This window comes from Neodiprion pinetum, chromosome 7 (genome assembly GCF_021155775.2).
Source record: "Neodiprion pinetum isolate iyNeoPine1 chromosome 7, iyNeoPine1.2, whole genome shotgun sequence".
Classification (NCBI taxonomy): Eukaryota; Metazoa; Arthropoda; class Insecta; order Hymenoptera; family Diprionidae; genus Neodiprion; species Neodiprion pinetum.
The window spans coordinates 3563184-3824336 of record NC_060238.1 but is presented as its reverse complement, the minus strand read 5'-3'; the positions used below and the strand labels follow the sequence as shown (position 1 = coordinate 3824336).

Genomic DNA, 261153 nt, shown 5'->3' with positions numbered 1-261153 from the left:
GAAAAGTGAAAAATCGAATTTAATATTTCAATACTGAATCTGGAACGGAGCTTCTGAAACAATAATTCTTTGCATCCTGTTATAACTTTTCCGGATCTTGACTCGATTTCAAGAATAGTTATCCCGCCTTCATGAATCTTATTCTCCTCCAACTTGAGAGATGGTAAATTATATGCAAAAGATTTATGCGGGAGATAGCCACTTCCGTTTTGTGTAGAAATAAAGTGCCCGGGTAAAAATAGTCGATCCAGGTTGTGTGAGTTTACAGCTTCGTAGGTATAAACTGCACTCCGGCACTGTTGGGACTTGCATAATCTCACCGGGTGCAGTTTTCTGTAACAATAAATATACGGCGACGTTCCAAAACGCGTTTCACCGCCGGCGCAGCTACGCTGCTGGAAGACGCTGTTAGTTGTCTCAAGACTGCTTACCCGCACGGAACGTTACCGGAAAAGGAGGTCAGGACGACGAGCATATGCTCTTCACCGAAAGCTCGGCTAATCCACTCCGACGTAAGTTTGTCGTCGCTTCGTCCGCGCGTGGAAAAACCGAGCTTCAACTTTTAGCGGAATATAGATTTCAGAATTTATATTTTGGCTTCTGAATGTCTTCGATTGATTTCAATTCACTCGAAAAAGAAAAAGCAAACAAATTTCATGATTCAATTGATATTTATCGGATACCAGAACTGATGATGAATTACATTTTCTCGACACTCTGTGCAAAAATTTGTAAAATAAAGCACGATATTTTAGCGAAATATAGATCAGGATCAAAATTGAGGCTTTTGAAAGTCTTCGATTTATTTCAATCACTCGATAAAGTCAAAAAACCAAATTTTTTTTCGATAAGCCAAAACTTATGATACTTGCAAATTTTCTTGTGACTAAGACTGATAATTTTCAAAAATCGTGGATTTGATCCCGTTCCCATTAATTTTGAAACGTTGAAAATTGCTCAAGAAACCAGAGTAACCGTAAAGATTCAGTCGTTGAATTTTCTCAGAATCGACTCGGTCTTATTATTCTCCTCAAATAAGATTTTAAAAATTTGTAAAAAAAATTTTCAGACGATTTGAAGATTATCAAAAAATGCATCAAACATTCAAAATTATGAAAGAATTTATAAAATGTAGTTTAAACCGCACGAATCAAAACAAAAAATACGTCGCAAGTATCGGCAGGATTAAATTTATCGTCAGCATGAAAATTCGAGTTAATCGAAATCTCCGTATAATTCTTTCAAGATCGTTAATTCCCGTATACCGAAAAATGATCAAGAAAAAATAACCAGAAAAAACGATCGAAGAAGTAAACCAATTAATTATTCCCAGCGTTAATCAGCAATCCCTTAATTAATTAATTAATTAATTAGCGTGTTTGAAAATTGAAGATGCAACATGTTACCCGGAAAACAAGCACAAGAGGGGTGAGGGAGGGGAGGAACGGCGTGAATCGCGATACAATTCTGTCGCAATTATCAATACACAATGTTGCAGAGCCGGCAGACAGGCGTTATAACCATGGAAATTTGAATGCCGCCAAAGCACGGTCAAAATTTACCCCCGAAACGGCGGCCGGCCGGCATCGACTTAACCAAGTCCCTTCTATTTCCAGTGAAACTCGGCTTGGAAATGTATTGTCAACCCCTGGTTTCACCCTCTCCGGCTCTTCTTGCCGCTGGGCCAAGTGCCGCACAGGAAATTGCATTCCTACTTCGCTTTCTTTGGGCTAACGGCCCGGAGTCCGGACCAATTTGTATTCGTCTCGAGAATTGTGATTTTAAACACGGGTACGAGCCGCCCCCGGTGCCCCGAATTTTTTTTTTTTTTTTCTCACGCCGAGGGATGACGACGGATTCGAATTTTCTTGTTATTTCTACCCCCTGCCATTTTTTTTTTTTTTTTTTTTTAAACCTTTTTTCACCTCTTCTTATCTGTCCTTGTTGTTCTCAGTTTTTTGCATCACTCTCGCCGACAATTTTCGTCCCGTCCAGCTACAAGGATCGAACATTGATCGGGTTATTTTCGATGCGTTGAATTTTTGCCGTCGGGATAAGTTAAAGGGGCGAAATCGATTCCTCCGTTCGCTCAATATCTGCGGGATGTAAGGAGAGAATTTTTTATACGTACGGAAGAAAAATTTGCGTTCTGTATTGCTTGGCCAAACTAAAGTTGTTAATTTTCGGAGAGGAAAAAATTTTCTCACGTGATGAATTTTCTAACAGTTTTTACTGCAACCTGACTGTAAGTAAAGCTTGATGCTCGATTTTCGATCGTTTTATTTCATAATTTCGATTTCTTTTTTTTTTTACTTTTTGTCGAAATCAAATTCAAAAACCGAATCAGTTTTCAAACTAATACTCAAAGACGAAAACAAGGTTGAAACAAAAGATGTCGAAGCAAACAACCGACAAAACACAGTAACAATAAATGAATAAAAAAAGCTCCTCAGAGCAATAAATATAAAACAAATCATGAACGAGGCGGCCGAAATAGGGGATGAGGTACAACGGAATACAATGTTGAAAATAATTGGGATATTGAATTCCTGTTGTACAGCTTACGCGAGTGATATGCAATATTCGTTGTAAAAAGGCGAGAGCTTTGCCGTATTACAATATTTTGCCGAGAATTTGATACGATGAAAAAGTTCACTGAAACTATTTACCGCCGGTAAAATACTGCAGATTCCTGCTTTGACGTGGCTTCTGCAACGCAATTTCACCCCGCGATGTTAATTAATATTGCCATAATATGGATGGAACGTCAAATCTCAATTAATCTCATCTCATCCCGGACGGTTTTCATTAATTTTTTACGATTCCTCTGAATTTATCGATGTTATATTCATCAGTTTTATTTCATTTGTGTATCAAAAGAGATAATGTTTATTTTAAGAAGAAAAAATATTGACGTAAGTTACAGAATGTTTCTTTGGACACTTAATTGAAACCTCGATTTCTGACGATTTTCATCAACGTGACTGAATTATCAACGTTCTCATCAAGCAAACGTTGAGAAAGTCCGGATTCAAGACTCTCTGTAATTAATTTCAAACAGGATTTGAAGTGATAGCTTACTTTAAGCGATCGTCACCGGGTTGTGAAAAATGATTATATAATCCTGAATTCTCGCGATTAATTATCCAGGTGTAAAAAATTTTAATCGCAAATATATTTTTCTCAGTCGGCTTTAGAAGTTGGAAATAATTAATAAATGAAATTGGATTCTGACTCTCCACGCCAAATTCTCCATGCTTAACTCAGCCCAAGCTTTGACATATCAGACCGCTAATGTTAATTCCTTATCAGACGGTCCCAACTTTACAACTGATCACCCAGTCGCATAATTTTCTCCGAAACCTGTCCAAATCGACTTAACATACTGATTCCCGAAATTTGACGAAATCTAACTACTCTTGAGACCAATAATTAATTCGTCATTCTCTGAAACGGGAACCATCGGAAACCATCGTTTATCCTACATCAAAGCTCAGCGCTGATTGTGCCGATTGTTATTCCAAGTTTCTCCGAGGATCGACGCGTCTGCAGCTCTACCTGGGAATTCGAGGATAACGAACTAAAATTGCGCGTGCAAAAAACGGTCAAACGCCACTTTTTGTCTTCACTGTATCGTTAGTACATGTTTTGCCTTCTTCTTGCAGTTTTAATTTTAGTCGCTAATTTTTTTGATTTTTTTTTTTTTTACAATTTGCGTAAAAAAAATTTCGCTGAACTGATTTGATCAGCGAGACTTATCGGATTTACGCGAATTAATCGTCTCGGAAATTAGCGAGTTACGTGACCGAGTCAAAATCAACTGGAATTCATTCAGACCGCGGTGAATAAAAGAAAGATATCCACTTTTTCAAGTGATTATAATATTTTTCCGCAGCCGGATTTTCTCGTCGCTTCGTTACTTCAACTTTCGACTGTACCTCAAAGGCGGAGAAACAGAAATTTTCCACTGCGATATTGCGGAGCAGAGTATCTCCTTTCAGTGACAGAAAATTGTCATCGTGAAAAACGCATCACTTTGAAAATGAAATTGTCTTCTTTAACCTGGAAGCACGTTTCGTAAATCGTGCGTGTTTCTTTCCAGTCTCAGTACTCCGACTCACGAGAGAAACGACTTTGACAAAAAATTCACGATCAAGAGTCGCTTACGCGTGACGAGACAGTGTGCGCTTCTTGTTCGGTTCAAATTACTGTCAAACAATCAACTGTGGATTTATTTCGCTGCTTGTGGTTTGGCGTATCGATAGAGTACCCACTCGACGGGTCAAAAATGCATTTAAAGACCTGGCTAACCTTCCACCTTCGTTTTTTAACCCAAAAGACAAACGAAGAAGGGTAGATTCATTTCGTTGCTTGCAGTCTGGCGAATCGATTGAGTACCCACTCGACGGGTCAAAAATGTATTTGAAGACCTGGCTAACCTTCCACCTTCGTTTTTTAACCCAAAAAACAAACAAAGAAGGGTAGATTCATTTCGTTGCTTGCAGTCTGGCGTATAGATTGAGTACCCACTCAATGGGTCAAAAACGTATTTGAAAATCTCAGAAAAAGCCAAAAACGGCCCGTTTTGCGGTGTGAAATTCACGTTCGAGGCTCGTGTTTCGGGTGAGCGTAGCAATTGACTGAGTTGTAGGCCGTATAGTTGCCGTTGAGGTTGCAGTTCGTGTGTCGGGAGGTCGGGGGTCGCGGCTGCCGGGTGTTGGAGTTTCGCCAAGTAGGAATTGGCTATTGACCAAACCAATGGTAAATTACCGAACCACATTGTCCGTATAGATATGTTTCGGGCCTGTTACGTGTCGTGTATTCGATTATCTCCGTCCGTCGTTTATTAGGGGCGGAAAGGAATCGGGGGTGAGCGGAAAGGGGAACGTTAATGCGCCCGTAACACGGACTTGCCCAAATTTTCTTCCATACGTGTGTGTATAATCTGTAAGCCTGTACCAGGGGAATTTCGCCGCAGAGTCAATCAGTCCGAGCTGCAATTACCCGAATGGGAAATTTCACTTACTCGCCAATTTATAAGTGACTTCGATACTTGGTTTTTATTTTTTTTTTTTCTTTGTATTACACACATCCCGTCAGTTACGAGAAACTTTACAAACGAAAATAGTTTTGCTTTTTTAAAGAGTTGGCCATGCTCAAGTCAGGTCTTTCACCCTTTCTGATGGAGAAATTAATGTAATCTTGATTTTCAAATTGATTCAGTAGTTCGCTTTGGGTCAGAAGATACTTGAATTCATTTCAAATCACGAGCTTTTTAGAAGTGATTTCACTTCGTTTCAAGCCCTTTGAAGTGTACAGTTTGTTTCAAATCATTTGAATTTAATTGAAGTCCGTAGTCATTTAAGATCACTTTAAATCATGAGCTCATTATGAAATATTTCACTTTGATTTTAAGTCTTTTGAAAGTCATTTGAATTCTCTTCAAGTCAATAAAGTGATTTGAAATCGTTTTGATCCGATAGCAGATATTGAATTCAGGTGTGTAACTCATCTCAGAATTTTCTAAACTTCTAGAAATTTCAAGTCACGCTATTTGATGAACGAAATATTACTGATAAAAATCAATGCTTTAATATAACCTGATAAAAATCTTTTTACCACACGTTGAACTCTTTAATGCAGGAATTGGAGTTACATTCACTTTTGGAAAGTGGTTGCGAGTCTTCGGATCGATCGTCGAAAGGAGGTTGATTTCGTCGTTGAAAATATCCAATTTGAAATATTCCCTTTATCGTAAAAAGCATCGTAATAACTCACCGCGTGAAAATGAATTCTTCAATTTCATCGGGACTGGGGCTTCCGGCAAGCCCGCGGCACCTGGTAACAACGGAATTAACGTTCGACATTAATTAGGAAGTATAAAATCAGTCAAAATATAAGTTAAATAAAAGTCTTCGCCGGGTCGAACAATTAATGCTGGGAAAGCGCGAAGCTTACGAGGAGAGGTGAAAGGCGGGAGGCGTAAAATCCTTAATTATGATTCGGAGATTAAAATTGAAAGGTCGAGGAAGAGCGCGGAAAACGGTGATCGCGAAAGAGCTCGGACTTGTAATCGGACAGTTCTAAGTCGAAAGAAAAATATACCCAGGTCCGATAAAAGCGGTAGCGACGAGTTGAGCCGAGGAGCTAGAAAGGGCGTGAGAACGAGGGTAAGAAAAACAGAACTGTAAGAGAAGATGGATTTCGTCGTACCGAAGACCCGCCACTGCAAAGTCCTTCTTCCAGCGGCGGCGTTCCCTTTTGTATATTTGAAGGATTTTTTACTAATGAAATAATTAAAATTGCAAAGCTCCCAGGGGGGCGGCTCGAAACGAAAGAATCTTTGCGTACCAGAATTTTCATTCTTTTCTTCGGCTGAAGAGAGAAGAGAACCCCACCAACGACCAGCCGAGAACCCGATTACAACGCTTATCCATCCACGCGGAGACACTAGGGGTGGAAAACGGAGAGGGAAGGGGGCGGAAAATAACCCTAGGAAAAAAACCGTGTTACCGTATTTACGCCATCCGTTGGCGGCGTCTTGGGATCGATTGATCGTTATCCGGTTTTTGGTAGCACAGCTCAGGTGAACATCCATCAAGGCCTCGCATATACGGGCTGACTGGAATTCGTTGTATTATCCGCGGCTATGATAATGTGTCAAGCGATCAGTCGGGGGAGAAAACACTCATTGTTTGATGAAAAATTATACTCGCCAAGTTTTCAGATACGTAGGCACCTCGCGCCTTCTCCCCGGACTTTAATAGCCCAGAGACGGATGGCGAAATCGCAGTTTTACGTGACCCCTTCGGAGGTTCGGTCGATTATTTAACCCTTGGACAATGGGCTTCAACCCCCGCGAAGTATAATCGAAAAGCCCGTGTGAAACGACGCCTTTCAGGGAAAACAAACTCGCTCTGTTCGAAGGACTTGGAGACCTTGAGAAGACTTCGAATCCGCTCGAAAGATCCTCAACGATGTTTGTAATGTTTAGAAAACTTCGCAGGATTTTCATAGGCTTATGTCGAACTTGTGCCGATTTCACGGGTGAGAATTTCGGTGAAAGAATCTTCTTCAAGCTTCGTTCCGGCAGACCAGCATCGTTCAAAAACGATTCCACACACCGTAAATGTTCCCTAAAGAGCTCTTTAAAAGGTTTCAACTCAAGTCATGGTCAAGATACGTTTGTACGTTATTCTCTCGTGTGGAGTAGTGCGGGTTAACAACGTCTGAAATCAGTCCACTTCCAATTCAACCCATGCCAAGGAGTCTTTGAGTATTCTGGAAAGGTCATAAACCGTGTCATATGTAAATACGGTGCATGGAGACTCCGAAGTAGCCCGATCACCGGCTTCTTCACGGAACCCGAATCTGTATTCAGTACAACCTGAACGTCTCAATGATGTTCATCAGGTGTCTCATAGCTCGCTGGTATCCAAACACCCCAGAGCCGTTGCAGCACCACGGTTCGATACAGTACACAGTCGGTCCATCAGAGATCCGGTTCAGAGGACATTCAAGAGCTGAATTAGTCCATCGATATTGAAGCAGTACGGAATGGGAATTGGAGCCACACTTCCGACGTTTAAAAGTCAACATGGAAACGAAAGCGCGATCAAGATCTCTGAAAAGAACACCATCAACGTCTTGAAATCATCTCAGGTATAATGAACAGCGTGAAAATGAACCGCGAACTTACCGCGAGAAGCTCAACGTCGAAGCATCGAAGAATCTAGCGATGGTCTGGAACTTGTTGTTGGTGGCGTTTTAATTAGTGAAACAGTGCTTTTCTCGGGGGAAAACAAACGGTCAGAGTCCTGACGCGAGGGCCAGTATCAAAAAGTAAAAATTCCTCGCACATGGACGCAAATTCCCCTACGCCCATTAAATTTTCAACTCCTGGGACTTGGACTCTCCCTAAGGTACTTTAGCGTCCTTCTCGCATTCTTTACTAATTTAGCGAAAGCTGGTCGGTCTGGACACGTTCACCGTCTAACTCCCCCTATCTCTCCTTCTCTCTCTCTCTCTCTCTCTTTATTTTGTTACTTTTTTGATCGTAGTGTCCCAGGACTTGCGATAAACCCGCTTCCTCTTTCTCTCTCCATATATCTTTTTCCTTCTCCCTCTTCGCAGAATCATTCGATTTCTTATCATGCACTTGGAAATTCCACTCACCGCTGACTTGCCGAGAAAAGCTCCTTAAGCGAGGCGGCGTTCTCCACGCGCTCTGTGAACTCGAAACTTGTCGGCTCCTGGAGTCGGAAAACGGTTTTCGCTTACCTGAGCTTCCGCAGTTCAGCTTCCGCAAGCTTCTTGAACATTATAACAAGCCGGAAACAGAGCCCCGAAACACGTATTCCGGGCCTCGCTGTTCATCCGTGATCCAAAGTTTCTGATCCCTCTTCCTGGCCCCGGTAGTCCACACCTTCTGGGCTCAATGTGCTCTTGATTGGGCAGAAAAGTTTATACCGGATGAAACGATCTTTCACCTACTTCGATTTGAAGCTCGAACCGTTGATCCAAAACTCAAAGCTCTACGATTTTTACGTAATTCGTAATACCGCGTGTCTTCAAACATTCCTATTTTGGGTACAACAAATTCCTGCAAATTATCCAACAGATCAGAATGCAAAGTGTACAGGGTGTCTGTTTTGAGAAAAATATTCTCCAATATATATCGAAAACTTAAGCATTAAGTTGAGCAATGTTTCGGCAAAAGAGATTTTGTGTATCAAGGACATTAGGTAAGCATTCTAGTTTTTAGATCCGGGGCCTCTGCTGGGCCCATTGAGGCCCAACTTTTGTTCTTGTTTTTCAAACAGAATTTCCCATTTTTTATTGTAATTCATTATTTCATATTAAGCAGTGATTAAATTTTAATCATAGTCGATTAAAAATTCTCCGCAAACTTTTTTCACGAGAGAACTTTGAATGACATTTTGGCTCCGTTCGAACACTAGAAACCAAAAAATGAGCAAGAGTAAAAGGTACCAATTTTTCAGCAAGAAATCAGAAAATGCAATAATAAAGTTTGGCTTCAAGGGGCCAGCAGAAGCCTAGGACCCAAAAGCTTCGATGTTTACATCAAGTTTCGTCCAAAACATATTTCAATTTATTCCTTAGTTTTCGATATATTCTAAAGCATATTTAAAAAAATGGGACACCCTGTGTATCAACCAATGCCCGTAAAACATACACATCATGTTGTATCGAGAGTTTCAAAATCACATGAAATCCGATCCGAGGAAATGATTGAAAAAATTGAAAACGGACGGTATTGAAAAATTTCCGTCAGCTTTGATTATCTTTCGTTCTAATGGGAGTAACTTTTTTTTTTTTTCCCTCCTTATTTTCAACTTATCGTTTTCATTTCTACGAACTATTATCCCGGTAGTAAATGAATGTTTTTCAATGAATCCCGGGATAGCGGAAATGCTGTTACGCATATATTTTCCCACCATCGGAATAACATACGTATAATATATGACAGATCGAAAATTCAACCAGCCAGATAGAAGGCCGGCAAATGGCTTTCCGAATAACGTTATACATTCGTTGAAACATGGGTGAAAAGCGGTGACGGTGGTAGGCGGCGAGTTATACAGCTTTTCGCCCCCTCTCATTGAAGTTTAAAAGCGTTGCGAAGCGTGTCGTGGAAGCTCGTCGGGAGCAAACACAGAACTTCCGAATCCAGAATCCTGGGCCTCGTCACATCCGCCATTACGTTCGTATATCATTATTTTCAAACTACGTTAACCGTGCTTGCATCTGTGTGGGTGTGGATGTATATCTGATGCACTTAGTTACAAGGCTTAGCTCCAGGTCCGTATTACGCCGCAAAGTCTCGGGTTGAACACTTTCCGAAGTCGCGGTATATGCCGTAAAGTTTTGCACGTGACTTCGCTTCCAACGCGCGTTTGCGTGTGTCCGTGTGTATTTACTTATTGCGAATCGTGTAAGCGAAAAACGTGTTGCATAATTGTGGGAAATTTATTATTGTAGAAAAGATAGAGACGAAAAGAAAGTAAGCAAACATTTCGCCGTACGTTTCGTCACACTGAGAGAAATTATTTCTTTCGGTTATCGCTCGGTTCTTAACTACTTTCATTTTTTACCAAAATCGAACAATATACTTCCAGGTAGAAAATGAATGAATTCCGACAATATTCGTAAAGTTTTTTAATTATACCTGTTATACTCAATTTTTCCAGTTACTCTAACAAAATGAAATTTTTCACCGTGCACCATCAAAATTAGGAAGATCTCGAAAACGGCCGAGTGATAAATTCTGAAACTGACAGGACTCGGCAACCGAATGAAAAAGTATAAAAAAAAAAAAGCGACAGATTGATGAAATCTTCTTATTTTTGTTTTTTTTCAACTAAACATGCAAACCGTGAAAAATCGTAATCGTTTATTTAAATAAAAGTAGAGGTTCGTTGAATTAGAAAAAGTGATTTTCCACCCAAACTGATACTCCTCTTAGATCGCCAAACGAAAAATGATGAAAAATAAAGAAAAAAAAAGAAAAAACGTGGAACAAAGAGTATCGGAATAATGATATAACTAAAAATAAAAGCTTCGGCGCGGAAATGAAGAGAGAAAGAGAGAGTCGAGCGACGAAGAATGTGTCGTTCGAGTAAAACGTTCCGGAAAGGAGTGAAAAATAAAAGAGGAGAAGAGAAGAGAGGAAAGAATCGCGACAAGGTGCAAAACGGCCCGGCATTCCGCGGGTTTCCGGTTTCCTCGGCGCCTGCATCGTCCGGGGTTTCACCCTGCGTTATAATAGACGGGTTTCCAGGCATCCGGGGTTCCAATTTCTCTCCAAGAGGGTCCATCGAGTCCCACTTGACGACCCCCGTTCTGTCCGACAACGGGTATAGAATTACCTCAAGCGCGTGCCAGGTGTCGATTATTCTGTGGGGAATTTAACCAACAGGTTTTTGACGCGCCGTTTCATCGGAGGCAGGAAGTTGTCGAAACCGCTCAAACCTTTGACGCCCTGATTTAGTTTGCTCGGTTAAATTAGAGGAGAATCGAAGTTTTTGTAGCCGATGTTGATTTCGGATCGAATTTATCGTTTCAACGCTGCGGAATTTTTGGGTGAATCGAATTTATTTAACTACCTGTAAACGCGTTTTTGAAAATTATTATTTTTTTTTTTTTTCAAGCCCGACATCCGGTATCGTTTTACGAAATATTGAAAGTTACGTCACTTTCATTTCTTTTGAGCAAAATTATGTCGAAACAAATTATCACTTATACCCACATTCGTGTATAATTTGAAATTCTGTCGTGAAAGAATATTTGAAAAGTTTTCAATGTTTAATAATATTTTCGAACATTTAGGTATCGGCGAACGTGTTTTGAGAATATAATCAAACTCTAACTATCTCACTTTTCAATAATTTCCGATGCTGTTTTGGATCTACGAAAAACCAGAAACGGCAGTTTATAAAAATCAATAAGCGCAGTTCGAAAATTATTAAAAAATTTCTCATCAATCAAAGCTCCTTTCAAACTCGTATATATTATGTTCCAATGTTAATTCCGCTTTTCTTTTCTTTTCTCGATTTTTCTTTCAGTTTTTTTTCCTCCTCCTTTCTTTATAAATTTACGAATTTTATTAAATCAATCAATCGATCCTGAAATATTAATTTTGTCGTTTTATTTCTTTCTTTCTTCTCTTCTTTTACATGACGACATTTTTCACTTAATCATTCACGCAATTCATTTCTCACATCTATTCTTGTACTTCAACGTATTTACTTATCCTGACGACCCTTTTTTTCACAAGGTGTAAACTTTCTCGAGCACCTGACTGAAACTTCAATTAAAATATATTCAGTGAGAGAGCATTTTTCGATGAAAAGTTTTCAGTTTTTTTTTTTCCCCCTCAAGAATATCGGCACACATTTGTTAAAACAATGAAACTCACTGCTTAAATGAGCAAAAAGCTTCAGGCCATTGCCAATTTCATTCAAAATGCGGTGAAATTACTTAACATCCAAGAAAAATTAGAAATATAATTAATTGCCACGTCCAATGTAAAATCAGTAAAACTCCGAACAAAGTTTTATGTAAATATCCATATTATGTATAAAGGTACGGGTGCGCTTGTAAAAGACTGAAAATCGAATACATGGAAAAAAAACGCCGCCGATAAAATTACCCTTTGAAACTCATTCGTTACTAACAAATTATGTAAACAATTCTTTCTTCGGTGAAGATATACAAAAAAAAAAAAAAATAAGAACTTTCAACAAAACCGAGTGCTCTTTTAGCTTGTGGAAAGAATCCTTCTACATATTGTCAGTTATTTTTTCTGATCATAAAGTATTTCTCTTAACAATATTTTAATTTTACATACAATAAATTTAACCTCTTTGGAATAACTATGTGCACTATATTTAAATACATTGTATTAGTAATTTTTGCTGGATTCGTTAAATCTTTTGTTTACTAGAAAATAGAAATACAGTGCGCATAATTATTCTACGGAGATAAATTTTATTCTATGTAAAATAAAATTTTTTTTTTTTTTTATGAATCAACTGAAGAAAGAACTGTTTACATAATTTGTCACTAACAAGTGAGTTTCAGAATAAATGTACGCACAATATTTCAGTGCATTGAAATACATTCTATTAATAATTTTTACTGAATTCAATAAATAAAATAAATGAATATTTCGAAAACCGCCCGAAACTAGCTTTTCCTATTTTTACACTTCTTCGAAAGCTGCGTGAGCCGAAAAAAAAAAAAAAAAAGTCATCGAAGCGAGCCGATGACCGAATCTTCGTTAAGGGAAAGTTCCGCTCCAATTAGCTACCGACGGTGTTGTTGGGAATGAGAAAAAATTGAAAAATTGTAAAAAAAAAAGAAAAAAACAGAACAAAAAATAAATATCCCCCCCTTTTCTTGTCTATTAATTTTTCTCTCGATATTCCAGATCGTTAAATTTGAGCGATTGGTGGTCATTAAGGATAACGAGTAATGACAAGCGGCTAACCACCCACGCTCCGCCTTTCTCTCTCTCTCTCTCTCTCTCTCTCTCTGTCTCTCTCACCTTCGCTTCGATACCTGTCGCTGTAACGGCTTACATCTTGGAGAGAAGTTCCCGCCCTCCAACCGAGCTCTCTTGTACCCACTTATCTCCACGATATCTGGGCGAGCTCGTCTCTCTATCTTCTTCGTTTCAGTATTTTTTTTATTTTTTTTTTTTTTACCACTTCTTCTTCTTTCAGTAGCACGGAATAACACGGACGGGGAGGGAAAAAAGAAACATAGAGAAAGAGGCTCGGATGAATCGCTTATCGTAATTCTTCGGCTCAGACAAAATGAAATCGACTCCCAATCAGCGTCAACCTTAAAATTTCCCAGCGAGTTCTCGCCTAGTTTTTATCCTCGTCCAACGCCAGCACTAACCGTCAAATAATTTGTCAAAATTACGAAATGCGAAGGAAGGATTTCAACTTCTTGCCTATTTTTATTTATTTGTTTATTTTTTTTTTCAAATTTTTTTCAGCGAAAAAATTCGAAACTCTCTCAACGTATTTTCCTGCACCTCGAAATGACAAGTTACCGCAAAAATTGAGAAATCAAAATTATTACGATTGTTAGACCAAATTGTTGCCCAGGAATGATCGAAGATCTAATAAGAATACAAAATCCGGTACCATACGGTGAAAAAAAAAAAAAAAACAATACACTAGTACGGATATAAAATAAAGAATGTAGATCAATTTTTACAGTTATTAATCGAGTCGGATTGAATAAAGTGAACCTCATGGTGTGATTGTGTTAAAAATTAGATCCCCTGAGCTTTTCACGTTTTTCCTTTATCAAATGCTGTACTAATATTATTATTATTTTGATATTATTTTCGTTATAATATTGTGTATTTTTTTTTATCTCTTTATTTATTTATTTATTTTTTTTTTTTTCCTCTCTCCGCTACGGTGTTTGGTTACCTCGTTATTTTCATCATAAAAAAACAAATTAACTAATTAATTCACGGAAGTTGCTAGAGAGAGTGTGTGAGAGAGAGAGAGAGAGTATAGAGGCTTTCAGAGGGAGGGAAAGCACATTAAAGCACACACACCGTGAGGTACGCGCAACAGCACGCAGCTATTCAAAACACGGTTCAAGCTTAATGCGAGTGTACATATTATACAGATATATATATATATATATGTATATTTTTTATTTTTGAGTATATATGGAAGATTCCATGTGAACCCGACCAAAGTCTGGTCCTTACCATTTTTTGATTGTGTTTGAAAAATGTTTTGCAATTGTTCCGCCTTTGAATTCTTGTGCATTGTTTTATCATTCAACCGGTTGATTAACTTACAAATATTGAGAGTCATTTTGAGAAGGTTCTTATTTAAAATTCTCTAAAACTGTAGTTTTCTATTCCGAATATTTCGAGATCAGGTGATGGGCGTATTTCTTGGATATTTTTAACACTCGCAATTTTTTATTCATTTTTTCGGTCAACTAAGATATTGCTTGAACGGTTTGAAAATTTGCAAAAAATTTTCAAAACGTTTATTTTTAAAATTGCTCTACGATGGATCCGGTCTAGAAATGTTCGAAGCGGAGAACAAAATTTTTGAGAATTTTAGTAAATTTTTACACCCTTTAAACCACGTTTCGGGTGAAGAAATAAATTAAGAGTGGTAAAAAAATAAAAAGATTAATATTCGACCCATTATGAACTGGATTTTGAAATGTTCGGAATAGAAAATACAGTTTAAGAGAATTTTTTTACAATTCCAAAGACCGTCGTTTTCGTATTACTTTATTAGTAATTAACCGATAGAATGAAAAGTATGCAAACAAAGAATTCAGAGCACCGTTTCAGAGTTGGAACAATTGCGCGAAACATTTCGAAGTAAACGAAAATTTGTTGGGGTGAGACGTTGGTTGGTTTCGCGTGGAATTCCCCATATATATTCAAGGATCAAAGTATATTTTATTCAATTTTATCATTTAATTTGTCCGCTGTGTTGCAACGGCTTTTGCACAATCGCAAAGCGAAGCTTTATTCACAGAGAATCGTTGCAAGTCCGACTGTGTGCGAAAAACCAACCTGCAGCCGAGAGTAAACACTGCTTTACGTCGTCGGTGAAACGGGCTACGTTATGACAGAGAGAAGAGAGAGAGAGAGAGAGAGAGAGAGAGAGAGAGAGAGAGAGAGAGAGAGAGAACTCGGTACAGCTTACATTCTATTTTTACATTAATTAGTCAAATGCAATTATATTACGGTAGATCCGCTCGCCGCAATTCTCTCGACCGTTGCTTCACGTCACCAAAAACTCGGCTGATATGACTGAGAAACCGGAAGCGTAAGAAGCGGAGAAAATTTGAAAAGAAACCGGAAGGAAGAAAAAATAAAAAAAATATAAAAATTATCAATCGATCAGAGTGAAAAAAGCAGAATCGAATTTGCGAATGACAGAAAGAAGGGGGACAAATTTTGCGTTTATTTGTCGCTCTCTTTTTTTTTTTTTTTTTGTTTGCTATTTTATTCTTATTAACCTCGATGATTGTAGAAAAAAGAAGAGGAAGAAAAACGGTGAATAGGAAACAAATTGATTCTCAAGAGCTCCGTGATCTTCAAAGTAAGGATATTATTCATTTGTTTATTTAAATTTTTTTTTTTTTATAAAGTTCAACGGGCATACATGGACTTTTCCGAAAAAAAAAAAAAAAAAAACACAAAAAAAAAAAAGTACCAGTCGATAACTTTAAGAAACGTTCAAACGTTGTAAAATTTCAACAGTTTTGTAAATTAAGCGCGGTGTTATTTCAGAGGCTCCTTAACACTGTCAATTTCTGTATAATAAATAAGATTATTTGTAGAAGATCCATCGGATCAAAGTTCTCGGCTCTGTTATTACTGTTGCGGTTGGTTATTTTACAAACAAATGACAATTTCTCAGACGTAAAGAAAAGAAAAGTTCGATTTCCATTCGTTATTTGCAAATTATTAATTAACGTTTACGCTCACCTCGTTTTTCGTAACTCCAACAATATTCGAACGGTTTTTTTTTTTTCAACGATACCCGTTTCACTCAATTTTTCCAGTCACTCCAACAAATGAAATTTATCAAGTTTAAGGAGGAAGTAAAATCAAGCCTTCTGAAATACTTTTTAAGGAGACGCACAATGCGGGGTATAAAGCAGGTAACTTGCCTAAAATATTAAGGAACGAACTTACGTCGCAAGGACGCGGAGGGTTTTGATTAACGATTGGATTAAGGCATTGTTGCGGTAGCGCGATATGAAGTTGGGAGCCCCTGATCGCTAATAATGATCAACTGTATGATTTATCAACCGAAGTGTATACTCCGTGTATACCGTACGTTGGCGCAAGGGAGTCGCCCTGGGGCCCTTAATGAAAATATACGAAGTATCTACACACGTACGTACATGCATCTGTGCGCACATACGTATACAATATACATATACATACACACGTACACCCAAATACACCCTCCTAGTAACGCGCTTGATTTATCATATCCGATATTTTCCCTCCTCCCTTTGTTTTGCGTTTCTTTTTCCATTCTTATTTTTCTTCTTATGCCATATTCTTCAATATTTTTCACTGTTTTTCTCTTCATCGATCCCCGCCGCTCCCTCGGTAATCATAATTCATCCAGGCCGGACTATCGATCCGATCTTGACTCAGTCTTGTTCCTATTATTACTCGTTTCATCGACAGGTTATTGTTTACTTGATTATTCTTATCAGAAAACACAGGAGTCTAAATTCGAAAGATGCTTTTTTTTTTTTATTTTTATTTGTTTTATTTTTTTCCATCTTTCGTTCTTCTCTTCAACGTGAGAGGAAAAGATTGACGAATTTTACCCAAATCGGACGGTTTTGTAACCATTTATTTACTCGTTAAAGCGACGTCTTTTCAAGGGGATGGATTTGTAAACACGGTCAACCTGAGTGCATCGGATAAATTTTGTATCATTTGTATCGGCTAATCCTGAGAAATTTACCGTACCTACAAACCGTTTGGATAATTAATGGATTCGGAATCCTTCTGAATATTGAGGCGAATTTAACCTCCTCCCCCCCCCCCCCCCCCTCCCTCTTCCGAAACGCTCTCACCCGATGTGAACCATCGTCGAATTATCTGTTTGCAAATTATTACAGGCGAAGGAAATTAAAACTGTTTTTTAAAGTTTGACGGATTAATTTTTTTCCAATTGTTTTGAAAAGAAAAAAAAAACAATTCACGGAAGTGATAAGATTGAATTTAAACTCGAACGATTATTATTCACAGATTCGGTGACAGATTAAAGAACATGCATATTACGCACGACAGATCTTCGAAGTATATAAAGTAAGTATGTGTATGAATCAAAATTATAGGTTTGTTAGTAGAAAGAGAGAAAAAAGAACTGAATATCTTTTTTCTTTCGTTTTAATTGATAAAGAACAAAAGGTTGATGCAAAATTTTGTCAAGTAAAGAAAACTAAACTCACAACACCGTGATCGTTCGTTGAGAAAAATTATAGGTTTGCCTGTGCAACGTTGAAAAACGATTTATTTCCGGTAATTTTTAATGCTCATCGCTTGTTTGTAAAATCCTGTGTGTTTCAAATTTTATCATCCAGCGATATCCCGAAAAAATGACCAAGTATAAAAAACAGAAAAGAAAAAAAGAAGTGAAACGAAGAAGGCGAATAAACGACAGTTGAAATCGGTCATTTCTCATCGAAGCTTTTGCGAAGCTTCTTTTTTTTTTATTTTTTGTTCATTTTTTTTTTTTTTTACAATCACATTGGCAAGATATCGGTTACCGTCTGCAAAGGACGAGGACAATTCGTCGCGTACGATCCACTCGTGACGAAGAAGCAGGACGACTAATGGACCGACGTCGAGTCCTGTTTGCCTTGCAATCAAGAATCGAAAGGATAAATCCTCGCATTATTTTTTTTATTTTGTCGTGTAAGAGAAGATGTCGAGGCAAGTGTAACGGTTTAAACGGCGCGGCTATAACTGCGCAAATCGAATAAAAAAATAGTCTTGTTGTGTGCCAAAGAATAAACATCGAATCTACACACCGCTTAAATCCAATTTCACAACCTACATTTATTTTTTACCAAACAAAGTCCGGTCGCGATATTTTATTCGATAAAATTTTCAGTCGAAACGTAACGAGCTCGACAAGTTTGTAATAATGTAAGGTGAGGAGCCGTTTGCGAGAAATAAAAAAACGTAGAAAAACAAACAACGTTGTTTATTTGACATTTGACATTTATAAAAGACGTATTTTAATCCTGCGGACGACTGGATGGACGAATTCATGATTGAAAATAATTAGTATCGACAATTTTATTTATACTACTTATACACGCCCCTGACTCATTTATTCGTTAAGCAAAAAAGGAGGTACGTACAGTTTTCATAAAAAATAGGACAATTCGCTCGCAATTTCTTTAAAATGAAACAACATCGATCGATTGATTTTACATCTAGAAACACAGACTCGAACAATTTTCTTTACAGCTTATAATTTCTGTGTTCAATTTAACAAGTTATTTCGTCTTTTTTTTTTTTTTTTTCTTTGTACGTTTCTTTTCTTTCGTTAACGGAAAATTTCTTCATATTATATTGCAAATGCAGCGAAAGTTCGCAAAGGGTTGAAAACAATTTTCATGGATACCACAATTCTTTTGAAAGTAAATATGCGACATTTTTGAAAATTGTTTCATCCAAGCTTCTATTTTCGTTGTGTTTTCAAGAAAATTTTATACCTGCACTTTATCTTACCGGAGAATATGAAATACAATAATAATAATAATAATAATAATAATAATAATAACAACAACAACAACAAAAACGACACACGACCCGTTTTCGATCTTCATTAATTATATATTGATTTCCACTTGGTAAACTCCCAAAGGATGAATTACCTCAGGCATCCACGATATCAACCGAATGCTCAACTGATATATATATACATGTGTGTAGAAAAAAATATGAGCGTTTATCCATCGATTTTCAACCTAATACCGCCGGACTTATTTATCCATTAGAATTTTGTTTTTCTAAAGGAAAAATAAAACTCTACCGTAACGATCGGTCATTATAAAGGGACGTTTGCACGTGAAGCCATTTTTTGTCATCATAATTATTGTTGTTATTATTTTTTATTACAATTTCGTATAAAAAAATGAGGAGATATTGCGAAGAAATAAAAATTCAATCCCATTAGACAGCTTAACGTATTTTTCGATTATTCCTCAAACCATAGTTTCGTAACATAAAACTGACGAACATATACGGATAATGGGAGTGAGATTTGCAAAATGAAAAATGAAAAAATAATAAATAAGTAATCGAAACAGCTGAAACAGAATTAAGATTCTTCAATAACGTGAAGTAAAATAATATTAACGAACCAGTTTCTCCGGCATAAGGGAAAGAGTAGAATAAATTACGACGAATATTTTTTTTTTCCAAACATTTCTTAACAATTTTTCGATCCAAGAGATTTGAATCTTTTCTTCATAATCGTACAGGTTCAGAAATTGTTTTATTTTCAATATTCGGGCTACGAGCTGGAACCCGAAAAGACATATTCGCTTTAAAAAATTTCTTCCGTCTTTTAAAAATTTCAACAGTGACGTCAAGAAATACGTCACGGCAAAAATTCTCGAGTTCGGAGTCGTTCTCTACTTAAACGCGTTACGCCCTCATATTGTTATCAATTTGAATGAAAAAAATTCTCCAACGTTATCGAAACTGTAAATAATAAAGCCCTCAAACTCAAGTTGCTCCGAGTGTTTTAATTTTCTTGAAAAAAAAAAAAAAAAAAACAGCGGAGACTCGATTATACCGATTCACGATTATCCGGACAGCCAACCGCGATCAAGTAACTTTATACAAGTCGAATTCGTGAATGCACGGACATTTCGAAACCGACGAAAATTTATCTGTTAATAATTTCTTAACAAGCATTGATTTTTGTTCGTAAGTTTAATTTGATTTTTGTCGTTTTTAACAAACACCTAGCATTACGCGTGTATTACGTAACAATACGCATACGTACAAGAATCGTTTTTCTTCGTACATTGAATTATCCGAATGCCTAAACTGAGATAAATATTGAATTTCGGTTACCGCTCAGTCCTTAACTATTCTTAACGATACTCGTTTCAATCAATTTATCCAGTTACTCTAACGAATGAAATATTTCTCAGCGTGTGCTTTTGTCACAGACCCCCCCTAAGAAACGGCACGTAATGTTGTTGTTTCGATCGGTCGGTCGTAGGAGAGGAACGTGCAAGAGTGATTTGTAAACAAACGCGATAGCTGTTTCGCTCCGGAGTCCGGTTTGGCAAGTGCGGTCCAAAGGCGGGCGTCGGCTTTCGGGGTTGAATCGGGCGTCGCGACGCCGAACGGAGACGCCGAGAACTAGCGAGTCCGCAGCGCCGCGGCGCCTTTCCTCAGTTTCGAGTCCGCGTTCGCCGAGAGCGCACACGCGTGTTTCTATCTCGCCTGCGTGCGGTTCCCGATTCTATTATCAGTTCTCTATTGTCGCGCTTATCGTGTGATACAGTGATACGTGCGTAGAACGTTTCTCCGTTCGTCGGACGAGGTATATCCGAACCGGAAATAAGAAACTGCCGACGCTTTTTAACCGTCGTAATAAATTGGTGAATTTCAAAATTTTGCGCTACAAACAAAATACAAGTTTCCACTTTTTTTAATACTTGCATTTATCAAACTTTTCCTTCTTCTTCTTTCACTTGTTCTTATCAACCTCTGTTTCATTTCATTTTTCTTCTCTCTAACTCAACAAAAATTTACAATCGATTTTAAAATTTGATTTTCGATATCCGTGTATATTTTTTTTTTTTTGTTTTTTTTCATTCTTCTTTGGTTTCCGTTTTTATTCACAGTCTTGATAAATTTGATCGAACTTGAGATCAGTTTACGTAATTCAGAGTGTGTATTTTATTACCGGTATAATCGTTGCTTACTTTATTTATTTATTAATTTTTTTTTTTTTTGGTTTTTCGACAGTTGGAACGTATAGAAATATTCGGGAGAATGTCGAGTGATTAACAACGAGTGAGACACGTGTTGTTAATCACGATTATTTTCAACTTTGACGATTGTAAAATTACTCAACAAAGTGCTGTGTCGAATATTGTAATTATCGATTAATACACGCGTTAGGAACGTAAAGTTTTTACGACAAGACAATAATAAGTCAAATAACGACAAGCTTCAAAAATCTATGGGATAAAGAAACAAAAAAAAAAAAAAAAACAAAAAAAACTGTGTCTATTTCTTATATCACGGAAGGATAATATTATCAGTTGTGAGATGTCGTTAATTTAATTTTCTAAAAGTGAAATTTTATTCATATCAAATTTGATCTATTCGTTGAAGTTCGTTAATTTTCTGATTTCTAATTTTACTCGATATCTAACAAATAATAAAATACGCAATAAAAATCGAAACACTTGTAAAACGAAATAAAGAATTTCGTGAATTCGTGCGACTGAGATAAAAAGAAACAGTAAAAAAAAAAAAAATCGACACACGCTGACGCCATGTGAAATTGGATTTATAAAAAAAAAAAAACAACAGAAAAAGAAGACAATGTATAAAATCGTTCCGGTTCGCTGTGTTTAAACGATTCTGAATTTCCCGCGCTTCTCGAATACAGAGACTGAATATTTGCGCGGGTATTTCGAAACCATCGGAGATTGAAATTCGACCCGTAAGTTAAGTCGGAAATTTCTGAAAGCTTTAACACGGTCCTAAAACCGGCTTTATCGCTGTTTGTCAAGTGGGTTTTATGCCGGGCTTGATAAAATGAAACAACGCGAGAGCGATTCAATGCAGTCGTGATTACCGCTGGCGAATTCGGAAACTCCGTCTGACGCTAACTCGGTTCTACTACTGCGAGTAGAAAAGCTCGGAAACTTGAACGTCGTCGCGCTGATTGTGAGAAAACCGTCTCGCTGACGATAAAACAATTCCTTTTGTCGTTTTGAAAGGCTGACCGATATTTGAACTCGGTAAATTCGATTCTCGGTTAGTTTTTCGAACTTTGTACCGAACGAAAAGAAGATGAAAATAAGAAGAAAATTATTGCAAATAATATAAGCAGTATCTTTTCGTCATTTTGTACGTAAGAAAAAAAATAAAATAAAAAAACAAACCGAACAGAGATTATGGGTAGGATGATTTGTTGCAAAAAATTATTGCAAATAACGTAAGTAGAATCATTTTGTCATTTTATACGAAGACGTGTGGTTAAAAAAATACTGAACACAGATTATGGCTGGGTTAATTTATAACGGAGTAGAAAAAGAAGGAAAATTACTTTCTCCCACTTGTTTAAATCGCGTTTTTATTCAAATTTTCACGGCTTTGTCAATTTTCAACGAATCCCGCGAGTCCGTTGAACAGCAAATCATTATTTAACTTCGTGCAGAAATATCGAATTTGACTCTATCAAATTATTCGTTGATAGAAATAAATAAATAAACAAATAAAACTGTACCACTTCGTGTAGCCAACAAAAGAATGATTTAAATGAACTAGAGTTAAAAGTTAAAAACAGCAAGTTAATTACCGATAACTCTCAAGCGATGAAAATTTATAATTCCAAAAACGTGCAATTCATTTCTCTTTTTCGTGATTACCTTTTATTACGTGACAATACATTTGTCGTTATTTTTTAAACGTATTTGTCTTTCGTTCTTTTTTTTTTCCTTTTCCCACTTCGAACTTAGGGCGGAACAATTAAAACAAAATCAAACCGCTAACGAAGGTTCTTTCCTAAAGTTCAGTAATGGTCGATATTGTGACTTTGAACGTAAAGTGATTTTTTTTATTCATCGTCGCAAGTGTGCGAATCGATGGTGGTACCCTGATATTAACAGAGTTTCAAATTCACCGAATCATTTCTGTATGTACGTATGTACAGGTCTACACCCGTAAATTGAATGCTTCAGAAACCAATTGCGTGTATTAATTGAAATCTGTAAAAAAATTTCGATACTTAACTTTTCTTTGAATTGATTCTCAACTCTCTTCTTGCTTTAAAATTTTTTTTTTTTCCGTCTTCAACTTCCGAAGTGATTTTTTAACACTGCGGTTATTGCAAGATGAGATTAAAATTAAACACCGTTCGTGAAATTTTCAGGAATAATATTCGGTTAATATTGTAAAATACGATTTTGTCCATTAATTACGAAGTATTTTCATGAAATTCGATTCACACACGACATGCATATATTCGGATGTCAAAGGAATGATATTTATTTCTATTTGTATATTATTATATTATGTATATTGGTAGACAAAATTTCACCCATTCAATACCGTGAATTAAGCTCAAAGGCTCTCTGTAATTGACAAACTGCAGGATTTACCGAAAAATTCATCCGAATTTCATAGTGTATGTAAAACAAACTCTGGAATGATTTATCATCAAACGTTATCACTGATGAGAATTTTTAATTTTTTTTTTTTTACTAAGAATAATCGATTCGAACGAAACTCTGTGAGAAAAAAAAAAATACTTCGAATCTTGATATTCAGCATCAGAAATTTATTTCAATTATCGTATCTCGCGATCAATAAAAGCCGCAAAATGACGGAAAATTATTTTTTTTCCAACCGTAAGCTAATTCTAAAAAATATCAAATCATTTTACGATTTGAAGAATTTTTGTTTTGTGTTTTTTTTCACGTATCATTCGATTTATAATTAAATGTTTAAGATCCATGCGACTGTTGAATGCTGAAAATATTGACGAGTGCGAATAAATTAATGAAAAACGGAATCTATCTGTCTCGAGGGTGAAAAAGTCAAGATTGTGAAAACGTTGTTCCTTTTTTTGCTTGGAATGCGGAAATCTTAAACTAGGCATTGAGTAGCGATTCTCTTTTATAAAAGACTCTGGATTCGAGTCTGGGCGTCTCGCCTCTCAAAGTTTCTGTGTTATCTCCGTCTCTCTTTCTCTCTCTCTCTCTCTCTCTCTCTCTCTCTCTCTCTGTTCCCCGATATTTCGTCTCTCTCGAAATCTCACCGCGTCAGCGTTTAATTTGGGTTAAGCTAGGTCGGGAATGAATTGTTTGAAAGTGACGGGGCGAGGATCCGTTAATCAAGTAATACGAAACTAAGACCGGGACTTTCACGGCTCGTGAATATTCCGACAACAACTAACAGCCAGCCCCGTATCCCTTATATACATATATATACATCGGCAAAACCACGCGGCTTCTCGATAATTAAATTAAATTTACGAATTAAAGTGATTGAACTCGGACTTTTGCTAACTCTCGAGCGTTTTTCTTCGTAATTATCTTAGTTCTTATCATTGTAATCGGAGTTTATACTTATTTCACATCTTCGTTATTGACAAGTTTTCGAAAATTTATCCGGGCGATGGGTAAACTTGATTCAATCTTGTTGCCACTTCGCAGGTCTTTCGTTTCGCACATTCGGAATTATGAAGAGGGAGAAACAAAAAATTAATTTTACAATAACGATATTTGAAATAATTGGTTACTCGGGGGGGGAAAAGCTTTTCTTCGCGAATATTATGTCACGATTATAAAAAGCAGAAAAAAAATACACTCTCGCGGTTTAATCCAGACACAAGATCGAGAATGACGAAGAATCTTGAATCGATCCCAAGAGGTTAGAAGAGTGCAGTAACGATGATGTCTGGGATGGGTTAAATTTCAGGGTAAAAATCAACGAAGACGACGAATTTTAAAGGGAAATTAGAATGGTGTATAAAGAGAGCGCGAAGGATGGAAAGAAAGTTGAGGGATTGGGAAACTGAACAACGCCGGAACCATTGAAGAAAAACAAACAAACAAACAAACAAACAAACAAACAAACAGACAGAGAGAGAGAGACAAAGAGGAAAAAATAAACAAAAAGGGTAAATAATGCGAGAAAGGAGGAAGAAGAAAATGAATGTATGGAAATAAAAATACACGAAGCTATAGCAATTAATCATTCAGAGCTTTCATTTAATTATGTCCACGGGTATATATATATAATACACAGGCATGTATATATATGTATAAATTATGTAGCGACCCTCCTTATGTATTAGATACATACCGTCGAGAAGCGAAGAGAAGAGAAAAGAAGAGAAGACAAGAGAAGAGAGAGAAAGCCAGTCGACGAGTTACATGGTAGAATTGCAGGGCGGCAAAGAGGTGGGGGGGGGGGTGGAAAAGAGCGGGTAATAAGGGGCGTGAAAGTCCGCGTCAAAAGTTCATCAATCAGCGACGATAAAACCTGTCAAATAGAATATAAAAAGAATAACACGAGGGAGAAGGGGAGAGAGAGAGAGAGAAAAAAAGAAAAGAAATAAACGGAACGGACGATAAGAGAGACGAAAATGTTGTGGCAAAAATGAACACGATGTCCCAAGTACGACTAAACTATGATTGAGAGCGATAAAAAAAAACGGAGCGGGGTTGAAATTTCCAAATTGACAGGTTTCGAAAGCACCAAATTCCGAATTTTTTGATGGTTAAATTTAAAGTAAAGATATCGAACTCGACAACTCAAAGTTACGAAACTGCAAAAATGAGAGAATTTGAAAATTTGTAACATCGAAACTTCGAATGATCGAAGATTTTCAGCTCTGTAAATTTCTTGCTCACGATCATCGAAATTTCACCACCTTGATCTTTATTTGTTTCGGATGTTTGATATTTTTACGTTCGGAATCCTGGTTTTCGATTTTTCTGATTTCTTTGCGCCCACTCGTTGAGAAAACTGCGTTTGCGCGAGTATATTTCAACTTTCGGAATTTTGCTATATCGTAACTTGAATTTTCGTAATCTTGAATTTTGGAATTGTGAGCCATCGGGTTTCCGAACATTCGAAACTTTGACGTTTCACCAAAGCTTGACTTCTCTACTCAACTTTCGCCGTCAAATAATTCGAAATCAGGCGCTTTCGGAACTTTGCAAATTCGAAACTTCAACCGCGCACCGAAAAAAAAAAAAAAAAACAAAGTACGAAAATAAAATTTACAAGAGAAAAAAACGAAGGGAAATGACCCCTGCATTTTTACATCCTGCAATGGCGAACGAAGCTTAATATCGTCCGGTAAATCCCTCTCTATCTTCTCCATACACGTGTCTCTTTCTATCCTTTGGAGTGATTCCGCGAATCATTACGTCCGTATTCACTACCGTAAAGCTCGGACCGACCTTCGCCACGGAGCTAAAACCCTCTTATGGTTCCGAATGAAGGAACGGAGAAACGAAGTTGCGGATTTGACGCTGGTTGGAAGGTTTCGAAACTTTTCTCTTTCGCACCGCGGTTTTTCTTCAATTTTTTTTTTTTTTTTTTCTTCTACAAATTTTTTTTTTACATCGCATCTTTTCGATTCCGTCCGAAGCGAAGATATAATCAAAGCGATCGAAAACAATTCGTTGCAAAAACCGACGCTTGTGTAAACAATTTACCGAGAGTAAAGTAAAATCTCACCGGAAGTGGCGAAGCTAGAAAATTGAGGATAGATGGTTCAGCGTGTGTTGGTTTTGTTTTTTTTTCTTGTTTTTTTTTTTTTTAGAATATGCAGAAGCCTCTTAGGTTTTATTTTTGAATTTAGTTTCAACACATCAAAAATTTCTACACCATCTCTTCCACAGTATTTGAACTGGAAAATTTTGCGATGATCGCGATTTTTGTCACAGAAAAATATCGAATCATGTTGTGAGCAAAAATCGGTCATTGACATTTTTCCCGCCGGTTTGACAGTATATGGTTGTAACTTTTTGGAAATCTTTTAACATTTAGCATCAGGTCTGTTTTTCTGCTATTTTAGATTCTCAAAATCTCTGATTCATCGTTTCTCCTAATTCCTTACCAAAGTCATAATATTTCCATCGGCAAGAGTATAAAAATATTGAAAAATTACAGGGTTAATAAACAAGAAGTGAAATCAACAAGGGGCGAATAATAAATAATCCAAAACACATGTCGTAAACACGATGAGTGAATATCGTGCTTTAAACCACCTTCATCAGCGACGTCGACGCTGAGTTTGAAAATAAATATCATCGATCGATCCAGAGCCAAATATTAAAAACAGCCGCGAGCTTTTCGCGTTCGACTCGTAAAAAAAAACACAACGAATCAAAGTCAAAGTATACCGTAAAAAAAGTGTTAGAAAAAAAGGGGTTAAAATTAAATACCAGAAACCAAGATATCAAGCACAGAGCTTGAGTTAAAAATTTAATGTGGTGATATACGTTGGTATAGAGTGATAAAAATAGGTGACAAAGCTGTGAACGATCGAAGAAAAGGAACCAATATGAGGTGCTTGGTGGTGCAGACGGTACTGATTACAGCAGCAGCTTTAACGAGCGTCCGAGGACAAGGTCAGTTTCAACTTCGTTGACCTTCACACCCTAATATATATATACATATATGTATACCTATACATATATATGTATACGGGGTATTTCACGTCAACTCAAGCGGTCGGTTTCCCCGAACCATTTTAATCTAATTGCCTTCTCACACAATCAAGTACATATCGAAAGGATGAACTTTGAATTTTATCAAATTCTTTCGACAAATGATTTCTTCACGAGAACTCATCGAATAAATTGATTTCGACAATGTTTTGATTTTTCGCGCCTACGTAGCTTGAAATCTGGACGACGCGTGGAAAAAGTTTCTTCGCGAAAATTTTAGATTCTCTCGCGAACTTCGCGAGAGTATTTTTTCGGATTTTTCATACCCCGTTTCAGTGTAGTTTTGATACAAAATGCGCGCAAGTTATTCGTAACCGAAAAGTGCCGAAATCAAATGGGAAACAATTTACACACAGCGTGCCTTCGTCGATGCGAAACGTTTTCTGCAAACTTGATAGTGTGCGGTGAAGCGGTTCGGAAGATATATCAAGGAATATTCACGCAGCGGCGAGAATTCGGTTCAAATTTGACGCCGCCGCGAGTAGTTCGCTTGCCCTCCGCGTGGCGCTGCTGCGCGCTCGAGAGCGATCTTCAATTGTTACGCGTCTTGTTTATAATCTCGATTGTCGACTTTTTCTCGAGGAGTTTACTGCGGCTTGTCGTTTATCAAGATTCGTTTACTTCGGCCGGTCGTTTATCAAGATTCCCGACACGACGTGTGAATTCCGAAGCAGACTCATCCAAGGTAAGAATTCGACGATTCGTTGCGTATCGAAACACCGACTGTATAACTTTTACCGTTCGCACCGCCGCGTTGTGTCGCGTGTGGATGAGAAATGTCGCAGTTCCGTGTACGCTGTTACTCGTGATTTTCGAACTGCTTTTCCGCCCACTACGAAACTTGTAGACGATCTTTGGCATTGAAAAAGACACGCTGTGTAAAAATTTCAGCCAATTATATTCCGGGCACTGTTTTGCTACGGAAGATTTTACAGGATTTCTCGTCAAAACTATACTTTAACGGGGCATGTAAGATCGCACAAAATTGTTCTTAGAAATTTCATACAAAGATGCAAGCCTCTTGTATAGAAATTTTTTCCACATGTAATCTAAATTTCAAGCTACGTTGACTTGATAAAATGAGAAATCGTCAAAAGTTGATTTTTCGACTAGCTGTGGTGAGAAAATTCGTGGTCAGGAAGATCTGAAAAAATTCAGTTCTGATGCTTTCAATACCAACTTCAAGTGAGTAAAAGAGCGAAAACAACAAAAATCTCGTTCTTTCGTTCGATTTGACGTTGAACCCCCCATGTATATACATTTAACGTATTTAAATACGCATACGAAATTTATATGGTGTACACATATCCCATAGCCATGCCCCTTGACCGATGATTACACGCTTAATTGATCACCGCGGTTATCTGTGTCATTGCACAATCATACATGCAGTGAACTTGTCAGATTCATCGATGTCGAGTATGTTCGAGTTTTACTCACTCTGCTGTGGCATTTTATAGGTATTATAATGAATATGGGAGATTCCATGTGAATCATACCAACATCTGACCCTCACTATTTCTAATTTTGTTTAAAAAAATTTCTGCAATTGTCCCACCTCTGAAACAGTTCCCTGAAATTTTTCAGTTTTTTTTACTAAACCGCTCAATTATTTATAAACATTTAAAGTGATTTTAGAAAGGACCTTGCTTAAAATTCTCAATAAATTCTCAGAGGCTGTATTTTCTATTCCAATCATTTCAAGACCGGGCTGATTTCTTTTTCCATTTTTATTAGCACTTTAAATTTTCTTATCAACTAAAAAATTGTTTAAACGGTCTGAAAATTCCCGACAAAATTATCACAACTTCTATTTTTCATTTACAACATTTCTAGACCGGTTTCATTATTGCGGGCATCTTTTTTGTTTCTTGGCACTTTTAACTTTTTTTTAAAATCAATTTCATAATGAAACCGATCCAGCAATGTTCTAAATAATCGTTTAAACAATGCTTGCGTTGGAAAACAAAAAAAAAAAAAAAATCGAAAAATGATCAGCCCATCTTGAAATGTTTGGAAAAGAAAAAACAATCGAGTGTACGAGAATGTTTTGATACTTTTACGAAAGTTTCTTTTCAAAATCACGTTTAATATTTATAAGTCATTAACCAGTTGAATGAAAAATGTGAAAAAAAATCAGAGCACTGTTTTACAGTTGGGATGATGACTGAAAAAATTTCGAAGAAAATAAAAAATGGTGAGGATCAGACGTTGGTTGGATTCGCATGGAATTATCCATACACACCTTCCTCAACTCTTAACCCTGTGACACAATATCCGCACTTGAGTTATTGAAAAGTTTCAGGACCCTTTTAACTCCGTGTTTGATGATACTTCATGATGTGATTATTGTCGACATTGTGAGATGAATATTCTCAACCACATCTCAGGCTCGAGTCACTTCACATATCTACTTTTCGGTTACACTCAATTGCTTGACGAATTCACAGACTGGAGTTAAGAGTCGGGAGCATTGACTTCGTTATATCGATGCTGCTTTAGTCACGGTTTTGTAAGGATTTACGAAGTGTACAGTCAGGTTAGAAAAAAGTATCGATAGAAAAACTTGACAAGACACAGCTTTGAATTGTTTTTAGAATCGATAATCTGTGTTAAAACAGTTCACGACGAAACAATCAAACTTTTTCCTACGAATTCATTTTTGTTGCCCTCATGCTTTTGATTTGATATATTTTTCTAGATTTTCTAGATTTTCTTAGACTCTTATCTATCGATCGATAGTTTGAAAGTATTTTATTTTCTTCTCTTCTCATTCGTGCAGTTTTTTGAGCGAATCGTTTTATTTCAAGTCCCCTTAAAGCTTTATAATTCATGAAAATCACGAAATCCATAGACATCAAAAAATTTGTGCACCTTTCTTCCGAAGCCTGTATCTCGGAAAATACTGATTTTTGGGACTTGTGTTTATAGGATCTTTTCATCGGGAGGATATGTGCTGTAACATACCGAAAATACATCCAATTTCCATACGGATCCTGCGGTGTCCTTTCATTTTCGCATACAATTAAGACTTTTTAAACGCTCTGGAAGTGTTCAAACATCATTTTGACGGGGAGAGAGAGACTGGTAACCATTAGGCTGGATCTAGGAACGGTCCGCAGACTTTTAGAACGAAAGCTCGACTTGTTTGTCGGTAGCATCGAGAAGAGCTAGAGATAATTTATAAGTATATAGCTGAGTAAATATACTCGCAAAGCGTTGAGCTTTGAGCATTCACCAGTTGCCTCGAGTAAATCTTGAAATCCGATTAAGGAAATTTCTAAAATACGGTCCGAGCTTGCGGGTCTCCAGCGGAGCGACTAGCTGTTGAACGAAATCTCTCTCTTCACGGCGAAGAAAGAACGATTGGCGAGCTGGTTTTGCGTTTCGTTCTCGAGCTGATTATCCGCCAAGTCTCACCGTTTGGTAGGAATTTTTTTTTTTTTTTTTTTTTTTCATCATCCACGTTTAAAATGCGTCAGGCGTTTAATCGTCGAGGAAAGCTCGTCATCGAGTTTTTACGCTGCGCAGAAAAGAGGCGCAGCTGATAACAAAAGAGGGATTTTTATCTGCCGGATTGCTGATGCTTGCAGCTACCGTGTTTTTTTTTTTTTTTTTGTTTTTTTGGTTTTTCAATGTCTGCTGTCCTCTCTCTTTCGGAAGAAAAATGCTGCGATGTTGTCGTTCCCTTGTCTTGTTTTCTTTTTGCCTTTTTTTTTTTACGTTCTGTTCTCTCTCTTTTTACGGCTCAAGAACAACGTTCCGATGCTTTAACTCTGCGCAGCCAGCCTGCTTGCTTTTCTATGTAGCGCAACATATGTGAGCATCCGTTTTTACACGCCTCGCATATATTCACGTCTGTTTATCCAGTTTTCGAATAATCATGCCAACGTTTTTACTGATAAAATAAACCGTTGCACCAAAAAAAAAAAAAAAAGAAGATAACAGATCACCATGAGGTTAAAAAGCTTATGGAAATCCAACGATCGTCGATTGTTTTAGACGGTATTTTAATTTTCTCGGATTTGTTCTTTTAAATCAAAATTTGGTAGATTTTATAGAATTCTAGGATTAATTAAACATTACATTTACTGTCGAAATTTACAAATCTTAGATTCCTTAGAAATTGTATATCGAACTATGAATTGTTACAATTATTATTTTCGATCGTTGTAAAAATATCGTTATTTTTAATAGTATTGAGCCCTTTGAGTTTGGTTTTTTTTTTTTTACTAAAATATGGGTACGGCTAAAAATATAGAAATATTAGAAAACAGAGGGTTCAAATCATCGAATTTTCACAAAAGTCGAAGTGTAGATAAATCAAAATGTAAAACGGTTGAAACATAGAAAGACACAATATAGAATCATCAAAAATAAGTAAGAATATAGCAGAATTCCAACGATTCTGAGACTTTGACTTTTTTATATTTTCATTCTCCAGGTTTAAATAATCTTTTTACATTTTCACCTTTAGCTCAAAATTCTGTTTACTCGATTTAACTATACTCAAAAATTTCAAAACAGTCCTGCTGACGAAATTGACTAATTGTGTTGAATGATGTTTTTGAAATGAAAATCGTGCGTCAAACTGTGAAATCCAGTTAACATAAGCGAAAAAAAAATATCTCCGCTCGGTTATTTCTAACCATTTATAACCATTCTGCAAAAGGGGCGGGATTTGAACTTAGTCGTTTCCATTCCTCGAGAGCAGTACGGTATTCAAGAGTGATTAGGTACGATTTTTTCGAGGATATAATCCGCAACCTCTGGGCGTTTGGGGAGCAGTTGCGGCGTCTCGAATAGCGCCGTTTACATCCCTCCCTTCTATCCGTTCTTCTTTTGGTACCCCTGATTCCCGATTCGCACCCTAAAACGAAAAGGGCGCGTTGCTCAGCGATTTACCCGCCGTTTCAGGGCAGTTACAAGAGCAGCTTGCATCGACTTTTCATGCGTTGGATTTTTTTCCCAGGTTTCTGGTTTTTTAAAAATTTTTTTACCATTTTACTTTGCACTGCTTTACTTACGTTCAAGAATTTTTGAGGTAATGCAAATGAACAAAAGAAATGCAGGATAGCTTTGTAATATTTCAAATTTCAACCCCCGAAATCATCGCCAACCTTGTCTGGTATTTTATTCAATTTGTTACCATTTTTTGCACAGCACTTTCAAAACCCTTTTTGATACAAGTTTTAAACCTGCTTTGATTTTTTTCTTTTCGTCAAGAAGTTGAAGAAATCGGTAATCTTACTTCGATTCAAGTTATTGTAGAACGCGAACTTCGGGGGATAAAAAAATTTGTTTGATATAGGTAGCAACCAAAATTTCTCAACTACAACGGAGAAAATAAAGTTCTTACACGTTTGATTGTATTGGATTATATTAACTTTTACTTCGTGCTTCAACACGTGTATCAAATTTGAATATTTGACCAAATAGATAATTGTCATGAAAATCAATTTCACGGTTAATCGATAATTTTCCGATAAATTTTCCAGCACTTTACGTTTATCGGTTGATTTCTATTTCTTATTTTATTCTTCCCGCTTTCACTCGCAACCATCGCGTTTCAGTGAAACGAATTGCTCTTAGGAACCCTAAAATAACACGAAATCAGTGTTTCTGGCGTGTGAAGAGCTAAGTTTATTACCCACTGATATTTATTTTCTGTCCATTTATCTTCATCACATGATTCTCAAGTGTGGTTACTCTCTCGTCTTTTCCAGCTTTATACTTTTCTCTCATTTATCCAAACTATTTTCATCACATCTCGGATTCAAGGTTCGTCAAGTTTCAACAACCTAACACGTTGTACAGAAACAATAGATTGACGATATATTCGGAGATTTTCACAAAGTGGATCGACACCCGATGAGAAAGAAAAAAGTAATCAGTTAATTGATGGATCGAAACAAAGCGGGACAGATGATTTCGATCTTTGAGTAAAAAGTTTCAAACTTGGCATGGTTAGATACCGGTTCAAAGTCTTTAAAAGAAAATGTTGGATTCTTTTTCACCGGTAGATTTCATAGTTTTTTTTTTTTTTTTGTCACCAAGCAGTCGCATAAACGGAGTGTAAATAATTAGGAGCTAAATTTTCATTGCTGTTTGATAGATGAAAACGGAAAAAAGAAAGAAAAAGGGAAAACAGAGATTTATAGTCAGACGCGTTCGTTGAGTCTTTGATTAGTGGATGTAGTCGAGTTAAGGTGAACATTTCTTGCGAGTGATATGCAATCGATTTGGATGACCGCATGCTGTGGAGGATAAACAAATACACTTGGAGCAAATGCGAGGAACGAAATGGCCCGAAATAGCATGTTTGAAGTATCGGTAATTATCGCCAATAACGATCGATAGTAAAGATGAAAATTAAAAATACGGCTCTGTACCAATAACAAACAAATCATCGACACGCAGCTGGGCTGCTGGTCGTAAAATTTAAGATGCGTCGGTAAGTTTCACTGTGAAACTTTTATTACATCGATCAATTATAACGGATATTTGAAATCATAAGAAATGGAACGAGAGTACGCCAGATGGCTGAGAGGAATAAAAATTACTCTATTACATTCTTCTTGTGTAATATAAGCATCTGCAATTCCTGTGCGATATTGATCGGAATGTGAAGGAATGACAGAATATTATTAATTTTCAACTGCGCATGAAAATTCAATAATATCCGAGCATGCACCTAATTGTTGAGGAAAAATTTTTACTTTTCGTTATTATAGTATTTTAGTATATATGTTGATCTTAAATAAATGTGCTAATAAATGTTTTACTTTTGTTTATTTTTTTCTTTTTTTTTTTTATTTTCTCTCTTATCCACCACAAAGTTTCATTATATTTAATTTAATATAATTCAAGATAACAATAATTAAGAACGGTGTCAGAAGAGAAGAGATGGAAAAAAAAAATATCGTTAAACAGAATTTACTTATTCATACAATCATTTTGAGTCTAAGATAATAAGCCTGAGAAAATACACGGCATTAATTAATCTTGGCGCAATATATGCATGAATTCCGTTAACCGTGGCTTCAGCGAAAGTGTGTACAGCAGTAAAAGAAAAAGAAGAAAAAAAAAAAAAAACGGAACAAAAAACGACGAAAAAACCAAAATGAAAAAGAATCTGGACAAACCCCGTTTGCGATAAGTAAAATATAGGACCAAGAGCGATTATTCACATTCCGATGGTTTAGAATAACGAAACAAGCCGTTGAGGCAGGGTCTGTTGGGGATGAAGGGGGAGGTAGAAGAGCGGGGTAGAAGATAGAGATTAAAACGTCGTGGAAACGGAACACGTTATAATAATTCGCGAGGGTTGAGTAAGGGGGCGTTCCATATGGTGGGGTTGATGGGGATGGAAGTAAATGTGGAGGGGGGTGGAGATGGTGGTTCGGAGTCTGGGGCAGAAGTAGAAATTCGTGATTAAAATGTGGACGACTGAATCCGGAGGGAAATTTTTACCGCTGTATACGAAGCGAGCTAAAGAGAGAGAGAGAGAGATTGAGAAAGAGAGACAATGCAAAGGAGAGAGAGAGAGAAAGCTCATTCGGTTTATCATTATTCCCAGTATCAGTGAACTCGCTCACGCGTTTAGTTCACAATTTATCCGCATTTCGTTACCGAACGGCGCAATCGTCGATCTAACGATTCCGAGATTTATGCTTTTGACCGCGGCGCGGCGCTGCGATCCCTTCAACAGAGGCCAGAGTCGGCCGTCTATGCTTTGCGTGGGTCGTGGATGTGTGTAAAGATCTCTCACTTTGGCTAAACTGCATGGGATTCCCAAGTTTTTCGTTTGATCTTTCGCAGCTGGGTGGTCGTTTTTTTTTTTTTTTTTTTTTTTACTCGTTGCGGGAGAAAGATGCCGAAAGTAAAAACGATCAATCGGCCTGCAAGCTCACTTAAACTCCGATCAAAGTAAACAGTGATTCGCGTTCATCGTAATTACTCAACCATACGCACACATATTGCCATGTGGAATATGTGTAACGTGTGGAGGATACATTCTGCGTACAAACAGGACTATTTACTCTACCGTAAACGAGAACCGCAAACTCCTTGTTTCATCCTCATATACCGCAGCTTAGGCGCTACTACTTTCAGAGAACTCAACAATTTTCCCCAGAATTATTACCGCTTCGGGGCGAAAGCTACGGTAGTAGGGAACTTTGATTCGTTGAACAAATGTTCTGATGAAGAAAATATCGATTTACTCACTCTGGTGGTTTGTGGTAACGTTTGTTCCATCGTGAAAACCGTCGAGGATTCTAAATGTGGCTTACAAAGTAGTTTCTCTCTGTCAGACCATGATCAAAGCTTCGTTGAGTTTTCATTGGACCTTAGCAGAAGTAAATGTTTATTGCCATTTTAATTACATTGCAATTGTGAAAAGTTTTTGTAAATTTTTCAAAAACGTGGAATATAGTTGGGTGTTATTTAGAGATTAGTGATCAGAATCAGAACATTCAAATTATTGTTAGACTATTACTACGATTTTGTGAAATCGCGATATTAAGAATAACAAGGATTTACTGGGGGCTTATCAGGGCTTCAGCCAGCTTGCAAGGATCTGAACAGGCTTGTTGGTTCTATCAATGATTTATGGGCTACAATTTTTAGTGTGATACAATGACTAATTTTATGAAATCACGATATTAAGACTAACAGGGATTTACTAGGGGCTTATTAAGGCTTTGGCAGAATTGCAAGGATCTGAACAGGCTTGGTGGTTCTATCGATGATTCATGGGCTAGAATTTTAAGTTTGTTACAATGATGCATGTATGATGTAAAAATAAGTAGTTTCAGTTGAAAAAGTAATAAGGAAACGGTAGGGTTGAAAATTTTCAGGTTTTTCGTCAGTATCTTTCGAATAATCTTGTCCAGAATTAAATTTGTAAAAAATAACGATATTTCGTAGATGTCTTTGAAAAATTTCACAGTATTGTCACGTGAAGTTCGAGAACATCTCGAGCTTATCGATAAGGGACTTTGTGGTTTTCCTTGTTCTCTAAATGTCCGTAATAAAGTAGGAATACCGCGGAACGTGGATGTAAAGCGAACGAGTGGAAATAAAAATGAAAAACAACGAGACGTCGAAAAAAGCAGCCGAAGAAAAGGGACTGTGGATGTATAAGAAAGAGGAGAAGCGTCGTACCGGCGTTAAATCACACGTATGGTGGTAGTTGGTAGTGGTGATGGTGGTGGTGGTGGAGGTAAAAGTCGGGCGAAGGTATGGTAGGTGAAAAGTTTTTGCCTGGATGGAATGAAATTGGAGTTGAATAACTCAATTCGTTGGGTTGGCGGGTATATCTGAAGAAATTGTGCGGTGGCCTGCAGAGTTTCTCTCTGCAGGGTTGCGGCGATAGCAGAAGAGCTTCCAGCGAGAGGAGTTTAAGGGAAGTAGAATGCAATTATTTTATTAGGTATTTCGCTTTCATCGACATCACTTGGTGCGAAAACTTTTCGATTCAGCATTGCAAATTGCTCGCTTCAACTCTCTCTTTCCCTCTGTCTCTCTCTTTTCCCTGAAGCAGTTCGTAGATGGCTTCTATACCGATGGTAGGTACAGAATGGAAAGGTAGGATCTCAGTAAGTGAAAGAAGAAATAGTTTGAAAAAGAAATTATTCACTGCTTACTTCTTACAAAGGATAATTCCTCGCCTCGATAAGTTCAATCAACAACAATGCAGCTCTTTCACTTCCGCGATGCCGCAGTCCTGGAATTTGTTGCAGGCACTTGACTTACCGGCAATATTATTCAAAGTTTGAAGCAGACGGGGAAGTCGCACATATAATAAGTCTGGGTATAATAAAGTTTTCACCGACAGCTCGGTGAGGTTTGAAATCGAGAATCGATATCACGGCACTGTGTAGAAAGAAGGATGAGATCCTTTCAAGGATCGGAAACCGCGCGTGGGCTTTTCTCGCTAGGCTAAATTCTTATCAGCAAAATGGAGAGATGCCTCGGCGGAGCGGAGTAAAAGTATCAAAGCCAAAAGTGAGAGATGGAGTGAGGAAAGAGGAAAAACATATTAAGGAGCGAAAAAGAGCAGAACATACACCTTAGACCGGAAGGAAAATGTGGTGCGAAGATCCGTTTCACGGGCGATGATGCTTGGATGAACTTTCGGGCCAATTGAGGGGATTTCAAACTTTTATACCACCACCAAAGTCACCGACCAACTCCGTGGTACAGACGGTATTCAACCTTATGCAAACCGGGTGAAAAGCTTTGATGAGAGAAAACCGAGACTCTCGGTACGATTAAACGTGTCGCAACGTTCACCGTATTTTATTCTCGGGGACAATCTAGTCAGTCGCTTGTTATGAGATACTTGCGAAGCGGAAACTTCCGGATCCTCAGGCTTTATGATCCCGATGAAAATCAATCATATTGAAGTTGGTTACGTTGTCGCAACGAATCATGCTGAAGGAAAACTGGAATTTGATGAAATTCAGTGAACCGTAATAAAACAAAACACAATCATATTTAGAAATTTTAGTTTCTTGAAAATCATTGTAAAGTTCAGAAAATAGTAATTTTTGTCCCCAACTTCGACCTCATGAAAATCACTAGGCTTTTAGTCATTTTGGTTACACTGAACCACGATTTTCAGGATTCTTGTTCATTCATGTAACTTGAACATAATTTCAATTCAATCACATACTTGATTTGAGATGGTTTAATACTTTCATAGTCTGGTTGGGAAATGGTGTTGGAAGTAGTGAGATAATAGATAGAAAGACATTCCAAAAACTACATCAAGGTTTTCTTTAAACGTGATCTTGCAATTTGCAACTTGAAAATAATTTACCAATCCTGTTACATTAACCATAAAATTCGAATAATTTTGGAGCAGAATTCAGGTGGTTGTAAGTGAAAAAATGAGACCATGAAGAATATTCTGATTTTGATCCTTTCAAGCTGAGACCAGTTATCGTTTTTATCACACTCGGAAATCGGGATAAAAGATCCTGAAGACATTATTTTGATAATGCTAAACGTTAGCGAAGGGGAAAAGCAGAAGTTCCGGGAGTCAAAAATTGCAATTTAGACATTCCAAGTACACCTCATGACTCCGGGCTCATTCCAAGTACGATAAATTCCAATTAATATCCTCGCTTCGAGCTGGAGATTGAAGATTCCTTCCTCGTTCTCCAACCTTTGTCAGCGTCACCGTTGCTCCTCGAGCTTTTCCTCGCCTTCGTCTTTTTCACTCCATCATCCTCCTCTTCCTCCTCCTCCTCCTGCTCTTCTTTCTCCACATCCATGTTAGGTACAGGGCAATGTTGAGCTCGGCTAAACCTGGCGGGGCAGCCATTCCAGTTTTGTTCGAAAGTATTTCGAAGCTGTTTATAACCGTCGAAGAAACTTCAGGCCACGATTAGCCGGGCGAATAATGCGGATACCCAACCACTTCACCCTCTCAAGCATGTACCTCGTGCAGACGAAGCACCACCACCACCACCACCACCATCACCACCAGCAGAATTCTTGATCCTAGCGCGAAAATAAATTTTGCAATTACGCGTACCTACGTCGACGGTGCAAGGAATTTAATAAGGTATCCACTTCACCCGAGCTCTTGCCAGCCGCCACGTTGGAACTGGTGTATAACATGTATTGGTGCTCCTGGCATAGATTTTCTAGCTCCTTCAAACCTCGGCCCTACTCTACTAACCGGCCACTCAACGGCTTCGAGCGCTCCTTAATTAACGCGCAAACACGAACTCTCCACGAACGAACAACTCGGTGTTAGTCAATTCTTATCCCTCTTACACGCGTTCGACACCATCAACGATGTGCCTTGGAACACTTACGCAAACCGCGGAACGTTTAGAACAATATTTGCACACCGTTTAGCTCTACCGGAGTTATTACTTCCCTTTCAGTACCATTTTCACCTCCACTTACTCAGCTTCCAGCACCTACCTACAGATTTGCGAACTACCTACCCTACCTGCAATATTCATCCCGTGGGTGGTAGTGGAAGTGTTCCTCGCATCTTTGAAGCAGCGTTTCCTCATCAAAGAAACACTCTCATCCTCGGCAGCCTTTGATATCTGGAAATTAATGCGAATTAGGAACAGCCAATTAAGAACTTTGTACTATCATGGCGGGGAAAATTAACCTGGCAAACTTGAACGATAATCCTTTTCGTCAATTTCGCAGGAATGTGCGAATTCGAACTTGAAGAGGTCGAGGTTCGTTTCTTTTCTCTCACTTCGACGTCTGCGTTCGTATATGTAGATATCCGTAACCGAACACCTCACAAGCCATATAACCTCGTATCGCAATAAAACGAGTACGATTTGAGAACGCTATCACAAATTGGATGTCGCGTGATACGGGGACTTTATGCTTTGCCATCTTTCGGTCGCTCCGGTTTCTCCCGATGTAATCCCAACCCCTATTCCCATCCTCGTTCTCATCTCCTCTTCCTTCGCCCACCTACCGTAATCCGGCAGACCTGGAGTTGGCAAAATGTCTATCCGGATGGATGGACTGAGACAGATATCGATCGACCAGATGTAGCAGGTATGGGAAAATTGTTCAAGTCGACAGATAAATTCCTTCCAATTTTCATCCAAGTCTACATTCCTTGAAGTCGAGTTTATCCGCACTGGCTGAATAACGTTCCAAATTCACTGAAATTCGTGCCAATGCAAAGTACAACGATCAAGCAAGAAACCCAATTTAGAGAGTAGTCGATACTTCATCACGTAACGTCTACGTTACGAGTGAAAGATTCTTCTCAACCAATATTAGGATGGAAATGATTTCATAATACCAACAATATTCAAACAGTTTTTTTTAACGATACCTGTTATTTTTCTCAGTGCATGATTCGGTATATTGAAGTGTTGAAAAATCGTCGTTATCGAATCAAGCAAATACATTTCAACGATTATTACAAACATTGAAGGTGCTGAGGGTACATAACACTGGTACTTAGATTCACGTTCCTATGGCTCGAGGGGCAAAGGTTAAACAAGCTGTTCATCGTAATAGACTAGACAATACAGCCTGGCAAACAGAGAGAGAGAGAGAGAGAGAGAGAGAGTATCTGTGGGAACATCAAAAGACATTGTTCATCCTCGCGTCCCTTCGCTTTAATTCGCGATCTCTCTTTCCTCGCTCCGTTTCTCTCCCTGCTTTACCGCGTATCAAACAACCGTCAGAGACGCAGGTATACGTTATACGCAGGAACCGTATCATCACGTAGTTATCTCTAAATTACCTCTGCCAACTCACCCCCCTAATTGGCCTTACCGCTAGTATCAATCGTACTATCGTATACATATAATGATGTCAGAGTTTCGTAATCGTTATACTCTCTCTCTGTGACTTAACCCTTCGTAACCTCCCTCGCAACTTCGTACGAACACTAATTGAAAATTCATTCTGATCGTCTCGCGTTCGCGTCGTTTTAACCTCATTTTCCAAAATCAGAGTGCCCGGGAAAGTACGGAACTGGGTTTAATCTATTCGGCATATCCCACGTGCCAAAGATGAGGGTTCATCGGATTGGACTGTTTTTTTTTGTACGAATTGAAATGTCAGCTGATGAAAATAAGACTTTTTTTTTTATCTTCAACACAAACTGACCAACAGAATTTGAATCGATGAATAAATCTTGTTTCTCGATTATTGTGAATATAATAGAATTTGCATTGACATTATTTCCAATGATCAGTAAGAAGACTGTTCTCGATTCCAACCAATACTAATTGTAAGTTACAAAGATTTCTTGGACTCTGAAGCTATTCCCGACTCATCGTTGACCGCGAGTGTGAGTAAAACTTTCTTACCTTCCTCGGTTTGTGTTGTTGTTGTTTTTTTATTTTTTTTTTATTTTTGGAATACACGACGATGGATAAGCTCATTTTAATCCAAGCTGAAGCAACGGCACACAAAAAGTTATGACTGTACTTATCGGCAAGTTCGCGCATCTTCCTGAAATCTAGAGCCCCTAATCTGTCGGGAAATAACTGTCGAACCAATTAATTAATCTGGCTTAGATGTTCTGCCCTTTTCGTAAGATGTCTCGCCTCTGAGCCTCTCTGATCTGCTGACGGCGAGGGGAGAAAATTACTTTCTCTTGATCATTATCTACCTCCTCATCCCTTTCCTTCTTCCTCTTTTATCCTACGATACGTTTCCTATATATTCTCGTCCCAATTCACCCCTCAGTTTTAATTACCAACGGTTGTTTCGATTTTTCTCAGTGCTACAAAATCTTACAATACGATATTTTAAAAAATTGTTGTTATTATTATTATTATTATTATTTTTTTTTTTTTTATTCTTACACTTCTTTTTTTTTTTTTGTCTTACACGAAAAGTCTGCTTTCACTCAAAGTCTTGGAAATCTCTTAGCGGGGCATTGAAATTCATTTCTAGCCTGGATACCTAAATCACGGTTATATTCTAAATGGATATCCTCGAAGCCGTTTGGCTCCGATCCACAATACACATCACGTACAAACCTGCAGAAAATACATCTATCACTTACAGTTATTAAAAGATTATTATTTACCCTACCTCCTCCTCTGACTCGAAGCTCACCGGGTGCGATTACATTCACATCAGAGGAAATCAATCTTCGGATAATCTATACAGACCTACAGTTTGGATGTATGTATGTGATTTCCTTCGTTTTTTTTCTTTCCATTGATTTTCTTTTCTCTTTTTCCGTCGTGATGTAACTACGAAACATATCCAACTTCTCGATTCAGTGCCAACTAAAAACGTATCAACGATCCCGCGTTGAGGCAGTGCCTGAAAGCTCTCAGACTTGTCGACGTAACGGGCCATATTTATGTAAAACAATGACCACGTATCGTTATTGATTCTGTTCGTTTATTACCTAGGTAATAAAGGTAGCTAAAATACATATTCAAAGTACCTAATTTTTAATAAAAAGACTGTTCCTGATTATGCAAAGTTGTTCAAGTTGTTAAAAGTTCAAAATACGAAATAAACGAGTAATTGAGTCGAAAAATTTGATCCAGATACAATACGTTGTGTAAATATGATCGATCGATTTCATTGTTACAGGAAAATTGAGTGCCGCTCCTTTTCGAAACGATGCTGTTATATCCGGCCGATCTCTCCGGACCGTTGATAAATTTGTTCGGTCAGTCTCGACTATTTAGGACCATCCTCGGCCGATATTTATATACCCGGTATTTTTCGCCCTATTCGACCCTTCGAAGCCGAGAGAATCGACCGGCGTGCCGCGCGACGAGACTCGAGGGATTCGAAAATTCAGGAAAACGAATTGTGGGATAGCGGGCAGCGTAAGAGTCCGACTGGGAATTGAAGGGGTAAAAACCTTCCTTCGAACATTCCTCGATCGCCACTGTCGCACGGTATTTCTCGGGTATTTTCTATTCACTTACCTATTGATTTTTCATCCTCCCTCTCCTCCTCTCTTTCTCTCCGTCTCCCTCTATTTCTACATCGACGTTTAAACTTCCGTTCGAGTAGCCTCGGTTATCCGGAAAATATGAAAAATCGAAACTTGTTGAATTTTCAACGTTTCTCGTGAAATTTTGAATCGTCGAAAAGAAAATAACTGAATTTTTCTCATACGCGGTATTAATGGCAGATCTTCAATTTCTTTCTCGTTGTTTTTTTTTTTCACCTCCTTCGTTTTTTACCTACAGTCGGTACAATAAACGGTGGTACAAATGGCGATGTGTCGGAGAGAAACGAAAGTTTTTAATGAAATTGGACAGTTTGATTTTAGTCGATGAAAGCATACGAGACTTGTTCAAGGATATTGATATCAAATCGCGATAATTTTCTGTGGAAAGAAGCGAATGGATGGAAGCTTAATGGTTAAAAAAGGGGGTTTGAAAAAATATAGAAAATTCGTTGGTGAGTTGGCGCATGGTCGAGTATATATATATATACACACTCGGCACCTTTCGAGCGTTTCCCAGTTCGTTGGCAAAATGATTGATGGTGGAACTGTTATCATCAGGTATAAGGTCGATTGTTACCCCATCGGTGCTACCCTGCGCCAATACCCTCGAAAGGTCTGAAACCTTGTCAGAAAGTAAAGCTAAAGAAAGAAAGTGAGTCGATTATACCGGATATATCCAGAACTGCTGTGTTGCTTACACAGCGTGGCTGATTAACTGGAAGGGATAATTTTCGGAAAAGTAACGACGAAATAAAAAGAAAAACCATTGAACGCGGCTGTTCGGGCGTGAGAAAAGGCGAGATAAGAACAATGATTCAAATGTAACCGAATAATTATGTAACCTCGTGTATTACCAGCCTGAAGTTGGTAACGTTGATGTGTCGAAACGTTGAAGATAAAAAAAAAAAATATCATTACTATATAGCATCCTTAGAATACTTGATAAAGTTGAATCTACAATATCTGAATTTTTTTATATGCCTTATTAACGGTTTACTAAATTTAAATTTCAAGTGTCAATGACGAGATCATTTAACTTTAGGACTTCGAGTCACTTCGTCACTTCGAAAGAGCTTCGGAATCTTGAAGTGGAATCGAATGACTTGAAGTCACTCGTCAAGCGTGAATCAAAATAAATTTCTTTCAAACTTGAAATTTGATGAATTGGATGCGCGACTTGGCGAAGTTAACGTGACTTGAATCCAAACTCTTGGCTCGTATGAAGTTCGACCGGTTGTCACTTCTGATCTGAAACTTTGTCCATCCTGAATGGTGAAACGTATTGATTTATTCTTTGTCACTATGGAGCAGGAATCGACGTTTAAATAATTATTCAGTAATTATCGGTGAGTGTCTCTTTCAACGGAGACACCCATCCGATGATTATACCGTATAAACTATTCGATTCGGTAAAGAGAATGAGAAACGAGGGTAGAGAGAAAGAATTAAAAAGAAAGAAAAAAAAAATAAAATGGAATGAAAATAAAAAAAAAAAAACAAAAAATAGTCCGATGGATGGTAAAACAGTACAAGCGGAAACAACAGACGGAGAAAAGTTTAGGCGGCAGGCGAATGTGGGTCGAGGTGTTCGTACCGTCGTATCTAATAAACCTGCTTGATGAGACGATCATTAATCGACACGGGAAATCAGCGATGCATTAACAATCCATGAGGCTGAGTAGGCACTCCAGTGTTTGAAAGCTCTGCGTGGGGTTGTGTCAATTAAACCGTGCCAGATACCCAACCAACCGGATATGGCATCCATAGTGACAACTGGAGTACGCGGGTCGCACGCGTGTTACCGAACAGTAATCAGGACCAGATTAAATTTTACCGTAGTCTCACAGACACACACACGCACACAAACATACTGGGTCAGGTGACACAGCTCAATCACTTGAACAATTCCGATACGCACTTGGGGTCCAATGTGGAAGAACGATTAGGGTGAAGCTGGTAACGTTACCTGTGACGGTGCATGTTCGGGAAAAATGGTTACTTTGCACATTTAGAAATGGATGAAATTTATTGAACTATGAAGAAGAAAGGATTCTCTTACTTTGGAAAGCCTACTTCTTCAAAGTCAGTGAAGTTGGTAATGTTACCTGTAACGATGCATGTTTAGGAACATTACTATGGTTACTTTGCACATTTATAAATGTATGAAATTTACTAAACCATGAAAAACTAAATATACTCTTATTTTGGAAAGTCTACTTCTTTGAAGTCATTCTAAAATTGTGTGATAATGATTTTTTCACTTACGTTTCGTCACGTTAACGTTAATAAATTCAGTCAAATGAAAATGTTTCGTGCGTCATTATGAACATTTATGACAAGTCGGATAGATGTTTTTTCGATGTTCTCGAAAAGGTGAAAGGATAAGAAATATATTTTTATACCAATTCTTTGGTGCTTTAGAAAAGCTGAAGGAATAAAAATGTTTGAGATCACGACAAGTAAGGTCAGAGCTTGAACGATATACGGAAAAGAAAGGATCCACCTGGCAGATTTTTACTTTGTCAATGCTCGGTGTTCGATTTCGTCCTAATTCTTACCGGTCTTCTTTCTTTCGTTTCACCGTTTCTCAGAACTTGCTGTTCTAGGTTTTATCATTCCCCTCTGTTATTTTCTTTCTTTCGTTCTCTTGCGCGAGGATATTGAACGAGGGATGACGATTCCTTTTGATGTAGGTACGTCAGAAATTCACCCTGTCCTGGGCATATAAAGAAAGAGGATATATTTGGGAAGGTGGGAGATGAGATACAGTCGAACCTAACCTAACTACGTCCCGATAGCGTTTCGAGGTATTGGATTGACCTGGAATTGAAAATCCCTGGGTTTTCGTAGGCGTTGGCTATAATATATCGCAAATCTTGCCCTACGGCAATACTCCGGCGGTAAAATCTTATTATACTGACTCTCGGGGAATGGCGCTACATCGGAAACTAAATGGTCTTTTACCAATATATCCACCACCACCGACCCTACTCCTCATGGTGGATACCTAGCTGCCTTATATCCGATAATCTACGTGGACTGAGAGAAATTTTTAGTTGCGGTTACCGCTCGGTCCTTGACTATTTTCATTTTTTACCATAATCGAAAAATATAGTTGCAGGTAGAAAATGAAAATTAGTTTTCTACCTGTTACCGGAAAGTCTAGTATCCGTTGCTATTCTTTCTCATTACGATCACTGTTGCTACATTTTCTCGCAACTGTTGCGAAAATTTAACGCTCGTGCAAGAATAAATTGACCGTAAAAGTCTTGTTTAACTGAAAAAGTAGAGTAAACTTCGCAAACTGATTTAAGTTAAGTATCAACCGCTGCCAATGAGTATCTGTTATACTCACTACTAGTATTCTCGAAGAGAGGGAAGTTTTTTTTCCTTTACTTATTTTCCATTACTACCCTGCGATTTTATCTTTTATGGTTGGTGGGCAAGATGTGATCCTCTTTTCCATTCTCAAACCATCCAATTGTTACACAGCAGTCTGAGCTCCTTCGAGAGGTGGTAGCATTACATTTTTGAACACTTTTAAAACGCCGTCCGATCTCTTGGAACAAGATAGAAACTTGCAAAAATTCATTTGAGACGTTGAATGGTCTGAAAGTCACCTGAAAGTCATGTTGTGGAATTGGCTCAGATCATTCAAACGTTTCAAAATTCACTTCGAGTCGATCCAGAGACTTTTTGAACGATTCGAAATATTTGAAATTCATTGAGAAGCTTGAACTATTATTCAAAACCCGCACAAAGTTCACTTAAAGTAATCCGAGTTCATGTGAAGTCTCATATATTCATTCGATGCCTTGATCAAACATCTTCAACTTCAACTTAAATTCCACTTCGAATAACTTTAATCGAATTTGAATATATATACGAATCGTCAGAAATACGCTTGAAATTTTCATCACGTTTCCTCGAATTGATTCAAAAGTTATTTCATGTTGTATGCAAAATCCGGTTCCACCTTCTAGCTCTGATACCTTTGTAAGTTGAAAATTAAATTATTAGAAATGTTTTAAAATTCATTGACCGATCTTCTGATCGTTCCTATCAAACCTTGTAATCACTCTATTCGTGAAACAACTTGTTATATCCTTCTTTCATAACTCGTAATGATCCTGAGAATCCGGTTCCTTTGTTTCAAACCACGTTGAAGACCGCGTCGTAAAGGCAGAGCTGACTTGTAACTGCGATGCGAAACCCTGGGAGGTGGACATTCAAGCCGATAAATCACTCGGCGATTTCAAGACATTCTCTTTAAACACGGTTGAAATAAAGTAACAAAAATCGGAAGAAGAAAATCAGGTTCATAATACGAGACGTCGGTTCCATATTTCTTGCTGTATTCGTCGCGTTCGTATTCTTGGAATGCTCGGCAGTTTATACGTTTAACTGGTTCAACTTGTTTTTTTTTTCCTCAAATCAACGGAAACCGGAAACCTTTCGGATCACGGCATACATTTTTCAATCGTTGAGAAAATAATGCTTCGTTAAAATTACGGAAGAAATTTTATACCTTCGGGTAAAGTTCGTCAAACGGTAGTTGAAAAAATTACGGCAACTCGATAAGATTTGCGCGAATACTTTTTACATACCAAAGAACGGATTGATTTTCATCGAATCTCTCGATTATTATTCTGCAACATTGATGCGTTGGAAACAGAAATTTGTAAAGAAAAAAAAACAAAACGTGTTTTACTGAGAATGACATTCAATTTTGGATTGAATGTTGTTCGAAAAATTGTTATCTAAAATTTGGAGAAGAAAATTGAAAAAAAAAGAAAATAAGCTGCGTTGAATGGCGAGAAAATTTTTAGTCACGTGACGAATATATTTGCGATATTTTGCGGGCATTTGATCGAAAAGGCGTGCAAATATTTTATTTTTGCACGTTGCGCGAGTATTGAGAAGAATAAATAAATGTTTGTTTTTTTCGAAGTAGTAAACTTATTTAAAAATACAATTTTCGTTATGTTCAAACGAACTAATTACGAGTTTTCAAATGTTCAGGTCAATCTCCGAGTGTTTATTTTGATGGTTATTCAAACGTTTGTCGTACATCGATTCTAATTAACGTTCGAGCTAAATTTTGAATATATATTCACCGATTTATTGAAACGTGTATATTTCAATATTAACAGCGAATAGTTTTCAGTTTTTGAATTAATTCTGAGACCATTTGTTGTCGAACTGTGTTTATTTCAATCGATTTAAATTCATCGAAAATTATTCACTTTTTATGCTGTTACATGTACTGAACTTTGATTTGTAGAAAGAAAAAAGCCGGTCACTTATTCGCCTTGAAATTGCGTTATTTAACCGCCATATTTCTAAACAGCAATTTTTATCAAATGGACAAATGATAATTATCGACTAATTTTACTTGACTGGTAAATTGCATTGAACATTAACGTTTTTTGATACCATAACAGTAACGTTGACGTTATCGTGATGAGAATAAAAATCGACAATATTTTTCAAGAATCTATCGACGAAATTCACGTATTTCAACGTGCTTCTAGAGAAGTGAAAATTTGACGGAATGAAAAATTTATTCACACGCGCGATAGCCAAAATGCATATAAACGCGGGTATTTTCGTCTTCGTTTACGTAAAGCTTTTCCGTTTCATTTGCTCTCTTTTTTTCATCGCGATGCATCGAGCCTGCGGCAGCGGCTCGGCACGAAGTTTGCGAACGTGATTTCGGTCCAGAGGGACATTCCAGAATAGGAAGATAAGCAAGCTGCAAGCACGTGAGATTTCACACGCCGTATGTACGGCTGGGTTGCAGTGAAACCCGGGAAACCAAAGGCTGAAAACGGAAAAGCAGATCTCCGTATGTTTTTCGCATGTTGAAATACACCCAAAGTACATGTGAGAATTATTCCGTACAAACATCTGCATTATATGGGGAATTCCATGCGAACATTATCATTTTTCATTTCGTTGAAAACTTTTTCCGCAATTGTTCAAATTCTAAAACGGTAAAGGCTGAATTTTTTTGACATTTTTCATTCAACTGCACTGAGAGAAATTTTTAGTTCCGGTTATCGCTCAGGCCTTGACTATTTTCATTTTTTATCACGATCGATTTTAGTAATTCCAACGATATTCAAACACTTTTCTTTAACGGTACCTGTTTTACTGAATTTTTCCAGTTACTGTGACAAATGAAATTTTTCTCAGTGTGATTAGTTATTTATAAATATTAAGAGTAAATTTTGAAACGGGCCGTTTTTAAAGTTCGAAAAAAATTGTCTTTTAAGTTCGAACCCAAGGTGGGCCGATTTTTTGTAGTTTTTTTTTTTTTTTTGCTAATCAACATCCTTAATTTTCTCATCAACTAAAACATTTTTTAATTGGTCTGAAAGTTCCCAAAAAATTCTAGACTAGTTTCATTACGGAGCGATTTTTGTCTGCTTTCTTGACACATTCAACTTATTTTCTATTTTTTTTTTTCTATCGACTACTCGATATGTTTGGTAAAGAAAACACAGTTTCTGAGAATTTTTTAAAATTCAACACAGAATGAAGTTCTCTTCAACATTACTTGAAATACTTATGAATAATTAACCAGTTGAATAAAAAGTCTGAAAAAATAGAGACTATTGTTTCAGAGCTGGGAGAATTTTAGAACAAATTTTGATGAGAGTAAAAAATGGTGGTTGAGTTTTCATGGAATTTACCATATCCCTATATCTCTTAGCTTCGCTGCAGGTTCGTTGACATTCCGGATTTCCTCCATGGAGAAATATTTTATCTTACATCCCGCAGTGAAAGGTTTTTGCACATTCGTTACACGCAGAGAGAGAACAATCGACGAATGTTGGTGCATTCGTTTTGCAATTCACGATCCCTCGAAATTGGCTTCTTCGTTTGATCAACCTTCATTCTTCACTCACCGATTATCAACGATTTCGACATCCGCCGTCTCGATGAACTCGGTATTCATCGACGTTTTAGATTATTTCATATTTTTTTAGGATAATTAGAATCGGGACCCGTTATTTTTTGGTTCAGGCGTTGAATTTACTCTGCGATAAATTTTTCTTCTTTTCTTTCTCGGTCTCCTTTTTCTTTCATCGATTTCATTTCATCACAGATCTGATCAGACGAAATATCACAGTTTAAGAGTATCCCAGAATTTTTTTCAAGTCATTTTTAATCGACATCTCCGTTTTTGTGCAATGATTTTTGATAAAATTTTTTTTTTTTTTTTCCTGTTAGAGAGTCTTGTGATTTTTCGAAATCGTTTTTGACGCAGCGTTATTCAATTTGGACAAAGTCACAGAAGAAGAAGAAGAAGAAGAACTTCTAAGCCTGACTTTGAAATCTCTGACAAACCAACAGCTGACCGCTGCTCACCGTGTTATTACGCTTTCTTATATTTCTTCTTCTTCTTCTTCTTCTTTTTCTGCTGGTGCTGCTGTCTTGTCGTCGTAGATCGAACGCGATTTCAATGGCCATTGGGACTCCATAGACTCGTTATTACGGGATCATCACGTCAAACCCTCTTCTTCCTTATTCACTACCAGCTCGTATCCACCTTCTCCTATATATATATACTCGCTATAAGTGATAGGGAAAGAGAGAGAGAGAGAGAGAGAGAGAGAGAGAGAGAGAGAGAGAGAAAAGAATGAAAGAAAGACACGCGTCTGCTTATTGCTTCCGAATGAAAACTTTTCCGTGAGATTCTCTGAAATCAAACTCTTTCGTTGAAATTTACGATTTGATTTTTTTTTTTTTTTTTTCGTTTCTCTTATCGTCTCAGAATCGTTTGTTGTTTCATCGAGGACGAATTCTCAGATCCTTTGCGGTTGTTCGTGGTGTTTGAATTTTTTTTTTTTTTTTTTCAACTACGGGCGCATCTCGAGAATAATCAAATCGTCGAATAATCAATCACGAAGAATATTCGCGTCAATTTAAATCGTGCATCTTGTTTATAATTCAAAAATTTGTGTGTAATCGATCGAAAATCGGAGAACGCAAAACTCGTGAAATGGGTACGAGAGAGAAAAAAAAAAAAAAAAAAAGGAAGAAAGAATTCTCAGATGTGTTAAATATTGTAGAGTTTTTGCTGCAAGCTTCGATCGACGGAGAATTTTTTTCAAAAAAAAAAAAAAACTGGAAGAGGCACGATCAGAAAGCTTAGTTTAATTTGTAAATGAATCTTCCAAACCGACGTTGATTATTTTTACGGTATCTTGAAGAATTTGTACTTTTCACACCTTTAAAAATACTTTGTTTCAGAACGAATTCCGTAGCTATAATTTTCTGAGCAATTTCTACCACCTTTTTTTAACTCTTAAAAAAAAAAAAAAAAAAAACAGTGGGAGGGGGGGGGGGGGGGAATAAACTGTAAATAATCAGACTCGACTAGGTGTTGGCATACAGACTGACTGATCTCTAAAGCCCTGTTATTTACACTTTCCAGTCTGCCATTCACTAAAAATGTTTCACGTTGCGTTCGTTGGTGGTACAAATTACATAATTATACGATATTTTTGTACCCCAGACGGTTAAGAATTCTAGCAATATATCAGATCCTCGCCTCATCCTCATCCACGTCTACACTTTCTCTTTTCTTCTTCGCCTTCTTCTTCTCCTTCTTCTTCTTCTTCTTCTTCTTCTTCTTCTTCTTTTATTCACTTTATTTATATAGGAATTCTGCCCACCCGTTGATCCCGTTCAGTTTAGTCGGAGACAAACTGAAGGATTAAGCAAACAAAAATTAGGACCAACTTTTGTTTTCTCTCGAAAATGAGAACGGAGACGGAGAAGAAAGTGAAACAAAAAGCGGACGTTCATAATTAAGAGAGGGTAGGTTTCAGGGACGGGGATGATTTTGGGTTAACTATTGTTTGTTCCTTAATCTGCTCAATGTTTCGTTTTGTTTGGTTTTTTTCTTTCTATTATCCAACGCTAATTCTCCTTTCATTTTTTTCCCATACATTTTTTGAATGAATATTTTTTATCCATAATCTTGCCATTTTTTTTTTTTTTTGTTTTTTTTTCTCGATACACATTCTAACATTATTCGGACAAACTCTGTTTCATTAACAATCTTAAAATCTTTTTTTCTGAATTACAGATATAAGGTCGAAAATAATTTTTTTCAGTTTACAGTAGCAGGAAGAATTTGAATAATTTTAATTAACGAATTCCCGACAACTTTTGCGGGTGAAGAATCGATTCGCATCGCATTCTTTTAGTACGAAAATTCCTCTTCTCGTTAATTTTTATTATTCCATTCTTCTTCTGCTTCGTTTTCTTTTTCTTCTTCTTATTTTTCTTTCTCTTGCCTCGCTGATCGCCGGGTCCTATATTATTATATCAGTATTGTGAATTAATAATTAGGTTGCGCGGGTGAGATTGATTTTATTTCGCTAAAGCGAACTTCAACGGGCACTGTTGCCGGTAAAGGTGAAACCCGGCTTGCCGAGGGATAAATGGCGATTTAATTTAAGATTGTAGCGCAGCCTGAATTACGATCCCCGGGCAGCAAAATTATACTTTATACCGAATGGCGATTTGAAGCATGTTTAAAACCGAGTCAGCTTTAAAGGTTGATTAAACCATGCTGATGACCATTCTCTTTCTCTTAAGTTTTATCATTTTGCGAAGTGAGCGAACGAGAAGAAAGTATATTGACTGACAATGAGCAAAAAACAAAAAAAAAAAAAATAAACATCCATTATCCATCGTTCGATATAATTGTAAACTATCGAACTGTTAGTTTAGTTTTTAATTGAATATTCATTTCGGTTGAAAAACGTTTAGAAAAAAAATTTTGCAGTCTATTTTATTTCTATGATCCCACCGAGCGATGAATGCTTAAATTAAAATGTGCGAAAAAAAATATATATACATATGAAAGTACTCGGGGATCACAAGAGAAAAGAAAATGCTATGAAAATGACAAGGACAAATAAAGGATAATTATTATCTTTTTCGACTATTACGATAGCTGATAGGCGAAGAATTGAACAAGGCGAAGTTTGAGGAAAGGGAGAGAAAGGGTGATTCCCCACTTCCGTTGTTCTTCCTATCCCCAAAGTCCGTGTCTTGGTAAACAATTTCAGGGATAGCGAGCCAATTAAAACTTGTTAAAAAGCACGGGCAGGGAATCCATGGACTTGGGAAGAACTCGACCCTTATATATATATATATATATACATGCATTTACCGAAGGGAAAATATTTGAACAAAAATTACGAAGAATCAGGCGAAAGAAGCAAAATGAAAGAAGAATAAAAATGAGAGCGAACGTCTTGAAATAAGAAATCGTGAAAAGTTTGAATTAGATAAACTAAAAATTGACTTTGAGATATATACTTGGGAATTGAATTAGCGAAAATAAATCATAAAATCACGCAAAAGGTATTTGATTTTGAAATTTGTAAAAGAAAACTTCCGCATTTTTGTCAGTCAAATTTGAATTGAATTTGCGTAAAATCCGGTGACGGATGTTGGGTAAAATCGATACTGTTTTACTGATTTCATCATATTTGCAAATTGAGTATTTATCAAATTATTATTATTAACGTAAACTACGATAAGATTTCTTCGAAAATATGAAAGTAGCAAAAATTGAAGTTGTAAACTAAAGTTCAAAAATCGATACTACGTTTGAAATCGTTTTAAAATTGTTGAGACGTTGGTAGAATCGTTAATATACTTTATTCTACACCTCTTGACAATTTTATTCGGAAGACTATTTTCTTCAAAGTCACTGAAACAGATTTGCTTTTCTTTCAAGCTGGAACTTTTGTTCGTACAAAACAGTCTTCTGAATAAATGAAGATATCGTTACGGAGTGAATTTTAACAACTTTAACGAATTCTCGAAACGATTTGAAACGAAGCTTGGATCACATTGACGAAAGTTCTTGTTTGAAATTAAAGTATTCTCGATGTTCGGATTTTTGTAAATATCTTCGAAGCTAAGTAAAAATAATAATTTTAATTGAAAAATGATAAGAATAATTTTCATTTTCTACCTAGAACTATATTTTGTCGATCGTGGTAAAAAATGAAAATAGTCAAGGACTGAGCTTTAACCGGAACTAAAAATTTTCCTCATACGTCAGGCCGAAATATTGATCTGAAATACGTGTGACTGAAAGGGTTGAGAAAATCAGAAAATAAAGAGAGGAGAGCTATCTCGGGCATATGACAGGCATTAAGTATAAGGTATCTTTCGGCAACAAACTCTCAAATCTGAAACTAATACCTCCTCCCTGCGATCCTCCGGACCCCTCGACTCACTCGCACGTAGCGCGTGCATTTCGTTGGGCGGAAGGTGTAAGGGAGGGGGCTCTCTTTATGTTTCCGCCCGGCCTGCAAATATGGGATTCGACTCCGCCGGCAACTCGGAGGCAATAAGACAGTGGCGCCGCCTGCCTCTAAGTGTTATGAGCAGAGCTCTCCCGATCGCACCTACGTACTACAGGCCCATTACCACCCTCCTCCCGTTCTCCGCTTTTCTCTCACCCTTTCCTCCACCACCCACCCCCCGCCCCCTTTCTACCCGGCAGCCTTGAGAGAAGAAAAGTCACCGGGATTCGCACACAGATGGTCGCGTTTCGCGGCTTTTTGCTCCAACCTAACGTAAGCTAACCCGCCCGCCCATTCCTGTTTCCACGGAGACAATCCTTATGCTCCGAGCTCCTTTCCCGCACCCCTTAACATTTCCATTGTTTTTCCACCCTGTGCGTTGTACTTTTTTTTTCGTTTTTTTTTTTTTTCTTTATTTTCTTTTACCTTTTTTTTCCTTTCCCCTTTTGCGAAGCTCTTTTTTTATATATAATTATTTTGTTATTTCGTACCCCTGTTTCAAATTTTTCTTTATTCTTCTCACTCTTCTTCCCACTCGATGTTCCGTTCTTCTTCGCTTACTGGGAGAAAAATGTTTCGTCGGTATAACAGGAATCTTTACGACGATATGTAACCAAGGAGTTTTTACCGAAAAAAGAAACGAAAATATTATATCGATAGTGATCGTCGTTAGGCTAAGCGTTGTTTTGCCATTTGCTGAATTGTTCGAGTTTACTGCGAAAGCTCTTCGCGTATTTGCACGATTAAGCTTCTACCTCACATAGAACATGCCTATCCATTATTGTCAGAAAAAGAACATGAAAAAAAAAAATATATGATTGACAATATTACGATATTAGGGCGTGCAGGATGTTGAATAAATTGCCGAAGTAATTCCCACATGAAACGAATTATCTATAATTATGTAATAAATTATAAATCGTTATAGTTTTATTTTTAATAAATACTCGCTTAGTTTAATTCGAAAGAAAACCATTTATTTTCCTATGATTTTTTATGATTTAAATATGTTTTTGTTACAGGGATCCCGCGAACAATTTCGGATAGGCGAGGAGGTTGGTTGATAATTTTGTTTTGCATTAGGATTAGAGAGTAGATTTTCATCCAACAACCCTCTATAACTATATTAACATTATTATTGTTATTATTATCATTACTAACATTATTATTTCTATTATTGCTGTTATACTATCATTCAACAATCTTCCCATTAAAATATATTTACTATTTAGCATTGTTACCAAATATCATAATCGTACACTATACGATCGTTTTATAACGAGTAAAAAGCAATATGTTGTTAACGCCACTCTATTCACGCTTGGACTTATTACATAACCATGTCAATTGACTGTACTTTGATCGAAGATTTGCTTTCTCTTATTGGTTGGATTTCGTTTTTGTTTACTTCGTATTTCGAACATTGTATTTTTTTTTTTTTTTTACCACCTTCTCTCAATTTATTTATTTCTCATTTTTTTTTCCATGTGTTGAAAACCTGTGATATACTATATGTATATACGTATATGTATATAATATAAAACGTAACCCTAGACTAACGCATTATTAATCCCGTTGTTAATCTGATCCCAAGCTTAGATATTTGAACAAACTAACAATTGATGATTAACAAATTTGCTAAAATATTTTCACGGCTTTACGGTACCCCCCCTCCCCCCCTCCCCCCGTGCAACGGGTGTCTCACTTAGAAAATGAACGCGCGCAAGAAAAAAAAAAAAAAAAATTCATCACCGAGAGTGAAAGAGAAAAGTAGATTCGAAAAAATATATTTATTATACATTTCAGCCTTGTCAGAATTTCAATCTGATATCCAAAAAAAAAAAAAAAATAATAACGAATTATCGATTTTGGGAATAATTATATTCAATACGTCGTCTCACTTCTCGAATTATAGTTCAACGATTCGATATTGTAGACAGAAAAAGAATATTTTCCACTATTGAATAAGTCGGAACGACTGCTAGTGTAATAGTGAAAATTATTATTATTAGTGGTAAAAATTTTCCGGTTGTATGTCAGAAATTGAACAGTCGGTAAAAAATGATAATTTCATCGATCGAGGACACCCGATGTAGCCAGTTTGTATATCGGTAAATAATTGACCATAGGTATTGTAACATTATTATTATTATTATTATTATTATTATTATTATTATTATTATTATTATTATCTACATACATACACATAAAAAATAGTTAATCGATGTTTAGCTGTGTGGATTTATATTATTATGTGTATTATCTCACCGAAGAGCATAAAGATATTGCTCGTGCGACAACACTTTATACATATAACGATTACACGTTACACGTATTCGCGTGATTGAAAGCCACCCCCCCCCCCCCCCCCCCCCGCCCCACTATCTGTCTCTATCTCTCTCCCCCTCTCTATTATTCTATATATATAAATATATATACATATATATATATATGTATATATGTGTATATAAATATGTATATATACATACACGTCTATTCAACTATTCTTATATCTTCTCTAGCTGTGACTATCTATATATTCTCACTGTTCGCTGTTTCCTATTTCCTGTTATATTTATGTAACTTCTGAGATTTCATTTTTTTAGATGCTATTATATAAACTACTCTGAAAGTTCGAATTTCGATTACGATTCCAATCGAGGGTAAGTCAAACAATTTTCAATCTATAATCGATCCGAGGGTCGGAATTCCGGCTAGTTTGTTATTTTTAATTCGGTAATAAGAAATTTATTGTAATCGCTACTTGGTAGAGCTTCTTTCTTTCTTTCTTTGCCTTATTTTTATTTATTTATTTTTTTTTCCCACTTGTAGTAGGATATTTAGCAATTGAATAAGTTTTTGAAAAATTTGATTTCTATTTTAGGTAATCTATTCTTTTTTAACTGCGTGTCTGTTCTCGATTGTTTTTTTTTTTTGTTGCAAATTTTTATTTATCTATGTACGTACACTTTTTTTTTCAGAAATCTGTATTAAGAAGAGTTAATATACGATAACAACTGACATGTTTTTATAATAATAATGCATGTCTGTTAGATTATTTTTCAATTATTCGATTACGGTGATATATTTTAGTAGCGAGTAAATTTTGAAGGCAAAAGAACAAATTGATCGTCCGGTAGTGTAAATATATATTGAACAGATTTTTTTAGTGAAATCAAATCACGTAAATATCAAAACTCGAGAAACTTTCAAGTCTGATTGAATGTTGGACGAATTACAGATGATTAAAAATCCGAACCCTCGGATCAATCTTTGCAAATTTGAAAATTGGCAAGCTTGTTCAGCGATAAAATTAATTTATCGTTATGCGTATAATTGAATCCTGCATTCCCGAATATATTACACTTTCATAACAATTCGACGTAAATTCTTCAATGTGAAAAAATAATAAGGTGAAATTATTCCGCATGTTAACGAGAAAGAAAAGAGTGAACAAGAAAGAGAAAAAAAAAAAAAAAAAACGGAGTATGAAAATATTCAACGTCCTTTTTATTCTTCGCGAAAATTCTTGAACTTAATCATGATTTTATTCGTAAATTCCTCATTCTCAAACACTAAGATTCACGGTGGAATAAAAATAAATAAATAAATAAATAAATAAACTAACAGAAAACGAGGCAACGAAACGAATTTTGCTTTCTTTAAGCTGTGTAGTATTTTTATTTTTTTTTCATTTTCATCCGAATATTGCTTTCTTGAGTCTTGTATGAGAATGTCGATACAATAATTAACTAGAGCCAATTTTGATAAATTACGCTTTATCCTGGGTTCTTTGAAATCAAATCTTACTCTAGATCATTCGAATATCGAAGAATGACAAAATCACCGTTGATCAATGAAACGTTTGAATTAAAATACGTAACATTTCTGAATTCGTTTCGGAATAATATTGAAAATAAAGAAAAAAAAAAGGAAAAATAAAAAAAAAATTGATCGAAAATAAATAAAACACACCGTTGATCGATGATCGAAGAGATTTTTCCGAGGGTTGAATTTTACGCGCGGAAAGAGAGGTCGGATAGACTTTACCGCAAGCGAGCTTTTGCCGGTCTGGGATATAAAGCGCGTGACGAGCGGAGAGAGACAGGCAAAGCTCGGCTTCTTCGCCGCTCGGTTCGCTGCGAGTAACAACGCGACATTCCCTCTCGAAGTGAGGAATGCAGTTACAAAGAGGCAAGTACCTCCACCTTAAACCCGAAGCTCAGCTGTCAGCACGTCCACCTCGCACCCTCACCTGTGCAGTACAACCTATCCTTTTACTGTCTTGCATTCTGCCTTGTCAGCTATTTTCTCATTTACCGCGACGCGACGCATACAAGTCCTCGCACTGACAAACTCGCGTCGTCCGCTTCGTCGATCCTTGCTTTGCGCCTTTTTTTGTTAATTTTTTTTTTTGCTTTTATCGCCACCTAGTCTCTTACTGTACGCGAAAATTGTCTGCTCGGATGGTTTATCTCACAACTGTTGTGTCGATTGTTATGCAACATGATTTTTGAACATATTTTTCACTTGTTCTCTTGTCATAGGCGAAAATTATCTGGTCAGATAGTTTATATCGCAATTGACGTGGAGATTGTTTTGTAGCATGATTTTTAATCAAATTTTGTGATTTTTTTCCTTTTTCTATTTCGATTTTTTTTTCAACATTTTCACGGTTTAGATAGAAACGGAAATAAAACGGTTGTTAAAACGGGACGATAGTCTGAAGTTTTTGAGAAGTTTAACAAACGAGAAAAAGAATTAACTAGGTGTTTATAGGTTTTTGAAAAGGCGTTGAGGGAAAAAAACTCAGTCAGTGATAATAATTGAATTATGAATATGTAAAAAAAAATAAAATTAGAGAAACGTTGTGTAAATATAATTTAAAATCACCAACGGTTCAAAGTTCCATCGAAATCTCAAGTGTGCATAATTCTATAGTCGTTTATTCATTTTTTCTTAATCAACTCTCACTTTACAGTCTCTGTTATTTTTGAAATTTGAATACATCGAACTTTCAAATTTTAAGAAACTATATTCAATTTATTTCTGCCGGTAGAAAAATTTGCGTTAGTCATATAATTATTTCATCGAAATGAATACTTTCAGAACAGTGAAAAAAAAAATTCGTGTCAAAGAATTCAAAATCATTTGAATAATTCTAAAAATATTCCGATTATTCGACCACTCGAATATTCGATTCAATTCGCACGGCCCTGAAAAAAAAAAAAAGCTTCAAGATCTTGGCGGCGTTTTCTCGAATAACGGCGACCCTTGTACACCTGTCACTTTGGACGTCTAATATCTCAAACCGGGAGGGTGAAGGTTTCGCGGTCACCGTGTAGCATTATCGAATAAACAGAAGTCAGCGTCAGGAGAGAAAGAGAGTGAGGATTCGGGCGGGCAGCCTGTTGCATATTAAATATCGTTGAATTGCATCAATTCGTTGGATTAAGAGGAGCTTTACGGTAAGCTCGGGACGGTTTTACGGGTCCAGGACACGAGACGTGTATAAACGTTCGTCGCGGACAAACCGCCAAGTAGGCTTAACCCTCGCCACCTTTACTACTCGGGTACTATTATACTTTGGTGGAATGAAGATCGACGGACTGCCGGGTTGTAAAGAGTGTTGAGAAAAGCCCTCAAACCATGATCTATGATGCTCTGTACGACTGTTAAAATATTTGAGTAACAAGTTTCGGACGGAATGATCGAATTTTTACAGTTTTTTGTCGATTTTATATCCGCCATATTGGATCCGCCATCTTGGATTTAAAAATTATCAAACTCTGACTTCGGATTCGTTTTCAGCGATCCCGAAAACCCCTGAGTAAAAAAATTGAGGCGGAAATGTTGAAGGGAAAAATACGTGACTGAAAGGATTCGTTCCGATCGCGAGTCTTCATTTTCCTACGAGAATTTAATTTTTTCGAAAACTTGGTGAATCGTGATTTTAGAAAGTTTTTTTTCTTTGATTTTTGAGAATGGCAAATCAGTCGGACTGTTTGAGTCGAAGGACAGAAAGAGGATATGAAATTTTTCTAAAAAAAAAGAATCTTGACATCATTTTCTGTATGACATTTAAATTCCTAGTAATCGTGAAATCGAAACTGAGAAATGAATATGAGATTTTTGGATAGTACTGTATGACATTCAAACATTCATTTTATAACTCTTCTCCACCAAAGCTGCTAATTTCTGTAGGTATTCGCGATTCGAAATAATCTTCCGGATTATTAAGTTTAAAATAAGTTCAAAGGTCTGTTTTCTTGAGATTTTTGAACACTGATGTGGCGATATGTTTTACTTGGCAACACTGCCCGCAAGCTCTGGATCTAACTATTGTGTACATTCATCGTAAATTTTTTAACAAATGCTAGAGACTTTTGAGCTGACAATACATGGAGATTTCTAAAGATTTTTGAATGCCCACTTTTACACAGATATTTTTTCTCGGTACTTAGCAATACTGCCCGCAAGCTCCGGATCTAACTATCGATCCAACTATTGCGTAGATCGATCATCAATTTTCTGGCGAATACTGTAGATTTCTGAATACCGATAAAAAGCCACACGTTTTACTCGGGACTTGGCGACACGGCCCGCAAGCTCATCGATGAGCTTGCGACGCGCCTACGTTCAATTCGATGGATGGAGATGCCGGTGTTGGTGCTGGTCGGTAGGTAATAGGCCACGTAGCCGACGGCGAAGCGCTGCAGTCGTTGAGCTTGCGACGTGCTTCCAACAAATCATCCGAAAGGAAACAAGAGCCGAGCTTCTCTCTGCATCCCTGCACATACCCCCTGCCCCTCCCTCCGCAAGCCCCATTCCGCGATTTGATTTATACACCGTTCTTGATTACAATTGATTTTAGCTAGCTGCTCCGCCGTCGACTCGAGCCGCGTCTAGGCCACCCGCCCCCAATCCCGTTTTCACCCCCTCACACCCCCCGTATCTGTGCTCAGGAGCAATTCCGGGACGTAACGTTTTCCGCAGAACGTTCGGCTTGACGAGGGACGAAATTCAGGGGGATGAGGGAGAAAAGGATTACAGGAAGATCCGGAGTTTACAGTAATTTTCTCTTGTTCGTTTCGAATAATTTCATTCGATTTTCGCGAGTTTGAAGCTTTTTTTTAGTGTCTTGTAATCAATGTGAAGCGTCGCGATACATTTGATTGCAATTTTTATAACTAGTTTGAGTTTTGCCGGGACATTCGTTAAGTTTTTCAACATTTTTGAAGCATCGACTTTTTATGCTGCTTCAGATTTTTATTTATTTTTTTTCTTTTTCTTCCTTAATAACTTTTGAAATTTACTAACCGTATTATAAAATCTGATTTGTATCTATAATTAACACGAATATAATTAAGGAAATATAAACCACATATTTCTGAAAATTACAACGATTAAATGTTGAGAGAAAAATAATTCCGATTTCGAAGAACGTTTCGAATAATTTTCATCGTATTCCGAATCGGTTGAAAAGATGGCCAGAAACTTAGACACCATACATTTTTTGAAAGCGAAAAATATCAGAAGGAAATTTCGAGCAATTTTTTTCTTCAAGCGTCAGTGAATTCCGTAATCGATTAACTGTTGAAACCAAGCTCGTAATAATTTTATTTTTCAAATTTTTTACTGTTTTTTTTTTTTTTGTTCTCATCAGAATAAATACAGTCTGCAGGATGAAATTTCTGTAGAATAAATCCCGTAGAATATCTCATTATTCTCTATAGGACTTTTAGTATGGAAGAAAAATGTCTGTAGAGAAATAAGATACAATCCGTCCAACCGAGACGGAGAATATGGATAAAATGGCGTCGTTCTTACCGTAGAAAGCCAAAAAAAAAAAAAAAAACACAAAAAAGGGTGGAAAAACTGTGCGACGTTTAACTTACGTAATACCGTGAGACGCTGGAAAATATATGTTTATAAGCGTAAAAATCGTGAGTTGGTAAAAACCATATTTGAGTTGTGCTGGCGTCCGTACCGACAAATTTCGTTTCACATGTTCACCTAACGCGTACCGTATATCCAGTTTATACATATACAACTGGGGGGTGATTCGGGGGGAGGGTTTAGGGGTGGAATTTTGGGCTTATGGTTGCAGGTGTGTAGACGAAGCTTGCGGAGTGAGGCAAAAGATACGTGCGGCATACCTGGAACGTATCGAAGGGGAAGAAAGGAAGAGGGTGGTGAAGGGGTCGGAAGGGGGGTGGGGGTGGGAGAACGTGGCGTAGAAAGCCGGCCTTAATTTTCTCCCTCACGTACGAATATTCCAGTCGTCGGCGTTGAGCGTCGCCCAGATTTCATTTGCGATAGGATTTTGTTCGGTCTGTAAGGGTTGCCGGTGCCTGGGAGAATACCAACCCCCACATCACCCATCCCCATCCCATAGGGTCGGCCCAAGGACCGGCGATCATGGGATTTTGGGAGAGGTTTGGGAATCAGGTTGAACCTGACCTTACGCAGCGTGCAAAAGCGCCACCTTCCCGTTTTACCCCCATTTCCCCCTCTTCTCCCTACCCCGCAGGACGAAAATCCGGGACCATCGGATTACCCGGACGCATGGGTAAGAAAATTGCGGGTGGGGAAAAAATCCCCTGACTGTTTCTCTTTCTCTCTCTCTCTCTCTCTCTTTCCCTATTTCTATTTCTCTTTCTCTCTCTCTGTTTCTCTTTCTCTTTCCATGACCGGAATTCCCCGCACGCCCGTCCAGCGACGACAAAACGCCCGGACGTTTATCTCCTTTCCTTATACCTCCCGGCCATTTTACCCTGACTCACATGTATGAAACTACGTGTGTAATACTCGTAAGCACGCACCCATCTGACTTGGACTTGGCAGACGAGCTATGGCGAAGGATAAAGAGATATAAAAATTTATCCGAAGAGGGTTAAGCTTCTACCCTGTTTTTTTTTTTTTTTTCTTATTATTTTCTTTACACAATCTTTTCAAACTTGTTTTGTTTTTTTTTTTGTACTTGACGTTTTGATTGGATGCGCACAGATCATGTTTGAAATTATGATTTTGTTTATTTTTTTTTTTTTTTGTGTTGGAACGTATAAATCTTCTGAGTCGATTTAATTTTTTAAAAATATTCCGTAACATAAACGGATTTCAAGTTTTTGAAATTGTTTCCGCATGATCGAAAAAATGTAATAATAATTCCCAGGCCCTTTTGGATCTGTCGCAACATGATGCTAAAAAATGATCAAAATCTAAGGGGGTGAGGTACATGGGCTGAAAATTTTACGTGGAATGCCCCATATATATATCTACAGATGTGTGCCGATATTTCTTTAGGTCGCGGTTTCGTTAAGTGTTTCCTCCTGGGTGAATGATTGGCGGGTGAATGCCAAAGCGGCATTTTCATCACAATGGGTCGAATGTATAGGCGGCCCCTGGATATGGCTGGTCTCACGGCGCTTGCTCGTTCAAAACCTGTAACTCGGGACGGGCAGCGCATTTTCGCCACCAATCCAAGCCTCTAGAAGCTGCACGTTTAGTTCGAATACCCCTGAATAACATTCTGTTGTGATAAAGAAATTCCAGCTACGAAATTCCAACAATATTCAAACAGTTTTTTTTAACGATACCTGTTTAACTCAATTTTTCTAGTTACCGTAACAAATAATAAGTTTCTCAGTGTAGATGCTCTACTCAAACTTGTGCTGATTTTTCTCCCGTCATTAACAAGCAGCTCATATTTCTGTAGTTAATTACCGTCGTATCAGATGAGATATGGATCTGATCTTGGCTATGATTTTTTAAGGTTAGGTTAGCTGTCGGAATAATTTTAGTTTGTGGTTTTTGATTTTGCGTGATTTTATAAGACGGTATTGTAAAGTCATTCGTACTAAGTTATAAATAAGTAAAAAAAAAAGCCAAAATTCGAAGCCAGTATTTTTAATATTTTTACAACTTTTTTTTTCAAATAATTTACAAAGTCCATCAATCCGTTATTTCGATCATGTCTGACTGGACATCGTATAACCTAAACTAATATTATTGTTCTTACACACATTTTATAAAAAACGTCATGTACAGCCCTTTACGTTAAGGGCTCTGACCAACGCTAAACATCGATCGATAGTCCTGTTAAAAAAAAGAAACTCCTTCCAGGCACTTCCTAATTCCAAACATCAGAACCAAAGATGACTCTCGTCTGAATTTTGAAATTCCTAACAACTAAAATCTAGTCTTATTCCAAGTCTTAAAATCAAATAAAATACCCTATCATTTCAAGTCACACTTTAACTAAATAACAAATATCTAATTCACCCAAATTTCAATGTATTCGCGAATCGAAATCATTAATAATTTCTTTCATTTTCTCATTTTTAATACATCTTTAATACACTGTTAAGCGTTATTAACAAAAGCTTGGTGTTATTTCAACGAAATATTTCAATCAGTTTTAATTGCTTTGGTTTTCTTCCCACTTCAAATATTAACTAGGGAAATTTTTTTTTAGAATTTTTAAGGTTATAAAAATTCATTCAGATCTTCTGGCTTGATCGTATACTCAATTTGTAACTTTTATAAGTTTTCTGTTATTTTCGAAAAGCTTTTCTCTCTTGTCGGAAAATTTTTAATCCGCGTGGTTTCTTTCTTCGCCCCGACGTAAAGAAAATATCTACCATCCGAGTAACATTTGCACACAATACGCATATCTTCGATATTGCGTTAACAAGCGATACGTAACTGTAAATTTAATTGCCACGAATTCTAAACAGTGGCAGTGAGCGAGTGCTCATCCGCAAGGTCCCGGCAGTCTGGGCAAGTGGATGAAAAAAAAAAAAAAAAAAAAGAAACGGGGATGAAAAGAAGGAAGGAAAAGCTCGAATATCACGAACGCAGGGGTGGAAGTTGAACCGGGTGTGCAGGGTGAGCGAGTGAGTGCTTCACGGTTATTCGGTCTAGCCGCGTATCCCGCGTTCTATACCTTCTACCTTCCACCTTCCACGTTCGAGGTTATTAAAAAAGTGTTCCAGCATCACAATAGTCGTGCGGAAAAAGAGGAACGGTAGATATAAAACAGGGTAAATGGAAAGGTGAATGAGGGGTGGGGGTTGAAGAGCGGGATCCCGGGGATGAAAAAGGGCGACAATGAGAAGGGGAAACGGAGCGGGAGCTTGAAGAAACAAAAAAAAAAAAAATAAAAAAAAATAAAAAACTATAGTCAGATAGCGGAAAGTGGAAAGCAGTAAGTAATTATTGCAGGCAGCGAGGTGACGTTTCACTACCCTTGCAGACTTTCTCTCTCTCTCTTTCTCTCTCTCGACTTTACTCAACTTCGCCCGGTGAAATACCGCGGGTGAAAAGTCGAGGTAAAAGGGATCATTCGCCTTCCTTACCTACCCCCATAAAAGGGCGCGAGGCCAGGGGTAGGTCAATTCATAAGGGCGTCATCTATCGGGGCGAAGCATTGTCTCCGTATCACAATGCCTTCTGTGTACTTGCTTCGTTTTTATTCTCCCCTACTCATCGTCATCGGCTTGTTTTTTTTTTTTTTGTTTTATTCTTATTCTTATTTTTCCTCTTCTTCTTCTTATTCTCATTCTCGATCCTGAACTTTAACGACTCGAGGGTTCTGACTCCGCAGGCTATTGTGTTCTCTTCTACCTTCTCGCTCTATTTTCCTTTTCGCATCCGTATTTCGGAACCGCTGAAGATTCCTCTTGAATTTTCTCGACGCTCCGATACCTCATGCTCGATGATTTTCCTCCTTTCGGTAAAATCCCATTTTTTTTTTGTTTGTTTTTTTCGTCACTGCGGTTATTTCCGTCGTATATTTCAACTTCGGGATGTCGGTTTTCGATTTGTCGAACGTTCAATTGACGCACCGTAAACACTGTGTAAAATTCAACATTTCGAAGATGCTTCGAAAATATTTTTGATATGAAGGAAAATAGAATAGACCATTCTCTTATTTTAAAATTATCAGAATCACACGTTTAATCGTCAATTTCGTAGATTTTGATTTAATTTAATTCAATTTCATCGAATTCATTTTTCAAAACCCGGAGATTTTATCACTGGCATGTATGACCAGTAATTTTTGTTTCCGGATCAATTAAGTGCGGGTACCCTTTGAAATTACAGTCAAAAGAATTTTTGAAAATGTTCTTTGGGTGTGTGAATTTTGAAATTGACGTTATTCTTTATCAGTTTTTGAAATAAATTTATCCAGCATTATTCGACTTATGATGTCTTTCATTCGGTTCGAAAATCTTATTCTAACATATTAATTGTTATTCTTTTTTCATCCTTTATTTTTTTTTTCAACCACTTTCTGACTGACAAATATGATCGTGTGGAATATTTACAAATTTTTCCTGATCAATGGTATTTAACTACGTCATTTCAGAGGTCAAACAATTAAATCCCTGTGCTAATAATTGATACTCCGGGTGATATCAACGGGATCGTGATATGCAAATAGGTTGAAATAATTATTATCACGTCGCGAATTCTATCATAAATTGCTATTTATTAATAATGATAATTTCATTCTTTCCGTCGCGTTTCATTTTCGTGTCTTTTTTTTTTTTTCTGCTCTGTTTTCACTTCAATTGACTGCTTTCCTTTTTTGACTCTCTCTCTCTCTCTCTCTCTCTCTCTCTCTTTTTCTTTTGTCATAAAATTTTCACTCATCAATTCGGCACCGTTTGTTGATATTTTATTTATTCTCCGTATTTTATGCATACCCACCGCACTTTTTTTCTGCATATCACTTTCTCTTTCCTTCGATCTCTCTTTTTTTTTCTACCTTCTTCTTTCCTTTCTACCGTCTATTTTTTCACCGTTTCTTTCCCCCTTCTTCTTTCGCCGTACCTCGTATGAATATTCAACAAGCTTTTTCAGAAGCTTTCGCTGCTCAAAACGAAATAATGCATATATACAGATATACATGCGAGTATGTATATGACCTTTGAATAATAAATTTACGCCATACTGTAAGTAATGACTGACACGTGATTCACGCGCTTCAACCCTCAACGCGCCAGCTGCAGCTCTTAGAAGCCTCCATTTGTTAAAAAATTTTCGGGAGAATAACTCAGTCGGAATTTCTTAACCACGAATTTCGCATCTTGTATGCACTCATTCCTCGTCATATACATATTTTTCGTTAAAGTTTGCATTAACGAGAAATTTAAGTTCATATATTTCATATTATATATATTTTATTTTATATATATTTAATATTTATATATATTTTATACATATATATATATATATATATATATATATTTTATCGAAGACGAATTGATAACGAGTTAAAGGATTTCCAATAATTCTTGTGCCTTTTGTTTATGTTTTATTTCTTTTACGTCACTCGAACTGCAGAAACGTTTCACAAACGCAGGCGAACAAAGTTACGGCGTGCATGTGAATGGCACGTTGAATTTTTTTGTTTTGTTTTTTAGAGGCGATTATTGGCGACGGTTTAAAAACGGTTGAGTAAAAACGGCGTTGACGTAAACTGCGGCAGGGCAGGTTGAAGGGGAAAAAGGGGAATTGAAACCGACTATCGTAAAGCTAGTAAATCAATTAACCTGCCTTCGTGAATAAATCACCATTTCACAACTCCGCTTCCATTTCGTGTATCTGTCGGTGTGCGTGTGCGGATGCATAAAACGTGCATCATGTATGTCTATAACCTACCTTCACTGCAATTGGCATTTATGCACAATTTATCGACAATTTTGATCCGGCGATTGTGTCATTCTTTTTCTCTTTAGAAAAAGAGGGGAAGAAACAGAAGGGTGATAAATGAAAAAAGGATATCAAAAATCGGAAAAAAAAAATTGATCACTCGTTTTCCGTAGATCAATTTTACAGATTTTACAGCTACTGCAGGTCGTTCGATGACGCGTGCTTCGACTATTAAACCGTCGAATAATCGAGGATAAAATAAAAAATATTATTATATTTTATTTTATTACGATATTCGTAACGTGAGATTTTTATACTCTGTTAAACAAATTCGTATTCTGACTGTTCTTCTCTGCGAAAATGGTACCAAAAGCTCAGGCTTTTGTAATTAGGAATTGGAGTTTTAAAATTCACAAGAAGTAAGCTGATCCCTGGAGTCATCAATCACGAATGCTGAAGAATTCAGCGAACGTTGCAAATGTAATCGATCACGCTCGTTGCGTGTTCCATTTCATCGAAATGATCGTAATGCGGATGAGAAAAAGACTCGTATGTTCCGGGAGTTTATAGACAAAACATTTCCCCCGAGGATATCGGTATTGAAAGATCCGTCGGTATAAATGGAGGCGTGTAACGATGTGTAGGTGGACAATTTATCTCGACGCATAGCCACCGAAGTACGTAATTTGTCTTACCGTTGACATAAGTGTAGTGGGAAGACACAAAAGCGCGGTGTAGTGAGAGTGCAGAAAATGGCAATTCCCGGACCAATTAGCGAGCAAAAATGTGACTAAACAATGGCGGGATGTTTGCAGTGAGGCTAATACCGATACACTTTTACCGTATTTTCATGCACGTACACGAGTGTTGTTTAAAAGCTCGACGTTCCGTTAGCAATTCGTTCCCCGAGAAACTCGATGCGGCAAAAGCTTGCCGTTTTCCACGGAGTCGGAGGCAGAAGTTGGAGGAGACTCTGATAATGCGGGACTCTCGGGTCCGCCAGGATCCTCTGCGGCATACCCGCTATTAAAATTCACGCTGAAACACGAGCGAATTCCATCAGACACTGCACCGCATAACGGTGGAAAAAAATACTAGGACGTGGAGAATCAGAACACGAGATAAAAAGACTCGTCTATTGTCACTCGGGGAACAGATTGTGGCCACGAGAATAGAGCTTTTGAGAGTCCTCGGTTCCGATAATTCGCGGCGTAAAATATTCGCCCATTTATTGTTCATTCGTTTCTCTTTTCAAGTTAAAGTCGGATCGTCGTTCACTTTTACAAGGAAAGTACCCGAGGTGCGTGTCATTGATTTCATTTATTCTGGGCCACGTTTTAATGCACCAGAAAAAATTAGACACTTTTTCTTCTCACGTGCCAACTCGGCCGTTTGAGGGGTGCAAATCAGCCTGGAAGTTTATCCTCGACAAATAAGAAATGCATGCAGCACCGCGCTTGGTATCGTCTGTTGATAGTGAATGATGTTTTGTTAGGTGTATCAGAAACAATAGCCGTCATTACGTCATCGCTAAAAAGGGTTTGAGTCTCGGTGGAATGTCGGTAAGTGTCGGTAGTAGGAATCTGAATCCAGAAGTTTTCTTGTATTCAGATTAAATTTAGCAAATCTGCCTCACTGTCAAGAAACTAAGCTAAGCTAATCACGTCGCAAAATAAGACAATTTTTTTATCGAAGTATAACATGTCGAAGAATTGGAAACATGAGCGAGATTCAACACGTTGGTTATTTTTTTTTTATCAATGCGGTTGCCCGGATGATTTTCAAGCTTTATCAAAAGCACCTGGAGGGCTGTCAGTGATTTCAGTCAAATGTGGTCAAGAACGGAACGTTGCATATGTGGTATGAGTAATTAGCATGAATTCCAGTAGATTTTGAAATTCGCGTGTGGCTTGTCGAGGGGATTGACTGCAGATAACGGCGTAGCGATGCTGTTGGTGCAGGGAAGATTGACTGTCGAAGGGACGGCTCGATCCGGCGGGGAATTGAAAGCGCGTTGCACTAAAGCGATCACAGAGAATGAATTTGATCGAGGGCCACGATCCGCGAGGCGTATAATCCGCGATTTTAATTAATTATAGCTCATTGGATTATATAAATTGGCAATACTCAATTACAGGGGAAATAATTCCGTCAGATTCGGTCTGCGGGTTCGACTCTACGAGTCTTCACCAGCTATTGCACCAGCTCTGCAACGATGATGGGACAACACTTTGTCCGCACGTGCCGAGCGTTAGCCACGCTTCATTGTGTCCACGTTCATCGAACAGCCTGCCGTCATCCCCCTCTGCTTTGCTTAATTCTCAACCCTTGTTACGGATTTCTAACACGGTTCAACGCCTGACCTCCTAAAATAAAATAACGCTTGAAACAAAATTTCACCGCGGCTTTATTTTTCGCTCATTTTTCTACTTACCGTGACTTTTTCTCATCCACCGAGTGACGAGCTTTAACTGGGATTTTAAGAAGCTCAGAGTGCCAGCTTTTCCGGAACTGCTACATCTTCAAGATTTTACATAACCAGTAAAATGGTCTTGACGCTGTTTTCTACATCGCGATCCAATGACTTTTGTATTGAAGTTGTAATCGCAGGTAACGTTTCCGTTTTCGATCCACTTCGTGTCGAGCCATAGTTTTCATATTGCTGAACTGTCTAAGCGTCCGTCAACTGTCTGACTATCAATCCCGTTCAGAACGGAAAATATCGATGTCTGATACTCTACATCTCCGATAATAGACAGTTTTACCTGTTAAGTGTTCTCGTGATTTCCTTCATTGTATCGTCGAAGCGTTCGTCTATCTGTGAATTTGCACATTTGTGCAGTTATTCGAACAATAATCGTGTTTCTGTTCGCTGGTTGACGTAAACTGGTGACAGCGCGGTGGGATTTCATTTCGCAGCTAAATTCAAATTCATGAGATAAATTCACGGTGTGAAAAATTTCCGAGTATAAACCAGTGACTGTAGCCATATTATACACGTTGTACTTTGTGACAAAGTGGTGAATTTTTCAAACTTTCAATCCCTCCGATCGCTCGGGGCGGTTTCCTTTCCTTCCCGGAGCTTTTCTTTCCTCTCCAAGCAGCTACTAACTGTCGCGGAAAAATTAAATAATTCATTACGGGGTAGCGGAAGCTCGCCATGGGATCAAGACACGACCTATGAAAGTTGGAGATCTTCCAGGAAAAGTACACTTTGTCCACGGACGGCGATCTTACGGTGTTCGTATTTGCGGAACGGAATGGGGGGGGGTTTGAGTTACGGTGGCGCCGTTACTTCATCGAAAAGAGGGAGGGGGGATAAAGCTTTGAGGAAATCGTTCCATGGCTCTGAAGAGAGAGAGAGAGAGAGAGAGAGAGAGAATTCTGCGGCGTAACGCTGCCCCCACAGTTTTCTCGCCACTTCTTCGCCTGCAGCCCGTCTGAATAGAAATACCCGATTTATCAACTTTACGCCCGCGCGTAAAGTTTTTCGAATGGGAAGTTTGTCCCCGGGTGTCGTGAAATAGTCCTTGAGATATCATCTTCGCGAATCGTGACTCTTTCTCGAAAGCTCTAGCCTAAGGAGCTTTAATTATTCCATCGTTATTCGATGGTATCTGTGTTTATTTTTCTTCTTTTACCTCCCCCCCCCCCCCCTCCCCGGCCCAAGTTTTACTCAACTATAAAATTATATCGACTAGTAAAACTTTCGTTCAAACTCCGCTACCTGAGTTACAAAAAGATAAAAAGAAAAAAAAAAAGAAAATGAACCGAGTCCAAATTCCTCCGTATGAAATTATCTTTCAAGCTATTTTTCAATTTTTACCACAATTGCAGAGCACAATTTTGTGCTCACGTTTAGTTTTTTTTTTTTTTTTTTGTTTTGCAATACGCGCCGGAACGCCGGGGTGTAAGTATGGCCGTAAAAGTGAGGAGTCCCCGCGAAATAGCCAATTGCAATTTGTCTCTTTCACCGGGCGTTTTGCACGATATCTAAGGTGCTCGTGTTACAGTTTTGAAAACGCCATCCATGGTGAGTCGGTTGTTTGAGGGAAAAGCTTCCGGCGCGAATGAAAATGAAAATGTAATTTTGCGGAATCCGTTATACGATAGGGAGATTCGGGGCGCCGGAATCGGAGTCTACGAAATGATTCAGTGAGCCAGCACTTATCAGATGTGAACAAGGTTGATTAGCATAGAAATTGGGTCATACCGACGAGATACCTATTTATGCAAATAACCTACGTCGCGAGATATCTGTCAGCGAGGCTCTCTGCGGCAGTAGAGAGTTCAGTTTGACTTCAACTCGAGTTATCTCTCGACCGGTGTATAAAGAAGGGTCGTCTTGCAGGCCGTCCTCGCCTTTTCTAGTCGAGGGATGGGTGTATAATATGAAGAGAGAGAGAGAGAGAGAGAGGGGCCAGGGATGGCCGATGGTTGGGGTGAAAGGGGGGTGGAGGGGAGGGACAGTGCCAATTATTTTTATGGAAATTTTACAGCCCCGAGCTTTTAAAAGCCCAAGGTCCTGAACCTATATACCGTCTTACTTAAGGATTTGATTGCCTCCGTTCGTACTGCGGGATGAGCTTCCATCCTGCGCTTTCAGGACCCTCAGGATCTTGAATAGCCCCGCGGTGCTTTCCTAGCCCGGATAACTATCTTCTACTCGCGTTACCGTTCTAGGATCGATCCTTATGTCCATTGTGTTTCGCGTTCAATCGATTCCGGATTATATACACACTTCGTTTCGATGGCCGATTTTTTATGGCTCTTTTTTATCCGTCATCCTTATACCCGTCTTCACTTTTATCATTATTGGCCCCGCGGTGACGGAAGTCTGCCTCAATTATCATCGGTCTTTTGTTTTTTTTTTGTTTTTGTTTCTTTCCATTGCGTCGTTATCGTCAAGCTCGAAGATTTTTTACAACTCCTGAATCCTTTTCTCGAAGATTAAGTAGATTTTACTGCAAAATACAAAAGCTGGGAACAAAGAACAAAATAACGTTCAAAGAAGAAAAAAAAAATCTAGCAGCGTAGTTTGTGCTCGTCACGACCAACGCGAATGGAACAATCTTTTTGGCTATGTGAGAAAAAATACAAGATATAAATAGTTTTATAGAAAAGGTTCGTTATAATTGAAACATCAGAAATGCATCAATTTTGTTGTTTTGATAATCCATTCATTTGAGATTCTTTCAAACAATAATTCACCCATTTTACTAACTTTAAATTTCAAAGCCTCAATTTTATAAATTTCCTGATCGCCTGTGGACAATTATTTCCGGTCTCAAAACAGTCTTTAAAAATATTAATTCGTGTTTTGTTAACTTTTGTATAACTGGAGAATATTTCAACGATTCGAAACTCCTTCACTCTCACATCCACTACGCAAGATCCTTAATAATTTCTAACCTCGATTTTCGCTTTACGTTAGTTTTTATCGGTGTTCACCGAAGCGAAGTAGTGTCGCTTCAGTGTTTTTTTTTTTTTTTTTTAATCAGTCCTCGACCATAGGAAAGGTATAGCTTCCATCGAAGTTGCGAAACGAGGTATGGATTTTCCCGGTTTTAATTCAGCCGTTTTCGTTCAACGTCGCGTCTCGATGCCGAGTGAAATAAGGCGAAGTGACAGCCGAAAAGACAGACGGCCGATAGCAATTCAGGCGCGGAATTGCCGCACGGTTCTAGATCCGAAACGTCGAGCTTAGTTTCGCGCTTTTCTTTTCCCGGTCACATTTTTTCTCTTCTTTTCTTTTTTGGTTTGTTGTTGTTTTTTTTCCCCCCCATTTTTCATTACTATCGTTTATACCTGTTTATAACTCGCCACGATTTTTTCCACAAACCGTATCGGGTGTAAATGGCCAGGATTTTTTTTTTTCTTTCTTCTTTCCCTTCTCTCACACCGGTATATTTATTTCATTCGCGAAAAGGATGATTTTCTCTTGACCGTTTCAAAGGCCTTTCCACCGGGCTTTTCCGAGAAGGCTGAACGAACGAATGAACGGCAAGGGGGAAGGGAGGGAGGGGGGGGGGAGAAAACGGGTTTTGCACAATCGGCACCGTTCATTTTACCACCAGGAAAAACTTTTCTCATTTCATCCACGTCGGGAGTTTCGGGTTTAAATCGGTTCCGCACGTGTGAAAGTATCCATTCCCCTCCGGCCTCGTTTCCAACTCTCCAAATCACCAGGATCTATATATATATATATATATATATATATAGTTATGTACATATGTATATATATATGTATGTTATACATTTTAAATCAGTTTTAAAACCACAATCCAGATATCCGCCCAAAGGCCGCCTCTGATTGACAATCAGATTCGTCTTATATACCAAGGGGAGAAATATTACGCTCATTTTTTTTTTAGGAAGCGTTATTCAGACTTCATGGGATTTTTCATTCTCTCTCACAGCACCTGTGGATTTCAACAATTCGGCCGATGATTGATCGTGAAAGTTACCAGGCCTCACTTCCAATCACTTAAGCACTGATTTCAAGTCCATTTATACTAGTTATCAAGGATTTTTTTCACGGGTTCTTTTGTTTTTCAACAGAATTTGGTGAACTTGAATTTAATTTTGATGTCTATATTTTAATGAATCATCGGAACTTTTAAAATAACTGCGAAACACTTTAAGTTACTAAATGAAGAATGTTTGAATCAATTGAAATGAGCTTCAAGTCAATCTGTAAAGTACATATTGAAGTTTTTCAACAACCCTGAAGGTTGAATTAACTTGAAATTTCTTTAATAAATGTTTCTTATAAGCTTAGATTCATCGAGGACACAAATGAATTGAAATGAATTGAAAGAAATTTAAGTTGATGAGACTTTGAGATACTTTAAATCGACTTCGAGTATATCATACAGATTTTTTAACGGTTTCAACGCATCTACGTAATAAATTACTTGGAATCATTAAAAACAAGCTTGAAAACGTAGAAATTCGGAGATATTCCGAGGTTTTCATTTCGAATAACCGACGACAAAAATTCTTCCAGCAAATATCTCCGTGACAACTTTTGCGGTTATTGATTCGGCGTCGGATGGTCCTCGATTAATTATGCGATGCTGAAAGGATTGGCTGCAATATGAGGATTTGCGAAGCGGGTTGATCCGCGTTTAATCGAACCTGCACTTGATTCGCTGCGTCGGGGATTGAAAATGGTCAAGAGAAGTTTTCATATCTTTCGCGCAGCGTTGCGAGTTTCCTTTGCGTCCGTATTACTGAGATCGGGGAAATTTTTCATCTCGACGATGGCAGACCCGCGATTTTTCCAAATGAACGAAATGTTTGAATGAAAAGAATGAGAATCTGGGCCAAACCATTGCAATGCGGGGTGCAGACATTATCACGCAGCGATACGTCGGATAAAACGAAGAAATAAGTTGGTCGGTGGAATAAAAGAAAATAAAAATCACAGGGAAACAGGAGAAAAAAAAAAAGAATTGTAACCACCGAACGGCAATCTTGATTCGCTGCCAGGCCAGTTCAGCTTAATTGCACATTTAATTACACGAGGGAGGTTAAATTACAGAACGGAGAAAATATATGTACATAGATAAGTGCGTGTTATTTGTTGTATGTATATAGGACGGAATCAACAATGTTTTTTTTTTTTTTATTTGTTTTTTACCGTATCTACATCTGTAATTGACACGAAATTTTACAACTCAATCGTATAGATACGATATCTAATTTTATTTACAACGGGTTTTTTTTTTTTTTTTTTTTACTAGGTATCGAAAAAAGTACTACTTTGGGGGTGAACAGGAGGAATTATGAAAATTATTGTGTAATGACAGAATTGACTGTCTAAAATTTTTTCTGTCAATCATTGATCATGGTACAGCAATAAGTTGACGGTTTGAAAGCGATTCGAACGTTTGATATTATTCCAAACTGGAAAAGCGAAGGAATTGAAGGAAGAGGGGATTTGAGAAATTATTTTCTCGTAAGTTATATTAAGGAGATTTCGAATTTGTTTTCAGTCGTCAATTCGACATCGCTTTTCATTCAACATAATCAATATCGGTGAAATATTGTGAATTCAAAATTGGATATTGCTACTATGATGAATAAAAAGTGTTGAAGTAGATTTTTTAAGAACGATTCTTTGGAATAGAGTAAAATATGACAAATTCAACGAATTTGTTCGTTGCTACCTTGTACGATCGATAATTGAGCTTTCGTTCGTAAATTCAGCATTCACAATTTTTTTTATTCTCGTTTTCTATTTTCAAAGAGATCTTATCGTAGCTTGCGAACGCAATAATTTCATGAATAATACCCAACGTACCACTATAATATGATAAAATTAATGAAAAATATCGATTTCCTCCAACTGACCATCTTAATTAGCCAATGGGTAAATTAATCCTCACGTGTATTCGGAATTGTATTTATAATTATCCTGAGCATCGTTTCTGGGTCAGTGTGTCACGCGTTTTTATCGCGGATCTCGAGGCTCACAAAGAGCTGGTACATACATTGAGAAAAATTTCATTTGTTACAGTAACTAGAAAAATTCAGTAAAACAGGTATCGTTAAAAAAACTGTTCGAATATTGTTGGAATTACGAAAAACGGGGTACGCGTAACAATTTTGCGCTATCGTCGATCCTTTTTTGGTTATTGCAACGCAAAATCAGTTTGTGAAATCTATTGTAATACGATTTGATGACCGATTTTTTTTTTTACAATTGCTTGTCCAGGCCTAAGATATATCCACGAGTTTGAAGTGAAAAAAAAATTTTTTTTTACCACCACTTTTTGAAAGATGAAAGAAATGTTTCAAAAAATAAACAAAATGTTATAGACGCCGAAATTAGAAGGGGAAGTGAAGTCTGAGAATTTTTTCGAGCACAAAAGAATTGTTTATTGTTATAATAATTTTTTCTTATCTTCATTCTTCTTTTTTTTTCTTCACGATCCAATTTAAGCAGTTTGCTGTAAATTCCTCCCGAGTCTTGACCGCACTGCCGCATTTTATCGGTGGTGAAAATTCGCCAACACCGCTTCATCACCGAGCCGAACTTTACCCTTAACTCTCTGATCTGCGAGGGTAGATAGGTAAAAGATTGCCGGCGCGGTTTCCGAGGGTTAGAAAAAGAGCGGAGCTACGGGGAACTTTGGTTCAAACTCATTGAACTCGTCCTTTTGTCAACAAAAGTTTGGTTAATTAAGCTTTTGTTGCCCGATTTTCATCCAGTCATTCCGCACCTCGAGCTTTAATACAACATCGATGTACGTATGTATGCATATGTATGTACGAAATATATGGGTAAAGCTTTTTCGGCAAAAAATCACCGTCGATAAAAACTGCAGGGGATCAACCCTCGACTCGGTGACTCGGGGAAAAACTCGTTCCCTTCATTTTACGATACACCCACCCTTACCCTCGCGATTAATCTTTTCAAAGATTAAAAATTGGAAATAAAATTCTAAAGCTCGTGGTGCAGGTGAAAAATTCTTGGCTTCGATAGGTGCGGAACTCCGCCGATCGGCGTGTACAAGCTTAACAGAAAAGCTGTCGATTCTGCAGCTGGCAGGGGATGAGGGAGGGGGGAGGAGAGGGGGGGGGGGGGTGGGATGAAAAGGCAGGATCGGTATATATATATTTTTTCGCTGAGCTTAAAAGCTGACCATCGCTTCGCCCCCGTGCAACAGCAAAGCTCGTTCCGTACGTGCTTCTGACGCGAAACAAAGCGTAAAATCGTTCACGTTAAAGTAATATTTATTGCTCGGAGATATATTATACGTATATAGAGGTATACACGTGCGTTTATATAACGCATACATATATATGTATAGATGTATTTACGAACCGTTCGATGTATAAACCTGCCGATTTCTATCTTGACGTATTACTTTGCCCGTCACACTTTCTCATTCCCATTTCCACCCGGAGCCGTTTTCTCGTTATAAAGTACGAGGAGCTTTCGCCGGTCGGAGTCTGTTTCAAGCTCAATCTTAACTTTGAAAGGATTATATTTTTTATTTTCATTTTAACACACTGAATGGAGGATATTAATCGTTTGGAGGTGACATTTTTCCAACCGAACTAATTTAGAAAATCATTGGTGATCTGTAGAATTTCGGGGTCGATGATTACGATTCTAAAGTCAGAATTCCAAATTCCAAAATTGAGAGTTTTTTTTTTTTTTTTTTTGTTTCGAAACAAAAACTGGCATACCGAAACTTGTTAACAAAATATGCATACGAAACTGTGTATGGGTAATTGGTAAAAAAAATTTCAGAAACTCAGCTGTCTACGCTGGAAAAAAAAAACGATTTTACATTGTTGAAGAAAAAAAAAACGGGCGAATCAATTCGTGAAACTATCGGAATTTTATCAATCAATTTGATACAAATATTATATCATGACGTAATCGCCGTTCCTTTACGTTTCCGGCATGTCAGGGGCGTCGGATTTTTTCGGCTCTTTGTGACCGGGTGAAAAAAAGTGGGGGGAGAACGAGGGATTTAAAAACCTAGGGAGAGCTCGTGTGCGTGAATTTCGTACACTCCAACCGTGGAGGAGAAGCTGCAGAACTCGCAACCCGAGAGTTTATGGTTATAGTCGTTGGTGGATGACCGTGATAGCGGTGCCTCTCCCCCTCCAAAATTCGAAATACCGGGATTTTGTAGAGTAGTTCGGGGCGTTGGCACAACTCGACCGTACCGTCCTGCTATCGGAATTTCATCTCTTATCGCCGGTTTGTTACATACATACGTACGAGTTATCGGCCCTGCGGTGAAATGCCCAGTTACGCCGTTTCGCCGCTGTAAACCTTGCCCGCTTTGCCTATTCGTACGAATGTAAAATTCGCGGTCAGCGTTTGACGACGTTTTTGCTTTTTTTTTTTTTTTATTTACAATGAGAAAAATGGAATATGACAATTAAAAGAGTTGCATCTCGCCTACGTCAATTGCAATTTCAGAACTTTTCAATTAGAATCACATTTCGTCTTCGTTGTTGGCTCTTGATTTTTGACCGTCTTCGCGAATTTCGACAAGTCCGTGTTTTTGCTTTTTTCCAATCCAAAAACCCGAACCTGAAAATAAAAGTACTTGACTTTGTTTACATTCAACTCCATTTTCATGATTTTCGAATTGGAATGAGCTTTAAGTCCTTATTCACTGTCGGTCCTTGATTTCTGAATATTTTAATCAATTTCGTCAAGCCCATGTTTTTGCTTTTTCCACAATCCAAGAACTCGAATCTGAAAATAAAAGTATTTCTTCTGGCTTACATTCCTTGATTTCCAATGATTTGTACCAATTTCTATAAAACTCTCGAAATGAATCCAAATAATTCCTCGCGAAATTTTTATTATTATTCTCCATATTTAATAATTTTGATAATAGATAATCATTCAATATTCATACAAATTTTTTTATATTTATAAAATACGAAAATACACTATGATAAATAATGTTTGTAGATAATATTCAATATCAAGTCTTTAACATTTTCAGCAATTTGCAAATGTTCATAATTTTTTTTTATCGTGTTCGATTATTTCCGATCACGTATGACTGTAAATCGATCCTAACAGGCCTGACTAATTGCCTCGAACGATAGAATTTCTATTTCCATAGAAATTCACTCAACAAATCAGAGTTCAAGAATCGAAATATGATTCGACAGTTCTTTTCAAAAATGTTTGTTTATTTTTATTTTCTCAAGATTTATTTGAAAATAACAGAAAATAATACTAATAATTGGATCATCAGTCACGGTAAAAAAAAAAAACTTGATCTGAATTTGACTCCAACAGAATTAACGGTTACTAAAGCACCCTTGAAAAAATTTCGATTCTGCAATAAGTCGGTGATGATAAGTCAAAAATAAAAAAAAAAAAAAAACATGTCAATAAATCAATTTCCCCTCGTCACGGGAGGAATCCCTGACACTGATAAAAAATCAGCTCCACTACTGTCAATATCGAGAGTCCTGAAAATAATTCTTTGATTGTCCGTCGAGGGTTAGAGAGGGACGGGGGGGGGGGGGGGGGGGATTAATAGAAGGTTGAGAGGGTGGGGGAGGAAGAGGTTGTCGATCAAGCTGAAAAAAAAAAAATTCCGACTTCCTCGGCGAGTCACGCGGGGTTCCGCTTGATCCTGCGGGATCAGACACACCGGGAACTAGCAGCAGCAGCAGCAACACCGAAAGGGTAAGACGACAGCTATATCTAATAAGTCGACCCGAAGTGTGGTCGTAAAGTGGGAACGAGGTTTGGGGGGACTCGCCGTGGCGCAGTTCGAGTGGAGACGGAGTGGACGGATCGGACAGCGAACGAGGCAGCGGGATGCTCTTCACCGGGGAAGTAGGGTCGCGTAGTTTGTTGGCTTGCTCCCTCGGGACTTGTTCTCTTATCGGAGGGAGAGAGTGAGAGTGAGAGGGGGGGGAGGAAGCCCGCCGGCCCCTCGATTCCCTCGATATCCTGAAAAAAAAAAAAGAAAAAAAGAAAAAACGAGAGGTAAAAATAAGAAAAGTAAAAATACGAGGAAAATAAAGAAAGCACGCGTCCCTTCGTGCAGTAGTATAGAACCTACCGACCCTTAATCCAACTTGACAATTTCAAAAATAACAAATTCCAACCTTGGCTCGCTACTATTTTTATATGTACGTGCCCGGAATCGACCCCGTTACGAAATACCGACTTCGTCGCATAAAAATGACAATGATAATACAAAATCGGACAGCTTTCGAATTGCCTGAAGCTTCTGTTTTTTTTTTTTTTTTTTCGGTCTTTCTCTCTGTCTTTATTCTTCGTTCTCCGAATCGTAAGTTTTATGAGAAAACAATTTTTTCGCAACGTTGTTACGAGTAGATAATAATTATACTTTGAAGGTTTTTTTTTTTTTTCTTTGTATTATTATTATTTGTGCACAATTTTTGCAAAGTTTGCTTACTCAAAGAATTGTAAGTGTAGAAGAAAAAGTTGTCGATACGATCTCGAAATATTTCACAACTCATGATTATCATCCTGACTTTGAAATAAGTAACGGAATTGTTTTTTTTTCTTCCAAAAACTGTGAAACATTTCGGGCAATTCCCAAAAATCCGTTTTGTTTTTTTTTTTTCGTTTCACAGAGCTTTACATAATTTTCTAAGCAAATTAATTTTTCTTTTCACACGCATTATTTCGTTTCTACATCGTGAACTTTTGTTCTTTTGATAAAAAATACCTGTTTCTCGTTCCATTGAAAAAGCTTCACAGCTTTTCGATTCACAAAAAAAAAAAAACGATATTCGACGAATCTCCTATATATAATACGAATACCCGCTTAATAATCATTTGAAACGTGACGAAAGGGTGAAAGAGCCGCACGTTGTTTCCGGTTTCTTTTTTTTCTGGGTCGAGTGCAAGCTCGTCTACTCGAGCCGAGAAATAATTACCGGTGGAAGCTCAACGGCGAAGGAGAACCAACGCCAGCGTGCAGTTAAAGGTATAAAAGTAAGGCTCGTAAATGCAAATGGAAAATAATCAAAATAGACCTCAACTGCTATGCGTAACGTAGAGCGATAGAAGCGAACTTGCAAGCCGTAGGAGGCTGCTGGATGGGTACGCAGGTGGTGTTTGCAAGCGGTGTACTAATAGTTGGTAGGTAGAATCCAGGAGGAGGAGGAGGAGGAGGAGGAGGAGGTAGTCTCGACAAATTGGACCTCCTCCTCCTCCTCCTAGCCCCCCTCCCCCCCCCCCCCCCCCTCTTCCCCCTTCGCAACCCCTTTTCCTCTACCTTTCCAGCGACTAGTCGCACTAGAGTTTACGTCCCTTCGTTTCGTGACGTGTCGTCGCCACGTTTCGCAGCTCGCGGGACAAGGTACTCAACTTTTCTTGAAGCGTCGGGAACGTACGGGAGGGAGGGGAGGGGAGATTTTTACCGTGGAACATTTAAAAATGCAGCAATGCGGAGGTTTCTTTGAACTTATACCGCACGTTGTGATTTTATGGAAAACAAAAATTAATGGAACGGAAAATAACCCGAGCATACGTGTGGAGTTTATATTTATGTATATATAATACTATATTTCATAAGAGTCGAGACTGCAAGGATTTGATCAAAAATTTTCAATTCTTGAACTGGCAATCTCTACACACACTCTCTCTCTCTCTCTCTCTCTCTCTCTCTCTCACACACACACACACTTTTATCCTATGATTCTACTTTTTACCGTTGCTGCTGTTGCGGTTTTATTACGTGATATGAATTCCGGGGATAGATATATACATGTATAGATAAACATACACGCACCTTATTTGTTCGTTGACCGAATCTACGGTCAAAGGTCTCTTCTTTTCGATATTTCTTTTTTTATTCCTTTCCTTTTGTTTATTTATTTATTTATTTATTCTTTTTTTTCTGATCAATTCTCTACTCCGGGATTTATTTGGACAAGGTATCAAACTTGTAAGGGTGTTGGTTTTTACCCTGACATGTTCGATCGAGAGAAGCCAGGTCATTTTTCTTTCTGGACTCGCATAGGCTGATCGAATTATGATCGAAAAGGTTAACTGAGTCAGCATCAGCAGATTCATTGATGCGATGAAGTTTATTTGTTCGCCGACAAATTTACTTGGTGACTCTTGAATTTATACTAGGTGTGCGTATACGTAGGAAGGTGTACGTGATTTTAAAAGTAAGCTGGAAGTACAATAGTTTTTTTTTTTTCTTAATTTCAAGCAAGAAATAAGCCGATAAAACGTGATAAATTGAAAACCGATTTTTTTAGAGGTAAGCCGAAATATGGAGCTTTGACCAAGAGAAGGATAGAGGATAATTATTTTCAAAACAAAATGTTCAAACGCACAGATATTGAAGGAATATTTCTTGAAAGCTGTAAGAAAGCGAATAAGATTAAAAGTCGTTTCTGAAGTTAAATAATTGACGGTTCTTCAACTTTACCAACATGAAATCAAAATTCAGAATGTAATGTCAGAATACTTTTGGAGTGTCACAATTCTTTTTTTCTTTCATCTGGACCCAGGAACTCAGACAAGAAAAAAATAAATTATAGACAAGTAAAATCGATTGTCAAATTAAAATCCAATAAGTTTTAACTTTTAAAAAGTTAACACACATGCCGTTTACAATATAAAATTTTGTAACCTGTAATAGATATTAGAAAATTGAAATTAAAAGCTCCGAACAAACTGTAATAAAGTGGAAAGGTATTACAGGGCGATTTTTCGGTTATGAAATCGAGGGTCGTTTCACTTGACCAGCAGCTCTTAAATGAGATTTATAATATCAGAACCACGAGAAGCGGAAAGTGTGAAAATCGATTCTCAAAGGCACGCTCCGGCCGAACGTTGATACGGATATAATTCTGGCGTTTATGGGGGTCGACTTAGTCACGGAATATTGAATCGGGAGATTAATCGTTGGGGTGTCACGTGTCCGGATAGGGACGTCAACACGTGTTTACCGGGCGCTTAAGTCTCGGCCGATCGTAATCTCGTTGAAACGGGTCTTCGTCACAGTCATGGTGGCCAATTACGAAGGTCAGTGAATTGGGGTGTCAGGGAAGGGTGCAGGGCAGAAGGTTCGAGGCTCCCGCAAGCTCCCTTTCCCTCCCCGCCTTCTTCCGGCAGCCGCAATTCGGCGAATCGGAAACCATCGCCCACCACCGACCTTTGACACTGCCTGTATTATGCCTCCTGTATGTATACATAATACAATTAATACCCCAGCGACAGCAGCCGTCTTGATCAGCAATTATTTGCCGTTGTGGTTTAACAGTCCTTCTCATCCTTTTCCTGAACCGGTTTTCGGTTAACCGAACGCTAAATCCCGTAATCATTATCGCCCGATTAGTTCTCTGGCCACTTCATTTCCGCCAAAAAAAAAGTATCTCGCTTTTTATTTTCTTTCTTTCTTTTTCCCTTCGCTTCCGTTCATTCGCAAAAGCGGAAAGAGAGGCGGAGTGGAAGCGCGAAGAGCAGTCGAAAAAAGAGAAAACGAATTGGAGTGAAAGCTGGCAACCGATCCGCAATGTTCGTAATTACTCTCTTCGGGTCTCCGTAGCGCAAACTGCACTCTCCCTGTTTCCACCACTTCCAGTCATTTCATTTACTATATACGCGTATACCTATTGTTGGGAAAGTACCGGGAACCGTAATTACAGACCTTCGGTACATCTTGGTATCGAGTTACCTCGATGCCCAACGTTAAAGTCCCACCCCTTGAATATATATATTCATTGAAGTAACTGCTCGCTTCTCCGACGACGATGATGACGATGATTCACTTCACAGGGTGATATTTTGACGACTCTCGACAACCTTACGTGCGAGGGATGTAATAAATTTTTCATAGTCGAATTTACTTTCTGGATTAGTTGCGGAATAGCCTATACACATGTGGTAAAGAAAAAATAAATTTTTTTCATCGTAAAATTTATGTATTATCTGGTTTTATGCTTATCGAGTATTGATATCATCATCATTGAAAGAAATTCTCCAAATTTGACGTCGATAAAAATTTTCATGCGATGTTTTTTTGACCATTGGAAATCGTTGAATATATCTCTTGTGATGAGATGGCCTGGTTTTCATGGTCTGCAAAGGTTTGGGAATTGAGGTTTTTATTGTACAAACACAGGCCATTTGATAAGGGAGTTTTTCTTTGTTTTTTTTTTTTTACATCTTCCGGAAAGTTATTAGATTCTATACGCGTGAACTTGGTACATTACGAAAGTAATTTCGGCGAGAAGTGTTCTCACATTCGGTTCTATTCATACGGCTGTCATCAATCACACGGTTGATCAATAAACTAGAACGAGGTTCAGAAATCACCACCGTGTAAATTCCCCGTCACATTTATTATATCGAAATTTACATCTCGTGCCTTTGAATATTCTCACTTTTCTAAAGACAGTTGGAACTTGTACGAGATTTCATTGTGAGAGGAAATGAATCTGCCAATTGTTGTAAAAGCAGAAGAGAGTTCAGCACGGCAAGGTTTCCAGACCTTGGTACTGGTGGACAATTATCATTCTAAAGCGACGCAAATATCGGTGCGTCGTTGGTCAAAAGCAATGTTTGATAGTCAATTACGCTAACGAGACCAGAAAGATCAAGTGAGGAAGAGCGGAAAGCTGGGTGTGGTGACGGAAATTCGATTCGAAGTCAATTTGGTTCGAAGGTAAATGTGAATAAAGTATAAGAAGGGAAACTTTCAAAGAGAGAGCACTATTGTGATGTAGGATATCTCGAGGAGGGTCCGGATCCGTTGGCAGTGCTGATGCAGTACCTCACCGTCGTCTCCATTGGGGGAACTGAATCTATTACTGACCCCCATCCTCTCCGTTGGAGAAAACCCACGCGAGAGAATCAAAGGAAGAGCTCTTTTCTCTCTTTCATATTTTACTTAGCATGCACTTTCGCTTTCCAGTACGATACACGGTCGACTCGGTGGTCTTTTGACTAATGCACTGGGGGGGGATGATGTATCCCCGAGACTGGGATACGACAGATAAGGTACGCTTCGCGTGTTCCACGTTATGACCTTGGGGATTCCGCGTCCCTCTTATTTTCGGCAAAGAACAACACACCGGCACTGCCCTAACGCACCATATAACGGTATACGAGTGCCCTGGTATAACCCCGCAAAAACACGGGCCTTGTAATTAATGAGCATACCGGCTAGGAGGCCACCAGGGAGATTGCCGTAGCTAGTTCACCTTCCCGTCGCCCTCTGCTCGCCTACGTTTTTCCCGCCGATCCTGCTCTCCGTCTTCGTTCAACTGGCTGTTGAGTGCCACTCGATATACGAGGCATGATTAATGGGGGTAATATGCCCGCTTTACCACCCCGCTCGATACGCCTCAGGTACATTATATCGCGACGGCAGTCGTCGGCGAACACCGAAGCCATTGTCACCAGCCTACAACTACCGGCCGCAATTCACTCGCACCTTGGACTCCTGGTAACTACAACTCTACAATTAGACAGATGCCATTCCGTTGTCTCTCAAGCCTGGCGAAGAGGAATCCCTTCGAATTGTGTCCACTGGATGTTGCAGCGAATGCCAGATGCTCTGTTCTGGACACAATCCTCTTGGATATTTCCTTCGAACAGAGGCTGGGTTCGTGTTGTGTCGACGCCCCAGAAGTTCCATCTCGACGATCAAGCGAGCGCGGAAAGGACCGAAAGTAACCCAAACTGTTGGAAGCCCCACTCTTGTTCAACTGAGGGGTCAGCAAGGTCGCGTCACGAAAGGGTCACTTCGTACTCGCCGAGCGTGAAATGCAAATTGGCGATTAGTCTGGCTGAGCATTCTTTCGGGAAAGATTTCCACGATTAGGATTCTTCTCGGAATAACAGTTTTTTTGCGCGTTTTTTTTTCGGCAGGGAGTGAAACGCAGTTGGATAAATTCTTTTTCGCTAACGTGTCGCTCGATTGAATTCTACCATTTTTCATTCTTGACGTTGAACTGACGCAGGGGTCGGTAATTCAGTCTCGGCATGAATGTTCTATGTTATATCAGTGTCAGGTTCGGGGCTAGGAACTGAGTAGAAAGAACTGCGGCCGACTCAACGGACATATTCAATAATCTTCATGGAATGGAAAATCTGTTATAATGGATATGTTAGATCCAAATGATGTGGAGAACTTTTTACGTTTCTTCCAGACGTCGCGAATACTTCAAGTCACGTTCTAATTTCCAGCTTTTCAAACCATTTTGCTGCATGAGTGTCAAATTCAAGCAAGCTTGTCTGAATTTAAGGGATAGGTACAAATTTGTGGCGATACTGTTTCTGACAGAATTGACGGATTCGTTTTCCTGAAACTGGACCCACACGTCTTTTAATGAATGAATCCCGACTCAAGGGTCAATCCATGAATAGATCTCAACCCGAGGATCAATTACAGCTGATTGAACTCAGACCAAAGTGAGAAACAAAATAATAAAATTCTAACCAAAGTAGCAATGTAATTGTTACTTTTTGACTTGAGTGCGAAAGCTAGCTGCGTCATATCGGACAGATTCGAAGTAACGAAAAATTTCAACAACCTTCATAATTTATTCCATATTCGGAAGTGCGACATTTCTCAAGTTTTTAGAGCGTTGTGCTCAAGCGGAACGAAGGAATAAGGTCAAGGGTGTGGCGCAAGGTGAACGAGGGTTTAACATCATTTTTCGTCGCATATTACATCACGCGTTGTACTCTCCTTATATACATGATATATTACAAGCGATGCTTGAGGCGTTGCGGGCATCGTTGGCGGTGGCTGATTGAGTGTGAGAAGCAATTTCGACCCAACGAGCTGGTGGGCTGGTATAAGTACCCACGGACCAAAATCCGTAGGTCGGTGAAGGTGGTTGGGTACACGGAAGACGCGAAGTAGCAGTAGCATCAGCCACCTTTACCCTACGCCGGAGCGATGTATTAATCTTTGGGCCCAAACTTGTCCTCGTTACGAATTAATGACCCGTAGCTATCATCCGGCGTCATTGTGCGTACTTTCCATTCAATCCGGTGGCATTATTCAACCTCTCTCACTCGCCTCGCACCCCTTCCTTGACTAGCTGTTCCACACTTAAGCTTACCCGAGCCGGCGTTCCATGTGTGCTCTTGTGCTTGCGCCAAAATTTCCACCCCTGCACTTTTTCCCTCTTCTATCTTTTCCCCCCTCCCTCTCTCTCTCTCTCTCCTGCAGCGTGTGTGCGGTGGGTACTCGGGTGAAATTTTTTTTATGGAGTAACCATCTCCAGCGGAACAAGGTTAATACCTTAGAGCTCCCCGAGGACGAACTAAAAACTCCATTTCTACCCTGGTGCCGCGTCCTTTCTGCCCATGCCGCGTTATCCCGAGAGAGAAGTTATCTGGCGACGACGCCCGATCTTCCCTCAGCTCTTGTAGCTTTGGACAATGTTCTAAGATGAAGATATGAAGATTCGAGGGAATAAATAAAACGGGAGGTGGTAAAGGAACAGAGGAAAAATAACCAACAAAGTCAAACAAAAGTATGATAAAAACAAACTCGACAGGTTTATGCGCCTATATACATTCATCTCTTGCCTTCTTCAAGTAACAGCCTGGCTTCTGACTCGTGGCTCGCGACCCTCTCTCGAGTGGATATCGTCCAGTCTTCACACTCCGCGTGACCTGGTGTCTGGTGATACCGAAGCGCGAATCCATTAGGGTATAATTTAGGTGAAAATTATTCGAGACTTGGTCTGATGGGAATTGAAGTCGAGTACTGGATAGCGTGATCGCGGTTTGGTTATTCGTCGCCGATGAGGGAGGAGCAGGGACTGATAATTCGGAGGACAAACTAAGAATACCAAAGTAACCGATGTATAATTGAATGGATCGTGTAACGGCTGAGAAATGAGGCCAGCACGGAGCAGCTACAAGGGGTTTCGGGATTTGGAAGGGGTTGCATGAAATTCATTATCGCGCGACTCCCGCACCGTCTACTTCTCCACGAGTTGTTTGAGCAGATGGAGAATGTCTTAGTTAGCGTGAGCCGCCTGGCTGGAAGGGTGGAGAACCCCTTGGACAAAGAGATGTGAATCAACCGAAACAATGACAAATTAATTCCGGGAGTTCGTCGCCTCATACTCAGCGTGATAATTCTTGTTCTAAGCTGTAGTCTTTCGTCCTTGATGGTGTTTTTTTCCACTTTTCTCTCTTTTTTATGGAGTCCGTCTTCTTGGACTCGATCTTAGCCCCAGCCTGGTTTCGGGCGTAGATATATTTTAACACCGAGACGCGATACTTTAAGGTGATGTAGTGCCTCGCTTGACAACCGAGTGGCAATATCCTGAAAGTACGTCAACCGGAAAATAGACGCCCTGCATGTTACAGCTTCTCCCGTCGAACCATCACGAGCTTTTCGGACGAGATCATCTTCCCATCTCGGTAGAAATTCTTCGTCCTGCATATCTCGTGGGTCGATTCCGAACCGTTGATTAAGGCTGAACTTCAATAGGGATGTGATAAGGTGTTTTGGGAAAGTGATTTGAAGGTGTTTGAATCTGATCAAGGAAAAAAATCGAATGTATTACTATTAGTGGTAAATGGGGAAGGGAGAAGAACGGAAAATTTACACTTATTCGGGGCTCGAGGTTTCTAAACGGCGATGCAGCATCTTTGTCTTTCCTCTCGGCACCAGGGTGCGTGAATTTTCTGAGTTACCATAAATTAGAAAATCACACCGTCCGTATTTCTCGCTTACCACTTTATGGTATTTTCGTGGTTTTGCTACATTGAGGAGAAGAAAAAAGACTGAGATAATCACAGAAGGCCGAAAGAGAGGGGTAAGCAAATGAAGTTCTGACACTGACAAGTAATTTATCTTTGAACCCGAGTCTCTTGCTTCCCATCTTTAATTATCGAAAATCTCAACGGATCTCAGTATGCTTTTTATGATATCGACGTGGGCGGCAACAAACTTCATCATTTAGCTTCTATAACACTGAATACGATTTCATTGGGAGAAGTGTTTTCCAACCAAGTGGAATTTGACTGCAGAAAAACATACCGACATCGAGATACGATTCAGCGTCAGAAACTGTGCGATAAAGATAATTTTCGACATTTTCATGTTCGACATGAATCGATTAGAAGCCAGTCGCTCATCTGGTGCCAAACCCAAGTACCTAGACACTATTATTCACAACTCGTAATCAAGTTGTGTTTCGATTATTTGGATTGGTAGGCTTCATGGATAGTCCAATATTCGGTGCTTCCGATTGCATTCTCTCGAATTCCGACTGAAGTGTGTAATTTAATCATTCGGTATACTGCCAGTTTCAATAAACCTGCAGTTGACTTCTTGTCTTGATCGTTCAGAGGATTGAATACCGTTGGTTATGTGAACACGAAACTGTTGAAATCAAACGAACTGTCCCAATTCGAGTTGAATGTCTCCTCTCATCCTCCCAAGCGGGGATTTTTTGCCATTATTACAATTTGCGTACATCAACTTTTAACGTTGTTTCAATACAGTATTATACGACAAAGATTGAAGAGATCAAGTTTCGTTATTCTCCTTGGTTCTCGAAGAGGTGAGTTTAACAAAACAATTACTTGGAGAAGTTTCCGAGAGTTTGGTGAATGAATTTTTCCTCAAGTATTGAAGATTAATTATCTGAGTGCTTACCGCCCCCCGACGATGAAACAACAAAGCAATTAATACTGACAATAACCAATTTACCAAAGAGCTGAAGACGCGCACTACGTCATTCATTTCTCGATTCTTCTTATCTTGTAACGCAGCAGCTGTTACAATGTCCAAGATTACAATCTCTTTCTCTCTTCGAAGGGTAGATAATCCGAATCAAACGAAGAGCTGAGTCGACCAGGCACTCCCGTTTCTCGGATCCGTGCAATGCACAACAATTGAAAGAAGACAGGAGCCTTGCACGTATCTCAATATTGGTGGTTTCCCACCGTCCGGTTCAACTTCACTGATATCGGATCCGAGATATTGTCGAGGATATTTCGAAATACAAGGAGGCGATCCCGCAGGACCTCGGGAATTCCTTGAGACCTGGCTCGCTTGCAGATCGAGCCTCGAGCCTGAGGCAGAGACAAATAGGACAGAGTTGTTTAAAATGGATGAGGCTACGGCGAGTGGATTACCCGTCTAGGGAGCTATCTGTCAGTCCGAACTGACCATCTGACTGCTTCCCCTCGATCCCCCCCAAAAAGCAGTAAAGGAATACCAATTTGATATTGCGGAACACGCGATTTTCAGTCACCGAATAGCATCACCTTCTTCACCATCATTTCGCGATGGTGAACTTCAGGAAGTGAAAAAACATCAGCATCCAAGGATGTAGAAATTTTTAATGACCAGTCAAGGACAGTACAAGAAGTCGATCGTTTTGATGATCAGTCAAAGAAACTACCTAACTTTCGAAGGATTGATTTGTTAGAAATTCAACTCCAAGAACACGTTGGTCTGGTTGGTCTGGAATGCAATCGGTACGGAACGTTCTTTGCAGATTATTCAGAGGTCAAGATTTTTCAATGAATCTTAATTCATTGTTAATCTTGTTCATTGCTTAACCCAAAGCCGTGAACCGTCAATTACGGAACCGTGTCTAGCGATAAAGCGAGACGGATCTTTGTACACGTGAAGGTGAAGTTGGGTAATAAGTGATAAACGAGACGTGAGGTGTAGTTTGCAATCCGGGTGGTTGTTGGAGTTGACGTAGAGGAGTCGAGCAATCAGGACTGTCTCATTCAATTTACTTTCTCATCGCGAGGCAGGGGGAAATTTTAGCAACCATTTCGTTTATAAGAATTCCGTGCCGGTTTTGCAGGGTTGACGTTTCTCTCATCCCTCGACAGCAGCCGGGAGAACGGGGTCGTTCCGAGCCCTCTGGCTAAGTGTGTATCCCTCTCTTTCTCCGCTCTCTCCTAGCGCCTGCCATCTCATCTCCTTTCCCGTGTCTTTCTTCTTGTCCGTTATACTGTCGTTTCTGGGGGAGCTGCTACTGCCTTAAACAGAAGAAAAAAAAAAAAAAAAAAACGCGAAGCAGAAACAAAAAAACAACTACCCATGGTTTCGTCCCCGAGGCTCTTGGACGACGAGCAATACCCGAGAGGCGGCTACAACTCCCGAGAGAAACAAGTTTACGCTGGTTTTTTCCTTTCGAGGAGAGACGTCGAGGACGCGTTCATTTGCACGGGTGAATCTGAATTTCAAGTTTATTTTTTTCTTTTTCTTATTCTTCTTCTTACTTCGTTGATGTTCTTTTTTAAACCTTTTTAAAGGCTGTATTTGCGCACTAATCCCCCTAATCGCAAGCTCACTCCTTACGCGAATGAAGTTTCAGGATAGCTTTTTTTCTTAATCTGCACAGACTTGAATCTAGCGAGTCAGATGGCGGAAAGAGAATGTTGGAAAAAAGCTGTGCCCTTGTCGACGAAACGGCGTCGTACCGAAGCAAGATATTATACGGACATATACATATAGACACCTAGTCGTACTTACGTAAAAGCTGTAGGACTTTAAGAACCACGTTAGTCGTATATAAATTTCATTCCTGTGACACCCGGGGTGAAATACATCGAATATTTCATACAGGGGTTTCATTCGTTGAATTTCAAGTATTTTTCTTGCATCATCTACCCCCTCCAATTCTCCCCCACTTTCATTTCTCTGCTACTTCCGTCCTTGTCACTCCGCACCGAGCCAGTCGATTCATATTCTTCTTACGCTCACGCTGAATATTACGCTCTGTACGTGGCTGAAGGGAACTGCGAGTGGGCCAGCTTACCTATAACTGCTCACGTTTTGGTTCTGAAAAATTAAGCTCACGGAACGCGAAGGGAATTCGCAAATTCCTCTCCTTCCTTATTTTCTTGGACTGTTATTTTTCTTTCTCTTAACTCTGTGACATCCCACCGCTGCCATCAGTTGTTACGTCCGCAAACTGAGTAATCAATTATTGAATTTGACTCTCATTCGAAGCGAGGGAAACCGACTTAACCGCAAAGACTGTTGGTGGAAAACCTCTGAATAGGAAATTTGTAAATGAACAATCACGTTCTATTATTCAACAAAAATGAATAAACTAGCAGTTGAAACTTCTCTTTCACGAAACTCTTCGTCAAATGTGAATTGAACTACTGGTTTGAAACACTTCTGCCCAGTTTGTATTTCCATGCAAAGATCAATTTCATGAAATGCGAGTAACTTCATTGTTTTGAAAAGTTTACGATATAGTTGCATACGATCCGGAAATCAGTTGGTAATACTGTTTGAATGGCGATGCAGGAGACATGAGAAAGCCGGAGAGATTAATAATCTGAGAAATACAAGGTGAATATCCTGGTGAGGCTGTTTATGGAACACCGATATACTCACAAGTGATTACCGACAGCAAAGACGAGGAACGCGTATAGATCGGAATTCGGTACGTTGTAATATAGGACGAAGACAAATTTCACCCGAGAATAATTCACGTCACGTCAAGTTCACCTCTCGTGACGTTATTCTACTGTATTTACCGGCACCCACACGGATGCTTACACATGTGGCGGATGGATCCTCGTCACTGGCTGACATCCTGTAAAGGACTTTATCGTCGACGGATGGAGTTTGGGTATCTAGGTAACCGGTCTCGGTACCCTTCGCGGATGTTATCGGCATGTAATTCAAATTACCATTAACTCTTCGCACTTTGCTCTCTACCCTGAAACTGTCCACTACATCTGGCGACACAGTACCCGTTGAAATTTGAAGAATATCAGCGGCTGGAGGGTTCAGAAAACCGCGACCTCCATCGTTCCCCTCCCCATAAAGGCGTGCCCGAAACGCGCACACGTTATGATAATATTGATTCGCACGCTATTAACCAGCCTTCGGTGGCAGCGTTCCGTCTACCTAAAGAACCCGGGGCTCACTTGGCAAATATGGATGTCAATGACGAGCTCTTCTACCCCAACGAAATTCACCACGACCCAGAATTGATCCGAGGTAATCGCGAATTCTGGGACGCGTATATCCGTGGGGGAGGAAACCCCGAATGCTTCGTCAAACCCATATTCATTACATAACCAAAAATATGACTTTGGAAGTATTATGGAAGTAAGGTAAGTGTACCAGTTACTGACACTTTTATACCCAATCATTGACCATTCTGTTTTCCAAAATTACAAACTGACGGCACAAATTGTGAATTTTTCAATGACTAAATCAATTGCCAGAGGCTAAGCCCCTATAAATTTATTTTTTCGTAATTTTAGAACCAATGATCAAACAGATACAACCAAAAAAGGTCAATAACTGGTACACTTACCATAACTGTCAAATCAACGTTTCTTGGTCAAAGAATTTTACACTTTTTACCGCAATAATGGGAGATAGATGGTATAGTTTGAGTAAAACATATTATTAAACACGCACGAAGAGACTTTTTCGCTTCATTTTTCAAAACACGAGGTATGCAGGATACAAGGTAGAACGTACGAGGAGGTTGGGAGCGAGGGGTTATTTTGTCGAGTTTATTACAGCCTAGCTTACGCACGTGAAAGTATCGGGTACCTAAGGGTTGTAGTAGTGTATGGAAAACTTTTGCGAGACTGGGTTACGCCGAAACATTTACCGGGTAATAGCTGAGTTTACGGTGCGGCTTATTAGATCGTCAGAGAGGGTAATACTTTATCCAAACTGCCGCGAAGTATCGGATATATTTTTCGGTGGTGGGAAATTTCTTCTTTATTTCCTTCTTTTCTTCCCTCTTCATTTTCATTTTTCTTTCACCTTTTTTTTCTGTTTCTTTACTTCTCTCCTCGTTTCCTCGCCTGCTTCTTTTTTCCGGCTTTTCTTCGTCAAACTGCCGGTAATTGGTGGCTTGGTACAGCGGGGGACGGATAGCTGCCTCGTCAAAGGTCACCCGGGTTCCATCGATCAACCCCTAGCGATTCAAGCTTCATCCCTCTCTTGCTTATCGGACCGTATCTTAAATCTTAACTTGAGAAAAATTATCGCAACCTCTAACTTTCGCCGGCTCACTACACGTCAACAACTCTGGTCTCTTGTAGATGTGGCGTACCTCGACTTTTCAGAGCCTCCTTTCAAACACCTGCTAATCGATCTATCTCTTCGATTATTCGTAAGCACAATTATCGATACTCTTTCAACTATATTTACAATATGCCTCTTGTACACGTCATTCTTTTTCCTTTTTTTTTCAAGTACACAAGGTACCGAAATTGTGATTCCTTCTCATTTATTAACAAGCGAATGAAAATACGGATTGCATATCGATTTGTAAACTTTTGCTTTAACCACGTATCGTTAAATGTTTAAAATTCTTGATAAGGTTGAATCATCGATATAATAAGTAAGTAACGACCTATTTTTGAAGTAGTTTTTAACCTGATAACAGTCGATAAAAGATCGATCCCAGTTTCCTGGTATCGGAACAATATCAAAATAACAAATATTCGCAAACAGACAGCAGTTCAGGGACAAAAAAAAGTTAGCCCAACCAGACCACGATAGGAATTTTTATTCACGTCTTAAAACTGTATACGCATCCATAATAGAACTTGGATCTCGAGAAAAGAGCTGAGGAAGGACGAAGAGAAGAAGAGAGCGGTGGATGGTTAGGAAAATTTGACAAGCAGAGAGGAATAAGATGCTTTAACGTAGGGCACGAACCCGGGTCCCTTTTCCTAACTCCCGCGAAGAGCGCGAGAAGGGGGGGGGGGGGGGGGGGGGGGGAGGAACGGAGTGAATCTCTCTCTTTCTCTTTCTCTCTCTCTACTCGGTGCTGGATATTTCCCCATTCTTATTTGAAAGTATCGTTTCGTATTCAGTCACGGACACCGGGTGGAAAGGGGCCGGTCGACTGGGTTGGAAACTTTTTATATTTATTACGTTTGGTTAGGAAATAAGCATTCGGAGACTGCCGCTCTTGGCAGACGTAGGTACGCCGAGGCTCTCATCCTCCTCTCTTTCGCCTTGGAAAACGTTATGAAATGTGCACGCCACGGCGTGACTGCGCCCCGAGATCCACCCTGTATTTCATATTTTGTACCCACTATTTGGTATACGTATTGCCACATTTCAAGGGGACAGAAAAAGCCCAATCCGCTCATTCCGGTATTCAATAAGACTATATAATATACCAGCTCGGGATCTCATAAAGGCGAGAAACTCGCATAAACCTCTCCCTACTACTCTGCCTTGCCTTGTTCTTTCTCGTATTATTCGTTTTCTTATATTCTTATTTTCACCCCTTATTTATATTCTTATCGTGGCATGAATAACAAAACTAGAAGGGCGTGTACCCCCTCCCCCCTCCCCTAGCTCGCATCAGTGTTCAACTCACTCACTCACTCTGAAACTCATAAGAGAAGAACACTAACTTTACAAAAAAGTATCGGATTACCGAGGATCATGTACGTGGTACAAATTTTTGCATAAGTCATAAGATATTCGGGAACAGAATTTTTTTCTTTTCATCCCATTTGTTATTTTATTTTACTTTGGTGCGAGAAATTTTTGTCAATATCGATGACAGATGCGAGAGAACGTATAAATCTGTTCGATTTGGACGTTCAAAGAAAATGTCGCTTTGTTAGTTATTGTTTTTAGGACAAACACAGTCGAAAAAGACTTATTTTTAAAAATACTTACGTAACTCGTACCCTGCGTTTCAACTTCCGAACAATTTAATACCAATAAACGTTGAGAAAATTATCGGAATCAATAAAAGAAATTTAACCGGCATGAATTCTTCATTTGCAATATGTTTGGTGGAATTTTTCCTCACAACATTACGATGTCCGAGAATTTCGAACATGCTTAATCGAGTTTTCGATAAATTTTAATCGCAAATATTTGTATCGCAAATATGTTTCTGATAATAATTCTTCGGGGAGAGAGATCCTGGGGATGACGAGGCCTCTTCTTTATAAAAGGGAAGACTGGCCGTCAGTAACAAGAAAACAGGGTGGTTCACCCTACAGCGAGTCCTTACCTAATCCATCGGCGATTTGAAACAACAAAATTCCGTGGCCTGAGGATAAATCGAAAGCTCCACTGTAATTTCAACTTCTTTCGAGCAATCGATATAAATTGATTCAGTGGTGGAAGCCATCAACGGGTTCTTTGGAGGTATCAGCTAAAACCTTTGCGCAGTCCTAGTTCGGCTGGAAGAATCGTTCGGACACAAAGTATCTGGCAGCGTTCCACCGAGGCTTCCTTTCGCTAAAGAAGAAACGGAATGAAACCCGCCCCGGAAGAGCGACTCAGACGAGACAATTGCTGCGATATTAACTCGGTGATCAATAACGAGTGTCGTCCTGCAGGCTGGAATTCCGACGAGTCAGACAGGCGAGTGAACAGACGGTTGGACAGGCGGATGGAAGACTGAGTCAGTAAGCTCGCAGGCGGGAGGAAGCTGAGGAAGAAAAACTGACAAATGTACCCTTTTCCGTTTACTGATGTATTGCCAACTTTCGCTGGAAGGACTCCGACCGACTCTCTCCCTCCTCGTTTCTCGGTCGCGATATTTTACCGACCCGTTGGAATTCCGACACCCTGACGCGTAAGTGAGTCCGACAGCTAGAACATCTTCGTCACAACTCTTTCCTCCCTAGCAGCTACCCTGTACCCTAACCAAACCTCACTTCGCTTCACAGGTCCCCTGCAAATATGCTCTCAATATCTTTTTTCGCACCTTGACGTTGCTCGTCGTTGAACCATTTCTCTTCTTCCGATCATCAGACCAGACCTCCCTCCAAACCAACAGTCCTCTTAAGCAATCGATCTTCACGCTGCAGCGTTTCATGATACATTCTTACCGCAGTCATGATCCTTTCAATTTATGGTCGAAGGCTCGCAGCTTCTTCATATGTGTTTATAATCTAGGATTCATTTCTGGAAGATCATATCACGCGCCGTCCACCAAATTGTAGTCAGTTCTCAAGAAGAACACAATCAGTCCGTGACTCTGTAGAAGTGAAGTTCGACGAAGGACCTTGAAACTTAAACGGCTTTCTGACATATGGCTTAAAAGTGACAGAATACACGGCATGTTGTCTCTTCTCGGAGAGAATGGTGGCAGGTGGCGTGGTTCCCTTTGGGGTGGAGGGTACATTTACGCAGACTTAAAAACGGTGGCAGACCGAAGAGTGCATTGGGGAGTTTTGCGGTGACTAACCGAACTGTTGAAATGCGATAAAGATACCCTGGAGCATCGTGGAGCAAGCCCCAAGAGAGATATGGCTGGGTGGTAAAGACGGGGTGCAAGGATTGGAGAGGGATTAAAACGACGTCGTCCTCCCCGGCAGTTGCGAACAATTTGGTAAATTTCGTTCGGCGGATATTATGTGCGGGATGCAGGGCCGAGCGACTTACCGGGACGACAATTATTGTCAGGCATTGTAACCACTGCTGGTACAGAAAGAGGAAAACTCCCGTGGGATACAATTTCGCGAGGCCCTGCCAGCCTCTACTACCCAGGAAATACACCCTTGAGAGTCTCGAGGTATTGACCAAAGAACCGCCGCTCTCCCCTCGGCTGCGAAATAAATGCGTTACCATTGTCGGGACGGGTTCGGATTATGCATGCGTTATGGGTACGTACGTACATACAAAGTGGACGTAATCGCAGTGGTTTCACTGGGCGAAGCAATTTCCCCGGTCTTTTGAATAATCGAAATTTATAGCCCAGCAAGTTTACGGCGTACGGTAATTGAGGTCACCTTACCAAGTTACACGGAACATCTAGCCTTCCACTCCTTGGAGTCACCGGTTGGTCTCGGATGCAGCAGGTGAGACCTTCGTAGGCCATTCGCACTATGCTTTCCGAACGGAGTTTCGAAAGTTACCATTAACGAACGCGGAACGAACCATCGAAAGTACCTGGAACCTTGATGAAAGAACGAAGAGTGATCAAACTTGGAGATCTTGTGATCCTGACTCTTTTACTTCGCGTATGGTGAAAGAGACCGGTCGAAGCATCTCAGATCCAGTAACGTTCAATTCAGCAAGACTCGTGTGCCGGCAGTACACCATTCCAATGTCGAATCCCAGATCGAACCTTGATGCGGCAGAACCAATGAAAGGAAGAAAACTTATGACAAAGTGGAGTTTGGACACAGATTCACGAGGAAAGGCTGCAGGCACGATGTGCCGCAAATTGGATTCAATTTCGACTGGACGTAGCGAGCCGTTTTCTGATTACCTCATGGCCAGTCCTCCTACGTCTTTCGCTTAATAGAATTCTCTTCTTGTTTCGAACTCGAATGGAATTCAGGGCTGGTATGCCTGAAGCGCCAAAGGCAGATTCTCCGGACGCGGTGTCGCCTCCGGCACCGTGATACGGTATTTCGATATTAAAAAGCAATCGTCTGAAATTCACCGAAACTCCGAAAAACGTACCCCAATAAAAGTACACAGGCTGACTGGGGGATCGTACATCCGGATGATCTTCATCCGTCTCTCATACCTCGACTCATCCTAAATCAGCCAGAAACTTGGTGGAATGTTTTTTGCGATGATTTTCAAAAGCGGTACCGCAACGTTGGAATTTTTATTACTTTCCCTGATACTCGAGCTTGGATTAGTACAACTCTCAATTCTCAAGCCGTATCTAATAAAATTCAAGACAAGAATTATACATCCAGGAATGAAATAATTTTGAAGAAATCAAGCTTCTTGCTTATAACTTTTGTAATTTCATACATTTTTTTTTTTTTCTTATTGTCTCCTCAGCACATCAGGATCGTATCAATTCTCGACTGATAACGTTTACTCACCAACTGAATCAATTGGTACAATAAGTACGCAAGAGATCGTTACTCGATCAGCTGCAACTCGTCGATTAGTCGTCGATAAAAAGCTTTCGCGAATTTCTTCCTGCTTAATGAATCTCCTCTCCGGCGTAATATCAATCTCAAAGCTGATACAGGGAATCCGATTATACTGGCAAAATTGTTGTCTGCATTTTTCAAAGTAGGTACCGCGGTAAAAATATTGAGGGAATTGAGCTTACGAGAGTTGAGAAACCGGAGTGGAAATAGAGAGACGTTGAGACGGTTCACGGATGTAGTTGCACATCGAATACACGCAAGTTTAAGAGCCGAGCGAGTGTAACAGCAAGTCGTGGATGAGGATTTGCTCCGACGAAATCCCGACTAACAGATTCTTAGGAGGTTTAAGCTTGGTTTAAGCTCGGTGACAAAAGAAGTCCTCCAAACACACGATTTCTTTAGAGTGGCGTTTCTTTCTTCTTCTTCTTCTTATTATTATTCTTATTCTTCATCTTCACCATCTTCATTGTCCTCTTTATCTATGTGGTTCTGATGACACCCTAGAGTTTAATTCCAGAGAAAGATGGCGACCGTAAAGCTGCACGTTTGAAATAAGCGAGATAAAAATGCTCTCGTATAATACAATGCCCGAGATTGGTATATACAAACGATTTCTGCAGTGATATACGGATAATGTCGAGAAGCATATTTTCTCACGGTCTGTGAAGTCTTATCGATACTTTCGTATTTTTGGTACGTGCAACCACGAAGAAACCGGACTCGTGATTTTTCATAACTTGTCAACCAACGAAAATATTTCGTCAGTATTTGCGGTTCACCGATAAATTCACACGATAAATTTTGCAAAGAAGAGATAATATCCGCAAGACGCCTGTTTTCGACGTACTCTAGGAGATCAGCTATAGCAGCATTGAAAATTATTATTTTTTGCATATACAAAATATCAAAATGAAGTTGAATATTACCCCACATATTTGTATAAATTTTTATAATAATAAATTTTAAAGTCTCTTCGTGAAAAATCCTTGAAAAATCGCTTTTTTTCGCCCCACTTTTTTGAAATTGACAATATCCGCTCAACTGATTCGCCTGTCGTCTATTAGGGATGTCCGGAATTCCTTTGTGATCTAAAACCGATTCAATACCGTAACTCAGCACGCCCATAATACAAAAGCGCGTAATTTTCGCACATAATTGAAGCTATTCGAGCCTCAGCAATGCGCTGCGCGCACATACGGAGGCTTATGAACACACGGTAATATCGTTAATTGTACCAATTCAAGGGTCACCCTTTATTCCCTTCTTGGTGGTCGCCGCAGCCTAACCGGAAGTCAGCAATTTACGTCCGTCGTTGCAGCTGCAGCGCGATTTGTCGGATAAAACTCGCCTCAAAAATTATCACCGAGAAATATAATTCACGTAACAGCTGGTGAGAATAAATCGTGTTGGTGAACAAAAAAAAAAAAAAATCTTTTTCTCTTCTCTTTTTTTAAATAATTGAAACTTCGTTATCGTACGTACATATTTTTGAAAAATTGTTTGCGTTTAATTTTCTCAAGTAGATATCATAGAAGATACGTGAAAAAAAAAATGAAAAAAAAAAAAACGACTAGTCGAAAATCTATTCATTGTAGATAGAATTTTGGATCACAGGGGAAATTTCACGCACGTTTTTAGGTTCCGTGTAAAAAATGTAATCGCAGGCACGACGGGGGCGCCGTTTTCACTGCGTGCGGTATTTCCCGAGCCGTGGGGTCGCCGTTTCTCCGTGTTTATGGAAGAGCCAGTGGCGCCACGGTGTGCATATAAGCGTTTATTATGTATTAACACATGTACATATAGACAAGCACGGGAAATATGCAGACGCGCGGGGGATGACGACGTTATAAACCGTAAATTACACCCCTGCGCACGCACAGCTATACGCATAAACACAAACGCAAATTCAGACACACACACACGCACACGCGCGCGCACACATCTGCGGATTTTCCGGTTTGCGAAATTATATTACGAGCGTCACAGGATTCTACGTGTTATGATAATTATACGCTCGGTCATAAAACGAAATGGGAACCTCGATCCTTCTCTACCACAGGAGTTTATAAGGGTGCGGAACGCTCACAATTTTACTTTATATGTTTTGTGTATATATATATATATATATATATATATATACAAAAACAACGACGCACCTTGTATATATATATATATATATACAAGGTGCGTCGTTGTTTCTCCCTTCACACGATCCATACAGACTTTTATCCCCACGATACAATTTTCACGATAAAATTTGAATATCTAAGACATTTCTGCATTTTTTTTTGGAAAACTAGAGGAATAATGGTAGGTAAGGTATAGCAGGTGAGATTTTTTTTTTTTTTTTGTCAAAAAACCAAGTGATATTGTAATTTTTTTGTCTACGTAAAACTTGGTAGGGTGAAATTTTACGCAACCATAGAACGAGGCAACAATATTGACTGTGTATACACTAGTAAGGGAAGAAAAAGAAGAGATTGGGTTAAGTTGGCGTACAAACAAGAAAGAAAAAGTTTTAGATTCATGAAATGAATGAAGGAAAGAAAAGGTGGAGCGTAGGTTTATTTGAATATTTCAGGAAAGGGATATGATCCACGAAGCCGTTGCCAGGCTAGCAATTTTCCACGCCGTAGATCCCAGAGCAGAGAGAAAAGAAAAGGGAGAAAGTGAGATAGCAAAGCACGAGTGCAAAGGAGCAAGGAATCCAGTCTCGTCGTACGAGACGCCGACATCTCGCGAGGGTGCGTAAAAGTGCGCGTAGTAAATAAGAAGAGAAGAGGAAATGGGGGTGAGAGGGTAGGATGGAGAGAGAGAGAGAGGCGAGAGAAAGAGGAAAAGAGAGAAAGAGAGAGAGAGAGAAAGGCTAGAGGCTAGAGGACGAAGCTGAAAGAATACTTTGTGTTGTTGGCTGATGTACCGTATCAAGACTTCCAAGACCGTGAGATGAGGTGAGCTTGCAGATAAAATCACCGACCATGACACGAAAGCCTCCGAAATTCGGACGCGAAGGAAGTTATGACGAGGCGTGGAGAACCGAGTGAAACGCTGGACGAAGAGAGCCGGAAAGTAATCGAACGGCCCTCGAATGAGCTGGACCTGAAAACGTGTCCACATTACAACACCCTGCAGATATTTGCACGAACAGATGCGTCGCCTGAATTCGACGTCGAGGGTCCGGCAAGTCAGGCGTGCCTGTCATCGAAGGATGACTAATTCAGTTTCATTGTAGCCTCAAACCCTCGACAAGATTTTTTTACCTCCCCCTGGATTCTGCCCGCTGTTTGACTCCCGACCTCGAGGACCCTTTCCAAACCCTACTGGACACCCACAGTGACCAACAGTTTGACGATTAACGAATCGCTTTAGTGTTTCATTTGCACTTGAACGTATTCAACAACTCGAACTCGAGTTCGGAACGTGGAACTCATCGTTTCGACGAGGAACGGTGACCTGATATTTGGGTTAACTTGTCAACTTTCACGCGAAACACTTTGGAAAGAGTTGCGGTCAAGTTCTTCTCGTTATTTCTAGTGTTCGTCAAACTTGGATGAAACTTTGTCAACGGTCGTCGATGGATTCTACGATTGATGAGGGAAGAATCAATGAAGTAGTTGTACTGTCCAATAATTATAATCAAGGCAAACTTTGTGGAGGAAGGATCGTCAGGAAGTTGGGATGAGAACTTTGGGACTAAAACAGTGATATCGGTGCTTGAAAAGTATACTTTTATGATGTTCATTACAAAGTCATCTGAATACACTCGAATTCAGCCTTCTTTCGAACCATTTAAAATTATTCAAGATTCTATGCAGTATACCGATTTATGGAAACACGTCAAGTCTCAAAGTCAGATCCATTGGGAATGAATGCAAACTCGACAAAAACAGCTCTAGATGATGGACTGTGAACGTATTCGGAAGCACTTTCACCATGAATGTCCATTCTTTCAATTATTGTCGTACACTGAGAAAAATTTCATTTGTTACAGTAACTGGAAAAATTTAGTATAACAGGTATCGGTCAAAAAGACTGTTTGAATATTGTTGGAATTACGAAAAACGAGGTACGCCTAACCATTGTGCGCTATTGTCGATCCTTTTTTGGTTATTGCAACGCAAAATCAGTTTCTGAGGTTTACTCTACTTTTTTAGTTAAACAAGGCTTTAACGTCAATTTATTCTTGCACAAGCATTAAATTTTCGCAACAGTTGCAAGAAAATATAGCAACAGTGATCGTAATGAGAAAGAATAGTAACGGATTCAAGACTTTCCGGTAACAGCTAGAAAACTAATTTTCATTTTCTACTTAGAACTATACTTTTCGATCGTGGTAAAAAATGAAAATGGTTAAGGACTGAGTGGTAACTGGAACTAAAAATATCTCTCACTGTACCATGGTTTCGAGATAATTAATCACTAGGCATGCCAAAGACTCGATTGTGGAAAAGAGTGTTCCAAGTTTACCAGGAAGCACTTATTGAGCGTGGAGAAAGAGGGAGAAAATAGAAAGAGAGAGAGAGAGAGAGTCTCTAATTATTGTTGAATGCTCGATTTATGTGACGGCAAATCACTGGGCGGTATTAGCACGCGACTGAGGCACACCTAATTTGATTTCCGGTCCAAGTGCTTTTTCATTCTTTGACCTAATACCGAGCCGAGTATTCCGACTAGCGTGCGCCAAACCGGGCAATAACACTTCACAGCCGAGCCGGTATAATATAGCATATCCAAAGAACGATTTTCCCCCACAATCAGTTGTGCGGGTATTAGCAACACGCGGTCGATTGTTCACAAGTGCGCAGAGTTAGATTTGCGCATAGCTGGTTGGGATTGACCTGGTTCTTACACATTTTTAATATCCTCATTAACGTGAGGAAAATACGCGCATTGCGCCTCTGCGTGTTGGAATACAATTTTTTAAACCTATCATTTCAGCGCTCTCTTTATCGTCGGATTATTTCCGACAGTGGGAAAATTACTCAATGCCGTTATACAGCGATGTCTATTGCCCCGGAAATCCGGGCTTCTTTTGCCTGAAATTTTAACGCGATATGTCAGCAGCTCAGCTTTCGAGCGATTAGAAGATTCTTTTTTTACACCCAGGTAAATTTTCCCAACAATATCGCACGAATTTTTACCCACACGAGGGCGGTAATGGTCTTCATTTGCTCATTGTAAGGTGGACAAAAGACCCGAGGTATGTCGGATTGTACTTCACTTTTGTTTGCCTCTGTATTGACGGTAATTTTTCGCGAGAAAATATGCGTCTGCATTCCAAAGCATTGACTCGCGTAATTCTCGCGCCGTTTAAAAGTCAAGTACAATTTGTTGGATTTGTAACCGAAATTGCGAGTGCCGATCATCTAACTTTGTGATAATACCTACTTGTATTTTTCCTCTCTAAATTCAGACTCGATAAAAGGATCAAGATTTCTTGACGTCGCGATGCGTGAGTCATTCTTCGTACACCGTATTCGAAGACTTGAAAATCGATCTTGAAATTGCGATGAAACTTTGTTGGCGTAATGGGATCGTCCTGTACGATGTTGCAGTGATAAAGGAAGCAAGCCTGGCATCGGTATGCCGTAAATTCTTTTGACGTTTGAAAGAAGTTCAACAGACAATCGAATAGTCTCGTAAAAGTCTTCATGACGTCGTATAATCTCACAGTCTATATACCCGGAGACAGATTCTGAAGGTATTTCACCTCGAAGTCGTAAATGATCGCGTGTAAATAGTGTGCAAACTTGGGGATTTATTATCCGCTTGGTCGTAAAGTCGAAATCCTTGTTCGTCAGGATACGTTGATCGTCTCTCAAAATAATAATCTTTCGAACCAATAAAATTTTCAGCTGTATCAAGTTTTTTCCGATACACGAGCTTTTCCTGACATTGAACGTGCAAGCTTGTTTTTTTCTTTTCTTTTCTTCAATCGTCGAACATGTTCTTCGGGTAAACCGATTGATAATAATTTCAACAGACTCGTGTGCCGAACTTGAGTAAAATGTTTCGTCGACGAAAGTCTTGTTTCAACAGAACCTCCTCGTTACCTCGGTTAATTTGTTACTATGAATAGAATTGAAGGGTCATAAAAGGCTGAAAGAAACTTGTGGACACGGTTGGTGTTGATTTGGAGGTGGACGGAAAAGGGGTGCTCGGCACACGCTTCGCAGGGGGGGAGGTGGGGGGGGGGGGGGGGGGGGTAAGGAGGGTTAACACACAGAGTCGTCGATTAGAGGCGACGACAATGACCAACGATTACCGGGTTAATTGGATTTGCATAAGGCTGGAACAAAAGGGGGAGGGAGAGGGAGGGTGATAATTGAAACAACAAACCGGGCTCTAATTTCTCCGCTAGTTTCAAGTGTCAAACGTTGAAACGGCCGGGCGAACGAAACGGGAACGAACCCTGCGTTTCCACCCTTCGAGAGGTTCGCGCTCGGAGCTTTGAAAGCTCGGTTGGGAATATCGGGTATTGTAACGCCCCTCGACCAGTCCGAGAGACGAGAGGTTCGAGCGTCGGTTTAACCGCCGAAATTACGACACCTTTTGTGCCACGGTAGTAACGATTTTTCACACTCTTCAGAGACTCTCGACTGCCCGAGCCGAACCCCTCGAGGATCTCCTCTGCACTCCAGGACTCGAAAAAACCTTAAACATGTACAGGAGTGCCTCACGAGCAACAAGCGAACTCCTCAAACCCCCCGAGGGTCCGGCTCTCTTGCGACCCTTGTTCGCGGACCTCAGAACGGCACTCGAAACCCACTTAGCTATTCCAACGGTACGAATCATGCGGATACTGTTTTGACACATTAATTGCCGAACGTTAATGCAGGCATGCTTGGACAGATTTTCATTCCCGATAAGGGGAACGGGGGCTGGAAACGATTTGGAACGATGAAAGGGTCGCTTCATGATGCCTGAACAGTTACTGGAATTGGGTACCGTACCTTTACCTAGATCAAGCATGCTGTTATTACAACATCGGACGGGGGTTTCGAACTTCATTAGCGTTCTCTTCAAAGACCTTAAACGATGGTAGGTTAGGGTGGTTGATTCTTACCCCCTCCCCCCCTCCCTTTTCTATTTTTAAGATACCGCTAAAAAATTTTATCGTAAAACCTGGAGGAGGTAGGAAAATATTTAGATGTCTTTACCAATTATTGTAATATTTTTCTTTTTTTTTTATTCATTTTTGTGTGTACATATTAGTTAATTTCTTTTTTTATCGTGGTCTGATTAATCATTGTTCGTAAAAATCAGTACTGAAAACGAAACAGGGACATTTAGGTGATGCGATCATTCTATTTTGGTAACTAAAATCTGTTATCCAAATTTCTCCGAAACGATTTAATCTTTCGGATAAAAGACAAGGATAGCCAACTGCGGAATTGTTAGGCGCAGTTTGCTGTTGATTGGTGAACGATTAATTAAACCACGATGCAAAAAAATAAACTAACATATATATATATATGTATACAAGTCCGTAAGGTGTAGATATAAAAATAAATAAAAAATATTACAATAATCGGTAGCGACTTCTGAATATTTTTTTACCTCCCCCAGGTTTTACGCCAATTTTTTTAAGTGACACCTTAAAAACAAAAATGTTAAAAAAAATTAACCACCCTAATGATAGGTCCAGAGGATTTCGTTCCTCAGCTCTTGAATCAACGACGCGATTCACGGAACTTTGACTTTGGTGTGAAATTGTGTCAGCAAAAATGTTCGTCGATTATGATTATCGTGAAATTTTGCAGATGCAAAATTCCCAGAAATCCGAAGAATTGTAACGGAAAAAATCTCACAGAGTTTTATTCACAGTATCCGGAAGAAGAAGTCTCGGGGAATTTAAGAGGGTTGCCGGGAGATAAAGGTTCTGTTCTTTGCACAGTTTCTTCGCTTCGCGGCTAAATCCGAGGGTGTGACCTCACGCCCGACCTTTGGGGAGACTTTCCGGACGTGCACCTCTTTTATCGAATTCCCAATGCTCCTTCGGGAGTCACTGTGTCTCGATAAGCCTCGCAGCCGAGGGTTACGTATACGTTTTCCCACCCCGGGAGCATCGCGAGGACAAAATATATCCGTGGAAGAGAGAATTTACATCCGAATATCGCAAAAATCAGGCGAAAATTTTTTTCTACACTTTTATTCCAGCGATAGAAAATAGCAACTTGTTTGTTTTGGAAATGGGGAAAAATTTAACAAACCTGGGTATAAAAAAAGTACAATTATATTACATGTGCGTGTAAAAAAAAAAAAAAAAAAATTAGAAAACCAATTTTATTAACCAGTTTATTATCTTCTGCTTTCAGGTGAGCCCCTTTGATTGTTAGTTTGGTATTCCTGAGACTGGCAAAGCGGTTTGGTGAGTGACTGAAAGTGAAAAACGATTTGTCTTGAATATTACGTCGAAATAGAAGAATTAAAAAATTTCATTTGGATTCAATCTAGTCGAACACCTATCAAAAATTTGTAGGAAAATGTTACTTTGGAATTCACAACTGGGTTTTATCAAAGCCTTAACATTTTCAAATCCTTAATTGTACCGTGAAGACGCAAAGCCAGGTATCGGAATCTATCTAAAATCCATTCGCATCGGGCCGTGATCAGTATTCAAAAGGAGAAACGCTGTTGCGGAGTTCACAATTGGACTCGATTAATGCCTGGACACTTTCGAACCCTAATTACCCAATAAATTCTGCGTCAAGTGAAGCATAAAGCTTCAGAAATTCGGATTAAATCTCGAAGGAACGAGTGCATCAATTCCATCCTAATCAGGCCCCGATCAAGATTCGAATGCTAACCGCTATTGTCGAGACCACGATTAAATCCGACGAATGCCTCGAAGACCTTTTCACCCATTGTCCAACGAATTTCACTAGTCATCCGGAGAGTGAAGTTCAAAAAAAGAAAAAGTTTTCGTTCTAACCGGGACTTGACGGTGAAACGTTATCGCAAAAATAAATTTCACAAAGTAAGGCCCAAGCAATGCCTGATGAAACGTTTTTGTCACCCCCATTTTTTTGTTTTGTTTTTTTATAAACTGTCATGGATTCACAAAAAATTTTAGATATTCCAAAGATTGAGTATTCTTTCACCTGAAAGTCCAAAAAACAAAGAAAAAAAAAATAATCAGGTTCTTGCACGGAGCATAAGAAAAATGACAGAAAGAAGAAAAACTTTTTGTGGCTGAAAGGGTTGATCCGTTGGTTGTCATTATAGCATATTATCGACGTGACTGAAACAGATGTTTAAAAAAAAAAAATATCTTGTTTAATTTCAATCTGGAAGTTATGAAATAATGTGACAAATGGTAACGCACTCTAAAGAAACTTTTCACCGAAGAATTTGAATTTGAAAAACTTTTCATTTAGGGTTTTCAAAATTGAAAGACCCTGTTTTTGAGAAGTGTAATTTTTCAAACATTTTGATTGAGAAAAATAATTTTTTTCGAATGGAAAAGCGGCTTGGCCGTTAAAGGGTTAAGACCTTCCGGGCTGTTTCGAATCTCAAAAAAACTGCCCTCAGCACGTATTCGAATTGATACCGAATCGGCGAGGGGCGCTTGGTGTCGGAAGAGGGGGTTGAACTCCCAGGGGTTGGGGATGGTAATTCAGGAAACAATTAGCGCGCTGCCTTGCGCACGAATGTGAACCACCACGGAGGCTCTGGAGTGTGAAAACGATATTATACAGGACGGGCACGCCAACTTCGGCCATCCATTTATTTCTCTCTAGAGCAGCGTAGCCGGTAGGCCGTGAGTCTCGACGTGTAGCGGCGGGGATCAGAGCTCTTGGCAGGGGACGAGTCTGTAATTAAAGGATGCGGGCATGCTTGAACAGCTCGACGGCACGCGAACGAAACTAACGCCACGCCGCTGCTGGGCTGAAACCCCGCCCGCCAATCACGGGTCTCATCCCCCCGGGTTTTTTTTTTTTTTTTTCCTTACTTTTCTCTTTTTTCAATCCGACAATCGATAAATTGCGAAACGATGGTAAAATTCAACCAGGTAGGTACGTTGCGTACCTACTCGGTCGAACACTGACGTTCGGTCATCACCGTAAATCGGGGGCAAGGGATTTCAATTTTTTTTTTTTTTTTTCGGAGGGTGGGAGGGGGTAATATATGATAATTAATTACGGATACAGGTATCGAGCGGGGAAAAACCACCGATATGCGAAATCTATTATACCGAAAAGGTATTTGCATACGGTTGAATTATGCGAAATGAGCTTTTTTTCGGAAATAAAGGGTTTCGATTTGTATGTATACAAGAATCCAGTGGGAAACGATTACGCGAAAATTTATCCACCGAAGCGGTATTAAAACTGCTTCGATTTCGTTCATCGTGCCGGTATTACTGGGATTTCAAAATATCATTGGTCATACTGGCCCCGTTATAATCAGGGAAATACGTGCCTATACGAACCGAGAACTCTGAACACGATATTTGGTGAGCGGATAGCGGTAATTAGAACCGTGACCTACCAGCGCAACTCGATACGCAAGTCTAACCGCACCCCGTATTCACTAACACACGCGTGATTGTAACAAATGTGTCACCATTACTAGTTGATAATGAAATTATGCGTGGCTACGAAACACTCGGCCTGCAGCGTGATCCAAACTTGCGTCCATTAAAAGCGTAAACACTGATTAATTTCGTTGGAATTTATGGTAGGATGAAATAATCAGTTCACATCAGGAATATTGTTTGTACCACGAGTACCATGTTTTTATTCCGGTGATATTTAACAGACAGCATATATATCTTGGCGTGGTAACCACAAGAATGCATCTGCATTCACGGGTGAAGTTAAAACTAGCTTATTACGATAATTTACCTAGCTACACGAAATAGTACATTATGTCACAAGGGAATAAAGTCGGCTTTATTCTTGTGTTACATAAAGGACTCTATTTCCGATTCAATTCTGACCGTAATATTTGATTGAGAATTGGAACTTTTAAATTCGGCTCATATTTCCCGCTGATTTGGAATTTCGGAAACAATATGCCACTTTCGTCCCGCTTTTGAGGTTGAGAAAGTTGACTTTGTGGTTGAGTGGGGAATAAAATTTATTATTTACCGTAAAATTGTTCAACCTGTGCTAATTTTTTGCGAATAACTAACATCACAGCAACAACAAAATATGCCATTTCAATTGTTTCAATAATTTTCTAGCTATTTTTTCTTTTTTCTTATTTTTAACTACAATTATGTATGTGAGTTTTAGTTATTGTTCTCTGAATTTTATTCTGTCTATCTGAAGGAATGAGAAATTAATTATCACAGTACCAAAAGACACCTTTGGTAGATTGAATTGATCGAGGCGAAGGATTAAAGAGAAATTGTTACAATGATAAATGTGGTTGTTTTTTTTTTAAATGCAAGACCGAAACAGCTTGCAAATTAATATTCAAATATCCGGATTTATGTAAAAGATCGAAATCAGAGGAAACGATTTTCCGTATGGAGAAAAGAGGGGAAAATATAATATACGTGTAAGGGTGAAGCCTAGCATCGATTTCCGGAATCGCAGCGTTGCATATATATGTATGTATGTATGTATACATATATATATGTATATATATATATATGTGTGTGTGTGAAGCGAATAATTTAAGAATGTAGATTGACGGGCAAAGGAAAATCTCCGGTGCCCGTTGAGGCAGATGGAAATATCCTTCGACGAAGTACTTTGACATCGGATTATGGATTTTTCCCGTCTTTCATTAGGAAGTGCTTTCAAGTGACACTTGTCCCCTTCCATTCTCGCTTGCAATCTCTCTGCAAGCTTTCTCGGCATTTTTTAATAATCTAAAAACGAGAGAGACGAAGTAGAAGAAGTGGAAGAAGAAGAAGGAGATGGAAATGGAAGGAAAACGAACTTTTTTCGATTCGCCTGTCCCGCACATTCATGTTTCACCGATTTTCGAGAGGCAGGCAAAATTCAATTTCTGAACCCGATAAAGAACGACAAATTAATCCGGTATTGAAAATAAATGAACGTATATACAGTCTGGGTGGGAAAGATTTGGATGAAAAATAAATTACAAAACCAAGGCTTTGATCGCGCGAGATCGAAAATGATCAAACTCAGTTCAACTGAAATTTCAACCGTCGAAGTTCGTATTTCAGATACTTCAAAGGCTTGTCTTCTTCGTGAATTTCTTCGATTTTCGCGATGGTAAAGAGGATATAGTAAAACATAATACAACGATTTTATCAAGTTAGACGAGACGACAAGCTCCTTGTATTATAAAATTGTCAAAAATCAGGTATTTTTATTCAAATTCCTTATTCTTTAATTTTCTCCCACACATGATTCTTGCTTTAATCGAATGGAATGACAATTATTTGACTCGCAGAATATAAGTTAAACGGTATTTCAAGAAACAAAAAAATAAAAATAACCAGTCAAAAATTTTCCTACCGAATTGTCAAGGTATTGAAATTTTTATTCAAAATTATTGTTGATTTTCTGATACATATTTTCCTGCTATTCTAATCACCCGAAAATTATTTTTTGATGCGTAAATTTTGTAAGATCGAGACGAAGTTGATCTTAATTTTTTTTTTTTATAAATCTAGGTAATTTTCCAATATTTTCTTTAACTTAAATCTGATAAATCACATTACTTTTTTATAGTAATTTTGTTGACAGATCACGTGATTGTATGAGTTTAAAATTTTACGCTTGTTTCTATTGCCTCTAATTTTCTACGAAACGATGTAACGCAACATTGATCGGAAATTCCGAACGGCAGGAACTTGAAACGCCGCGCGAATGAGATTTGTCAAACGAAATTATATAATTCCAGGAATTCCTTTCACAAGAAATTCGCTATTTTAGCGTGACAAATGTTTACAGAATCTGTAATTGAAACGCTAAGCTTGCTGCCCACTTACTTCAAATCCTGTTCAGTGTTTCATTGACAGATGAAAACGGAAAACGGTTGAGACACCTGCTAATGGAACGTCAGATCCAGCGATTCGGGAATTAGCAAAAGGAATAAAGAGCGCCGATCGTATTCCATGGTTTTCGTTAAAAAGCTATTCAAGCTGCTTTCGTAACTCGAACATCTGAGCCAAATTAGAAATTTCAAAATCCTGTTTCACGAACAGCGAAATTCTTTAAATAACAGTTCTAGAATCGATGGAATGAATGAATAATACATTTTTTTTTTTTTTTTTTTTAATCAATCTTTTACCACAGCACCGTGAACAGCAACCAAATTATCCCAAAGAAAATTTTTTTTTTTTCCTACCAAAGTCAGAGGTTAAAAAATATCTTCAGAAATGAGACTGTGTCTTTCTTTTTCTTCTTTTTTTTTTATTATTGTATAAACTTTGTACGCGAAATCTGTTCCCTTTTTTTGTTCTATATTTAATTTTGAACAATCTTAGATCGCTTTAAACTGTTTGCAAAGGAAGTTCAAACAACACCTCGGAGTGATTTTTTATTTCACATTCCATACTGAGACGGGTGCTGAGAATAAGATTGAATTTGAATTCCTGAGACAGATTTTGTTTGGAATTCTTCGTCTTCAACTGCAATTCGAATGTATGAAAACTTGTATTCGAATTTTTGAGACCGTTAGGATGTAACAAGAAAAAAAGGCGAATAGAAACAAAAAGAAATGAATAAGCATATAAACGGAAAAAATTAAGGGTACAACATCACACTCGGGATATAAGATTAGTTACTCAAGGATTTCACGAGGCTCAGGAAATATAAAGAGAAGGAGAACCAAAGCATTGGACCTGGATCGAGGCGAGAGATAAAAGGACGAAATTTTGGAATACATATATATGTATGTATGTATATAGATTCTTGAAACTTTGACGATTTCGATAAAATTGGAATGTATTCAAATTCGAAGGAGGTCTCGCTTTATACACAGAGGACTCCTTCTTCTTCTTCTTCTTCCTCCTCCTCCTCTCTGTTTCTCGTTGTACAAACACTTCGAGTTGCGTTCTTGGGCGCAAAATCAGAATTCAGAATCTCAGCTGTTGAAAGAACGTAACAAGAGAAAAGAGACTGACAAATATCGGTAAAAAACGACTTGAAGCGGATATAATATTTGATGAAAAAAAAAAAAAAGAAAGAAAAATCCTGTTATACAATTAAAAAACAATTTCACATGCTCAGAGAAGATGGAATAATCAAACTTGTTATAAAAAATAGCAGTAATTAAAAAAATGCACCATTCGACTTGAATATTGAAAACGAAAATCTTGTGGAAAATAGCGTAAATAGTTGAAATAGGGTTCTGAAATTTTCAGAGAACTTTTTTTTTCAAATTATTTGGAGTGGATTTTTTGGGGGAGGGAGCTGAGAACAAATCATGAACACTCTTTTTAAGAACCAGTCTATATTGTGAATTTAAAATTGACGTACCGGTTGGAGTTGATCATGCAAATAAAATTCCGCATTACGTACGTATTTTATAATGCAGTGAGTGCTTAATCGTTCGGATCAGATTCTCTTGTTCGGGTCGATTTTGTTGCGAGATATAATGTACAAATTGTTTAACTGTCTCCCCCTTAGTGCAAATAACGCCACAGTTTATTCTGTAGGAATTAAATCAAATAATTAAACAACGATACTTTTTTGTTGAAACAATCACATTCACCGGATATTCCATATCGTCCACAATTCTGAATGTGTGTTTAACTAAAGAAGCGTTATGCGAATACCGATTAAATTAACTTTTCGCAAATAACAATTTGCGTGTTTTTTAATTCTTCTGTGTTTTTATCATTTCTGTATTAACGGATGATGTTAGATTTTGCATTGAAATTATGCGTCCGATGCAAAAAATGTATTGCTAAAATTCGAAAAACACTCGGACAGTCTTTACAACAAAATTCTGATAATATTATTCTTAGTTTCATCACGACGAGTACAAATTTTCATCCGCGATGATATTAATCCAAAAATCTGCAATTCGAAATATCAAATATATGTACATATCTTTTTGCAGGACAATCTCATCAGAGATTAATTTTTTCAGACACATGTGTAAAAAAAATTTTTCAAATCTTATACACTTATCACTGAGAGAAATTTTTATTTCCGGTTACCGCTCAGTCCTTAACTATTTTCATTTCTTACCACGATCGAAAAATATAGTTCTAGGTAGAAAATGAAAATTAGTCTTCTAGCTGTTACCGGAAACTCTGGTATCCGTTACTATTCTTTCTCATTACGATCGCTGTTGCTATATTTTCTTGCAACCGTTGCGAAAATTTAATGCTTGCGCAAGAATAAATTGACGTTAAAGCCTTGTTTGACTAAAAAAGTACAGTAAACCGCAGAAACTGATTTTGCGTTGCAATTACCAAAAAAGAATCGACAATAGCGCAAAATCTTTACGCGTACCTCGTTTTTCGCAATCCCAACAATATTGAAACTTTTTTTTTTTAACGATACCTGTTCAACTCAATCTTTCTAGTTACTGTAACAAATAAAAATTTTCTCAGCGTTCGCAGAAGCAAATTTTTTTATTGACACAAAATTGAACAGCAAAGAAACAATTGCCATTTTTCTATATTACATATTCACGTCTCGTTTTTTTCTCAACCCCTTATAAATTTTTTGGCTAAAAAATTTGAAATTTCACGCTTGTTTCTCGGCGATCTTTGGAACGCTGCACGAATGACATCTTATGACTCTACTTGAAATCGCGACGGGGAAATCGTCTGAAGGGGAAGAGGATGAAAGGCAAGGTAGGGAAGGATCAGGAATTGAATGGGTGCGTCTGGGTGGCGATTTATAAAATTTAATATCGATCACGTGACCGAGCCGAGACGCTTCGTCGTTATTCGTACATTTTTCAGAGAGGTGGGGCGGGGGGGGGGGGGGGAAATTGGAGGATTCAAGTCCGTCCGGGGGCGATCGGTGGCTGCACGGTTTTCGAATGGCTCTTGAGGCGAAATTTTTCTTTTTTCTATTTTTTTTTTTTTTTGGGTAAAAAAAAGGAGGGGGAGGGGGGAAGGAGAAAGGGCAAAAGAATTTTTTCACCGTCTCTCGCCGATTCGTCTGACTCACAAAGCCACCTCCTTCGCTACTCGCCCTGGAGTTGTGAATCGAACCGAAAAAACCTTCGAGCACCGAATAACCTTAAACGACTTTCCACGCTCGGACGGTGTTCCGCACAATTCGTGAATCAAAGGCACTATTTTTGATCATCGAATGATTGAAAATAACTTGGACTCGTCATTCAGCTTGGGACCGAATTCTCTTTATTTTTCTTCCGCGTTTTTGTTTTTTTTTTTTTTTGAAAAGGGTAAGGAAGAATGAATGTGTATTAACAAACTTGTGTAAAATTTATTTCACCGATCATTCAGCGTGCAAATTCATTAAAATTGATCGGTGAACTCGGTTTGAGGTTACGCATTGAATTTGAAGGTTTTTTTTTTCAAATTCATTCATCGACAGACAGAGAAAAGAGATTCGTTCGTTCCGCATTCGTTTGTTTGTGTATTTTTTTTTTTTCACGGTTTTACTCGTTAATTATCATTAATAAAAAAAAAGAACAAAAAAAAATGATGAGAACAACGAAAACTCGAGTTATCGAATAAAACGAACGTTCAGTCGAATTGTTAAAATATTTTTGATCGCTATGTTTGATGAATGAAACATTTTTTTTTTTTTTGTTTCGGGGGGGCCGTGGGGGGGGGGGGGGGAGGTTGATTTTGGAGCATACAGATGTTCCGAGATTTGGGGAAGCAACCGCAGTTCGGAGGCGAGTGAGTTAGAGAAAGAGACAGGGGGGATTGGGGGTGGATTTCTATCGCGTGATAAATTAAAGGTAAACGGGGCGGGGGGGGGGCTGGATTAGCTAATGCCAGATTTATTATGGCTCGCCGGCAATAGCCAGACTTTGAATGATAGTTCCCGTCTTACCGGGACGGGTTGTTGCCCGCTTTTACAACGCTTACGAGGCTCGCTCTCTCGGCGCTACGGAGCGCCGGCTTATAACGATGCTTCGGGTGCTGCACGCACTTCGGTTGTGTAACGAGGGGGCAGAAGCAGCAGCCGACTGTCTTGACGGTAAAGTAACGAATCGATTGCCCGGGACGAAGACCGAGGGGCGCCCCCATCATTTGTCTGGATTACAGAGGCAAAGGTGCAGGTCCTCCTCCTCCTCCTCCACCCCCTGCTGGAAACTTGCGCGAAGCCGAAGCAAAGCTGGCGCACAAAAATGAAAACAAATATATATATATATATATATATTCAAAATTAAGATTGACATGAAAAAAAATTCATTATTCGAATTGTAACTAACGACGTTGAGTTCTAAGGTAAAAATGGTGTCTGAATCAAAAACTGGAGTGATTTGCATACAATAGAAGAGCTACGACATGGAATTTTCAGAAATTAGAAAATGTAGTTCCTAAGAAATTTTAAACGTTTAAAGTCTAACGATAAGTATAAAAAAAATCAAGACGTAGAATGAATATGAACATACAGAATCATTAGAATAAAAGTATTGACACAGAGAAATATAATAATTCTGACGTTTTGTTTATTCTTGTTTTTTTTTTTTTTTTTTTTTTTTTAGATAGCATAATTTTAAATGGAATTAAACATACAAAAAGTTTCGACAAACCGAATCGTTAGAACAATTGTAAAAATATTATCATATTCTGTCTCTACTATATTCTTACCCTCGTAAATTTTGACTTTTCTAATTCCCAATTTCATTTTACGAACGAAAGTCGCGTGAACTTTTTTTTGTCAATTTCTACGTTGCGATTCAAGTAATTTGAATTTTTGACATCGACCGAAAAAAATAGCCTGACGTTAAATTCATCTCTGCGCCGATTTCGGTCTTTGAACTTAAAAAAAAAAAAAGATTAAAAGCGAGTCATGGATCATTCGGCGAGCAACAAAACCCCGGTACAAATGGACGAGGGAGAGTAAACAGAGGCTAAGCCAAGCTGAACATCATTGGGATTAGGAAAAGTGGGAAATTTTAACCCCGAGGCAAGATGGGGAAAAGCGAGACATATATATGCGGGTTGCGTCGTCGTCGCTCAGTTTCTGCGGGTGATGAGCCAACGACAAGCTTGCGACCCTCTTCGTCCCGAGGCGATGGAGAACACGAGATATTCCCGTAGAATAGACAGGAGCCGAATGCGAAGGCAGAAATTTACATGAATATGCATTGCGGCCAAAATTTCGACGAAGAACAACTTCTCGACACCGAAAGCTGCAGGCGTCTGCTTCTTCCACCACTACTTAACCATTTCGTGAGTACGTTTTTTCTTACATGCGATTTTTTTTTTTTTTTTTTGTTTTTTGCGTTTCACGGTTCTTGAATCGGAAATCAAATTTGGAAAAATTCAAAACGCTGGATCCAATATGACGGATGTCAATTCAAAAAGGTATTTGACTTTTACAATGGTTTGTGTAACGTGGTTTTTCGGGTCCATGATTATTACGAATCTGAAATCGAAATTCCAACATTCAAAACGGCGGACAAGCAAAAACAACAAAAAAGGATATTTTTTTTTTTTTTTGGACTCAACTGAGTTTGTGTAAAAATTTGGGTTCAGATTTTCGTAGCAGATTAGCGGAAAATGCTGTTTTTCGTGTAACAGTACGAATTTCGACAATTTGTTTACGTGTGTTATTTTTGCAACAAATGAATAAATAAATAAATAAACTTTGCATATTTTTTCTCAGACTCAAGAAATATTTCAGGGATCACGTGGAAATAGAAAACTCGGCGGTTGTCATAAAAAAAAAGTAGTTTAATAAGTAAAAAACTGAAAACAAAAAAAAAAAAAAAAAAAAAACAAAAATAGGCAGGACGCCGAGCTTCGCAGCGTAAATCAAAGGATTAAAGCTCTATGGAAACTTTGACGTTGTAAGGAACAAAAGAGGCGAAGGAGAATTGATCAAAGAAGAAAAATCAGAGAATGGAATACTTTTATCTCATCGTGAAAGGCTAACAGTTTCGAAAAGCTCTGTACCCAAAACAACTTGCGCCACGCAATGTGCACGAAGCTTTATGAAAATTTCTCTTCGCCTGGTGATGGATAAAAAAGAAAAAAAAAAAAAATTTCCCAGCTTTCGAAACAGTTGCACGGTAACAAAAGCGAGAGTTTTTATCTCTTTTTTCCATATCAGATATTCTCGGTTTCGCTGAAATCGCAAGCCTCCCGTCAGAACAATAACAACAACAACAATAATAGTAACAACAACAACAACAACAACAATAATAATAATAATAATAATAATAATAATAATAATAATAATACAGCAAAAATTGCCGGTAAACAAAATTCGAAGCTCAATAGCACCGATCGTCATTATTCGAAAATTACTTTGAAAAAAGTAGTGAATCATTTTGATGAAGATTCAGCGTGAGGTACACCCTCCGTAAATTCTGTGAATATATTGCTTTATCGTCGATGTAATTTATACTCACACACACACACATGCGCACATAAATATATATATATATACATATATATGCACACACACGTTTAGAGATGTAGGTGTTCTGTTGTGAAATATTTTCCGCCTGACCTATTTTCTATATCTACCTATAAATGAATCACGATGGATGCAGCGGCGCCGTTTCGAATTGCACATTACTCCTTCGCTCGAGAAATAAAGTGGGAAGCGAACGTTTAATTGAAAATCTATTAATCATGCCGTCTCGGAGATTCAGCCTGACGTCGGCTTCCACGGACGAAGGCGTTGAAAAAGAAGAAGTAAAAGGAGCGCAAGAAGACGAACCGTAAAAATAGAAAGGAAAAAAGTAGCGGCAACTATGAAAAATCGATCGAGCTTATCTCGGGAGTAACAATCTTTTACCCGACCAAAGTCCTGAAATTCTCAAACTCTCGCGTCTTTGGAGAAATTCAGGCTTTGTTTGAGTAAAAAATAAACATGAAACGCAACGCCGTTTACTTAGATAATTTAACAACGTTTATTCAAAACTCAAAGCTATCGTTTTCGTGAAACTTAATACAGTTCAAACAAGTTTCAACATTGTTGAGTTAAATTTTTTTAGCGTTTGTAAAAAATCGAATATTGTTCACGTAAAATTCGACAGTGTTCAAATAAAATTTATTGTTCTTTTATTCGTTAATTCGACATCGTTGATTCAAACATACAACATTGTTTATAATTTCACCTCATTGACACAAATGTCTAACATTGCTCGAGCGAATTTCAACACAATTGAAATGAAATTCAATATTGTCCACACGTCGTTCAACTGTTGTTGTTGTTATTTGTTCTTTTTTGCAAAAATTCCTTGCCTCCGACTATTCCGCCAAGAAAAATGTTCTCTGTTAAACCTTTTCAGTCCTGCATTTTTCCATTTAAGATCTTAGCCTGAATTTTATTACTCGGGGGACTTTTTGGATCGGCGATAAAGAATCTGAAGTTGGAATTTGACAACTTCTAGATCCAAAACGGTGGATCCAACATGGCGGATGTAAAATCGAAAAAACCATCAAAACTCTACGAATCTGACCAAAACTTGTTACTCGGGGATTTTTGGGGTCGCTGATCACGAATCTGAAGTCAAAATTACTAACAAACCGCGACAAAGCTGAGACACGAAAATTTTTTGAGCCGAGACGCTGAGCATTCGACTGTGATTCAAAGGGTCCAAAGAACGAGTCTTCCAAGCCTCGTCTCAACGAAAAGAAACGCGTCAGCCTAAGATAAGTCGAATCACGAATGTAATTAGGATCGAGGGAAAGCTTGACTCGACTTGTCATGACGAATGTAATAACCCAGGTGAACGGAACCTCGGTGCCCTTCGACCTTCTCCCTTTTCTACAGAGCAGTGGGCAGCTAACCGTCTATACAAAACATTTTTCCCGAGGTCTGTACAAAACCCGACGGATTAGCCTTTTCTTCTTAGAACTTGTGGGGACGATAAACTATACGGTTGAAGAAATCCACCCCTCTGTTGTAGATATGGAAAGAGAGAGAGAGAGAGAGAGAGAGAAATATGAGACGATAGGAGATAGCTGGTTTATTGTTTTTCGCAGTTTCACGAATGATTTAACAGACGGATTTCCGGGGATATTAGACGGAAGTGGAAAGCTTTCCTCGGAAGCACTCGATCTTTCGGATCTACCGAAGTTCCGCCCGGCCTTTACTCGCATTTATTTCCCTGTGTACAGACGGATGTTGTACGTCACGTTGTGTGTGTGTAAATGTTCATATTTCCATGTCTTCGAGTTCCACCCACGCCGATCAGATAATATAACCGACTAACCGACCGCGACTAGCCAAGCGAGAGGAAGCAAATATTAATACAAGATCAAAGACCGGTTAATATTCATAGCCCTCCGTTATATACGTATAGCTAACCAATACAATTACACGATCCTTTTGCTCCTTTGACCATTCTGACGGTTTTAGGTGAGTCGTGATCGAATTCGCAGGCTTCTTGTCTATTGATCGAGGAAAAAACTAGTGGTAAAAAAAAGTCGGGGATCAAATTAGTGTATTCCCAAAATGATCCTTTCGCAATCTTGTCGTCTGATCCTTGGAAGCGGTTCTAATTTTTTTTATACTCTCACGTTTTCGAAAAACAGATTTCTGGGAAAATGTCGAACTTCGTTTTTCACAGTGAAGAGAAAAGTATCGCGAAATAACTGGGTTTCTTTTTTTTTTGGGGGGGGGGGGGGGGGGGGGACTCGTCTTACTTTGCTGCGTGACTTTTCGCGTACTTCTGACTTTTAAAGCGAGAAACAAATCGAGTTTTAGAAACCTATCGAATTTAATATATTCAAACGGTATTCATCGACGCATGAATTATTTCAAGTATCTGTCAGTGCTGAGTGATTTCAAGCGAATCATTTTCACCAGTATTTCGTATCTACGGACAATGTTTACTTTTTTCCATTTTTAAAAAAAGTATATTAATTCCGATTTATCGTTCATCGCGAACAACAATCTTCGAGCGAAAAAAATTCAATTTCAACGACGATAAAACAGCAACGCATTCGTATTTGTTGTAGGCTTGGGGAAAAAAAAAAAAAAAAAAAAATTTGAGAAACTTGTAAGCCAAGGAAAAGAAGATCTCGTGACACGAAGCGAAGCGGCTATAAACCCGATTTAGCAACGTTTCTTCAGTTTCGGATCACCCTGAGGGCATTTAAGGAAGGTAACGAAATTCAGGCTGCCCAGCTTTGCAGCAGGCTTCTTTCCCGCCAAAACTTAAAGCTCGAATTGCGTCGGCGAGGAGCGAAGCCGAACCGGCAAAGCCAAAGGAAATATTTGTTTAGTATCAATAAATGGCTTCGAGAAGAAAATACCTTTGGGCCGTTTCAAGCGTCTGGCAAACCCCTGTTCCTCCTTTCTCCTCTCTTCTCTATCTCTTCGTTCTCGTTTTTTTTTTTTTTTTTCATTCCATATATGCAGCCAGAATTCATCCCGATGCTGATGTGCCAGCACTCTATACCTATACACACACACACACACATTAAATATATAACATATATTCTCGTTCTCTTTCTCATCTCTTTATTTTCCGTTTTTTTTTTATTCATTATTATTTTTTCTTCTTTACGCTCCTCACTCTGTTCTCCTCTTTTCTCTTCACACGAATATCTTCTGCTCTTTAGTACCTGTCCTCGAATCCGCAGGTGGGCTTCACTTCGAAGCTAATCGTAAGTAACGCAGATTGTACCTTCGTTCAGACCGTTATATGATTCTTTCCTCGCCTCTTCTGGCAGCAATATTCACACCCGGAATATTCTCGCCGCAGGGAATCGATGGGTAACAGCACAAAACTTTTACACATATTTTCTTTGTTCATAATATACGACATCTGGGTTGGTAAACTCGTCAAAAGAACTGTGTTTCTGTGTTAACGGTAAGATTTTTCTCAACGCCGGAAATCTTCTTTCAGAATTAACGTCATTATGAAATTAATTTGACCGTATCACGACTGCGTGTAATTTATGTGAGAATTTTTTTATAAACCGAGTAACGAATGGCAAGATTTATCATAAAGTCGTAAATTTGAATGTTATATGAATGAAAATTTATCATTAATTTTTTTTTTTTTTTTTTTTATTTACCGCAATCTCAAAATTCTGTTTTCCTATCACAGAATAACATTGTCAATTTATTCTTGAAAATAATTTAGCTCTATATTATAATCTTAAAAAAAGAATTCATTCAACTCGTGACTTTTAATCGAAACCTAATTCACGCGTTACCAAAACAGTGTAGTCAAATTGAAAGACGGAAACAAAAGCTTTAAACGAGTTTGGACCTTCGCCTTTTCCGAGGGCGCCACTCGGAAAAATTATGAGAGAACGATTGCGGGGTGAAATGGAAAAAGTCGTTCACATTCATCCATGGGCACGGAGCAGTTTACCAATATTTATACTTTCCGCAGCTCGTTGAGTCTCGCTCGTGCGTGGAAAACCCCGCCCAGCACCCTTTCCGCAAACCACCAGGGGGCACCTGCCTCGGATGTGGCTTTTGCAGCCTAAAATTTTCGCCCAACCCTCTCGGATCGCTATTGAAACCGGCTCGGTTTTAACTCGTTCCCCATTATTCCGCCTCGCTTCAGCCCTGAATGACGAAAGCCGCCTGGGTGTTGCCCAATTTTTTTGATGCTTGATGTCGTCTGGTCCAATGTTTCGGGAAATTACCGCGACGGATTCAAGTGGGGATTTAAAAGCTCGACGGTTGCTCGCCTCGTTGAACAAATCGTTTTCCTAGTCGATGGAGTTAATTTTCACACACTTCTTTTCATTTATTTTTTTTCTCTCACTCTATCCCGACCCCTCCCCCGCCTTCGTATCAAGAATTCTGAATTATTGAATTTGCAGGTTTTAAAACAATGATAATTTTTCGCATTTTCTTTCTGAGAAAAAGAAAATCGTTTGAAATTGAATATAAAAAGTAAAGTACTAGTAAATGTAAGATACTGGTATGTCTTGCCTTTGTAATAACAATTCTGAATTGAAGAATTGACGGGTGTAGAAAAAAGTGATAATAACGTAATAGTATTTCTACCAAATGTGCTAATGGTATACTGGTATTTCATTTTTCAATAGTATCTTACTTCTAACATTTTATTTCAAACAATTTTTTTTTCTTGGAAGTAAAATACGAAAAATAATATACTAGCATTTCACTTTTTACTCCACTTTCACTATTAGTGTACCGGTATACCTAACACCTAGTATACTGTTATTTTACCAGTATGCTTACTAAAAATATTGTTTGAAATAAAAAAGGAAAAGTAAAATACTAGTATGGTAGTATTTATATCAGTACTTCACTTTTAAATTACGAAATTTACGTCAGAACACTCGTAAAATCTGTAATACTTAGTATTTCACTTTTTACATTTTGTTTCAAACAATTCTTTCCTAATAATATTTTAAATAACTTTTACTGCTACATTTTACTTAACAAAAAATGATGTAATTCAGAATTATTAATAGGAAGGAGAGAAACTGAGAGAGAGAGAGAGAGACAGAAAAGGTGTTTTAAGATTATTTTACTTTTCACATTTTGTTGCGAGCAATTTCTTTTCTCGTACGTAATGCAAAAAATTATCACCTGTCCAATTTGAATTTAAAGAAGAATAAAAAAAGAAAAAGAAACGACAAACAATGATCACGTTGAACCTGCTAACATATCGCTAATGCGAATGCCATCATAGAGTGTATATAAGCGAGTGAATCAGACATCACGATTCACCGACCACACTTATTTTCCAAATCGCCTGCATTCCGTGCAGCAAATACTGTGAACATCACTCGCGGTTTCGATTAGGCAGCGTTAGGGTTGATCGCGTGAGAAAATTGTGACGCCCCAAGTGATTATTAAAGCTCCCTCCAACGCTTATAAATGCACTGTAGGAAAGAGGAACGCCGACCGACGTTCACCGAGTTTATTGAATATTTTCCTTATCGAGATTTCGAATACGTACGCGAAGGTTTATTGCGTACCCCGATTCTCTGTGCAAACGAAACAGCTCGCCTACAATCGTGATCGGATGATCAGTCATCAATCCATGCATCGTGTTTCGCGACATTTTTTGCAACCCTGGGAAAAATGAATCGTCGGTGAATTCTTTGACAATTTATTTTCTTGCTTCTTTTTTTAGTCATTTGCAAAAATTTTCCCACGAAGTTTTAAAATTCTCGGAGTGATAATATTAAGATAATGATAGTGAAAAAGTCGACGCAGAATAACAGATAATTGATCTTTGAGCTCGAAAATTATTTCTTCGTCTCTGTGACATGTTCGAGGTTTCAATTTTTTTCAAACTTTTTTTAGGTTGAAATCGAAAGCTCGAACGTTTTTGTGGAAATTGCGTTGTTTCGAATGTTTTGAATTTCAAACAATCCCATTGCGCGATCAGATCAACCGTTTTCACAAGGACGAATCTCCCGGTATCACGTTGCGCGGATGAGCCGAATGACGATATTTAAATTCAGCGAAGAAGGTACGAAATTATCGAAAATTCGAACCACATTTCTACCTCCCCCCCCCCCCCCCTAATTACCGACCTTCTCTCCAGATTTCGTTCCTCGAACGGTTCGTGCGGGCTGTGCTCTCGAATATCGACGACGGCGGTGATTTTAGGGTTTCAGTTTGAGTTTCCCCAAGGTAGCCCGGAGCCACCCCGTGGAGTAGCTGGTAGACAGGGAAGTTTCGAAGTAAGTTTCAGTTTCAGAGAGTGAACGAAAGTTGTCGCGGCGAGGATTGCGGCGGAGGAGGGGGAGGGTTTCGAGGATGAGAATAAGGCGGGGAGTCGAGGAACCGAGAATAAGGTTTAAGGTTTAAGGTTTGCGGCGGTGAAACCAATCTCAGAAATCAAGAAACTCCGTTGACTCTCGCGAGAAGCGCAGCCACGGAGAGACATTCAAAGATCCGAGATTACATTTCGCCTCGGCTTTGTGTATACCACCTTTGCCCACTCTTTCGCTCCACCCACGCTCTTCTCGAGTCTCTCCGTCTTCGTCCTTTTTCATCTTCAACAACCAACCCCCCCTCTGCAGGCGAAAAAGGCTGCCATACCTAGCGGACGCCGATGGTTGGAGACGCGGGAGACCGTCTCGTGTTTCGCGAAAAGAAGAAATCACGCGGAGCGGAGATAAACGGCGGAAAAGTATCACAAGAAAAAGACAAATCCGGGCAGTTAGAACCACCTTTTAACTTTTGACCTCGGTACGTAGCCAGATTACAGGTCATGGCTGATGCAATCTGCACTTTTTAGCTTGCTGTTTGAAGACTGTTTACTGTGCTCGGATATCTGGCACGTGGTTATCTTTCTTGCAGCGTGGCGTATCGATTGAGTACCCACTTGCATGGTGAAATACGGATTACAGCTGAAGTCAATCTCGTAGAGACAATTTTTGGATCTGATTTTCGACATACAACCATAGGTTATGCTTTATTTGGACTATTTCGGAATAAAGACGAATCCGGACACCTGCAATCACTTTTGACTTTTGACTTATGGACGTAGCCCAATTATATGGCTGATGCAATCTGTACTTTTTAGCTTGTTGTTTGAAGACTGTTTACTGTATTCGAATTTTTAAGACGTGGCTATATTTTTTGCAGCCTGGCGTATCGATTGAATACCCACTTGCATAGTGAAATACGGATGACATCCAAAGTCAATCTCGTAGAGATAATTTTTAGATCCAATCTTCGACGTACAATACTATGTTACGCTTTATTAATTGCTCGTGATATATTCAGACATGACGAGAGTAATTAAACTTTTTTCTATCAGTTTTGAAAAAAAAAGAAAGTAATTTGAATTAAACAAGTTTTTTCGCGGTATAATGTATCTTCTTAGTTTTGACAACATCTGAAAAACTTTTTGAAAATGTCAGTCGTCAGAATCGGCTATTCACTCGAAACTCCAGACTGTCTCTTCACGTCAACTCGTCGTCGAAATCTTCCGTTACTTTTTTTTACTTCGGAGTTGTTCTGATTCTCTGACAGAAGAACCGAGAACAAAGAACCGGAAAATGGAAAAATTTCACCTCGGAGAGGCATCAAAGGCCTTATGTACACCCCTGTAGGTCTAATTAATTAGAGCGGAGTAATTACGTGCCTGAATTATTCGAGGAATTTGATTAAACGAGTTGAGGAATCCTCATTAGAAACATTGAGCCCCGCATGCAGGAAAGTAATCTTCGAATTTCAAATCAACCTCGAAATAGGTTTGCACATTGTTGGAAATTGGTAAAGTTTCTTTTGCGCGGTAGGTAAATTATTTTCATCTAAAAAATAATTATTCACAGCAGATGCAAATTGCGATTGAACGAAGCGTTCCGCGAATACAGAACTTGGCCTAATTACAATTTGTGAAGAAGACAAATTTTATACCCGGAATACGTGAGACAGGTCATATTATTTTCGAAAGTTATAACTCTGAGAGCAATTTGTTGAACAGTTGAGTATGTAAATAGGCGTAAGGTTTTTTTTTTTTTTTTAATTTTTTGACTCAACTATTTGAAAGCTTCTCGCTCTTTTAAGTACGTCAAAAGAACAGAACGATATTTCAAAAATCAGTCAACGCGTGTTTTGAGATTCTCAAATCAATTGTTTACCCGATTTGAAAACAATCAGGCTGCACCCGTTTTTCCAAAGCCAGGCATTTCTTTTACTCGAGATGTGTGAAAATTTTCCTGAACAAAAGTCTTAACGATACATCTGCCCAGAAAGACGTAGATATTTGAATGAAATTCTTTGAATAACATTTAATTCTTGCTCGGCAACGTTTCAGAGTAATCCAAAGAACATTTTGAAAGCAATAAAAATTATTCGCCGACATTCGCAGTGGACATGAAAATTGTTGACAAAATACTAGCTTTGGAGGAGGAATTCTTGTAATTGGCAAAGAAAAAATAGAGTGCGAGTAAAAACGTGGAAAAATTAGGAAATGGAAGGATGGAAATGTTGAATTTTCGAAAACGCGAAAACTAGAAATGCGAAAAAATGAAACGTGCCTCGAAAACGAAAACATATTAGGATCGTGAGAATCCTTCGATATCTTTATTTATTCCCATTTTGACTTTTCTACATTGTAACGCTGTATTTATCTTATCTTCTTACGCAATTTTTAATCGTGACGCAAGTAAAAGAAAAAAAAAATGAATAAAAACAATCGCGAAGGGGCGAAGCATGAATGCCGCGAGCAGATACGTGACCGTAAAATAGAATTCGTGGAAAAAGATACGTAATTTTGTTTCATTCGAAGTTTAAACTGACAGCAGGGTGTCGGCGATGCTGGCGGCTGCCACAGCACGCTATCGAAACGATCGCGGGTGTAATACGAGTGATATATCGGCGCGTTTCCTCCGTCGGCAAAGCTGCGAGCGGCTTGGAAGCCGATAAATCTTTTGTCGACCACTCAAAGGGTTGAATCTCATACTTTATTCACCCTCCCTCGACTTCGTGCAGGATCGAGGCAGAATGATTGCAGCAGAGCCGCGTAACGTCCGTAATAATTTCACCCCCCCTTTTTCCCCCCTCACCCGATTTTATCGACTGTCAAAAACGCAAACGATATTTACGCCAACGGCTCATCCCGGCCCCACGACGATACCTATTTATTGATCCGTTAATAATAATTCCCTCGCGTGTTTCTCCGATCGCATCGTCCCAGGTACCTGCTTGCCAGCCTGTTCGCGCGCTAAAAATCGCATGCCCAACATCCACGCGTCACGGTATCTGTCACCGTCACCACCGATTTCTACGATATCCATCAACTCCTGTGCTCAATCTATTTCTCGCTAAAAATCAAACCGATATTGTCTGAGCGAAAATTTTCTAGCTCTTGTAGTTTTTGAATTAAAACCGTTCGAACGCCGGCCAATCACCGCGCGTTAAACGACCGTTACGCTCCGACGAACTCGAGCGGTGATTGGTCAGGCTTTGAACCGTTTTAATTCGTGAACTATTCGACTCTCAGAATTTTTGTCTGAACAAGATCGGCGTGGTTTTTTACGGAGAACGCGATAATCGAGGCAACAACGGGATTGCAGGACATGTAGAAAAATGAAGTCGATTATGCGATAGCCTGAAATATCAAAACGTGTCGTCGCTTTTGAATCGAAGAGATTACAAGATTTTCGGATAATGGCGTAACGAATGACTGCTCTTTCCGATCGTTCCGATTTCAAACGATTCTAATACAAAAACCAAGCAATTCTGAGCCCATTAATTTTCGATCAGGGAAGATCGATCGATTTTTGTACATTCGTTGTAGGTACCCTATGTCCGAGGGGTGAAATTACCATTAGTAAAATACCGTGACTCCGCGGGCGATGGAGACTCATGAGCGACTGACGGTTGAGTGAATAAATAATACGTCAGACAAAGTTGACTCGATTAGCCTAATGAGAAATTCGTCGACGACGACACGCGATTTCTAGGATCTCCGACGCGGCAAAGATATACAGAATTAATTGCAAGGAGTCATAAGGAAAAGAAAATAAATAAACGAAAAGGTCGCGGAGTTCTTTAATGACGCACGTCTATGTATAATTGGTAATTCATGCATCGCGACAACTCAGCAACCGCGGTGAGTTTATGTAACTCGGAAGTTGCAGCGCGCCCCGCATCCGGCTGGTTTCGAAAAACTAACGAGCACCACGACTCCTGACTATCAACGAGTTCTTCTGGCATTGCCATTTGTGAAACAAGCATGCAACGAACGCGGTTTGTTCGAACCTTCAATACCTGTCTCTGCATCGCGTCGAGTGCCAATTAACCGCGAATTGTAAGAGAAGCTTTCGTGCTTTGCCCACATTAGGGTTTTTTTTTTCTTTTCTTTTACATATTCCATTTTAAAGCTGAGACTACTTTAACCACTTCTCATACAACCTTGTTTCCCTTTTTTGTTTCAGGTAAGTCCCTTTCGACGACACTCTCAAACGTTGCTTCATTCGTACTTCGTATGTAAGTGAAAATTCAGTTGTCAACGCAATTACTCTAGAAAGATCAAAGGACGAACGTGTTTTTCCGTTAGGTATCTGACGGAAATAATTTTACTTACCAAGTTTTTACTCATTAATTCATCAATTTCCTTATCGACATGAAAAAAAAAAAATTCCAATGATTTTTAAGGGATCCGTTTTGTGACCAAAGGAAGTAAGCTCGAGTTTTCGGTTTTGTTAGTTTCCTGATGGAAAAAAAAGTTGCTATAATCTCTGCGAGAATAAATTACAGTCACGATTTTAAAGGCTTCTATTTTTCTTTTTTCAAACCGACTGGAATTTAGACTTCAGGATCGATTTTCATAATTGTTCCAAGTCCTTGTTTGTTTGTTTGTGTGTGTGTTTTTATTTTTTTTTTTTTACGAAGCTCTGGGGAACTTTTAATACGGTGTGTAATTCTGATATCGTATATTTCCATACGCTTTTTTTCCAACTTCCAACGCAAATTCCATGATAATCCGGTCGTACTGAAATTTCCATAGTAACTGGACAACCAGATTATACATTCAATTGCAAGCAGGGTGTGTCTGCACGGATATCCGACGTCACCGTTAATGTTCAGAGAATAATCGTCGACGTAAAAAAAAAAATAAAGATAAAAAAAAAACCGACAGTATAAAATTTATCACACCGTCCTCTCATAGTTATTGTTTTTTTATTTTCAATTTTTCTTTCAAACGAATCACGTAACGAGTTTATCGTACAACGGTGATGAATGTTTTTGAAAATAATGTAGACTGATAAAAAAAAAAAAAAAAAATATCAAGGTTTTGCAAAAATTGTATCCAAATACTGACGAGAGAATAAACACAAGGCAGAGTTTTAACCGCATCGCGAGATGCACGGTATCCAGCGAATTGCCGAAGTTTGCGAGAGCACCTTAATGCAAGAACGTAGTTTGGCCAGGCGAATGGAATGCTGAGGTATATTCGGTTCAACCTGCGGCGAGGCAAAACCAAGCAGTAATTTCAATTGTCAAGCTCTAGTCTCCACGCTGAATGCTCTCCCATATCCTGGTGCAGATTATAACTGGGCATGTGCATTACACGCCGACTCCATGAAACCGCGAATAACAAGTGAGGGGCTCGCAATTGGAAATGAGAACCGAGAAATGGGAACTGGAAACTGGGAAACTGACCCGATACTGTGCTTTGAAGTTTCCGGACCCGTTAAACAAAAGACGGAGCAACTCCCAGCAGCACAATATATACGCGTGTCATTGATTTTTCACTTAATTAATTACCTTCCTAAAGTCAGGATTCGAAATTCGAATAGTGTCCAAGTAATAAAAACGATGCAATTATTTCAAATTAACAGGTCCAATTTGATAGTCTTGGAGAGAATGTTTTTTTTTTTTTTTTTTTTTTTTTACATTCAGTACCGAAATTTTCAAAAGATCTACAATTTGACAATACTGAATTGAGATTTGTGAAATTAGTTTCTGCAAAATTTGTAAATCTCAAATTTTAATTAGGTACGATAATGGATCTGCAATTTTGAATTTTCGAAATATTGAAGATCGGAATTTTTTTTTTTCCTGAATCAGTTAAATTTTGCAAGTTAAAATTTACTGAAACATTTATGGTGGATGTTCGAACCAAACAAAGAATAAAATTTTTAACCAAAAGATTCGATCAAATTCGTGAAAAATATTTGGAATCGTTGTAGAATTTTTTTTTTTTTCGAGGATATAAGAAACTGACACTTTTCAAGTGTATTTCAGATTCATAATTTTGGTTGATTTTCATTCAAGATTATGTCCGAAAAATTCAACTCAACCACATTTGATTTGACTTTTCGAAAAAACATTGATTTGACTATCTTATTAATTTTTCACCAACGCATTCTTAATTTCGTTGAACTTTTTCCTAAATTTCCGAATTTAGAATTCCTTCATTTGAGAATCCGCAGACCGTTGAAAGTTCACACAAGCTTTTGCGATGTAATTGAGAATCGATATCCTCGAGCCAGTTTTCATCCCTTAAGTTCGGTCCGTGAAACGGGTTTGAAATTGTATGCAACGTAATGCGGTATTATATTCTTGTCGTTCGTTGAACCGCACTGGAACACCGCGTGAAAGTTTTAATAAAGCTTTTTTTACGCTCAACTTTTATCCGAATCGATTTTCTCCACCCCCTTTCCTCTTGTTACCGGACCAGTTTCCTTCGGGAGCTTCGCCTCGCCCCTAGCCAAGTTTTCATCATGTATACATCCATGGCTCAGCTCTGAAATACGATTCATACTGCCGGAAAAGAGGTAAAACGAAGAAGAAAAGAGAAAAAAAAAACATACCAGTCCTGAAACGGGGTTAATCACGGAGAAAATCAAATTGCTGTTGAACCGACGACGGTGAAAAGATCGAAAGGAGAGAAAAAAAAAAAGAGAAAAGGCCAACGAAAACCGAGAATCCCTTTTCGCTCATCGCCGATTTCCGGATCCCCATAACCGCAGGTTTTACGCATTGTTGAAAGGAACGAGTCAATTTCGTATTACGAACTCTCTTCGGGGTCCAATTTCCCGTGTTTTTTGGTCCCAAAAACAATCATTTTTCCCATCTAGTTTTCTCGTCGAGTTGACAACAAACTTTTTTGATCATTGTAGAATTCACTCAATGACCGTTTTATCGCACCTTGGAGGAGAGGAATGGAATTAATCGCGACAATTTTCACTGGGTAATTAAAATTTTCAAGAACCGATTTCCATCTCAATTTTTATTTATGGTATGTATGCAGACGAAAATTGGGTTGAATTTTGCGATGGCGGGAACGGAAACAACTTCGCCTAAATCACTTTTAACCTCAATTACGGAAGTTTGTAAATCGATTTTCCGGAAAATTATACAATTACAAGAAAGTTTATTGTCGGTTTGAAAGTTACTCGAAATTTTATCGATTCTCTCAAATCTGTACCGATTCTGTTTTAATATATTCAGACAATTTTGCTAATAATTTGCTAAACTCTGATTGGAATTTATAAGATTTCACGTTCGTGTATTGGATAGCTTTTTGAAAACTGATTCAAATGAAAAATACACGGTTTTGATACAACAAATAGAATGACGAAAAAAAATAAAACTGCCAATGAAATGAAAAATCAACCCAAAATAAGATATAAAATTGTAATATGCTATTTTACAAATTTCAAACAGGCATCAACATTTGTTTGATGTAAATTTCTTTTTCTGTCACGTCTTTTCTTTCTATCCCTTTGAAAATCGGTCCATTTTTTTCTCTTCTTCTTTTTTCCGTCGTCGCCTTGGAAAAAACCATTCCGCAGTTTCTAAAATGATGTGACAACCTCTTGGTAAAAATGATTTCTTCCAACCCAATTCGCGATAATCGTTAAAATTTATTAAACGACGAAGTTTTGACGCTGCATTTTCTCAGCTACGTCTGTGGAACGAAGATAGGTGAAGATGGTGCAAAAAAAAAAAAAAAGTAGTAAATTCGAACCAACCGCACTGCTGCGGTCGTCGATAATATTCCCATCCATACAGTTTTTTTTTTTTTTTGTTTTATCACCAACGGTATTACACAATATATCCGAAAAAACGGTGAAGGAGAAATGAGAGAAAAAACAAAAAAAACAGCAACAACGAGAAAAAGAACGAGGAAAAAAGTAACGGATAAAAAAAGATATCGAACGGCTATTGTCACGTGAAAATAGCCGTATTACAGGCGAGATGATGACCGTGCCTAGAGTTTCGGGGTTTCTTAGCTCTCGAAATTTTCGTTGAACGTGATACCGAAGCCGGGCAACACAGTAGCTGTAATCACCGCCGTTATGTCTAGACTTTACGATCGATTTGACCCCGATGCAAATAAAACGATCTCTGTAGTAGAGAAGAAGGATAAAGAGAGAGAGACTTTGGGACGAGTTAAGTCGTTGATTTTACGTCACGGTATTAGCATAGCTAATGTCGATGCTAAACCTACGACTACACGCACCGTTTCCAATATCTTTTATACATACATATATTTATCTACGACGTTTCATTTTTGTTACCGTGTTGCAACTCGGATGAGATGGAAGAAAAAAAAAAATAAATAAATAAATAAATGAGAAAAGAGCAAAGAATGAAATTGATATGTCGTAGGAAAACCGATTCTTATTCGTTGGCTGACAGTAATGGATGATTGCATTAAAAAAAATACATAAATAAAATACGAAAATGTTTTCTTCGATAGACCGAATATTTATTTATTTATTTATTTTTTTTTCAATTGTTAACCTCATTTACGTAATTATTGTCAAGCCATATTCGAAGTGAAATTAAGTTTCTCAAATTATCATACAGAAGAGTGAAATTCATATGTGGAAGAATAAACGATTCTTATAAAAGTGAAAAAGAAATCAAAATTTGCATCGAAATCTGCCGACAACGAAGATAATTACGTCAAAGAATAAAATACCAAAATTTTGTTCTTCACTGCACTGAGTATTTAAAAAAAAATTATTTTCTTTTGTCAATTCTTATTTAAATTTTTATAATATAAGCATAACTTTTGTTACTCGGTGAAAACGAGATGAAAAAACGTGTGGTTTTTGACATTTTCTTGAGAGATGAGTAAAATTCTCAATATCCTTTTAAAATTAACCAGACAACCGACGTACTCGAATAAAATTCGGTGTTTCGTAAGAAAACTTGTACCTAAGTGGGTAACTTTTCCGATTCTTGACGAAACAAAAAAAAAGAAGAACAAAAAAAGGTTACGCCAAGGGATCCTTAAATCAAATTATTTCACAAATTCCATGAATTTTCGAAAATTACGAATACTGGATTCTACAATTCTAAGTATAAATACTTTATAACGAAAAAAAAAATTACGAATTCCCCGCCACTGCTTGACATATCTCTCATCTCTTGTTCTGGAACGAAAAATTCTGTTCTCTTTCTTTCTTTCTTTCTTTTTTTTTTTTATTTTGTTTTCTTTCTCTTGTTTCTCGTGTAATTAATTCCGGGGGGGGGGGGGGGGGGGGGGGGGGGATGATACGTTTGGTCTTGTACACAAGCGAAATGGCGCATTCTTCGTTCTTTGAATGTGCATACAAACGGTGCGGAAATGATTGCCTTCCGGTAAATACGGCTCGGGAAAGTTGCGAAACACTTCGTGTCTGGTCGAGCTTTCTCCATGTTTAGCCTAGGCTGTTGGGTATGCCAAGAATTCGTGATAATCAGAGCCACGCCACTTCTCTCTTTCCCTCTCTCTCTCTCTCTCTCCCCCCTTTTCACGCATAGTTCGACACTGTTGGCCGTTCGTTGGTTTGTTCATGGCTTTTGCCGGTTAGATAAAAACAAATTTTTCCGAAAGATTAAACCTCCCCCCCCCCCCCCCCCCCCCCCCCCTCCCACCCTCCCTCCCTAAACTACCGGTTAACCCGTGGTTTTGACCCTCCGAAAACCACAAGGGTAGAAATTTTTTTTATCCCTTTCTTCTAGCCGCAACTATGGCCCGCAACTATTCCTGCGAGCTTTTGCCTCTCTCGCTTTCTTTCTCTCTCTCTCTCTCTCTCTATATATATATACTCGAATTGTTGCGGTTTTGGGTTTTCTACAACTCGACACGAAAATTGGCACGTTTTGCCCAGATTTGGTTTTCACCGAATCTCAGCCGACCGTTCAAAATTTATTTCAAACCTCTGGCGCGTTTTGTTACGGAATTATAGCCGATCGAAATATGCTGACATCTGTACGACGAGTGAATAATTTTTAGCATATTCTGAAATATTTTTACTCGCAAAAAAGAAATGCAATTTAGAATTGAAACAAAGCTCAAAATTTAGCTTATGCATTTATATTCCTACAGGTAAAATCTGTGACAGTAATACTGGATACAAGTTTTTTCGTAACTCAAATTTTCCACCCTTGTTTTTTTCATTTCATCCAGCATCGCTTGCTGTTCCGTAACTCTGAAATTGAACGTGACGGACTGTTCGAATAAAACTTGAAATTGTAGCTTTTAGTTTTCGCTAAAATTGCAGCCCTTTTCAAACATCTCAGCCTATTCCATTTCAAACTTGTGCACCGGGAAATTATTGTTTTTTTTTTCCGGTTTGTTATACGCAATTGACTGCAAGAAAAGATAAAATAGAATGAAAGAAATACTCCCTTGTATTCGCGATTAAACTTGTCGCCTGGAAAATTTGAGCTTTGGTCACGTTTATCCGTACAAGGTATTACATTACAGCACAGCGAGAAACTTGAAGTGTTCTAAAGTGCAACGGGGTGTAAAAAATCCGCGTGTACACGCGTTCCCGAATTCTGCGGGTATAATGTATAACCGTCGAGTTTTTTTCACGAAGGTTGCAAAACTCATTTGCGGTGTAATTAAGAATTTAGCGATGTCTCTCAAACTCGACACAAGCAAAGGCCAAAACAAGTATAAAACACGATGCGTCGAGCCGAAGATTAATTCGTGCCGCGTTAATTAACGCGACGATTCAAAAATCTCTCTCTCTCACTCTCTCTCTATCTCTATCTCTCTCTTCAATTAAAAATAATTAATCAGGAAGTAAACGGGCAGATTAACCTTCAAGTCATTCCATTCATAGACGGAAGCGAGTGCGTGGGTATAAAGGGTGGGAAACACCCTTTGACGTTCGAAATGAGCAAACATCTAATCACGAATTCGTCGTTTCTTAAAGTTGAGCTTGCGCTGATTCTAATTCGAGCGTTCCGAGTATCTCGGAAACTTTGAAGAGACATGATTTTTTTTTTTTTTTTTGAATTTTGAGTTCCGTTTTTAAAGCACGTTGCTTTGCAGGCTGCGTTTTTGGTTCTATTCTTGTTTCCGGCTCATCCTGCAGCATCTGGGTGCTCATTGTGTTTTGTGGAAAGGTTCCTTCAACTCGGTGACGAACTAGATTTGAGGCGAGAATGAGAATGGAATTAATGCTTCTCTCAGAGCTGCCCGCGCCAGTGATTACGAGATTTGATAAGAGCTCGTCAACCGGCACAAAGCCTATACGTGCTTCGGCGAAAATTCAAAACTAGCAGCTCCGTCACTGGAAAGCAAAAGTTTTTGTCATTCTTGAAATTGAGCGCGTTTTTCATTGCGTAAAATATTTTTACTTTTGTTTTAATCGAGAAATATTCTCGATGAATCGCGTATATTTTTTTGAAATACAAATCTTCAACGAACTAATAAATCACTTTAATTAAACTACAGGAAAATTTGTCCTTGGGTTGAATTTACATAAGAAAATATTCAATTGTTGTGTATTTTTAAGGTTTGTAATGATTTGCTTCTGTTTTCTTTTTTTTTTTTTCTCAACTATTTCTGATAATATAGGTACTAATGGGTTTTCAATACGCAAGAATAATTATTGCGATATAGCGTGAATTGTTATTGTTAGAAACGCATTGATGGGAAAAAAAAAATCGTGGAAATTGAAGCAATAATTCATTTCTGAGAAATTTACTACTCTACAAAAATATGTATTTTACATAAATTATTGATTTTGGGGCTCGCTGATTACGAATCTGAAATCAGATGTCAAGAATTCAAGATAGCGGATCGAATATGGTGGATGGAAAAAACTCTGTCCAGGGGTCTCTGAGGTCACTGATTACAAATCTGAAATCAGATTTTGAAAATTCGGTATGCCGAATCCAATCAACGACCCCGAAAACCCCTGCATAGAATTTCTTGACCGTATTCAATGAAATTAGAAGTTGTCGTCCAACATATCGGATCCACCGTGTCGAATTCCTGAAATCTGATTTCAGATTCGTAATCAGCAGCCCCCAAAACCACGAAACACTATCTTGTTACAAAAGTTGACTCATCGCAATAGTGTGTGATTCAAAGGGTTAATCAGGTGATGTATTAGCAGTATATTCACGTAATTTAACTAACTCTGAGAGAAGGGCGGTAATATCACGTCTCTGCATACAGTGAGAAAAATATAATTTGTTACAGTAACTAGAAGAATTGAGTAAAACTGGTATCGTTGAAAAAAGTGTTTGAATATTGTTGGAATTACGAAAAACGGGGTACGCCTAACCATTTTGCGCTATTCTCGATCCTTTTTTGGTAATTGCAACGCAAAATCAGTTTGTGAGATTTACTCCAGTTTTTAAGCTAAACGAGGCTTTAACGTCAATTTATTCTCGAGCGAGTATTAAATTTTCGCAACAGTTGCAAGAAAATATAGCAACAGCGATCGTAATGAGAAAGAATAGTAACGGATACCAGACTTTCCGGTAACAGCTGGAAAACTAATTTTCATTTTCTACCTGGAACTATGTTTCTCGATCGTGGTAAAAAATGAAAATAGTCAAGTACTGAGCCGTAAACGAAACTAAAAATTTCTCTCAGTGCAGAACATTCATCGCTTCGTTTATTCGAAAGTGGAATTGCGCATTTCGCATACGTCTGTGTACACCTCAGGGATTTTGCATGAAACTTACACACACCTACGGTTGTGCATCGCGTTCGTGCCGAGTAAATGAATTTCAAGGACCTTCTGATTAATTTCACCCCGACACGAGAACGAATCACGATCTTGGGAATGTATTATATCCCCGGGTAACGAAGGGTGGATCCGAGTTATATCTAAGTACGAGGAATCTGAGAGGGTTTGCCGGCGAAACGGGGACGGATTTTTAATTTTTAATCAACTCCTTATTCGGGCGAAGGTAAGAAAAGTCGGATCTCCGGAGCCAATTACAATCTCGTATTAATCAGCTCGTTAATAATTCACCGGACGACGTACAAATTTTCGCTTTAATAATTTTCACCCGGTTTCGCTTACGCCGGTCGGCTTTCGGTATCGTCCTTTTACAACTTGTCCGCCATTTAATTTCCGGACTTTTACACCCACCGCATTTTTCACTCGATAACTTTCCGAATAAATAGAAATTTCATTTCAATCAAAAAAAAAAAAAAATGTTTCCACAATTCAAATATATTCTCTGGGTGAAAATTATCTAGTTAAAACTGCAGTTACGAAAACGCAACTGATTCGGTTTTTCTTTCTCATTCACTATTCCAAGTCTCGCATAATTGGTAAAATTTTTTATCACCATTACCCGAAGACCACTGAAAAATGTACAATTTTTCAAATTAATAATACTCCCCGAACTTTGTATGTATATGTATACACAATACAGGGAGAAACTTTTACTTCGTATAAATTATTTAAAAATGTTTTTACTCCGGGGAGATGAACGTTTATGGAATGATTTACGTAGCTTGAATTATTGTTTCCCTAATAGCTCGGTGTTTATTCAGGCTAAACTTCACCTGTTACATTGAAATTTACTTGTGCTTTTTTTTTTTTTTTTTTTGTCATTTGTTTTTTTACTCGCACAGATTTCTCCGGTCGCAAACGTTTGCCACAGATTTTCTGCGTTTTCATTTTCTCTCGACAGATTTGAAACATTGCTTCCAGGTCGATCCCTGTGAAATAATTACACCTGTAAAACAAGTTTTCAACATTTCATTCGCAGGGCCAGTCGGTTAAATTTGAAGTTAACACCTGTACGTCTATATCTTGAAAACTTTTCACTTCAGACACCGTTTCTGAGTCTAAAAGTTCTAAAAGTTTTACGGTATCACTAAGAATAAAGAAGGGTAATGAGTATCGACATATTCTTTCGTGAGAGGTTGAAGTTTTTTTTTTTTTCTCACTTTTTTTGTCACTGGATATCCGCGAGAAATGACTAGTTGGACAGCGATAGTAATATATTTAAACTTTGACAGGTTTCTTCGAAGAAAATAAATTTGTAATATTAATCACATCAAAGTCAATCATTCGTTGAATACTTACATCGAAATTATTGTATTTGAAAGCTACGAAGAGCTCTTTGAAAATACATACGTAGAAAATACTGGAATCACAAATGAAAAGCTTCAAAATTGTTGAAAATCCGGTAAATTCTTCCGATTTCACTTTTATAAAAATTGCTATAATTTCGATCAGAAGATCTGAAGTGTGAAAGTTTTTTTTTTTTTTTTTTTTCACCAACACAATCAATCTTATTGATAAATGGAAATCAACTGACAAATTTTTTCAACGATTTGAAATTTAGAATCGTTATTTGAACTTTTTGTCAACAATTTCAGTATTTCTTTCTGTCGAAATTTTAACCTCTTCATGCGTGCACATTTTTTCTTATATGCGATTCATCTGAAATTTTGCATACATAGGATTTTGGGATCGCTGATTACGAATCTAAGCTCAAAATTTATAAATTCAAAATATCATTCGATTTTTATAAAACTTTATATTACATGAAATTTGAAAATTCGAAATGGCGAGTCCAATATGGCGGACAGATAAGAACAAGGACACGAATTTTGAAAAAAATTGTGAATAATGTTTCGGTACGTATCAAGTTTGTGTAAAAATTTGCATTAGGATTTTTTTTGTAGATTAGAGCAGAGAATGCTTTTCTTCGTGGCAAAAGTACGAATTTCGAACATTTGTTAAAATTAAGTGGTGAATAAATTTAGCATTTTTTTAACCAAAAAAACTCGGCAGTTGTTACGTAAAAAAAAGAAAAAAAAAAAAAGAAAAAAAATACTTTAATAAATAAAAATCGTTTGAATACTCGATGTAAGAAATTGTCTCGCGATAAAATTGATGAAAACGATCGATTTTTGGCCAGTTCAATTTTCTCGAGATGTTTTTTCCTAGTTGTTCTCATTTCGCAGCGTCCCAGGTATTATTCGGTGGCGTTAAATTTTCACGTATCATCCCCGCGATCTCTGGCCTCGGCGCACGTGCAGATGCTTCTTTTCCCTCCCTCCCTCCCTCCCTCCCCTCACCACGTTTCAAGCTCTTCCGGATTTTGCATATTTGCTCTAGCAGCGGGGCGAGTGTAGCTGCACGAACGGCTGCCGCGAGAGGAGCTTAAGGAATTATTATTCCGAATTCAAAGCCGTTCAGAGCCGTTTAGAGAAACGCGAAACCCCGAGCTTCAAGCTCCGTATGTTTGCTCTCAGCTTTGTCAACCCACCCGCGGCCTGATACGTCCGGTAAACAACCGTCAAATAATACATGGGCAGCGCCTGAGCTCACAACGTGTATCGTACAGAAACGGACCAAGGTTGTAACACCCTGGATCAGACTTGAAAGAGCCAAAAATTGTAACGTTTACTCCGGAAAGACGTGAGAGGCAAGTCGAGGGTGAAGAAATCAATCGGATTGAAAATCATGTGTTAATCGAATCGTTGATAGATTTTTTAGTGTCAATTAACGAGCTGTGAAAACACTGTTTCCGTAGATTTTTTTTTTTTTTTTTTTTTCTTTCGAACAAAACCTTTTTTTTCGAATTTTTTAGGCTCGAAAACGTGAAGATTCGTGGAAATTAGAAAAAGTCGTTTTGGACCGAGAGCGATACTTTTTTTTTTTTTCAGGTGTATCGCCAAAGGCGACGAAATGTAAGGAAGCGAAAATACTAGACTAGAGACACGGGGAAAAGAAGAATGGAATTTGAAAAAAAAAAAAACAAAAAAAAAAAACAGGATTTTATTTTTTAGCTTTACAATTAATTATGCACTACAGAGAGAAAAAATAATCTATCATACGTTTCAATCAATTGCTCCAAAAACGGTACGGAATTTTGATCGTGTTTATTGTATGTTTTTAAATTGAAGAATAAAATTAAAAGAGGCTGCAAGTGAGAGTAATTTTTGAAAATTGAGAACAATTGTTTTTATTCTCTGCACAGTTGTATTTGTTTATAGATTTTTGTTTTTCGTTCCCCTTTCTCTTCGCTTCATCTGACTTTGTTTCGTGCCTCGTTCACTTTTTCCACCCCCCTTTTTTTTTTCTTTTTCCTGTTTCGTCCCAATTTCGATACTGCGCAGTTTTTTACCGCAGTGTACGTAACAAATAATGTATCATGTATCCGATGTAAACGTATACACTGCAGGTATTCGGTTTCTGCGCATACACGTATACCGCAAATATTCGTGAATTTTCAAGCAATTTACAGGGGGAAGCAGGGCTCGAGGTTTCCCTCTGCTGCAAATATGAATCCAATTTGACGTAAGAAGAGAGCGAGGGATGAAGGGACGAGGTCTAGGGGGTGGAGGGTATGCGTGTGCCATGGAGAGCTTACCATGGGCCGCAGGGAGAACGCTTGCAAAGCGAAAAAGCTCGGTATATGATCGTCGCAGGGCCCCCATATCCTGCAAGCTTACCATCGGAAAACCTGAAATAATCCTCCCCCTTTTTTCTCCACGTAGTTCTGTATCTTCACTTACGTTTCTCTCTTTCTTTCTTTCTCTTTTTTCACCCACGCACATCGAAAAATGATACAGAGAGCAGCAAGCCGAGTTTGTGATATTAAATATCTTGTGACGAGGCTTGTATAAATGTCGGTACATTGTACGATATCTACTATATATATATATATATATATGTATATATGTGTGTGTGTGTGAACTTGCACCCCGTTTATTATACGCACGTGTGAATACATCTGACTTTATTATCGTATAAAAGGTACATCTCGCGTTTATACAAGGTACTTGTATCGTTGTTTTACAGCTGCGTGTAGCTCATTATGAAAAAAAGTTACACGACGATGCTTGCGTTGAAAAATGTAACATTAATCCTGACATGAGAGACAATTTTCCGGATTAAAAACCGTCGCGAAAACAAAGAAAATATATTTTCAGTCCGAAAGGAGAAAAAAAAAAACGAAGGATAGGAATAATTTGAGGAGAGGAAGACTTTCGTCGAGTTTTTACAAATTCTTGAAGTTCCTTAAGATTGATTTTGTTTTACTTGTTATTCCATAGCTTGATGGAGAAAATTGTTTCCAGGGAATGAATATTTAAATGAGAAAAATTAAATAAATAAACAGATAATAAAATTTAATTCAACACGTGTGAAATTGGGAGAAAATCTAAATTTTTTAATCAAACGTTCTGCAATCAGTTTCACAGGAAAATAAACCCGGTTTTCTGCATGAAAACACGTTTGTTTGAGTGGGAAAAAAGAAAAGGGGTGAAAGAGGGCGAAGCATGCATTCGTGAAAGTAATTTCCAACCAACCACCCTGAACTCAAAAAGTAATGACGTTACGAACGGGGCATATTTCAGCATTATCCTCCTACCCGCGTTAAAATTTAATGACGTCACGCACCCTCCTGTTTTTTGTAGAGAAAATTCACGAGCTTTACTATTTTTACGTGTCATCAGACATTTGACATTTCCTTCCAAAAGTAAAGCAAGTTCGTCGAAAATTTTTTAGAGAAAGAAATTTATTCGCACTTGAATTTTGAGGATAAAATTATCGATTTTTGAAAGGATGGTTCGATGAACTGTAAATTACATTATACGAGTTTTATTGACGTTATTGTTGATTTTTTTTTCCTTCTACGGTTTCATGTTAAAAAGTCACAGTAAAGTTTTTTCAAAGATACATACGTACATCGGTAAATGAGATTACAGTAAGAATAGAAATTCAGAACTATAAATCGAAGGCGAAAGGTTGGTCTGAAGTGTAATCGAGAATTGATTGATGATCATTTTTATGTCATCTTTATTTTCCGATACCTTTTATCCACGTCTTGTCAGTTTCAACTTAAGTCTGTTATTCTCAGTTTGATTATTTTCACCCCTGACCCTTGGTCAAAGGGGCAACTGGGGACCCTGAATCAAATATTTATATAAATTTTCAACGAACAGGGAAACTGGGAAACCGCAGGGGAGAACCAAAGCTTTTATCGAATTAAAAAATCCTGTACTCGATCCGCAGCGGATGGGATTAAAACGGTAATACAATATTATACATATACTTAAAAAAAAAGAAGGAAAAAATATTTCTCCAGGCAGGATTTAAAATAAGTTCAGAAATAAACTCGTAGAACATGAAGTTTAGATAGTTTGGAAGATGGGTAGTTATAAAATTTTTATCATACGACGGAACAAAAAAAAAAAAAAAAACGGTTGAAAAACATAAAAAACAAATTTTGAAAAAAGTTAACTAGTCTAGAATTTTTAATTTCTTACGTTCAATCAAGTCTCAAAACTCCGATTGAAGTGCAGGATTCTTCAGATGTGAGAATTGAAATTTCAAATCGTAAGGATCAGAGATTTTATAGAGTTCAGATTCAAAAACCGAAAGGATAAAAGAAAAAAAAGAAAAAAATAAAAAAATTCAATACCCTGAATTATCATTAACACAAATCTTCTGAAACTCCACCCATCAAGATAATAATTTTCAATAACAAAACCAAAAACAAGTGAATATAAATTAATGTCGAATCAATTTTTCAATTTGCATCCTTATTTTATTTGGAAATGAAACTATTCGGAAAAAGAAAAAAAAATAAATAAAAAACGTGAATCCATCGATGAGAAATAAAAAGACCATAATTTAACTTTAACCCGACTCGGAACTGTTTCTGCTCTCAGACGTTGGTGCGAGGCTTGACCGAGGGGTGAAACCCTGGCTAATAGATTCTGAGGCAAAATATAAATCAGCCGTGAAGTAGGCAGCGCGTGTCGTCCGCCGTTTGATTAGGGTTGCAAATTTACTTCGGGCCGAAGGCGGGCAGACTAATCTTGACTCGGAGCGAACAGCAGCGACTGTTTTACGGTCTGAAACTAATTTCTGGCAATTTTTTTTTTTTTTTGAAAGAAAAAAAAAACAACGTCTTTTTTCCTACCCTCCGTTTATCGTTTTCGAAAACTTTTTGCCGCAAGTTTAAAACTTACAGCGAATTCTGTAGTTTTGTTTTTATACTTCTTTTTTTTTTTTTGTTTTATTACTACACAGGTTGTTGTACGAACAAGAAAGTAAATTTTTTGTTATCCTTAATAGCCGAGAAGTTGATTGAAATGTATAAGATATTCAATTTGTTGACAAAAGAGGTAATTTCAGTTCTGATTTTACGTTTCCTCTAGAATTTCTTTACCCAAGTCGATGAAAAAATTAGTACGATTGAAAAGTATACATGTATATATTTTTTTTTTTTTTTGATAAACTAAATCGATACGTCATTTAAAAATTTTTTGGAACACCAAAACGTTGGTTTCCAATTTTTTAGAAATTTTACGAACAGTGACGATTAGATCAAATTCTAATCTCCTGGAATTTTTCTATCGCGTCCTCTCCTTAAAAATAATGTATAAAAAAATTAATTTCTAAGAGAAGTTTTCGAGTTCTTGGATATAATTTTTCGGTTAAATTTGAGAGCCAAAAGATACGAATGGGAATGAGTTCGAATGAATGGAAGTTCCTTATTCGTCGGTCGCTGAGGTCCTTTCGGTAATTAATCGCGGAGCGTATGGTGGAACGGTTTAAATAAAGGTCTTGTCTCGACGAACAATGTATTTAGTCTTTCACGGGTAAAAGAGACTCGTTCTCTTCTGCGGTGTGTCCTATGAGAGACTCTCTTCGGTGAATGGTGGCGAGTACTTCGCATCCCTTTGTTCACTCACATACCTTACATACATACATACATACATACATACATACATACATACATACATACATACATACATACATACATACAGACATATATATATATGTTTTGTGACGCGCGAGGTTTGTTAATTATTTAATTAATAAGTCGAAAACGTTCGCCACGAAACTTGGTCTCCGGTAATTAAACTCCGTTCGCCCAAAGGTACCGGAAATTGATTCTAGGAAATGGAGAATGGCCTTTCAATGAGTTCCACAAATTTCCAAGAATCAATTTTAGACGGATAATTTCACGTTCGTAACTCTTCATTGATACGCATATTTTCGGAGAAGTTACGAAGTACGATTTTTACAATATTGTATACACTGAATAATGAAAAAAGTGCCAAAAAACTTGCCAAAGTACAATGTGACAGAGAAATTATTAAAATTGTTCGATATAAAGTATCCGCATGAAGGATATTCAAGATCGTGAAATAAAAAGTGAAGTGACATATTAAAAAATCGAAACGTTTCTTCGACAATGTAAAATCATTCGAAAATATCGTAAACGAAACTGTTGCCATTTGGAAATCGTTAATTGAGTAGCGTCAAAAAGTATAATTCAGTTAAGTTGCTGTAAGCCGTACAAATTTCAAAAAACAAATTTTTGCAAATAAATTACAGAGAGCAGAAGAAATTCAAGGTTAAAGAGAAGCGATTTATATTCATACAATTTGAACTACAAGAAAGACGTTTTATTTATGCAATTATACCTAAAGAGAAACGATTTGCATTCTACAATTTTACATTCTACACTTTTTGTCTGATAATTTATGGTAACGTACGAGTGAATGATCGAATGAACGTACAAATGATAAATATATCACAATAATCGTACAAATGATAAAACGAGACGAAAGGAAATACTTACAATTTTCATTATACACAACGGGAAAAACTTGTTCTCATTCGCTTTGAATCAACCCATATTATTATAACCCGATACCAGAGGTTTTCCTGTTTTGCTACTTCTTTTTTTTTTTTTTTTTTTTTATTTTTCATCGAATCGAACAACTTTCTCCGGCGGAAAAAAAAAGAAGGAAAATTCCAAACGGGACAAAGGAGAAAGAATCACGAGAATAAAAAATGCGCGAAAACTAGAGGATATAAAAAATCCCCGCGGAGAAAAAACAAGCCCTAAATATCGGAGCTTACTCCCACCCCCCACCCCTTCGCCCCTTCGGGTTTTTGGGGTTGCGAGTTAAGCTTTCCCGGGCGTTTATCTACTTTCCACCGTTTTCCGGACTCCCAGGGAAACGGCAATCTGTGCCGAATACACGGCGGCCCGAGCCGTGCGCGGAAAACGCCCCGCCGGTTTTTCTGACCGATAAAATGGCTCCGCTGCGGGGAAAAATATTGTCCAATTAGCGGCTCGCGGCGGCGGCGGCGGCGGCGTATCGCCGAGCCTCAGGCGAAACGGAAGCGTTGCGATTGACGTGAAACGTCGAGGCGAACCTCGCAGGTAATTTCTCGCGGACGACATGCCGCCTTGAATTATTGCCAGAATTATGGCTGATCAAATTACACACGGCAAAGGGCGAGCTGCCTCGGTTCCCGGTCCATCCCGCAGGATCGAGTTATCGGCTACCGAGTCGACGGAATTCAACCAGGAATTAACTGCCTCTCCAACTGATTATTATTGTTCAGGACGATTCGCGTTACCTTGATTCGTTTCGTCGGCGATGGAATTACCTACCTTTTTTTTTTTTTGTTTTGTTTTTTTTTTTTCTTTCCTCGTACCAAATTTTCTGTCTGCAAGCTTTTCAAGAAATCAGGAGGTCTCGGTGATCAGAATTTTTATTCAACGTTTTGAAGCTGAATTGAAAAAATCTCGGAGAGTATCAACGCGTTCGAAATGAAAGTACCTTCGGGAACTTGATCGTTTCCATTTTTGTAACTTATGAAAATTGGTCATTCAAATTCATACCCAGTCGCCGGAATTCAACGAGGAATTAACCGACTTTAACAAATTGTTGTTATAAGTTGTCGACGATACATTTCGTTTCCTCTCGATTTTTTTTTTATTTATATATGTATATTTTATTTTTTTTTTTTATTACCTCAAGCGTTTCAAAAATTCAGGAATATCGTAAATCGGGATTATTGTTTGACTGTATTGAAATACAAATTTCAGTGTTTTGAGAAATTCGTAATCCGACGATTTTTTTCAAATTTGAATATCTCAATTTTTGTCAAGTATGAAACCTGGCCATCAAGATTTGATACTTTTACCCTGATTCAACCAATAATAAGCTGCCTCGGACAAATCGATTGTTCTCACAAATTTCGTCATCGGTAAAAGAATTCGTACTTCCTCGTTTTTTTTTTGTTTTTTTTTTTATTTTCACAGTATCAAATTTCCCCAAAACTCTCAAACAAAAACGAATTATAAATCAAGATTTGTGTTCAAATGTGATTTGAAACAGATGCAGGCTACTCGATATTTATACATGAGAGAATCACATAAAATTTCACTATTTCCATACTCAATTTTCAAAGGCTTCCTCTGTTACTCGAAAAAACGAATATAAATAAAAAAATAAACAGTTTTTCAACCCAAAGATTTTCAAACGACAAAGCACCTCCATTTCCCGCGCCCTAAGCCAGGATCAAACACACCCACGTGTAACCAACACAAATTCCTCTCGACCTAGAGCGGAAGCAACCGCTGGACCGCAGGTTAATCTAATGGCTTGTAAGTTGTGTCAGAAGCATGGCATTTCCCTTCGCACACCGGGTAACGATGCACCGGCTATCAGACCTAGAGAAACGTCCACGTAAAGGGTGTGCCGTCGTAAAATCAAGGGTCAAGTGTTTGGAAGAATAGACGATTTTCAACAAATATTCCCACGAAATTGAACCTGCGGTTTTCGTAAAATTAAAAAAACGCTAATCAAGTATCTATTTAATTAGCAAAGATTTAATACGATTCTGTAACATAATTGCATTTCTTGCTTGCTAAATTCATTTCTTTTCATACTGATCTTGTCCTTTTTTTTTTCGTTTCAACAACGTATTTTAAAGGGGTGAAACATTGATAAAATAGGCGACAAACCTGAGATCGAATTAGGCTTATAAATTATTTTTAAACTGCGTGAGAAAATTTTGAAGAAAAAATTGTTCCAGCAGTTAAAATCTGTTTAATTTCCTACCCCCTCGGGGCTCTAAGGCGTTTCAGTTTTACTCGGATCTCGGTTATGTCGATAAATTCAATTAATCGTTTTTTAGATTACGTTTCTCACGTTTTTTTTTTTGTTACGTACACGTCAGCCTGATGAGATGACTACCGTTCGAAGATGGTAAACTAGTTGCAAAAGTTTTACGAGGCAGCTTCGATCAATCGATTGATCGAAAAGACAACTAACCGAAACCGAAATCGAAAAAACGAATAAAGGAAGCTGCCGATTAATCGATTAATCGCCGAGCTCCAACGAATGCAGTAAAATAATTCGTCCACGAGTCCAGCAGCGTGGGCGTTGGATTGTAAAATGACGATCAAGTCGGGAGGAAACCACCCGGTGTGCAAAATTGCACGGGGAGTAACTTCGCCGCGTCCATTCTCAAGCAATACCGTAAACCGCGAAGCAGGAACAGGCAACGATAGAACCTACAAGCTAGGCAGTTTCACGACTAGACCTCGTAGAATCGGCCTGCCGCTGCACAGGGCGACCAGAATTACCCTGACCCACGAACTAATCGTAAGTGTGAGAAGGATCAAGGACCAGTGGCAGTGCCGCATCAAGTTTTCACGGGGCCCTGAGAGAGTCTTAATTATTTTTCATTTTTTTTCTATTCCGTTATCGCGACCTTTCCAAAAATCAAATCATTTCGAATTTTCAACCCTGTAATCACGGGTGTTTTCATATTTTTAGATGAAGATCGTGAATCCGAATTTCGACAAGTACACTGTAATAAGAAAGTGTTAATTTAAGTTCGAACGTGTATTAGAAAATTTGGTGAATTTGAAAGAAAGATTTGTTGGGTGAATGAAACCTTTGCTGCTTCGACCAAATGTCAGAGGATTTTTCTTTCCGAGCGCATAACCGTGAATTCGAATTTCGACCCGGAGGTGAAAATATAGAGAGCTGAGAAAATTCAAGAGTCGCAATAACGAATTCTCAAAAATGCGAACTTTGGATTCTTGTACTCTGCTTTTACATATTTCGATTTTCTTCGTTTCAAAATTCTCTGATACAGATTTGTCTTGTTTTTTTAGGTACGAGAAAAAAAGAAAGATCGCAATGTCTGATTTTCAAAGACTTGAATATCCATCTCACAGAATTTTCTGTACATAGAAAATCGAGCCATAATAAAGTCAGAAGGTAAAGAAATCAAGTAAAGAAAACTAAAATAGATAATATATCGTCAAAATTCTGCCATATATTTTCATTCGTTTTAAAAATTCTATATTGTGGTTCACTGTGTTTCAACCCTTCCACATCGTCACTCTTTCCTACAATTCGACTTTCTACCTAAAAAAAAAAAAAAAAATCCACATCGTCACCCTTCCAACTTTCAATCTTTTTAAACTTTCACTCTGCGACCCCTTCGTTTTCTAATCCTTCCATATTTTACCCGAAAACAACCCTTCGTCCAGACCTGACTAGAAAACGGGGTGAGGAGAGGTAAAAACCCACACCTTAACAACGAGCCCAGGGCTACCGGTTGTACGGCACGGTTATCCAACGAGGTGACATTACTCTTGGTTACCCTCTGTTTCGGCTGTCCTACCCCCCACACCCCCATTACACTACCAGTACCGTATAGTCGTCTGTTTCTCGTTCCATCCCGTTGCAGTCCGGCACGCTTCGTCTCTGTCTGTCCTCCAGAAACGGAGCTTGCATTATGAAACGTGCCTGGTGAAAAATGTTCTCGTGTCCCGTGGGTGGCTAGAGGGGGGGAAGATTTCGGGGGTAGGATACAGGGCGGCATACCGTCTGGACGCGCCGAGTGCCATAGTACAGACTGTACTTGAGTGCAGGAGAGAAAATGGCGGGGTTGCGGAGGTGCCCATGAAAATTTCAACCTATTTTTGAAGGGCACCCGCGTGACTCGCGTCCATACTACCGAAATTTGAAACGATACGTCCTCTGACAGCGGTCGCGACTCATCGAAAGAAATTGTAGGTGTGTCTCGTCGTTAGTCGCGAAATAAACCGGTTGGAGTTTGCTCGACACATGAAAAAAAAGGAGTGTTGGAAAAAAATATTTGGAGGAAAAAAGAGAGATTGAAAAAGAAAAAAAAAACGAAGAAAGTAACGGTGTAATCGCTGAAAAACAGAAAAAAAAAAAACAAGAGGAAATGAGCGAGTGGAGCTGGAAGCTGGAGGAAAACAAAACATACACACACACACATATGTACACATATATACATATTTGCGAATGAAACAATAAAAAGTATGAAAGGGGAGGGAGGCAGTGCTGTAAAAACACACTCGGTCGTATGTACGAAACGAGCCACGAGGGGTGAGGAAGGGGGTGTGTGAGCCGAGGGAAAACAAATCGTTCGTGAAAGTATGCCATCGTGGGGTAGGTACAGAGAAAAAAAATAAAATAAATAAATAAATGAATGTAGGAAACGAAGGAACAAAAAAGGAAACGAAACAAAGCGGAACACACGCGCTTGTGTAAAAAATAAATGAAAGAAAAGATGAAAACAGAATAATAAAAAAACAAAAAAAAAAAACAACGAATACATACGCACCGACTCACGCGTAACGAACGAAACTGAGCAACGCGAAGAGAAGAATGAATATCGACGGTAAAGGAATGCTGAAAATATAGAGGAAAAAGAAAATGTTAAAAATTTTCGTGAATAATGAAACGTAACGTCGACTCGAGAACTCGACGCGATCGTCACGTGAAAAAGAATTGTACAAAAATGGATACAAGTATAGTTGAGGATACTTTGATAATCGTTCGTGGGGTGGAAGAGGATCTTTTTTTTTTTATTTCCAGGTTAATCCGATTTCCATATTTCGAACAGTGAACAGAAAGAATAATGCTAGAAATCAGTAACTTACTCAATTGTACCGATATTGGCATTGAAAAAACTTCTTGTAAGGTTTTTTTTAAAACGAGTACGTAGGATTGTTCCTACAATATAATATCGATAAGTGATTTTCTCGTTCGAAGAAGTAACGACGAACGTTTCAAACCTCCGAGGTGGCATTCGATCGTAGAAATTCATATCACGCACGTGAAAACCTCCCTTAAGGGCGTTGATTTTTCATTACTATAGGTTTTTTTTTTCTATCCTCAAGTCTAACCTAACCTCTTCAACGAACCCTCGGGGTTTGAACGTGCCCAAGAGTTGAACGTTTTACCATGTTTCACCGCAAGTTTTGTCACGTGAAACATACAGAGATTTTCGTTGAATTTCCGAAAGGAGATGCAATTGAATTTTCCACAAGATTGTATCCCGGAGCTAAAGTCAAGTTAAAGCAAATTTTATCATATTTTTTCATATTTCACAAACTTTCAAAGAAGCGTTCTTCAAGTACGATACGAATGTCAAAATATTCATGCACGTTCTACTCAGTTTCTACTCAAGCATTTGCTTGTTCTAGCCCAGAATGCAAAATGGTACATTTCCACTCTAGTGGAAGTATTAAATTGAAATATCCAGTTGCACTATGAGAAAAGATACTCTGGTTCAATTCGAAAATAAATTGAAATATTCAATTTCACTGTGAGAAAAGATATTTTTATTCAATTCCCACACTAGTGTGAGAATTTACCATTTTGGATACGCAAAATGGCATTTCGCGCCCTCAGTTGGGCAAAAACTTCACCGAATGCGGCAACGATTCGTAACTTCCGACACGTGGATGAGCTTCCAAAGCTTTTGACGGTGCATTTTGTCCCCCTCGAAGATGGGGGATAATATTTTCGAGTACTCTGCAGCGAATCAAAGAGATGTTTAAAACCACTAGCCGAGACTATCCCCAGGCGATCGGATCCTCTGACGTCGAATGTCTTCCGATCGATCGATTGAATATCGGCTGTCAATTTCAACGACTCGACGACCCGGTACGTGCCAAAGGATTTGGTATACATAAGCGGATACGTGTTCACATAAGCACACACGCATACGTCTCTCTTTTACGCGAGAACGAAGCAACCATATCGTCTTGGGAGAGGGCAATTCCCAACCAATGGATGCGAAGTAAGTGCTGAAAGCTCTATACGTAACTGCCCACTTTGGGCCAACTATGCGTATATTTATTCAGCAGAAAAAGCTGAGAGGGTGAATCAATTTCGAGGAATATTTGTGATTACCTGATAACCAAGCTCGCCTAACTAAAACACAGATGATGTGCTTCCCTTCCATACCCAAATTGTTGCGACATCGAGACGAATATTAAACAGTCGATGAGGCGAACGAAATTCACTAATTATTATCAAGCAAAAATTTGGACATTTTTTTAACCACAAGTTGACGAATCTTCTTCGATTTTAAAAAAGAGAGAAAATTCGACTGTGAATAATTTTCAATCATTGAAATGGTGGGATTGAAACAACTGTATCTCACCTAGAAGTGAGTTGAGAAGGAAAGATCAATAAGCCTAATGATTACGGGGAAAAGTTACAATTACACAATATTGGTAAAAGAGGATGTGTGATTTCATGGAAATGGATTGGCGTCGTAAGGATTTCCAATTATGGGGTCATGATCAAAGCCAGTGTCAAGTCAATAGCATCCGGCATGATATTTTGTGCACGCCAAGGAATAACAAAGTGGTAATATCAAAGGACTGCTTGACTTTTTTTTCTCATGAGCAACCAAAGCGAGATAAAAGGGGAAAAAAGAGATGAGGTCGAATGAAACCCTTCGCTTTTACTCCTTATTGATACGTGGGTTTGGTTCGGGGACGAAAAAAACGTCGACGATACTTTGGCGACAGGTTAAGTACTGAGGAAAATGTTGAAAATATTTATGCAGTGACGTTCTTCTGTTTGAACGTCATCTTGTAAATTGGGGCATCCAGATTTTCACCCACGCCAATTTCGATTCCGTGAGACCGCGAAACCGACGATCAATCAAAACGATCCAAGAAGGAAACCTACTTTCCTGCTGTCAATTTTATCGAAATCGTATTCTTGTCGGGCTCGGGTTTGGATATAAAATAAAAAATACAGGGGAAAGTCGAGCTTATCTCAAATCTTTAATCTCGATGCAGGATTGGCGATGCGCACTTGGCACACCGTTGATGTTCCGAGATATCGCTCCATGTATGTTTGAAAAAGGAGGAGAAACGAAAGGAATCTTCAAAGACTCGCACTAGGAGAAAATTTGAAAATCGAAGCCCGAGATATTTCCTCTTTCATTTCTTCGCAGTTAAAATAGAAGGGGGGAAAAAATCGTTGATTTCCGAAAATATTTTTCACTCGCAGACGATCTTCTCTGCCCAACCTTTCGCAATTCTCATTTGTTTTGCTACCACGTTACACGGAATTTTTTCTGAAGTGTCTCGACGACTAGGCGTTCCTTAGTCGGAGCGAGACAATAAACAAGAACCGGGTAGGGATGGATGTGAAAAAAGAAAGCTCACAAAGGCACCGCGCGTGGGACCGACGATAAGGTCGAATCACCCGTCAGAGACAACGACGTAGCTCGGCGGGTGGCGGCGGTCCTGCTGGTTCTAGAGAATGAGAAAATAGGGAGGTCATAGCCGTTAAAGAAGAGATTTCGGATAAGGAACTGGAGCGAATCCCTTACGGTCTGCCGGCTCTAGAATACCGTAGTCGAGTCGAGAGAGAAGTCCGTTGTCAGTATAAGGCGGGTCTGAGATAAGGGGATGTAAAGTAAAAGGGTTGATAACAACTTGGATTGATGTCGAATCTTTATCTAGTCGACACACCAGCCGACCAAACCACCGCTGAAAGACCAAATCAGAAAGGAAACTTATCAAAACCATCATTTTTCAAACTCTCACCCTCTCCTCGCTCTCTCGAAAATTCTCATTGATAAATGGTATACCGTAATCTCAGCATTACCAACCTCGTCTGACCAAACTCACCCCTGAAACTAAAAATCACATCTCGCAAACCACCCGCTTAGACAAAATGACACAGACGATTTTTTCTCTCAACTCTTTCACCCCCCCAACTTCCAGATATCGTCGTTTGTCAGGCTAGCCATAAGTAATTTTTTTTTTTTCAATCAATTTATCGCCGGTTCTTAACCCTTTCTCAGTGAATTGTGAAGCTCCGAATCTGAGTGTCAATGAAGAATCATTGATCAGACGCTTGCTTCATCCTAGAGGGTTGAAACATTTTTTCTCGTGGGAAAAATCGTCGGCGAAATAATATCGTGACCTCGTTCTTGTCGGAACTAGGATTGGCGAAGAGAGCGAATAATTATGAAGACAACGTAGGGGAATCATTCGAGCCAGTTGGTGAAATAAATCATAAGATTTTTGGGGTGGGAATTTCTCAGCTCCCTCCCCTTCACCCTCCCCCAAGTAAAAGTGATACCATGTTGCAAGAGTGTGTGTACCGATTGTGAGAAGAGGGCTACCGGAGACGACACTGGCATTAGACTCTGAGGGACAGAGCCTAATGAAATAAGGGTTGTTAATGAGCAGCTCTGGGAATACGAACCGCCTTGGGTACCCGGAGAAACCACGCCGATACGTCTTGCCACGTGCTTTATTCCCCTGCCTATCCTCAACGATTCGTTCTCCGTCTCGACTCAGCTGTTTACTTTCCTCAAGAATATTGAAGAGATTTTTCTCGACGAAAATGAGCCACGAAGATAACGTCGAGGGACCAAATCCGGGATTCTCGTCTTCTGGAAACTAGTGACAGCGATGGGATGCGGAACTTTTCTGTCCACTCATTTTTCCGTAATCCATGATCAGGAAGGACAAGCCGCCATTAACAGCGTTCCTGCTTTATGTTGCTTGTCAAACTCCGAAACACTTCTTCTTCTTCTTCTTCTTCTTCTACTTCTTCTTCGTTTTCCGTCATCCAACCCAGCGTAGTTTTATTAAACTTCGTGTATCACGGATTTTTTTTTGCCCCCTATTCTCACCCAGTGAATTGTGATTCGGATACAAGAGTTTTCCATTACTCGACGGACCGTAAAACCCTTTACAAAGAACCACTTTAGGCGGCAGCGCTGTATCGCTGTTGCAAGTAGAGGGTCAAGTGCCTCATTAGAAGTCAATTATTTTCCTCAAACACCTTACCGTGACTCTCGTAACTCCGTCGCAGCAGCCAACTTGCCACGGAAGTGAATCTTGACATTGAGCACGAAGTTTGAAACTGCTAGAACTTCTCACACTTGGAGAACAAAATTATTCGATAATTAGTTGTACATAGTTTAGCATAACCCTTTGCATAATCAATGATTCAGAGGACAGAGATTTGCAACCAAGTATCACTGACTATTGTTCCAATAATTTATCAAGGCGATTAGCTTAGTTGTTCGGTGAAATCGTTTTCACCGGTATCAAAACAATAACATTGAACGAGACTGGAGATCTGAACTCGCAAAAAAGTATTTCAAGATTATTAAAGTGATCTCAAAAGTGAAAAATTCATTTAGAAATGACTTTTCTCGTAAAAGGTGTAGCCATAAATACTTTTACAGGAGTTTTAATTAACTTATTATTGCTTTCCGTAATGAGAAGGATTTTATTAATACTTGAGAGATCCGGAAAAGAATCCTCGTATTTTCGTTCTTCTGTAAATTGATTCGGGCACTCGATAAATCGCAACGCAGAAGATTGTCGATTATCAGTTTACACGGGATTCGATAAGTACGGTAAAATCGATTCAATTAATCGAGCTTCGCTGGGTTTTTTCTTCAATCATCGTTCCACAGGTTCGTGCAATTGAAATTTTTCTCACTTCTCAAATTCTCAAAATGTTTTATTGGAAAGAAAAACTTCTTTTCAAAATACAGCTATCACTTTCAGATCCGCGAGTCACTCTAACCACTACCAGACACCAAGCACTGCCATGAATTAACACCGAAACGCGAACGGAGACTAAGACGAAAACCAGAAACGTGTGGAAGTCACCGAATCCGGTAACACGAAGGGATAACCAAGGCAACGTGTGCGTGATAACAGATATGAAAGTGGCTTTCCAAGTATTCCGTATAACGTATATATATACAACGTAGCAAAGGTTGTTCGTACGAGGATAAAAGCAGATGTTGCTGGGAGGCACGTGGGATTTCTCGGTGGATGTTCCGTAGGGTGCGAACTTTCCGAAGCTCGGCTTTGCACCCTGGCTTGCTAAAAGTTGCCGTAGTTCGAAGACGACGAGTTGGTGGGAGGGAATATAAGAAAGGGTGGCGGGAGAGTTCGGCCGGCAAACTTACTTGTTTCACACTCGATGAAGCATGTTACTTTTTCTCTCCCTACCGTTTCATCCCCGGCTCCTCGGCACACCCTGTGCATACATACCCCAGGTTATTTCCTCCTCCTCGCATGAATATTTTTCAAACGATGTACCTACACGCGTATCTACACCATGCATCGACTCGATGCATTTCCTCAGCATCACTCGAACCAGATCCTGATGGTAAATTTTTGTACCACATCTCGTGAATCAGCCGTAGCTGATCATGTGCCGATATTCACTGGTCACCTTCTCATTGGAGTGGGCATTGCATCCGAAAAATTAAACCTGTGACCAGACGTTGAATTCACATGCCGACTGATTAACTAGGATTTCACTACATCAATCTCCTTTGCGATTGAACTTCCATAGACCATTAAATCCATGGCAATCAGTGTAACCTTTCACTGGTGAGCAGTTGTGTGAATCAAATCGTGTTACCTAAGCTCATTACGGTAGCGTGCTATACATGAATACCAAGTCTATCGTTCGTTAAAGAGTCTCCCGAGTTAGGAGTTTAGTCTAAAGTTATACCTAATTGCTCCAAGTGTTTTCATTTTCGTTGATAAAAAAAAAAACAAATCCTAAAACTAGGTATGGTTTTGAGCCGTCCAAGCTGTACCCTCACCCCTTAACCATTCGGGAAGACTATACTACTGCGCTTCGAATAGACTTTCAACCAACCGGAATACGATGCCTGTTGAATAAGTGTACCTACAGGAATTCGTTCCGAGTTACCCGTTCTCAAAATCCATCCATAGCGCGTGTCTGACCTGACCATTGACTCTCACTACTTGCAGATTTATTTATCGGTCTGCCAGCACGGATTTCACTGAGGTTTGGACAGCGAAGTTGACAGATATTTTTTTAAATCAAAACATAGGCAATGCTTTCATGCTTTCATTAGTGCTTTTATCGAAGTTTAGATTGCTCGAAAACAAAGCCATTCATGCGTTATATACACATAACGAATTGCGGAGGGAGCTTTTGCGTTACGGATCGAAATCAGAGGTGCAGCGAGTCGACAGGCGGTGATCGTTGGCTCCGGAGCATGTCGGCGTGTGTGCAGTGAGAGCTTTCGCTGGTATAACACGTCGATGGAAAGCAGTGACCTACAACACGCGACCGCACGACACTGAGAGCCGTCGAACGAGTCGCTAACAATCCGGCCGGCTGTGAATGTGCAATTGCACGAGCCGGGCGCAAACCTGGAAATGGAACAGCGAACACCTGTATGCAAATTACGAATCTCGCGTATCCCTAAATTCCGCGCACCGTTTCCCTTCTTCCCTAGGGGATTTTACCCGGGTCTAAACCGAACCGAAACCGCATATATACGAACGTTGATAAATCATTACGTAAACGCACGACCTCTGCCTTGGATGACGAAACGAAACTCTCTCCGTTCTCCAATCTTGCGTCGATTAATTACGATATACACAAAGGTACGTTTCCGAGCCCCCGAAATTTCACGTTGATACGGTCAGGAGGCGTGAAAATAGGGTGGAACAATCGCTGGCTTTACCGAACTTAATGCGTCACCCAACCTCAACGAGGATATTTTATCGGGTGAAATTCGTGGCTCGTATACGGAATTATCCCTTCGATTTCTTTGTTTCTTTATTCGACGAGCGAAGAGGGCCGAGGCACGAAAGGGAGGTTAGGAATTTTTATTCACGTGTCGAGATATCAGATTGGCATTGTGATTACGGGGCGCAATAAGAACAAGAATGAAAAAGTAAAAGGAAAAAGAGAAGGAACACAACCGTTACATAATCCGGTGGTAAAGAATCAAGGAGTTTAGGATCGCTTGGCCTGCCGTACCCGCCGAGCTCACCAAGTGCTTTGTCTCTATCGTATTCTGGGGCCAGAGCCAACACGCAAACTATCGTGCTTCGCGTTGCTGCGAGCTCAAATCCCCCCCCCCCCCCCTCTCCGCCCCTTCGCTATATGTCGTAATCATGTGTAAGCTCCGGCATTACAACCTCCTGATATAATACTCCTTACATTTAGACGAGCTTTTGAAATTCACCCATTTTCAAGAACGTTAGAATGTTGTTGGGCCTTCTTCTTTTTCTGGAAATCAAAAATAAAAATACAAACGTTGTTGGGATTTCATAAGATCAACTCCAAAGAGACAAAAGTTGTAGAGGGATCAGCGTTTTTCCTTTCTTTGGAAGAGTTCAAGGGCTTTGAATGAGGGACTGGAATTTGATGACAAATTGTTGAATGAAGTCGCGCCAGATTCGAATTGTGGAAAAGAATTTTTATTCGAAAGAAAACACGGTATATTGTAAAAGGAACGACGATACAAGACGAAGAAAAAAACAGTTGGTTGAAAAGAATATGAATTTGAGACAACCTACAGTGTTCAGTTTTGATCAATGGATCTATGTTGAGGATCAACTATACAATACCCTGTCCGTGAAAAGAACCTCGAATGCGTATCATTGCCTTACTTTAACCCTTTCAGTCACGCAATATAGATTTTTTTTTTCCTGGCACGACAGTGCAATTATACGTTTCCTATTTATTTTACCGCGCTGAATGCGAATCTGATTACAAAAATTTAATAACAATGAAAATAACCCCCTAAAACAGGGTGAATTATCAACATTGTCTTACACAATTATTCTTGAATGAAATTTATATGAATATTTATTTCGAAACGGTAAGATTTTAGACCGAGAATAGATGCAACCCCTAATACTATCTATCTGCGCTCCTAAGGAGGGTAAAAACTACCCCTATGCATTGAATTTTGTTAATTTAATGGCCATTCTGAGGTCTCTGTTTATCAACCAATGAATTACGAGCGTTTTTAGGATAAGCTTATTATTAAATTTCTCCGCTAACGAATCACATTCAAAAAAATGCTTTTTTTTTGGTTACACACTTTCACTTATAACAATTATAAAAAATTATCGATTCAGAAAAAATCCGAATCATACCAAAGTCTTAGAATTTTTTCACCCGAAAATTCAAACACATTCAGGATTTTGCAGGGATTATAAAAAAACTGAAAAAAATACGAAAGGACAAAGGGTGGGTGTCACTGTAGTGGCTTCTGTAACTGAAAAGGTCAACACAATACCACGCAGTGCATTTAATCAGGATCTTTCGGTGGCCAATGAAGTTAGAACAAAGAGACTGAAAGCGAACTCCGTTCATTTGTACAATATCGCGAACTGAGAACACTGGGACCGTGATACTTCAGGTGATTCAATCAATCGTCCGTTGGTATATCAATGATGTAAAGACTGTGAGAAAGGCTGGAGTCTCGGTGACCTCGGAGTCTCGGCAAGGGTTTGGCGTGGGTCGTTTAAGGGTGGGATTCAGGCGGGTATGTAGTTGAAAAACAAGCGGAAATCCTCGGGCAACCCTCAGCCAGCGGGCACTGGCCGTCGGACAACCCATCCTTGTCACGTCCTTCCGTTTCTGTTATACCCATCCGACCCAGTCGACTCCTTCCGCCCTCGGCGTCGGCTCCTTGCGTGTTCCTTGGTTTCAATCACTACGAAGCTCCGCGGGTAGGATCGCTGGACGAGATCCTTGCCTATCCCTTTTCCCCGCTCGTCTCATCACCGAGGAACCCGATTTTCGAGTCTACGACCACCGGGAATACCTCCGGTGCACTTGCGGCTACTGAATAAATATCACCAACCGGAACCACTTGGCGATGCAACCGGAAGGCAAACGCTGCCGTGAATGTCACCGGGTATGCTTACCTGCTCTTTAACGTACCTTGACAAGCCCCTTTTGTCATGACTAGACCCACTCACCTTCTCTTTATCGTTAAAGAAGCGCTTTATTGTCCGGAGCTTCACCGAAGCTCATGTGTATCGAACGAATTCCGTTAACAGTGTTCCATAACTTATAACCAACTTTATAAGACAGTGTTTTAAATGACTTTGGACAAAGCGAGCTTTCGAGATATTTCTTGGTTCACTTTCTCGATTACTTGAGATAATCTGATGACGGGTAATTGAAGTCTGCCAATTTTTGAATGAATCTGGTTTGATGAATTAGCTTCTTTAAACCATTTAACCAGAAATATAAATGAATGAAGAACCGTGTAGCCTCTCAGAATTCGAGGTATAAATGTGAGGCCGATATAGGCAGTGAATATTCTGTTGACGTAAACAATTCCGTTTCGGAAACTCCTATCAATTGGTACTAATGACAGTTGTTACCCCAAACCCTTTTTACAGCAGTTCGGAGTTCTGATTGATACAAATTTCGTTGACGAGGGTGAGAGAACCCCATGAATAAATCAGAACTCCTGTAAGGAAACTGTGAATGGAAACGACCATTACACCGATTGTCTGAAACTTTGGTCTGCTCCGATGTTTACGCCCCTGGGCAGAGAAATTGAAACAAGGAAATCAGCAGATCTGAAATCACGTTCAGTTGAGTGGAAGGTCTTCGTAGAATGAAAAAGATTCTATTTACAAGTCCTGAACGAAGATTCCTTTTCGTCAGTTCTGACCAAAACGCGTGAAAGTTTGTTTCCAAACCATGAGTCTAAAAGCAATGGAAAACTTTCACTTTACCATTTTGCGAAAGTCATCGGAAGCTTTTTGCTGGCGACAGAACACGATTTTTAAACACGGCCAAGCTGAATGGTTCGTGTGGAGATTAACTCTCCGGTTCGTCGAGGGTTTTGGAGAAATGAATTCAAGACCACAGATTCGAACCGTTGGAATTACAGCGTGAGTGGTGATTCGTTCGATTTATAAAGCACGTCAGTATTTCAACCTTGGATTTCACTAACGGTCATCCGGGACGGTTCAAGCCCCGCTGCTGCTGCTGCTGCTGCTGCCTTGAGGGTCGAGAGATATTGGAAGAGTAAGAGGAGGTCCGCATTGAAACGGCGGAAGCCAAGCTGCAGTCGTCGACGAGGATGGCCTAGTTGCGAATTACCCTGGGAGATTTTCCACTCCGGATCTGATGGAAGCTGCAGCTGGATGGAGGTCTAGGAGTGCCGGAGGAAAAATAATAATTCGCGATTCTCTCTCGACGCCAAAGGAGAGGAGAGGATGTAGGGGACGAGGATCCTGGGACTGAAGTACCTGCGTACTAATATCCTGTCATACCGGGCTGAATATTATAATGGGACACGATGGCATTCCATTTCCGATTTCACCCTGAAACCGCTCACCCCCTCACCTGCGCACACCGTTCCCTCAGAACCCGTCGGCGTATATTTCACTTCCAGATATCCGCCAGGGAATCGCCACGGCAAACTTCTTCCATGCAATCACTGTACCACCTTCACCGAATTCCCTCAAGGGTTGACCACTGCACTCGTTTTACAGATTTATAAAATTTCTTCCTCAATATCGCCGAGTTTCCAGATGTCTGCGAACATTTTTTACTTCTGGAGCTTTTCACAGACCTCCGCGAAGGTCTGATTGCAGCGTTCTTGGACTAGGATCGAACCGTCGTTTCGAAATTACAGAGCGTTAAACGCTGCCTCTGATTCGGTGGTAATATAATATCCCACTGTAGTACCAGAGGCACGCTCTACGCCGTGAATTCTCCTGCTGCAGCTTTGCATAAATGGGATTCTAAATCATCCAGCAGGGCCTTTATCAAACCGCGATATGGTAAACCAGCCGCCGTAATTTTCGTGCGCAAGGCAGGGACGAGACAGCACCGCCAATTGGGGCTGAACCATAGCCCCCTAAATCGGACATAGATCACTGACCAGTCCTTAAAATTGTTCTCCATTGCGCGTCGAAACACCCATCAATCTCACCAGCGGATGTAATAAGGGCCCGTGTAATTCACCGAATTTGCATTAGCCCGCCAATCAGGGTGAAGATTTACGGTTCCGATCGCTGTTGTCGTTTCTCGCAAGGTACATTCGGTTGGGCTCCGACCTAAAATCCCAGAAAATGCCTCAAGGACTTTGGAAAGCCCTACGAGCTGGTCGGTGGAAGTGATTCCAGGGTCGATCAGCCCGCCTTCTGTCCTCGACGTTTTTTTTTTTTCCACAAAACCCCGAAAGGTTCGAGGGCTGTGTCCGGTTTCGAGCCGTAGGTGTTGGTTGTGGAAAGGAAGGTTGTGGTCTTGTTGGCAGGACCTGGGGCGGGTAGATAATAATGGTCCAGTGGTGGATGGTGTTCTTGCGAGTTACCGGGCGCGGAGGATCGCCTTGAGTGGCTGAGGAAATAGCGGTGGTTGTTCGTCGGGTGTTTGAGGGTGGCCGAATGGCCGAGTGGTGGGTCGGAGCTGTTCACACCGGCGGGAGAAATCGATTCGGTAACACCGTCACCTATCCCGAGTCCATTTCTATCCGGCTCTTTCGTTAAGAGGTCCTCACCATTCTCAGGGAGGGAGGGGGATGAAATCTAGATGAGGATGTTTTAAATGAATCAGCGAAGCTCCGATAGTTTTATGCAGCTTTTCCGAACGGTTTCTGGGTGTGGTCATGAAGAGCGGATTCCGTTATCTTCAACCTCTGGAACACTGGAACAAGGGTAGATTGAGGGAGGGCGATTCGACTGAAAGGAATTCTCTCTCGACTCGGGCTGCAACTACTCGAGAAATTCGAAGGCGGCACGTATACCAAACCTTACCCACCTAACCATGCACCTCGTGCTCCAGAGAGTAACTAAGTTAGCTGACTCGACCTACAGAGCAACGCCGGAAGGAGTTCGCGCTAATGCTGGTTGCAGAAACCGATGCAATTCTAAGTAACGAGTCTCATACTCTACACTTTCTGTTCTCTGTGTTTTGCCTGAATGCAATTCTACAGATACACACTGGAGATGCAGTCCTTGCAATGGGTTGCTGAGTGAACTAGTAGTTCAAACGTCTAACGATTACCCGTCTTCAAACGACTTCCATGAACACGCTATACACCCTCTATTTTATCTGGCTGTACTAGAAACGTCTGATGTTTTTTCCTTTTATCTTTCTCCTCAACTCGATTCAATGTTTCATTAATTCAGAGACTCGCGGAACTCATCCGATGATGTTCACTTTTACAGGTTTTTCTTATCTTCGTTACAAACATTGAATTTCATCTTGTTTCAAGGTCATTGCAATTACACAGGCTTTCATTTCACCCATATTGTTAACGAATCGTTCAATCAATGTCAAAAAATGAAACATCCAAGCAGGTCATTGATAATAATCACAGAATCATTCTTAGCCAAGTATAAATTTTCAGTGATTTCTCATCAAGTATATTTTTACTTTCATTCCGACAATGCGAAACGACATCATTTTCACAAATTCTGTGAAAACTATCTTTAACCACATATGTCACTGCGTCCTTTTAACAGTTCATTAATCTGTGACTGGTGTAGAGCTATCGATTCCAAACATTCATCTTCATTCGTTCAAAAAATTTGAGTTCCCTGTAATCCGGTCATGTTTTCATCCGAGAATTGTCAAAGTGGCTGGGATTGAACATCCGAGAAGAGAGGCTGGTGGACAATTGGCCCATTGGCAAGGCCAGACACGAAAATAATATCTCGGGTGAAATCCTTGTGAAAAAGAGAAGGAGAGCGAAGGGAACGGAAGGGTGGGAGGGAGAGGGGGAAATGATTTCTCTTGGGCGGCGGCCAGCCGTGCTCGGCTACCAACTGGCCATAGAGGCCATATTATATAACCATACTGGTTTTGGAAAGGCCGTCACGTACTGGGCAGGGTTATTGTTTAGAACGGGGCGAAGCCCATATCGCGTGAGGCGAATCCGAAATTTCCGCATCTCTAGGAATTGGTATATGTGCATGTCCTCCGTGACCGGAAGTTCGGACCACTGAGAAAAGAAAGGAGGAGGAGGAGAATCTATCGACTGCACAATAAAACTCAACCCATTCACCACGAATCCTTTCAATGTCTTACAGATTTCCAAATTAATAGGAAACCTACCTTAGAACTTTTAACTTTGAACTGCGGAACTTGTCGTTTGCGATTTAAAATAATTTTCTAGGTATACCTTAGTGAGGAAGGAATTACAGTGTTTTGGTTGAAGAAAAAAAAAAAAAAAATTGAAAAGATGAGTAATTTGTAATCAGGTGTTGAAAAAATCATGCAAAACTCATGAACAAAAGAGAGAGAAAAATCGTTGATTTTTGGCGTATTTCCAATTACCAATTAATAATTAAAAGAGGTTATAATAATCTACTTAAGAAAGCCTGATCGCCAAACTTTTAATTTTATAAATTCTCATTATTTCAGTAAAAATATAAAAAATCAATGGTCAAAAATCAGCGTCACGGATATCGTGGCTATTATCCCCGAGACGAGTATCGAAATGCTCGAGAAAAACATTGAACCGTCAAATGCATAGAGCGAATAAATAAATTTTGTAAAAATGATCAAGTACCGATAATTAGAAAACCATGGCGTACACTGAGAGAAATTTTTAGTTCCGGTTACCGCTCAGTCCTTAAGTATTTTCATGTTTTACCACAATCGAAAAATATAGTTCTAGGTAGAAAATGAAAATTAGTTTTCTAGCTGTTATCGGAAAGTCTAGCATCCGTTACTATTCTTTCTCATTACGATCACTGTTGCTGTATTTTCTTGCAACTGTTGCGAAAATTTAATGCTCGCGCAATAATAAATTGACGTTAAAGCCTTGTTTGACTAAAAAAGTAGAGTAAATCTCAGAAACTGATTTTGCGTTGCGATAACCAAAAAAGGATCGACCTCGTTTTTCGTAATTCGAACAATATTCGAACAGTTTTTTTTAACGATACCTATTTTACCGAATGTTTCTAGTTACTATAACAAATAAAAATTTTCTCAGTGTAGAATAATGCCGAAAGAAAACTGAATGAAAATTATCGCTAAGGGATGAAAATCCCCGGTCGTTAACGTGGCATTGCCACGCCTTGCCGTTTAGCGAGATACGAAATCGACAGACAGGAAGAGAAAAGGGTGGTAGAATGAGAGAGCGAGAGGGTGAGAGGGATGTTCGTCGCCCCCACGTGCAGCCCTAAAACCACCGCGTCTGAGATCGGGCTCTTTCCACAACGGTCACGCCGTGCGAGAGAGAGAGAGAGAGAGAGAGAGAGGATAAGTCGGATAGGAAATCCATTTGTATTCAGGGAACACGAGACACGCGTCGCTTGCCATCTCCCGATCAACGTTAACCTTCCCCGGTGTAAAGAAATGCTGATTTTTACCCTCTTCTTGAGGGGCGGAGGGTGGAAGAGCGCCGTTGGTCCAATTGTGCAAAGTCTCTCCGGTTTTCTCGGACAGTTTCTATCCGTGTATTTGCGCTTCCGGCATATTACCGGTTGTCTTTTATACCTCCGCGAGACGATTAACCCTCCCGGCTAATTTTCCGGCAGTTTGAAGTTGGCGATTTCTAAACCCCTCAAACCGCTCGAACCTTACCCCCTGAAAAAGGTACGAAACATCGTTTGTATTACGCTTGGGATAATTGGTCCCCGTTTCGTGACGATTAAGATAAACGTGGCCCGCTTTCTGATTCGACAAATTTGATAAATTGTATTGATTTTGAAAATAGAGGGTTCAAGGTGTTTTATTTAAAACGTTCGAACAATCTAAACCATTATGGTAATTTTGATATTTTCTGTTTTTTTTTTTTTTTTTTTTTTTTTGCGTGTGTTTCGAGGTCCACGAAATCTGACTCGCGATCGGATATTTAGGAAAAATATACGTGCGAGGAAATTTCGTGATTTTTGCTCATGAAAGTGAAAAAAAGATACACAGTGTCACAAAATTGTGGTAATTTGATAATCGATTTATTAATCTTAAAAACAGGTTTCTTGTTTATTGCTAATTTCTGTCAACAAGTCTTTTGAAATAAAATATTTTTTACGAAAATGTGTGATAAAAAAGAAAGACAAAAACTTAATCTCTCAAGTGATGATAGCAGACTCTGTATTCAAACAAAATATACAAACTGCGATACTGAACGACCTTTTTCCCTCAAAACAAAAAAAAAAAAAACAAGCTACTAATTTTTCACTCGTCGCAAAATATTTGACACGAATGGGAGGATATTGTTAGTTTCAATTTACGTTAACCCGGTATTTATTTAATCTTTTCCCGCTGCTCTGAACATGACACAATGTTAAATAAATAAATGAAATATGTTGAAACGAATTTCAATTCAATTCTTTGAACAGCTTCTAACTACAGAATATTGAACCATTCTTCAATTGCAACTCTCGGCACAATGGGTCGTTCTTCTCGTTAATATTTATAACGAGATTGCAGTGTACCTGTGTACACGTGTATATATATATATATATATATATATTTAATGCTGCAGTACGAAAACCAATATGAAAAGTTTAGCAAGCTCACGACAAAATGAAGATAAATAGAATGAAAGGAGAAAAATAACTTTTCTCAACTTTTGATCATAACGCACGAGGCGATGGCGTACGTTTTCATTCCAATTTCCCAGCAGAGAAACCCTCGTTGTGTATATAAGTATTATATAAAATGCAGGTGAAACGAACATTACAGCTTACCGCGAGTTGTTGGAACGCATCTCACGCGCCAAACTTATACGTATACATAGAAGTAAAATAATACACCGAGAAAGCATGAATTTCGAGATAAAAATGTTTAAATCTCACCGAAAGTTTTTTCATCGAAACGTATTAAACAGATCATGAATAGCTCTTGTTCGTTAAAATTTTTGTAGTAAACGAGTGAACATAGAATATCGAAGAGATAAAATTGGGTAACTGTGCAATGATTGAAAAAAAAAAAAAACCACCGTTTGCCTATCTCGATAGTAAAAATTGTTTTCCTCACATTGTCTGAATTTCACGTATAACTTTTCCCCAGCATGTGCACATATTATACGGACGATTTCACCGCTATCGCAAGAAATTACCTCTAGTTGGCAAACAACAAGAGAACAGCAGCTATCAAACATTCCTACCACCAGAGTAGCTGCAGGATAGATGCTCAACCAGTCTCTTCTTCCCTTGAATTTGTCTGCGTTGTGTGCAGTTCACTCCATTCTTGATTCGAAACTATTTCTGAACCGTATGTTATACCCGTGGCACTCTCTAGTGTTCTCCATACGTTAAAGTCCTGAACGCTCGTTTCCCTGCACGATGCACATTGTGTCAGTGCCTCTTATCGTTCGAACGCTGAACAACTCTTTGTACCCTTCTCTCACTCTCTCTCTCTCTCTCTTCTTTAGCGCCTTGCAGACGTAATTTAATTAAATTCAGTTCAGCCTTGGTTGTAGTCATGAGTTTGCTTTGTTGTACGTATCGCTCATTTGTTTTTTTTGTTTTTTTTTTATAATAACAATAATTGAATAATTTTTCTAGTCAATTTTTGTTTCTCCCAATATTAATTACAGAGTAATAATATACAAGTATTACGATTACTTTTTCATTCAACTATTCACAGTGCTTGCGGAAGCATGATACGATAACAATTTCTTATTTCTTTTTTGCGTCAAAATTCAACGGAAAAAAATTTGTCAAGTCAGGATCATCGTCATCTTTCATGCAATTCCATCTGGTCTGGCAACGACACGGTGGTCGTCGTTAAAATAACTGCGGAATTAAGGTAGCCGAAGGAGGAAGAAACGGGGGGGCGGGGGGGGGGGGGGGGGGGGGGGATTATGAAAAAGTAAATAAAAATAATCCAATCCCGAGGAAAGAGGGAGGAAGAGAAAAAAAATAGAGAGAGAGGGGGGGGGGAGGGAGAAAGATGGAGCGAGGTTAATTATATTCTGGTAATAAAAAGAAAGAAAGAAAGAAATCACCACAACCTCCTGGGTAAAACCATCGCACCAACACCGCAGCATTATCAGATTACATTTATTTCAACAGTCCCTAGAAGCGGGATAAAAAGTAACGATGAAGACGAGAATGAAACGAAATTTGAAAAATAAAACACCTCGATTAAGAGATTACTTCTCTTTTTTTTTTTGTATTTCATTTTTCAAAAGGCTTGATGAAGTCCCGGAATATTATTTTTCATTTTTCAAAAATAGATGGGAAAAAATCCCTCACCAAATTTTGATCGAATTTCACAAGAGAGAGGAAATTGATTGCTGTTTGATTTAATTGTCATTCACAATAATTAAAATTAGTTGAAGATAATTAATTTATTCTCGTTACGTTCTTGTGACATATAAATATGTTATACGTAGGCAAACTTGAAAAAAAAAAAAAACACCTATAAGCCAAGTCATAAATACGATTTGGACATGTTTTTTTTTTTTTTTTTATCATTCCTTATCGATTCTTGTGTAAATAAAATTCAACTGTTTAGATTATTTCAATTAAATTTGTTCCAAGTTTAATCGCGACAATCTCTATGCATCGATATTTGATAGAAAACTCGATAAAATTGTTGCAGCAAAATATTTCAACTGCAATATATTATCTTCTCATGAACAATTTGGTAAAACAATAAAATTCGTGTATGAATACGAGTCGCGAGAAAAAATATTATTACTTTGAAAAAGGATCGATTATATTATATGGAAAAAAACTAATGTAATTTTTCGGAAATCGTTTCTTTTCTCTCTATCGCTTCCATCTGCTAGTGAGACTCCTTCTGCTATTCAAAGTGGACATTTACTTTCTTCTTTCTCCCGTCTCGAGGGGCAATAAAACGGTCTGAGAATTTTTTTCCAATTTCGAATCTCACGCTAAAACGTTTACAATGCATGAAGTACGTATAGGTATAGATGAAACCTTTTCCCAAGCAACGCCTCCTCGTCTGGCAGGATCGCCTCGTAAGTTATATCGCAGAAGAAGGAGGTGAGGGTTTAAGAAAAAGACGGAGGATTCGCATTTACCATAATTTCTTTTCAAACAACACTCTTCGCCAGCCAAGAATCCCCGGCAAATCTCATTCCGTAGCTCCAAAAGGCGCGCGTTGAGCTCGCCTAATTGATAAACAATTGAAACCGCCCTTCCCCTAAATCGCGGGTTAGTATTTATGCGCGAAATGTAATTTCGCCAAACGGAGAAGCGGGAGAAAAAGAAAAATGCGAGGAAAAATGAAACGAGATAAGAACATCAGGAAAGATGATTGAGCATCACCGGTACGTGCATCAAGCATTCATCATAGATTACACTCTTTTCTTTCACTCTCTCACGGATTTTTCCTTTGTCTATAAGACTCAAAAATTCAGGATCCGAAAACAATTTGTTTTATTTTCTTTTCCGCAAAAGAGCGCGAAGAATCAAAAAAATATCGAGAAATTAATCACATTAATTTGAAATACATGGGATTTTTTTTTTTTTTTATTTTGTTTTACGCAAGTATTTTGGGACGGGGTTGAAATTCGGAAATTTTTAGTGGCGAAGCTCGAAGTAAAGAAATCAACCTTTGACGAAACATCAAAGTTTCGAATCGTCCGAAAATGAGAAAATTTGAAAATCCGAATGATCGAAGATTTTCAATTCTGTAAATTTCTGGATAGCTGAAATTTCACAACTTTGATCTTTCTTTGTTTTAGATTTTCGATATTTTTACGTTCGGAAACCTGGTCGTTCAGATTTTTGGTTTTCCTGATTTTTTACACCCACTCGTTGAGTAAACTACGCCGAGTGAGTATATTTAAATTTGTCGGAATTTTACTCTATCGAAACTTCACTTTTCCTAACTTTGCTCTCTATCGTAACTTGAATTTCCTGAATCTTGAATTTCGGAACTTGGAGCCGTCGGGTTTCACCCCATTTAAAACTTTGTCGTTTCTCCAAAGTTTGATTTCTTCCCGTCAAGTTTCGCCGGAAAATATTTCGGAATCAGGTGCTTTCGGAGCTTTTCAAATTCAGAACTTGAACAACGCCCTTTCCGGGAAAATATCCCCCCCCCCCCCCCCCCTTCGCCCCCACACTTTTCGTTACAAAAAAGCTGGCCATCGTCTGCGCGGTATTAAATTCACGATGAATTTCAAGGGCGAGGAAAATCTCGGTCGAGGATGAGAAGGAATAGTAAAAAGGAGACAGAGGGAAGAAAAAAAAGTGGACAGAGAATCCGGAATGAAGGTGGTGCAGGCTGGACGCTTGAGGGGAGGCCGATGACTGAGGCGTATCCCAGCACTTTGAATAATAAAACTGTCAAGGTATATTACGGGGGTTGGGCGAGTCTGGAATATAAGATGAAAAAGGCGGAGGAGAAGGGGGAGAAAGAGGAAGCACCTAATATCTTGGGACTGCGAAGGTTTAGGGCTCCCTCAGCTGTGGCTGGCCAAACGAGCTGGCCGGTCAAATCGCACCAAGAGAGCAAAGCGCTTTCTACAAAAATCATACGGTCGTTTTATTTCATCCTCTTTTTCTTTTTTTTTTTTTTTTTTTTCCTTTGTCTTTTTTTATCACGTACAGTATTCGCAGGAGAGATTTTCATTTCGCGTCTTGGTACCGCGCAACGATTTGCTTTTATAAAGTGTTTCAGGGGAGAATAGGAGGAAAGAATTTCAAAAACGATTTTACACTTCTTTGAATATACATTTATTTTATTCCATCTGATTTTTACATGTTTTTTTTTTTTTTTATTTTATTTTTTTATTTTGAAAGTGATCGTTTCTTCGTTTATTATTATTTTTTATTTTTATTTTGTAAATTCGTGATAAACTTTGCGGATGTAACGATACTAAGTATAATTTATTCCAATCAGCTGTTATATTTGAAAAATTATCAGGCAGAGTGCTTTTCGTTTCTCTGTGATTAAATAATTTCTTGAGAATTACTTCGAGCTGAGAAACAAAATGTGCGGCTCGTTTGTACGTTCAAAACAGAATTTTCGCATTTTTTTTTTTTTTACAACCAAAAGCTCTAGAATTTTTGTACTTTGAATATGTAAATTAGAATCTAAAAAAAAAAAACACGGTATTGCTTCTTTTAACACGAATAATTATTCAAAGCTTTTCCCTGACGTTTCCGGGTTTTTGCCGATTCTTTCCCAGTCCGTCACCACCCAATTATCGAATGCCGAAATAAATTTGTAAAAAAATGCGTTGAACAGGCGAATCACGGCACAGAGTGCTAAAAAATACTCGGCTTCTCCGTCCGTCCGTTGCATCGGCTCGGAGTTTCGTCATAACGTGATTAGCTCGGTACGATTGGCTATATCGCGAGATTACCAAGCCGATTGTTCGTTTCGGGTTTCCCGAGTTGCCCGCCTGCCGAACAAAGCGTGGCTGAACCGAAAGCTAGTCGGTCGGTGGCTCCGGCGTTAAGATTGCCCAATTACCCGTCGCTTCTGCTGGTTTAGTCCTCTGACCGCGTTGACGATGCCTATTCATATACGCGTACAATTGTGCTTTGCACGATTCCCGGCTTTCGCATACACGTGGGAAAATTGCGACACGAAGCTTGATGCTCGACTTTGATAGACGGATATTTTCTACAACTCATTTTTCAAGTAGGAGGAGAAATGAAATTAAATATTGCAGATGATTTGGTAGCTTTTAATGGCACTGAGAGAAATTTTTAACTCGCGCATACGTGACAAAAATTTCGTGTCCCTTTATTTTCATTTCACAAGCTACTCGCCCTACTTGCAAATTCACGTCAGTTCGAAAACAAAGCACGATACAATACGATATAATTTCAAAAAAAAAAAAAAATCCTCAAATAATCTCACTGCGTTTCATTGAATTTTTTAGAATATATTATCCCTGCAAGTATATTGTATTTCTCGAGTAGATGGATATCACCTTGCAAAAAAAAAATAATAATAATAATAATAATAATAATCCGTATCGTTTATTCTCTTTCTTCTTCCTTCAAAATTTTATTCCACCCCTCCTCCCTCTGTGTATTGGAACAAAAGAATTTATCACAAGAAGCCGATCGCAGCGTCGCAAAGATTTTCAGATCGTCCTAAGACGGCAAGCGAGTGAATTTTTAAAGGGTATAAAGTACAAGGATCTGCAAGAAGATAACCTCCGAGTTTTTTTTTTCGATGCATGATGTAACATTTTTATTGTTTTTTTATTTATTTTTTTGATTTGTTCGCGCCGTCGAGAAGAGCCGATTCCATTTATCTGCCTCCTCGGATCCTGCAGCTGCGGTCGTCGTTAAAAGCCTCCTGTTGCAGGAATCGCCAAGATATACTTTCACGGGACAGAGAAATTTACATACTGTTAGATTCCGGATCACCGAACCGCTCGGAACCATCCACTTTTCATCCGAGGTCCGAGAGTCAATTCGTGGACAAAGATTGATCCAAAGTAGGTACCCGAATCCCTCTAGACTTTGAATACCCGAATGTCACCCCTCAACCCTCCTTTGGACACTTGAGAAAATGACTAATGGCTAACCTGACCCTTAGAATGTCCGTAAATGATTCGGAAAAATTGCATGAAAATGACCGGAAATTATGATCACACCGAATTTTCGTATCCCGTCGAGTTTCACTTCGTTTTTACACATCGATTTTACCGATTCGCCGATTGATAACATCGACTGATCTACGATGCTGGTAAAAAAAAAAAAAGATATGTAATTATTAGTGAAACCATTGAAACATTTAAAAACGACAAAAAGTCATCGGAACATGTCAAATTTTATGGTGAGAGAGTATTGAACAATTCTAATTAAAGAAAGACAGCTTACGTAGACAGATTATACTAAGAAAGATGAATTATTTGTACAATTTTGTATTTTTTTTTTTTTTTTTGGTCAAACACATTTCGACCAATAACTTATGTGTTATATCTGTGAACGAATGAGTAAACAAATAATACATTTTTTGGCAATTGGTGTATAAATTGTTTAACAAAAAGAAAGATAATCTTTACAGTTCGCACAGGCTATAACATAAAATCTGTTTCTTTCTAATTGATTTTTTTAAGATCGAGACATGTGTAATAATTTTTTTCTTCCCTTTGAATTCGGAAGAAACTTCATAGCTCGGAAACCAGATCCCGGCCCACGATGAAGTTTACACAAGTTTTTGAACATTAAGAAATGAACGTCCTCTGAAATTTTTGTTCCAAAAAAAAAATTACGCCGCTTTTGCGAGATCTCAAAAACTAATATTCCATGAGCTTTCACGAACATTGAGCGGCTTCGATAACTATTCGAATGTTTTGACGTTGAAGTTCGCTCAAGACTGAAACTTTTTCACATGCGAATTTTTTTTTTTACACCATCAATATTTTTCGAGTAATACTTAAAAATTACACTTCGGACATTTTCGATTTCCGCACATATTATACCGAATGCTGAAGTCTAAGGGTCGTCGAATAAATATCTAAAAAAAAATCACAAACATTCTCGACAAATAATGTTTAAACAAATTTGAAGAAGGGTCAGGCTTTTGATCAGGTCGATCCGACGTGGAAACTCCCATATATATGTATATATATATATATATATATATTCCTTAATTTCATTTGGAGAAGGACAAGTTTTCGAATGAAAGGTGGAAACTGCGTGAACTGCGGTGCAGATCCTGCAGGTACCTTCATTTATATCCTGGACATGGTTGAGCGTATATATACAAATGTATGTATACCTCTTTCAGGGTTAATCTCGCGGATCTCATATCGCGAGTCTATGTGACCATTTCAGCCTCTCTCTGTATATTTCTCCCTCCGGTATCCGTCTCTTCGCCTCTCCAACTCTCTCTCTCTCTCCTTCTCTCTCTGTCTCTCTTTTCGCAGTATCCAGACTGCCGGCTACTGGTTCTCCGCAAGATTAAAGCACCGCAGCCACTCGCTAGGTTTCTGTATCGCGAAACATCAAACTGAACCGTTTCTGCACAGCCTCTATGCACCGCGATGAGAGCTAGGAACTTTCGAATGTTTTCAGATGCATGCTGATGCACATCTAGAGGTAGACACTTTTACGCGACCCCGATATACGCACGCTTTCGAATAATTAAGTGCGAGCTTCGCGTCGCTCCAATTTCTGCACACCGGTTTTTCACTCACAATTCTGTCCTAGCTTAAGCTCCTGAATTTCAACTTTGAAATGTCCGTTTGCCATGTTCTAGCGAAGAATCGTTCGGTTCGCAGTACTTTTTGTCAGTTGATTCGTTTACTTTAAAATTAAAACATAGGCTCGGAATGCCGTTGTTTCGGAATAAAAAACACTTTTTGGTCGATTTTGAGATGTTTTGAACTCGTTTCAGAGATTGATCTTTTTTTTTTTAACTTCCATTTTTCTCGGAATCTGAGAATGATTATAGAAACTGAAATAGTGGCAATCGATTTATCGGATGATGTGATTTTTTATTATTTTTTTTTTTAGCCAATCGAAGTTTAGTTAATTTTCCAGAAGCTCGTTTTTACAGTATCTCGAGTTTGGAACTTTCAATGCAGTCTTGAAGCTAAATTCTTGGAAATATTTTACAAATATCCGAATGTGACGAAAAATTCTGTAACATGTTCAAAGTTTTTGGTAATTCTTATTATTTTGTTTTTGTTTCTTCAAGGGATTTTTACTCGTCAATTTTTCACCGGCGAATATACAATCTGACATCTTGAGGAGAATTAAGAAGAATTTTTGCCTATCTTACAATATTGTCTCATCGCCAGTTACTTACGATACAATTGTTTGATTAATCAAACGTTTTTGCACCCGCATATTTCTAACGTACTCTAAAACTAATAAGAAAAATTTTTCTTTGATAGCACATCGTAAAATAAAAAAAAAAATAAAAAAACGAGATCCAGGAGTTTGGAATAAATAATTTTCAATTGCAAAAAGGGTGTTCAAATTTTGTATAATTGAAACAAGATCATTTCGCGCGCTCATCTACGATTCTCCGTTACAAGTTCCCGTCCATAATAATAACCCCCCGTTTTCCAAGAATTCAACGTCCTTCGTCAGCCCCTGAAGCGGGAAATTAGTCAGAATCAGCACGCGCTAGTGTAACGTAAATCGTAGAATGGCAGAGAATAAGCAGTTCGTTAGTTAGCGCGTTGCCTGCTACTCTCCCTGACTATTCCGGGGAATCCCTCTTCCTGGTGCCAGCTTGCCTCGCCCTCGCGCCGAGTTAGCTCGCTGCCAGCTAAGCCGATGATCCGATGATCCGTGGGTCAGACAGTGTCAAGAAGCCGTACAACTTTAGTTAGCCGCTAACCCCTGTTAGGACTCGCTGTGCTACCACGTATTCCCGCCCTCTCTCTCTCTCTCTCTCTCTCTTTCTCTCTCTCTTTCTTTCTTTCTCTCTTCCTCTCTTTGTCTCACACGCGTCCCGTATGCGTTACACGTGCGCTTACTGCAGAATCGGCACAGCCCGTTAACCTGTTTTACCGATCGAAATTATCATCCCTGTGCCAATGCGCATCCTAATTGCATTGCGCATGCGTTCGCTGCAGGATCGGTACAGCCGATCGACCTGTTTTATCGATTGAGATTAAAATCCCTGCGCGGTGCGCAGTAATACCTTTAAATTCGAAATTTTTCAACTCGAATTTAAGGTGTGTATTTTGGAGAAAATTATTCCTGTTGAAAATCTTTTTCACGTAATATTGTATAAAGAGTCATCAAATTATTTCAAATTCATATGCAGTTTTTCCAACTGAAATTATTGCCGTTAAGTTTTATATTCGAATATAGGGAAATTTATCATTGGAGAAAATTATTTTCAGTAAAATTATCTATTTATTTTTATTTTCACCTCGGTGATGTTCACGAGTCTTATTTTATGTAAGCGACGATTCGACCAAGCATGAGAATTTTCATAGACGTCTAGTTGTTCTTCCATTACTGGGATCATGGGGCAGTCTCGGGGCGCGTTGCCCATGGGAAATTTCAGTTGCGGTGATATTTTGTTCGACTGTCGTAAAAGCAGAAACAGTTTTCGGCGAAACAGGTTGCTTAACCACCGTGTAAAAAAAAAAAAAAAAAAAAAAAAAAACGGGTAAAGCCCGTCCACTCGACGCGTTTCTCCTCACCCTTGCGAATCAACCCTTGCACTATGGTCGAAATCCCGGCCGGGCAAAAAACACTCGAAGGTACAGAGTAAAGGTTACTCGATGAAAAAGAGGGGTTTGAAACAATTTGGGTGAAAATAAAATGGTCAATTTGTACGTGTTTCGGTGAACCTTCCACATGTTTCGAAGAGTTTCGAGTGAATTAAATTGCTCGTGAGACTAAAAAGAAAAAAAAAAAAAAAAAAACGAAATCAATTTTTATTCCAATTGTCTAATTTCATTGTAAATTCCACGCGTGACGGAAAAGCGGTCGAGAAGAAAAAAAAAACCAAAAAAAAAAAAAAAAAACAAACAAACAAAAATCTTGAAATTCACGAGGGTATCTTTCTATTTTTTGACGGGTCAGTACGCCGAGAATTTTCCCGGGTGGTATATTCTTTGTCCTCTAGATCTACGTTGGTATATACATATATAGATGTATATTGATATTGAAGAAGGGCACGAAGAATACGGCGTTTCAGCTATCATCGCGAAAATTCAAGTGTATCGATTTATCGGCGAGACGCTATATTCGCGAACCGTCGGTGTTAAGGGAGGCGAGAAAAAGCGAAGGAATATGAGAATAGGAATACGTAAGGACGAGATCCTGCCTGACACACACACACACACACACACGCAAGAAACACACTCCAGCGATATTCCGTAGAAGAGAAAAGGAGAAGGATAAAATTTCACGTTGCCGAAGGACCCGCGCTTCGGTCTCTCGTGTACGGATATCCTCCAGGCTCCGGGTATCTTTATGAAAACAGCATCCCCTCGTCCCTCTCCCCTTTGCTGTCACCCTCTTGAGCCCCCTGGATATCCGCCCCCCCCACCCCATCCCTAACTCTTTTCAAATCCTCGGAAGGATTTGAGCCACGCAACGCTGGCCGAATGGATACTGCTACCTCCCCCCTTTAACCCCCTTTACCCCCTTCATCCCTTTTTTTTTAAACTACCATAACTGCTCTCCTTTTCTCTCTTTCTCTCTCTGTTGCTGATTTTACTTTATGTTCACACGTGCCTTACAATGAGAAATAAGAAGGTTTTTTTTCCGAGTATAATGTACGATTTGCAAATTTTTTATGAAAGATTTTTATTTTTTTCTTTTCTCTCGGGACGAAAATTGATGGTCTGGGGATGAAATTGAGAACTGTTCGGGAGAACGGTGAATAAGTTTAATTATCTTGTTCTCACTGATTGCGAGTATTTTTCTGTTTTTTTTTTTTTTCCACATCGATTTTTATTTAAACTAAGTAATGTTTAACCTCGGTGTGTGTACCGGGAGAAAAATCTAAAATAAACTTGATTTACGAATCTTATTTTCTTATCTATCAAGTTTGAAAAGATTGTAAAAATGAGAATATTACTTTTTTTTTTTTTCTAACACCAAATATTGTAAAAATCTGGTTTCTTTCTTTGTCAAATCCTTCCCATACAGACTAAACTATTATACAAATGAAAGTTTTTTTTATTTTTCTTTTCGAAAAATCGAATCGAGATACGAAAATTATCGTCATTGACAGGATCGAAACTGTAAAACGATAAAACTGGTACGTTTTTCATAATCGTCCTAATTCTCAAAAAGCGGATGAAAACACGCGTGTTATCCTCGTGGAATCGTATTGCACGTATGTATAATTTTTAATACACACCCCTCTAATACCCCCCCCCCAGTAAATAAACCCTCGTGGCTTGTTTCGCACGTGCGAAACTAGGCGTGTATCATACGTACAACAGTGAGTAGTACGCTCGTACGTAGAGAATATCGTATAATACGTACCCTACACACCTAGATTATACGGTTACATACCGCATGCCGACCGATATACGTGCCTTGTTATAATCCTGGATCGGTCGCAGGTGACACGCTCCACCTGGGCAAGGATTTGCCCTCTTGAAAAACGTCCTTGGCGCCTGTTGCGGACCTTGGCTGGGTCGATCGGGTCGCGGATAACGGTGAAATGAAAAAAAAAAAAAAAAAGAAGAAGGGGAAAAAAAAATGGCGAAAAGAAAATTACGATCCGCACGCAGAACCAGACGCTGATACCTGTAATATAATGCGAAATTGGACGCGGTGTTGTGAGTTTTTTTTTTTTTTTTTTTTTTTTACACCATGAGCGAAAAGTTATCGCGTAGGAAAAATTTTTTTATTACATTCATCCGAATTATGTGCGTTGGGAAGATTTTAACTTATGATTGATTTTGTTTGTTTAGAAAATGGATAGTTTTATCTCGATTGCAAATTTTTATTTATCCATTTTATTTGTTTATTTATTTATGTATTCTGATCGTTCGTTTTTAGCGACGAAATCGACGCTCTGTTTAACTCTACTGGACGATTCAGTTATGACTTCTGGGATTAAACACGAGGATTGATGATGAAATAGCCAATTCTGTATTTTTATTTTCATTTTCACGAAATCGAGGGTTGGTCAGATTTGATTGAGTTTTGCGATAGATTGCTCGGCGAAATATAGGGTGGCCAGTTTTGCAGAAAAATTTTGTACCTTCCAATTTGATGATTGGCAAAGTCGAGTTGACGATGATGTTTAATTTGCGTGATTTTTAATCATACAGAAATATTGGCACTTTGATTGGCGTAACGATATTAAACTGTAATCAAACATGCTGAGAATTTTTGATTTTGCGATAAAACAAATGCTCAAATCGAGAAACAACCTGGCGTGGAATAAATTTATTTTTCAACAACGAAGGCAAATTAACTTGACATGCGTTGAAAATAAAACTAAATACATTCGCTGGTCGAATAACTGATTACTCACAACTCGTCAATAACTAGAATACATTTTTAATTTTTAATTTGACGATTCTCTAGAGTATTCGACACAGTGATATGATTAAAATTCTTCGATTTTTAATCCTTGAATTTTTCTAATCTTACATCTTCAAATGGATTAAAAATCAAGGATCTTTTTATTTTGTATCATAGTTATGCTTGATTTTTAAAATTTCGATATTCACGATTTCCATCTCAATCAATTTTTATAAGATTTGGTCAAATGTTTTACCAATCCTCAAATCGCGATATTTTTTTTTTTGTTCTTTCATTTCGCGATTTGTCCAAAAAAACTAAAAACCAGGTATGAATCGAACGCTTGTGCTTAAAACAAAGACAGCCCGTAGCTAGAAATTGCGAAACTGGATCGTACATCGACATCGAGAGGGATGGAAAAATGAGATGCGTCGTCTGCATTGTACGGGAAATATTGACATGCATACGTATATATATCGCGATTGCGGAAAAAGACGTGGAGACGTGAGAATATATGAGTGGAAAAAGGAGCAGAGGGGAATAACCGGACCGTTGAAATCCGCGATCGTCGCTCGTATTTCGCACCCCGCAATGTGCATGCATGCACCATTCACTGTTCTCCCGGAAGCTGCAGGTGCAGCCGATGCTGCGCTGGCTATATTCGCGTAGAATCTGCCGCGAACAGGTGAATAAATGGGAGTGCTAAAGCTCTGTTGGAATAAGAGAAGAACGGCGAGGGGGTTGAAGGAGGGGGATGACGAAAAATTAAATGGAAAAACAAAACAAAGAAATATTCCATTCCCTTGCATTCGATAATCGCTTCTGGGATGGATATTCCGGATATATATATTTATTAGGGTGGTTTTTATTCTGGACTTGTCGGAATTTCTTCGCTTTCATCCCCCAAAAGTACATCGACGTTTTACGTATATATAGAAAAAGTCGAGTTCTTATGTGGAAAAATAATACATGCCATTGAAATTTTGTATTTATTTTTTTATTTTTTTAAAAGAAAACTGTTGATTACTTTGACCGTGCATGTTAGCGAAAAAAATTGTTTGTAACTGTTTTGTAGGGAATTTAATTCTATAAAAAAAAGATGTCTTGTAAAATTTTCCTAAATCTAATATCTATCAAGTTATTAGCGAAAAAAGTAAAACAGTTCTTCGATAATAACGTGATGAATATTAGATTTACGAATATTCTACAGTACTTTTTTGTATTGAATTCAATTTCCTACAAAATAGCCTCAATGTTTTTTTTTTTTCTCATAATATACTGTTATAAAGTGATTAACAGTGTTCCTTGATAAAAAAAAAAAAATTCAAATACATGCATTTTTCCTTTTGAAAATTCGACCGCTAGGTTTTTTTTTTATTGTGTATGTTGATTACTTTTACAGGGTGAGTGCGAAGACATTCAGACATGACCAAAATAAGAAACACCCTAATAGTTATAACATGTATCGTAGTGTCGAAATGATCGAAATAATTTCGATGATTTTAATGAATACAATCTGCAGTGTAAAAGAGAATATTATTATTTCTCAACTCTAGAAGCGATGAAAAAAAATGAACCAGACCATAAAACTCGGTCAGTTCTTCGATGCCGAATAAAACAATTGACCAAAATTGGTGTGAATAATTTTTTTGAAAAAGTTACCCGACACCGTAAAGCAATAGAGTTTGGTTTGAATTTTTTTGTTTTTTTTCGTTTTTCTATTCGTGGGAATATTTTCGACGTTGTATAATTTTCGGGTACAATAAAGTGTTACGACAATAAACTTATTGAACAAGCTGTTACTTCTTTCGTATTAACAAGAGATAATTAATCCCACTTTTTGCCACACGTAATTTTCGTACTAACACGAGCTTTCCCCGAAGAAGAAGAAAATGTTGGAAAAAAAAAAAAACACTCCAACCGAAACGAAGGACGAAAAAAAGTAAAGAAAAATGAAAAGGAAAAGAAGAGAAAAAAAAAAAAGGAATTCAGAATAAAGTAAAACCCGTACCGACCGTTTTATCTGCCTTAATTAGACGTTGTTTACCCTTCAAAAGCTGGAAACTCGGCGGGGTGAATGAGAGGGTTATGTTCCTCCGTGAAATGAAAAAAATTTTCGTATTAAGCCTGAATTCATTTCGTTTCCCTCTCTTCTACCTACTTTCTTCGTATACCAGCCTGTACATTCAACGAGCCTCGGAACTCCCTCCCCTTCTTTCATCCCCGGGTGTTTTTTTCACCCTACGAGATGGCCGAAAGGGTTGCTCGAAGGCTCGCAATAACGCAACCGCCTGCGTCTCCGGAGTTCTTTTTCTTATTTTTTTTTTCCTCTTTTTTTTCTTCTCCTTCGCCCCCCCCCCCCCCCCCCCCCCCCCTCCCTGTTAAAAAGTTCGCGATATTATGTTGGCATTCGCGAACCGCACGAATCGAGAGCAGCATCTTTCCGCTACGGAAGTTGCAGACTGCCCTCCACCCCATTCGTTGAAAGGATGGTAATTGTCTTCGGAACGAGTTCAAAGCCGGTTGTCTCTTCTTTCTATTATTATACGGCCCCGGGAGCGGTGAATTCTTGGAAACGTGACTCTGATCGTCAGGCTCTATCTCTTCGATCCGATCAACCGGGTCACAGGAACACCCTGCAGACGGACGTTCAGCCATCGCACGAACTTCCGGCCATCCCCGAATCCCGCTATCGTTAATTTTGGTAACACCTTAGGCCCTTATCTGATCCATTTTCCACCCTTATAATTTCTTCGACTTCTTCCTGCCCGCCCCCCCCCCCCCCCCTTTTTTTTTTTTTTCTTCTACCCTCGACTGCTTAAGGATGCGTTACGAGCGTACAATGAGGTCAAAAAACGTTTCATGGACGAAACGTCAGGATGATAAGAATTTATATATATATAACGTATTTATAGCGTCCAGTCAAAGAGCTATAAAAACCAAAATGTGCACTGTTGGAAAAATTTGAAATCAACATAATATCTCAGCAGGTCTACTTTATTATATACGATTTTCAATCAATTATCATTATTCTCAATCGAATTATTGACAATAATAATTGAAAATTCCAGTTCTAATCATTCGCCGATTTTTAAAAAAATTCTTCACCATTTACAAAAGAGTTTTCAAAATTCCAACGAAAAAAGATACTCAAGTTTTTCAAACCCATGTTCCAAAATGTTCGCCGACTCTTATTACGTTAATCATGCTCCACAGGTTTCCAGAAATTGTATAATTCGCTTATTAAACTCGTAATCTTGGGTTTTATGCGCGCGTAACTGTTCACCTTATTTATTCCTGTATTTTCTGTTTCAGGACCGCCCCTTCAGGTCAGAGCAGTTCAGCACGGAACAGCGATCCTTCCTTGCGACTTGAGACCACCGCAGGAAAATGATTCCGTTATTCTCGTCGTCTGGTACAAAAACGACATCACGACAATTTATAGGTGAGTGCCTGATAAATAATGCCAATGTTCGGTTGTTAAGAAACAGTGCTTTGTATTTGATTGGTTAAAAAATCATGGTGAAAGTTTTCTTCCTTTTTTTTTTTTTTTTTTTTTTAAGAACCATTTTAGTTTTTTTTGTTTACAACCCGATTTTTCTCGGCGCTTACAGGGACTAAATTTTATCTATATGGTATAGGATGTAAACTGTTAACTGACAGTTTAATTTTTAAACTGAAATTCGCAGATCTTTCGAAATCTGTGTAATGTAATTGTAATTCGATGAATTTGTTCGAAAATAACTGAATCTGTAACCTGCCAAATATACTTAATCCTTCGATTGATGGGATTTTGCGTAAAAAAAAATTGAAGACAGATTTATAGTGTACAAGTAACAATTCCATCTAACGCAGAGAGACATAAAACGATAGTAGCAAGTCTGAAAAACAGTTTTTTCACGATACTTTTCATCAGTTTGTGCAACAAAATTTCGCAACGATCTCGAAAACGGTCAAGTGAAAAATCTGAAACTAATGCGACTTGGCAGTGGAATGAAAAAATTTTGAAAGAATAATTGGAAAAATAAAATTTCTGTGAACCAAAGAATTCACAAATTTGAATATATATATATACAAACTGGGAAAAACGTAATCGTTTATTTAGAAAAAGTTATAAGGAACAGAACCTGGTAATTTTTCATGCCCATCATTCGGCTGTAGAATTCTGTAATTTTGAAATTTTTTATCCAGCCGTTTTCGAGATCATCAAGACAGTTTAACATTTTTCGAAAAACCTGTTTTTCGAATTCCAGTGGTTCAAAGACTCGAAAATTCGTTGAAATTAGAAAAAACTAATCTTCCACCAAAAACCAACACTTTGCTTGATGAAGAGTAAAAAATTCAGACACCTTACGACGATCCGTGCTGTGTAAATTATCTACAAACAAATATCCCCGGAAATTCTTCGTCGCCTATAAAGAGCGAACCTACCCGATAGTCGGGGGGGTAGGTATCACCACCCCGAGGGCGAGTGTCTATAAGTATAATGTAAATACACACACCGACGTATCACGATCTCGGTAATCGGGTCACACGAGAGTTGATTGAATGAGATAGAGGTTGTAATAAGGGGGAGCGTGTCAACAGGTTACAGCCTCGCTTCATCCCCCCGATGAGAGGGTGGAGGATTGTGCAGGGGTGGGATAGAAAAAGAGGCTGTGCGTGTGCGAGAGTAGCAGAAAAGGGAGAACGAAAAGGGTAAGAGAGGGTGATAGGGGCGAGGGGGCAAAGATGCGGGCATGAAGCAGGCAGCCACCCTTCCACCCTTCCACCATTTCTATCCTTCTCCCTTTCTTCCTTTCTTCCTTTCTTCATTTCTCGCTCGCTCCCAAACCGTGCTGTTTATTTGGGAGCATTGTAAGATGATGTGTGGATCCGAGTCGTGGGGCAGACCTTGGATGCGAGGGTCGTGAAACGGGGCTGTTTTATTAACAGGGAAACGCGGGGCTTGCTGGCTGGATGGGTGGCTGGTACCCCGACGAATTTCGTCAGTCATCCACACGGCGTTGCTTGTACGAGTTGTTACCATCGCCCCGAGGATGCCAGACGATAATTGCCGGCGGTACAGGGTGCGTTCATCACCGTATAACCTACCGCGCGCTTACAGCAACCCGGCTTTCAACCTTTCACCGAATTCAACGGCGCCGTGCAAAACGCCCGTTTCTCAGTACCTTAACGCTTCGGGTTTACGTGTGTATTAATTATCAGCTGCATGCATCGCAAATGACGAGCAACCAACCGGGATGCTCTTCGCGTTACGGTTCATCCGATGCCACGTGCTAAAATCGAATGTTTGTACACACCTTGATGAACATCGTACGGGAATTAATTGCACGGTGATTACTGGCGCTCTGATGTATTCGACTAATCGCGGGTAATTCACTCGGCGATTAATCGTTCGTGTGAAATAATACGCGTCTCGTTTGTTCAGGGATAGAAACACTCGACGCGTCTTTGGAGAAGAGGGATGGACTTTTTGATACTGGGATTTAAGCTTGGGTTCAATATCGGAGATGAAAATTCTACATGCTTCTTTGCTCTTGGATCGTAATCGCGTCAAGAATATCGGCTTCAAGATAAAAGTTCAGTACGGCTAACGAGGACGTAGAAAAGATGTGGGTTTTCTGTGAAACCGGACAATCTAGGGTTTTCCAAATACGGAATCTGAATGTGGTGTTAGATTTCTGAAATTCGGTGTAACCGATCACTGTCGAAATGACTCAAAAATGAAAATATTACATTTTCGATATCGTGGCTCAGTATTCGATTTCAGTTGCCCGAAAAACTTTCAGCTGTCCAGTTTCATGGGAATAAGATAAGTCTCATAAATTGCATCTGATGTATTAAACCGATCGTTTCATACTTTGTGATACTAGAATCATCGTTTACATATATTACATACATGTGAGAAATCGTATCGGTTCACCAATCCCATTGAATTTCAACCTCTTGACAGTTTATACAGCCGATGTAGCGTCTTGAAAGAAGGATGTAAAAGTCGAATTTCGGAATCCCCGACGGGGGCATAGACATGATCCACACTTTGAGAATGAAAATCTGGTCTGAATCCAAAGCTTTTAGGTATATAGAAGCCACTGACGTGTACAATGAAAGCACGCGACTGAAACACGGATACGCTTTCTAAGGGTGGTAAATGTTGAATGAGGAACCGATGGTCCCGCTGAATGGAGTTTGGCACTTGAATATCCTCACGGTCTGAACGTGTCCTAGTCGCGTATACGAATCGGGAGTTTTTGGCTCATCGATGCGATAACGACCAGTCTCCGGCGGAGCGTGTAAAGCAGTTGGACAACTCTCGAGAATCTTGACAAGCGCCTCGAGTCTGGGAAAAAACGAACGAACTAACGAATAATCGGAGAAAAATTTTGAAGCATATTCCGTTGGTTGGCACGAAAATTCATCCGGGAAAATTCAAACGTCCGTTTCTGAACACACGTACAGGCAGTGCCTGGACCACTCGTACGAAATTGGGAAACGAATTGAACGGATTTCCTCGCATCAAGAACACTCCTCGCATCCAATTCCACGTTTAGTTTTGCTGCGAGTAGAATTCAACGTCCGCCAGTGACATTCACGGATTATTTACTCCGGAACGTAACGCTGCGTTGTACACACAAATGATCCACCACCCCGAACTTCAGAAGCCAAAGTGGCTTCGGCTAACAACCACGTGTCACGATACGAAACCAGACGTGTTCGATGGACTTTTGACACCAGAATCCGAATCCGGTCGCAAAAACGCTCGAAGTTCTTTTGTTTCTCAGTAGCTTGGTTTCAAAGTTGAGAAAAAATCCATCTTCAAATTCGAAACAGGTCTGATCACATGATCGGACAAACTATCGACGTCTTGATGACGTGTTCAGTCATCGACACCTTCTGTTTACTAATATTTCCGAAGACGTAGTCATGGAAAGAAGCATCGGACTACGTTTGACGGTCTTCTTTCGGGATGGAAAGAAGTCGAAACCGCAGATCCAGGATCTCGAAATGGAAATTGATTGCGAAACCAACCGGTGGGTACCGATAACGGCAGCAGTTGACGGTTCATCGTTAGATGGAAAACTCGTTAGTTCGGTAGTGAAACGTGGGTGGAAAGGAACTACAAGCGTCAATTAAGAGTTTGGGATCAGTGACAGTGGGACAAGGATTAATTGCGAATATTCCAGTATTATCTGCCGACAGAAAACCGGAACCGGTGTAATACAACTTTCTGATAATTTCTCGAAACGCGTAACCACCGGACGAAGGTGTGCAGCTCGGGGAAGTTTCAAAGGGCTTCGAGCATCGGCCGTGATTAGTAAGCACTGGCCAATTTCGCTCCTCTGCTCTGGTTAAACTTATTATTACAGGGGCTGCTGTATCGATCACGCCGATGTGTGTCCGCGGGCTTTGCAGCCGACGTTGTTCCATAACCAGGTCAAATCGCCCCGCAACCGCGCCTCAATTTCACCTTCATCACGGCCTCGGCTCTCAATTGCGACACAATTATTACGTGCAACCGGTGAACCGAACGAAGCTATCAACACACTTCCTCCAGTATGAAACAATGCGCTTTGACGAAACGAAGTTCGCCCTTTGTCGTAGCACCGTTTTTTTTTTTTTTTTTACCGTGTGTGACAATCGTGTCACAAGAAGTTCTCACAATTGCAAATTTTCATTCTTGCTTCATTCGGTAAACACTTTTTTTTTCATTCTTCATGCGCTTGATAAATTTGATGAAACGAAACTAACGCTGAAATGTGTCTACGAGTAGTTTTGAACCTCTTAAAGTGTTGAATGAGAAATAAAAAAAAGACGTGTCGTTTAGTTTTTAGTCTACTGTAACTCATTGCAAAAGATATCAAATCGCAGAGATCCACCTGAGATTCTTTCCTTGTTGATTCAGCCGTTGTTGAAAAAGTTGTTTGATGTCAAAGTTACGGTGATTTTTGAACTTTTTTGGATTCCGAATACCAGTCTTGTTTTCGGACGTTAGAAGCATGTCCAAGCATGTCGGTAAATACTACCAACGTGTTTTTACTCGTGAAACACTATCGGATGATTGATATTTCAGGTCGAGCAATTTTGAACTTTTCATTTAAAATGATTATCTTGAGAATTATCGACGAACTCTTCGCTGAATCAGAACCACAACTTTGAACTTTGTGAACGAAAGTTCGAAGTGATTTTTGATACTGTGAGGTGGTAGCAGTTCTCCGGGCAGATTGGATATGAGCGTTGCACAGGCAAACTATGAAGCCTCCTTTAAGCTAATATGGGTCGTCTGGGCAGCGCCGACTTGTCAAGCCAAAGCCAAAGCCAAAGCCAAAGCCGAGGCCGCAAGCCGCAGGCCGCAAGCCGCAAGCCATTTAAAGCTGCCATGAAGCACGGCGAAGCCTCGAACGAACCTCGGGCCGAATTTCCCGGTTGAACAATGATTGGGGAAATTTTTTTCACCGCCGAGAATGTCGGAAACATCGGTCAGATATCACGACCAAATCGAAAACATGACTTGAAACTTAGCCATGAAAATAAACTGTAATAATTTTATTTGCATGCTTGCACGCCACGACTCTTTATTACCACTTGACGATTCTTCGAGCAAAAATTTTTCGGGAATGATTGATGCGATTTTCCCTAGGATAAAGAGTTGAAACAGAGCAAGAAACGACCGATGTCTGAGTTTTTGAATAATCTCTCAAGTTGGACATCTCTTAAGGTGGTGGCATATAACCTGACGGTTGAGGAAGAAATTGTCTCGACGAGTGATCAGATCAGTTCTTTCGGCTCGACCGAGAACAGGAAGAACGAATTATCGAGTGGATTTGGAAACAACGCTACGCGTGTTTCGAAACTCACGTGATTAAAAACCATGGAACTTGAGGTCGATCGATACCAGTTCACGTTACGTGGTAAAAATGATTATTATTCATTGTTTTTTTTCTCTCTCTCTCTCTCTCTTTCTTTCTTTTATTCTTATGCGCGAGGGCAAGGCCGCCGCTCGAATGACCGATCGCTTATCGCTCTTATCTGATACGACTCGACGCGTCGCGTAAGCTGCCTGCACCATCACAATTCCGTCCGGTATAACGGGGTTAATATTTAATCTAGATTCGTTGGATAAAACCGCCTTGATCCCGTGTAAAAAAAAAAATAAAAAGCTATGCGAAGTGAAAAACAAACGAATATCGTATGCTTCCGGACTCACCCTTCATTCCGATAGTAATCGAAATTAAACAGTCTTCTGATAGATATTTTCCGCACATCACTGCGGCCTAATCAATTACTGATCACGTCAGCTTGACAACAACTATTCGATTATACACGACTGCCACTATTCACTTTGCGGGAGCAAAAATATTGTTCATGAAAAAATGAACCGAATTCTGGAATTAAGTTGATGTCGCATGTATATAATTCGTTGCATGATCTTCAAATTTGGTACTCAAGGGTTACGGACGTGAAATGAATCTCAAAGTTGTGAGAAAAATTGATCGAGGTGTAGTAAATTGTCGTGGATTCATTGGTACTTTGAAAGTTTCTCAATATTTGTCAAGATTTTGTGAAAGGTTGATGAATTTTACGTTTTCAACAATTTCCAAAGATTGGATGTAACTTTGAACTGACCTTGAGGATTTCACGTGGACTTGAAAGACACTGCTTTCAGATTTCGAGAACAGTAGGAGTTCGGATTTTTGGTGACAGCGCAGCGAAGACAATGAGTTCGTCTTCCGTTTTTTGGCTTTTGGGATATTGGCCGGAAGTTGGCAAGCCACGCGTGTAAAACCCGAACGAAATGAAGAAGATAAAGCTCAGGTGAACAGAAACGCGATGTCTCGGTTTCGAGGATCTTTCACGAACCGATTCAAAGAATTCGTGATCCGAAATCAGAGCTCTGGTAAAAGCTGACCAGAGATGAATGAGCTGGAGATAGAAAGGCATCCCCCAACCGGCAGAGAGACACCCTTCCATTGTTGTCCGGAGAAACGTAGAGGAAACCGAGCTTTGGCCTGTTTCAGAAACAAGAGAGTCTCTAGTTGATACAAACGACCCGTATTGTAGAAGCAAGACCATTGTCTGGTTCCACCCTCTCGGATCCGCGTGGCAAACACAGGGGGCTTCGTGCCGAGTTGGTGCGAGGCCAACCTGGAAGACACCTTACCTCGACACTCGTTCCTGCACCTCCCCCGTATTCATTAAGGACGAACCGGAACTACACTCTGAGTCAAAAACTAGGAATGGAGATCAAATCGTTTGAAAAATGGATTACATAACGTACCTACTATGTAGTAGCAGTGAATGTCAGCTGATTCCAGTGACGAAAGCTAAGATATCGATAATTCCGTGGAAGATTTTATGATTGGAACCTTCCGAATGATTAAAGCCTGGTGTTTTTTGAGACGGTTTTATGATTAGAACCTTCCAAATAATTCAAGTCTGGTGTTTTTGAGACGGTTTTGATGTTTCTTGGACTCATCAGATCTAATCGTTTGAAAAATGAATGTCACAACGTACCTACTATGCAGTATCAGTGAATGTTATCTCATTCCAATGACACAAGCTAAGATATCGATAACTCAAGTTATTTTATACTTTTACGACTGGAACCCTCCAGATAATTGAAGTTTGGTGTTTTTAAGACGGTTCTTATGTTTTTGGACTCATTTAACTCGCTGATCATTCGTCCACAAATTGTCTGAACAGTATTAAAAAAGTCTTACAATGTAATAAAACTTCTTGATCAGCATCTTTTGTACCATGTTTCCAAAAAATCTATTCTTCTCCACTCTGAAGACAACTGATTGTAGGGTTTACTTCAGGCGATCATCGAAAACCTCTACCATGTAAAAAATCATCTCGAAAACATCAGCACGGTATCAAAAGTATTTCGAACTTTTTAATCGATCATTAAACCCTTACTCGAATTCTCCGTATCTAAGCTTTTGTCAATCGATTGACCTCTTCAGACGGTCTCTTCTTTCGCTTTCACCCTAAATTTTTATTCAGACTGTGCGGTCCTATTTATCCTTAATGCACTGCACACAGCCAGTGTGATTGTGTGTGCTAATGTGTGAAGACGGATACAATCGTCTGCAGACGCTGTGCAGTTGTGACGGTGCGGTTCCATTCTGCTTTACGGCAGGTCTTGTGTTTCTGTGAAACGAGGAACCAAATGAAGACACATTGCTTTCATTATGAGGTGGTACCAACCTACCGACCTCCCCGTAGAGTGTCGGGTCTAGTGTTCAAATCTGTTGAGTCATTTGCGCTGTCTTCGTTTCGCTGATCCACTGACATTGACTTCCAGTCATCTCATCGGACGAGCTTTCGGAGTTTCGATACTTGCACTTACTTTCTTTTTTTCTTTTTTATAATTCTTTGTGCTGGTCTCTTTGGTACCAATTGCGCAAATTAATCGTTCGACCTATTTGACGCTACATACGTATTAGGTGCGTACAATCAAACGATACGATTCGAACCCAGGAAGAATGTTTTACGGTTGAAAACAAACCATGTATTTTTTTTTTCTCATACATGAATGAAAAACGCCTATTAGGTTCTTAAATTTCCGTAAATTTACCGCACGGGTATCACGTGATCCTTTCGGTTATTTGATTCTCCTCCTTTTTCACCCTCGCCCTTATTTCTTGAATCGCACATTGTTTTCGGTACCTCCGTTTCGCTTCTCCCGAAAGAAAATACACGTCGCGAAGTACCTATATATTATATATATATATATATATATATATGTGTGTGTGTGTGTGTGTGTGTATATATACTTTGTATAAATGCTAGTCAATTTCTTTGGAGAAACAAACGTCTGTCAAATCTAAGCCCGGCGATATCTTCTGCTGCTTCTTCTCCTTCTTCTTCATCTTCTTCTTCTTTTTCTTTTACTCCCGGGGATTTATTAGGGTTCGCAAAGGAAGTGGAACAGTTTTCCAACGCGGTAAGGGTGAGAGAAAGTGCCGGGAGGGGGGGGGGGGGGGGGGCAAGAAGTTGAAAGGGAAAAAAAAGGAACGATGAAATTGAAGAAGACGACAAAAACGAAGAAAGTTGAACGTATCTCAGGGCATTTATCTTGTTCAAAAAACAAAAAAAAAACCCGGTATTCACTGCTTTATATCCTGTCAGGTGATTAGGACCAACTTTAACTCCGAAAAACCTTAAAATCCAGGTTGTTTTTTATTTTCTCAAATTTCACCCATTCATAATCTATGCAACAAGACGACAAGCAGTCACAGCAAAAAATTGCACGCAATGTTTATGCATAATTTTTGTAAAATCTTTACACAATTTGATGCCCGGTTATCCTTTCAGAAAATTGAAGAAGAACCGGATGATATGAAAACTTGAACGAAATCTCAATTAAAAATTGATGTATCCAAACATCGTAAGCTCTCGATTTTGCGCGACTAACATCGTGTTGAAAAATAAATGGGGATGAAAAGAAGCTAGTTTAAACGATAAAGAAATTCCGTTATCATTCTTCGTGTCAAAGTTAGCGATGATAATATCAGGTAATCGAATCGAGTTTTAGATCGAGATAAAAAAAAAAAAAAAAACGCGGACGGTCTGATCAGTTTGGAGGAGAAGTTCGAATAGCAGAGTGAACTTTATTATTTCTGAAAATAAAAAGGGAAAGAAAGACAAAAAAAAAATCAGAGAGAGAGAGAGAGAGAGAGAGAGAGAGAGAAAAGGAGGTACGGATAGACGGAAGGGATGACAAGAAGTGGGAAACGGGGAGGTTTTTTTCACCGGGTGTGAGAGAGAGAGAGGAAGTAATTTACCGTAGCAGCAGAATTCCCCCCCGTTTTATTTCCCCGCTATACGCCCGTCCTATTCCGCGTACCCTCAGCGCCTTCACCACCGGCTAAAATCCCATCCCGTTTCATCCCGTTTCATCCCGTTCCATCCCATTCCATTCCATTCCATTCCGTCCCGTTCTACGTAGCCTCCCAGCTTCTGGCTACTCTCTCTCTCTTCCTCTCTCTCTCTTTCTCTCTCTATAATCTTGGCTATTGTTCTCGTCAACGAAAAGGAAATTATTCCATTTGTCGAGCTAAACGAACCTCTTGACCGAGCTCGGTAATGAGACACGTATACTAGAGCTTTTTGATCAAAATTCACACCTCCGATTTGATTCGGCGAAAATAGCTCGGCGGAATATTGTCACCTGTTTCAAGCACAATTTTTTTGCAGTTGGTTTATTTTTTTTTGTTTCAAAATTAATAAATTTTTTGTTTTCAAGAATTTTTTTTTTTTTTTCAATTTTTCTTTCACAACTTTTTCATTTGGCCGCCGAGACTTGTCGGTTTCACATTTTTCACTCGGCCGTTTTCAAGATCATCGCGAAAGTTTGTCGTACAAAACGACAGACTCTTCTCTTTTCATGGTGATGAAAATCGATCGTTGAAAAGAAACAAAAAAAAAACTGTTTTGCTAGCTGGTTTCATTTGTCTCGTACTATGAGGAACAAATAATTAACTCATGTAATCATGCTTCACAATGATCATATACAGAATTTGAGGAATTTTGAAAAACGTAGGATTCTTTGAAAAGAAAATAATCTTATACTCGCAATGATATGAAAATCTGAAAACAAGTTGTGAAAAGTTGTTTTCAACTGGAACCTTAAACTTTGAAGAGTGATTTTACAAAAGGTTTATGTTTTTGCAGATTGAACTTGCGGGTTTTTTTTTTTCTACGTCAAATAAGTCACCAACTAATCGATCGAGTCAAATTCAACAATTCAAAATAACTTTTGAAGTCTTGAGGTTTGTACAATGTGAGTAGAAATTCAAAGCTTAACTTAATTTGTTTCGTTCACTGTAATATTGTCCAATTATCAAACACATTTTGTGTACAAATCTCTCTTTTGTATTACAAAAATATATTATTCTTACGAAATTTCGGCCTGCGATTTTAGAACCTTGTCTTTTTTTTTTTTACTTTGTTGAAGATCTTGAAAAGGAATCGCATCCTCACAATTATACGTTACTACCGTAAAATTTTACGATAAATTCATGTTTCGACACCGAAGGAAAAATGTAGAAAAATTCAAGTCATATCATAAACTCTCAAACATTTTACACGAATGTGATAAATTCAACACGTGATATCGTTTTTATCCCATTGTAAAAATCTCGAGTGAAATGAAGTTACATTCCTGAATAAAACGATTCGATAACTATAAATAGTGTTAGTCAAAAATCATCCCAGTGCATGAATTTTTCATACGATTTATGGATGTGGACGAATATAATTAAGCTCTGATACCGACTTGGAAGGGTATCGAACGTTTTTTTTTTTTTTTTTTTTTATTCTTGACTTTGATCAAAGGTAAAAAATCGATCTCTGCCTGAGTCGGTTAATGTTTTTTTTTTATACCCGGGCACTCGGACGAGCCCTAAAGTTGAATTTTCACGGATGAAACGATCCTGAATACCAATCATCCGGCGAAATATCTGATCGTAAAATGAACCGCACGAGTCCTCGTAGCGCCCGATATTCATGCCCACGTTTGTTCCTCCAGGTTTATAAAGCGACCCTCTCTCGGTTCCCGGTATCATGGTCAGTAGTGACCCAGCGACCCGGCATCCGTTGCGAACCGCAAAGTGGTTTGGATAATATTCTTGGCAGTCACTGTTTATGATCACAGGACAACCCTCAGGGTGATGGAAATGTTGGAATTTCAGTTGAACCCCACCCAGGGTGAACTTCACCCCACCGAGAATTGCATTATGGGTAGCCCTAATATGACCCGTAAGTTCCGAGAGGCCGAATCATCGTCGAATTTGACCAAAACTTTGAAAATTTGGTCAACCAAGGTGTCGTGAAATTCGGTAACCAAAATTCGAAAAGTTGGAAAAACTGAAATATTACGAAAGGCTGGGTAAAAGAATTATCTTCACAAATGATGAACGGTTAATGTGAAACAACGACGACACGTTTTAATTATACCAACGTTTCGTTATTTCACTGCGAAGGAAATTTATCCTTTTTTTTTTTTTTTTTTTTTGATGCCTTTTACTTGTTCATTCCTTTTTTGAGGATAGTTTTATCTTCGTTTCTTTTTTGCGCATTCAGTTTTTACTTTGAATACACTGAGTTCACATGTCAGAAGTTCTACACCATGAATTGAATACACGATATAACGCAAGATATTAAAGTACTACCGCGAGAGGTGCTTTTTCATGTACCACAAACATTAAACGTTGAGTCCAATGTAAAAAATTATCCACGAGCAGGCAATAAATGGTTCTAAAAACGTAAAAACGACCACATTTCCTACGTTATTGTGTTTTTTTTTTCTCTCTTTTTTTATTACAGGTTTTTCACTTACAAATCGAACGAACGTAAAACGGTTTTCAATTTTTTGCAATCAGTAAATTAAGCTCAGAAATCCAATCAATTCCGGAATACACGAGGGAAAAAAAATAATAGAATTGCCATGAAATCAGTTCTGAAATGGAAGTGCTGAGGTTCGGAAAATTTTTATGTTTCACAAAATTCTCAACAAACATACGAAATACAGCGTTTTCTTTTTTTTCTATTTCTTTTTCTTCTCTTGCAGTCTCAATTCATAGAAAGTACGGATCCTTGAATATTTTCCCAACATTGAGAAAAATTTTATTTGTTATAGTAACTAGAAGAATTCAGTAAAACAGGTATCGTTGAAAAAATTGTTTGAACATTGTTGGAATTACGATAAACGAGGTACGCGTAAACATTTTGCGCTATCGTCGATCCTTTTTTAAGGTCTGTGAGGTTTACTCTACTTTTTTAGTTAAACAAGGCTTCAACGTCAATTTATTATTGCGCGAGCATTAAATTTTCGTAACAGTTGCAAGAAAATATAGAAACAGTGATCGTAATGAGAAAGCATAGCAACGGATACTAGACTTTCCGGTAACGGCTAGAAAACTAATTTTCATTTTATACCTAGAACTATATTTTTCGATTGTGGTAAAAAATGAAACTAGTTAAGGACTGACCGGAACCAGAAATTTTTATCAGTGAAGGTTTTTTTATGAAGCCGTTTAAGCGGTGTTAAAGATTTGAGTAGTTGATTTGATCAGCAGGATCCGGATTTAGATGCAGATATTATCAATTACTACGCCATGTATAGGAAGCAGGGACAAGTTACAAATTTGACAACCGTGTCTATCGACTCAGGGTAAATTCTATTGAATATTCCATACAACCCAACTGGATTCTGTTCGACGGATTATTCAGGGAGTAATATGAACTCTGCTAGGTTAGAGGGTTGAGGCGTTTAAACCAAGATTAATGCATTTCTAAATACGAAAGAGCTACAACTTCCTCCAGGAACAGCAGCCGTGAGTTCGCTCCACATGGAATTAATCCTTAATCACAGATTAAAGGATGTATCGGTTGAAGTTTCGTCAGGCTGAAAATATTAAGATGCGGTCAGGATACGAAAAAGGAAAGTTTGCCGGAAGGCGAGAAAATTTTTTAAAATACCACGTGATTTGTTTGTTTTTGTCTTTTTTTTTCTCTCTCTTTTCATTCGATTTTCTTCAAATTTCAGGAACACAAGGCTTGTGAATTTTGTTCTTTTCGTTCGTTAGTCTGAAACTGATTTTCACTAAAAATTTTTAGACTTATAGTTACTTTTTGTGAGATTTTATAAAAGTCAATTCACTAGCCAGAATAATTTTTGGTTGTAAGAAGAAGAAGAAGATTATAAATAATAATTTGACAGTGAGTTCTTTGATCTTAGGATAAGATCGATTCTAATTTTTTCTTATACATAGCTTTCTAGTTGTGGTTTTTTTTTTTAAACCTCTTTTATATTCATTTCCGCGGATCTATTGTACGAAAGTCGGATATTTCGAAGAGAATTTCCAATGCACATAATGCTAGAGTGTAAAATTTATTGAAAGCTTCGATAATGAAGCGTCTGACGGGTTTCGAAGGAGGAAAAGAAAAATAAATAAAAATTCCTCGTCAAATGAATCGTCGAATGAAGGTTTCGCTCCATTTATCCGAAGAGGTTTTACGTTTTATATCCATTATATGATATAACGGAGTTTAATCAAACGAGTAATGGACAGTTTTCCTGGTATTTCATTCGTTAGATTTTATTTCAGTCCGTCGTGTTTCAGTCCTATAATATAAAGGAAGTAAACAAGTTTGCGTGAAAAAATTCATCGAATTTTTCATCACTCTGTGAAATTTTAAATTACCGATAAACACACAAAGTTTTTTTTTTTTTTTTTTTTTATCGTTTCATATTTTTAATTTTCATACAATCGTTGCTTAATTTCATAAATCATTACATCATCAAAATTTTTATCCATTTTTTAGGCTCCTTGAAAATGATCCGAGCAGCGAGCAATTCGAGCTTTCGTTTTTTTATCGAACTATCTTGAAAACGATTACGAGTTCCATTTCTCGAGGGTTACAAGTTGATACTCACAGCCTTGAGAGTCTTGTAGAATGAAATCCGCGCATTGTTCACTAAAGAATAATTCACAGTTAAGTCGGTTGAGTGCGTGCTTATAATTTACCAGTCTGTCTCTTAAAATATAATTGCGAAGCCTTTCATCATTGTTTTTCAAAGGTATTACATTTGCTTTCACCTAAGCTCCGAGACAATGAGATTTTTGGTTACAATGAAACATTAACCTTCGTTGTTTAACGGAGCGTTTTCATCCTCGGTAACGGTATTTAAAAACAACGTACAAAATTAATTTTCCAAAAGCTGCAAATATTCGGGATTGTCAAACGTGCGATTCTCGTTTTTTTTTTTTTTTTTTTTTATCAACACTTTTCTTGTTTCCTTCTCGTTGTTTTTCATTACTCGAACTTTGGAACGAACGTTGTTGAATAAGATCTTTTCGTGAATCGATTTTAGATCTTAATTTTGAGAACGAAAAAATCAGTTATAGTTTATATCGCGAATTCACTGAGTGGGCAAAACTTGAGAGAATTTATCCGAGAGTCGAGCGAACTTTCAAAGAAATCCTTAGGCTCTGACAGGCGTGAATTTTGTCATCCTAGAGAGTGTAAGCTGGGCCTTGATTGCACCTTTTATTCCGATGCATCGTTCTATTCTCAACCTCCTTCAACGTCTGCACTGTCATTATAAAACTCCGCGTCTCGTGACACAAGAATCAACTTGTCAAGTATGACAATTCGTATTCACTGAAATCGTCAGTCATTGATTGTTATTTATTGTACAACATATCAAATTGCGAAAATAGAAGCGAATCATTTTTCATAAGCTTGCGCGTTATAGAAGCTTTGGAAATATTTACAAAGAGTGTGTTGAATTATTTGCCAATGAATTTCAGAATTCGATTATTTTTTAAAGATTACTGAAGCTTATTCAATATTTCGTTGACAATTTCCTAAAGCCTTCGAGAATCGAGAGTCATTCGATTGAAGAAGAATTTCAAAATTACGTATCGCGATTTCGGAAGAATTCAAAAGTATGCTTTATATTATACACTTTTTCATCAAGAAATTGTACGAATATTTGTAACGGTTAAATTATTAAATTCATTTCACTGTACTGACCTTATTAACAAGATTTTTAAGCTCACAATCTTCAACTTTCAATTTTTCGAAAACTTCTTCAAGTAATTCTGCAAAATGTCCGCACAATCAACATTAATTCAAGATTCTCACTCTCCAAACTGTAGATGATTACTCTAATGAAAAATGAGAAAAAAAAAAAAAAAACGGGAACCCAATAACACAGTTCTTAAAAAATAGTTAATACAATATGAACAACGCGATTCAATCCAATAAATTAACTGTTATTAAAAGACAAAAGAATTCACCGACAATTTTTACATATAAATATCAATTTTTTCCTTCTCCCACCGCCTTATTTTTTTATTTATTTTCTTTTTCCAAGTATCTTAGCAAGTCAGGGTCTAAAAAAAAAAAAAAAAAAAAAAATTTTAAAAGAGATGCAGAATGCATGAGGAACGTTCCTGCAGTTAGTCGAAAGTACAACAGTAGGTAATACATTAATATTCAGTTAGCTCTTATCTGGCATCGTGACAAGAAAATGCATAATTCGAGGGCCGAAGGCCCACGGCAGCTCGGCGAAAGGATTGAACCGAACGGGGCGAGGCGATGTTTTTGGGAAGGGTGAGGGGAGGGGGAATTAATTAGAAACAGACCCAAGGACCGCGAAACGAACGGCGTCGTTATCAACTAGCAAATTCGTAGCCAAAGAACGGTCAAAATGCAAATTCGTCTTAAATTTTGGTCGTTAACAGCAGACGTCCTCGGTTCTTAGTCGAAAGACGATTTCTCTCCCCCCCCCCGCTAAAAAGCAAACCCCCACCCCCCGCGTAATATTCTACAGCTGTTAAATGGATATGCAAATCTTAACGCTGATGTAAGTCGCATCACGCTTCGCCGGCTCACTCGTACTTTGACAAACGATCTTACTTAACAAACTGTTATTACTTACGTACTTATGCAGTTTAGTTAACAGTTATATGGACCCACGTATAAATAGTATAATTTTGGAAAATCGTCTAGATTTAGAGACAGCTGCCTAATTGAAACCAGTTTAATCAAATTTAAACGTCGTTTAGTTTTTATTTTATTCTCACGTGGTTGTGACGATGGGTAAAGATTTCAAAGGAATTTGAAAAACGTTTGACGGAATTCTTTCAACGCGTACAAGGTTTTTAGAAATCTCGTTTGGGTGGGGATTTTTTATAACAAGGAATAAGTGTTTGAATAAAAATTTTACCAACGAAAAATTCGATTTGTACTTAGTGATATTATATGTTTTTAGTATCGAGTCGGATGTAAAGTTTTTCGGTGAAAAATTCTCTACGAATCTTTGAATTACCGAACAACTTTCAAAGATTGACGAAGAAAAATGTTGGTCAAGCTTTTTCAAAGTTTTTGGTAAATAAATTCAGTAAACTTTAGACGGAGTCTCAAGGTAAGATCGCAAAAATTTTTTCCAAATATTCCAAACTTCGTAGTTTCGTAAAAAGTTTATTTCTTTACTTCAAGCTTTTCCGCCAAATAATTCGGAATTACGCGTTTTCGGAACTTTTCAAATTCGAAATTTCAACCCCGCCCCGTTTTAAAGATCCGGGGCCAAATAGAGATGCACGATATCTCGATTTCGGCCAATTTCCCGGCTTAAGCGGTCGGAAATCGCGTGTGAAGTGAGCCGGTTGCTAATTAACTGGGGATTAATTTATTAATTGGTCAGGTTGATAGGGCTCAAGCCGGTGCAACTACAGGCAGGCTTGGCTGGCTGAATGCGGTTTGGTGCTGTTTTCGTGCAGATCATGCGGGATATCCGTTAAGCTTCCAGCGTTGCACAACGTTTCGCAAAGCTTTTCTCGAGCTTATTTCGCTTTGAACCTGCGGCCGCTATAATCTCTCGCCGTTCGACGTTATCTGGGAACTAATGAGCCCGAACCTTCAACCTTTTGAGGGATATATCGGACGTACCCTCTGCGCAAAAAATCTTTGAATGGAATAGAAAATCGCCAACGGAATGATCGAAAGCTGTTATCAAATTCGATCAAATTAATTTCTCTAATTATCACACGTTTTTATCGGTATTCAAAATAATTCGGAGAGCTACGAATTTATCCTAGACAAGGTGAATAATTTATGATTTTGAAGCAACTACGATATTTTTATTTCATTTATTTTTTTTTCATATTTTTTTATTCACACTTGAAACCTCAATTATTTTAATTAGCTGAATATCATTGTTATGATTTGAATCGTTTTCGATATGTTGAGGCAAGATGAATTTTTTTTTATTGACAAGAGATTTGGAAACTCATGAAACTTGAAGCAATTACAAAAAATTGAACAATCAGATCGCAATGATTTTTTGATACGTTGAAAAGTTTTCAGGACGTTGAAACGTATTTCAGAAAACTGTTTACTCGTGTTTTTGTTTCTTCGATCAGTTTCATCAAATTTTCAATATGTCCCAATGGAAATATTTCGAATCTTGGGAAGTGGATATTAGACACTCTTTCTCAGGAAGTGTAGCAAAAAAAAAAAAAAAAAAAAAAAAAAAAAAAAAAAAAAAAAAAAAAAAAAAAAAAAAGAACAAACCAAAAACGATGCGAAATTAGTGTCAAAATTGTAGAGGAAATAACAAGTAAATAAATAATCAAAGGACGTGAAATTTATTTTGAAAAAATGTCAAGTTCTGGGAACTTTAAGCTGCGTGTTAATTTTTTAATTGGCATTAGAATTCGTAGAAAAAAAAGAAATGCGTTATATGTACGTACACGATAAACAAATGAGCCTATAAAAGCGATATCAAAAAACCCATAAATCACATCAGCGGTATAAATATTAACTCACCGCTGCACCCATAAATTATATACATACGATGTATAATTTGTCGAGAAATTTGAGCATTCCTTATTGTTGTTGTCGTTGTTATTATTATTATTATTATTATTGTTGTAATTATTACGTTATCGTTGATATTATTATTATATATTTTGCGGTCGTTTTTCCCGAGCACAGCAGCACGCACAAAATCACTTCGCCGGTCGATTCTATCGGATGATTGATTGCTTCGCCGTCGGGAAACGATGAGAGTTGATTACTGTCTGAAACAACAGCGAACAAAACTGAAAATGGTATGAGAGAAGAAAAAGGTAAAAAGGGGGAAAAAATGAGAAATCAGCGTTAATAAACAAGGAAGCTAAAATTCCCGATAAGCGGTGATAAGAAAAACAACGAACTTTGCGACATTGCGGAAGGCTCGCGACCAGGGCCGTAATAATGCTCAGGGTCCTTTTAGAAAAGTGGTCGATTTTTCTGGGACGTGTTTCGTTCGGCTGATTAAACACTGCCAGGTGAGATTTTTTTGGTTTTAAATATTCTGCGATTGATAACAACTCGGAAAACTCGTGATCGATAAAATTCAAAATTCAGCCGGTTTTGAACTAAGAAAAGATGCGACGATTGAGCTCAAAATCATCAAAATCCGTCAATCAACTTTCAAGATATGATATGAAAAAAAAAATTCGCATGTTGTTTGGTTGATGTCTTAATCGAATAAGTCGAAAACTGCCAGACTGGTCATATTCAAAATTTAATTAGTCTTGAGTTGAGAAAAGACTCGTCGATTAAGACCAAAATCATTCAAATCCGTTGATTCGTTCTCCACATATCGTCGAACAAAACATAATCGAAATAACTTCCGTTATTCATTTTTTCTTCAAAAAAAAAAATAGAGAAAATTTAAAAAAAACAACTTCATTCACACGTACGACGTTATCATTTCAAAAAAATTTCACAGTAAATTTTCGACGGTCGTTTACCGTCTTTATCATCAACTTCTGAAGGAAGAAAGACTTGTTTTTGTGGTTTTCGTGAGCTATTCGAGGTCGCTGATCGTTTTCCCGCGGTTGAAATTCGGCCCTGGCGTTATTAAAAGCGGGGAGGAACTATTAATAAGCTAATTTGGTATTCCAAGGGGTGTTGGGCAGGGGGGCAGAGGGTCGTATCGGGAGTAACGCGCGTTGAGACTCTAAGTAAGTAATAGCTGAATGGCGTGTACGCAAGGGATTCAGATTTATGCCGAACCTTCAGCCCTTCTGTATATATCGGTATGGGGGGTTGTAACGCGTGTGGGGTTGAAAAGGTATAAATTTACAGCGCCGCGTTCCCGTTCCTTCACCCCAGCTTTTTCGCCCCCGCATCATTTTCTCTGTCCTTACAACGCACGAGCCTCGATCATCTCAATTATTCTTCCAGTTTTGACGCCCGCGGAAAATAAATTTACATTTAATGAGCTTATGCATGTACGGTGTGCTTTGCTAACGACCGAATGGCCCGTCGTCTGCTGTTGTTTAACGCGCATGCGCCACAATCTGTGATCAGCTGTTTTCCAGGGTTACCAACCGTCATCGACGTAACCTCAAAAATTTTTACACTTTTCGCTGATAGTTGTCAAAATTTTTTAGCGATGGGGCGTGGTTGAAGGTACGAATTTGAAAATTTCTGAACGTGCCTAATTATTTACTGGCGAAACTTGAAGTGAAGAAACCAATCTTTGAACAAAGAACAAAGTTTCGAATGGTCGGAAACCCGACGGCTCAAAGTTCCGAAATTCAAATTCCGCTAGAGCAAAGTTTCGAAAAATAATGTTTCGTTAGAGTGAAATGCCGAAAATTGAAATAAACTCACACAGCGTAGTTTACTCAACGATTAGGTGTAAAAAAATTAAGAACGACCAGGATTCCGAACGTAAAAATATCGAAAATCCAAAACACAGAAAGTTGAAATCGGTGAAATTTCACTGAGCCAGAAGTTGACAGATCTGAACATCTTCGATCGTTCGGAATTTCGATGTTTCAGATTTTTTAATTTTCTCATTCTCACCCTTTCGCCATTTTGACTTAAATTTCGATTAGACATGTATTTTATTTATTTTTTTCTTTTCGGTGTTTTCCGGAAACTTTCACCAAAGCTTTCCGTTGAACTGATAACTCTGAATCCTCACGACAGCAGTTTAAGCTCGACAATGTTACATGATCGGAATCCCGTGAAAATCCAACGCTATATGAAAACTATGCGGAGAATTTAGGGTCGGATTTTGGTCATGGCAACGGCTGAGCCAAGCCTGAGGCCCAAAGCCTAGCATGCAGGCATCCGATACTCGCCGCATGCCTTGGAACAAGCTTTTCGCGTCAACGTCCTCTTATACCGCGGTATATCTTCCCTGTTCCGTACCTTCGGGTGAACACCGGAAATCCGCAGGAGAGAGCCAAAAAGGAAGCGGAATATTCGTGCTTAAATTTTAAGTAAAAAAGAAATTCTACTTATCGACGGTATCTAGGTAATATTTAGTGAAATTATTTATTTATTTATTTTTTTCTTAATTTATTAATTAAACTCCGTTTCCCACATACGGGAACATAACTCGATGTAGAATTCTCCGCTCTACGCGATGGTCAGGTCATTTTTTATCTATCGATAGCAGGTTTTGAATAAAACGCATAAACGACAAAAGTTCATGTTTTCTCGAAACGCCGTCTATGCAGTTCAAAACTGACTTAAGATTTGAGTTTCTGAGGGTTAAAAACCTCTTTGCACAAAAATGCAGCCGTATCCCCGAACAGTTTTAATTCAGACCTATTTTTGCTGCACCAATATGGCGAGTGTATACATATACATACTTATAATATATGTATATGTATATACGTGTAAATACGTTCTCGCATTTGTTCACAGCGACAAAACCAGACAGGCCGAGCATCGCTTTTACTACATGATTTACCTCGGAAGCTTTTATCGCGAAAAAGCAGAGCAACAGAGAGATGACGTATTACATATGTATACATACATCGTGTGCAATTAGACACACGTGTATTACGTATATCTATATAAATATGCTATAAACGAAAGAGAAATAGGACAGTTAAAAACTTTGACGAAAAAAAAAAAATTAAAATTTATGTGTAAATAAAATTCAAACTAGTTGGAAAGAAACATAAACTACACGAATAGAGATGATTTTTCTAGTTCGTGTGGAGATGAATTATAAAATTTGTTTATTCGTATTTCTATTTCCGACTAATGTTGTTATTTTTTGTCACGAGTGTTTGGATTTTCATGGAATTCATTTAGTAATAAGTGATGGAAATAATACTAAACCCTAGCGTGGAATATCATGATTAATATATTTGTAATTGCTTTGAATTTGAAGCGAATGAATTTAAGACCATCGATTTTAATTTGATTTTAAAAAAGAAATTTCGTCCTCATAATTTGAAGCTATTCTTGGAAGTAAAAACTCTTTTGCTTTTCTTCTTTTCCTCTTTATCGCAGAAAGGGAAGTGGCCAAATATGTATATATATGTACACATATATATATCTTAAAAACTTGATACAGTTAATGAAATGAAATTGAATTTCCGAGTAAAAGTTTATTTATCAAATATCTTGCCTCTTACATTCGAGTTAATTATAATTATTATACTTGTTATTCGTCCCTGCAATGGAAAATACGTGCGAATACATACATAGAAATTATTTAATTTACGCGTTACAACAATTTAGTGCCGCTACACCTGCACCGGCTGGGCGAAAGCTCGAAAGCTTGCGTCGTTATTCGCGCGGGCAATTTAATATCGGGCCGATGTCGATCCAGCAAGCTAGCTTGGCTGGCTGTTCTGTACCTGGGCGTAAGGTAGATATAGCCAATAGCAATTAACAGCTCGGGTAAACATTGTCAAAATACACCTGGTGCTAACTGAACTGAACCACTCTTCACACCCCGTAGCGAAATCGGGACGTCGACTTAACGATGACTGCGTGAAAAGCTCCTCAAAATTCATCAAAATCATTTTTCCGTCGTGTTGAAATTTGTTTAAAAGATATTTACCAATATCGTTCTGCATTCGTAAAGACTATACAGGGGGAATCAATTGATAATGTAATTTAGAGACAGGAAATTATTTATGAATATGGTAGACAAAAATTCGCACCTTTGTGAAACTTGAAATTTTCGAAATTTAAAAATTATTTTTTCGATTATAGTCAGAATCGAATCTTCATTCTACACAGAAAATTTTACCTTCTGGAGTGTCATAATATCTTCCAAATCTCGAAATCCACGTCTTTCAAACACCGAAAAAGGGCTTGAAACACTCCAAGAAATTTTCATTCTACGCGGAAATAAAGAAATGGCATTAATTCTACGAATTTGCTATCGCGATTTTGGAAAATCCGTGCAATTTCTGTACTTATGCGTTAAATGAAAATTTTTCTGTAGCGTTTTTGTTGAGAATCGTGTACAGAATGGGGCTGTTAAGCCTTTTTTTGCGTTTGCGTTAAAGATGTCATGTTTCGCTGATCCTTTTTCATCTTACGAAGCAAAAAAATACGCGCAGCAAAAATTTTCATCACGGCGTATCTTTTTTATTGTTTTTCAGCTACGACATGAGGCCGCAACAAAAAGAGCAGACGTCACATTGGAAAAATCCAGATCACCTCAACGAACGGGCAACGTTCAAGGCGACAACCGAACCCGCGCATCTCAACATCAATCGCGTCGAGGAGAACGACGAAGGAGATTACAGATGCATGGTTGACTTTACCAAGAGCCCAACCAGGAACTCCAGGGTTCAACTAACCGTAATCGGTGAGTGATGAAAAAACAAAAAATTAATCAATGCAAGCTCAAAATTTTACAGATTCAAATTTATTTATCGAGTACTTGGACGAGCACGCGAATCTTGCAAAAGTGTCAAGCTGAATTTTTTGCCGTCAATTTTTCAAATTCAAAAAAAAAAAAATGTACCACACATTCAATTTCAAAAAATCATATAGCTTGTTTTGTTCTTATCAGTGAATTATCCATAAATTACGTAAAGTGGACTGTTAACGAACTAAAGAACATTCATTTGTTTCAAATCAAAACTTATGCCTTAATGCCTATCAGTGATTTATTTTAAATTCATTCGCAAACAAAACGAGCTACATTGTTTATTTGAAATTTGACGACTTATACAAATCGAATGTCAAGTACAGATTTTACCGCGAAAATTTAAGCTGAAAAAGCTCAATCAACAATCAATTTGAAAAGATTTTTCATGCATTTGACCTCGTTGTTGTTTGACTTTGAAAAACGTGGCACTAATCCAAATTTTAAAAATCTCAGGTTACTCCGCTTGTTAATAAATTACCCAGCAAAATTTCATACCCGTTGGTGCATCGAGAAATTGCACAAACCGAAATCCGTAGCCGCGCCTAACTTGTTTCAGCTCTTAACACATTTTGCGGATCAATCAAACCGTGAGCTTTAAACGCACTTAAAAGATTGCTGAAAGCTTTGCGCTTCAGGCATTTTCTGGCCTCAGGCTTCGAGCGAACCGGCTCTCTTTTCATCGTAAAAAGCGCTGCCGTTATAACGCGGAAATTTTACACGATGTGAATATCAGGTTACGTATAGTAAAAGTCAGGCATGAAAAGCGTTATATGGATTTTGGTCTTAGTGTTTTATTTTTTCTCGGCTTTTCTGTTCTTATTTTAAAGAAAGATAGAACAGAGTAAGAAATGTCCGATAATTCGTTGCATATTGCAAATGATTGTGAATATTTGTTAGAGAAATTTTTTCGAAACGATCAGATTATGAAGAAGGAGAAAAAAATGATACGAAATTTTCGAATATTAAATCGAAGATATTTTTCTGATCATCGAATCTGTGTTACTGTGAAGAAAATCTTCCCTTTACACATAATATTGTGCTTCGTATGATTTTCTACGGAGATTCGAATCTCCGTAAATTAATAAAATATTTAATGTATAATTTCATGTAATATTAAATAAACCTAATCACATATGGTAATCGTTTTGCAAAAACGACAAAGGGAAGAAACTTATTTCCTCAATAAAAGTGTCATTCCAAATTATTGTTCTGTCTCATGTAGCAAGACTTATCCAATAATATCTAAAATAATAATATCTAATATATCCAAATCATCTGCAAGAACTTTGCAATCATTCGCAAATCGCTTTACAGATTTTCATTAAATTCGTTTACTCTTTTCCATAAAGTGAAGGACAGTTACGAAAGGGAGATTTTCAGTCTCAGAGATCGTCCGATACAATATGTCCGTCTGTCGACGCAGCTGTCAAAATGCGTTATGGACCACCAGGGCGAATATTAGCCTGAGTCAAATACCGCTGACACATTTAATCGTATTTGCTTATCCTATTCCATTCATGGAAAATCCGTGCCTGCCTGTCTGCATGTGTCGACAGTTGAACTAATTTCACAGGTATTATTTTGTGCTTTCCTTTTTTTCATAATTTTCTCTCTCAATGATATTGCAATTTATCAGCACTTTATTCTTGGTTTTAATTAAAATTGTCATCGACGATCTTTCAGATGAATTAATTATTTCAGAATAATGTATAATTGCGGGATACTTGATTTTGGTTTGTTTACAAAATTAAATGACTGATTATAATGTTCACATTCGAAATGAAATGTAGATAAACTTCAAAGACAGTTTTCAGCAATGAACTCTAATAGAGTTTGAATAATTTTCACTTACTTTGTATCGGTAGAAAAATTTTCGGGGATGAAAATTACGAAATAAAATCAGAAATCGAATGAATTCTAGATTACAGAGAAACGTACGGTTATCTTAAAATTTTATTCAGTTGAAATTACTTATTTAATAATTTTTTAAAACCCTTCATTGCTACGCACAGCTCAAGCGGTGATATAAAAAATTTCTTCGCGGGATGGCAAGAAGAATTCTGAATACAGATTCTTACATTACCGACACCAGCCAAGACACAAAGCTTTTTCTTCAAGAGGATAGGTGATTTCACTAGTCTGGTTGATTTTATCGATCATTGGGTCATTCAGTTGATCGTCATTATCGATAAAGTCAACCAGAGTTGTGAAATCCCCCACCTTCGAACGTTCTGTAAAAGGGTTTGCGTCTTGGCTGAGTGCCGTTAATGTAGGAATCCGTATCCGGAATTCTTCTTTCTATTAAACTAATTTTAGTAGAATTTGAATAGTGTTTTGATCGCGGCGTTAGTAAATTATTTACATCGAGCGAAGGGCCCGAATTACCGACTCTCGCGTAATATTGAACCCTTATAATTCTCTGGAAGCACGTCGGGTGACGCCCGGCATTTAATGAAGCCCGCTCCTTCGTTAGCGACTTGACCGTAATCCGCGTTTATAGTATATGTATACTCTACGTTGTGTCTTTGCATCTAGATGTCTGAATTCCGGACCGTTCCTCTGGAAGGCTAAAGACGGCGGCGATAAGCTTCAAGCTTGGCGGGTATATCAAGCCAGTAAACTAATTGCAAATCAGCTCTGCGACGCGGGCGAAATTTCCAACCGGTAATAATCACTGAGACGACAATCCTGGATGAAAAAACTGGGATATTTTTATTTTTTTTTTTATTTTTTCTGGCTGGATATGGCGACAAGTGTTGAACGCTGAAATTAAAGAAAACAACGTGAAATTACAGAAAGAAATTCATACGTACAGTGTGAGGTTGAAAGGCTTGTCTGCAGAATCGTTTTTTTTTTTTTTAACGATACCTGTTTTACTCAATTCTTCTAGTTACTGTAAAAAATGAAAAAAAAAAGTGAATTCATTGTTACGAAATGTCCCATATATTCCATAAATGTAGAATGACGACCTTCGATTAAATAGCCTGCGTGTAAAAAAATTATCAGACGTTTCTCCCTTGCGGCCGAATTACAGTTGGATACAAACTCATGTGTTTGGTATATATACATGTATATAAATATAAATATGGTACGTTACAAACTCGTATATCTGACCTCGGATAATTACGCACATAGAAAAAAAAATACACGGTATTTCACCTGCAGCTTCTGACCAACTATTATATTTAGGGAAAAAACACACGCACGATGTTTTGCCAATGGCTTAACATTACGCGGATCGCTCACGCAGCGAAACTATCATATATTGTATACACATACACGCACACCGATGTATCGTACATGCCACGCTTACATACCTATCATCACAAATGGTCAGGCATTCGTGCTGCACGGAGACAGCCGCTCAACTCTCCTCCGCTAAAGAGGCAATAAAATTGCCCAAATTCGACTCTGGCGTGTCTCACGTTAAAATGTTTCGAACGCAGGGGTCAGGGTCAACTTATAGCTGCGAAACGCGGAAATAACGTAATAATTGTTGATATCAAAAGTGCGAAATTAACCATTTCGTAATCCAAAGGGAACGACTGAAACAGGATGGAAAAACGGTTTGATAATCTGAAACCGATAGGACTTTGGCACCCGGATAAAAAAAGTTTTAAGAAAGAAAAATGAAGAGGAAAAAATTTCCGAAGAATCAAACGTTCATGCGTTTTTTTTTTTTTTTTTAATAAATATATAAGCGGAGAAAAACAATCCTTTGTTTAAAAAAAAATATATGGGTATCGGTAAAACATTGAAAGATGATAATATTTCCTGCAGAACCGAAAGTTCACATTAAACGGGACATTTAAATTTTTCATGCCCATCGTTTCGTTGTAAAGTATTGTAAGTTTTAGATTTTTTCATACAGCTGTTTTCGAGATCATCGCGTTTTTGGGACTCTAGAGGTTCGAAAACTTGAAGTTTCTTCCAAATGGAAAAAAAAAAAATTGATTTTCTACCGAAACCAATACTTTTCATATTTCACCAAAGTTTATGAGATGTAAAAAAAATTGGCAATTATTATTGAAGAAGAAACAAGAGTTTTTTGATGATAGCGTAAGAAATTTTGATCTCGTGGAGACATTTCGTAAGCATCGTATTTCTCTTAGTTCTTGAAGTTTTCGCCTTATTTTGCTGCTAGAATAATCGTTAACGTTGAAAATCAAAATTGCTTTGAAAATTAACGAAACGATCAAAACTTATCCTTAAAAAAATCGTTACACGTAGAATTACGCGAACCGCGTTCCATGTTGAATCAAAAAAATCTCACGTCAATCGGCAGTTTCGAATAACCAGGATCGCGAAGTGGGAAAAGCTTTGAGAAAAGGGAAAAATGTAATCGAAGACGAAATAAAACCTCGAAATAACAAAAAAGAACTCCGCGAAGAGATGAAAGTCGAAAAGTGTGCGAAGTTAAAAAAAAATTAAAAAAAAAAGAAAAAAAGAAAACATAGAGAGAAATAAAAGGGGTGGAAAAAAATTTGTTCAACCTTTTGCCTTTCGAACCCGGACGAGAGCTGCGTCGAATTCAATTTTCCTTCGAATAAAAATTCACGTCAGCAACGGGCGACCGCGGCCTTTCCGAGTACCGAATTATTCAAATTTTCGAGTGGCCGTTCGAGGAGAGAGAGAAAGAGAGAGAAAGGGGGAGATAAAACCGAAGTCCGCAACCGTTCCTCTCGAGTCAAATTAAATCTTTTGGATTAATTAATACACCCGATTCGCGGACGCCGTTTATCGAGGACGCAAATTCTCCCTTGAATTTCTACCCGCATTTACGATCCTGGAACTCGTTTTCTCCAACGAACGGTCCTCTACTCTTAATCATTTTTAATGTACTACATATATATATATTTATATATATGTAATAAATGTATAAATTAAATCCGTTGTAACTCGAAATCGCAGGAGAGCGAGAAACCAAATTAAATCAGTCTGTATTCGTCCTTCGCTACTTTTCTGCAGATCGAATTAAGAGTTTCGATTTTATTCATAATTATGTAAACCGTTTCTTCAAGTTTCATGTCAGGCAAATGTTTAGGTTAATTTTTTTCTCTGTACCCAAATATTATAGTTGTAACAACGATCGTTAAAATGTATTTTAAATTTTTCTCATCCCTTTTCGTGTTCATAGATTTATTTACAGGGACAAATACTTTCAAGTAGATTGACCATATTTTTTTAGGACCCAAACATTATTTTTTTTGTCCAATGCGACAAATATTCCGTCAACTAGAGATTTTAGTTCTATTAATTCATCTTTAATCTAAGATACAGGATTTTTTAAAACGATTTTTTAAATATTCTTATAGATTCTAGGTGTACTGAAATTTCGTAATAATCGCACTCTGCACGATTAAGAATTAGAATTTATATACACTTCTCAATAAGAGAATAGAGAAAACAAAGTCAGAGAGAAAGATGTAAATGAAAATGTAAAATAAAAATTAATTCTCTCAAATTTTTGTAATACAAGTATATTCTTTGTAATAATTTTTTATCCAGATATTCATATTTCAGTTCTTCTAATTCTTGACACCCACTCCGTTGAGTAAACCACGCCGTGTGAGAATATTTTAATTTTTTCGAAATTTGAGTCTGTCGAAACTTTATTTTTCGGAAATTTCCTCTATCGTAACTTGAATTTTTGGAATCTTGTATTTTGGAACTTTGAACCGTCGGGTTTCCAACTGCATATTCGAAACTTTGCAGTTTCTCCGAGGTTTGATTTCCTTACTTCAAATTCCCCCTACCAAATAATTCGGAATTAGACGCTTCCGGAACCTTTCGAATTTGGAACTCAACGATAGCCCAAAAAGTATCCTAAAATTTTATCAACATCGTGAAATCTCTGTAGAAAAGAAGAACGACTCGTTCTGTAGATTCTAACCCCGTCGAGCCGCAGTGCAGGTTTCGCTCTTATATGCGAGGGCAGCTGGCGTTGAAGGATGGCGTTTAATTAATTGGTATACACGTCATTTTGAATCTCGAACAAGCTTGCAAAGGCAGCTTTGCGGCCTGCCGCAGGCTAACGTGTTCAAAACTGAGCGAAACAGCGCGGCAGCGACGCGACTCGATCTGATACCGAATAAACCGTCACGCGAACTCCTCGGGGAACAAGGTATGATCGGTAGGGTTACCGGGTTGAAACATGTTGTCAGAGTTCGCTCAGCGGGTTGCCTTCCGACGATTTAAAATCTTATTTATTTGACTGCCCGACGATTCGCTCGCCTGGAACAACTACGTGTCAGATCAATCTTTCTCCGGTCAAGTTATAAGCCTGTATATTATAATTATCGCAAGCCTTACGACGAAGCTAATATAAATGCCTATTTACGAAAATTTTGGGCGGAGTTGAAGTTCCGGATTTGAAAGTTCCGAAAGCGCCTAATTCTGAATTATTTACTCGCGAAACTTGAAGCAAGGAAATCAAACTTTAGAGAAACAATAAAGTTTCGAATGGTCGGAAGCCCGACGGCTCAAAGTTAGGATAGTGCAAAGTTCCCAAGAGTAAAGTTCTGGTATAGAAATATTCTGAAAAATAAAGTTTCCATAAAGTAAAATTCAGGAAAATTAAAGTACACTCAAAGTTTGTTTGTTTAACTTCAACTTCCGCCGCTGAAAAATTCAAAATTTTGCGCTTTTGGAACCTTTCAAATTCGAAATTTCAACACCATCCCAAGAAATTTAGTCACGCGTTTTGGCGCGATCAAATTTTCGGACTAAAGTTTAATCGATATAATTTTCACCGATGCAACTGTGAGTCTCAATTTAAGAATTTTAAATCTCAGAATTGCAACTCGTTCAAGATTATCTCAATTAATTCGTCAATATTGCCTTTGTGAAGGATGTATTTCAATCTTGGCTCTCAGATTTATTTACAGATCGCTTTAATTCGGCTGGTTTCAAATTTCAAATCATTGTTGAATGATTATTTATTTTACACAATAAATTCGCGATGCGGATAAATTCTCAACTTGATATCCTCGTGAATTCATCTTCAATTGCAGGATCAAGTATTATTTTAAACTAATTTAATGTGACGATCAAACACCTAATATGGAACAAATTTCAAGATATTTTGTCGCATTCTCTGAGCTGTTGACACAATACCACAATTTTCTGGTTTCATTCTTAAAGATTCTGAGGTTCTAACCTGTCATAAAAAAAAAGTCGCTATAAATTGATTCTACGTCAACCGGTTTTACAGTCCCAAAAATCGCAACTGAACCTTTGCCGATTTTGCCAAAATTTCAACGAACTTAAACTTATGTCGATTCAAAAAAAAAAAAAATAATAACAATTGCTAATCACTTGCGATTCCCAATAAAAAAAGAAAAAAATTTCTAATCTTCCTTTCGTAACTCTTTCATTCGTTTGCCAAGTCTTGTCGCTTTCAAACTTTTCACTGAGTCGTTTTTGAGATCGTCGCAAAAGTTTGTCAAACAAACCGACAGACCCTAATCACTGGGATGAAGTGTCGCAAAAAAAAAAAAAAAAGAAGAAACAAACATTTTTTCCGACTTGTTTCCGTTGAAAAAATCCCACTTATTACAGTCTTTGTTCAATTCCCCTCTTAAATTGTATCAAAAATCTGGTTTCATAATAACAGACGGTCATATTTTGAAACTTTCCGCATGAGTGAAGAACGCTGTTGGAACTTGCCACTATAAATTACCGTTACGAGCTTTTACCTCGGCCGTCGGTGGAAGGGAATCAGAGACGAAGCGAGAAGAGCTTGCACGCAGAAATGCGTGTCTCGCCTCCCGTCGTTACCCCGAAAACTAACCACTCCACCTGATTTCTGTTTGTTCTTTTAGTGCCGCCGCACAAGCCCAACATCCTTGATGACAACGAGAGGACGGTTCCTACGGTCGCTGGTCCCTACGTTGAAGGTGGACTCATGCGGCTCACTTGCGTTGTCTTCGGAGGTGAGTTTTCGCCAGTACCTACCTGTCAAAAAATCGTTACCTTTAAGGGGTTGTAAGAGGTTTAGAGGCCAAAAGAAAAGCGATTTTTTAGGGATTTTTCACGAAGAGACCCTTCAATTTATTGATAAAAAAATTTATGCGGATATTTGAGTAACATTGAACTATGTTCTGATATTTTTCATTCGTTAAAATGATGATTTTTAAAGCTGCTGTAGTCGATCTGCGGGAGCACCTCTAAAAATAGGCGATTCGTAAGCTTATCGAAGAATGAAAAACGTTTTCGCCTTTATTAAAAAACTGTTTTTTTTTTTTTTTTTTTTTTTTTTTCAAACCTGTCTTGGTAAGTTATAAAATTTTTCATCGCCGAGGCGTGAAGTCGACTGAAAATTAACGTGTATAGAAATTATATAATTATAGAAGTGAAATTATATTAAAAATATAATTTCGGGGTATAGAAATCGTCGTGTCAAATACCTGGCGGCTTTTTTCATGCGAATAATTTTCTGCTCCGGGTTGCAGTTGATAAGGTAATCCGACGGCAGACAAATCGTGCAAAAAGCATATGATTCGAATCAGAATCGTAGAAGTTTAGTGTATCGGAATAACGGTAGCGTTAGTCTTGTTTGAGTAACACAAACATGTGAGCATACCTGATATCGCAGAGGAAATATTGATAATAATTGGAGGCGATGTACACACGGTGGCTGTTTGCTAGGTCGTGTAACGCGCTGCGATAAATATTTCAACAGCAAACAAGCAAAGAAGTTGCTTATGAAAGTTCTACGTGTACCGTAAACAGAAGCATTTCCAGTAGCAGCTGCAGGTGAATTGCGTTAAATTGTTGATGCGATTATTAAGAAGAAATTACAGGAAGCGGTAATTTGTTATTGCATTTCCTTCCGTTTCCTTTAATATCTCTTATGAAATAAACTCACATCTCTGATATACCTACCATGAAATGTATCGTAGAATCATTTCTCTGCGCTTGATCAAAGCAGGAAATAGCAATTTGATCCTCAATCGTGCAAAGATAATTGACTTTACGGAATATCTATGTATATATTTTCATCCGAGGTGCACTCAAGAGCGAAATTTTTTAATTATTATTCCCTTTTTGATTTTAATCGAAATTCGAAAAAGATATACGATTCGATCCTACAGGACTATATAATCTCTCGCGTAACGGTCTGCTGCCGTGTTACGCAAGATGAAAGGACGGGGACACGGTCGTTTCAATGGGGGATGATTAACGAGCCCTCGATAAAGTAATTTCAGTTTTGCGAATCGCCCTTCTATCCAGTGACCGCAAGAGGTGATAGGATCGGAGGATTCGACGGTATAACGGATCGAATCCGGGAAAAAATCATCGCAAAATTGGTCAAGGTATATACATGTATATGTATATATATATATATATGTATATATATACGGTTTCTTTTTTTCTTCCTCCCTTTCTTTTTTTTTTTTTTTTTTTTTGCCACGCGTTAATTAGCGAGAAGGTAAAAGGAAACGGGTTCACGTCCTCTTTCACGTCAGATTCTCCGATTCCCCTTTCTTTTCTGATCGGAAAAGAGAGAATGAAGGGGGAAAAAAAAATGTCGGTAGGGGCGTGGACTAAAGCTCACGTTCATTAAAGCCACCGACTGCAGGTGGAACGAGCAACAATAGATGTATGAATACATTGTGTTACTAACGACGCAAATAAAGAAATTTTCTGGACATGCAGGCAGAGAGGGTAATAATATACGTCCTGTAATTTCAGTGATTATGGAGTTAAAAAAGCTCCGGAGCTTTTCATCCTCGCGTACCTCCTTTTGTTTTTAGTTATTTTCAACCCATTACAGTGACTGGATCAGAAATTTACTGAAAATCTGTCTAATTGCTTCCACGTATCAATTTCATTGCGGTACAGAACGTCCTCTGCGAAGAAATTCTGTTTTCAATATGACGCGGTCTTGAGCGCGAGATGAACGACTCGATCAGTGTGACAAATGAACAAATTCTGTAGCTTAAGATTGACAGCATTGACGTGAGGAGTTTACGGTTCAAATTTCATCTCAATCCGTTGAAACGTTCTCGAGATATCGCGCCGAAGGTTCTGAAATATGGGAAAACAATTTGAAAAGTTTGAAATCTAATTTAAGGTTAAGCAGGGAATGTTTGTTCACGTGATTACGTACCTAATATCACCGTGTGTGCATTACAGTTTCAAGAACCGCAACTGAGTCTCGTTTGAAACTTGAGTAACAGTTCGTACTTCCAATATGCGATGCCTAGTTTATTTGATAACGTACCTAGTCTACGTTCGTGCCGCGGAAGGTTGGCGCGGATAGTTTGAAAGTGAGGAAAACTCAAACAGCGAATAGAGAGAGACCTTGTGACCGACGCTGGAAACGCAAAGTCAACAGCCTTCTCTCCGCTTTCCGGTTCCCACATGTACACCGGCTAACCCCTTTTATGCGTTGAAGAACATGGTCGCAGTTTCTTCGTTACAGATTACCGGCGTAGTATCGCCGCGCTTGTTGCGTGCAGCCAATTTTGTTTGACTTCTCTTCCTTCTAGCCGTTTCCTCCCATAAACCGCGCAAACTCGACGCGCGTTTGGATCACGATTTTTCTTCTTATCCGCCAGAACTTTATCACCAGCTCTTCAAGCTCATAACTATAATAGCACCAGCCTTCAGGTACACGTGCTTAACTTTCCAAAGCGTTATGTTCCAGCCAGTTTTTTCAATCCAAGCAAACATTCTCACTTTATCGTAAACACACCTCACCGTTCTGGAATACAGGCAGTCATTTTTACACCTCAATTTCAATGTGCTGTTTTTTTCTTTTCATACTTCTCTTCAAACTTTTTTTTACATATAATTTCACTGCCTCTTTTTTTTTCATGGAATATTTTTTCGCATCTTTTCAACCGCTTGAATGCAAGCTGTAAACTCTTTTATTGAATCGTTTTAGTCGCGAATCATGGCTGTTTGATAAACCTGTCTATTCCATAAACTCTGGTTGAACCATTCATGAATTTTCACTTATTTCACGACTACCTTTTCATCTCTTTTTTCATTTCTGCAAAATTGATATTGAGTCGATTTCGTAGGTCGTTTAAACGCTAAAGTGGTAAATTCAGACGTTCACACACTTGATTGAAAAAAAAATCACTGTAATTTTATAATAATTCAGAGCAAGAAAATTCTCGGATTACGAGAAAAAAAAAAAAACCCCCTAACAACTAATATCCAACATTTTCATTTGTACAGTTTTACTCTTGAATCTGAATTTACTTAGATACTTCCAACACTGAATTAAATATAAAAGCATTATCTTTTACATTAATTTAATACCCTGCTTAATCGGGTTTGTTTTCTATTATACTCTGCCTCTCTTTCTCTTTAGCTCATAACGGGTATATGCAGTCGTGGTGTAAAAAAGCCACAAAACTAATGTTGCAGGACGGAGATACAGATTCTCCATTAGGATATAAACAGCTGTTAATAAAAAGGCATTACAGTCGGTGCGAAAACACGGTTTCGTTCCTCGCAAGCTCGGGCTTCCGATTCCTACAGTGCAGGGTAAAGCTCCGCGTATATATCCGGTTCAGGGGGACGGAGCAGGGAGAGGGAGGGGAAAATGATCACGATGCAACGCTTGTTATTTCACGGCGTTAAAATGTATTTAAAGTAAACAACTTAATCTCGGCAAGGTACCTTCTCCCATCCTTCCCCTCACCCACACCATCAGCCATTCCAATTCCTACGGTCCTCCAGCTTCGCTACCACGTACCGAGTGCTGCCAAGGCATCAATATTCATTGCCCGTTGCATCCCAGGCATGCCTTTAATGCAACGTGGATTTTCTTCATTTTGTGTATGTCTATTCGTTCGCTTATTTGGTTGCTGTTTTTCTTTTTATTCTATTTTAATTTATTTATTTTTTTTCTGGTTTTTATGGCTTTTTTCTCTTGTTTTTACGCGTTCGTCGATCTTTTTCCAACATTTTTATCTGCATATTTATTGGAGCTTTCTATTTAAGTACCTATAATGGAATTTTTTAGATTATCAGATAAGAATGTCAATGAATAATCGATTTTCGATGGAATTGATTATTTTTTTTTTCCCCCGTTTAATCGGGATTATTTTTCAAACTCGTTTGTATTTTCTCACGATCGATTTTCGTTTTTTACTCCGATGAGCGATGCAATGCAATATCAATTCGTGTGATTTAAGTATTAATTATTATCATTGTCTTAGTTACTAAGTATCTATTTTATACACGAGTAACACGAAGTACAAATTATGAAAAAAACTTTTCAACAATTATGTTTCAGCTTTTCAAAATCGATGAATAATTCTATCGAGAATTTTTTTTAGCAAATATATTTTCTTCGCAATTTCGACCCCCTTTTACCTTCACTCCCTACTTCCTTATCTCTAAATCAATCATACTCAAAATCAGCCGACTTTTTACAAACACAGGATCGCTCTAACGAGTTTGATTATCATTTTCTCACTTCGGTATGTTGTGTGGCTGTGTGTAATTAGTCCTGATTGTCGCGTGTCGTTAATACTCACCAGGTATAATCTCGAGGCTTTAATTCCGCGCAGCGAGGCCTCTTTAGCCTGCTCGAAAATTACGGGCTTCGCGTACTCAAGTGGTCTCGACTACTGCTGCCTGACCTACTCCAACCCCTTTCGACTCCTTCCTTGCAGCTTTTTGCATACACAATATGCTCGTTGCATCGTGCAATGTGAACAAATCTCAACCTGGTCACTTATAATCATGAATCGCCATTTTTATTGTTACTATACTCCGTGTTTTGCAGGTTTACCCGCGCACGTTATTAGCGTTAAATTTTTCTACCAACATCTCTGTATAACATTCACACAGACATTGGTTCTCGGTGAAATTACTTAGATTATCACAAAATTCAAAAACAATACGCAAACTAGGTATCACGTTTTTATTATAAAATTTTATAATTAGGCAAACTCGAATTCGCAAATCATTTTGACTCCTTCTAACCCTTTCAAAATTAATGTCGACGTTTTTGAAATTCTATTGTCTGATACTGCTGAAACTTATCAAATCCGCTTTAAGTCCTTTTTCAAAGAAACTACAGGGCAAACCAAAAAAAAATAAAAATCGAATCTATTTAAAACGTGAATAAAATCCAAACGCGTCGACCGATTTTAAAAAACTTTTCTTGTGCTTTAAATTAGAAGAATAAAATTTCGTTCCACGTTTGAAAATCTGAAACATCTCAATTCTTCAATGAGATACACGTTTTTGAAAAATGAATTTTCAAATCAAGATGTGACTCAAGTTGAACATTCTCAATTATTAATTTTTTATCATTCTCTCAGCGACTTTGCCAAAGCCTGTTTTTCCAAAGCGTGTATTTCAGCAAAGAAAGAAGATTTTTTTTTGTATATTCAACCGCAAAATTGAAGGTCTATTCTTCTAGTATCGAGGAAAAACAAGTTTCTGAAAATCGTTTGACGCGTTTGGATTTTATTCACCTTTTAAATCAGTTCAATTTAAGAAAAAAAAATTCTTTACTGTTTCCTCATCCTGTGCATAATTGTTGATTGAAAAAATTTTTACTTTCAGGTCGACCTCAGCCCGTTGTGAGATGGTGGAGAGGCGAAATGCTTCTCGACTCTGAAGAGGAGGCGAGCGAATCTTCTTCAGGGCCCCGAAGAAATACTTTGGTCGTCACGATGCTGACCAGGGCAGATTTGCACGCAGAATTCACCTGCCAGGCGTCGAACAACAACATCAGTCAACCAGTTTCAGCGTCCGTTCGAATCGAGATGTACCGTGAGTAGTTTCTATACCTTAAAAATTCGTCTTCACGAATATTTAAAACGCGTTCCATCGCTAAATACTACCTCTTTCAAGTGTATAAAATAAGCGTTTATTGAATTAAAGTATTGGCTGCCCGAACTTGTCAGGAATTAACAAGTTCTACGTTTATTGAACGATTTTTACGAAATCTAGTACAAGATCCTACCCTTTCGTCTACATACACATCCTGCTGAATTATTTAAAACATTTCGAATAAGAATGTCTGACAAAAATCATGAATTCTCATCACCACCGAGGATTTAATAATTGTACAAAGTTCTCGTTAACTTTGGTATGTAATATCAGTAGCTTTTTGTGAAATTGAATTTGTGACGATAACTTGAGAAAAATGTTCGCTCTCCGATTCATCCTTTGGTTTCGTCTTCTTTCATAGTAATCGAGTTAGAATTCTGGACTTTTGTAATTTCATCAGCTTAATTGTTATTGCTGATGTTTTCCGAGGAGAAGGAGTCGAGTACACTTAGTTTTTTTCTTCCCTTCTTTCTTTCATCTCTCATCTCGCACTTTTTGCCCCGAAGAGTCGAGTGGACGGAATTTCATTATTTGTTGGCCGTCAAGAACGGCCCGCGGGCAATCCGGCCAGCCTCCGGGTATTATAACCAATCGATTAGGGTGCTAGTTGAATAGCAGTGCGGGCAGTGGTCGGCCTTTACCTACCTTTGCGAGAATCGGGCATCGTACAACCCGCACGATCGATTTCTGTCTAAATTGGAAAGCCGATACAAGTCATTAGCAAGGAATAGCATCGACTTGAGATTGGATTTGCGGCTCAGCGTCGAGGTAATGGGATACGGAACAACCGAGATACGGATAAAATAAGGCCCCTCCATTCGCTAGGTGAAAAATCAACTGCAGGCCACGACTATACACTTCGCGTGTCTTGCAACGAGCCTCGAATCGCCATTTATCCGAATTAAACCAGTGCTGCAAAAAGAATTTCTCGTATCATTCGGAATTATGTCGGCAATTTATCGTTGAAAATCTTAGGTTTAATGTTCAAATATTTGGTTTACAAAGTTTCGATGAAACTTCCAAAGTATTTCGATTAGATTGTATTAATTGCTTTGCCAATTTATTGGTTGAGGAGTTTTTCTGCTCGAGGAGTTGTTCTTTCAATAAACGTATTTCAATCCTAAAATATCCGTTATTTAGTCATTTTTAATTTGATATTCGAGTATGGCATTCCCGATTAAATTTGTATTCAGATAGTTTGGAATTGAAGTAAAGTATGGTACTTGGTATTTTTTTTTTTTTTTTTCATTTAAAGAGAACGAATTGTACGAATTTGAAAACAGTATGAATTTCATGAACAACATTAACCTGAGCTTACGTGTAACAATGAAAAGGAGCAAGAAGAAAACCATTAAACGATGGATTGTTTTACAGATAATACGCCAAAAACACTACGAAACGAATACTATTTTTAATTCGTGTATCTATTTAAAAACATCCGATGATTTACGGTTTTTGTATTACTCACCAAAAAAAAAAAAAACTGCGAACATCATGATAAGGTAGAAAGCATTTCGGCACAACGATGTCAATAAATTAACGACGCAGGTGAAAATTATGAGACGAGGTAGAGCTAACGGTGTTGCGTGGGAAGGCGGAAATGAGGGTGGAGGAAAGGGGCGAAGAAGTACGAGGAAGCAGGCACCGGTGTCTAATGGAGCTTTACTAATTAGAGGGCAGTTGGCTGGTAATGGAGTCAGGCCAGTGAAATTGGGTAACATGGTGGTCCTGATTTATACGGACGAGGGAGCAACGGCCATGATTTCGCGCGGTTACTGAGTTACGACGCGGTTCATTTCTCGAAACCCAAAGAACGTGACACTCGGTAGCAGCTCCGATACTTTTCGATCCCCTTAAATCAGCCGAGTTTTTCCCCTTCAATTTCATGAAAAACCGTGGAAACCGTCGGTCCGTTTCGTTGGCGCTCCACCCGGTGGCACCACTCGCGCGTCTCTCGCTTCGGCGCATGCGCAAATGGATCGCGTGACTTCACCGGCGAGTTTTTCAAGCCGTGAAAGGCGGACTGGTTCTTTGCAGCTATCCTGGCTTTGCGGAGCTTTTCGAGAAGGGGGGAAACTTGGCGGATGAAAGTGGGATGAGTGCAGAAAGCTGAGAGCCCACTCAGACTCTGTCGAGTGAACGTCACGTGACCCCTCCCCCCCGAGGCTCATCTAGGAGCTTCGGCACTTAACCGTTGGCCTCGAGGCTACCCTGATATGCGGAATAAATCTGCATTTTTCACCGGGTCGCGCTCTTCTTGCGGTTTTCAAATATGCGTGTATTAATTAACGACGGAGCTTTTTTAATACTCGTGATGAGAATCGGCACACCTTGTTCGTCGCGTTTATTATTCCGGTGATTAACGGCTATTGACATTGTATGTGAAATGAAAACAGAGGGAAGGGTAATTTTAGCCTTTGCTTTATGCATATTCTTTCAGAATTTCAAAGTAACCCTATTGCCGATTTTTCATACTTGCATTTGGTGAACTTCAATTTTATTCGATAGACTACGTTTTGAAAGTACAAAACTTGAATAACAACTTCCGGATTTGGCAGGTATTAATTATGAAGTAGATTCCAAAGTTTAAATAGTATTTTTGGACATTTTTGAGTACAGAATGATTCCAGTCAAGTTCTAAGTCACTTGAAACCAATCAAAGTAACGTGTTGTGAACTGATTTTCGCAGTAATGTAAAGCTCGTCAAAATACATTGAATGAATGAAGCATTTGAAAGCTCTTCTGAATAGTGCAAAGTTTATTTTCGACTGATTTCAGGGCTTGTAAAGTTTCTACCGATACTTCAAAAGCCTTCAAGCTTTTTTTCTAAAGTCACACACAAGAGTCTATTGAACTTGTGATTTGTTCTAAAGTTTTTCAAAGTATCTCAAAGCCTGGTGCCGTACTTCGCAATAATCACGACTCTACTAAATAAGTTTTTTCAGCTTCACGAATCTCTTTTAGAAGTGATTGGAAGTACTTTTAAATCTATTAAATTCCAACACAGTATTTTCCAAACTTCTCAAGTCCCTCGAATGAATTTCAGCGGAGCTTATTACAGTGTGTCGGGGTTATTTCAAGCTCAGTTGACTCGTTTCGAGTATTTCAAATGCATGAGGTGTTCCAAAAATCCTAGAGTTTCGAAGTTCTGCATTCTCGGTTTCCGATCAAACCTCATTTCCGTCTTCGCGACGATAGCAAAAAAAGAAAAAAGTAAAGGACAAGTGCCTTTACAATCAGACCTTCGGCTTAACGAGGTGCTCGAATCTTAATATCTACTGTGTTCGTATTATAGGCCGCAGTTAGCGAAGAGAGAGCCCGAGTTGAGGAGCAAGAAGAATAAGAAAGGGGGTCGGGCGATTTTCCTTCGCCAAGTGGAGTTCAACTTTTCCCTTAAATTTGAAATTCATAGAGAGAATTACTATTTCCCTTTTTATTCTCGGGGCAATTTTAGTCCTTCCTCACAGCAGACTGCTTTCCGTTTATTCCTTCGTTCGTTTGTTCGTTCGTTCGTTCGTTGGTAGCGCATCGTTCGTCTCACTGCAGTTTCACTGAGGTGGCAGCTTGGTGAGCAGCTGCACGAATGAATATATTCATAATGGGACGATTCATTAACTGAGATGAATCCTGCACCCTCTTTTCCCTTCGATGCTCACCCTGACGGAGCTTCAACGTTTCCTCTGCCGCTTCACAGAATACGCAAACCTGCCACCAGCTCTATTGCAGTTTTCAACCTTTACCTGCTTAGCCAAAATGTGGAAGTCGAGGATTTTTCGTGATACACCATTTTTTTTTTTTAATCATATTTTTTTTTTGTCAGTGGTGCTTCCTGCGACATTTTTGAAGTTTCACTTAAATACCATATTTAAAACTGAGATATACAAAATTGAATAAATTAATAAGCGTTTTTTCAACGAGCTCGAGTATTGACTTTTGTGAATGGATTATTCAAATTTGAAAAACCGGAGTTTCCTACTCTTTCGCGAATTATTTTTCATCTGTATCATCTATCATAGAGTTCTCGAATTTATCTAAACATTTTTGGAGAGGAATTATCAAGGTAATCAGATGCGGAGCTACTGGAAAGCGGGGTCGTGATAAACGAGCGTTACTTGTTGATTTTCGGTCGTTACAACGCGACGCGTCAGTCCTTAAGCTGGAAGCCGTTGAACTGCCCTTACCGAAACTTCTTACAAACGAGAAGAAATATCTTCTTATCAAGAATCTCTGGAAACGAAACCGTTTATTAGAATCCGTAAGAATTTCAGTGGGAAGTAAAAATTTCAAATCCGCTTGTTATCGTCGAAAGGTGTGAAATTTATGTCACTTTATTTCAAATTACCGTCTGATATAATCTGCGAATAACAATATTCCAAATCTTTTGCATCACTTTCACAGCGGAATTTTTAGACATTTACAAGCAATTTTGTTTCACTGCTCAGTAGATAATAATAATATATAATAAAATAATCAGCGGAGAGATTCTTCAATCTTGCAGTATAAGGCTTATTAATTATTCTTTTATTCCATGTGAGAAAAATTTCTGCCCCACGTTCACTCCAAATATTTTGTTTGCAGTGAGGCCAATGAGTGTTCAGTTGCTCGTCAGCGATTTGGCGCCCCTCAGTGCTGAAAAAAAGTACAGCATAAACTGCATGACATACGGATCAAGACCACCGGCTAAAATCACTTGGTACCTGAACGGCAAGAGCTTGGACAACTACTCGGATACGGTAAGACACGATTGGTCAAAATTATGAACTAACAGTGAAGCAAATTCTCAACATATCGTTAAAATTTTTGCAAATTTGAGACACTTCACCAATCGAGAATCAGAAGTATGGGATGGAATGAATTATTCAGACTAATTCACTGTGGCAGGTTACCTTCAAGCTAGAATTGCAATTATTTTGTGAAGACTTTTTGAAGGTTCAAAGAATTAACCCTCTGTCTGTAGACTGAGTCTTTCAGGGAACAATCGATTTCTGAATATCAATTTTTATGAAAGATATATTGCAATTTTCGAGTCTTCTAACTTTTGGATAATGTAATAGACACTTCAAGGAGATACCCTGATTTTTTCCGATTTATTGAAGGCCTAAAACTCTTCGAAAAAGTTTACAGACATGAGGCACAGGAATATTTGTGTACGTGTCATGTAAGGTTTGGGTCATTTTTTATCGGTCAAACCGCCATATTGTAAAGGATGATTCGGTATACTAAAACTTCGATACCTGATTCAAAAAGAGCATTCGAAAAAACCCCTGAATACTAAATTTCATCAAAATCGGCTTTACGGTGCTGAAAAATCGGAGTGAGTAGCGCTGAAATATGCTGAAATAAATGTTGGAGTATAGCTGGATTTTTCGGAATGACGAGATCGTTTCAAAATCGAATACTATCACCGCTGGATTGATCAGTTTTTGAAAAACTACGAGTTTTTTTGTTTTTTTTTCCCTGTTGTTAAAAAGCTCATCTAGACAATTCCGCTTATTCGTAAAGATAAAAAATCACGAAATGTTAGCGGTTAGAAAATTTTTTGTAGCAAATTTCCTGCTACCGATGTATTTTAGAACGTCCTGTAGACAATCGAGCGATGCATAAGTGGGTAATCGGTCGAGCTTACGGGGCGAATCGTGGAAGGTGGTATCCTGACACGGAAGGGAAGAAGAGGAGGGAGGGAGAGGGAACCGGGAACGTCTGTAAGGTAAAGTGCTGCTGTTGCGGGATTCGCTAGGAGTAAGAAGCGAGCAAAATAATAGCGAGGCGAGTAACGTGAAAGCGGCGGCGGTGGATGGCGCCGAGCAATAAATCTTTTGGCGTGCGAGAGAATGATTGTCCTGTTTGGTCCTGCAGGTCTATAGGTATAACACATAAAGTCTAGGCTGCCTGCTCGCACGAGCTGCGAGTCAATAAAGATATACTTTTAATCCTCGGGAACCAATCGCTCCGTCGGTAACGAAAACGTCTTCATTGCTGATATTGCTTTGAAATATGCTGCAAGCTCGGGATATATTCTTTGCTAACAACCACTTTCACTCAAGTTGCTCCCGCAAGACTTCTGTATTTTTATTGCTCTTATACAGAAGTACTGATTGCTGTTCAGGTTAAGCTTTACCCCCTCAATATTTATTTCTTCATATTTCAGCGCTATTCACTCTGTTTCTCCAGCACCGTAAAGTCGATTTTGATGAAATTCAGTATTTAGGAGTTTTTTCGAGTGCTCTGTTTGAATCAAGAATCGAAATTTTCGTACATCGAATTATCCTCTACAAAATGGCGGTTGGACAGATGGAAAATGACCGAAAGTTCACGTGACACGTACAAAAATTTTACTGTAAACATTTCTCCGCCAACGGGATCAGATTTTGAAGATGAAAATTCCGAATTTGACACTGCTTCCCGCATAGTAGAGAGTTTGATGAGCAAGAACCTAATCAAAATGTACTTTGTTTGCAAAAAATTGTATCTGTCGATATTTTTCGAACACTGATTTAAATTGGGAGGCAAATTTTTGCTATCGGGTGGATTAGAAGGAGTCGAAATGTGCTGCGATATTTATCAAACTTTGATTATATTTCAAGATCAAATACGTTAATCGGCGAACTTTGTACAGAAACTATTTTACGGCAAGGTTAGCGAGGGGTGTCAAAGGGTGACAATATTGTTAAAGTTGACGTTGGCCCGAATTGAGGGATGAAAATTCGTATTCACCAATTCAAGCCATCTCATTAATTCTTCGTATATATATATACACAGCTATTCGGAAAACTTGGGCAATAAATATTCCAGGTTTGATAGCAGTACGTCATAATTAGACGAGCAAATGAAGCCGAGACACGCTCGTCCGGAGATTTATTGGCTCTGGGTCCGGAGTAATTCTTTTCCGATTGTCAGATCCAGTTCTCTTTGTATCATTACAATATATACATATATACGTTATGCCCACGCGGGTACTGCAAGATTTAACCATCAGATCGTATTAACCTCTGGACGTAGTTGAGCTATTAGTTATTCTTCACTCCATGACTATTTGCCCCTGTTTCGCTCTTCGTTGTATAAAATCGATCACCCGCAAGCTCGAAAGCATGCAACTCGAGGAAAGACGATTGGTGCGGAATTTCAGGACTACAATAACCGCCATTCAAATACGAAAATTTCTCGTTTATACTCCGCAGATATCGCCGGACACGAACATGACCATGTCGACCCTCAACTTCAAAGCCACGCTCCAGGATCATAAAAAGAAGCTGACCTGCCGAGCCGAGAACAACAAAGTTCACGGAGGCGTCGACGAGGCCAACTGGGAACTGGACATCAATTGTAAGTACATCAAAGGACGAAGCCCTGAAGGTTATCTTCTCCACTGTTTGACCATACTTAAATGCTTCCTCCTTCGGTTCCACAGTCGTTCCTGTTCTTCGACTTGAGCTTGGATCGAACATGAACCCCGAGGATATCGAGGAGGGTGACGACGTCTACTTTGAGTGTAAAGTCCACGCGAATCCCGAGGCTTACAAGGTCGTCTGGAAGCACAACGTGAGCTTATAGAAATTTTCTAGTTGTTCTAGAAAAGTCTTTGCAAATTTGAGTTTCTGGTTCGAGTTCATTCCATCTGGTGTTGCTTTTTTACTCGGCATAGTGTAGAATCAACGATTTCCTTTGTTCTTGGACACCTCGACCTGGAACAAATTGAAGTGAACGTTATTCACAGAGGAGAGAATTCTTTCGGAGTCGAGGTAATTGTTTACGACTACCTATTCATATACCTTCTTGAATTTCTGCTCCGCAGGGAAACGTTATACAGAACAACGCGAAGAACGGCGTTTTCGTTCAACGATACGACCTCGCTTTCAGAAAGGTGAACCGCTCCCAGGCTGGCAATTACACCTGCGTCGCAAGCAACGTCGAGGGCGATGGTACCAGCAACAGTGTAGAGCTGAAAATAATGTGTAAGTAACATTCACGCTCCACGAATTATTTACAGTAGTTTAATAATGTTCTTTACGTATGAATACTCTTATACAAGATGAGATTTTCGAACCATTTAAAATGGATATAATCCATAAGCTTAAAGTTGTTGGTGAATTATCTCGAATTTGCTTCGATAGATATTCAGCTGAATTCATTGGAATGTCAGAGCGTGGTCATTTTAAAATTCAAAATAGGTATGAAAATCACGCGAGATGTTGCGGAAGGATCGTAAAAGCTTTTGCAATTGCACGAAGCCGAAAGTTCTTGAGGAACTATTGAAATCATACGACTGAGTCGACTTCAAACAATTTCTTTTTTTTTTTTTTTGCTTACGATGATATATTAATGGAAAAGAAGAAGTAGTTTGAAAATTGTAAAATCATAGGGTCCTGAATGTATAATATTTCAGTAATATAATTGATAATCCAACGAAGCGAAGAACGTCCAATTGAGCGAAAGTGAAATCTCGAAAAATCCGTTCTTTTTATGCAAAATCAGGCGTCCCAGAAATTCTGTGCCGAGTAGAAGATTACAGATTAACCGCAAACCGGAAACCGGAAAATAAAACGAAAGCCAAAAGCTTCTCTCTTGTCTAAATACCTGAGCTTTGTTCTGATTGTAAAAGGGATAAACCGGCCAAGAGTCTGGATCGCGGGTTTGATGTGGCGAGTTAATTCCAGGGATGGCTAGCGGTTTCCGTGTCGGTATTAGATAGGCCTTGGTGAAAGGATGAGGGAAGAGAAAGGTGGGATTGGGATGTGTGCCCAGAAATGCCTTGAGGCTCGTGTTGATCTTGCGAATTATTAATTTGCCACGAAAATGCGGAAACTAATTCATCCTGCCTCAACTCCGCTCCTCTGTCTGGCGTGCGTCTCCCGCGGGACAAGGGTGCGGCATGTAGGCAGGTGAATACACACACACATCGTGCCCATACACACCGCAAAACCGGAAGCTTTGGCCATTTTCCGCAAGCTCGATGAAATTTATTAACTACGATGAACGATGCGTGCCTTACTTTCCTTGGGGAATTTTTATAATTATCTCAATTTTAACTCCTCGTTTACAAAGTGTAAGTTCTCTCTCTCCCTCTCTCTTTCTCTCTCTCTCTCAGTTGTAATGGTCAAATATTTGCGGTATGTCCTTATTTTATGTTACTTAGTCTGTTCCGTCGTTCGTGAATGTCGAAGAGACCTGTTTTGGTCACATAAAATGTTGAAAATCGATTCTCCCCGTCATTTCAAGCAACATATAAACATATCGATATATTTCTAGTATTTTTGGTTTCCGGTTGACAATAAGACTCGCGCATAATTGGCAGGTTGAAACAGCGTAGTCATTAGCGCGTCGTGCGGCATTGAAGTACATGTTGTTGGATCCAGGTTGCACGGATTCGAAGCACTTGGAAATTGGCTTCTCTCTGTAACTATAGGCACGAGATCCTTGACGTGAGACTCTACCGGGATCCTTGACGCTGCTGGATACATATAATCGCAATTTAGGGGCGGAATGGCGTTCCGAAAACCGCCAAAGACGATCCGCGAGCACTTGAGCATCTCCTAGAAGCGGAGACACTGCGCACTTGATTGCATACAGAACCCAAGAGCGCCCATCTGGACGAAATTCAGATCCCGGTTTACATCAGACGGCTGCGAGTAATCCGATGCCTTCTATACGAGATAGCATAAAGCTGAGAGAGGGTTTTCAAATTTATGGGGGAAGTTACGGCCAAAAAATATATTTGCAGTTTTTTCCATTTTTCCCCGTATCGATTTTGGCCCTGAGAAAATTTGTGGAGGTCGTAAACCTTCAATTTGTAGGAATCTGCATTATACTGCAACTCTTGAATTGAATATAAACAAATCGTCTACTTTGAATGATAGTTTGATGGTAGTGATAGATTTTTCAATAAATTGCCAGTTCAAATTTTTTAACCTTTCATAATATTACAAATCCGTCTTTATTCAATCGTACGGCAGATAAAAAAAGTTTTAAAAATTTTGCGATAGAAGCTTTGCAAAATACGCTAAAAAGAAAAACTTAAACATGATTAGCTCATCAAAATTTGACAAACGATACAAATTTACTCAAAGTGTATAACGATGTAATCAACGGAGTAAACAAGTTTATAAACAACCGGCTACTTATTTAAAAATTACCAATTCAATTCAAATCGATCAATTTCATTTACATTCTTCAGATCCTTGTATGCAAACACATTTTGGTCTCATTAATTTTTAAACCGGATTGTAATTTCTTCTTGAAAAAATTTGTCAAAACCATGCAAAACCATCAAAATTATACGTCTAACTTTAAATTCTACGTGACTATCGGTGGCATAAATTTTGATGTCTTTTTCCAAAAATTCCGGCCATAAATACCTCGGAATCTCGAAACTGCGTAGAGTACAGGTGTTGTCTGAAACAACGGCCGGAGGCAATGGCGGCGAGGAGAAAGGACAGGTGTAGAACAACATTCGACAAAATCGAGTTAATTAAATTAACTCAATTACCGCGGGATAAGCAAGTAACGCCGGTTGTTTTTCAGCGCTCGGTGGAAAGCGGAAACAATGGAAAGTGTAGCTACTACCGCCGGGTTGTGGAGGAGATGTAATATCCGAGATTTGCATGAAATTGAACCTGCACAATGGCCGCGCTACCCTCAGTCGTTGCCGTACAGGAACAGAACTGGGGTATCTAGCGAATTATCAGATAAAACTCAATTCTCCATTACCGAAAAACGGTGAAGTAAACGCAGTTTTATCAGAAAGGTACGACCTGCCTAAAAAATGGCCACGCAAAATTCTTATGCAAATTAGCTCCAGGTAGAATTGGCTGGATTTTTAGTATGCTGTAGTACACAAGTCCCAAAAGTTAGTACTTTTCGATATACAGGCTTCGGCAGAAAGGTGTACAGATTTTTTTATGCCTATGGATTTCCTGATTTTCATGAATTACACAGCTTCAAGGGGACTTGAAATCAAATGAATCGCTCAAAAAACTGCACGGTTGATTCTCAAAAATAAGAAGATAAGATAAGAATCATGTATTTCGGAAACTACTGATTTCTGGGACTTGTGTCTACGAGAAAATTTCGATCTTGAGCCAATTTCCGTAAGAATTTTTCGGGGTCCTTTGAATCATCAAAAATACCGTTCATGTGAATTTTTGGATGACTATTTTTTTTTTTTTTCTTCCAACCACACGACGCATTTTGACCTGCTCGTTTGCGTAACGTTGGTAAAACGAACGATATTACAAACGACGCGCGATTAAGCGAAACTCCACGGGCAATTATTACGACCGGCGAACTAAATCTCCCGCCCTTTTTTTCCCGCGCGCGGGAAACTCGCTCGCTCATCTGTCCGGCAGCTGAACTGTCTCACCGCAAACCCTGCGAGACCTGCCCGAAACCACCGACAGTAGGGACACATCGTCACCAAGAGTAAGCGTCGCCCATTAAACGTCGGCCCTGTTCACCGCCTGTAACGATCGTATTGAGAACATAACCTGTACGCCCTGTCCCGGCAATAAAGATCACCTCGTTTGCCATTTATGGGTACGGAAAGGGCCGGCGTTTTTTCAAATTTTCACCATCGCTTCGGGTGGGATGTGCTTTCACCCTCTGGGAATTTATGTGGAACTCGTCGTCGACGCAATTTTTGAAAATACCAACGTGCTTTGTCACTCTGACGCATCGTCGTAGTGACGCTGAATTTAACGCCGTTTGAACTCTCTGCAGTTATTTACCCTGCAGCTTGGCGTTGACTGAACCTCTTTAGCGTTATTCTGTATCAATTATTTATTTATTTATTGCATGCTGCTGGAATGAATACGTAATACAAAGTATATATCCCGACATGGTACCATATAAAGGCACTCGTATTCAGGAATGGATTCAAAAACTAGCTTATTACTAAAACTTTCCTGACTAATCAGAGAAAAAACAATTGATTCATAATGCAACTCTAACAATTTTTTTTTTTTGTTGCGACTCCACTTACTTCATTCCATACAATATTTTACGATAAATTTTTTTAGTTTTTCCTTAATAATATGCAATTTCCTATTATTACAAACGATGAGCTTTGAATCTCAACTGATCCGAAGTTTGTCAAGTTTGAAAAATTTCAATATTGAAATTCTGAATGTAATTGTGCAAATTCACAAAATCGTGATCTTAAATTTGTCAAGTATTTTTTTAGTCTTCAATCATTTCAAGTTCAGTGTTAAATTTCTGTTTCATCCAACTGTTTTTTTTTTTTTTTTTACATCTGATGTCAAATGGGGATCAATTATAAGGTGCTGAAATAAACACTAAACACAGAGCAATGTTGGTTTCGAAAATTTTTTTATCTCTTGTTTTTTTTTTTTCCTAATGACGTGAAATGGATTTTTTCTCGAGTTTGATCAAGGAAAAAACTGTGACGAAAAATAACTTGAGCCCAGTTTTTCTCATAACTTATTACTGCATTTTCTTCTGCCAGAAAAAAAGATTGTACATGTATTCGGCTATACTTTCTACTATCGTGTATAATATTATACGTAAGCCTCTGCGAGGGATATCCGGTGTCGTATTATTCGGCTAATGCAATTTTTCTACATCCAATATTCCTCGACGCAGGCGTAAAAGTATATAATACGTATCATATTCAGGCTAGGTGTATTTTTCGATGCGGGCTTATCCGAATACCATATGCGGGAAAAATACCTCTGAAGAAAAGCGTCAGTTTCAGTTCTGGAAAACGTCAGTATACACTTCGTTAACTTGAAACGAGAAATCCCGCAAGTATTCAATATCCACTCGGATATAATGATGATAATAATAACGTATCTCCGTAAATTATAAAAAAAATAAGCAGTCAAATAGATGGTGAAGCAAAAAATTCTATCATAAAAAATTTGACAAACATTTCTCCAAGTGTTATTCCTTTGTTCAAAATTTTCTTCAGAGTAATTGTATAATAATATTCAAGAATATATAATGAACCTTAGATTTGAATTGAAAATTATTTTGATACTTCTTAAATGAAACAAATTTTCCTGTCTGAAATGATTTAAAAAACTCATTAAATTCTTACTCGTATCATTTATATAAAATTCCAACAATCGTTGAATCGATAAATTATTCCTTACTAAAATTTAAATTCATTCCAGAGAATGAAATATTCAAACCGAAACAAACAGATAATTAAAACTCTCTGTACAGATGATGAAAACTATGAATAATGAACACGAAATAACTTTTGAACTGCTCTTCAAACCTTCATACTTCAAGTCTAAAAAGCACCTGTCTGAAAAATGTTGAGATAAATTTCTCGAGCTCTGCACAGTCTGCCGTCAAATAAGAGAATAGAAAATTTCGCAGACGCGAATAGCTGTAAAGGCAAGTGCAGGCGGTACCGACACATAACATACCTATAGACATACGTTCATGAATGTATAATACAATACGAACATAAATCCGACAGGAATAAAGCGAGGTTATGCGCAGTTAGAGTGTGAAGAATGGGGAAAAGTTTGGTTCGAATGAAATTTAAAATAAATATACATATAGGCGAATAGTGTGATATGAAGAAAAAAAAACAAAATTTGCAATAAAAAAGAAAGAATTTTCAAACCAAAACAAAACAGGAGGACGTTTAAAAAACAATATGTAATAAACGACGCTTTGCGGGAGTCAGGTGAAAATTACCGAGAATTGTTTTCTATTTTCCGATCGTTTGAACGGCTGGACTCGCCGTTTGGTTCTGGGGGTTGGGCAGCCTGCCCCGACAATGACTTGGCGTCGGGCAGATTTACAGGCTGCTGTTGCCCTCGGCGACAAATGGGTTTCCGCACTGAACCGCTATTATACGTAACCCCGTCCACTCGCCCTAAAAACGCCTCCCCCCTTTAACTCTCTTTCTCTCTCTTTCTGTGTGTGCAAGGTGGAAATAATTAAACTGACTGGCATCGAGTCCTTCGCGCCTCGCGTGCAGTCGGTATTGGGGATGCGTTATGGGTCAGGATCCGTGCTGCCTTATTGCCTCGGTCGGTAACACGCTCGCATTCCGACACCGCTCTTGGAGCAGCCCCGTGTTTCTATGAATTTTAAATTTGCAATCGACCCGATTACAACTCACGTAAAACGCGACGATGCCGTGTTGAAATAGCAATATTTTTTTGTACATCCAGTATCGGTTTAGTCAGAACGAGAGAAAATCCACAAATCCAATCATTACAAGATTTTTCATTCTTCAACTAGTGATGGAAACATGATGGAACAGACTCTTCAATTCTCCAAAGATGTCACGCGAATTTCAATCAATTGAAATCAACTTTTAATCAATTCGGGTCACTTTTCATGAGCTCAGGTAACTTTTTGACTTCAAAACTAGGAATTAGGATGGCTTCACGTGATTTTCAGCAATTTTAAGTAACATAGGGTTAATTTTTATCAACCACTCTGGCTTATATAATGATTTCGAATAAATTCGCCATATATAATATTAACTGGAAGGAATTATTCTAGTAGTTTGCACCACGTGCTGAATTCAAATTCTAGTCGTGTAGCATTTTTTATGTGGAAAAAAATATGAACAAAAATGTCGGTAGGAAATTTTTCCATTAAACGTACAGTAACGCTTTTAAATTGATAGGAAGATAATATTTCAACGCTTTAACCACTTTCAATGGAGATTACGAGATACGTGGCATCAGATCAGATAGAGAAAAAAGCTTTATAGAATTCGCTGTACACGGTTGTGCATCCAGTCACATGCACGGTCAGCTATAGATAAATATGGTTTTAAATGGAAAAAAGGATTGATAGAGAAAATCCCATTGAGCTGCCAATTTCAGATGCCCGAATAGACTCGCTCGAATCGGATAAGAACTTTTCAATCACTCTGAATTCCGTAAAACCCTTGACGAAAGTTAGGCTCATGCGTATTTTTATATTCATACCAAGGAATGGACTCATGTATGGAAGTTTTACAAATATTATTTCATGTATTCTTCTCGATCAAATTATATAAAGTGGATGTATCTTACGAAATGTTTTTTTCTCAATTCTAAAACCATTCGGAACATTGAAACAAATGAGTTTTCAAAAGCGATTTTAAGGAATGGACGAAGCTTGATTACCGTTCGTTTGGAAAATTTTGAACACCGATGTTTTGTAAAATTCAGGGTATTTCCAAAACTCGTCAAACTCATGTCAGAATTAATTTTTCGGTATGAAAAAGTTGTGCCAGCTATAGTTGACAGCGAGAAAAATGTTGAATATCAAATTGGATAGTTCCGAAAAGTACAGAAAAAATTTGAGTGAGCAATTTGCAGGATTAAAATCTCGTTAGCAATTCATAATGAAAGGTTTTGTCTCGCTGCGGAAAAAGGAAATTCACCCGATGCCTCACTCTGCGATGTTTCTTGTTCATTTCTACTTAGTATCGATATGTGATTTCAGACAAGCCGATTTGTCTTCCGGACCAGAAGTTGGTCTACGGTGTTGCGAGGCACGAAGAGGCGCGAGTGATTTGTCGCGTTGAGGCTTACCCGGCTCCGCACACCTTTCGATGGGCTTTTAACAACACCGAAGAAATGGTAGACGTTCCTCAAGCCAGGTACAAGAACTCAACGAGACGAACGCAGAGCATCCTCACTTACAGACCGGTCACCGAAATGGACTATGGAATGGTGCTTTGCTGGGCGAGCAATACCGCTGGATTACAGAAGAACGCGTGCATGTTCCACATCATTCCTGCACGTGAGATAAATCAGCAGAATTTTTCACCCTTAGAGACAATCCTATACCCATTGATGAAATGCAATAAGTAATTGTGCTCCACTCGATCATCGTGCACTGTAAATTCATGATTTAATAGCGAGACTCGATCACATTGGGTGCTGATCAATTGAACCAAACGGGTTTGTAACATTAAAAAGTTGAATGAAACTTGGTTGACTTTTCATAACCCCGAAAACTATCCGCTTTGTTTTCTAAAGCTTGAAGTCGAGCGTACATTCAATTACCGATCACGTTGACGGTGTTTCATTAAAGTCAAGTCAAATCTTCGATTATTTTTGGTCCGTTTAATTGACCTTCTGACGGATGAAAAAGTAATATTGGTACTTGAGTGAAGTTACTTTGATCGATTCTGAGTAAATGACCTAATCGAATAACTGGTGATTGTCCGTGAATTGAGTTAAAAATAACGATGGGTAATCAATTGGTTGACTTGATTGTTTCAGAGAAGCCAGAATCGCCGTACAACTGCACGTTAACAAACCAGACGACGGACTCGTTATCGGTGGAATGTACAGCGGGGTTTGACGGTGGTCAGCAGCAGTACTTTTTTCTTGAAGTATTCGACCAGCACACGGCGATACTGCAGGCGAACAGGACGTCGAAGGATGCTGCCTTCACGGTTGCTGGCCTCGAGCCAGGAAAAGTTTTGAAGATGGTCCTTTACGCTGCGAATTCAAAGGGGCGAAGCAAAGAGACGCTGCTCGAAGGGTTCACGTTGAAGGTTGCCGAGAAGCAGACTGGTAAGCATAATATTACCCAACGTTACACTTTTGTAACCGAGGAAATTGAAGCCGATCATTAGGACCAGGGGCTGGGCTCACCCATCGATCTCATTATTCCTTTCAAATCAAAAAAATTATATTTATAACGACTCCGCAAAGTCCTGGAACTCATTAAATTTAGTGTTATACGCTGTAGTGAATTTTTTGTGTTACGAAACCACTCCAGCAAAATCGATCAGGTTACTAAAACTTACCGTAAAGTGTCGATAAATGACTTTTTTTTTTACACACATTGGGACACGTTTAAGCCTCGTTAACTTGTCGTAGCGTTTAATCAATTTCCGTCTAATTGGAGTAGAGATAAATTGAAGTAGCTTCCAACTATAAAGGTATGAAATTTTTGTCGTGCTGAGGTAAAATTTGAGTGTCAAATCTGAAGGATGTTAAATTTAAGTGCAGAGAAATTAGTGTGGCGTGAAATTGAAGCGGCGAGGTTTTAGTGGTTATTTAAACGTTGTTAAATTCAAGGGGTGGCGAATTTACGAGGTGATAGATTCAAGTGATTTCAAATTTGAGGGGGGTGGGGGAGGGAGGATAAACAGTCGGAACTCTTTGTCGGAGTTCGAGGAAATATTGAAGGATATTTCCTACAAGGATACTAGCTCAGGTGAGCTAGCTCAGTGATAACAGTAACGCGAAGCACTTTAATGAGCAGGGAGGAGGAAGCCCGTTAAGGTGACGCTCGGGTTCTAATGAATATTGAATTTCAAAGCGTCCGAGAATAGCAAAGTATCCCGTTGGTATGCAAACAAAACCTCGTCCTCGCCCGGACATCTTGGGTCCTTTACTCCGGCTAAAAGCTCGCTTCTAAATGGCCTGAGCTGAGGGACCCAAGATCGAGGAAAGAGAGGAGCATCTGAATTATTATTGAGGAAAGCGGAGGGTTTTTGAAAAATAGAGGAGTAGACCTGGAGACGAAAGTGCATTAGGTTCAAACACGGGACAATCCATCGATGGGAAAACTGAGGCTGGTGGAATCACGAGGAGAGGATAATTCTTACTTTTGCTGAAAGGTTTTAAGAATACACCTCGAAATATGCTGGTAACGCGACGACTACTGCCACCAGTACCGTCCAACCACCCGACGACTCGTTCATGCCCCATTAAAAATTAACGTTCTACGGTACTTTGCCGCACGGGAGCAACGCGACGCTTTTTAAGTGCAGCTTCGCAGACTGTCTCCTCGCTGAAAGCTCTCTTTATATACACACGTGTGTACATACTGATCGATAAAAAGGCGGATAGTTAATCGTGTGCATGTGAATTCAAACAATGTGCCATAAATAAAAGTACATACACACTCCATCGATTGATTGAGAAGAAAGCAGGATCGATGAGGCAATTTCACCGAAAACTTAATTTTTGTAATCATGCAGTTCTCATTTGCAAAAACTGTGCATAATAATTTTTTTTTTCCATTTTATTAACAGTTTGAATCAGAAAAGTCTTGGAATAGGGTTCAATTCTTAAAAACGTGTTTTTCACATTTTTTCACGAGTCATCTCGCCTGGCAAGTGGGTACTCAATTGATACGCCAGACTGTAAGAAGCATGAAAATTTTCGTACGATTCAAACGTAGGCAATGATCTGTGAATAGTGGACTCCACAAAGAATTTCAACTCTTTAAACTGAGTGGAAGTAGCAATTTTTCAGAGTTCATTCTATCAGTACTTCATTTCCAACATCGATGAAAAAAAGTAAGCTTTGAAGTTCAGGTGGATTCGAAAAGACTTTTTGCTTGATCCTTTTAGAAATTGGAAAAAATTTAATCCTATTCGGTGCGTTAATATTTATATATACACATATCTATAAGTTCGGGTGATGGAAATAAACGGCGAAAAACATGAGAGCAGTGCGGGTTCTGTTCACAGGAACACCGATCCCGTTCGAATTTACACCGCTGTTAGGAGTCCTCATCGGAGTAATAACTGCCCTGGTTCTTGTGACCCTTGTCATCCTCGGGGCTCTCAAACTTAAGAGCGACCGTCGAGCTCAGCGACCAGGCGACCTACCCCTGAAGAAAGCAACGGCTCCTAGCGCCGAGGAACTTTACGACACTGATGATAGGAACCCGGACGTTGTGCCGACGAACAAAGGTAAGACATGACCCAACTGATGAATTCTTACAAATCAAAATGCACAAAGTCTCTTACAGAATTGAGGGTGTACTCGATTTCCCCAATTATAAGCGTCATTCGTAGTTTCGAGTTTTTAACTTTTTCGCAGCTGTTTGCAGCTAGGGAGAATTCAAAAAATTAATGTTTATCCCAAGTATTTTCCTGTGGTTTTCGGTGAAACGAAATACGAATTACTGCAGTTGTAGTCTTTTAGAAAAAATTTTAGCGAATGGTGACGATTTTTAAAGAAATGTGCTGAGAAAATTGAAAGAACAGTTAAATTTATGCGAATACTAAAAAATATTGTCACGCTGTCGTGGCAAAAAATGCTTTGCCAAGGCATCGATGCGATTCGAGTAAGTTGAAGCATTTTGACGTAACTGTTTCGTTTCACCAAGTCCTGGCGGTATAGCAGTTACAGATATTTCTCTTTTTAATCTAGTTGTTTATCGATTCTTATCGAGAAATAGCATTCCGCCAGCTAAAGGGTTCGGCTTACAAAATAGTTGAGAATGAGAGCAAGCGGTGAGAGTAGGTATACAAGTTTGAAATCCCGATCGCATCAGAGAAGATTGAAGTATCAGTGCAAGCGCGTTCAATTGCAGTATCAACCGCGTTGCATGGGTTCGAGCGAATAGGTACAAGGTAACTAGAACGTTGCGCCGCAGGGTAAACGATTTCTTTCCTCTGGAAAAATCTCTTCAATTGTATTTCCAGCCAGCAACCCCCGCCTCCCCCTTATTCTCCGGCTCATGCTATCGCTGAACGATGTTTTTTTCTTCTTCACGTCGGTCTTCGGTTTTCCTTTCTTTCCTTTGCTTGAAAAATCTCCCTCTTAAATCCCGTCTCTCTATCTCTCTTTCTTCCTTTCCAACCACACGACATATATATAGCGCGAGTTGATAGAGAGATAAGAAAAAGTGGCCTATCGGTAGTTTTTTTTTAACCTGTCACGAAGACTGCCCATTGGTCAAAGTAATTATTCGTTGGTTAATTTTCGCTTGAAGACCGTAGCCAGGGAAGTTTCTGATCAACGATCCTTCAAAGAAACCAATGGAATAAGAATGTCAGGTTATTTGTGGTCAATGTCGTCATAAAACAGTCCAATTCATATGTCCGATATAAGTACCTAATTCATCGTCACGAATGCGAGCTGACAAAAAAGGAACTGTTCTGGCCTCCAGTGCTGATAGAGTTTTATAGTATGAGATTTCCCGAGAAGTACTCTTTTTCCAAAAACGGTAATGGGTAACCTTGTGGTCAATGATCCCTGAAAAAGGACTAATTAGTCACACCAGTTGACTTGACACACCAGGGGTCAATGTCGTCGTAAAAAAGTCAAATTCGAGTGATTCGTCATGAAGAATAAAGATTCTTCTGTCTTGCGCATACTGTGAGCTACGATGACGACTCCGTCATCCACCATTTGACGAGAGTCAACGTTGGGGTGCGTTTGAAGCATCTGTAGAACTGTTTCTCAGACCGGGATATAGTAATTGGAGTATAGCTAGTGTGTATCGCTACCCGGGGTTGTCGACAATGGAAATCCCGGATAGACAGGGCTCATATTGTAAATATGAAGTGCTCTTTGAAGATGTCTCTAGGATGCATGGCGAAGTGCGTAACCTGGGGCTGGGGGGGCACCCTTGGCCAGCGCCCTCGGCATTGTGTTTCAAGGGGTGGGTTGAGGACAGGGTTTCAGGAAGGTGGGGGACAGGTATGTCACGTCCTAAGTCAACTCGACGATGCCTGGGCGCCCACTCTCCTCGTCATTCCATCCATTCCACTCAGAAACCGACAACACTCTATCCGTCCGGGGACCCGCCCTGCCGCCCCTCTTTACCATCTTCCGCAGTGCAGCGAATGCCGGTTCTCTCTCTCTCTCTCTCTCTCTCTTTCTCTCTCTCTCTCTCTCGGTCTTGGCTTCGCTCTGTTCGAGCACCAGACTAAGAGAGAATTCTAGATCCCTTCAAAGGCTCACGCGCCCTCCTGAGGTCCTGACGTTTGTACACGTTTGTCCCTGTCTACTGACGCGGTTATCACTCCCCTTTCTATCCCAGGCGACGACATCTATCGTCTAACCACCGTCCCAGAACCACTGGAGGCGAAGAAATGAACCGACGAGATACCCACCAAAGCTTCAGTTCTATTGTGGTCTGGATTCGGCTCTTGTTACTTTGCTCTGTCCGAATTGACGCCGATTCGACAACGTCTTGTGCACAATTTCGCCAAGCTTTCATCAACTGCTCACCAGAATGTATGGAATGTTTTTCTTACACCAACTTCTTTAGAGGTTATGGAAATGTAGCACTCATCGGTAGTTTGCGAAACATAAGTCCTTTACCGAAACAACTCTCGAGTGTTTAAAGACTTGCAGGCATATCCCATTGATCGCTGAAGCCCATTTTATGATACATTCGTTGTAGACGAAACGAATCTTTTAACAATATTACCACTGAACTATTCATCAACGGAAGCAAGCCAAATTGGTGAGAAATATTTTGCATTAATCTTTTAAATGAACTCAGTTGATCCTATCCTGTTCCATCCAACCAAGCCTCATATCTAATCCAAGCGAATGGAATCCGTCCTCAATCTTGAGTGCCGAAGCGGCGTTGGTTAAATTTACAAGGCGAAGGATCTCTTGGCCTTCATCATTGATCAGCGGTATTCATGCCTATGATAACTATCATTCTGGCTAATTCAATTAGCGTTCCAGCGATTCAATATTTATCAGAAAGGGCAAACATCTACTCGAGAGTCAATCGTAACCTAGGTACGTGACTTCTTCGTTAGTGGAAAATAGAGGACAGCTAATCGAAGGTTTAACTTAGGAAAAATCGCGATTTTCGCTGAGAAGATCCGAGTTCAGTTGATTTCAAAGACTGCTCGGAATTGCGACTGAATTATAAATACACTCTTCGGACTATTGGCTCTCTTAGTATTGGATCACTCTCACGATCCAGACGATTTTCGTCGGCTCCTTCTCCTCTCTTTATTTTTTCTTGTTTATCCTACTGATGGCGTTGCAATTTGAATTACCCGGCTATAAGCTAGTTGAGGATTAAGATGCGATGTGGAGACACAGCACGACTTTTCCCAAAACCAACCCTGTTACCATATCAAAGTTGAGGCAAACCGTCGATCTAACTTGAAGATTCAGATTACCAGCTCACCGGTTCGACCGCCGGGACGCCACTCGCCGTTCAGACAACCCCCGATGGACAGTCGGCCACGATGCCAGCTCACCAGATCAACCATCTCCAAGGTCTTCCACCCACCTATCAGATCAACGAGTACAACAATTATCCCACTTTACCGGTGAGTTCGAATTCGATCTTTTCTTTATCCATCTTTCTGTCATGTCTGAGTGCCGAACTTTCATAATTTTATAAAAACGATACAATTCACATGACTATGGTCAATTAAAAACAGGCTTTCCATTTTTGAAGGATGATTTCAACAACAGTCAGTACAACCCAAATTATCAAATCGAATCATTCGATCGAAGGTCAAAACAAGTCAATCTAAAAAGTATTTAAAAAAATTTAAAGCCTCACTCGAATTTCGGTGTCCAACAAAATTTGTCGACACCATAACTAATCGAAAAGCCCACAACTCCTGAGCTTTTTTGTACCGTCCAGAGGATTCGAAATTGTAAAAACATTTTGTGAATTATTTGTGTTTCGAGAATGTTGTAAGAAGTGAGGTCAGGATATCGCTGTAGAATATCAGTGATCCTTTTTTAATGAAATTTTTCGAAATGTCACGAAGAGAAGCGTAGATTCTTGCAGGCAATGCCCTCATAACTGATATATCGTTGCTTTATTCTCACCCTGCGCCACCTCGGGACGATGTAAGGGTGAAAATAAGGGACGGTTGGGAAGATTCTGGTGCATAGGCGTGGCCGCCGGTTGAGCTAACGAGGCTGACGCGTTGAAACGGGGCTGTTGATGGTCCCGGGATGAATACTGAGCTGTAAAAAAAGCACCAGATCGGCCGTAAAGTAAAGAATTTTTCAGAAGATGTCACGTCCTCTTCAGCTTATATGGCCGCTGGATCCCGGGCATCCGCCATCCGCGAGGCGTTGTAAAAATAACGGCGCTACCACACCGCAATATGTAATCGAGTAGCTTCACCTGACGTTTCCTCCTCTCTCCTTTACCGGTGTTACGCATGGAGCATTCCTTGGCAAATCGACAAATCTTTTTAAACCATCAAAATTTTTTGCGACGATTCTCATTCCGTTGATCGTAGTACTCGAAGGATTTTTATTTATAAACATTCGTAAATTGTTGATGAATAAAATTTTAGAATAAAAATGGTAGGAATATTTGACCCGTTTTACCGTTACCGTGAAATTTAAAGATCTTTTAAATTTTTTTAAACGTAGTTTACTCCTTCTAAACACGGTTACTTACCATTGTTATCGTTATTTCATTCCATATTTCACATTTTTGTGAAAAGTGAAACGATCTCTGATTTGAATATTATTTGATAACAAAACTGCGAAAAATCTCTCAACTGCATTTGAATTATTCCGCAAATGTTTGATCATACTGTAAATTGTCAGGATTAGGCGTTGCTGAATTTTTCTCGGAATGAACCACACGTGTATCACTTATATTGCGTATACAAAATGCGAAAAGCAAAGCTTCGCGATCCATGATCATCGCCCTTGGTCAGTGAGAGTCCCCGCATGTGGAGGCGGCACCTGTTATCAGCCATCGCGTCCAGCCACCCTGCCAACTTTATTGTTTCCCATAAAGTTTCACGGTTTATCGCCCCCGTTATTTCATACATCTTCATATACGACTATACGTACAATATACATACATACGTATAGGCACATGCCGTTCGATGAGTTGGCTTGAAAATCTGCACATGACCCTCAGCTTTTCATTGTGCAAAAAAATCGTGCAAAAAATATTTTTCCATCGGAATATGCCATTAGAAAAAATTTTCTGGCACAGGTATCGTCGTATTTTTTTTTCTCTCGTAATTTGAAGAAGATTAAAGATTCTTGGTTTCTCGAAACCGTGAAGCGTTCGTAAAATTATGTCGCTTGATAAATTGGTAATAGCTACTTAGCTGGCTAATTAATTTCAAGCGTATGGATCTTCGATCGAATCTCTGAAATGAAATTTAGAAATTTTTTCGGAGCGATTAAAAAATTGACGAGAAAACGTTTCGTTTAGTCAATTAGTCTGCAATTAGACACGCCGATACAAATACACGTACTTGTACGTCACTCTTTCCGTCGTTCTCAAACTGCAGAGTAATTTATAACTATCAGTTCTATCTAGATAACGAAGTCCGCAGCAAGTTGTGATACTTGTGAACTTCCATACGGCAATGATTAGATTCGAGATAGTCCATTGTATGCCTGGAAGTGACGGAGATGAAAGACAACGTCAGACAGAAAGCGAGGGAAGAAAAAAAAAAACGGTGATAAATGACTGATAGGTGAATTACTTGATAAAATTCGATGCTAATGAAGTAGAGTCAGAGGTTCCTGACCGTAAGTACACAAACGTGGAATATAATATATGATGAATTATCACCGAGATATGATTAATGAATAGTACAATCTATGGATTGAGCGGATAACACACGACTTGGAAAAAAAGTTGTGAAATAACTATCGATCAAAATTACCGGATTCAAACGTTACGGAGATAAATTTTTCGACTATTTAAAAATTTAACGTTAAAGGATTGGAAAAAAATCTTTTTATTGCCAGACACATTAATCTGTAAAAAATATAATCACGCATTCGCAATTGCGAAAATTGGTAACACGGTTTTTGGTTCATCCAATTCTAATATAATTGATCGAAATTTCATTTCCTCGGTTCAGCTTATTACGAAATCATAGCCAATTTGCCGAGAGTTAGGAGAAATGGAAGTTTAAGGTGTTCCTGATGTATTAACAAGCTTACAGATGCCTGCCTTCACGGGTGTCGGTAGGGATATATTTACACAGTTAAAACTTGCACTAGGCTAGATAACTAGGGGCGCATCTATATGTATACATGTACGTATACGGTGCAGTACGGAGTACGTTCAAGTTCAATACCGGCGGCATGAAGCCGTGGCCGGAACGTGGCTGCACCCCCGTATTTAACGGGGAAATTTCCAATGGCCATAAATTACGAGCTAGGCAAATTTGTAAAGTTATTGCTACTACCGCCTGCCGCCTGCAGCGCCGTGCTACTAAACGGGGCTAACTGATAGAACGAAGTGAATACCTCGCGCCCGAGTTTCGGAATTGATAAATTCCATCCCGGGAGACCGGACGTTTTATATCTAATTTTGCTAATTTTTGGAGTCTGATTTTGTCGCGGTTTTGGATTCGAATTGCCGACACCGTGATTCGGATGCTTAGACGGGAGCGAAGTTGAAATTCCGAATTTGAAGAGTCGAAAGCGCTGAAATCCGGATTTTTTTGGGGTAAAATTTGAAGTGAATAAGTCAAACTTTGACGAAACGAAAGTGCAAGGTTACGAAAGGGCAAAATCCCGAGAGCGTGTAACTCTGATAAGTCTGATTTCTGAAAGTGCGAGAATGAGAAAATTTCAAAATCTGAAACATCAAAGATTTTTAATTCTGTGAAGTAATCAAGTATCTTCCATCGTCAAGATTACAGCAATTGATAGAAAAATTTCATAAAGTTATCGAAAATTTGTGAATATTCGCAAACTCACTCTTATTCAACGTATTATTATTTCATTTGTAAGATTGTTTGTTGCTTTCATTCTGCGAGCTTAAAAATTTCTGACGTTCATAAAATGTAATATGTTTATAAAAAAAATTCCACGATCTGAAAACTGTTTTAAAAAATGTTGCCACCATCTTACTGACGATCCTTTCAAAAAAAGCACTTTCGTTTTCTACTCGTTTAATTATTCGATTTTGACAACTTCTTCGAACTTGCAAATTGGGGAAATTATTCAACAGTAAAATAATACATTTTCTACATTTTTTTATCGATATCCTGCATTTTCTTTCGTTCAGTATTTTCATTTACTGTCTTTCCTTTTTCACGAACAGCCATCTTCTTGTGCAAAAAATACAATTATCAAGTTATCGAAAAATTCAACACATTGTTCTGCGAATTTGCATTTATGATTTTGAAAACCGGTTCGAGGATTTTTAGGTAGGATTTCACCCCCAAAGTAGCAATTAAAAACGTAACGAAACGTTGTTTCAAGAAATGATTTGACAGTATTCAATAAATGTTGAGGGAAGTTTAAATTTATGTGGTCATAACCGAATCCTAAGTATGAGCGCTGTAGTCCGTAGGTAAAATATGCATATATTTTCCTCTCATTGCCAAGCAACGAGCAGAAGGGATCAATAAAAGAGAGAAAACCGCGTAACTTTATAACAGGCTTATAGCAGAGCAAAGCGAAGTGATTTAGTTTTTCACTCGACTCTTTCTTTCTTTTTTTTTTTCTTTCTCGTGTTTTCTTTCTTCGTAACTCAATTTGCGTATCGTGTTGTTTTTCTTTGTTTTCCTTGTTTCTTATCCCTCGTTTTTGCAGAAGGAAAACGGGGAACTCCCACTTTGTTCTGGAAAATCGAGATTCTCTTCTCGGATTTTCAGCTGGGTAAAATTGGTTAACTCAAACCCCGCGCCCTTTGAGAGTCCTCCTCATTCTGTATTACTCTGCGAGGAAATTTCCTGCAGGATTCGCTGACGCAGACGCTCTACAGACCGCAACTTTCGGTTAACTTTCTTCTCTCTCAATCAAGAACCGCGTACCGCCATTATATCTGCTAATTCAACCCTTTTAGTAGCGCACAAAGAACCGTAATCTTCGTCTTCATTCCTCGAACCAAAATTCTAAACTCGAGCGATTCCTACTCACGTTTCTCCTCATGAATAGTAACATTCTCCTTTCGCGTATTCATTTTTTTTTTTTTGGTCTTTCATATTTCTCTTCCATTTTTAGTCTCCGTCTCTTTGATAATCCTACAGTTTTTTCTTTCATTCTTTTTTTCTACCTCTTCTGCGATTAATGATCTCTAAGGCGGCTGAATAAAAAAAATTGAAACTCACAGGATTTTACAATCAAATGATGAGCGTGAAAAATTGCCATGTTCCGTTCAATTTGAACTTCCGTCTTTACCGGAAACAATTCGATTTCGACGTTTCACCGACAAACATCCACGTTCTTCTCCTTATTATTTTTTCTAAACAAACGATTATGTTTCTCTCGGTTTATATACTTATTTTTTTTTTTTTTTCATAACTTTTTCATTCGTCTGTCAAGTCTTATCAGTTTCAGATTTCAGACTCTTCCCTTCATTTCACGGCAATGAAAAGTATGGCGAAAGAAACAATCTTTCCTTTCTCTTTCCTTTCGTTTTTCATCATGATATGACAACTTGCAACATTATTTTTTCTCTCAACAATGAGACAAAACTTTTCCAAGGCATAGAATCTGAATTTTGCAGAAAAACGAAATAGAAAAAAAACAATTCCAAGTTCCACAGCAATCACTGACCTAAGATTTTTGATTTCAAACATAAAACTGGATATTTCCCAAAAAAAAAAAAAAAATGTGACACGTATCGCCAAATAATTGTAATTTCGGCTTGTTCTTCTCTTCTTCTTATTTATTTATTTATTTTTTTTTCCCCTCTTCGTGTGGCTGTGAATTTTCACCCCCGATCCCCTGTCAGCCTTAGATCCGTACGTCGAGCAGCGCTCGTTTTAATAACTGTTTTAGCTATCGGGCGAGGTGACGTACGCCGAGCTTTGCCTGGCGCGTCCGACGACCCTTGCGACGACGGGAATGGACTCAAAATTGGGAGTAATCGTTGGGGGCAAACCGTACACGAAGGAAGCGACGGTTTACGCATGCATAGACCACAGCGTGCGGCAGCCAACGCCGCTCGGATTTCAGCAACAGCAACAGCAGCAGCAGCAGGATTCCGGCCTCGTGACGCCCGGAAGTGGAATAATATCGGGGAAGCACCACCCCCGGGAGGTTGTAACAGTCCGCACACCCCTGATCTCGACTCAGGAAAGCTGCGTATAGGGCAGGGATTGCGACGCGCTTAACGTCAACGAGTATTACGTCTGAGGAAACCGATGATCGGTTTTAAATCGCCCGCCAAAAACAGCAAAAAAAAACAAACAAACAACTATATAAAAAGAAAAAACATTCTTCCTCCCACCACACGTTTATACGGAAGCGGGAAATTGGTCGTTGCGAATCACGGGGCGCGTCGTTCGGGGAGAAATAATTATCAATATGCATATGTAATTATTAATTGTTCGTTCGCTTCTGTGAACGGTGTTGATTCAGTAGTTAATATCGGTGATTTGTATTAGGGATGTACCGGTTTAGTCGGACAAGACAGATTAGCTCAAAGTTAGCCGGTTAAAACGATTGGTCGGCCAGAATGGTTAGCCGATTAAACGGTGCAGCCTGCCAAAATTAGTCAATCGGCTAATTTTAAACGGGTAAATGTAAAAATGTGTAAAATTAACGGGCAAATGATTTTTTTTTTCCTTTCAGATTCGAACTTGCAAGAAGAATAAGTTTTGTTGTTACATTCACTTTACAGAATCATTGTCATCCAATTGTCCGAGGTGACTAAAAAGTTGATCAATCAATAATTAATAATCAGTCAAGCTAAGAAGAAAAATCAACGTTCGTAAAATCGTTTTACTTGTTTGGATCAACGTTTCAAAGTCACTTATTAAACTCCGCATATTTTCGAATAATTAAATACGTATTATTTTCCGACTGTAGTTAGTACATTATTGGGTGATATTAAAATTGGATTTGCTCAGCAACTTCTCTAATTGCAAGTGAAAAACGTTTATTTATGTGGTATTTTGATCAGAAGTTCGAATCCAAAAGGTGAAAATCTCATTTTCTTGTTTTTTTCTGCATTTTTAGGTTTGGGCGGTTGGAATCAGCTAATTAGTTATTTTTGCGTAGTCTGGCCGGTTAGCCAGTCGACTATTTTGGACGGCTAATTACTTTAGCCAGCTCATTTTCGGCTAATTAACCCGGCTTAATCACACAACACTAACATGTACATCTAGGCTTTTTATATAACGGCTTATTGACATGAGCAGAGTTACCAAATTATATCAATGTTACAAATTTCAGTTTATTCCAATTTTATCCGAAGTTGTTAAGGTCCCTAAATTTGAATATTGATTTTTTTTAACCCTAGATAACTTTTTACAAATATCGTCACCCCTTTTTATTGCTTCTGATATCATAAGCCTCACATTGTTTATTCCGTTTACGGTGAATAAGGGTTGATTTTTATTTTGTTTTTTATTTTATTTTGTGAATAAATTCCATGAAATTCTTTCTTCAATTTCACTTTCATTCTCTGTATATACGTTTAGGGAATATTATTTCTACGACATTCAAACGACGTAAATTCAGCCAAAGCTTTTGAGCTTTTCTGTCGAGACTTTGCACTTGATACATCAGTTAAAACCGTGGCCACTGAACACTAAGGCGAAACGAAGTGAAGGGTGATCGATCGACGACGGCGATGCCAGGTATGAGTAAATAAATATATAATATATCTAGAAAATGGTGAGGATGAGATTATGATGAAAAAACTCACCCGTCGAATAAAATTCGCGTAAAACGAAACTTGACATGGCCGCTGTCCGTCGATCTATTCCGGAAGCTTAACCAAATTGTAAATGTAAATTTTTTCTTATACGAATGCAGACTATAAATAATAATTCGAGATTTTGGATATGTATAATATATTGAATACGTATAAATGAATATGATATTTATCGGTACGTAGATCCAAGTTGTAAATATACAAGGTGAGGATCGATATAGGTGAAGAAAAGTCAAACAAGTGAAGTTAAATTGAATTGTGGATAATTGAAAGAAATTCAGATGAATATAGTTATAGTAATAACGATAACAATAATATTATTTTTAAAAAAAGATATGAAAATAATAATAATAAACCAATTAAATGAATCAGTTACAATAACAAGCGTAAGGGAAAATGATAAAATAACACAGATTATATGAGTACCGTGAATTTTATGTAATTACGTAAGGAAAGGTATACATACATAAGTAAATGTATAATACTTATATATATATATATATATATATATATATATATATATATATATATAACTATTTATATTTATATATATATACACATATTTGAGTACGATAAATATGACGAATTGATATATGTAATTGTATCGTCAAAGGAACAATTCGATTGTAGGTACGTGTAAATTTGTAAATAAATAACAAGGCGCATTGAATGAATATATAATATATATATACAAATATATAAATAATAGACCTTATATCATTGAAGAAGATGAATGATGATAATAATTCTATAGTGAAACGTTGAATGGTTTTATCGCTTCTCTGATATTACACCAATATTTATATATATATATATACACATATAATTATATTATACATATGAACTGTAATTATTTGATCAGCTAATTAATTATCGAGGATACATAAAATTACTATTAATAATAAATAAAATATCCCTTTCTCCCTGTTTCCCCGCTAGGATTCAATTATCATCAACGATCATTGCATGGCAATAACCAATCACATATATGTAACATATTATATTATACTGAAACTGACCCAAAAAAATTCCGGTGTACAGCATAAATATTTTTTGTATTAAGTAACGTTTTCAAGAGTAATTCAACTTTAACAGATCGTTAGAATTTATCATCATCTTCATATTACGTGTATTCTCTACAACTTGTAAGTTAACTTCTTGGTACGGTTTTTCTTTTTTTTTGTTCACTGTGCGCGATGTGCGATTTTCAGTTATTATTAGCCTGATTTTTGTATCGTATTATTGCCGTCGATATCATTATCATAATTTATACGTGCTATTGATAGTTATTGCGCATGTGTCTCCGAATCGACAAAAAAAAAAGAAGACAAAATCAATGAGCCCAAAATCATCAACTCTCAAACTTTTTTTGTGAGAGGAATAATAAATTCCGAAAAAGAAAAAAATTTTTGTGTAAAAATTTCAATGATTTTTTTTTTCAATTTCTTTAATTATCGAAACGAATCATTATCATTTTCTTCTTCTCCCTTTTTCTTTGTGTCTGAAATAAACTCGAAATCAAACAGACAAAATTCAAACTGCTTACCACAGGTTGAAAAACTTGGTGATTCCAATATTTATTAATTCCTATAAATTGACAGATTTAATAACTTGCATCTTGATTCAAAGGGACATCGCAGAAGTTTTCATTTAATCTTAATCAAGAGTATAATGATTAATTTTAACGAAACAATAATCAACTTATATATTATATGTGTACAACTAAGTCGTGCGGTGCAGACTGGCTAGTTTTTTAACGCGCTCTTTTTTACATTCACTAATAATACTTAGATAGATAAGTACATAATATATATATATATATAGTATCATCTGTTTGGGCATGTACCAGATCATTTCACCCGGTGTTTGCAGTAAAACTTGTTTTCGCTCAACGGGTGACAAATGATCGAAAACTGTACGATATAATAATTAAAGAAGACCATTATTATACGTGTATTTACAATAATTATGGAGGCAACAGCAAAAAAAAAAAAAAAATTAATAATGAGAAAAATTAAGAACAATATAAATATATAAAGAAATATACATATATGTGTATGTATACAAATGACAAAGAGTATAGATATATACATATATATGTAACCAAAATAAACGTGTTGATATAAAAAGTTTATACGGTGATTCATTCATTCCAATATTCCACGCATAATTTTATGACGTATATATACATATATGTGGCATGAGGAACGGTTCAACTTTACCGTGCGCTCATATGTCATACTAAGAGTCCTTTTCCGTTTTAATTTTCACTCAAATATCAACTAGGTGTATTAGAAACAGAGTTCAACAGCTTGCACGGAGCTTTTCATTCAGCGATACGAGCATAACTCAACAGAATCAATCAGCTGATCGCTCTAACCGACGCCATATTGCTTTCATCCACGTGACGTTGGAAGGTGTCGAAGAAAATAAAGGACGAAACTGATCGCGGTGAGTAGTGATAACAACAATGATATTATTATCATAAGAACGATAAGGCCGAGGCTTGCGACAAAAAAAATGATTTGTTTTTTCTTTCGCCTGATCTCGCGAATCGAGTCTCACCCTTATTCAATTTCGGGGTAGAGAAGTAAACCAGATATTGGTATGTGTCGCTCGACTCGTGTAATTCGGCGAATCACTTCGTATGCCTACACCTACACCGAGCTTTTTCAACCCCTCCGGTAAATTTTGGTTATACCGTAGCTAGCAACCGAATAACCTGAAACGTGAGCCTCGAAATGACGACGTCGGTGACGCTATGGTCGAGATTCTGATCCCGGATTGAAACAGAAACTCGGGAAACAGAATTTCGCTTCTACCTCACAAGCTGAATATACATTGCTTGGGTATGGAGGCTCTCAGGGATCGTGACGAGAAATTTTCTCCCAGTCTCTTACCTGTGATACAAAAGATTGATGATGGTGTATTTTACCAAAAATATACGATGGACAATACGAGCAGGTTAAATGTATTGAAACTATTAAGAAAATGAACAGGTTTTAGAAAATAAGTTGTTTGTAAAAAAGAAAATACTGTTTCTTTATTGAAACGGAAGTATTTGGGTGAGAAAGATCAAATTTTTTTGGGATTTTGCAATTGCGCGGTGTTGTAATAGCGTGGCATAATATAGATATACTTAATTCAAGATGATTTTTTGATCGGATGAATAATTCTAAAATCTGCAAGTAAACGAAATTTTTGCAACAGATCAAAAAATTTGTTTCAAGATCTTTTCAAGTAATTTCAAACGATTGCAAAAAACTTCGAGAGAATTTCTAAAATACGTAGTACTGGAATTTCGGATGAAATATACTCGACATTAATTTTCGGATGATATCGCAGAGTTTTTAAAATTTGCTATAATTCCATTGGTTTGTAAACATTGCAATTAAAATGATATTGAGCCTTGCAATGATTTCGATTTCGCGAAATGAATTTCCCGTCCTTCTGCGTGACAAATGAAGTGAAAAATCTTTGTTGGTATAGATTTTGTATGAGATTCTGGCAAATCCCTCTTCGGACAGAATACCGAGGAGAATAAACGCGAGGAGAGGATAAGATGGAAACAAAAACAAGGATCATGGGGTGTGAGATACGGTTGACCAAGCTGTTGTCAGCTGCGGAATATACACGATATAAGCGGGTCCCCGGGGGTTGTCCGCTAATTGTAAAACAGTCCACGTTATTCTCCGGGTGGAAATACATTTTCCTCGTGATCCAGATAGATAGAGGTTGGCTACATTCGTGGGCCTTAGATCTCCATAGACAAGTCCGTATCTTTCCGCGTAAGCCTCGAGGCCTTCAGGCAAAGATAGAGACTACCCTTCCCGGTAATCCCACCCATACGTTTCCCCGTCCTTCGCCTCAGCCTCAGCCTCAGCTTCAGCCGCCTCCTGATCTCTGATTCTTCTGTATACTCGCGTATCAATCTTGCCGAGCCTCCGGATCCGCTAACCAATATCACAACTTGCAGTACCAAGGTACCGAGGATATACCTGACGGGATTTCTGCCGCTTTTTCATCTACGATCCTCAGCCCAGATTCCAACAACCAGTTCTCTCTGCGACGGCTATCGATCAACAAGTCCGGCTAACGTTATGAGGGGGCTTATTCCATTCGGCGAATACAAAATACATGCAAATATTCCAAGTGTCAGATAAGTGTCAAGCACATCAGATCTTCGACGGTGATGGGTGGAGTAGTTTAACATCATTTGAAGTATATCGTTGTAAAGTTGAAAAGTATTTGTAAAGTCTCAGCAATATTTGGGTATCGTTATAAAACCCTTTGAATCCCGTTCGATTCCTTTACGAGTTTTGAATATGCTTACTATTTAGTAGTGGGAATTCTCCGATATCGTAGAATAATTTGTATGTAGATGACGTCTTTTCAAATCATATAAAATCCTGTGAATTCCGTAGAATGACGTTTGAATAATTTTATTCAGAGCTCTTTGACATCCAGCTCAATGAAAGTTCAAATCGATTGAAACGAACTGAACGTCGGATAAAATTATTGAGAATTTCTAAAAACGATGCTGCATCTCTTTCGGAGTACCTAACTACCAGGGAGAAAAAGGTAAAAATAACACTGGTCAAAGAGAATTCAATTTTTCTGTGTGTAACTTCGAAACATTTAACTAATTCTGTTAGGGATAAGATTTAGTATAATGAAATTGCCATTAGAATATTTTTTATACAAATAGTTTTATTGTGATATGATTTTCATAGTTCTTCCAAGTGTACAAGTTCTTATCAACAAAAATTAGGTTATATATGTATAGTGTTATAGCGTTAATATAAATGTTGCTTTACGAAAAGATAATCATTCAATTTTATCAGTAGTAGTTATAACACAAAAACTAGACCTAATCGAATCAAAATAAATATGGTTCTATATTTATCTTATACTTATAATAAAAATTTTTGAGTCTACTACAATTTATAGGAAAAACATTGTAAGAATAAGTAATTTGAATTTACTAAATTGTATAGTGAATTGATTGTATTTGTAAATTGAATAAACAGTAAATGTATGATTGACTTCGCTGTTTCGCATCCGAACAAAACTTCCAATACAGTGTAGAAAGTTCCACAGATAAATTTTTCAACAATGCAGGTATAGCGGCGTGAGTCGATCGAGTCTGGCGAAAGGGGAATAGGAGGAAGCCGATGATTGTACACCATGGAACGTGCGTGATGGCTCGGCGGAGGTATGAAGCCATAAGGTGTAGTGCGTGAGGAGTAAAACAAGGGACGAGGGTGGAGGGAATGAAACTGAAGAGGTCGAGAGACCTGAGCAGTTAATCTGTGACGTGTTACAATCAGGGTTGTCCCTGAGGGAGGACTCGTAAATAACTGATCCTTGTGTTCCAGTCTCGGGACCAGCGGACGGGGTCCTCTTCCCTGCAACCTCCCCCGCCTCAACGACTCGCCGACAGACGCGGGTCGGCGACATGAACACTGCTCTCCGAAGTCCCCTACATCTTGAGCCATCCTCCCGGGCATCCCCATCCTTATTCTTCTCTCCAGTGGGTACCAGACGCTGGTCGTTGTCCCTGCGATGTAGGGAGGTACGTGCCTCTCGGTCCCGTGAGGAAGCAGCTAGTTGGATCCTCGCCGATAACTGGCTAATCAAACATCGTCCTACCGTACATTCCTCCGTCTCAACTACTATCAGGTTTTTTTTCTTCAACTCCTCAAGGGATGATCGATTCCACCTGACGATTCTACAGTGAAACTGTCCAGTGATTGTGAAATGAATTAGTTAAACCTATTCTATAAAACAATTTGTATTATCGCCATGTGTTACGAGATGAAATTATTTACCATAGAATAGAATGAGAATGGGGGAGAACAGAACACAGCGAATCCCTATTAAAAAGTTGGCAAAAGAAAATTCCTTTTGTCATTGTTTGGAGGAAGTTGATCGTGCGACGGAAATTTTTATTTTTTTTTATTTTCCTTCGTTTTATGAAAAATTTATCATGAATTTGTTCGAGATGGATGGAAACAATTCGTATCCGGTGCTCGAAAGTCACAAAAATTAATTAGCGGCTTTCGGGGTTCATTGTGCCCTGATCTCTCCTCCCATACAGAAAAATGTTGATTCATGATGTACGACGTGTGAAAAACCTATTCAATAAAGAACACGTAAATCTGTACAATTACCCGTCAGATCATTGATAATATTATAACAGAACTTGAAACGTTAAGTTTGAGGTCGAGTGACCGGAGGGTTAGTCTAATCTCGAGTATACTGGTTTGTGAAATGATAATGTAAGTTATTGAAAATGTAAGCTGGATATCCTGAAATAAACAAATGTTTCAACAATTCTTTGGAACAATGACTGATTAACACAGGCGCAAATTCCCTTGATGCCTCGGTCAAATTTTTACAAATTAGTTTGTCGCAGCCAAATAATTTTCCAACAAAAACATGGCTTCAGGACTTCGAAATCTCAGAGCAACAAGATGATCAGATGGTCGTGCTAAGGAGCATTTTCCAGCTTGCTATACGAAAAATGAGTATACACAGTAAAATGGTCGATCAACGTCGTACAAAATATAGACGCATCTTTGGATATCTATCCTGCTGCTGAGAATAAAATCTCTCAATTTCTCACTCTCAAGGTCCAAATGACTATGTTTCGATTGAAACATACCTGCTTGATAAAAAGGACACGTGTCCGCTGACTTTTATATTACTACCACTTAGAATAAAGCAAATCGGAGAAATTTCAGCAGAAAATTACTCCTGGTATCAGGAGCCCATCTGAGCCGAGGAGTTGTTCTAAAAACAAGGGCACATTGATTGACTAGATATGACGTCGATGCTGTGTGACTAAAGGCATCCCTGCTTGCTTGACAGGGCATGTGATAGCTAATTGTCGTGCCACTTCTTATAAGAACTAAGTAAATCGGAGGTATTTCAGCAAAAATGACTCCTAGTATCAGGAGCACAGGAGAACCGAGGAGCTCTTCTAAACACAGGGACACATTGATTAACTGCATGTGATGTCGACGCTGTGTGACTAAAGGCATGTCTCCTTGATTAGGAGGGCATGTGATCGCTAATTTTCCCGCCATTTTCTCTTAGAACTAAGCAAATCGGAGGAATTTCAGCAAGAATGACTCCTGGTATCAGGAGCACAGGAAAACCGAGGAGCTCTTCTAAACACAGGGACACATTGATTAACTGCATGTAATGTCGACGCTGTGTGATTGAAAGCATGCCTGCTTGATTGAGAGGGCATGTGATCGCTGATTTTCCCGCCATTTTCTGTTAGACCTAAGCGAATCGGAGAAATTTCAGCGAAAATGACTCCTGGTATCAGGAGCACAGGAGTACCAAGGAGCTCTTCTAAAGACATGGACACATTGATTAATTGATTGACTGCATGTGATGTCGACGCTGTATGATTGAAGGCATGCATGCTCCGAGTATCAGGAGCGCAGAAAAACCGAGGAGCTCTTCTAAACACAGGGACACATTGATTGACTGCATGTGATGTCGACGCTGTGTGACTGAAGGCATGCCTGCTTGATTGAGAGGGCATGTGATCGCTAATTTTCCCGCCATTTTCTGTTAGACCTAAGCGAATCGGAGAAATTTCAGCGAAAATGACTCCTGGTATCAGGAGCACAGGAAAACCGAGGAGCTCTTCTGAACACAGGGACACATTGATTAACTGCATGTAATGTCGACGCTGTGTGATTAAGGGCATGCATGCTTGATTGAGAGGGCATGTGATCGCTAATTTTCCCGCCATTTTCTGTTAGACCTAAGCGAATCGGAGAAATTTCAGCAAAAATGACTCCTGGTATCAGGAGCGCAGAAAAACCGAAGAGCTCTTCCAAAACAGGGACACAGTGATTGACTGCATATGATGTCGACGCTGTGTGACTGAGGGCATGCATGCTTGATTGAGAGGGCATGTGATCGCTAATTTTCCCCCCAGTTTCTGTTAGACCTAAGCGAATCGGAGAAATTTCAGCGAAAATGACTCCTGGTATCAGGAGCACAGGAGTACCAAGGAGCTCTTCTGAACACAGGGACACATTGATTAACTGCATGTAATGTCGACGCTGTGTGATTGAGGGCATGCATGCTTGATTGAAAGGGCATGTGATCGCTAATTTTCCCGCCATTTTCTGTTAGACCTAAGCGAATCGGAGAAATTTCAGCAAAAATGACTCCTGGTATCAGGAGCGCAGAAAAACCGAAGAGCTCTTCCAAAACAGGGACACAGTGATTGACTGCATATGATGTCGACGCTGTGTGACTGAGGGCATGCATGCTTGATTGAGAGGGCATGTGATCGCTAATTTTCCCCCCAGTTTCTGTTAGACCTAAGCGAATCGGAAAAATTTCAGAGAAAATGACTCCTGGTATCAGGAGCACAGGAGTACCGAAGAGCTCTTCTAAAAACATGGACACATTGATTGATTGATTGACTGCATGTGATGTCGACGCTGTGTGACTGAAGGCATGCCTGCTTGATTGAGAGGGCATGTGATCGCTAATTTTCCCGCCATTTTCTGTTAGACCTAAGCGAATCGGAGAAATTTCAGCGAAAATGACTTCTGGTATCAGGAGCACAGGAGTAACAAGGAGCTCTTCTAAAGACATGGACACATTGATTGATTGATTGACTGCATGTGATGTCGACGCTGTATGATTGAAGGCATGCATGCTCCGAGTATCAGGAGCGCAGAAAAACCGAGGAGCTCTTCTAAACACAGGGACACATTGATTGACTGCATGTGATGTCGACGCTGTGTGACGGAAGGCATGCCTGCTTGATTGAGAGGGCATGTGATCGCTAATTTTCCCGCCATTTTCTGTTAGACCTAAGCGAATTGGAGAAATTTCAGCGAAAATGACTCCTGGTATCAGGAGCACAGGAGTACCGAAGAGCTCTTCTAAAAACATGGACACATTGATTGATTGATTGACTGCATGTGATGTCGACGCTGTATGATTGAAGGCATGTATGCTCCGAGTATCAGGAGCGCAGAAAAACCGAGGAGCTCTTCTAAACACAGGGACACATTGATTGACTGCATGTGATGTCGACGCTGTGTGACGGAAGGCATGCCTGCTTGATTGAGAGGGCATGTGATCGCTAATTTTCCCGCCATTTTCTGTTAGACCTAAGCGAATCGGAGAAATTTCAGCGAAAATGACTTCTAGTATCAGGAGCACAGGAGTAACAAGGAGCTCTTCTAAAGACATGGACACATTGATTGATTGATTGACTGCATGTGATGTCGACGCTGTATGATTGAAGGCATGCATGCTCCGAGTATCAGGAGCGCAGAAAAACCGAGGAGCTCTTCTAAACACAGGGACACATTGATTGACTGCATGTGATGTCGACGCTGTGTGACGGAAGGCATGCCTGCTTGATTGAGAGGGCATGTGATCGCTAATTTTCCCGCCATTTTCTGTTAGACCTAAGCGAATCGGAGAAATTTCAGCGAAAATGACTCCTGGTATCAGGAGCACAGGAGTACCGAGGAGCTCTTCTAAAAACATGGACACATTGATTAATTGATTGACTGCATGTGATGTCGACGCTGTGTGACTGAAGGCATGCCTGCTTGATTGAGAGTGCATGTGATCGCTAATTTTCCCGCCATTTTCTGTTAGACCTAAGCGAATCGGAGAAATTTCAGCGAAAATGACTCCTGGTATCAGGAGCACAGGAGTACCGAGGAGCTCTTCTAAAAACATGGACACATTGATTGATTGATTGACTGCATGTGATGTCGACGCTGTATGATTAAAGGCATGCATGCTCCGAGTATCAGGAGCGCAGAAAAACCGAGGAGCTCTTCTAAAAACATGGACACATTGATTGATTGATTGACTGCATGTGATGTCGACGCGGTGTGACTGAAGGCATGCCTGCTTGATTGAGAGTGCATGTGATCGCTAATTTTCCCGCCATTTTCTGTTAGACCTAAGCGATTCGGAGAAATTTCAGCAAAAATGACTCCTGGTATCAGGAGCACAGGAGTACCGAAGAGCTCTTCTAAAAACATGGACACATTGATTGATTGATTGACTGCATGTGATGTCGACGCTGTATGATTGAAGGCATGCATGCTCCGAGTATCAGGAGCGCAGAAAAACCGAGGAGCTCTTCTAAACACAGGGACACATTGATTGACTGCATGTGATGTCGACGCTGTGTGACGGAAGGCATGCCTGCTTGATTGAGAGGGCATGTGATCGCTAATTTTCCCGCCATTTTCTGTTAGACCTAAGCGAATCGGAGAAATTTCAGCGAAAATGACTCCTGGTATCAGGAGCACAGGAGTACCGAAGAGCTCTTCTAAAGACATGGACACATTGATTGATTGATTGACTGCATGTGATGTCGACGCTGTATGATTGAAGGCATGCATGCTCCGAGTATCAGGAGCGCAGAAAAACCGAGGAGCTCTTCTAAACACAGGGACACATTGATTGACTGCATGTGATGTCGACGCTGTGTGACGGAAGGCATGCCTGCTTGATTGAGAGGGCATGTGATCGCTAATTTTCCCGCGATTTTCTGTTAGACCTAAGCGAATCGGAGAAATTTCAGCGAAAATGACTCCTGGTATCAGGAGCACAGGAGTACCGAGGAGCTCTTCTAAAAACATGGACACATTGATTGATTGATTGACTGCATGTGATGTCGACGCTGTGTGACTGAAGGCATGCCTGCTTGATTGAGAGTGCATGTGATCGCTAATTTTCCCGCCATTTTCTGTTAGACCTAAGCGAATCGGAGAAATTTCAGCGAAAATGACTCCTGGTATCAGGAGCACAGGAGTACCGAGGAGCTCTTCTAAAAACATGGACACATTGATTGATTGATTGACTGCATGTGATGTCGACGCTGTATGATTAAAGGCATGCATGCTCCGAGTATCAGGAGCGCAGAAAAACCGAGGAGCTCTTCTAAAAACATGGACACATTGATTGATTGATTGACTGCATGTGATGTCGACGCTGTGTGACTGAAGGCATGCCTGCTTGATTGAGAGTGCATGTGATCGCTAATTTTCCCGCCATTTTCTGTTAGACCTAAGCGATTCGGAGAAATTTCAGCGAAAATGACTCCTGGTATCAGGAGCACAGGAGTACCGAAGAGCTCTTCTAAAAACATGGACACATTGATTGATTGATTGACTGCATGTGATGTCGACGCTGTGTGACTGAAGGCATGCCTGCTTGATTGAGAGGGCATGTGATCGCTAATTTTCCCGCCATTTTCTGTTAGACCTAAGCGAATCGGAGAAACTTCAGCGAAAATGACTCCTGGTATCAGGAGCACAGGAGTACCGAGGAGCTCTTCTAAAGACATGGACACATTTATTGATTGATTGACTGCACGTGATGTCGACGCTGTATGATTGAAGGCATGCATGCTCCGAGTATCAGGAGCGCAGAAAAACCGAGGAGCTCTTCTCAACACAGGGACACATTGATTGACTGCATGTGATGTCGACGCTGTGTGACTGAAGGCATGCCTGCTTGATTGAGAGTGCATGTGATCGCTAATTTTCCCGCCATTTTCTGTTAGACCTAAGCGATTCGGAGAAATTTCAGCGAAAATGACTCCTGGTATCAGGAGCACAGGAGTACCGAAGAGCTCTTCTAAAAACATGGACACATTGATTGATTGATTGACTGCATGTGATGTCGACGCTGTGTGACTGAAGGCATGCCTGCTTGATTGAGAGGGCATGTGATCGCTAATTTTCCCGCCATTTTCTGTTAGACCTAAGCGAATCGGAGAAACTTCAGCGAAAATGACTCCTGGTATCAGGAGCACAGGAGTACCGAGGAGCTCTTCTGAAGACATGGACACATTTATTGATTGATTGACTGCACGTGATGTCGACGCTGTATGATTGAAGGCATGCATGCTCCGAGTATCAGGAGCGCAGAAAAACCGAGGAGCTCTTCTCAACACAGGGACACATTGATTGACTGCATGTGATGTCGACGCTGTGTGACTGAAGGCATGCCTGCTTGATTGAGAGGGCATGTGATCGCTAATTTTCCCGCCATTTTCTGTTAGACCTAAGCGAATCGGAGAAATTTCAGCGAAAATGACTCCTGGTATCAGGAGCACAGGAGTAACAAGGAGCTCTTTTAAAGACATGGACACATTGATTGATTGATTGACTGCATGTGATGTCGACGCTGTATGATTGAAGGCATGCATGCTCCGAGTATCAGGAGCGCAGAAAAACTGAGGAGCTCTTCTAAACACAGGGACACATTGATTGACTGCATGTGACGTCGACGCTGTGTGACTGAAGGCATGCCTGCTTGATTGAGAGGGCATGTGATCGCTAATTTTCCCGCCATTTTCTGTTAGACCCAAGCGAATCGGAGAAATTTCAGCGAAAATGACTCCTGGTATCAGGAGCACAGGAGTACCGAAGAGCTCTTCTAAAAACATGGACACATTGATTGATTGATTGACTGCATGTGATGTCGACGCTGTGTGACTGAAGGCATGCCTGCTTGATTGAGAGGGCATGTGATCGCTAATTTTCCCGCCATTTTCTGTTAGACCTAAGCGAATCGGAGAAACTTCAGCGAAAATGACTCCTGGTATCAGGAGCACAGGAGTACCGAGGAGCTCTTCTAAAGACATGGACACATTTATTGATTGATTGACTGCACGTGATGTCGACGCTGTATGATTGAAGGCATGCATGCTCCGAGTATCAGGAGCGCAGAAAAACCGAGGAGCTCTTCTCAACACAGGGACACATTGATTGACTGCATGTGATGTCGACGCTGTGTGACTGAAGGCATGCCTGCTTGATTGAGAGGGCATGTGATCGCTAATTTTCCCGCCATTTTCTGTTAGACCTAAGCGAATCGGAGAAATTTTAGCTGAAATTACTCCTGGTATCAGGAGCGCAGAAAAACCGAAGAGCTCTTTCAAAACAGGGACACATTGATTGACTGCATGTGATGTTGACGCTGTGTGATTGAAAGCATGCCTGCTTGATTGAGAGGGCATGTGGTCGTTCACTTTTGTACCACTTCCTCTTGTGATTATGCAAATTGGCGAAATTCCAGCTAAAACCTACGTCTTGTATCAGGAGCAGATC

General features: G+C 38.7%; 1 protein-coding gene across 2 annotated transcripts; it reads left to right on the top strand.

The window, feature by feature from the left end:
- Positions 1–20511: 20511 nt before the first annotated feature.
- On the top strand, positions 20512–248514 carry LOC124223146 (nephrin). 2 transcript variants are annotated; one of them, XM_046634880.2, is made up of 17 exons: positions 20512–20694; positions 21065–22268; positions 26963–27423; positions 55341–55373; positions 182029–182158; positions 204651–204859; positions 212749–212859; positions 218468–218677; positions 223316–223470; positions 225916–226060; positions 226146–226276; positions 226530–226689; positions 234158–234457; positions 234943–235239; positions 237153–237377; positions 240556–240719; positions 246136–248514. In XM_046634880.2, exons 3-17 carry the CDS (start codon positions 27357–27359, stop codon positions 246445–246447), a joined length of 2649 nt encoding a protein of 882 aa, XP_046490836.1. In that variant the 5' UTR covers positions 20512–20694; positions 21065–22268; positions 26963–27356; the 3' UTR covers positions 246448–248514. The 2 variants fall into 2 exon arrangements, with proteins under 2 accessions (XP_046490836.1, XP_068993850.1); XM_069137749.1 differs by lacking the exon at positions 21065–22268 and having other exon boundaries at positions 237135–237377.
- Positions 248515–261153: the final 12639 nt, after the last annotated feature.

What these genes read in the sequence shown, in the direction of transcription:
- LOC124223146 (XM_069137749.1), top strand. Translation starts at nt 27,357, where the DNA reads ATGAGGTGCTTGGTGGTGCAGACGGTACTGATTACAGCAGCAGCTTTA. An exon ending in AGGTCGTCTGGAAGCACAAC is followed by an intron (nt 226,277 to 226,529) that starts GTGAGCTTATAG and finishes TCTGCTCCGCAG; the next exon opens with GGAAACGTTATACAGAACAA. An exon ending in ACAATTATCCCACTTTACCG is followed by an intron (nt 240,720 to 246,135) that starts GTGAGTTCGAAT and finishes TAACTGTTTTAG; the next exon opens with CTATCGGGCGAGGTGACGTA.